Raw genomic sequence first — 257,196 nt, 5'->3', positions numbered from 1 at the left:
TTTATAAAACAAGTAAGAAAGTATAGTCGGGCGTGGCCGACCATATGATACCCTACACTAGTTATGAATATTAAATGTGATTTATTTTTCATAAAAGCATTTATCTTCAATATTCCCTTGTTCCGATACATTTAAGCAATTTATGGATGAAAAACTAATTTTCTGAAAGAGGCTTTATATGGGGGCTAGGGGCAAATATGGACCAAGCCCGATAAAATTTTGTGAATATATTTATATTTACATAATATTTTATTGTGCCGAATTTCATCGCGATATTTGTGTTTATAAGTTAATTTGGGACATTCAAGTAATTTTCTGATGGGGACTTTGTATTGTGCCGTATTTTATCGATATATCTGTATATTTAACATAATTATGAGCTCAGATGCCCTTTTCGGGGGGTTCTGTTCTATGGCGGCTAGGTGAAATAATGGACCGATTTTAACCATTTTCAATAGGCTTGGGTCAAATAAAACGTGCGTGCCAAATTTCATGCAATTATCTTGAAAATTGCGACCTGTACCTTGCGCACAAGGTTTACATGGACAGCCAGCCAGCCAGACGGACGGACATAGCTTAATCGACTCAGAAAACGATTCTAACATATTTTTGTATGTTACAAACATCAGCACAAATCCAATATACCCTCCCCACTAAAGTGGTGTAGGGTATAAATATATAGCAAATCAAACTTTTACAGGGAACGATAAATAAACAATAAAAACAAAATTTAAGAGAAACTTACATTAATGTATGTTATTGTAGCTCCCACGACGAAAGATCTTTCGTAACCCCCGTGTCTATATTAGACAAATATTTATTATACTAAACGTCAAATTGTTATCATGATACAAAATTATCAGGTATAGACAGCATGTTTTAGCGTTATAGCGTCGTTATGACAGTGTTGTCTTGATAACAAACGTCATTGTATTGTAAAATTTGTATAGAATTTTGTTTTCGTGCAATTAAAATTGATTTTTAACATAAGTTTTAGTGAAATTAGTATTTATTTACTAAATTTGCCTTTAATTTCAATTGTTTTCTATAAAATACAGCATTATTTCAGTAAAATTATCTGTGAGTTGTCGTGATAAAATCAGCATTTTGTTAATCCTATGCATTAACATAAACAAACAAGTAAGAGTGTTATATTCGGTTATGCCGAATCTTATATACCCACCATCAAATCACTGCCATATAATACACTTTGATATTTTGAATATTTTATTATTATGTATCGATATTAATGAGAACATCATTGTATTATTTAAAAGAGGTCCATTAATGGGGTTTAACTATTGACAGTGGTCTTTCGAATTAAATATGTTAATTTATTAATTTCTCATAAAAGTCGGTAGGAAGATTTCAGTTCCTTATTTATTTCAAATTTCATAGATCTATGTATTTATATTTTTAAGCAAGTAATGAGCATTAAAGTAATTTTCTTAAAGGAACCTTATACGGGGTTAAGGTTAATTATGGGCCGATCCTCATAAAATATGGTAGAAAGATTTTAGCTTAAAATTAGTTTATGTCGAATTTCATTGCGGAATTCGTATTTTTCTCGTTGTAGTAATTTTCTGAGGGGAAATTTATATGGCGTGGGGTTATAATGGACTGATCCGCATACAAATTGGTAGAGAGATTTCGGTTCCTATAGAACTTATCAGTGTCGAATTTCATTTACGCCAGTAATGAGCGTTTAAGTGATTTTCTGATGGGGACCTTAAATGAAGGGTAGGGTCAATTATGGACCGATCCCCACAAAATTTTGTAGAGAGATGTTAGCTCATACAAAACTATATCGAATTTCATCGCTTTACTCGTTTTTTAGGCCAGTAATGAGCGTTAACGTAATTTTCTGTTAGGTACCTTATATGCGGGACAGGGTCATTTAAGACCCGATCCACATAAAATTAGCTAGAAAGGTTTTGGCTCCTAAGATACTTATTTATGTCAAATTTCTTCGCTATACTCGTATTTTTACGCCAATAATAAGCGATAAAGTCATTTTCTGAAGGGGGACCTTATATGGGCGGGTAGGGGCAATTATGGACTGATCCACATAAAATTTGGAGATTTTGGCTCGTATAAAACTTACTTTGTGAAATTTCATCGCTATACTCGTATTTTTAAGCAAGTAATGAGCGTTAAAGTAATTTTATGGAGGGGACCTTATATGGGGGTAGAATCAATTACGGGCCGATCCACAAATAGTTTGGTGGAGAGATATTGGCTTGCATGAAACTTATGTGTGTCAAATTTCATCGCTATATTCGTATGTTTAAGCCAGTAATCAGCATTATAGTCATTTTCCAAAGGGGACCTTATATGGGGGGTAGGGCCAATTATGGACCGATCCACATAAAATTTGGTAGGGAGATTTTGGCTCATATAAAACTTACATCTGTGAAATTTCATCGCTATATTCGATTTTTTAAGCCAGTAATGAGCATTAAAGTAATTTTATGGAGGGGACCTTATATGGGGGGTAGGGTCAATTATGCACCGATCCACATCAAAATTGGTGGAGAGATTTTCACTCGTATGAAACTTACTTATGTCAAATTTCATCGCTATATTCGTATGTTTAAGCCAGTAATAAGAATTATAGTAATTTTTAAAAGGGGACCTTATATGGGGGTAGGGCCAATTGTGGTCCTATGTCCGACATAATTCAGAATTTTATTTCGGAGGTCAAAAAACTGACCTATGCGAAATTTTGTGCCATTTACTTTATAAACAACGAATTTGTGAATGTTTGAAGCTTTTTACACAATATTCTGGGGGGTACATTTGTATGGGGGCTATGTGAAATCGTTGACCGATTTTGCCCATTTTCAATACCAAACATTTCTGATCAATAAAAAATATTTTGGGAAAATTTCATCTCAATATCTCTTTTTTTGTGGACGCTATCATGCCAACAACAGACAGACGGACGGACACAGCTAGATCGTCTTGGAATCTTTCGAAGTCCCAGAATATATATACTTATGGGGTTTATGGGGTTATACTTCCCATCTTTTTTTATGGTGGGTATAAAAACTGACAATTTTTTTGCCGACGTTTTGTCAAGTGCTGTGATAAATATTTGTCTAATATAGACAGAGTTAAAGTCTCATGTAAACATTCAAGATTTTACGAAGGGCATTTGAAAGAAAATTGAGAAAAGCCCAGGGGGAAAAGTCTCTATGTAAAAGAGGACTAACAAGTTACACATTTCTGTTTGTATCGCATCCGCCGCGAAAAGTTCAGCAACTTTCAACTTTTGATGCATCGGTAGCTGATCAGGATTGTATTTAGTTTTGTGTAGAATAAGAATAAACGAAAAATTTCTCCAACAATAGAAGCAAAATATTAATAAATATAGAAAAGCTTAAAATTTTGATTTTTAAAACAGTAAGAGTCTTAAAATGCATTAAAGATCAAAATGACGCGTGCTGTGTAACTAATAAGCTGTAAGCTTTATAAGCTGTAAAGGTGAAAGTACACAACACGCTTTGAGGCGGCAACGCGTTTTACGTTTTTCAAACTTTTCGCGCTTTACAAACTGCAAGTTGTACACCACGCGTTATTTTGATCTTTCTTTTAATGTTTTTTTAAAACTATTACTGTTTTAAAAATTAAAATTTTAAGTTTTTGTTTATTATTTACTATTTTCCTTTCATTCTTATTCTACACAAAACAAATACAACCCTGATCAGCTGCCGACGCGTCAAAAGTTGAAAGTTGCTGAACTTTACGCGCCAGACGCATTACAAACTACAGTGTGTAACTTGTTAAATGAAAACACACTATTTCAATTTTCTCAAAGCGTGTTGTGCACATACAGCTTAATTTGTCACACAACTTTTGTGCTTGCTCTGTTTGTTAAGCCGGAGGTGCACACTACGCGTCTTCGCGTCAAAGCATTACGCGCTTTTCAAGTTCAAGTTACATGCGACGCTTTTTAAGCGTAAATTTTTTGTTTATTTTTAAAAAACTTCGCGTTTTCTACAGCTTTAATTTAGTTTTTCATCATTAAACTCATTTTATATTATTAAAATTTATAAATACGCATTAAATAAACAATATAAAATGTCAAAATCAACTGACTTGTTCGTGAGCCGCTTGTGACGCTTATAAAAGTAGAAAGTAGATCTACTTTAAGCATTCTACGCGTCAAGGCATTCGACGCTTTTGTGTTTGTAACTTTCAGCATACAAATACATTGATTCTATTTTGTTTGACAGACGCATAGAATGCGAGAAAGCGTAGAACACATGGTGTGGACCTCCAGCTTTATTATAAACAATATACTTGCTTCCAAAATCCCACTTTTTTATCTCTCGGATTGCGTTTTTATTTAAAATTGTTGAAAATTTAAAAATTAAACGTATTTGAGAACTTAGACGGCTTGCAGGGTTGTCAGATTATTTTATAATTTCATCGCTAAATTATATATCAGAAATAGTCAAAAATCGACAATTTTAAATTTGTTCAGATTTTTATAAGAAAAAATTCACCAAATATTGCCAAAACCTGTTTCAATAGATGAAAAACTAACTTAAATAATTTGTGGACTTTTAAACTAAATTTCCGATTGAATATTTTAAAATATAAACATATTCTATTGTATTTTTTATGAATGGAATAAAGTATATAACTATACCCTACACCACTTTAGTGGGGAGGGTATATTGGGTTTGTGCTGATGTTTGTAACGCACAATAATATTGGTCCTATATCCACCTTAAAGTATACCAATCGGCTCAGAATCATTTTCTGAGTCGATTTAGCTATGTCCGTCCGTCTGTCCGTCCGTCCATGTAAACCTTGTAATCAAACTACAGGTCGCAATTTTGAAGATAATTCAATGAAATTTGGTACATGATCTTCTATTATCCCAGGGACGAAGCCTATTGAAAATGGTTAAGATCGGTCCATTATTTCACCTAGCCCCCATACAACTGAACCCCCCAATAGGGCTTGAAATCCTTGTAATCAAACTACAGGTCGCAATTTTGGAGATAATTCAATGAAATTTGTCACATGATCTTTTATGGTATCGTAGACGAAGCATATTGAAAATGGTTAACATCGGTCCATTATTTCACCTAGCCCCCATACAACTGAACCCCCGAATAGGGCTTTTAAAAATTCTAATCAAACTACAGGTCGCAATTTTGGAGATAATTCAATGAAATTTGGCACATGATCTTTTATGGTACCGTAGATGAAGCCTGTTGAAAATGGTTTACATCGGTCCATTATTTCACCTAGCCCCCATACAACTGAACCCGCCGAATAGGGCTTTTAAGTTCATAATTATGTTTAATATACTCATATCTCTACAAAAAGCTGCAATAACCAAGTTGTATACAAGACTTGATGACCCCCACGAATTCCATAATAATAGGTTCTCATATGACCCTAGCCCCTATGAAAAGCCCCCATCAAAATTTCACTTAAATGTACACAATTTTATTCAACAATAAAGGGCTTAAGTATGTATATCTAAGGCAAGGTACAATTCAACTTAAATGCTTTATTATGGCAACTAAATCACATTATATTTTTGTCAAAGGTGTTGGGTATTATATGGTCGGCCTGCCCGACTATAATTTCTTACTTGTTTTTTTTTTTGGTATTAAAAGTGGGTAATATTGGACTAATATTAAGTCTCGTTCAAGGCGAATTCAGATAAGGTGGTGGCAGTTCTGCAACAACAACAATATTTTGCATGTATTTTGTTTCTGCATTTGGACTACGTAGATATCACGTATATTTTTATATTTTATTAAAAAAACAAAAATAAGATACATATTAAAATTTGTGAAGAAAATATTGTTTGAATTGAATAATGTTTTTTACAAACTAAAATTCTATTCCGGTAGATTAATTTGAAAAATTTAAGTGAATGTTTGAAATTAAGTAAACTTAATTTTTTGTGAAAAATAAACATAAAAAAGTACATATTCATGTAAAAATTAAATTACGAATGAATGAATCTTTGTTGCGAATGGATAATTCCACTCCGGGGGAATAATTTTCAATATTTGGCCATAATGTAGCAGCCGCCGGCCGGGCAAATACCTCATATGGGTTTTGTTATATAAAGCGTTCCGGAACAGACTATTTTTAGTTAATCTCTTTATTTACATAGTGTATATCGTCACCTGAAACGCAAACGGCCCTAACTAATCAAAAATTCAAAATCGATTTTATTATTGATTATAATGTATTGCATCAAAACAAATTATCGAAACAAAAGGCCCTACAAAAACATTTAAATTTTAAGGGTAAAAAGTTAAATTTATCCATCTATATTTAGGCCATTGTCAACCATCACAACAAATGATTAAACAATTCGTTTATTTACTGCAAATAAATCGCGTTGATAGAAACAAACTTTTCAATATAATAGTTTTTTGCTTCTCCTGTGAAATTTTAAAAATGTTAGATAGGGCCGTTTGCGTTTTAAGTAATGATATATAAAACAATATTGTTTAATTTGTTAACATTTAATAGATTTCAAAATTAAGTCATACGCAGAAGTGTCTTTATATAAGTGTTCCGGAAGAGATTTTTTTAATTAATCACATTATCTACACAATGTTAATACCAAATATAAAACAATATTGTTTAATATGTTAATATTTAATAGAAAAAATACATATTTCTCTTAAATAACATTTTTGTATACATAACAATTATGCCATTATTTAAATAAAATGATATTTGTTTACGAGATGCTTGGTATTTTTAGATTTTTTACATAAATAATACAAAAACTAACGAAGTTTTTCTCCGTTTAACGAATTGTAAAAATGTAAACAATAACAAACTTTGACAGCTACGTAAACCAGGCGAATTATGAAAAAATTATCAGCTGATTGAATAACACCACCTTATCTGAATTCACCTTGACCTCGCTTCTACAGTAGAGTCTAAAGCAGTGTTGCCCATACACATACTGTTACACATTAATTGTATTGGTAAAGAGAACAAAATGCAACCCAAAATAAAACTGTACTAATAAAATGACTGCAAACAAAAAAGTATATTCTAACTGTCAAATTGTTATTATGGATTTTGACCGACAGCGTACATTAAAGTTCATAGATTTTAAAGAAGTTGAGTTGATTTTGTTTTGCAAGTTGAAAGATAATCAACTAACACATGTTCAAATAAGAAAATACATAAGTAAGCTTAAAGTGTAGGTGAGTCAACGCAACGTCTGCAGAAATTTTTTGCCCTATCTCCCGTGATAGGGAATCGCGATTTTAGGCAACAACGCTCTGCCGATGTGTGCTTTAGACCATTAATGGTCTAAAGCATACAAGCGCAGCGACCCAGCGGTAAAAATATACATTATGTACTCGCTTATCTAAGTGATATTTCGTGGCAGTCAGTGGTGATGCTTTCACTTATTCTTCCACTTAGATTTAACATAAAAGTGTCCTAGGCTGCCACATCGATGTGCTCTCGCTTAGAATGTAAGCCACAATATCATTAGGACAAATTAAAATTTCACTTACATAATGTGTGGAGTTCTAAGCGAAGTTAATGAGACGCCTATAGACGCTTGCAAATAGTAATGTAATGTATGTAGATTGCCATCCTATTTGTTATAGAAAAAATATATATTTTTTTATATTTATTTTAAAATTATGTAAGTTTATTTAAAAATTATTATCAAATAATAAACATGTATTATAGTTAATTCAATAAAAATATAATTAAACAATTTTAACGAAGATAAATGAAATTAATCTTAATTTTCTTTTGAAACTTCGGCCATCTTCCTTTACAGATCCTGTAAACAATCAGGAGGAAATTATCAGTATTAAAACTAGAATGTATGAAATAAATTTACACCAATTTTTAAATCCATTTTCTGCCGTTTAGATCACCACAATTATTTTAAATTTTTACAATAAAATAACTTTTTTAACAAAACACAACTTCACTTACAAAAGATCAACTTTAAACTGATACAAAAAGATTCTTCTTTTCATGTAGTATTCAAAAGAAAAATAAAACGGTACTTTAGGTTTTTTTTTAAGAAATAAAAACAAAAAACAAAATGAAAAAGGCAGCTAACTCTTTGCTTAAATCGTAATCTATGTTATAATTAAGTGCATGATATGTTGGATTACGCATACATTGCACTCTAAGTACTTAGATTGCTCGCTTAGAACGTCATACTGATGTCATCGAATATTATCTAAGTACTTTGTTTCATTTACCGCTGGGGAGCTCTCAATTGAGCTCTCTGGTTTATTTTCCAACACACGTACGTAACTTCCAAACTAAGAGAATGATAGCATGGAAGTTTTTTGATGGAGTTACACACAGAGAAATCTGTGTTGTTAAACATAAAGATAAGTTCTTGTTTGCCGAAAGTTATTTTTGCATATTAGAATGTTTGATATTTAATATTTATTTTAATTTTAAAATATCTCAAGAAAAATTTTCATTAAATACATAAAAAAATATATTTGAGGAATTTTTTTCTGAGTAATTGTAAAAAATAATGAGAATTTTAATAAAGGTGAATCAACGACATAAACTCCTAAACAAATGAAATATCCACTACTATGTTAATTCTTGATATACAAGCCTATTTACAACATTATCCTGTAAATATTTTCAATTAATTGACATTTATAGCACTGTATATGAGCGCAAAAGTTCTTGGAGGATAATTTTACGCCTAACGATCCAATATTTGTCTCATTTTTAAAGTCTAAACTGCTTTAGACTCTAAAGCAGTGCTGCCCATACACATTAATTTGTATTGGTAAAGCAGCAGAAAACAAAATGTAACCCAAAATAAAAATGTACTAATAAAATGACTGCAAACAAAAGTATATTCTAACTGTCAAATTGATATTATGGATTTTGACAGACAGCGTACATTAAAGTTCATATATAAAAAACTATCAGCTGTGCTCTCTCATTCATCTACATAAATTCGGCTTTCTCAAAATTTTGTTGTTGTATTTCTGTGTGGATTTTAAAAAAGTTGCTTACAGATCTTACTTCGACAAATGCTGATCAGCAACCACAGGGTATACAGAGGCGTCACGAGCAAAAAACTATTTCAGCTGTTCAAGTGATGCTAATTTATTAATTTACTTTGGTAGAGTCCAAGCCGAAGTCACCACGGACATGGTAGCAAAAAACAATCAGCTGTTCTGATAACACTACCTTAAAATTAATATATCTTGGTAGTGTCCAAGGCAAATATATTATAAGGTGATATTATTTCCATTTGCGGTGAATTCCTGAAATTGTTTATATATTGAGTTTTTACAGCGTCGGTTTTGAGAGAGAATTTTTTATATGGAGTTTGACAGCTTCAGGCTAAATTTCAATTGACAAAAAAACAATCAGCTGTTGAAATTTTTTTTTATTAAAAAGAGAAGTAACACTCAGGCATTAGTGCCTATAAATACATAGACCATGTTACTTTCTTTGGAAAGGGATAGAGTAGAGGAGAAAGGTGGTGAAAGTGAAGGATAGAAGCAAGCTTTGTTTATTTACAATTCTGTAATTGCACGTTATGTTTACTTTTAGAACAGTGTTGCAGCGCCTCTGATATTGAGTAGGCGCATTAATTTAAGCTTTTTATAGCCAATTTATATTACTTCGGCGACTATTTAATTCTATAGAGTATACTGCCGAAGGAGGGCGCTGTGATAAATATTAATTTGATAGATGCTAATAATTTATCATAAACTAAAGTTTCCAAATTCCCGACGTTTTTTGATTCCCGGGAATCGGGAAAAAAATATTCACATTCCCGGGAACCCGGGAATTCCCGATAAAATAAAAAAATTAATTAAAAAGCGTTTACGCGATGTTTTATTGAATTTTTTAACATATCATGTAACTTTGAAATATGTATATATAAAATCAGGGTTGGCAATAGTTTTGAAGCAGTGAAAAGATAAGGGTAACGGTATTTGGATTATTTCGGTAACGTTGTTTTAGTGGTAATGGTAGTGAGATAAGAGGGTATTTTAAAGGTGTAATATAGAAAAAATTATTCAAAAATAATATAAAATAACGGTAATTCGGTAACGGTATTTTAGAGATAACGGTAGTAGAGCTGAGGAGACGATAGCCAATCTTTATTTAAATAAAGTAAATAAAATACTTTAATATTTTCTTTATAAATACATAAATATGAGTATGTATTGAAGTGTCCCGCGGGCAATTTTTTGAAGGAATACCTGTCCATTTTTGTTGTATAAAATGTGTTACAATAAGCATGGTTGCATTTTTACTAGTTTTTAATTCCCGGGATCCCCGAATAAATTCCCGGGATCGGGAAGCTAAAAATCACTACATTTCCCCGGAATTTTTTCCCGACGCTTGATTGGCAGCGGCTGGGATAGAATCAAGGCCTCGCTAACCAAATCATGAATAGACCTGGTCCACACTAGGAAACTTTTGTTGAGAAACTTTTTCTTAATTCTCTTTTGAAGTTTCCTTAATGTCCACACATAGAAACTTTTGTTTCAGAAACTACGTATTAATTGCATTGATTTGTTGTTGTACGAATGAGAAGAATAACAAAACAGAACAAGTTTCCGAGTACGAGAAACTCCGTACCGCGAAAGAGATGAATGATATTCTTTCTCTTCACGCAAAATCAAAAGTTTCCCAAAAAAAGTTTCCTAGTATGGACCGGCAGTTAGGGATCAACGTGCTAACAATTTAAGCTACAGCACCCTCAATGACTTCACCAATGAAATGACTTCACCTTATTAGTTTCGCCATGGTAGTGTCCTTTTGAGATAATGTATGTTTATTACTCCGTAAATTTGGATTGTTGTCATAATTTTAAAGAAAGATTGAAACAGTGCCTCGTTTCTGTAACTCTCGTATCGAGAAGTTTCTCGCATGAAACAGTTAAATTGAAGAAAAAACAATGTGAATTGAAATAAAATATAATTTCTCACATGCAAGTGTGTCTGTAAGAAAATTTTGTGAGAACTATCTGTCATTTATGTTTTTTGACGTAACCCAGCGGTAAAAATACACATTATGTACTCGCATATCTAAATGATATTTCGTGGCAATCAGTGGTGATGCTTTCACTTATTCTTCCACTTAGATTTAACATAAATGTGTCCCAGGCTGTCTCATCGATGTGCTCTCGCTTAGAATGTAAGCCACAATATCATTAATACCCCATTTACACATACACGAAATCTAGTAGATTTCAATTAAAATCTATTTGCAAATCTAGACCGTTTACACTTACTCTTCTTGACATTTAGGAAGATTTAATTTTTTCTAATATTTCTCGAAAAAGTGTGTGATATGAAAAATAAGAAGGAAAAACGGGATATTTATTAAAATTTTATTATAATAAAAAAATAAATATTTAAATATAACATTACCTTTAATATTAGATGAACTTTTCATTAAAGTTTTTCAATTTAAAAAAATTTTGTCGACATTTTAATTTTTTTTGTTTGTTTTGTTTTTCTCTTTTTTCTTGTGTAGCGTCGAATTTTTTAGTATTATTTAGGAGAAAACAGAGTTGCATCACTAAAAACTATTCGATTTTGAGTAGATTTTAACGAAATCTAGTTACGAAGTAGATTTTGTTTTGTATGGGAAATCTAGTTGAAATCAACTAGATTTGGCTCGAAATCTCATAAGTACTAGATTTCGTGTATGTGTAAATGGGGTATAAGACAAATTAAAATATCACTTACATAATGTGTGGAGTTCTAAGCGCATTTAATGTACAGTGAATCAACTAAGTTTTTTGCCTACCTTTTTTTAAGAGTATTTTGGTTTTTGTTCATAAATAAAAATCGATTAAACAGGAAACAAGTAAATTTACGTTTTTTAATTAAAAATAGAGATTGTGTAAAATGGGAAACCAAGAAAAAATATTAAAATACAAATTTTGGTGCATTTGTTGTTGCATTATATTATTTTTCATCAGAATTTGCACGTCAATAAAGTATTTTGCATTTTAAAAATCAAGGCAATTTCGTTGGGTTTTTCAAATTATTTTTTAATTACTTTTTGGAATTTATTGTTTTATTGATTAAAGGACACATGTTAAGTATTTTTCAATTGCAATTTGCAAAAATAATATCCCATTGTGCGAAACTCTAAGTTATTTGCTTTGAAAATGTTTAAAGGAGAATAATGAGGCAATTCCAATATAAAAAATTTGTTTAGATTTTTAGAACAAGTGTAAATTTATTATGAGATGTTTAATCAATATCATAAAAAAGTATAAAATAGATTAATTGATGAAATGGCCCAAAGAATTATTAGAAAAAACGCCCTGAGTGGTCTTTCAAAATCTTTAACTGCCAAAGGGGAGTGACTTGAATGCAAGGAAAACCATTGAACTCCTTATTTATCTTCTCCAAAGTCCATATACGAACTAGGAAGAACACTATGTTTAAATTTAGACCTCCAGACAGACCTTAAAGGCCCAAATAGACTACACAAGCGGCTTGACAAACATACCAATATTTTACGTTTGTGCAAGCCTGTTGTTATTCTGGATAGTTATTCTTGATTTGGGTTATAAATTTATATAAGTGAATGTATTAGTTGAAAAATGTTGCTTTTGTTGACCTTAGGTGATGATAACTACCTATATCTGTAAATATCTAAATTTGGTATTTTTCCTGTACCACACGACAGTTCACTTTATATTGGTTCCAAGTAACTTAAGGCCCAAATAGACTACACAAGCGGCTTGACAAACATACCAATATTTTACGTTTGTGCAAGCCTGTTGTGTAGTGTATGAGGGTGTTTTGTGTTTGTACAAATGCTGGCTGTTTGTTTGTACAAAAATTTAAAAGATTAGATTTTTACACAAACATATTGAATTTTTTTCAAACCGTTTGTATTGTTTATATTTATTAACAACAAAATTTTCACAAAATGTCCATTTATAAGAAAAATTGTCATCTGTATCTTTTCAAATCCACAAAAACGTGAAAAAATCGGTGTTTGTACGAGCAATGTTTGTGTAGTGTGTGTGCAAATGAAAAAAGTATGTTTGATAAGCCGCTTGTGTAGTCTATTTGGGCCTTAAGTTACTTGGAACCAATATAAAGTGAACTGTCGTGTGGTACAGGAAAAATACCAAATTTAGATATTTACAGATATAGGTAGTTATCATCACCTAAGGTCAACAAAAGCAACATTTTTCAACTAATACATTCACTTATATAAATTTATAACCCAAATCAAGAATAACTATCCAGATCCAAATACGCTTACTGTATTTGATTCATAAAATAAAGCATTCAAAATATGAGGCAGAAAATCAAGATTTTATCATGTAATAGTTCTATAGTGGTATACGGTGACGTCCCCATACTTAGAGTGGCTACGATGGTACTTAGTGTTAGATTTATTGAATAAGAATCAATATTATACAATTCTAAATAAAATACACACAGTACTCCCCAAATAGATGAGGTTTCCGTAATGTAGTTTTTTTTTATCAATGCAAAATGACCAAAACCCTAGATTATTTTGTTATCATATATAGTTTTATACCCCACCAAACATTTTTTCTAGGTCCAAATCAATTGATTTTCTAGTATATCATGTATCCAATTCAAAATTACTTATTATTTTTGAAATAAAACCAAAGAAACGATAGATTTCATGTTAAGTCAAATACTGATAAATTCTTATAGGTATATAGGATAATATCGGTTAAGAACTGTTCAAATTTAATCGTACCACTACAAAAATATCTAAAAATTGTTATTTTAATATATAGGAGTAATAAAAATATTAAATTTTATAAAATAATACAGAAATATTAAAAAAATTAACAAAAACCTAAAAAGCAACATATTTTATTGACCTAAAAAATTTACAATACGTTCATGTTTTATGAAAAATCTCGTTAATTTATATCACGATTTTACTTTTTTTGGTAGAAAATTAAAATATAAGATATTCTTTAAAAATACAACAAACAAATTGCTTAAATTTTCTAAAAATAATTGTTCAGACAAAGTTTTTTCTTAAAATTTATAAAATTTTACATAGGCAAATTCACTGTATGTAGATTACAATCCTATTTGAATTTGTAAGTTAAAGTACCATGTCTTCCGATTTTGTTATGGAAAAAAATATATATTTTTTATATTTAACGGAAAAAATCAAATTTTAACTACAACATAAACAATAATTTTGATTTCCCCAAAATAACGCAAAAACAAACCACCTCTACTATAAATAAACAACAATGTCCAAAATATATCGTTATTAGAAGTAAAATACCTGATAAACCACTACAAAATTTTAACATCTTTTTATTGTCTAAAGCAATAGAAAATATATCAAGTGAACCTATGCAAAAAATTGTTTTTACTAGAGATGGTAACATTTTAATTTTGTCAAAAAATGAAATGCAAGCAAATAAATTTCTGAAAACAAATACACTAATTGGAATTGGACCAGTTGAGATTTTTCTGCATCCAACACTAAACATAATTAAGGGTGTGGTATTTGCACCATCGCTAAAAGAACTTTCTGAACAAGAAATAACTGATGGACTCAAAAATCAAGGAGTAGTCGATTGTTTAAATTGGGCCACACCAAAAAATATTGTAATGGTAATGAAACATGTGAAATTTGTTCGTCAACAATCCATGACCCTACACCATGTACTAAATTTAGAATGTGTAAACTGCAAACACCCCCACAGAGCAAACAATAAAAAATGTCCCGTTATACAATATCGACAAGAAATATTAAAACAAAAAACGATTAACAATTGTACATATAAAGAAGCAACAACAAAAGCATTACCAGTAGAATCTTTTGAAATTCCCTCTGAAGACTTGCAAACTGCAATTGAAGAGAGAAAGAAAAAATTGAACATCCAAAAAAACAACAATCAACAACAACAAATTACCACAATACTACCTACCTCCACAACTAATGAAACATCATCAAATCCTACAACAACAAAATCAGACTTAAGAACAACAGCAATAAAATCTCTTGAAGAAATAATAAGTAAAAATAAAGCTTTAAAAAATAAAACTCTAGATGAATGCAAAACAAGCAGCTGTCATCAAACTCAAATATCACACACAACTAACAAAAAATCTGCAAACAACTCTAAAACAATCTCAAGAGAATCATCTCGTGAGAAAACAGAAAAACTCAAGGTAAATACTGAAACTCCCCCAATTTATTTCATTGCAGGAAACACACTGTCCTTATAATTTTATTCCTACTCCCCCAAAAACATTAAAACTTTGAAAATGACATCGCAAACACCTCAGCCAAAGGTGGAATAGGCTTATTCATTAAAGAATATATCCCTCATAAACGTATTTATAATTCATCAAAACTGCTCAATATTACAATCGAAATCACACTGAATATAACATTTACGACAATATCTTTATATATTCCACCCACAGAACCATTTTCGTTACACGATTTTAACGAACTTTTTAAAAATATTCAAACTCCCATTATTCTGGTTGGGGGCGTCAACAGCTGGAATGTGCTATGGGGATCCCAAACTAATAATACGCGAGGATTAACTATTGAACACTCCTTAAATACAAACAACATATGTATTATTAACGATGGCAATCCCACTCACCTTTCAACACATAACACCTTAACGCACATCGACATAGCTCGCTGCTCACCCTCGTTACTAGCTTCCGTATGCTGTCAAACTTTAGATGATTTACATCACAGCGACCATTTCCCGATAAAAACAACATTTACTACCGGTACTAATAACTTTATAAATACGCCAATAAGAAAATTCAATTTAAAAAAGGCGAACTGGGATCTTTATGGCCAAAAAGTTGAAAATAACATAAACTTTTCACATGAGGTTAACAAGGACAATGATTTATTTACTAAAGCGATTAGAACTGCTGCCAACTTCCATATACCACAAACAACACCAACACAAAAAAGAATCGTTCCCTGGTGGAATGAAACTCTCACAAAACTTCGGAACGACAAAATGAAGAAATGGCAAACTTTCAAAAAGCATCCTCTCTGTAATAATTTAGTTTTATATAAAAAAGCCAATGAAAAATTTAGATTTGAATGTAAAAAATCAAAAGCCGAAAGTTTTAAAAAATTTACCGAGACCATATCAAGAGATTCCTCCATATCTCTTCTTTGGAAAAAAGTTAACATGTTTTCAAGTCGTAATAAAGCAAAACCAATAACTGCAATAGAATCTAACAATGGAATTATTACGGAACCAATTTCAATTGCAAACTACTTTGCTGACAGGTGGTCAACAAACTCTCTTGACAGCAACTTTTCAACAAATTTCTCTGCAGCTAAAAGGTCTTCGTTATCAATTACAAATATTCATGCCGTCAACACCAAAGCCAAATAAATTGAAAGTCAGTTGAAGAAATGTGAATTATTATTGGCTTTAAAAAAAGTAAAAGGTACATCACCAGGTCAAGATCGGATATGTTATGACATGCTAAAACACCTTACTTGCCAAGGGAAAGAAACAGTACTCCAACTATATAATGATGTTTTTAATACTGGAATCATACCACAATCGTGGAAAACAGCAATAGTTATAGCCATTCCCAGACCAAACAAAAACCCATTACACTTTAGCGGATATAGGCCAATTTCATTATTATCATGTTTGTCCATAATTTTGGAAAGAATGATTGCAAACCGTATAGCATGGTATATGGAAACTAGAAAATTAATCGCCGTCAATCAAGTAGCATTTAAACATAATCGTAGTTGTACAGACGCATTACTCCACATTGACTATTACGTTACAAAATCACTTTCATCCAAAAACCACACATCCATCTTGGGAATGACTTTGAAAAAGCGTTCTATCGCATATGAATACACGTCATATTGAAAACTATGAATGACTGGGGCATCGGTCCTAAAATCGTTCTTAACCCACCGAAAAATTAAGGTCAGAATAAACAATACTCTCTCCATAAACTACCCTCTTAGCAACGGGATTCCACAGGGTTCACCGCTTTCGGTTGTCCTCTTCCAAATAGCTTTTAATGAAATAAGCAAAATTATTAAAAAATATAAATATGTTGATCATTCCCTATACGCAGATGACCTTTACATACTTTCCAAAAATAACGACACTTCTAAAATAAATAATACATTTGAAAAAGTAATTCTAGATATTGAGAACTGGTCCAAAGTGTCTGGGGCAAAAATATCCTTGGAAAAATCATCTATTTTACATGTATGCAGAAAACACAATTGTACTCCAATAAATCTTAATATCAATAACAGTATAATACCCAACGTGACTGAACAAAAAATACTAGGAGTAATATTTGAGAAAAACTGTAGCTGGAAAAAACACATCTTAGCACTCAAAAAATCTCTCGTCACTAGAGCAAACTTCATTAGATATTTATCTACTAGATGCTATGTATACATAGATACTATTAAATACCTAGTCACTACTCTTATTTTGAGTAAAATCGAATATGGCCTGTTTTTGTACGGCAGTGCAGAAAAAACTAATATAAATCAAATTAAAACTCTTTATCACCAAACACTGAGAGCCAGTACGTATGCATATAGAACGGCACCAATAAAAATACTAATAATGGAGTCAGGTCTTCCCTCACTTGAACAAAAGATCTCTGAGTGTATGAACCGACTTTTACCCAAACTCATTTCATTTCACAATTCAATTATAGATTCTGACGTTGCAAAAGTTTTGTCTTCTAATAAAAACCAAAGAATACAATCTGCTATATACAAATGTGTTAACCACAATATTATTAACTTTAAACATACAATTTTTAATTACAACAACAGGAACCGCACATGGTCTTTCGACCCTATCACCTGTGACATCAGCCTCTCAACCCATAGGAAAGATACTACCTCTAGTGATATGTACAAACAATTATTCTACCAAACCATTTATAAAAATCCAGAATGGCAACAACTCTACACCGATGCATCAAAGAACAACAGCAATGTAGCATATGCAGTGGTGAATCAAAATGGTAACATCATAACATCAAAAATATTAGCCGAATTCTCTTCAATTTTTACAGCAGAAGCAGCAGGAATTTTACAAGCTATAATAATTGCGACTAAAACCAATAAAAACACTGTTATTTACACCGACAGCTTATCCGTTATATCAGCAATAATAAACCTAACAAATAACAGTTGGGCATCGGTTAACAAAATTCGTGACATATTAATAAAACACAGAGGTAAAATTAAATTAGTTTGGATACCTGGTCATTCCGGGATACAAGGAAACACTTATGCAGATGCAGCAGCAAAAATAGCATGTTTAGCTCCCTTATTAAAAGATCCATTAACCGAAAGACTTGATATATGTAATTCTATTATTACCAAGTTGAAACATCAAAGAATTACAGAATTGAAAAGTTATTACCACCCACACTATTCTCAAATTAATCCCGATATAAAAACACCTAAATATCCAACGAACATTAACAAAAATAAAATTAAAGTTTTTTCACGCTTACGTATGGGACACACGATCACTACACATCAACATCTACTGAATACCAACATTAATAATCAATGTCCATACTGTGGCTCCACAATATCAGTCAAACACCTTCTCTCTACTTGTCCCTATCTAAGTAATCTTCAATCCAAATATCTATCAAACAATGGTCTCAATCTTCTTAAGGAAACATCAAACGATAACATCAACGCCATCTTTAACTACATTTTAAAAATAAATAAAAAAATCTAATTTTTACTTAATATAATAGCTGATAGCCTTCGTAGCTCCTGCTAATCTCCTTTTTTTTAGTAATATTAGTCTTATATTAATACAAGTTTAATATAATGTAAAATAAAAAAAAATAAATAAATAATTAAACAATTTTAACGAAGATAAATGAAATGAATTTAATTTTCTTTTGAAACTTCCTTTACAGATCCTGTTAACAGCCAAGAGGAAATTGTCAGTATTAAAACTAGAATATATGAAGTAAATTTACCCCAATTTTTAAATCCGTTTCTGCCATTTAGATCAGCACCATTATTTAAAATTTGTACAATAAAATAACTTTTTTAACAACACACAACTTCACTTACAAAAGATCAACTTTAAACTGAAACAAAAAGATTCTTCTTTTCATGTAGTATACAAAAGAAAAATAAAACGGTACTTTATTTCTGTTTTTTTTAAGAAATAAAAACAAAAAACAACATGAAAAAGGCAGCTAACTCTCTGCTTAAATCGTAAGCTATGTTATAATTAAAGTGCATGATATGTTGGATTACGCATACACTGCACTCTAAGTACTTAAATTGCTCGCTTAGAACGTCATACTGTGCCTCGTTTCTGTAACTCTCGTATCGAGAAGTTTCTCGCATGAAACAGTGAAATTGAAGAAAAAACTATGTGAATCGAAACAAAATATCATTTCTCACATGCAAGTGTTTCTGTAAGAAAATTTTGTGAGAACTATCTGTCATTTATGTTATTTGACTTAAGTTATTGGAAATTTGTGAGTAAAAGTGTTTCTGTAAGAAAATTTTGTGAGAAGTTTCTCACATGAACTGTCAAAAAAACTCACATTTTAAAACGGTGCGGAAAGGAAATTTTTAAGTAAATAAAATTTAATTTAAACATGAATTATATGAAACAATGAAAAAGTAATGTTATATTTATAATTATTTAAGATTAAAATAAATATTGTTTACTAATTTTTAGAAAATAGGAGGAATTTCGGATATACAGAAGCAAATGCTAAAAAAGTACGTGGACATAAACTTAGAATTTGCCAAGGGCAAATTTAGTGGGATAATTTTTCGAACAATTTTCATTTAATTTCTATATTTTTGTTTATTTATTCTTCGTTTATAAATTTGTTCGGCAATTTTTGTTTTCTTCTTTTAATTTTTATGTTTTTGACAGCTGTTTTATTGGAAATTTCCAATAAAAACGTAATTCGTGCAGCCTCTTCTCACTTTAAGTTACAGAAACACTTTTTACTCACAAATCGAGAAACGATGGAATTTTTTGTTTCACACTTCTCGATGTGAGAACTTCTAACTCAAAGTTACAGAAACGGGGTACTGATGTCATCGAATATTATCTAAGTACTTTGTTTCATTTACCACTGGGAGTTATTGGAAATTCGTGAGTAAAAGTGTTTCTGTGAGAAAATTTTGTGAGAAGTTTCTCACATTTAAACATGAATTCTATGAAATAATGAAAAAGTAATGTTATATTTATAATTAATTAAGATTAAAATAAATATTGTTAACTAATTTTTAGAAAATAGCAGGAATTTCGGATATACAGAAGCAAATGTTAAAAAAGTACGTGGGCGTAAACTTAGAATTTGCGAAAGATGAATTTAGTGGGATAATTTTTCGAACAATTTTCATATAATTTCTATATTTTTTGTTTATTTATTCTTCGTTTATAAATTTGTTCGGCAATTTTTGTTTTCTTCTTTTAATTTTTATATTTTTGACAGCTGTTTTATTGGAAATTTCCAATAAAAACGTAATTCGTGTAGCCTGTTCTCACATTAAGTTACAGAAACACTTTTTATTCACAAATCGAGAAACGATGGAATTTTTTGTTTCACACTTCTCAATGTGAGAACTTCTCACTAAAAGTTACAGAAACGGGGTACAGAATCTGAGTTATGATAGAACCTAATCAATGTCGGGAGTGATTTTAAAAACAACAAAATACATTGGTCTTATATTCGAAATAAAATTAAAATTTTTATCGACTAAAAAAATGATGACATTGGATTTCATGAGAACCATAAATTAGTTTATTGTTTTCCAAACCAATTGCGATAACACAATTTGATAAAAATAAATACCTGGGAAGTGATACTATTTTTCTGAAAGATGGATCCTCCAAAATCGTGATATACGGGTAAAAACCGGTTTGCTCCGTTTTTTAAATTTTGGAGATTTTTTCAAAGTGTTTTATATAGGAACCGTACTATTTATTTACTTATGAGTAAAACGCAACTTTGTTTTTAAAAATCCATTACCAATTGACGACGTTATTGATATTTTTCTTAATACAAAATTGTTCATAAACTGATTTTCTGAAAGATGCTTTATATGGGGGATAAAGTTAAATAGAGTCCGATCCTCATTAAATTTGGTGGAACTATTTATATTTATTTAAAACGTATTTATGCTGAATTACATCGTGATATTAATATAATAAGATAATTATGGAATTAAAGTAATTTTTGAAGGAGGATTTGTATGGGGGAAATTCAGCATAAATAACTTCTATATAAACACAAATCCTTCCACCAAATTTTTCGAGGATCGGCCCATATTTAACCCTGTCCCGATATAAAGCATCCTTTAGAAAATCAGTTTTTTAACAATTTTGTGTTAAGAAAAAGATCAATAACGTCGTCAATTGCTAACGGAATTTTAAAACCAAAGTAGATTTTTTCTCATAAATAGACATGATTTTCTAATCAATTAATTAATAATACGGGTCCTATATAAAATACTTTCAAAAAGCATCTCCAAACTTGGACAACGGTGCAAAACTAAAATAATGTTAACTGATTTTAAAAACCAGAGTTACGTTTTTCTCATGAACAGACATAGTTTTCTAATACATTAATAAATAGTACGGTTCCTATATAAAATACTTTAAAAAAACATCTCCCTACTTTAAAAACGGTGCAAAACTAAATTAAAAAACATGTTTTCCAATGAAATGCACACATATTTTTCTAGGTTACTTAAACATCATTTATGTCATTATAAAGGACTCAGCTTTTGCATTCTAAATCCATTGAGAAACTTGAAATCGTTTGAGATTCAACTAAGTTACTGACTTCTAAGTGCTAAAGATATGATAAACCGGGTTTTTAGCCATATCTCAAGATTTTTGAAGTGTTTGGGAAATTTCAAAAACAGATTCTTGTTCTACTCGGATCCACCTTTCAGAAAAATAGTATCACTTCACAGGTATTTCGATTTTCGTTTATTTTGTCTCACTAAAATACATAGGCACCTTCTCTCAACCTCCGGTTATCGCTTAACCAGTAGACATTCTGCCAGTTTAAATAATTTTTGTATAAAGGTCCAAACACATACAATACTTTGCGTCGAACTGCGACTGACAGCTCGTGTTTATTGTATGTATTTAAATGAGAGCGGTCTCAATCAATGCGCCAAACTTGTGCACGAAGTAGAAAAAGTTGAGAAAAATTCAACTTTGGAGTACGAAAATGAAGAGAAAGAGAAAATGAAAACAAAAACAAACTGTCAAAATAATTGTTTTTCATTTTGTTTAATTGTGATTTTTAGTGGGAAATACATCATTTTAAAATTGTTGCTTAAATATTTTTTATATTAAGTCATTTTATATTTTTGTACTATTTGAATAAATAAATTATTATAAATAAAATGGAATTCAAATTAATTGAAGCTATTCAAATGTTTCCTTGCCTGTTCGACAAAAGTGCCCAAATTTTTAGAAACAAATTAGCCAAAGAAAAGGCTTGGAGTTCTGTAGCAACATCAGTTGGATGGTCCGGTAAACATAGCAGTATGTTTTTGGTTTAGTGTTTGCAATCTAAAAACTCCTTTTTTAGTTGACCACTGTCAGCAAAGTTGGCGGTCACTTCGCGATCGCTACGTAAGGGAAGTGAATTCAGAAAAGAGCAAATCTGGTGCAGCGGCAGGAGAGGGAAGTAGCTGGTCCTATTTATGAAATAAGAAATGATCTCATTGTATTGTTAATTATTTAAAAATTTGTATTTATTTTAAAACTTGTAAAACAAATAAAACTTACATTACTTTCAAATAAAATGATTTTGTAATTTACTTTAACAAAAATAATTTTTAAGTATTTTTAAAATAAAAAAATACTTTTTTAATTTGTATTATTAAACTAAAAACTAATACCCCATTTACACATACACGAAATCTAGTAGATTTCATTTAAAATCTTTTTAAAAATCTAGACCGTTTACACTTACCATTTTTGGCATTTATGAAGATTTAATTTTTTCTAGTATTTCTTGAGATTATGTGTGATATGAAAAATAAGAAGGAAAAATGGAATATTTATTAACAATTCATTTATAATAAAAAATTAGATATTTAAATATAACATTACCTTCTATTTTGAATAAACTTTTCATTCATGTTTTTCAATTTATTAAAATTTTGTTGACATTTTAATTTTTTTGTTTGTTTTGTTTTTCTCGTTTTTCTTATGTAGCGTTTAGTATTATTTAGGAAAAAAACAGAGTTGCATCACTAAAAATTATTAGATTTTGAGTAGATTTTATCGAAATCTAGTTACGAAGTAGATTTTGTTTTGTATGGGAAATCTAGTTAAAATCAACTAGATTTGGCTCGAAATCTCATAAGTACTAGATTTCGTGTATGTGTAAATGGGATATAAGCTTATTTTAAATTGGATGGGAATTTACATAACGCATTAAGTAATCCCTTAAATGAAACGCATCTCTAGATGCATTATTAGAGGACATTCGACGATGACTTTGTAGTGGATTTGGAACCTCCTGATGCCATAGTCCATTTACGATATTGTCTCCTTCATATTGATCAGCAAAAGCTGGAGGGCAATAGCTACAATCATGCATTTTTAAAAAGTTATGGAGTAAAACTGTGGCTTTGACCATTTTTTCTGCATTATTAGGACTCCTTTATTGGAGAAAGCAATATTCTCCAACGAGCACATAAAATACCAAAAGCATTTTCAATAACACGTCGTGCTCTAGATAAGCGCTTATTAAATATTTCTCGCTCCCTTGGTAGATGACTTCCTAAAAAATATGTTTGGTATATTTATAACAAAAATAATGTTTAACAAACCTGGATATGGACGCATTAGACATTTCTTCAGGGGAAATGCTGCGTCACCAATAATGTAATATGGGAAGTTCAAATCAGTTCCAGGTAGCGGAAAATCTTCTGGGATATCCAATTGTCCATTATACAAACGGGTCCCTAGTTCCGAATTCAACAAAACACCACCATCGCTTTGGGAACCATATGCACCAATATCAATATGTGTAAACGTATAGTTATTAGGACAAGTTATGGTGATATATTTGCCGTCTATAGCACCAACGCAATTGGGAAAGTTCCACATACTATAAAAATCCTTTGAAATTCGTACCCATTCATATCGATTGGGAGGTGAAATATAAACAAAACCCAAATCGTTCCAAAGTACATCGCAAGTCTCTCTTACAATTTTAGTTATTGTTGTTATTCCCATTTTAAAAGCTGATGAAAAAATTTGTCTGCTGCCTCCGTGAGCTTGTATATTATAGATTCTAATTGTCTTTTTTAACTGTTCCGGATCATTATTAAACATTTCCTCAAAATTTACAACAAAATATCCATTTGTGTTGCGATTTTGGTACAATGGTCTTACCCAAAATCTTCGACATCCACTTGATATTGTATCCACATAATACCAAGCTTCGTTAAGCATTAAAATTAACAAAATTATATCTAGCAAATCCGTAAGTTCCATTTAAAAAAAACCGTTTTTATTATATACATATGTCTGTAAAAAAACTAGTAAACTGACTTTATATTCGCGCTCAAGAACAATAAACAAAACAAAAAAAACAATCATATGTTTCTCATACTTCGGCAACGCATCGATTGGGTATCACCTTTTTTTTTGTTGCGTAGCTGTCAGTCCCAGTTCGGCGCAAAGTATTGTATGTGTTTGGATCTTAAAAACTGTCGACAATGAGAAAATGGGGGATACACTTTTAAATCTCCACGTTTGGCGAGAAATCGTTACATCTGACAGCCCTGCATTACAGCCGATTTTAAGCCGCTGCCGATATTTTTAGTGTCAGCCGCCGCCGACGTTAATATTTGTCGGCGCAGGGCTCTGTAACTAGTTTCTTCAAGTCAATTTTTTAGATGTTGAAGTACTAACAAGTTTCTTAAAGCATTGTGTTTAATTTTGTGCGATATAAAAAATATGGGTAAAAGGAGAAAGAACGCGTTAATGGAGTTGGATTCTAGTGACAGTGAATCTACATCTAATATTGAATCTGTATGAATACATTTTATATATTGTATATAATTTTGTTGAATTTTTGTTTAATGTACATTTCGATACCCTATATTCAAAAAGTGTTAAATCAATAAAGTCTAGTTTTCAAGAGAGCAAAAATACTATTTAGTGCACAAAAGTCAAAGTTTTGTTCCATAATACCTTTTTAACAAACTCAATAATTCCTACTTATGAAAATTTTTTAATATTTTGTACATTTCAGCACTTTCTTTAAGATATCCTTTGGTCGACAAAAAAAATATATATTTGTTCTAAGTTAGCATGTTTTCTTCAAAGAATAGAATAAAAATTAGTATCCTACAAAGTCTGTTATTGTTTAAACTATTGCTCCAAACAATTGACTGAAGTTGTAGCAGTAGTATTTGTCTTGCTTTGTAGCGATACGTTTTCAAAACTATAGCTACTTTAAAACAAGTTAGAATGCATTCTCCTCATAGCATATCCTCCATAGCATATTCTCCTCATAGCATATCCTCCACCTGCAAGCTTCTTTTTATTAAACCCAATATACATATTTTCTAAATTGTTAAAGTTTTAGGGCCTGATTTATAGTGTATACATACTAAGGAAAGAAATTTTACTTAAGTATGTACTTTAGCACTAAAGTACTTTATTTTACTTATGGAGACTGTAAACCCGGCATATGTCTTGTTTCCTTAATTAAGATACTATTTATCACTTATTTATTTATTTTATTTATTTATTTCCTTCTACGTATTACAAAGTATCAAATATTCTGAGTGAATACAAATAAACAGTATAAGAATATTTAAAATTACTAATAATATCATAATCATTTAAGGGCTCCCCAGCCATTTATTACCGAATTTTATAAAATCTAATTGCAATTAAATAGAGACAATCGTCCGGATATGATAAGACTTAATTTCAATTGCAAAATAATGGAAATCAATGAAAAGATCTCAGAAGCTTGAGGCGAAATACATTATTGCTATGGCAAAATATACGTAACTCATGCGGAATATAGTTCCAAGACCTGGCAACTCTTACAACGAAAGACTATTAGTATTTGTTTCTTTCTAGTAGATCGAGAAAAAATAAACTTTATGCACAGATGATTTGGTATACCACTTTTAACAATACGATAGAAGAAAACTAAGTTACGAAAACTTACAAACTGGTTAAAGTAGCAACCCAAAAAACTCTTAACAAATTCACGACTTTGCACATTGAAGACAAATCTGACAGTAACATTTACAGTCCGCTCTAATATTTTCAAATTACTAGCAGCAGCACCAGAAAAAGCTTCCAAGCCATACAAAATATGAGGCATCTTTAATGAGTGCGCTAACCTCCTCTTGATTTCAACGGGCAGAAAGATTCTCATCGAATAAATTCTACGTAGAATGCAATGCAACTTATTTATGCATGTATGTAACTAATTTTGATTAGGTCCAGAAATATTTGTATTAAGTGATTTTCAGATACCGAGCGATTATTCTATGACATATTAAACTCATTTACTCTATTCTGAAAGATCGTAGTCAGTTTGTCCAAGTTGGACAAGAATTCTTGTAGAATTCCTATTTCCCATGGTGTGCCCCAAGGGTCAAATGATATTTTTAATGGATTATCTTATTTAATAGCATTCTCCAGTGAAAAGGAAACTTGAATTCAATTCGAACATTATAATGTTATTACAGTTTAATTCAAGGCTTGAATTACATTACAACTCGAATAGAAAAAATGTTTAAATACAGTTGGCAGTTTACTCGTTGAATTAATAATAGTTTTCCATCAAAGATGTAAACTAAAGTAGTAAATCATTAGGATTTACACTTAGATGAAAAATACCGCAAATAATCGATTTGTACTTAAACATTGCCGGCCCCCTTGCAACACTTAGAGCGGGTTTTTAAGATGGTAATCAAATGCCAATTAATAATCAGATTAGTTAATCTAAAAATCTTATGTTAATCCCCTTTGATGTTTTTGAGTACAAGATTAAACTTCATAGTGTTGCCATACAAAACAACAGAAAACTTCACTGTTTGTTATCAAAACAATGCATATTTTATAAAAAAGAAGAAGACAATTGTAAATTTAATATGAAAATTAATGAAAACTTAAATTAAAAACAAAAAAATGTATTTTGAAGTGTCCATAATTTATACTAACCAATAAATAGAACATTTTAGAGCGGGTTTTTGAGATGGTAATCAAATGCCAATTAATAATCAGATTAGTTAATCTAAAAATAAATTTAACCTTATGTTAATCCCCTTTGATGTTTTTGAGTACAAGATTAAACTTCGCAGTGTTGCCATACAAAACAACAGAAAACTTCACTGTTTGTTATCAAAACAATGCATATTTTATAAAAAAGAAGAAGGCAATTGTAAATTTAATATGAAAATTTATGAAAACTTAAATTAAAACCAAAAAAAATGTATTTTGAAGTGTCCATAATTTATACTAATCAATAAATAGAACATTTTAATGTTTATATTTATAAAAATTTTATTAATTTTTTTGCATCCGCTGTTTACACTTTTGCATTTCGTGGTTAAGATTAAACCACCTCCATTGGGCGCTTAAACTTGAAAACAAAATTAACTAATTGAGTACTCAAAAACATATTTCGAGGATTAATTATAATTTAATCGCTAATCTTTCACCTAAAGATTGGCCCTTAATGTTTATATTTATAAAAATTTTGTTAATTTTTTTTGCATCAGCTGTTTACACTTTTGCATTTTGTGCTTAAGATTAAACCACCTCCATTGGGCGCTTAAACTTGCAAACAAAATTAACTAATTGAGTACTCAAAAACATCTTTCGAGGACTAATTTTAATTTAATCGCTAATCTTTCACCTAAAGATTGGCCCTTAAGATGTTGTAACTAAATAAATGATGAGTCTTAAGGTCTGTTTTTCCAAATTAAAATGAGCCATGATAAGACTCCAGTTTTTTATTCTTGGGTCATTATGGACCCGTTTGAGCCATGATGAGACTCTGGCTGAGCCATTAAGAGACTGGTTGAGCCATTAAGACACTCTTGTTGAGCCATGATGAGACTCTGGTTGAATCACTAAGGACGCTTGCTGAATTAAAAGAATTTAGGGAAAGGTTAGTAAAGTAAATTGATATAATATATAAATTTACTTTTTTAATATATAAATTTACTTTTCAAAACAAAAAGTCTGTCTATTGACCGATACACAATACATGTTTAAAAGATACGAACATGAGGCATACAAAGCGATCATTAGCGAAAATTACCTAAATATTCTTCTTTCCATCTTTTACGATTCCATTAATACAGCGTTAGGGATAGACCTAAATCTCGAATTATCTATATTTGAATTTTACCTCGTAAAAGGTTACAGTACGTGTTTGCACGTAGTGCCTTGTCGTAGACGAAAAGAAAATTAATGCTTTTCTACTACAGATTGATAAACTAACTAGTTCCTACATCATTTGGGTTCATTACGATTCCATGTTGGAATGTAGCTATTTTTAGTTGGCCTATATCTTTCCTTCGTAGGAGATGAATTAATACTATTTACAGGACCGGTTAATATCCAGCCAAATACGGTTTTTTGAGCCAATAATGATCCGAGTACTTTTATCCTAATTCCGGGTAAAATAAGCTGGGGTTATACATCAGCTCCTAATAATAATTAAACGGATTTGCTCCCGAAGGGATTCGAATCTGCCAAATAAAAATTTGGCAATTTGTCGGCATTAACCGAAACCCAAGGCAGATTTCCCGAAATGCTTGGCAAAACAGATGCCGAATTTATCAAATTACAAGTCTTCGTCGAAATGGCCGAAAATTCCTCATTTACGCCTGAAAACTTCGCTGTTTCGGAAATGGTTGCAAGCTTTAATCTTTACATCAACTTTTCAGAAAAAATAGTATATATATATATATATATATCGCACACCCAGTACAAAAGTGACACAACTCAAAAAAATTTTTTTAAAGAAAAGGAAACAAATTTTTTACAAATTCTGAAAGATAAAGAAAGACATAACGTTTTTTCTTAAACAGTTAACAACAACAAAATACACTAATATTTTTGTAGAGTTAAACAAGTATCTTGTGTATAGTTTAAGGCTTAAACTTAAGGCTTAAAGAATATAAAAACGCAAAAATAAAATTTTGAGTTGTGTCACTTTTGTACTAGGTGTGCGATATATATATATATAGAGGAAAAATTTATTGTACAAGCCCGTGTATTGTCAAAAATGAAATATCAACAAATAATAATAATAATAATAATCCTATAACCAAAGGTTGATGTAGATTAAAAACAATATCTAATCATGTTACTGATTTTCATTACATAAAATCTAAGAGTTTCTTCTTATAAGTATGAGAAGAATAAGAAAATTGTTTGAGATGGTTAGGTAGTAAGCTCCAAGTATGATGGATTCTTTTTACAAAAGATCGATCAAACACAGAAAGATGTCCCAGAGGAATAAAAATTTGAATATTTCGTGTTGAGTTTATGAATGAAAATTGATTTACAAGTGATATTGGTTTACCGGAATTTATAACCTTGTAGAAATAAAGTAAAATACGTAGATTAATATAATTATTGAAACTACATTTCAAGAATACTGGAGTGAGCATCGAAGTACGATCATGCTCTAGAGCTCTTAAATTAAATAAATAACGAATTACCTTTCGAACAGTTGCTTCAATAATATTAAGATTATAAGACCACGTTGCTGAAAAAACTTCGAGACAATAGTTTATTCGGGACATGATAAGTGAAAAGGCAAGTCGGCTCCTTACATGTTTGGGAGTAAACGCTCTTAACGAGTAAAGTCTTCTTAAAATAAGACAAGTTTTATTAGCAATTAAATTGATATGTTCGTTAAAATTTAACTTAGAATCTATAATTACACCGAGGCATCTGAGAGATTATACAAATAAAATTGCCTGTCCGTTAATAGATATTCTTGGAAATGTTGTTGTTGTAACAGCTTAAACTATACAATTTTAATCCGGGGGTTCAAGCCAAGAAATTGGGCTACTTCAACAGGGTTAGTCCATAAATCCATTGGGCTAAGTGAAGTAGGGTGGGCTGGACAGTTGAATATGTGGTGGGTATCATGGGCACCCTGTCCACAAGATGGGCATATATTGGGGACGGCGCGGTCTATGCGGGACCAGTAGGCGTTGAGCCTGTTGCTCCATCCCGATCTCAGTTGTGCCAGAGCAACTCTTGTTTTCCGCGGCAGGTTCTTCTCTATTTCTGCTATGGGCGGTGGGCGACCTCCAAGAACGACATTCATGCGGTAACCTGAAACCGCGGTATTGATGGCGTCTCTATGAATGTCGTTCAAAGCTGCTGTATACGAAGTCCGATCTAAGGGATCCTGAACATAACTTCGTATGCTCTCTTCGTATACACGAAGGTCCTTCCTGACATGCCTCGGGGGAGCATCCAACTGTGTGATGTTAAAGTTGGGATGACTCCTCCGGTGACATCCCAGGAGGAACTGTTTGGTCAGCATGACATTATGTTCCTTGACTGGGAGGACCTTCGTTTCCTCATGTAGATGGTGTTCTGAGGTTATTTGCATGCAGCCCGTTACAGTCCTTAGGGCAGCATTTTGGCAGCTTTGAATATTTCTCCACTGGGTATCACTCAGCGATGGAGACCACACTGGAGCAGCATAATTGACCACTGACCGGCCAATTGTTTTATAGGTAGCCAACAAGGTTTCTTTGTCCATTCCCCAAGTGCTGCCTGCTAGCGCTTTGAGGACCTTGTTTCTACTTCGCAATTTGTGCGTAATTGCAGTGGCATGAGCTGAGGAAGTAAACAGGCTGTCAAAAGTGACCCCCAAAATCTTTGGGTGGTTCACAGTCGGAATTTGGTTTCCATCGACTACGACGCCTAGGTTCAAGTTTACCTCCTTCGTCCAGGTAGTGAAAAGTGTAGCTGAAGATTTCGCTGGTGACAGTTTCAGGTTACGTCCAGTGAAGAAGTTGTGTATTTCTCCGAGATAACCATTCACTCGATCGCATAGCTCATCAACGTTTTGGCCCTTCGCCATAATGCTACAGTCGTCCGCATAAGATATCACTTCCACACCTTGTGGAGGTGTGGGGAGTTTAGAGAGGTAGAAGTTAAACAATAGGGGGGATAAGACACCGCCCTGTAGTACTCCCTGTTTAACTCTACGGGTTTTGGAACATTTGTCTCTAAACTCAACGAACGATTGACGGCCACTCAGATAATTTACAATCCATCTCTTCAAGTTGTTGGGCATGGTGGACTGCAGGATGTCCTGGAAGAGTGTGGCATGGCTGACTGTATCGAAGGCTTTCGATAAATCTAGCGCCACAAGGAGTGTCCTTTCACAAGGCCTCTGCTGGTTTAAGCCTTGTGAGATCTGAGTGGTTATGGCGGTAAATGCTGAGGTGGTGCTGTGCATCTTACGGAATCCATGCTGGTGGCGAGCTGCTGTAAGATGGCAGGACAGCTGGGGGAGGAGGAGCGCCTCAAGAGTCTTCGCGACTGGTGACAGGAGGGAAATCGGCCTGTAGGATTGACCCTCTGTCGCGTTCTTCCCTGGTTTCAGTATCGGCATGACTCTACCCTTTTTCCAGGCATTGGGTATTATCAGGCTGCTCATTGACAGGTTAAAGACCATTGTCAAGTACTCGACTCCCCGTTCGCCAAGGTGTTTCAGCATCAGCATGGATATGCCGTCGGGGCCAATCGCCTTAGATGGTTTGGCTGCGTTGATGGCCTCTGCAACTTCAGAAGGGGTGAAAGGTTGTGGAATGTCCGAGACTGGAAGGTTGTGAAGTTTGCGAACAACACTTCGTTTCGCCTTATCTCTCTCTGGGTGCTCAATAAAAAGTCGGCAAAATGCACGCGAGCACCGTTCAGGGTCGGAAATAGTGGTATCTGCAAACTTAATCGCGACCCTGTCATCCTTCTTCGTCGGGTTGGAGAGAGCCCGAACCGTAGACCACAACTTACTAACACCTGAGCTCAAGTTGCACTTCTTCAAATGATCTAACCATTTGTTCCGCTTGTCCTTATTTACCAACCTGCTGATATCATAATTCAGCTGGACAATACGTGGGTCGTCGGGGTTGATACTTCGGAGGTCATCGCGCTCGTCTGCTAGTCTCGCTGCCTCTGCTGGGAAGTGCGGCCGCACTAAGGATAGTCGACCAGCAGGAATAAAGCGGGCTGCTGCTGCGATGACAGTTTCGCGGAACTTGCTCTCTGCTTGGTGTACGTTGCTAGGAGCTGGAAGATCATTGAAGATGCGATCAGTGAATTCTCTAAAGCCGGGCCAGTCTGCTTTCTTTTGGTTTATGTAGAGACGGCGTTCAGAGACGATGAAGTCATTGGGTCGATCCAGACAAACGATTATGGGTAAGTGGTCTGAGGCTAGAGAAACTACTGCTCTCCAAGTTGCGTAGTTTATCAGACCAGGGCTCGCTATTGTGATGTCTAGAGAGCTGGCGCAGTTACCCATAATCCGTGTGGGGGTATCATCATTTATTGTGCAGAAGGTGGATTCGTCAATTTGTTCCAGAGTGCCAGAGCTGATGATGCGCGTTAAAGTCCCCAAGGACTAGACGCATATCGCCGTCTAATAATGTCCTAATGTCGGGACGGTAGCCTGATGGGCAACTGGCTACTGGCGGAATGTAGACATTATAGGTCGGTTTCCCCCGATCTGACTGCAATACCTTGGACTTCAAGGTATTGGTCCCTAGCGTTGAGATCAAGGGAAAGAGCTCTATACTGCACTGTGTTATGAATTATAAATGCAATGCCCCCACCGTTGCTTCTGGTGCGGTCTTTTCGGAGAACGTTGTAACCGTTACAACTGTGCAGACTGGAATTACTCGTCAGTTTTGTCTCCTGGACCGCTGCGACCACGATGTTGTTTTGCTGCATAAATCTGGTTATCTCGGGTAATTTACTCTGGAGGCCATTGCAGTTAAACAGCAATATGGATATCACCCCAGGTCTCTGGACCGCAATCGATGGAGTCAGCGGCGAGGGTTGTTGTTGCTGCTGAAGATGTTGTGTTTGCTGCGGTTGTTGTGATTGCGGTGGGGAGGGTGGAGGTGTGGCGTATGATGACGACGATGACGATGTCGATGATGCCAATGAATTCCGTCGCTGTTGTTGGCAGCATGGGGCGACAAAAGTCTCCGACCACTCCCGATGATGATTTAGTCCAGAGCAGTTTCTGAGGTGACACCAGCCCAAACAAGCGTTGCACCGTAATTGGGTGGACATATGACATACAGAACCATGGTCCGGGATTTAGTTCGATTCCGGCACGGACCAAAAGGATACGGAGCAGCAATGCCGGAAGATGTTGCTCCGTTGGTAAAAATGTGCAGTTGTTGCTGAGGTTGACAGCCCTTGGCCGATAAATTTCGGGTCATTCCGGTACGTAGACCGGCTGTCGGGGAATGGATATTCTTGGAAATGAAAAAGTTCGGTTAGTTAAATTAAAACTTAAGGCCATTGTCTCAAGACTATTTGTATACATCCAATTAGATATTGAGTTAAGGTGAACATTCAAATTTATCTCAAAATTATCCATATTGTCGTAATTATCTGAAAACAATAAAAATATATCATAAGCAAATATAAAGGATTGGCAAAAGCTGTTATTAAAAAGCTAGATACAGTCATTTAAATATATGAGAAAAAATATGGGACCCAGTACGGTCCCTTGAGCTACCCCAAAAGTTACATTACTATTACTAGAGTTATAACCATTGAAAGAAACGTTCTGCGACCGTCCTGAAAGGTAGGAGTATACTAATTTACATGTCGGTTTTGAAAAATTAAAGTATCTTCTGAGCTTATCTACAAAAGTGGCATGATTTATGCGATCAAAAGCTTTACTGAGATCTAGTGAAATTAACGTACAATTTCTTTGGCTATCTAATTTGGTTCTAATAATTTCGGTGAGAGATAATAGTAAAGCCGTAGAGTTGAGATTACGTTGGAATGCAAATTGACTAGGGTGGATTAAAGAATATTGTGCACAATATTCAAATATTTGCTTATTCATTATATTTTCTATTATTTTGGACAGAGCAGGTAAAATGCTTATGGGTCGTAAGTTATCTTTATTAACTAGCATTCGCGGATTTTCGTATGTATATTTTAAACTTTTCCACGCTATATCAAACCCAGCATTAGTCAACGGACATTTAGACACAATTGTTCTCGCTTCGTTATCTGTTCATCTGGCCATGAGAGATAATCGCCGAAGTGGTAGATTATGACTTACATTATTAAATTTTGAATCATTGTTTGGATGAGGGGAATTTTTAGGCTTAGTCTTTGCTTCCAATTCATCAATCTTAATTTTAAGATCCCATAAACATTAAGGGTACTCTGGAATTAACTTTCAGCCACTTGAATATCTTCTGGCTCAGCGTCTTCAAAAGATTCAAGATCGTCTAAACACTTATCGAAAGTAATTTTCACTTTTTCCCAACACATCTTCAATTCACTTTCTAAAACTTCGAAATAGTACACGTGATGTTCTTCCTCGCGTATATTATTAAAGTTTGTCACAAATTTTATAACGACGTCTGAAGCACGAGTGAAACGTTCGAGGGCTGTCAAAGGCATTTTTCACAATTTTAAGATTGGATTAATTTAGGTAATAATACTATAAAAATAGAAAGCAGCGTTCAAAATTCACAAAAAAGCTAATTTGTATTATTACTTTCCAAACAAACTATTTGAAGTCAAATCGACCAACCGTAGGTTAACTGATAATAAATTAGTAAAGAAGGAAGAAGAAGAATTTTATCTTTCGCAACACAATTACTAATATTAAATTAGGTATACAAACACTTGCATTAAATGCATTCACTAATTATTTTGATTACTATTTATTTCACTCAAAAATTAACACCATAATAATTTTCTTTAAATAGTAAAAACTTATTTTTTATTCATTTGCCGAAAAACAAATGCAATTTCTAATTATTAATTATGGCTGTCCGTCCAAAGTAAACAAACACAGCCTTGATTATAAATGTACCGATATCTGTCAAAAGGTACTGTATAAAATATAATCGCGCGCAAGGATGTATTTAATAGGAATAACTTAATTCACAATAAATTATTTACAGTAAAATTAAATTCCCTTTTTTTGACAATAGACACTTGTTGTTTTTTTTTTTATAAAACACACACACGTACATATATATGTATTTATATATGTTTATGTACTTTTTCCTATTGACACAATCACTTTAATATCAATTTACTAATCTTAATTAAATTAAGGCTTAAACAAATCTCCAACAAAAGAGCGCTTATTAATTCCTTGGCAAGGAGTCTTCCTTTCATACGTTGGAGTATGTCCTTCTTCGTGTTTTATGCTCGGTACGAAAAGAGCATGTAATTATCCGGTTCGAAGGACCAATGTTTCGGCGTCAATCCGATATGGGTCAGTGCAAATACACAAAAAGAATAAAACACAAAGGATTAGTTTAATAAAAAGGAGAAGATTTGTCTTCCTTTGTTAGATAATTTACCTTAAGCTGATATGCATAAAAAGAAGTGCTCTTGTAACGATTCTTCTGTCGAGGTTTAACTCTCTGGCTCATGGCGACCTATTAATTTCGGGCCGTGCTCTGTGTTGGGGTGTGTTCTTGCCCAATCAGAGTTACAATCGAATCGAAAACAGAAAAAATTTACTTTAGGTAGCAAGAACAGACTATCATAAATTCTACGAAAAGTAATTCTCCATATTAATATAAACAAAAAAAAAAAAATATAAATAAACATAAATATTAATGAGGACATTTTCTTAATAGAGAGATGGTAACCTCTATTTTATCACTAACCCTCCCACCATGCTGATTTCATATTAAAGTCAGCCCAAAATACTATATCACCTTTCGTAATTAGTACGCAAAATTATTTAAAATTTCATAATTAATCAACAACAAATTTATTAAACATAAATATGAAAACAAAATTAAAACAAGATTATGTTCGAAATTGGATAATATAATGAAATTTTACAAAATATGGTCACCTTATCAAAATGTGACATATGTATGTTATATTAAAGAAAATGTTTTGTAAATATAATTTCACATTAAAATTACTTTAATATGTGTAATATATGTTTAATTAAGTTTGTTAGTTTTCTTGTTACTTACAGTTACACTTGCTACTTGTTATCCACAGGCGCCGGAAGATATAAAGCTTGAGTTTTAGCAATTTCAAAATTAAAAGTTTTACGTTATCTGTTTTAACTAGGGATGCCAATCCCGAAATCCCTATCCCGAAAATCCCGGGATTTTTCGGGATTAGAAAATCCCGAATCCCGGGATTTGCAAAATAAATCCCGGGATTTTTTCGGGATTAGAATATCCCGAATCCCGGGATTTTTCAAAATGAATCCCGGGATTTATTACTAAAATTTCTTTTAAATTCTTTTCTGAGCCATAATTTCATTCAATTCGCTTGAAAATGACGATCTTAGTTTATTTTTGACTTATGCAGAACAAAATCCAGCACAGCTAATCTTGTACATTTTGAACCTTTTATTTTTTTAAAGTGGTATGATACCATTTATAGTATACACAAATTGATTTTTTCATTTCGTCGTAGACCCAAAAAGTATACACATTCTTTGTCTATAGCAGACACAAATTTGGACCAAAATGAACACAAGAAATACTAAAAGCACCTGCACTGAAAATCAATTTGATACAAATATTAGTATCAATACATTACAATCAGCTATTTGATAAAATTCATCTTTAAAATAGAATCGATGTGAATCTACAAAAATGATACAAAAATTGTGTAATATTCAATTTCTGTGGCTTTTCATACAAATTATCATGTTTTTTTAAATTGATTCTCTTAAATGGAAAGTATTTTATTGTCTGCGTAGTATTTTGCAAGAAAATAATAAACCATTCCTCGATTGAAATTCATCATATCTTTTCAAATCTATTGATTTCAAATCGTTCGAATTCCATCACATAAAAAAATAAAATTTATTTTTTAAATAATATCTAGAAAGTTTTGCATTACAAGCTTTCTACAAATCTGAGTGATAACGGTAAAGGTAAATTAAATTTTTCTGAATGTAGATAACATGTTCCAAAGAAAAGGTTCATTTATGATCTAAATTGATATTCGAAGGATTGAACGTTATATTTATTATAACCTACACCACTACAGTGCGGAGGGTATTATACGTTTGTGCTGATGTTTGTAACGCATAAAAATATTGGTCCTACACCCACCTTAAAGTATACTGATCGAATCAGAATCAAATTAAACGTCAAAAAATTTTCTTATAACTATTAGTATCGCGCTGACATTCAGCATAACTAACCTTTATATAAAATTTCATCCCTCTAACCTTTATATAAAATTACATCCCCTAGCTCCCATATAAAGCCTCTTTTAGAAATGTAGTTTTTCATCAATAAATTGCTTAAATACATCGAAATTAAACAAATTTTTTATGAAAAATAAATAATTTATCTTCTGTCGATTAATTTCCATAAGATTAAACAATTTTCTTCACAAACATGAAGATTTAAGATTTTCATGTATAAAATAATTAAATTTATGTAATCCCGAAATCCCGAAATATCCCGGGATTGAAATTTTCAAAATCCCGAATCCCGGGATTTGTAAAAGCCAGTCCCGTTTGGCATCCCTAGTTTTAACTAATTTCTTATATTCATATGTGCGTTGTTTGTGTTATTTGCTACTTTACAAAAATAAAAAAAAAAAACAAAAAATGTTTTCTTATTCTTTTGCATTCAATAGGTATGTATGTAGTAGAAAAATATTTTGTTTTTTTAGTTGTTAGGCACAAATTGTGCCTGTGTTTTGTCATAACGGTTTACTTTAATGATGTTTTATTTTACGTTGTCTTTCTTTTTTTGTTATCTTTAAGTTAATTGGGCATAAATCTAGCGATCTAATCCAGCTGATTTTAAAAATTTGTACCACATGATAGTACTTTTCCCTGTAACTTCAACAAAGGACAAAAAATTATGAAATTCAAAAAATATTAATTTTTAAACTTACATAACTCTTGCAATTTATGGGTTACAAACAAATATCATCGGAAAGCCCCAAATGTTTTCTACAAAATTTTATGTGAGATGATGTACCCTTATATCGATATATTTATGAGATAACGGTACTTTAGTAAAAAAAAGTCGAAGTAAAAAAACATAAAATTTGACCCTGGCTCTTAATGGGTTAATGGTATATGTCATTTTATACATCAATAGAAAGCTGTATCATAGACCTTTCCAATGATACCCACATCGACCATATCGGTTAATCAGAATCGAGATATATTCAAATATATATCAAAACTTTGGAGGATCATAACTCCCAGACCCTAATAGAACAGATAATTTTTTGTCCTTTGTTGAAGTCATAAGGAAAAGTACTATCATGTGGTACAAAAAAATTTTTAAAATCAGCTGGATTAGAACGCTAAATTTATGCCCATCCCTATTTCGGTGCGGATCAAAATTTTTTTGTTTGAACAACAACAAAACATTCTTGTTTACCCTACTCTAATTTATTTGGAAGTATCCTTCTGTGTATGCTTTTCACATAAAATTAAGTAAACAAACATATTTTTTGCAAGAAAAAGGAAAAATAAGCACGACTTACATTGAAAAAAAAAAACAAAGCAACAAGTAGGACCGAGCAAAAAAACAGAAATAAACGCATCAAAAAAAAAAAACACAGAATTGTTGTTTTACCAGTCTTTGCACATATTCTTATTTCATTCTTACATGCAAAAACACGAACACTCTCAATCTCGACATTTTACATTTATTTATCGACAGAACTATAAACAAATTTTACATTTCATTTTAGAATGCTAGTGCAAAATAAAACTTTATGCTCTTTCAGTTGTGAGATTTTTACAAACAGTTTATTTCTCAAAAATGTCCATGTGCATGAAAAAAAGATTTTCTTGTTATCTCAATATTGTACGAAAATAAAAAACATTACTAATAGTATCATGCAAGAATGAATAAAGCAAAGTTTTATTTTTGTTTGTTTTTGTACACGAATGGAAGATAACAAAACAAAATTTATTTGTTTTTTTCATGAGCGTGAGTGATAAGTGAATGAATATTTGGAACCCTGATTAAGAACTTCACTTATAATTAAAATTTTCAAAATTTATTATAAAAACGGCTTTTATGATATCTTAGCTTATGTCCCTTTGCAATACTATGAATCGGTTCTTTTTTTTGTTTCCAATGCCAATTTTTTTGTATGCAAATAAAATACGAATAATCTATAAAATAGATATATCATATGAAAGAAGAGTCAAATACCTTTTATTTAAGATACTAATCATCAAATTCTAACGGGTAGTTTTTGAGAAAATTTTATTTTCACTCCAAAATAAAGTCGTTTCTATTATTTTTATATATATACTTACATATATATGTATATGTAATTATGACAGTGTTATATGGCAAAAAATTCAGACTACAAATGTGTGAAATGCGATCAAAATCATCTGCCCGCTGAATGCAACCGTTAAATCAAACCCAAAATGTGTTAACTGCGGAGAAGGTCACATATCGAGGAAAAAACAAGAACGTCGGCAAATATATTTCACCAAAAGAACTGACTCTAGAACAACAACTTAATATCTTCATTAAATAACACAAAAAGATGCCAAAGGAAGAATCCAAGGGGGAGTTCCTACGTCTTCTAAAAAAAAATTAACGAGTTCATGGGCCATAGATTGATAAATTTATTAACCTTTAACGTCAGTTCGCTTTTAGATAGAAGTCGGCAAATAGATGTCACAAAAACCCTAAATAGCTACAAAATAGAAATCTGTCTCTTACAAGAATGCCACCGTAGATATAATTTTTTTTAACTACACCTTTCTTTCGGATAATTCTCCCATAGAAGTTGCCATTGAACTGAAAATAGTATATCATATAAAAAATTGTTATTGACGACCTTAGTACGTTTGTCGAAATCCAAATGAAGAAACATAACACAAACAAAAGAGTTCTGGTTATATCCCTATACATATATATTACGTAATAGCTTGGACAAAATGCTTTTAGTGGCAAACGACTTTCATCTATATCTCCTCTGTGGTGACCTAAATTCTAGAAATCAGACATTGGGCGACAGCTTTGGAAATCAAAATGGGAATATTTTATACCAAGTTCACACGAGCAGTTGGATTACTTAATACGGCCTCTGAATTACAATAGCCAATTAATCCCGTTTCTACGACACATTCGTAATTCGCTTTGACAGTTCATCGCCATGTTCCTTTTCATTCATTATTTTGTTATTTTTTGGAATATATGTGTGTGATACAAAAATACGTGTGCGACACAAAAATACGTTTGTTACATTATTTAAACAAATTAAGTAATATATTTTCTATTAATTTGTATTTTTTTTTTAATTTTATTTTTTATTTGTCTCCAACCAATGAAAACAAACAGCTGATTATGATAAATACCCGATAAAAAGTAGAGATGACACTCATTCATTCGTAATTCGTAGGTAATTCAAACTGAATTACGTACAGATTGTGTAATTCGCAACAGAAGCACATGGTATACAGAGGCGACACGGGCAAAAAACTATTTCAATCTCTTTCCACACCATTTTAACCATTTTTTAGCTGTATTTTATATAACAAATGTTTACAAGTGCCACAGGAAAGCCACTCTTTGAATACAATAATTTGTCATAACACCCTATCATTTCTAAGCGCAAACTCATTTCTTGATCACTACCTCATAAACAATATAATATAATAATGACACACCTAACTAAACGATTTCATCGCTCCCACCGTTCTCAGATCATTTTCCATTATAGTTGGAAATAGACAAGAATGCTACAGATATATTACTTAACAATCCTACCCCTTTTATCATCTTAAAAATACCGACTGGAAACTTTTTTAGCAGGACTTATCAATCAATTCCAATATTATAATGCAGAAAAAGTACAGAAATTTGGAAAATTCAGAAATTCCACGATGGCGTGACTGTGAACCACAGAAATTTTGTGTTCAAATAAGAGACACTGTTTCCTCATGGAGCTAGTATACTTGCTCCATACTTTTTTAATATACATATGTATGTACATTAGACCGACTCACAAAAAATGATGTTTGCCAAAATATTTTGGGTTCAGTGTTCTCCGTTCGTGAGCTGGACAGTTTTTTTAATTTTATTTAATCTATTTCCTAAATAAACCTAGCCTATTGGCCATAATCGGTTTCAAATTTCTACTTAAAAATCAAGAAAATTTCCAGTGTTAGAAAAACTACGTTGCTACCAAGTATTATATTATTGCTTTAACTACTGCTCCAAACAATTGTCTGAAGTTGTAGCAGTAGCATTTGTTTTGTTTTATAATCATACGTTTTTAAAACTTTTGCTACTTATAAAAAAGTAAATCTCAAAATATAGCAGTAGTAATAAAACAGTAGCAGTAGAAATAGTTCTAAATAAAACATAAACTACAAATGGAGTAGTAGCTTAAAAATATAAATAATTCTATTGCTACTTTTGATAAGTAGCAATAGAAATATTTGCTACTAGTTGATCGTTCTATTGCTACCAAATTATTGATGTAGCAATAGAATAAAACAAAAAACTTCGACAAAAAAAAATAAACTAACAAATACACATATCTCAACGGGAAAAAGATTCAGTATAGGGGCCTTACTAAGGGCATTTTTCTATAGACACAAGTACATACAGCCGCATTGCAAAATCGTTTCAATTTTACATGCTTACTTAAAAAGGTCTTCCGTTAAAGGCTTTTTAGAAGATTTTCAGTCGAAGGATTTGTAAAATAGCCTTATAGGAAATTGCATTAATAATTATACATTAGAACTTATAAGAATTATATAAAGCAAATTTTCATACAAAATTTGATTCATAATTCTTTGATAAATGTGCAAGAATCCTTTTAGTAGAGGAAACAAAATCCTCCATGAATATCTTTTGCGAAAAGGCAATGAGAAACTTTCATAATATATAAATATGTCTTCAGAAGGCCCACGAATCGAAGTCCTAGCATTTTTCCCCGCTACTTGTGCCTTTTTCTGAATGTCATAATTTTTTTTCGTATTTTAATAAAATTTTTATTTTTTTATGCTACCAAAATTTATGTAGCATTGCTACCAAAATTTTTATTGTTGAAAAATATAATATCGTTTATTGCTACTTCAGGAAAATATTGCTACCAAATTTTTTATTGTTGAAAAATATAATATCGTTTATTGCTACTTCAGGAAAATATTTACTGCTACTATTTGAAGTGTTCAACTGCTACATTGAAACATTTAAATACTAATGACTGTACTACTGCTATCAAACTTTTTATTTTTTTGCTACATCTATAAATACTGCTACCAAAATCTAAAGGTATCAGTAGTAATAGTAAATGATTTGCTGCTAGTTTTTGAACATTTTCTAACTACAAAAGTAGTTATTTTTCGTTACTACAGCTACTTGTAGTCTAGTTTTTTAAACACTGAAAATTTCAAGAAAATATCCTATGTGGGACACGATTTTTCATGATCAATTCAATATTTTACCCATCTTCAAATAATCTTTGTTTTGTTTTATGATGGTTCCCAAAATATTTCTAGTCTATCGGTGGCCGTTCGTGAGCTGGACCAGTTACAAAAAAGTCCCTTTTTAGTTATTTTTTTATATTATACAGTTTTTTCTTAAACAAAATATACAATACGTGGTATCATTTGAAAGATTTTGAGAAGCCATATCTAATAGCGTGCAAAATCTTCAAAATTGTGCATTCATTTTATTTATATTAATGAAAAACCTAAAAATTTTAAATTTTTTGAAATATGACAATTATGAGCAGACAGTTATTTATACACAGAAAAAATTAATTTTAAAAAATTTTCAATTAAACGATTAATCAAAAATTTTAAAAGGGTTCAATTCATTTTGTATTTGATTCATAAAAATGTATAATCAAATATGTATTTAACAACAACAAAAATAGAAAAAAATAAAAATTTTGTGTACGAAATCAATTATAAGTAGTAATTGAATATAAAATTTTTGTTAAAGGTTGAACTTCAAAAAATAAAATAATTGAAAACGAGGTTTTGGTAATTGAAATCGTTTTTCAGTTTTTTCTGTGTACATCATTAAACGCAGCTTTAAAAGCCCTTTCAAACGATACCCCATATTGGATATATTATTTCAAAACAAAACTAAAATTAAAAAAAAATAATTCAAAACAAGTAAGAAATTATAGTCGGGCGAGGCCGACCATATAATACCCTGCACCTTTGACAAAAATATAATGTGATTTAGTTGCCATAATAAAGCATTTAAGTTGAATTGTACCTTGTGGACATTTAAATGAAATTTTGATGGGGGCTTTTCATAGGGGCTAGGGTCATATGAGAACCTATTATTATGGAATTCGTGAGGGTCATCAAGTCTTGTATACAACTTGGTTTTTGCAGCTTTTTGTTGAGATATGAGTATATTAAACATAATTATGAACTTAAAAGCCCTATTCGGGGGTTCAGTTGTATGGGGGCTAGGTGAAATAATGGACCGATGTAAACCATTTTCAACAGGCTTCGTCCCTGGAACAATAGAAGATCATGTACCAAATTTCATTGAATTATCTTCAAAATTGCGACCTGTAGTTTGATTACAAGGTTTACATGGACAGACGGACGGACATAGCTAAATCGACTCAAAAAATGATTCTGAGCCGATTGGTATACTTTAAGGTGGGTATAGGACCAATATTATTGTGCGTTACAAACATCAGCACAAACCCAATATACGCTCCCCACTAAAGTGGTGTAGGGTATAAATACCTTTTTTAAATTTGGTCCAGCTCACGAACGGTCATCGCTAGATTTAAAATATTTTGGGAATCATCATAAAACAAATCAAGTTAAATTTTGAGAGGGGTAACAAAATCACTCTTTTACTTTCCATACAGAGTGAGTCGGTCTAATGTACATACATACATATTTGTATATGATTTCCACCACGCACGATGGGGCAGCCATATGGAGACTTGTGGCGATAAATCAAAAATGAAAACTGATTTTTATAAAACAAATGATATATCATTTGAAAGAGGACACTTTTTTGCATAACATTTGTTCGCAACATTTTTCATAGTAGCTTTGATCTGAGCTTAAGCTGAGCTCAAAGTTGATGAAAAAAACAATTATTTGAAATGTAGTAATAATTCCTGTTTAAAGACCTATACTTCATGTTAATAATATGACCTTCCATTGTAAAAAGCCTACTTTTTCTTTACGAGGTTTAATATTACGTATTGTTGAGAATTGATCTACGAATTTTTAAGACATAGTAATGGTTACAGGTGTCAAAATGCACAACTTACTTGAAAGGAAAATTATAATTATTTTTTTTAAATTTTCAAAAGTTTGAAGGTAAAAAAGTAACACAAACGTCCAAAAATGCCCATAACCATTATATATCCTTTAAAGTAGGGGATGTCTAGAGTTATAATCTTTTTTAACATTTTGCGGATTTTTGCGGTTTTTTATTTTTTTCGAGTTTGAAGATATTCATGTACACATCGATTATTATGGGAATATATTATGGGAACAATACTTGTTAAGAAATTTTGTGACGTATATGGACCTGTCGTTGTTATTTGACAATTGAATAATAAATTGGCGAGAAGGGTGGCGCTTATCGGCCAGGATCTTGTTGATCGTGCCACCAGCTTGGCTTGCCAGACGTACTGTTTTCAGCAATACGTGTAGTTTTATTTCATGTTTGTTCTTTTAACTGCATAACCTCTAAAGAAGTACGCAAATGTATCTCTTTTGGTACTTTTTTATTTTAACTTTATTTTCTATAGAATCTCTATTTAAGCACTTAATAGATAATACTCATCCATTTGAAAGTGTATTTAAAATGACAAATTCCACTATAAGAGGTTTGGATGCCATGTCATGTATAAAATAATGCGTTTATTAAAAATGATTTATAGTTATTGAAATTTGATTTAGAAATCACTGTACTGAAAGTTTTTAGTGAATTTTCGACATAAAAAAACTGCAAATCTTAAGGACAATTTGAATGCTAAAATGGTTTCCAATGATGCGTCATGTAAAATTTCGATGGCATCATTCAGCCCCGCTGTGGAAAAATTTGTAAAAAAATAAATTTGTAACGAAAGAGCAATAAAAAGACAAAGATAGGTAGGTAGGTAGATAGATAGATATATAGATAGATAGATAGATAGATAGATAGATAGATAGATAGATAGATAGATAGATAGATAGATAGATAGATATATAGATAGATATATAGATAGATAGATGGATAGATATATAGATAGATAGATAGATAGATAGATAGATAGATAGATAGATAGATAGATAGATAGATAATAATTCTATCAGACATGCTTTCGAGAAGTTTCCTATTTAAAATCAGCAAAATCCGACCATAAACAACGGATATATAATCATCAGCTGTTACAATATTATCTGTCAAAATTCCAGTTTGTTTACATTGAAAACAAATCTTAAAAGTTGTAAAAAAATTATGGTTTTAAAACTGTTTTCTAGGTCAATCGCGATAAAATATCTTTGTTGTCCCTCTCTCCTCATAAAATAAGAACATCTTTTATTCCGGCATACGTTCCAAATCAGATTTAACAGCCTGTTTTTCTAAAACAATTTAGTTTTCACATGAACATTTCATTTTATTACGATCAAGTTTAAAATTAGGTTTTTACAAAACATTTCACAGTGGGGCAGAATGGAAATTCTTTGGAAATAAATCTGGCATTTCTAAACCGCTGATCCGATCGGGATAAAATTTGGCGTGAGTATAGCCAAGGAGTATTCGAGTTTAAGTTTTGAAGATGAACCCTGCAGATGCCCCAGGGACGGCGCTGTGGCGGCTCAAAGTAGGGTACCTACGACATGTAAAATTTTTAAACTCGTGCCATTTTTTGTTTTTCACCCAAATACAAAGATTTTAATATTTTGTGAAAGCGCTCGACGAGATCTTGAAAAAACATGTTTGGACATACTACTTATCTCTTATAATATCCGAGTTATAGGCATTTAAAAATTTAGTGATACAAAATTTACCATACCTTGGTCCGCCTTTTTTTGAATACCGGGCGTAATTTTGGACCAAATGGACTCAATTTTTCCAATAATATACAAAAAATTTCAGATCAATATCATTTACAGATCCAAAAATATACGTTTTTTAATTTAAAATTTCAAAAAATTTTAGATTTTTGCCGTTTCTTTGCCAAAAATGTGTCTTAACTCTATATTATATTTAAAAGATGAAATAAATGCACTGGAGCCCATTTGCATAAAAATAAAGGAATTCTCTATTAACGTATCATATCAGCTAAGCTTAACAATGATTAATGGGAAGGTCAGTAATGCCATAACAGAAACTTCTTCCTTCTGGAGATGCTCAATATGTAATGAGAAAAAGTCGCAATTCTCAAATATAAACAAAAGCAGAAGTATTAATAAAGAATACGATTTTTGGATTACTTTTTACACATAGCATACGACCCACAGTGGTATAGGAAAAAAAAAGAGGGAAATAATTCGGTAACTTCTAAACGGTTAATCCGATTTTAATGAAATTTGGTATGCACAAAGAGGAGGTGTTGTCGAAAAAAAACATCTTTTAGAAAATTTTCCTAGCACTATTATTTTCATCCATATATGTAACAAATTTAAGAGTTAACCTTATGGATGAAAATAATAGTGCTATGTAAATTTTCTAAAAGATGTTGAGTTTTCCCTAGGGGCAGGGTTATCGAAACCCGTTACAAAATGATTAAGAACATATTGGGTCATATAAAACAGGTCACTATAATTTGATATCGACTATGCGATTTGAGAATTTTTGCTCAAAATTGAATTTTTCATAAAAAATAGGGTTTTTTTGGATGGACCTGGTCCCCTCGGTATCAAAAATTTTTAGGTTTTGTTTCATTTATCGTACTTTATATAAAGTCAGCTTTCCAAAAAGTATAAATTCTATAAAACTTTAAACTTTTTAGATAACTTAAAAAGAAAAAGATACTTTTTTCCCAAAAAAAATCACAAAAATCGCCTTTTTTTTTAAATTAAAATGCCTATAACTTTGGACTCAGTCATGATTTTTACATAATTCTTTCACTGCTTGATATATAAACTTGTTGTTAAGCGAATAAAAAAAAATCGGGAATATTTGGACCCGCTATTATCAAAAAAACTAAAGTAAGGACGGTAAAAATTTTAAAATTTTAATTTTCAAATGCGAATATCTCCTAAACTATAAGAGATAATTTACTGCTACGACATTTTTTATAGTGCTCGATGAGGAGATTCTATATACGATTTTTTTTTAAATCGGAACTCAAATGAAGAAATAGGATCGTTTTAAAAATTTAACATAGCCGAGGTGTCCTAATTTGAGGACCCCCCGCCGGGCCCCTGGTTGGCCTATAAGGTCCAAATTCAAACCCTAAACTCGACAACACCTCCTCTTTGTGCATACCAAATTTCATTAAAATCGGATTAACCGTTTAGAAGTTACCGAATTATTTCCCTCTTTTTTTTTCCTATACCACTGTGCGTTCTCAATTTTACATGCCTTGAATTGTCACAAAAGAGAAAATTAAAAAATATAAAACAAAACATCAAATGAAAATTATCGAAAAATTTTTGTAAAAAAAATAAAATTTAATAATTTGAATAAAAAAGAACGCAAAACCATTGGAAATCAAAATACGAACATAAAAGTGTGGAATACTGCTTGCGTGTGCGGTTCAAGAAATATTTCATGGTATTTTTCGTGTTTTTTTCATTTGAATATTTTGAAGTTTTTCTCTTTTTAGTTCTTCTATATTTGACATAACAAGGCAGAAATTTGATAACTCTCCCTACTGATTCTACCTTTTACTGGTTGTATCATGGATTTTTATTATATTTTATTCATATAAGTTATGAATGAAATTTTTTTATTCAACAAAATTTTTTGGAATTTTTAATATTTAAATCAACTTTCCTGAAATATTTTTATTTCTTCAAGAAAAATACAAATATTTTAAAATATTTAATTTGATATTGTACTAGTTCCTAATAGAATTTAATATAAAAAAGTGATCGTATGATGAAGATTTAGCATCCGTTGATTATATAAAAGGTACATTTGCTGTACTAAAATAAGAACGAAGCCAAAAAACCCGAAGCAAAAAGATAATTTTAACAGTTTTTACATTTTTTCAAAGTTGGAAAATGTAAGAAATTGGCATCGTTTTAACGGCGTTAAAATTTTTTGCACTTAAGTTGGAATTGTCAAAAATTACATATTTAGTTTTTTGATCCAGGGTTTGTTTTAGGAATATAAGATTTTTTTGAAAGTAATTTTTCGATTTAAATTTCAAACTTTCCAAATCATTTTCTAAAGAAGTCGCAATAAATATAACAAGTAAAAAAGTATCGTCGGGCGTGGCCGACCATATGATACCCTACACCAGTTATGAGTATATCTAAAATGTGCATTATTTTTAAGAATAAAGCATTTATGTTGAATTTTGCCTTAATTTCGATATATTTTTTATGAAAAAAATGATTATCTGATGGATAATCATTTTTTATATGGGAGCTAGGGTCAATTATGAAACGATCCTAACAAAATAACGGTGTAGCGATTTTTGTTGACATTAAAGTTAATTATATCGAAATATAGGTGCTTATAAGGGAATTAACGACGTTCAAGCATTTTCAGAGGGGGACTTTGCAAGGGGGCTAGGGTTAAATAAGGGCATAAAATTGGTATAAAACGTAGTTGTGCCCATTTTTGTAGATATATTAGTATCTCTACAAAAATAATTATAATCATTAGCTCAAATCTCAATTGAGGAGGTCCGGTTATATGGGGACTAGGTGAAATAATGAACCAAAATCAATAAGGTTCGTCCTTGGGCCAAAAGCAATGTGTGTACCAAATTTCACCCAATTATGTTCAAAATTGCTACTTAAAGGTGGGTATTGGACCATTAATTCTATGCATTACAATCAGCACCAATCCAATACACCCTCCCCACTAAAGTGGTGTAGGTATAATAAATTCAACATTTGAATATCTTACCTGTTTTTTTAAGGATTAGTTGGATTATATAGGAAAAATGTATTACACTATCTTTAATTTATACATTTGTTGTATAAATAAAAGTATTTCTTTACAACTTCTTGTAACAAAAATTGTTAAGAGTTGATTTGAATTTTTTGTATTTAAATGTATTTTGTTTGAATAATTCTAATCGTTGAAAAATTTTATAAATAAAATTATTCAAACTTTAAAATTTTTTTGTATTCAAATAAAATAAGTTAGACTTTTATTTCAATTTATGATATTCAAATATAAAATATTTTGCTATCATTGTACCAGATATACAATATTTTATTTTTAATATTATAAAATGATTTTACTTATGTATTAATTTGTTTTTAAATGCATAAAATTTGTTCAATATAAATTTAATTTGTATGAATCAAATGTAAAAAATTTGTATTATGCAAAAGAAAATTTATATTAGAAATTATTTATAATTATAAATAAAAATTATAATAATATTAAAAGTATTTTTATTTTCTATTCTATTCACATTTTACAGCTATGGTATATATATATATATTTATGTATGTATTACCTGTAGATATAACATTACCATGTAATATTACCACATATCTTAAAATTTAAATGAAATACGGTCACTCTAAACCAATTTATTCGTCGCTCGTCTCCGTATGAAATGGAATTAAACATATCGCACAGTTCGTTACGTACGACGAATTTCGTCATACGCACTGATTGTGCGTATTTTCATATACTTTAGTGTGTTCTATATTTGATGACGAAAATTCGTTCCGAAAATTTCGTCGTTCGTCACAATATGGACATTATGTCACTTTTTGAAAATGTCATAATGTCCATGGACATTGTGACAATTCTTTCGTTGACTTTTTGACACTTATAAACGTGTCATAATGTCCATTCCATAAATAATTAAATTTGAAGAAGAATCGCTTTATTTCATTTATTGATATGTGTTTGTATATTTAATTATTTTACTCAAACAAATTTGTAATAATATTTTGTATAATTAAATTTGTATAATTGCATTTATTAAATAAAATACATTTTTCACATATACTTGTACTCTAGTTTTTAATCAAATAATTTCATAATTCTTTTTAAACAATCTTTTAACATTAATAAAGATAATAATAAAAATTAAGTACTTATCCATCAAGAAATAATGTTTTTGTGTTACAAGATTTATGTAAAAAAAAATTTTTTTCAAGTTGAAAATCGTTTTGAACTTTTCCATTTTATTAAAAAATAATTATTTATAAAAAAATGTAAAATTATGGAAAGGTTTTTAAATTCTGTATTAAATTTTCTTGCCAGCAAGTTTTTATTTCGAGCCAGAGTTCAAAACTTATACTAATTTATGAATTTAATTATTGAAATATTTTTAAATTATTTTGCACAATTTGCCTGCAATAGGGACACAATAAAGGCGAATAATTTTTTTTTTAAATTTCATGTCTAAATATTCGAAACAACTTGAACAAATTTTAAAATGCTTACATGGCATTATTCATTTTTATTAGAAATGTATCTTTTTTTAATTTTACAGAATATTATTACAAATTTGTTTGAGTAAAATAATTAAATATACAAACACATATCAATAAATGAAATAAAGCGATTCTTCTTCAAATTTAATTATTTATGGAATGGACATTATGACACACTTGTAAGTGTCAAAAAGTCAACGAAAGAATTGTCACAATGTCCATGGACATTATGACATTTTTAAAAAGTGACATAATGTCCATGGACATTATGTCGCTTTATAGTGTGTCATAAGGTTTATGGACATTATGTCACTGGACATTATGACACGCCACCTTTAATTAGCGTCCATTCGCTGTTACTTATCTTTTTATTAAGAATTTATGTTCACAATGTTATTTTCTCGTGAGAGCGATTTAAAACACGTCTATCCATTATGAGATCAAACGTTCCGTAACGTTTCCGTTCTGTGACGTTCCGTTCGCTGTTTATGTGTATTTAGTTTCTACGTAAGAACGTAGCCGCTGTTTTTATGAATAAGCAAAAAAAGCAACTCTGATTTGTTGTGTCAAAAATCAATTCTTTTTTTGTGTTTAAAGCTAGATTAAGTAATATAAATTAATGTTGTTATATAATTTATCTATATATATATAAAAATTAATGTGTGTTTGTATGTATGTTTGTTTGGACTTTATAGACGGCTAAACGGCTGACCCGATTTTCTTGAAATTTTCACAGTGTCTTACTGTATGACTGGAAGGAACTATACAGGCTCATCCGCAACGTAACTTCAACGTTACGGCAAAACTAACGACTTACACAGGTTTTCGTAAGCCAAAAACGAATCAGCTGATTCATCACGGAACGGAACGTAGAGACTAACTGAGACTTAAAACGTATGTGACAAACTATAATGTACTTAAAGGCTCAGTTAGTATCTACGTTCCGTTCCGTGATGAATCAGCTGATTCGTTTTTGACTTACGAAAACCTGTGTAAGTCGTTAGTTTTGCCGTATCGTTGAAGTTACGTTGCGGATGAGCCTGTAGAAAAGAATTCAATCCGCAACGTTAAGTGACTGCTATAAACAACTGATATAAAATACAAAAAAATTTAACATGAAAAAACAGTGATGTTAAAATATTAAAAATTATGTACATCAGAAAATTTTAATTATTACGATTAACTGAAATACTTTAAAATTAAACATATAAATTAATGTACTTTTTAAATTAGTAAATATTAATTAAAAAATTATCATACTAAATGTGATGAAGTTTAAAAATAAAAAAAAATCGAAAATGAAAAAGTAAGAAAAAGCTCTGAAATATGTCAAAGAAAATATAAATGTTGACATTACTTTCAACATAACCGCCATAAGAAAAAAAGAAAATACCAAGAAAGAAAATAAAAATTTTTGCTTTTTATAATTATGCTAGCTATACGCAGTGTGCTTTGCTACACTTAAAGCAATGTAAATAAAAAACACTTTACGATTTTGAAAATTCTACTATAATAGTTTTCAGATATATTTTTTTTACATATTGGAGATGCCACTCAAATTATTGCAAGTTCGCCAATTTATCCAAATGTTAATTTAGATTTTAATGTAACCTATGAAAAATTTGAATATTATAATAATTTCCCAGATATACGAAATTTTGTATTTAATTCATATGGGAGATGCCAAGGACCCATTGACAGTCCGCCCATTTTTCCCTAAATGTTCGCATGTCACAGTTTTTCAAGTAAAATTTGAATTTTCTAGCTCTAATAGTTTCTCAGTACCGCAATTCAGTAACATTTTAACTACAATATTTTGTCGTTAAATAGTAAAATTTCGTAAGTTAACAATAATTGTCGTTATGTGGTATTCTGAATTTTATTTCACTGATTTTTTTCGTTAAACATAATCATTAGTTAACGAAAAGTATCGGCAATGTAACGACAAATAAAAAGTTCACGTTATTAATTTTATATTTTTTTCAATTTCAATTTCTTTATTCCAATAACCTAGCCTATATAAGCCATAATCGGTCATAAATTTCTACTTATAAAAAGTTTACATAAAAAATTAATTCTTAATATTAATAATTATGATCTAAATAATAGTATAGTAATAAATTAAAATAAAAAAACATAATTTTTTTTGTTATACTACAATATAAAATACATAGCCAGAACTCAAATTCTTTCAATTCCACTTTTAATTTAAAGTTATAAGTTTTAAAGTTAGTCAGAGAAAAACAAACTCAACCAGTTACAGAAATATTTAGAGGTCTATGTGTGTACAGAAATAACTAACCAAGTTTAAAAAAAAAGTAACATACTCCTTACAACCCAAAAAATACGATAAAGAAATACCTTTGTACACTGAAAAAAATCCATGCTCAACTTTACGAAAAAAAAAATTCGTAACTTCTATTTTCGTAATATTTACAAAAATTTCGTGTATAATACGAAATATTCTTTAATAAACCCTTTTCTATTTTTACGAAAGTACGAAAACCTTTCGTAATATTTTTTTCTTAAATTTTAGCGAAATTAAACATAATGATATTAATTATATTATCATTAAATAAAACTACAACATTTTTATAAAATTTAAGAAAAAGTATATTATAATTCACAAATTATTTTCATAAAAAAATTTAAAAATTCGTGTGGAGAATAATTTTTAACTAAAATTAGAAAAAATATTTTAAAATGAACAAAAAAGTTTGCATAAATTAATATTTCGTAAATTTTACCATATTTATTCAAAATTCACTTTTTCAATTTATGTAAATTAATTTTTTCAAGATTATTTTGCGTTATACTAAAATATTTCGTACAATTTCGTATATATTACGAAAGAATTTCGTGGTGCGAAACAACGAATGATTCGTACAATGTACCACATTTTTCGTATATATTAGGCATGGATTATTTTCAGTGTATGAATTAGTTCAAAAATATTTCAATACAAAACTTTTAACATTCTCATATTTTTCCGATCTTTGTCGTTAAAATATTCTAAGGTCGTTAAAAAGTTACAGAATTGGAAATTCGTTAATGCAACCGATATTTGTCGTTACTTAACGATATCGGTAGTTAAAATTAAAAAATTACAGAATTGCGGTACAGATATACGAATTTTTATATTTAATTCATATGGGAGGTTCCAATTTGCTAGTCCGTTAATTTATTACCCAGCAGGCAGGACCCTTTCAGGGATCCTTGTAAGACAGACTGGGCAAGTTTCTTCAGCAGGGTTCAGTCAGGTTTGTCGCAGTCTGATTTCTTGGTCCAGCGACCTAAGGACTTGGACAACGCTGTGGATAAACTTACGTGCTAAAAGAGAGCTATGAGCTATCTTGTCCGTTAAAATATCCGGGCAAACAAAAACAACCTAAAAGGTGGACCGGAGAACTTCGTAATCAAAGGTCGACGGTTAGGAAATTGTTTAATAGGGCCAAGCTCACAGGGCGAACAGCAGATTGGAACAACTATAAAGTGTGCTTTAATAAGTACAAGGGAGATCTCAAGAGAGCAAAACGGAATTCGAGGGTGACATACTGTGAATCTGTTGAAAACGTCAATGAGATTTCTAGGTTTAGGCGAATATTATCCAAAGAATCAAAGGTCTTAGGTTATATTCAACGGGAAGACAACTCATGGACGGAGTCTAGCTCCGAGACACTCTCTCTGCTTATGGAAACACACTTCCCTGGTTGAGAGGACATTGATGCTAGGGACGTAGAGCAGGGGGTTTTTAGACCTATAGATTCTAGTCATGCATCTGGTCACATTGAGGAAATAGTCACCATGGATAAACTTAGCTGGGCGGTAAACACTTTTGACCCTTACAAATCGCCGGGTCCGGATAGTGTTTTTCCAGCCATGCTCTGTAATATCCCTGATGACGCATTGGTGCTTTTAGCCGATATTTTCAAGAGATGTCTTATAATGAGATATATACCTAGAGGGTGGAGAGAGGTTAGGGTAATTTTTATTCCCAAGTCTGGCAAAGCATGCCACTCTAAACCGAAGGATTTTAGACCTATCAGCCTATCGTCTTTTCTATTGAAGACTCTTGAGCGACTGATAGATCTTCATCTTAGGAGCAATATTGATACCCATCTCATTAGCAATGCTCAACATGCTTATCTTAAGGGTAAGTCGGTTGAGAGTGCGCTTCATGAGGTGGTGGGTTGTATTGAGCTCGGTCTAGATCACAAAGAGTATACCTTGGCCGCGTTTTTGGATATAGAAGGAGCCTTTAATAATATTGAAATAGAGGCCATCAAGGAGTCGCTGGTTACACTCGGTGTTCAGGATTTCCTGGTGAGTTGGATAGTTTCTATGCTGGGTAGCAGAGTTATCAACTCAACCTTAGGGGAGGACAGGATTAGGAAAAGAGTTACCAGGGGTACACCACAAGGAGGAGTGCTTTCACCTCTGCTTTGGTTACTAGCGGTTAACTCTATTCTCAAAATCTTCGAATCCAAAGGTAGGAAAATAGTTGCGTACGCAGATGACGTCGTGATTCTGATTAAGGGAAAATTTCTCCCTACGATCAGTGAGGTCATGGAAGCGGCGCTTAGCGACTTATCGAACTGGGCCGGTACAAATGGGTTGGGTGTCAATCCATTAAAAACGGAATTTCTTTACCAGGAGATATAGGATAGAGAGTTTCAATTTGCCGAAATTGAACGGCGTCGAGTTGAATTTGTCAGACGGAGCCAAGTATCTAGGTACCTTCCTTGACAGCAAACTGTCATGGAAAAACAATTTACAGGAAAGGTTGAAAAAGGGGCTCAATGCCTATTACACATGTAGAAACTCCATCGGTAAGAACTGGGGCTTAGACCGAACATGGTAAACTGGATTTACACGTCGGTAGTAAGGCCTATCATTACCTATGGATGCACGGTGTGGTGGGCTATGAGGAAGAGTAGCTACAGAATGATAATCAATAAAGCTCAAATGTGTGCTTCATTAGGCATCACAGGCGCCATGGGAAGCACGCCACAAGCAGCATTGCACATGATTCTGAACCTACTTCCCATTGACAAATATGTTGAGAGTGTGGCGGCTAGAAACTTACTGAGACTCTATGAGTCATCTTTAGTAATACCTCAGAGGGTGGGTCACACTAAGATCTTGTACGAGGTTTGTCTAACAGGTAATGAAAGGACTACGGATTGTATCTCTGATCATTTAGTTACGACACTAGACTTCGGTGTAACACCCCAAATAGAGTTTCCAAGTAGGGACACATGGATCTGAAGTTTTGTTTGAAGGGTGTGCAATCTTCACTGATGGTTCCAAAATGGAATCCGGCACAGGTGCAGGAGTTTATTTAGGAGACTACAACATAAAGGTGTCATATAGACTTCCGGATGAATGTAGTGTTTTCCAAGCAGAAATCTTAGCGATCTGGAAAGCTATGGAACTGATAAAAACACACATTAGAAGGGGGTCGGAGGTGACAGTTTATGTTGATAGTCAGGCAGCACTTAAGGCCCTGAAATGTCATGTAGTTCATTCCAGATTAGTAAGCAGCTGCAGGGATGCTATCCGCGAGCTATCTGAGTTGTATACAATCAGGTTGTGTTGGGTTCCAGGGCACTGTAATATACAGGGTAATGAGATCGCAGATGAACTGGCCAGACAAGGGTAAGATCTGGACAATAATAGTGGAGTTAGGTCGGTGAAACCTCCTATCTGCTACTACTATAGGTTAATTTCCGACAAATTCAGGAACTCCTCCAACCAATCCTGGCATAGTAGGATGGATTGCAGGGTATCCAAAGCCTTATGGCCGAGGTTGAATGCCAAGGCAACCAGAACACTATTAGGATTGGACAGGAGGAGTATTAGAATTCTAGTAGGGGTGATAACCGGTCACTGCGCAATGGGAGCCTTTTTGGGCAATTGGGTCTTTAACACACAGGAGTTTTGTAGGTTGTGTGAGGACGAAGAGGAGCTAGAGACAGTAGAACATATTTTGTGTGACTGTCCTGGTGCACAGAGTGTGAGGCGGAAATGGCTATGAAAAACATTCCATGATGATTTAGGAGATGTATCTAGGTGTAGTATAGGCGACATTCTAGGTTTTGTCAGGGGAGTGGATTGGCTATTTAGGCGCCGGACCTCGTAGAATTCCCTTCCAATACTATCAACATTCTTTCTCTATTAGGATAGGAATTCAGTAATTTCAAACTTATCTCTCCGGCTTTTCTATCTTCTTTCTATTCACTTTTCTTGTTTCTACTTAAAGGGAATCACAATGGACCCTCCTGGGTCTCCGAGTTGATGTATACCTTTTTGGTATACAACCCTTTTAAACTAAACTAATTTATTACCCAAATGTTGACATTAAAGTCAAAGGATTTTTGCTCTAATAGTTTCCCAGACATACGATTTTTTCTATTTAATTCATATGGGAGGTTCCAACCACCCATAATGAAAGTCCGCCCATTTTCCCCAAAATATTGAAATAAATGTTAAATTTCTTCGTACAAAATTTGAAGATTCTAGGTCTATTACTTTCTCAGACAAACGGCAAATCCAATTTATTACCCAAATGTTCACATGGATGTCAAAATTTGAGGATTTTAGCTAATAGTTTCTCAGATATACGAAATTTTCTATTTAATTTATATGGGGAGGGGGGAGTCGGGTTGGATGTTTCAAGCCCCCCTAATGAAAGTCCAAAATGTTCAGATAAATATTAAAGTTCTTCGTGCAAAATTTTAAGAAGCTAGCTCTATTAACCTCCCTGATATACGAATTTTTGTATATTTTATTTATATGGGAGGAGCATCGCCCCCATTGGTAGTCCGCCAATTTATTACCCAAAATATTTACATGGATGTTAAAGTTCTTCGTGTAAAATTTTAAGATTTTAACTCTAATAGTTTCCCAGATAGGCGAGTTTTTGTATTTAATTCATATGGGAGGTGCCACGCCCCTAACTCCTAGTCCGCACCCTTTTTCCTTAAATAATCATATTGACACTAAAGTATTCCGACAAAAGTTGAAGACTCTATCTGTTATATTTTCTCAGATATACTTATTTAATATTTTCTTCATATGGACGGTGCCACGCCCACTATAGCCATTCCGCCCATTTTGTCCGAAAATAATCTTATGAATGTCAAAGATGTCCATACAAAATTTGAAGACTTTAACTGTTGTACTTTCTGAGATATGCGACTTTTAATACTAAGTTTGTATGTGGGCGTGGCACCCCTCTCTCTTGAAATTTCGAAATAGTTCCTCCCAGTCATACAGTAAGACACTGTGAAAATTTCAAGAAAATCGGGTCAGCCAAAAACGAATCAGCTGATTCATCACGGAACGGAACGTAGATACTAACTGAGCCTTTAAGTACATTATAGTTTGTCACATACGTTTTAAGTCTCAGTTAGTCTCTACGTTCCGTTCCGTGATGAATCAGCTGATTCGTTTTTGGCTTACGAAAACCTGTGTAAGTCGTTAGTTTTGCCGTAACGTTGAAGTTACGTTGCGGATGAACCTATAGAATTTAATCCGCAACGATAAGTGACAGCTATAAACAGCTGACATAAAATACAAAAAAAAAAAAATTAACAGGAAAAAACAGTGATGTTAAAGTTTTAAAAATTATGTACATCAGAAAATTTTAATTATTACGATTAATTGAAATACTTTAAAATTAAACATATAAATTAATGTACTTCTTAAATTAGTGAATATTTCTTAAAAAAATTATCATACTAAATGTTATGTTTAAAATTAAAAAAAAATCGAAAATGAAAAAGTACGAGAGAAAAAGCTCTGAAATATATCAAAGAATATAAAAGTTTACATTACTTTCAACAGAAACGAAAAAGACCAAGAAAAAAGAAAAGACCAAGAAGAAAATAAAAATGTATACTTTTTATAATTATACTAGCTATACGCAGTGTGCTTTAAAGCAATGTAAATAAAAAACACTTTACGATTTTGAAAATTCTAACTATAATAGTTTTCAGATATAAATTTTTTACATATTGGAGATGCCACTCAAATTATTGCAAGTTCGCCAATTTATCCAAATGTTAATTTAGATTTTAATGTAACCTATGAAAAATTTGAATATTATCATAATTTCCCAGATATATACATATATAAATTATATAATAATTATGTATATAACAATATTAATTTATATTACTTAATATAGCTTTGAACATAAAGAAAGAAAATCAACACTGATTTTTGACACAACAAGTCAGATTTGCTTTTTTTGTTTATTCTTAAGAAAGCTGGTACGTTCTTACGTAGAATTTAACTACACATAAACAGCCAACGGAACGTCACAGAACGGAAACGTTACGGAACTTTCAAACAAACTGAGACTTTATATGTGTTCGCACAAATGCTTAAGCTGACTTCCGTTAGTGTAAGCATATTATAGTAAGGCCTTAACTTTTGTCAATGAAAGCAGTTAATAATATTTATGCTGAAACTTTTTTCTGTGTAGTTAAATTTATAAAAGGTCTGTTCAATAATTAAAAGTTGTTACTAATTGTTATAAATTTTCACAAAAATATTTGGAATTTGTATTGAAATACATAAACAATGTGTGATAATTTGTAAAAATTTTTTGTTATTGAACAGATGGAAAATTAGTTTCGATCATGATACAACCCATGATGTAATATATATATATATATATATATATATATATATATATATATATATTTTGGTTTGACCCAGAAGTGTTTGGCGTCACTTCTTATTGAGAAAAACGAATAAGAAGGTTTAGATAAACTTTTCTCAAAATTTACGTGATAGATTTTTTTTAATTTTTCACACTAGATATTGACATATGTTTTCAACAAAATTATAGATTTACACACCGTTATGTAAAATTGAAAAAAAGTTAAGATATTAATGAAAATAAAAATTCGTGTTTTATGGTCTATATAAAATTTTTATTTTTGTTTTCCCTTTTTAGGGTCTATATCCATACAAAATGAGTATTTTTTATGCCCACCATCGAAAAAGATCCAAACGAAAACAGCTAGAAGGCTGAAATTTTTCACAAATATCACTATGCGACAAAAATAAATACCTGGGAAGTGATACTATTTTTCTGAAAGGTGGATCCGAGTAGAATATGTTTTTGAAATTTGCCAAACACCTTCAAAATCTTGAGTTACGGACAAAAAACCAGTTTTTCGTACTTTTAGGGCCAATATTTAGGTGAAAGATTAGCGATTAAATTAATCCTCGAAAAATGTTTTTGAGTACTCAATTAGTTAATTTTGTTTGCAAGTTTAAGCGCCCAATGGAGGTGGTTTAATCTTAAGCACGAAATGTAAAAGTGTAAACAGCTGATGCAAAAAAAATAATACAATTTTTATAAATATAAACATTAAAATGTTTTATTTTTTGATTAGTATAAATTATAGACACTTCAAAATACATTTTTTTGTTTTTAATTTAAGTTTTCATTAATTTTCATATTAAATTTACAATTGTCTTCTTCTTTTTTATAAAATATGCGTTGTTTTGATAACAAACAGTGACATTTTCTGTTGTTTTGTATGCAACACTGCGAAGTTTAATCTTGTTCTCAAAAACATCAAAGGGGATTAACATAAGATTTAATTTATTTTTAGATTAACTAATCTGATTATTAATTGGCATTTGATTATCATTTCAAAAACCCGCTCTTAAGCACTTATGAGTCAGTAATTTAGTTGAATCTGTACCGATTTTAAGTTTCTCCACGGATTTAGAAAGCAGAAGCTGAAGCTTTATAATGACATATATAATATTCAAGGAACCTGGAGAGATATGTTTGAGTTTAACCAGCAAACATATTTTTTATTTTAATTTTGCACCTTTGTCCAAGTTTGGAGATGTTTTATGAAAGTATTTTATATAGGAACCGTACCATTTATTAACTGATTAGAAACCCATGTTTATTCATGAGTGAAACGCAACTTTGTTACATAAATCGGTATAAATCAGTTTGCTGTAATCTTTAGTGTCCCCATACAAACCCTCCTTCAGAAGATGACTTCAATTCCATAATTCTTCTCTAAATATTAATATCACGATGAAATTCAGCATAAATAACTTTTATATAAACAATCCTTCCACCACATTTTTCGAGGATCGGTCCATATTTAACCCTATCCCCCATATAAAGTATCCTTCAGAAAATCAATTTATGAACAATTTTTTATTAAGAAAAAGATTTTGTATATATAAAAAACTTTCATAAAACATCTCCAAACTTGGACAACGGTGGAAAATTAAAATAAAAAATATGTTTGCTGGTTAAACTCAAACATATCTCTCCAGGTTCCTTAAATGTTATATATGTCATTATAAAGGCCTCAGCTTCTGCTTTCTAAATCCGTGGAGAAACTTAAAATCGGTTCAGATTCAACTAAGTTACTGACTTATAAGTGCTTAAAAGTAGGAAAAACCGGGTTTTTACCCGTAACTCAAGATTTTGGAGGTGTTTGGCTAATTTCAAAAACATATTCTTGTTCTACTCGGATCCACCTTTCAGAAAAATGGTATCACTTCCCAGGTATTGAAAATGGGCAGTATCTAAAAATATTAGTTACCTATTTCTATATCCCATAATACATTCGCAATCTGCTATGTTGGATGAACATTCTGATGGTGTTTTTATAGGTAGTAAATCTTCATCAAACATCCTAATGGCATGGAACTATAACAAAATGTCAGACAAACAATTAAATACCACTTAATTAATAATTTCTTCGGAAAAAAACTAAGCTGGTGATGAAAATTGAATTTTTTACTTCGGCACTCAAATTATTTATGAATTGTTGTTGTTTTATGTGCAAAATTTGCACTAAATTTGTAAGATGGTGTTATCAGACCAGCACATATTTTATATGTATACAAAAACTGTCAAATTATGTATGCTGAAAAATAACAATCAGTGTAATAGATCTGTCAAAATCCATATACAAATAATGTAAACAAGAGTTTTAAAAACACTTTGTTATGTGTGCTTTGATCTACGTTTTTGTTATGGCAGTGAAACAAAACAATAGTGATTAATTTGTTTTCAATTTTTGTATGAAAATTGTGGTCAAAACAATATTTATTTAGTCTTAAAATTGTGGATATAGACCAAAGTTAACACCCGATATCTCGGAAATCGTATCAAATACTGAAAAATGGGTTTCGGAATCGGAAAGAGTATGTCCAAATTATATACAATCCTCTCCTAACTCAATTTTTTATAACCACGAAAAATACCATGAAATTCAACGTCACACGCAAACAGCATTCCAAACTTTTGCATCCTGTTTTTGATTTTTATTGGCTTTGCAATCTTTTTTAATCAAATTATTCAATTTAAATTTTTCAGTAATATATATCTTTTAATTTTCTTTTTTGTGACAATTCAAGACATTTAAAATTGCGAACGTACTTTTCTACAGATATGGTTATATTATGGTTTCGATGAAGTTGTTCGTTAGAATTTTCTTTTTTTTTAAATTTTATATTAAATATTTCTTTATACTTTTGAATAAAAATTTTATTCAATTGCAGGAACTTCTGACAATGGTAAAAAAACGAAAAAGGAAAGTAAGTAACACTCAAATCTTATCGGGATTGTCAGGATCAGATACCAAATCCGATACAGATTATGAAAAAATGGAAGATAGCGTGGAAAAATATAAACACAAGAATATTGAGAATAAAATAGAAAATGTACAATTGCGTAAAAACGAACAGGAAGATGGGGAAGTTTCTGACTCTGAAGATGATTATACAAAAAAGGACAATTCAGAGATATCTGATATCAATTCTAATGAAATAGAGTCATGCTCATCCTCTGAGAGTAGTTCTGATTCCGAATTTGACGATGGTTACGACGAAAATTTAATGGGCGATGAAGCAGATCGCAAGAGACTATCATGTCTATCAGAAAAAGAACGTGAAACCGAAATATTTAAAAGAATTGAACAAAGAGATATTATGCGAACTCGTTGGGAAATAGAAAAAAAACTAAAGTTAGCAAGGAAAAGTGAAAAGGCAAAAATAAAGCCAAAAGATGGAAAAAAGAAGAAACTAAAATCCAAGAAAAAAGAAGAAAAAAAATATATTCATCAAGACAAAGAAAACTCATCAGAAAAGGAAAAAGAGGCTCCTAAACCTCAACATTCATTAGAAGCCCTAGAAAATATCCCAGAGAATGTTACATCATTATCTAGTGAACCGCTAATAAGATCTGTCTCAAGTGATGATCAAATTAGTGCATCTGCTGAATATTTTGATCACAAAGAAAGATCAAAGGAAAGAAAAAAAAATGTAGAAATGAATAGAACTGATGATAAACGTAGCAATGCAATGGCACTTTTAAAAGCCAAGCGTGAAGGAAAAGCAAAAAGAGGTATTTATATTTTATGTTATTCTACCTACATATTTATATAATTCGTTATATTATCTCATGATTCATTTTTGTGGAGAAATATTTTATTAACAAAAATCCATAATAAAATAAAATATTAATTTTTGTGGAGAAATATTTTGTTAACAAAAATCCATAATAAAATATTTTGTTTTTGAAAAGTCTGTTGCTGAGATATTGATATAAGACTACGTCTCTTTGTGTTTATTTATGTTTTACATACCTAAGCACGTAAGGCTTAGGCTGGTAAAATTATGGTTCCCATAGAACAGGGTCTATATGATGTAGTTTTCCGCAGATTACACACTGCTCTTATTGAGCTGTGTACACTAGAGGTTTCCAAAATATATCGAATTGGGTAAATAATAAGAATTTTTGATTACTTCAAAAATTGAAATTAAAATGATATTTTCTTAACTTTTTTATCAAATTTTATCTTCTATTATCTTCCAGTTATTTTTAGACACTAATAAACAAAATGAGACCCATCCAAGCAAAATATATATTTTTTGGACACCTCTACTATGCACTCAAGAGGTGTAAAAAAAACGATTTTGCTACGATGGCTCTTATTTTGTTCATATGTGTCTAGAACTAACTTGGGTAAAATTTTAGCAAAATCGGAACACGAGAACCCGTTCCGGAAATCGATTGAAAAGCGTAAAGTTGGGTAAATAATAAGACTTATTTTAAGTTCTTCAAAAGTGTGCCATTATAGTTTCTTAAAATTTCGATCAAATCTAATCTTCTAAAGACAATTATCTTTTCAACAAGGTATAAACATTTTTTTTGTGTATATATTTTTGTTTACATTACTTCTGCGTGCAAAACGAAGACCAAACAATGCAAAAAATTCATGATTTTTTGAATAAATGGCTTGGGGACATTGTCAATAACATTATTGTTTGTATAATATAAATGTTTTATACCTCGTTGGATAGATAATTTTCTTTAGATGATAAAGTCCTATTATTTGCCCAATTTTACAAGTTTCAATCTATTTCCGGCACGGGTTATCGTTATCCGATTTGACTAAAATTTAACACCAGTAATAAACAAAATAAGACCCATCTGAGAAAAATCATAAGGTGAAGTCAATTCTATAAAAACAACAAAAATATATACTTATGTCAAAAAATTCACATGTTGTTGATGTCCCTTGCATCCCACTAACTATCTACAAAGCTCCTAAAGGAAATGGTCTAAGCTTTCATTTGAGCAAAAAAAAAAAAAAAACAACAACAATTGAAAAAATAGTAATCTTGAGTCCTTAAAGGAAATTGTCAAAGCTTTGTTTTGACTGAACTCCTTTGGACAAATTTTTGAAAAGTTACACGCACTTGAATAAAACTCTGTATGGCCAAAATGTCCAACTTTGACCCCCTCTAAGTTCGGCAGTTCTGGACCATCCAATAGTACTAAAATTCTGTAATATTCCCGATGTTGCGAGGATTGGCCGTCTCTGCATCTAGACTTATACTTTGAGTTATAGAAACCTAACCTAACTGGTGGCACCACTGCTCTGAAGGGGAAACGACTTTTACACAAATTTTTTTACAAAAGTTTAGGCACTAAATTTATATTTTTAAATGCTAACAGCAAATAATTGGAATATGTAAGCAATTATTGTTCCAATAAAATATAAGACAAAAAAAATCGGTTAAAAATTGTAAAACTTATTACAAATTCCTCCGATCATTTAGGGCGGGTTTTTCTGATAAAGATAATCTACATTCTTTGTTTAAACCAAGTTTAATCTATATTTTGTGTTTTCAGTAATCAGTTACGTTACTTATTATCATAGCTTAACTCAGGGCGGGTTTCTTACTATTCATTTAAACTTGGCTTAACTTGCTGTTAGATTAAACTCGGAACAAATTTAGACGGACTTTAACCTATGATTGTGTTTTTCATTTATGGATTTAAGAGCAGTTAACTTTGTTAGTATTGCCAACTTTTCAGTCAAAAACATAAACAATGAATAGCTGTTTTTTTTTGCACATATCACTTTTGTAAAATTAAAAAATTTAGTGAAAATTAAAATTAACATTTAAAACAATATAATATTGATAAACAAATAAAAATTAAAAATTACTTTAAAAATTTTCTTCTTCCGAATTGATTATTTTATTGTTTTTGTTGAATCTGTTCTCTCACTTAGGTTTAATTGGCCAATAGCACTTAGATAAACTAAGATACTAAGTAACGTAACTGATTACTGAAAAACACAAAATATAGATTAAACTAGTTTAAACAAAGAATGAAGATTATCTTTATCAGAAAAACACGCCCTCAGTGTTATTGGCCAATAAAAGTTATAAATGAGAAAACACAATCAACAAAAGCAATAAAATAATTAATTCAGCAGAAGAAAAACTTAATTTTTTATGTAAAAGGTAATTTTTTGATTTGTTTTATCAATATTATTATTGTATTAAATGTTTATTTTAATTTTATCTAAAATTTTTCATTTTACAAAAGTAATATTTTCAAAAAACAACTGTTAATTGTTTATGTTTTTGACTGAAAAGTTGGCAGTACTGACAAAGTTAACTGCTCTTAAATCCATAACTGAAAAACACAATCATCTGTTACGGTAACAGTGTTACCCGTGTCTATATTATACAAATATTTATCACAGCACTTAACAAAACGTCGACAGAAAAATTGTAAATTTTTGTTTATGTTAATGCATAAGGGTAACAAAATGGTAATGATATTATCACGACTACCTACAGATAATTTTACTATAATAATGCTATATTTTATAGAAACAATTAAAATTAAATGAAAATTTTGTAAATAAAAATCGCTAAAAATCAATTTTAATTGCACAAAAACAAAATTCTATACAAATTTTACAATACAATGACGTTTGTTATCAAGACAACGTTTGTTTAGACAACACTGTCATAACGACGCTATAACGCTACTTAATGCAGTCTGTACCTGCTAATTTTTTATCATGATAACAATTTGACTTTTGGCATAATAAATATTTGTCTAATATAGGCATGGGGGTTAAACTAGGCTTAACTTGCTGTTAGATTAAACTCGGAACAAATTTAGGCGGACTTTAACCGATGATTGTGTTATCAGTTATAGATTTAAGTTCAGTTAACTTTGTTAGTATTGCCAACTTTTCACTCAAAAACTTAAACAATGAACAGCTGTTTTTTGCAAATAATACTTTTGTAAAATTAAAAATTTTGGAAAAATGTTAAATAAACATTTAAAACAATAATAAATAAAACAAAACAAATCAGAGTTCAAGAGAAGAGAATAAGAATAAGAAGCAAGAAACAAAAGCTCTGATTAAAATAACGAAAAATAAATATTAAACTGTTTAAAAAATAGAAAAAAGACTATTAAAACGTTTAATAAACCTAAACCAAATTGTGTATAAAATAATATTTATAAAATAAATAAGTTATTGGACAATAATTAAACAATAAAAAAATAACCAAAAATGACTGATTGCAGTTCATGCAAGTCAGTGATTAGAGGAGAAACGGGCATCAGATGTAATGGAGTTTGTGGAAAAATATACCACTGTACAAAAAAGTGTTCAGGAATCGATCAATATTCACTCGGGGTTCTAGAAGCAAACAACTTTATAAGATTTATGTGTGAGGACTGTATGCAGTATATTAGAAATGTTGATCTTGTCTTAGGAGAAATTCAAGATGGTGTAAGAATAAACAAACAAAACCTAAAGGAATACAAAAGGGAGTTCGAAACATCATTAAGACAAAATGAAATTAAACAACTTTTGCAAGCAATCGAGAAAAGGTACGAAGAAAGGCTTAAAATAATTGATAATACACAAAAAAACTGTGAAAAAAACGTTCAAGAAATTAAAAAACTTTACGGCACTATTAAAGACAACGAAAACAAAAACCAAGAACTGTGTAACAATATTGAACAAACAAATGTAAAAATGTGCAACGAAATAAAAAAAGTGATAAAAGAAACAAACGTCAAACAAAATAAGCTATCATTTTCTGATGCATTGAAGAAGAATATGGTGTTGCCAGAAGTAAAAAATCAGGTTCCGTTAATAATTAAACCAAAAGAAAAACAAAAAGTTGAAAAAACGAAAGATGATCTAAATAAAAAGGTAGATCCTGTTGATTTTAAAATTATAAATATTGAAAATAGAAAAAATGGTACACTAGTAATACAAAGTGAAAATATTAATGAACGCGAAAAAATAAAAACGGCGATTGAAACAAAAATGAGTGAAAATTATGAAATAAAAGTACCGAATGATGCTGAATTGTCAATTGTTATAACAGACATGAGTTTTAAGTATGAAAATAAGGAGTTAGTTGAAAAATTAAGAAAACAGAATATAATCCTAGAAAACAGTAAAATGGATGTAATAAAAATATACGAAACCAAAAGAAATAATAGAAATATATTTAATGCAAAAATAAAAATTGATAAGGAAACATATCCGAAAATATTATCAGCCCAAAAACTTAATGTAGGATGGGAAAAATGTAGAATATTTGATGGAACTAATATAATCCAATGTTTTAAATGTAAAGGCTTCAATCATAAATCCATAAATTGTACAAATGAGGAAGTTTGTTTTAGATGCAATGGAAACCATAAAACAAAAGATTGTAACGAGGAATATATTAACAAATGTATAAACTGTATTAGAAGTAATAAACGGCTAAATCTGGGACTTGATGAGAACCATGCAACAATAAGTAGAGAATGTCCAGTATATCAAAATAAACTAAACTTAAAAAAGAGAAGATTGGGACTAATAGATTAACAACCAAAGATAATAAAAGGAATGTATACAAATATTCAAGGCCTAACCAATAATTTCGACCAGCTGGAGGTAATAGCAAATACGGAGAACTTTGATTTTATAATACTAACGGAAACGCATCTAACGGACAAAATACATGAAAGTGAAATACAAATAGAAGGATATCAACAATATGCTACACTATCAAACTCTACGAGAACAGGAGGATTAATCATATATTTTAATAAAGATTGGCAAGTTAAACTACTACAAGAAAAGGTTCGCGATTCAAAATACTGGATAAGTGCGTATAATATTAAATATCAAAATAGATCAATTATAATAGCCGCTATATATAGATCACCGAGTAGTCAAGAAGTAGAATTCTACGAAGCATTTGAAGAAACAATAGAAGAACTAAACGAAAAAAATACAGATATAATTGTCGCTGGAGATTTTAATATTGATTGGACTAAAGAAAGTACATATAAGAACACATTGGAACATATAATCAACGATAATGGCCTAAAACAAATAGTAACGGAATACACAAGAATTACAAATAGATCAAAAACATTAATTGATTATATCATAACAAATATAATAAATATAGAAACAAATAATAGTCAAATAAACAAAATATCTGATCACGAAATAATTGAAATTAAAATTAAAGAGGAGAAAACTGAACACATAACCGGTAGAGAATTGGAAATTTTTAAATATAACAAACGCAGATTTCGAAATGAAATAGCTGGAAAAATAATATTTGATAAAAGACATGAACTTAATGTAAATGTGAATCATTTTGATGAAACTGTAGAAAAGGCAATTAAAAAGCTATCAATAAATAAGAAAGTGAATGAGCAAAAAATAAATAATAAATGGTTTGGTAAACAATTAGAACGTTTAAAAAAAGAAAAAATAATAAAATATAACATAGCTAAAGCAGAAAATTCTATAACAGCATGGAAAAACTATAAAAATTCAAGAAATATATATAAAATAAAACTTGAAAATGAGAAAAATAGGTATATTAACAATCAAATTAATAAAGCTAGAGACCAGAAACAAATGTGGAAAAACATTAAAAACTTAGTTCTAAAGAAAAACCAATCTGTGATAAAAACTGTGATATTTAATAATATAGAATATAAGAATAACTGTGATATAGCTTACCAATTTAATAATTATTTTGTAAACAGTATAAATGAAATAAGAGATAATATAGAATATGTGCAATATGAAAATCAAATAGATGTAATAAATGCAAGATTTAAATTCCGTGCAATATCTATTACAGAACTTAAAAACATATGTAAAACCTTAAAAAATAAACCTGATTATAATAAAGTAAATAGTCGTATGATACTGGACAATTGGAATATAATCGGAAACATCATGCTAAATATAGTAAATACATCAATGGCAACTGGAGTTTTCCCTGAAAATTGGAAAACCTCAATGGTAACACCAATAGAAAAGATAGCAAAAACTAATAAATGTGAAGAATTTCGTCCCGTTAATACTTTAAAATTATGTGAAAAAGTTCTTGAGAAAATTGTTAAAATGCAACTTGAAGAATATTTAGAATCAAATGACATATTATCAAAATATCAGTCTGGATTTCGAAAAAAATATTCATGTGAAACATCAGTAAACTATGTTATAAATAGATGGAAAAACATTAACAAAAATAAAAAAATTATGGCAATTTTTCTTGATTTTAAAAGGGCTTTTGAAACCATAGATAGAGACATCCTACTACAAAAACTGCACATATATGGTATACAAAATGAAGAATTAAGTTGGTTTAAGTCATATCTAACGAATAGAAAACAAATAACGAAAGTGAATAATAGTATATCGAAAGAAATTAACAATGAATATGGAGTACCACAAGGATCGATTTTAGGAGCTCTCTTATTTATTATATACATAAATGATATGCCTAAGATACTTCGTAAATGTGAAATAGTGCTATACGCGGATGATACATTAATTTTTAGTGAGGCTGAATCAGATGAACAGTGTCAAAATGATTTAATGTATGATATGATAAATATTAATAAATGGTTGAAAATGAATAAACTTAAACTCAATGAATGTAAAACAAAAATAATGGAAATAAACATGAATACTAACTCAACCATTACAATAAATGATAAAATAATTGAAAAAGTGGATAAAATAAAATATTTAGGTTTTATAATAGATAAAAACATGAACTTAAAAGAACATTTAGAATATATATGCCACAAAATTGGAAAAAAGATTGGTTTCTTTAGAAGAATACGCAACAAAATATCTACAATAACAGCGATAAATATATATAATACAATGATAAAACCACATTTCGAATTTGGTTCAACTATCATATATACATGCTGCACAAATACACAATTGGAAAGGCTGCAAAAACTTCAAAATAAAGCAATGAGATCGATAATTAAATGCAATAGATTCACATCAACACAATTAATGCTTGATACACTGAAATGGTTAAATATAAGACACAGACTTCAACTAAATACATTAACGTTTATACACAAGATGAAAACAGGAAACGCCCCAGAATATTTGACAGAGCAACTTAAGTACGTCAATGAAATACAACCTTACAGTCTACGTAATGCAATGGACTTCCGAATAAACAAAGCAACAAACAATGCCATGAAGAGATGCCTATTCTACAAAGGACTACAATTGTTTAATATGTTACCAATTAATGTAAAAAATGAAAGAAATCTTAATGTTTTTAAAAGAAATATTGTATCCTTTGTAAAAAATAATGTATATCAGAGTATTTAATACTAATTGTAACATCATTATTATAGATATAAGATAAAGTATTTAAAATACTACTAAATAAACGAATAATAATAATAATAAAAAAAAAGAAAATTGCAATTTACTTAAAATATTAAGTTTTTGTTCTTCCGAAATCATTTTTTATGGTTTTTGTTAATTGTGTCTTCTCACTTATAACTTAAGTTTAATTGTTATAATACTATCAGCAATCTCTCTATTAGGATAAGAATTTATTAATTTCTGTATTGACTTTGCTTTCGTATTATACGGTTGCCTTTACTACTGTGACGAACAATATAACAATCCCCCAAATTATTTAAAACATAAAAAACAACAAAAAGTGCATTCTTCCTAGTAATAACAAAATAAAAAACAATAATAAATAAAACAAAACAAATCAGAAAATTGCAATTTACTTAAAATATTAAGTTTTTGTTCTTCCGAAATCATTTTTTATGGTTTTTGTTAATTGTGTCTTCTCACTTATAACTTAAGTTTAATTGTTATAATACTATCAGCAATCTCTCTATTAAGATAAGAATTTATTAATTTCTGAATTGACTTTGCCTTTACAACTGTGACGAACAATATAACAATCCCCCAAATTATTTAAAACATAAAAAACAACAAAAAGTGCAAGTGCATTCTTCCTAGTAATAACAAAATATGTACTAATAATAAAAATGGCATTCTTTTGTACAATAACAAAACACCTAAGTAAAAATAAACAATACTCAAACGCAACAACAAACACAATAACATAAATAATATTATTATTTATTAATCGTTTACCAATTACATTAAAAACAAATAAGCAAAAAAAAATAAGTAACTACTTTTTATATTAAATAAAATTAAGAACAATGAATAAACCGCCTAATATAACAAACCAAACAATGTTTGATCTCGACAATAATAAACATATGAATGACTTATCCCTCGGTCCAAAATATCTAGCGATGACACCAATGTGAATTCAGATAAGGTGGTGGCAGTTCTGCAACAACAACATTTTACATGTATTTTGTTTTGCATTTGGTTTACGTAGATGTCAAAAACCATAAGTACGACGAATTCATTTGATGAAAAATTTTTGTAAAAAGTTTATATTTTATTAAATTGAATTGAATTAAACTGAATTGAATAATGTTTGTTTCAAACGAAAAATTCTATTCCGACGGATTAATTTGCAAAATTTAAGTGAGTGCCTGAAGTTAAGTAAAACTTAATTTTTTGTGAAAAATAAAGATAAAAAAGTACATATTCATGAAAATATTATATTACGAATGAATGAATATTTGTTGCGAATGGATAATTCTACTCCGGCGGAGTAATTTTCAATATTTGGCCATAATGTAGCAGCCGCCGGACGGGTAAATACTTCATATGGGTTTTGTTATATAAAGCGTTCCGAAACTGACTTTTTTTAGTTAATCTCTTTATCTACATAGTGTATATATAAAACAATATTGTTTAATTTGTTAACATTTAATAGATTTCAAAATTAAGCCATATGTAAAAGTAAGCTGCCGCTGTTCGGCTAAATTCTTCATATGTGTTTCTTTATATAAAGTGTTCCGGAAGAGATTTTTTTTAGTTAATTACGTTATCTACACAATGTTAATATAAAATATAAAACAATATTGTTTAATATGTTAACATTTAATAGAAAAAAATATTTTTCCTAAATGACATATTTGTATACATACCAATTATGCCATTATTTAAATAAAATGATATTTGTTTACGAGATGCTTGGTTTTTTTAGATTTTTTACATAAATAACTCAAAATATTAATGAAGTTTTTCTCCGTTTAACGGATAAACCAGGCGAATTAAGAAAAAAATTATCAGCTGATTGAATAATACCACCTTATCGCCTTGCGATAAACTATGTATCAACTGTGGAAACATCGATCACAAAATGAAGTTTGTGAAAATCCAAAATTGTGTAGAAAATAAACTCACCGACACTAAACATTCTGTAGTAAGCAAGACATGTCCAATTTTTTTAAAATATAAAGAAATTCATGCCATTAAAACTTTAGAAAAAGTCGATAACAAAACTGCAATGCAAAAATACAACGAGAGACATATTACCAAATCGACTTTTGCTACATTTACTAGACAACATGTTGACTACTTAAATATTATTACTCCATCTACCTCTAATGCCATTAAAACTTAGCCAACACCTATCCAAAACATACAACTGAAAACTTTTACTACCAACGCACTATGGTTCAGACGACCACTTTCTTTGGCCAAAACTATTTATTTTTTTGATGTTACATACGTCGGAGCTACAGAAAATGTATTTTGTTTCCATCAACATTAAATTACTCTTTAATAAAAAGCCACTAAAGTTACTTTTTTCATTAAAAAAAATTAAAATGTAATTCCAAATACATATTTTCTCAAATTGTTTTTTCATCTTAAAAGAAAAAAAGTTAAAAAATTTGTCTTGGAAATGAAAGATAAAAAAGTACTTTAATAATTATCGTAAAAAGATGGCCCAAAACAATGTGGGGATACGTAGTACATGAATGATTGGTATAACATCTTAAATCTTTACGATCATCAACTTCATATAAGCTTTTTTTAGTTTTGACCGAAAAAAAGTGGTCGTCTGAACCATAGTGCAAGGTAAAGCAAACCACAAGTTCAATCCAAAACTATGCCACCACCCAAAAACAACATCCCGACGTACTAGAAGTCAACTTAAGACCAGGTCAAACGGATAAAAACATCACAAGGAAGTCAGGATAGTGATGGAACGGATCAAAACAATGCGGAAGAATAATTAAAAATGTATCTATACCTTCTGATGACTGGGCTTACTTCCGGTTATGTCTAGAAGCCGGTGTTTGGCTTTGTCCTTGGACTACCGCATTGTAATCAACTAATTTTTAACAAAAATTATACTATCTATAAATCGTAGTTCTATTATACTAACACTATTAAACAAATTATACCTGTAATCCTTTTTTCCTTTTTTTAAGCAATATAATGTCTCTTACAATATTACAATGCACGATGGGGCAGCCACTTGCGACCTGTGGCGTTAAGTCAAAAATGAAAACTAATCTTTATAAAACAAATGATACATCATTTGAAAGTAGACACTTTTCTGCATAAGATTTGTTCACAACAATTTTCCTAAAAGCTTTAATCTGAGCTTGAGCTGAGTTGAAAGTTGATGAAACAAAAAAATATTTGAAATGGAGTAATAATTCCTGTTGAAAGACCTATACTCGATGTTAATAATATGACGTTCTAATGTAAAAATTCTACTTTTTCTTTACGAATTATAATATTATATTTCGTTGAGAATTAATTTACGAATTTTTAAGACATAGTAATGGTAACAAGTGTCAAAATGAACAGTTAACTTGAAAGGAAAATTATAATTAATATTATTTTAATTTTCAATACTTTAAAGGTAAAAAAGTAACACAAATGCCCAAAAATGCGCATAACTATTATATATCCGTTAAAATAGGGGATGTCTAGAATTATAATCTTTTTTAACATTTTGAGGCTTTTTACTCTTTTTGATTTTTTTCGAGATTGAAAAAATATACACATGGATTTTTTCATCCTGATTTATTTAATAACTGATTTCAATAACGTTTATTGCAAAAAGTCAATATTTTTTCTAAAATTGCTAAAATTATTAATTATTTAATACTGATTTTTTTATTAGTATTAATTAACTTCTTTAAGTAAAATTTCGGTTACAATCATTGTTTTATATGGTTTTTGAAATATATTATGATGTCTAAGCTCTAAAATAGATACAAAATTTAAATATATGTATACAAGCATTACCCAGCAAACATTCGATTAAAGTTTCAATCACAACAGTTAGGTATCGGAAGACTACTAAATTTGTTTATATATCCAATTGGTATACATTCATAACATATGTATATAGTGTAAAAATGTAATAGAATATGTCCACAGTTTGTATGATCATTGCTGGAAACTAATAAAAAATAAATAAATAATAAAATATTTAAAATTCTTAGATAGGATGTGTGATCTAGAGAATTGTACGGTTTGTCTATTGTATTAAATACTATGAACACATATCTAATGCTATTAATAACTTTCTATCCTGTTCTTTCAACAGTACATAAAACCATTATATCTTCATAAAAGATTTATTTTTTCTAGATCCACCAGAAATCCACAAATTATCTTACCGCTTATAACGTGTTCTGTCTATGAACGATCGTTCATTGTAAGAACTGCAAGATACTGGAATATCTTACCTAGTGATCTTAGAAAGTTTTCTTTTTCTTGCAGGTTATTTCGTAAATGCCTTCTCGATCATTTTAATGATCAATAAACTTATAATGTCTACCCTAATAGTAAGTGTTATAGAATGATCGTAAGCACTGATAGGGAGTCTTAAACAAATTGTATACATCATATCGAGAAATTAGGAGTGTACATTTCAATTTTCTATTATAATAAATTTTAACCTCAGCTAACTTTATTATTTTTTATACATTTCATTGTACTAATTTTGAATTATATAATAATATGTTAAATAACAGAAACATGTAAAAAAAAAAAAATACTTTAAGATACATATGTAATACGTTGTTGGCCGCAAAGGCTTTTAGTATTACCGATAAATAAATAAATAAAATAAAAATAATAAATGCTTAAAAGTAGCTAACTTAAGTTAATAACACAGTGAGACAAAATAAATTGAAATAACTGGGAAGTGACACTATTTTTCTGAAAGGATCCGAGTAGAACAAGAATATATTTTTGAAATTTGCCAAACACCTCCAAAATCTTGAGTTACGGGTAAAAACCGGTTTTTCCTACCTTTAAGCACTTATAAGTCAGTAACTTAGTGGAATCTGAACCGATTTTAAGTTTCTTCACGGAAGCAGAAGCTAAGGCCTATATAATGACATGTATAACGTTTAAGTAACCTGGAGAGATATGTGTGCATTTCATCAGCAAACACATTTTTTTGTTAGTTTTTCACCGTTGTTCAAGTTTGGAGATGTTTTTTGAAAGTATTTTATTTAGGAACCATACTATTTATTAATTGATTAGAATGATGTCTATTCATGAGAAAAACGAAACTTTGTTTTTAAAAATCCGTCAGCAATTGACGACTGATTTTCCGAAAGATGCTTTATATGGGAGATAGGGCTAAATATTGGCCGATCCTCATACAATTTGGTGGAAGGGTTCAAATTTATATAAAAGTTGTTTATGCTGAATTTCATCGTGAAATTGATGTTATTAAGGGAATTATGGAATTAAAGGCGTTGGCTTAAGGAGGATTTGCGTGGGGACTAGGATCAGATAAGGTCCGATCAATATAAAAATCGGTATAATTGAGTTTGCTGTAATCTTTAGTGATACTGCTGATTCTTTAGACAATACGGTCTTATTTGATTCTAGTCTCCATACAAACGCACCTTCAGAAAATGACTTGAATTCCATAATTCTCCTCTTAATATTAATATCACGATGATATTCCGAATAAATAGCTTTTATATAAACATAAATCATTCCACCAAATTTTTCGAAGATCGGCCCAAATTTAACCCTATCTCCCATATAAAGCATCCTTCAGAAAATCAGTTTTTGAACAATTTTGTATTAAGAAAAAGGTCAATAACGTCGTCAATTGCTAACGGATTTTTAAAAACAAACATGCGTTTTTCTCACGAATAGACATGGATTTCTAATCGATTAATAAATAGTACGGTTCCTATATAAAATACTTTAAAAAAATATCTCCAAACTTGGACAACGGTGAAAAACTAAAATAAAAAATATGTTTGCTGATGAAATGCACACATATCTCTCCAGGTTACTTAAACGTTATATTCTAAACAAGATTCTAACTAATTATCGCTGTTATAGTTCATCTTTAGATTAACGATCTGTACAATAATAGATCGATACATTTAAATTTCGAATTACAATATTAATGAATGCATTATAGTTACTTAGTTACTAAAATTTTCCTTTAACTTTGAGGTAATGAATAGAAACGACTTAATTATAAAATTAAGGTTGCAGTTGTTACTTCATACATATATTGAGAAAAATTTTGATTAGTAGATGTCTAAGTACTTATGATCATCAAATATTCAAAGAATTCTGTACCCTTTTAACTTGTTTTAAAATTTACCATCATACAACATTATCTAATATGTAGTAACTTTCATAATTCTAATATTTAGGAAAACTTAAAAAAAAATATTTTTGGTATTTTTTATATTTTATACATTTTTTGCATAATTTTGTTCGGGTTATAATATCTTTACGTATTCAAAAACTAGAGAAAATTATCTTTTCAGTGATACCAATCACTTGTACCAAAGGTCAGTGGTTAATTTATCGCCCTTTTTAATATGTCTGTGCCACTATGTGCAATGGAAAATTTGAGGTTACAGTAATGACTATAACGAACTACTTACTCTTATAAAAAAATACAAACCTAAAATAATTTCCATACAGGAAACTCACATTAACAGTCTTGCCAATATTCCTATTGCAATATCTCATAAGTTATATCATTCCCCATTCAGACATAACATACCTCACAACTATGGCGGTTCTGCCATTCTGATACACGCTTCCATCCACCATGAAGAACTAAATTCTCAAAGTAATTTTGATTCAATAGGCCTACTAATACATTCTTAAAATCGTTTGTCGTTTTTTCTACTTATATATCTCCATCTAGAACTTTTAATTTAAATGACCTTACCTTACTAGATACAAACAATCACCCTGTCATCCTAACCGGCGACTTTAATAGTTGGTACAGTAGTTGGGGATCCAATCCAGACTAAGCATTTTAAACAACGGGTCGCCTACTCATATTTAACCCATAAATCATTTACACATATTGACCTTACAATTAATGAAAAATAAGCATTACTTGTCAAAATGCAAAAAAAATTTGAGTTTATTTATCGTTTTAGGTTTTTTGCTTCTCCTGAAAAATTTGTTCATTGTAATTTCGGAATTTTTGTATTTTATATGACGATATCTAATGTCCGTAATTTCAACAAATAGATATCAACGAGTATAATTACCTATTAAATATCTTTATCCAATAGAATTGAAAATTGATTTGGTAATCTCAACATTAATTTTACCTACGTGTTTCTACCTATCAGATTTTTGTACAAATATGGCAATATTCATGTCATATTGTTCATTATTTACAAATTAATTAAGAAATAAAAACATTTTAATTATTTTACAAAAATTCTTTAATGTAAATACATATAAACACATTTTCTTCTGATATATTAGGAAAGGGAAACAATTAAAGTGGCTTTCATTTTCCTGCACGGTGAAATCTCTATTTCTGTATAAGTTTGGTGCTTTTGCTGAAAAAAAAAAACTACAGATACCCATCAGAAGAGTGACTGTGGCGCTAAGCATTGGGAATGGGTTGGTGTCAAATGGATAAGAAACATAATAAATTAAGGGCTAAACGGACCTAGTCCAACAGTATACCTAGAATGAATGCGTTAAATGTTTTCTCAATGAATGTGTCGGATAAGTGTGAAGTGTACTGGGTTGAATGGTGATGGATGTACAGTATCTTATACAAGTGATACCATTGAATTTCCCCTCATTGTCAGGGTATTTTCATGGTTGAGTCTGTTCATACCAGACTTATCACAGCGTGTTCTCTGTGATTAAGGACTTCTCTTTAGTTTATTTGATATATTCGTATTTCGGTCTACCGATTACGTCTCTAGGTGCTGTTGCCGAATCAACAAAGACTATTTTTTGGTCCCGATATGAAAATTTTTAGAAATAAAACATTTAAATTAATTTACCTAATGAACTAATCTATCACAAGAGCTTATCTACTAGGTAAGCATACCTACCAGTGTTCGAAAAGAACATTTGTTGCCTCTTTAACAATATCGAAAGAAAGTCTGAGCGAACGAAAGGTAGTCACTAGAATTCGACCAGATTTGGGTTTCTCTATAATCAAATCGTTCATTCGCCTTACATTACGTGTGTCAATTATAGTTTCTTACGTACTTACTAGAGCCCTGCATGAGTAACTCTATTTGCTACACACAATGAGTGGCTCATTGTCTTGCACTCAACTCATTGTTTGTTTAGAATAGTATTTATAAACAGTGTTACCGTTGGAAAATTTCGAAAAGTCGCACAAAAAAGGGATTTTTCTGAAAAAAGTCGCACTGAAAGGGGATTTTTAACGCAAAGTGTCAACGTAGGTAAAATCATTTCATTTGTATTTAAATGTGCATAAATAAATCAAAATAATTAACCATATTTTAATTAGCAATAAAATTATAATAATAATGCTCAGATGTAAAATAACAATTCAGTCGATGCACTCACTATCAAATAATTTACCACATCTTCTGCATTTATCGTCATAATATCTTTCCGAAATATAATAAACGGAGGCTGAGATATACATACATTTGTATTAAATCAACGTTTTTTATATTTTCTAAATCATTCACTAACTGTCAGCTTTTTCAGCATATTAAGGACATTCATAAAATATTTTTCCAGTCAGACGATTCACCAATTTTGAATATAATACTGGGGGTTTACTCTGTAACTCGATTCGAATGAACAAATTTTCGAATTTGTATGTTAAATACATTGTGTTGCGAAAGATCTTTCGAATCGAAATACAGAGTAAACTCCCTGATCAGCTCAGAATATGTTTGAAAAATTCCACTTCCCATGCTCACTATTTGTGTGCCCATTCATGCCTAGAACAGTATAAAAGCCTAAATAAAATCGTTGAGCGTCTTTTCCTTGTAAAAACATATTTTATTTATGAAATTTATGGGCTCATGGCTTAAACGCAAATTACAAGATAATTTTATAAAATTCGGCACATCTTGGACCAAATTTTTGCGATTTTCGGAATAAAATCCTTCCTTCCTTCCTAATATTTTCGGAATAGTGCATTCAATGGGGGTAAGAACATTTATAGACCGATCCACATAAACATTGGCAAGAATATTTTGGTTTCTTTATAATGTATTTATGCCGAATTTCATAGGTATAACAACATTTTTAAATCTGTAATGAGTGTTAAAGTTATTTTCTGTAGGAGATGAAGGTCCTATGGGTTTAGTGTCAACTACTGTTTATATGTTTGATAAAAAGATTTTGGTTCCTACATAATTTGTTTATTTTTTATGGGTTGATTATATCTCGATCCTCATAAAATTTAGTATGCAGTTTTCGGATTCTATAGAAGTTAAAGACGATTATGAGCGTTAAACTTTCATTTTGAAGGTGACCGTCTACAGGGAAAAAGGTCAATTATGGACCGATTCTTATTAAAACTTAACAAAAATATTTCGGTTAATATAAAATGAGTTTTTGTCGAATTTCATTACTCTACTTGTTTTTCTGGGGAAAAAAAGAAAAAGATGTAGAATTTACTCAATGGAAGTACTGAAAAAGACCTGAAGAAGTGATGATTTTAACACAGGCTTGTCATAGGAGGGAGACATCCCTTTTTTTTTGATTCCAAATTCACTACTTCTGAAGTCATTCTCAAGATGTTATTTTAATGCTCTTTTTTGGAAGCTATTCGGAAGTGAAATTGTAGTATTATAGAATACAACTAATTTGACTTAAATAATATTAACATTAAAATGTAAGTACTAAAAATATATCTTCAACATTGAAAAAATCACTATCTCAGAATGTAAAAAAATTCAATTAGTGCTAGTTTTGAAGTGGTGACAAATGTTATTCTTTTTGAAGTACTTCGTTTTATTTTTGATGGGTAACCAGACATTGAGCAAATGGGGTATGTCTGTTAAAGTTGTTTATCGGAGGGCACTTGTGTGGGGGCTATGCGAAAAATTTGGGTAATATTGCCCATTTTCAATATTAAACAATCCTTACCTTAGGAAATATTTGTGTAAAATTGCTGTAGCTCTCTCCGTTCAGTCTCTATTATGCTTCCAACAGACATACGGGCAGACATGGCAAGATAGTCTTAGAATTCAATAAGGCCCAGGAATATATATGTATGTATACTTTTGTGGATATAATTCGATGTGTTACAAACGGAATGGCAAAAACAATCCCCATCTTTTTTTATGTTGGGTATAAACATACAAAAATGTGTTTTATTGAAAAGGGGGCAAAAAGTGGCAAGAAACTAAAAAAGTCGCAAATTTAGTTCATTTTGACAAGGGGTCACAAAAGTGGCAAAGCACTTGAAAAAGTGTCAAATTGAGACTTTAGTCTCACAACGGTAACGCTGTTTACAAAGTTTTGTTATACTCAAACGTTATGAGTACTATTAAGTGAATGTGCAACTACATTCAAATCGAGTGTGTAAACAATTTGTTTATGTTAAAATAATACAAAATAGATTGTTTGAATCGAATGAATCGATTCAAATTTTTTTTGAATAAATAGTGACAATTTTGAATGCTGTTAAAACTAGTTCCCGTGGCCCGAATTAGCTGAAATTTGGTAGTCTTCAGTACAATTGATGACAACATAATATTATGTTTGAATATTCGTAATTAAGTTCGAAAATTCGAAGTTATGTTCGAAAAATTTTTTATTTAAAAATTTTATTTAAATTTAAAAAAAAAATCGAAACTAATGTTCGAAACAATTTAAAGCTGATAAAACCAGTTTCCGTGGACCAAATTGGCCGAAATATGGCAGTGTTAAGTACAGATGATGACGCTACTATATTATCTTCGACTATTCGAAATTAAGTTCGATTCACTGACTGTATAGTACTTGACTTGAATTACACAAACACTCTCATTACTTGTATCGTTTGAACTGAGTGTTAAGGCCCAAATAGACTACACAAGCGGCTTGACAAACATACCAATATTTTACGGTTGTGCAAGCCTGTTGTGTAGTGTATGAGAGTGTTTCGTGTTTGTACAAATGCTTGCTGTTTGTTTGTACAAAAATTCAAAAATTTTGATTTTTACACAAACATATTGAATTTTTGCCAAACCATATGTATGGTTTATATTCATTAATAACAAATTTTTCAAAAAATTTACATTTCTAAGAAAAATTGAGATCTGTATCTTTGAAAGTCCACAAAAACGTGAAAAAATCGGTGATTGTACGAGCAATGTTTGTGTAGTGTGTGTGCGAATGAAAAAAATATGTTTGATAAGCCGCTTGTGTAGTCTATTTAGGCCTTTAGACAATACTCGTTATTTTCAAATATACTATTCATTTCATTCATAAAACAATGAGTGAGTCAAACACAGTGTTTGAAAAAAAATCAAGTTTTAATTTATTATTTAAGTCACTCATGCAGGGCTCTAGTACTTACAAAAAATAGTAGTGCCAGATTTCATAGTTTACATTTTTATTATAATTATACTCAAAAGTACCAAAAATACTACTAAATTGCTTTATAAAAAATACAATTCTACTTCAAAGCAAATGAAAAATAAAAAAAAAAAAAAACAAAGAATAATAAGAAGTTGGACTATGACATTGTTTTACAACAATAACATATCCCTCTCCACACAGACGAATTCAACACACTGGTGAAAATCCGACTCTCTCACAATACTTCAAAACTTTTTCGCGAAAATATGATGATAATTTCACTTCTTGCACATTTTCTTACACACACAACACATTTTTTATTTTTTTGCGCATTTTTACACCGTTTAATAGCCCGAAATAGTTTTATTTTTTGTAAACGAAAAATATATATTTTTTAATTTTTTGACAATTTTTGAGGAATTTAAATAAAACTAAAAAAAACGAAGTTGTACATTTGAGCATTGAAAATGGGAAATAAATTTCAAATATACAGTGTCTCTCATAAGTATTCGAATTTAGGTAAACTATGAAAAAAACCAAATTTAATAATATATTTTGTGTGGAAAATAAATAAATTAATTTGTTATATTGTCTAGATAGTCCTTAGATTTGATATCACGCCCCTTAAAACTTGAAAACTTTACATTTACTTAAATTAGTTGTGCTTTTTTTAAAAAAAGTCCATGAAACTACTTCACAAAAGTATACGAATTTTTCCTGTATTTCATATTTGATCATATTATACGATACACAAATTCTAGAATCGCATGGTTTTATGCTTAATATTGTTTTAAGGGGTAACTATCAACCGCATGGATATATTTTTGACCCATTTGGTCCACAATTTTGGGGGATTTGTACCCTCTTTTCATGTAATATCATTAAAATGGCGATTTTTTGGCTATATTTGTAATGTTTTCACCCTTTTTTCAGAAATAAAACCAAAATTTAATATTGGAATTTAATAGAACCCATAGGGTATCTAAAAATAATATTTTTTGTTATAAGGATCTGTACTTAAACGTTCCAAGATGTATTTTTGGTATCGTTTTTCAGTTTCTAATTGAATTATCTGGATCATAAGTCCCTTTTCGTACCTCTAGGGACGATATTTTTCGACAAAGTTGTCTAGTGTATATTCATGTACATATTGGCACTAATGTATTTTAAATTTTCAATATATTATAGCGGTATACAACCCCAAAACATGCCTTAACAAAACGTCATCCTATATAGTAGATTTCAGTTTTTACTACTCGTAACTTTCACGCTTATGTTGCCCGTTACAATAACACTGTAAGTCCTAAATTTTGGTTTTAATTTGATCATAGTAAATAATATTTAAACACATATCAACATTTTTGATGTGATCATAATGATATCGTGCCATGCAGCATGGAGGCCATTGGTATATAAAAATAATGATTTTACTATTTTGAATGGTGTTTCTTCGAGGCATGTTTTGGAGTTGTACACTTCCACAACACATTGAAAACTTAAAATGTATAAAAGCTGATATCTAAAAGAATATATACCAGAAAACTTTCCCCGAAAATAGTTGATCCTAGTATTATAAAAATGGACTTAAGTTCCAATATATTGAATTAGCGAAAGAAGAATGATCCGAATAATTTATCTTGGAACGTTTAAATACAGATTCTTGTAACAAAAGATATTATTTTTAGATACCCCAAAGGGTCTTTTAAGTCCCAATATCAAATTTTTGTTTTATCTCTGGAAAAAAGGAGAAAAATTTACAATTATGGCCAAAAATCGCCATTTTAATGATATTACATGAAAAGAGGGTACAAATTCCGCAAAATTGTGGACCAAATGGGCCAAAAATATATCCTTTCCGTGGATAGTAACCCCTTAAAACAATATTACGCATAAAAACCATTCGATTCTAAAATTTGTGTTGCGTATAATATGATCAAATATGAAATACAGGAAAAATTCGTATACTTTTGTGAGGCAATTTCATGGACTTTTTTTAAAAAAGCACAATTAATTTAAATCAATGCAAATTTTTCAAGTTTTAAAAAGCGTGATATCAAACATAAGGACTATCTAGACAATATAACAAATTAATTTATTTATTTTGCACACAAAATATATTATTAAATTTGGTTTCTTTTTATAGTTTACCCAAATTCGAATAATTATGAGAGACACTGTACATATTTTGCAAATATGGCAATAAACAAATTGAAAAATGTATTTATTAAATGTTTACAGGTTAAATGTGCAATAAAAAGATTAAAAAATCTGTGAAAGTATAAATATAAATGTTTAATATTTTTCCTAAAAAAATTATTATTATTAAAATTTATAAGAAAAAAATTTTATAAATTTTAAGAAAAAACTTTATCTGAACAATTATTTTTAGCAAAATAAATTTGTTTGTTGTATTTTTTAAAGAATATCTTATATTTTAATTTTCTATCATAAAAAGTAAAATCGTGATATTAATTAACGAGATTTTTGATAAAATGTGAACGTATTGTTAATTTTTTAGGTCAATAAAGTATTTTGCTTTTTAGGTTTTTTGTTAATTTTTTAATATTGCTGCATTATTTTATAAAATTTAGTATTTTTATTACTCTATATATTAGAATAACATTTTTTAGATATTTTAGTAGTGGAACGACTAAATTTGGACATTTCTTAACCGATTTATTATCCTATATACCTATAAGAATTTATCAATATTTGACTTAACATACCACTATAGAACTATTACATGCTAAAATCTTGATTTTCAACCTCATATTTTAAATGCTTTATTTTATGAATAAGATACAGTAGGCGTAGTTGTATCTGGATAGTTATTCTTGATTTGGGTTCTAAATATATATGAGTGTATGTATTAGCTGAAAAATATTGCTTTTATTGACCTTAGGTGATGATAACGACCTCTATTTAAAAATATCTAAATTAAGTATTTTTCCTGTACTACACGACAGTTCACTTTACATTGGTTCCAAGCAACCTAAGGTCTGTTTAGAGGTCTGAATTTAAACATAGTGTTCCTCCTAGTTCGTATATGGATTTTGGAGAAGATAAATCAGGAATCCAATTGTTTTCCTTGGATACAAGTCGCCTCCCTTTGGCAGTTAAAGAATTTGAAAGAGCACTCAGTGCGTTTTTTCTAATAATTCTTTGGATCATTTCCTCAATCACTCTATTTTATATTTTTTTAATGATATTGATTAAACATCTCATAATTATATTTCATTGATTTAGAAATCTAAACTAATTTTTAATATTGAAATTGGCTCATTATTTTCCTTTTAACATTTTTAAGGCAAATAACTTCACAGTTTCCTTTTAACAATAAAATAATAAATTCCAAAAAGTAATTAAAAAATAATTTGAAAAACCCAACGAAATTAACTCGAATTCTAAAAATGCAAAATACTTTATTGAAATGCAAATTCTGATGAAAAATAATAAAATGCAACAACAAATGCACTAAGATTTGTATTTTAATATTTTTTTCTTGGTTTTCCCATTTTACACAATCTTTATTTTTAATGTGAAAATATAAATTTACTCTTTACCTGTTTTTTCGAATTTTATTTATGAACAAAAAACAAAATTCTCTTAAAAAAAAGGTAGGCAAAAAACTTAGTTGATTCACTGTATGTAGGTTTGGAATCAGTAGTGAAAGTGGTTGGAGCTACAATACTTATACAAAAATTCTACCAATACATTCTTAAAGTTAAGTACCGAATGACAACTCCTTTATGTACCAACTGACAAGCCTCAATTTCTTCATATTCTTTGTGAAAAAATCAAGGACCCGAAAACTTTTTATTTTAAATATTTTTATTATATAAATATCTTTTTTGTTGAAAATAAATTTTCATTTGTTGAAAAAAATATCAAAATAATTTTTATTTTCAAATATAAATATCCCTCATGATGAAAAACGAAAAATTTCTATTAAAATAAATATCAAAAACAATTTTTATTTTCAATCATTTTCTTTTTCAATCATTTGTTTTAAATGAAAAATTTTCAACAATTTTTTTTTTTTTTTTTTTTTTTTTTGAACATGAATATGTATTTGTTTTCACTTAGAAAATTTTCACAGATTTTATATGTTGTGTATGTAATTTGAATAAAAATTTTTGAAAAATTGAGATTACTCCTCAAAAGACAAGGACTGTCCCAAAACTAATACAAATATATGGAAAAAACATACCCGACTTAATATTATGATGTCCTATGTGAGGACCACGTAATCCATCTACATATACATTACATCTGAATAATCCCAAACTACTCCCTATAAGAATACATGATTCACAACATGTTCCTATGTACTGTAAGCAACGGACCCTGTTGTTTTCAAAAAAAAATAAGCATGATCCATTCCCGCATTACATTAAACTACTTAACGGATCTACATGATCCATTAATTTTTGCAAGAAAATTCAAATATTTGTTGTTTAATATTTTTTCATCTGATGAAAAAAGTTGAAAATAATTTCAAACTTTACTGATAAATATCATAAACGATGAATTTGTTTTTTGTTTTTGATTTAAATGTAAAATAAAAAATTTATTTTCAATACAAAAATATCGTGATGGATAAATATATTTTTTCAAACAGAAATGTTTGTTTTTTAATAACAAAAAATACGAAAAGATTGTTTTAAAAGTATTAAAATACGGTCCTTGGAAAAAATATTAAAACAAAATAAATATTCATATGTGTAAACATATCTAATTTGATTTTTTTGTGGAATTTGTATTTGTGGACTAATTAATTGCACAACATTGTCCTGGATGATGCCTATAAACAACTAGCCATCTTATAGTGGCAATTGGAAATCGGTACAATGAAATGTGGTACAACAAAAATCATACAAGATCCCGGAATTTCGCTTAGTTCTAATTCGGTACAGCATTGATTTCAAAACTTTTATGCAGATCTCTAAAACCAATACTGAACAATTACCTACATTATTAAGAAAGAAATCCAATAAAAAATAGTGGTATATAATAAAATTATTAAAGAATATCAATACATATGTATAATATTAAAAGTTATTTTCTTTCCGTATATGAATGTAAAAACATGTTTCTGGGAGAAGAAGTACAGTAAACAGAATATTATAAAAATATCGCTTTATTTAAAAAGTTTATTAGTCCATAGATAGACTTAATTAGAATACAAACATATATATAAAACTAGTGGTGCCCGCTTTATTTATATAGATAACTTAAATCTAAAATACAACTGAAAGTGTAATCTTTAAGATTTAGAAGTTCTTTTTCTAATACATTCTCAATTCTCTTCGAATTTATAAAAACCAATTATACACTCCTCGCCACTTGAATAGCACATATATAATTTTTTTCAAAGCTTATATTTTTGGGATCAGGAATTTCTGGAAACTTGTTTTATGCCCTCATTGTAATATTTTTTGTTCTAAATAAAATATGATACGAATGGATGTCATATCTGTAATATTAGATTTTATATAATTTTTTTTATAAATTAACCGAAAAAAGCTACTGTTAAAAATTTGCCACTTGAATAGAATATCCCCATGAAAAAGTGATTTTATAGCAACTTTTGTAATTAATTTATTGATTTAGATTATTTGCAACGATATAAATTAAACTAAGCTATTTTTGTAATGTGTTGAACCTCCTTGGTTGACTAACACTTCACAAATCCTGTTTGGAAGTGATTCATATAGCTTGACCATGTAATTCAGTTGCACTGAGCTCCAGACTTCTTTAATTGCATAGATTAGTTCAGGAATTATTGAATACTGTTTTCCAGACTTATAAACTTTTCGGACAACCCATTTTCACAAGTTTTCTATAATGTTTAAGTCTGGTGAATATGGAGGCCAGCTCAACAATTCAACATTTTGGAACTCTATATAAGATTTTACGGTCCAGGCAGTGTGGATCGGGGCGTTATCTTGTTGTAGGATCCAAGGGCTAGGTCCATATAGGTCATTGAAACTCGAAAAAAGCCTTTTTTATTAACCCAATTTTCCTTTCCAGGACTATAAAGAGAACTTCTACCTTCTAAGGTTATATTTTAAGTTGTTTATACGCCTTTGTTACTCGTTTATAACATGCACTATAAAATGGGAAAATATGCACCAAAAAAATATTTCCTTGTGAAATTTATTTATTAAACTAATTTTTCTTTTATCGTATTTAGGTAAATTTTAATAGATATTTAGAACTTAAGTTTTTGACAACAAATACATATACAGGTTCTTGATGACTGAGGTACCGCTTAATGTACTCTAATACAAATTTCGTGACAAGTGACCCAACTCAAAAATGGATTTGGATGAAATTTACACCAGTACTATGGATAGTAGGCCAGACACATAGGTCAAGAACTTTACGGTCAAGTACTGCCGTAGTTAGAGGGGATCAAAGTTGGACATTTTAGTCATACAGTTTTTTTTTCAAATGAGTGTAACTTTTCACCTTTTGGTCCAGGAAAAATTGTCCAAAGGAGTTTAGATATTTTTTTTACTGTTTAAATTTTTTTTAAATTTAATTAATTTTTTTTTTTTTGAATTTTAAAAATATGTAATACAAAAAACACAATTTGTGTTCGAAAAATAAAAAATTGTGCTATAAAAATTTTAAAAATATGCAAAATATATGCATTTTAAAGCAAAATATGCAATTTATGCATTTATAACAAAATATCCAAAAATATGCGACAATAAATCGATGCCGTTTTGTTGCAAATTCTTTGATTCGAAAAGAAATTTTCAAAAATTATTTTAATAAATTTCATATTTAAGTATACTATTTTCTATAACATGCAATATTATCGCGATTTATTAAAATTTCCACACCAAGGACTTAAGGAATAATGTTCTCTTTAAGATAATGTAATACAAATGTAAAAATGTTGCCAAAAATATTTATTTTTCTCATATAGAAAAAGAAAAATTTATACAAAACTTCATCGTCTTTGGTGCGGGAACTTTTTTTCACGATCGCGAAAAAATTATATCATATTTCTTAACATTTGTTCATGCCCTACATGGTATTTTTAATATTTGCAAAAATTGCAAAAAGTCATAACCCTGTACATGTACATGTTCCTTTTTTTGTTTTGATTAATATTTATCCATATATTTATTTTTATAATATTTGGTTTTATTAAAAAAGTTGTATATTAACATTTTACTCAATATAAGTTATGAAATATTATATTTTCATTTATTTAAAAAAATTTATAAATATTTATTTTTCTGAAATATGCCGTTTCTTGAATTTGTTTATTGATATTAATTGTATTACGGAAACATCTTCCTTATGGGAAGGAAATAAAGCTGAAGTAAATACACTATGCGACAAAAATAAATACCTGGGAAGTGATACTAATTTTCTGAAAGGTGGATCCGAGTAGAACAAGAATATGTTTTTCAAATTTGCCAAACACCTTGAGTTACGAGTAAAAAACGTACCTTTAAGCCGTTTTAAGTCAGTAACTCAGTTGAATCTCAGCCGATTTTAAGTCCACGGATTTAGAAAGCAGAAGCTAAGGCCTTTATAATGACATATGTGTGAATTTCATCAGCAAACATATTTTTGATTTTAGTTTTGCACCGTTGCACTGTGGGAGAAATATACAAATTGTGGCGCGAAATTTAAAAATAAACTTTCAGATTTTTAGAAAATTATAATGCAGTTTAAGTCTCAGGTTATCAATGATTCCAAATATACATAGCATAATTAAATAGCATCTCCCATAACGTTTTAACACTAAGTTGAATGTGAACATTTTTGTATATTTAAAATTTCAGTATTTCGGAGTAGTTTTGATATCATTGAAAATAAATATCCACTGTTAGTATATAGTGGATAGTTTATTGACTTCATATAACTCGGGAACTGCTCGAGGCAAATTAATTAATTTTTGTTGTATTTGCTATTCTTAGCAATACAATCGTGCAAAATATTTGGTAATTATTTTTTTTTCATATAGTTCAACTTTAAAAAGCTATTAGTTATCGGTGCAGTGAAATGCAGTTTAAATATTTATTTGTGGTGAAAAATTTAGCTGCGAAAAAGTGCGAACTGATTTCCTATTATTTTTTTAGAAAATATGTCGATTATGGAATATGAATAATTTCTGTTTCAGTCAAATAAATTAAGGTTTTGAAAAACATTGGATCCTTTAGATATATGTAATACTTCACCGTGAAGCGTTATTTAGTTATGAAGTAGAATAAATTCAAAAAAATTGGACAATGCATCACAGTGGGACCAAAAATGTAAATTTGTCGGAAGTAAATTAAATAAATATAGTGTTGTCTTTTTCAAAAAATTATATATTAATACACCAAATCTGAAGAAATCTTCCTGTACTTGGAATATGTATTTTATTTAATTGAAACTGTCTGAAATTATATGTAGTAATTTTTAATTTTATAGGAATATGGAGTATATATTTCATATTATACCCAGGATTATAACAGCTTTTGGACTTTTACACTACTGTAAAGACAGTATTATGTCATTTAATATCTTCCCATTTTTATTCTATTAAAGAAATATTTTATGAAGAAAATGTTAACAAAATATTACTTAAAAAGCTAACGAAAAGAATTATTAGTTTTATATGTAAAATGTATGCAGCTTTTTTAATAACAGATACTCCAGCAATTATTTATATTACTAAATTGGTATAAATCATAACCATAATTGTTTAATGAAAAATATCTATTCTAATGATCGAATATGAAATATTTGATTATGATTATAATATTTATTTTAATCTTATTTTACTGCTCATTACAAAAAAATATACAAAGAAAAAATGCCAAACGGCAGCAAAGTTCTATGGTAAAATTAAATTTTCTTATGGTGGAAAATATTATCACTTTTGCTGTGCCAAATTAAATTTTGACAATTGTCACTAATTTCACAAGAAAATCTGCATTTATTTTAATAAAAGAAACACTTTTATTGATTTTTTTATTTTTAAAATAAATTTCTACAATCAAAAATGTATTACAAACTAAAATTATAAAATATTTTATTTTTTGTATTTTCAAATTTTTCTTTTCAATTGTCAAAAATTTTTGTAGCCCGATGAGCTAGTAAAATTTTATTCACCTCTATCTATCAAAAGTTTACATTTTCAAGTAAATTGTTACCGATTGGCACACACTCAAATATTTAAAAATATTTTCGGTCTATACTGACTGTAGGGTGCATGTCCAAAATGTCATTAATATATCTCACATATTTCGAATTATACTCTAGTTTTCAAAAAAGTTATCAATACTAAAGGAATACATAATTATAAACATGTTACACTATTTATAATATATTTACAAATGAGGTTGCCTAATACAACACTTTATAGCACACCCTGTTTGAAAACAGGATATCCCAAAGTACACTAATTCGATAGCACACATCTTTGTCTAAAATATCACTATACATCTCTAATGGATCAGGCCATAAATAAAGAAGAAATGAATTAAATTCCAATAAATTGGGGTTTTCTCCCACTGTGCGTTGTCCAAGTTTGGAGATGTTTTTTTGAAAGTATTTTATATAGGAATCGTACTATTTGTTAATTGATTAGAAAACCATGTCTATTCACAAGTAAAACGCAACACTGTTTTTTAAAATCATTATTAATCTTTTTCTTAATACACAATTGTTCAAAAACTGATTTTCCGACGGATGCTTTATATGGGGGATAGGGCTAAATGCGGGCCGAGCTTCATAAAATTTGCTGGAAGGATTTGTGTTTATATAAAAGTTATTTATGCTGAATTCCATCTTGATATTGATAAGTCCGTATTATTTAAAGAATCAGCAGTATCACTAAGGATTATAGCAAACTCATTTATGTCGATTTTTGTATTGATCGGACCTTATTTGATCGGACCTTAATATCACGATGAAATTCAGCATAAATAACATTTATATATATCTAAATCCTTCTACCAAATTGTATGAGGATCTGCCCATATTTAACCCTATTCCCAATATAAAGCATCCTTTAGAAAATCTGTTTTTGAACAATTTTATATTAAGAAAAAGATCAATAACATTGTCAATTGCTAACGGATTTTTAAAAACAAAGTTGCGTTTTACTCATGAATAAAAATGGGCTTCTAATCAGTTAATAAATAGTACGGTTCCTACATAACATACCTTCAAAAAACACAAAAATGTTCGTCCTAGACCCACCTTAAAGTATACCAATCGGCTTAGAATCGTTTTCTGAGTCGATTAAGCTATGTCCGTCCGTCTGACTGGCTGGTTGGTTGGCCCAAATTTCTAAATTTCGGATCTAAAAGTGGATTTTTTCCAAGTAATTGTGTACAAAATATTTTATTACAAAGTAATTTTATTCAAACAGTTAAAATTTTCATAAATTTTGTCAATATCATTAAACCAAATATATATTGAAATGATCTGTATACTTTTGTGACGTAAATTTTGCACCTACAGTTAATCTCAAAAATAAGTATACAGAAATACAGACAATTGGTTTTATTTAAAAAAGGATATTATTTTTTCAAAAATCAAAAAAGTAACACATTTATTTATTAAAAACAATTATGATAATTATTATTCACTACTTCTTTCCGGGTTATTTTGGTTACTAGAGTTCTCATTTAAGGTGTAGTTAAATAGGTGCAAAATTTACGTCACAAAAGTAAGTATACAGATAATTTCAATTTGTATTTGGCTTAATGATATTAACAAAATTAATGAAAATCAGCGTTTAAATATGTAGCACTAGCACCACCTCTCTTGTATATGACTATAAAATAAATATGAAACTTTATCATTTTTGTATCACTTTGCTACTAAAAATTGCAGTCATATATATTCGTATTATTATAAAAATTGCAACTCGTGTTTGCAATTTCTAGTAGCAGGCAGACATAATTGCAGGCCAACACAAATATATTTTTGTGCTTTAGCAGCGCACACTCAAATTTGTTAAACTAATATGGCGAGTATTGATGTTATTTTTGTTTGCGTTTAGTTTTTCCTAGCAGCAATGTAACTTTATTTTGGTTTTGCTACTGCCAGTTGTAGTTTTATTTATTATTTTTTGGCAATATTGATGCTGCAATTTGTAAATAAACATATGTTGGTATGTATGTAAGTACACTGACAGTTTTATGACATTTCATGAGCTTAAATTCAATATTACACTTCACATTTGTACGCATGTATGTATGTATGTATGTATGTATGTATGTATGTATGTATGTATGTATGTATGTATGTATGTATGTATGTATGTATGTATGTATGTATGTATGTATGTATGTATGTATGTATGTATGTATGTATGTATGTATGTATGTATGTATGTATGTATGTATGTATGTATGTATGTATGTATGTATGTATGTATGTATGTATGTATGTATGTATGTATGTATGTATGTATGTATGTATGTATGTATGTATGTATGTATGTATGTATTTATGTATGTATGTATGTATGTATGTATGTATGTATGTATGTATGTATGTATGTATGTATGTATATATGTATATTTATTATCATCCATATATCGATGATATTCGACCTATAATATCCTGTACTGATTGACATATTAATTATTAAAATATAGTTTAAATATTCTCATAGTTTCTGTATGATATAATACAGAAAATACTACCTTGATATTTGTTTGTTTTTTTCCTTAATGTTTTACAAAATAATATTTCTTAAAAAAAATTATATAATAATCTTCCACATTTTAGCAGTGTGATTTGAATAATTTGTAAAGTAAGCTCATTAGAATTCAACAAAAAATATTTTAGCTATATGTGTTCACCCTGTTTTATACAAGGTGATTATACATTTATTAATTTCTACAACAAAAAATATTTAAAACTATCATTTGGTTATAAAATTGTTATAAGTATAAGAACTAGAGTTCGCCCCGCGGCCGAAATTCGACCGGAACCATTGAAGTAATGATTGCATACTTATACTGCAAAATGAAACCCTACCTTTATAGTCCAAATGTCTGAAAAAAATTTATTTCAATTGCTATTATCAAAGCGTATAACTTGCTTTGATCAACGTATTCTTTTCGAAAATGTGATAAAAGTTGGTAAAAATTCTGAAGGAAGTTTAAAATCTAAGTTCTAAAATTATTTATGTAACATATTTTTCAAAAATATTTGCACTTTTTTAAAAGCAAAAACAACGAACATTTCTCCTTTCGATTTATTATCCCCTACATAAATGTTCATAAAATCTATGCAAAACTTACAATAAGATATTTCCCTATGTTTAACAATCTGCCAATTCCTCCAGCAATCATCCATGCCCCTTGTCGTAAACAATGTCGAACCTGCCCAGCACTATTCCTTTGTAACCTGTAATAATATTCAACCTATATCTCTATATCCCAGCAAAAAAAAGAAAAGACCTACAGTGATGATTTTAACACATATTATTTATAGGCGGAATGTGTCTTTTATTTGATTCCAAATTCATTACTCCTGAAGTCATTCTCCAGAATTAATTTTTATAATATATTTTTTATAGTTATTTGGAAGTGAAATTGTAATTCTTTACTTTACTCTTGTTAAGAGGAATCAGAAAAGTAGAAACCCGAAATGAATTCGAAAAATTATGGAACTATCCAAATTTGTTTTTAGTTTTCTTTAGCTGATAGATAACAAAAACAAAAATAGATTAAAATTCTCAAGAGCGCACAGAATCCAAACCTATTACCTATTTTCCAAAACTGGAAAATAGGTAGCAATCAATTATTGCTATCAGGACTGTAAAATGATTTCATTCCGATCAAAAGTGGAATTATTTCCGTTTTTTTGTTTTTTGAATAAAGTAAAAAGACCATTTTTTGGAATGAAACCACTTTCAATTTTTAAAGTGGGATGTTTAAAATTATTGTTTTTTTAAGTTTTAATAAATATCTTTACTAAAATAACTCCATTTTAGATCGGAATGTGATTTTGGAATAAAAAATAAATAAATTTTGCTGTCTTTAGTATAAAAAGTCCATCCTTCAGGTTTATGTTGTATAAATTTTCCCTTATAACACTCGATAAAGACTTCTTTCAGCTGACTTACTACTCATTTGGCTTAAATGTATTTTAATCGAATTTAATAGAAGTTATTCTATGAAGCTGTACTACTCATAGGCCTTTAAGCGAAGTCCTTTTAATAGGCATTCTATTAGCTTTCGCATAGAAGTGCATAGGCAAGAGAGATTTTGCAACAGGGATAGATTCTTGTATCTGGAGAATAAGACTTTAATGTCTCTTTACTTCAAGAGTTTGTCCATGATTTAGTTATTATTTAATTTTTCATAATTATTTAAGTACTTCATAAGAAATGTGTGAAAGAAAACGTTAATAAACTATAAATTCCAGCCTTATATTGTAAGTTTAATAGAAAGTAAATGAATAATAAACGATAAATTGGTAGAGATGGTATTAGATGACATTTTACTCCAATACCACCTTAAGTAAGGGCAACCATCAATCATGATTTGTATTTGACCCGTTTCAACATTTTTCTATTTATATAAAACATATAAGTAACCATCGCCTACACAAACTACAGTTTTCACTTTACACTACTATTTCAATAACCGCCTTTTTCCTAATTGGTTAGAATAACCCGAAAAAGAAGAATATCATCAAATCCTCACTGTGCTAAACCTATTAGCGATATACTGATTCATTTATTACGGTGTATCATGTACCGACATGACAAACTAAACTATCCTACTTATATTTTAACAGGCTTTGTTTTTGTCCATCACTAAAATCTTTAAAATCAATAAAAACTAACATTTATGTTGAATTGTTGTCCCACCAATGTTTTCCAGGTCAAACATGATCATCCTCTTGTATCTTACATCAGTAATATAATAATATATCAATATTACATTCAAAATTTATGACTTTACACTTTTAAAAAATAAAAAACAATAAAATCATATTTTGGCTTTGTCTAAGTCTGTCTGTATAGTTATTAGTTTACAAAAATCTTATTAAAAACAACAACAAAAATATCATTGCAATTTGCAAAATACAAAAATAAACCATCAACAGAGAAATAACATGTTTTTACACTCTCCTCTCTTTATTTAAAAAAAAAACAGTGTTGTTTTGCTTTCTTATTTTGTTTTCTATTTTTTAATTCAAGCACATGTTTGTGTGATTGTGTATTGGTAGAAACTTTAAACGCTTATATTTCCGAAAATACTGAACCGATTTTGATCATATATAGATTCTGCAGTGATGCTCGCGAATCTACATTCATCAAAAAAAGAATCAGGAAAATCGGTCAAGTAATAGAGCCGGAAAATGTTCCCAATCGTTTTGGCTTTGCGTATTTATATATATGATGATATTATCTTACAACTACATTGCTGAAAAATGTTTATTCATTAGAACAAAATAATAAAAACATCTAAAGAACGCTTTTAATTTGAGTTGTGTTTTATGGGGTAGCCATATTTTCAATAACATATACATACATATTTATTTAATTCATATGGAGGTTCCAAGCCCCCTAATAAAAGTCTGCCCATTTTTTCCCAATGTTCATAATGAAGTTAAAGTTTTTCGTCAAAATTAGAAGATTCTGACTCTAATAGTTTCCGAGAAAAACGATTTCTTTATTTAATTCATATGGGAGGTGCCACTATGTATATTTTACAAACTATTTTTTATGTTGCGAAAAATAATTATCCTTAATTAGAGATTGTGGTAACACTGGTATAACTGTTTATTCATAAAATAAAATATAAGAAAACAATAAATAAATTTGCAGCTAGCAGTTGCAAAACAAAATTTAATTGCTGCTAGGAAAAACTCAGCGCAAATAAAAATATCATCAATACTAGCCATATTAGTTTAACAGATTTGAGTGTGCGCTGCTATAGCACAAAAATATATTTTTTTTCTTGTACAACAAACAAGAGATTAATACTGTTCATTCGTGCTGCTAGAGATTGCAGTGTAACGTCGCAATTTTTCTAGTTAAACATAAAAACAGAACGGCAATATTTAGTAGCAATGTTATTTAAATCTGAAAAAGTTTAAATATTTTTAGCATGGCGAGTGATAAAAATGTGTATTTTGCGGCAAATGCTGACTAATATATTAGTAAAAGTAAACATTGATGAAAATTTTACCTGTTTGAATGTAATTATTTTATAATAAAATATTCTGTACACTATAACATGGAAAAAATTCACTTTTTGTTCCGAAAAATTGAAATTTTTTTTAATTGATCTGAATATTATTTATAGGAGCATTTTTTCCTATTTAAGAACATCTGACTATTTAAACCCCCGGAGTTTTCGATCAGGTATTCAATAATATCCCTCGTTTGTTCAATATGATGCATTGGAAGACGATATTTTAACTTTTAAATTAATTGTTTCTTTACAATAATTGCAATCCATTGCGGAACATTGCCGTTTTTAACATAGTATAGCATTCATTTTCGATATTTAACGGTGATTTCCTAAAATTTATATCTTAAAATGCGATATTAATAATATTTGTACTAGTATCCATTAATTAAAACAAGTTTTTTGGTTCCAATCATCCATTACACACTCCTAAATACTACCAATAATCGTCAAATGGTGACCATGTCAATAACTTACACTACATATCGGTTCTGAAATTGATTATTGTCCAAAATAGTAAGATTTTTATATTAAATCAGGCTCAATTGGTGGTATGAATACGAACTGAACAATTTTGAACACGGATACATCTTAATTTCTTGCTAGAACAATAAAATGTCCGATCCATAAAACATGGTTATTGTATCGAGTATATCAAGATATGATTGGTAGCATTATTGTATGCTTTGGAAATCGGAGTATTTGGAAAACCTGTTTAAATTAAAGGAAATATATAGAATTATATAAATTTTAATGTTTATGTTGTAAGTCTTAAGAAATCGGAGTTAAATTTCGGTTTTTTAAGAACGTACTGTGTTCAAAATGGCCAAATCCATGCATATAACATTAATTTCGAAATAACAACTCTTTTCAAAAGATAAAAATTCTATTTCCAATGCATCATTTGGAGGGTTCAATGACCACCAGATCTAAAATCCGGGGTCTTAAGTGGAAAAAAATCGTAGAAATGAGAACCAATCGGCCCAAATTTCAACATTTCGGAACTAAAAGTAGATTTTTTCCAAATTATTGTGTAAAAAATATTTTATTAAAAAGTAATTATATTAATACAAGTAAAATTTTCATAAATTTTGTTAATATCATTAAACCAAATATATACTGAAATGATCTGTATACTTACTTTTGTGACGTAAATTTTGCACCTTTTTAACTTCAGCTTAAATGAGAACTCAAAGAACCAAAATATGAAGAAAAAAAGTAGTGAATAATAATTATCATAATTGTTTTTAATAAATAAATGTGTTACTTTTTTGTTTTTTTTTTTGAAAAAATAATATCTTTTTTTAAATAAAACCAATCGTCAGTATTTCTGTATACTTATTTTTGTGATTAACTGTATTTAACTTCACCTTAAATGAGAACTCAAATAACAAAAATATCCAGAAAAAAGTAGTGAATAATAATTATTATAATTGTTTTTAATTATACTGACCAATTGTCAGTATTTCTGTATACTTATTTTTGTGATTAACTGTATCTCTCCAGGTTACTTATATACATTATATACAGTGTCTCTCATAAGTATTCGAATTTAGGTGAACTATGAAAAGAAACCAAATTTAATAATATATTTTGTGTGCAAAAAAAAAAATAAATTAATTTGTTATATTGTCAAGACATTCCTTAGGTTTGATATCACGCTTTTTAAAACTTGAAAAATTTACATTTTCATAAATTAAATTAGCTTTTTTTTTTTAAAAAAGTCCATAAAATTGCCTCACAAAAGTATACGAATTTTTCCTGTATTTCATATTTGATCATATTATACGAAACACAAATTTTAGAATCGAATGGTTTTTATGCTTTAAATTGTTTTAAAGGGTTACTATCAACCGAAAATTTGTACCCTCTTTTTATGTAATATCATTAAAATGGCGATTTTTTTGCAATATTTGTAGTATTTTCTCTTTTTTCCAGAGATAAAAGCAAAATTTGATATTGGGATTTAATAGAACCCTTGGAGTATCTAAAAATAGTATTTTTTGTTACAATAATCTGTATTTGAACGATCCAAGATATATTATTGATATCATTATTCTGTCGCTAATTCAATATATTGGAACTTAAGTCCATTTTCATAATACTAGGGTCAAAAATTTTCGGGAAAGTTTTCTTGTATATATTCTTTTAGATATCAGCTTTTATATATTTTAAGTTTTCAATGTATTGTGGAAGTGTACAACTCCAAAACATGCCTCGAAGAAACACCATATCATATGGTAGTATCATTATTTTTATGCACCAATGACCTCCAGGCTGCATGCCACTATATAATTATGGTCTAACTCAAAAATATCGATACCTGTTTAAATATTGATTACTATGATTAAAACAAACCCAAAATTTTGGACTTACAGTGTTATTGTAATGGGCAACATAAGCGTGAAAGTTACGAATAGTAAAAACTGAAATCTACTGTATAGGATGACGTTTTGTAAAGGCATGTTTTGGGATTGTATACCGATATAATGTATTGAAAATTTTAAATATATTAGTGCTAATATGTACATGAATGTATACTAGCCAACTTTGTCGGAAAATATCGACCCTAGTGGTACGAAAAGGGACTTAAGGTCCATACAATTCAATTAGAAACAGAAGAACGATACCAAAAATACATCTTGGAACTTTTAAGTACAGATCCTTATAACAAAAATTATTATTTTTAGATACCTCAAGGGGTCTATTAAATTCCAATATTAAAGTTTGGTTTTATTTCTGCAAAAAAAGAAAAAAAAAATTGCAAATATGGTCAAAAATAGCCATTTTAATGATATTACATGGAAAGATGGTACAAATGCTCCAAAATTGTGGAACAAATGGACCCAAAATATATAATTTCCGTTGATAGTAACCCCTTAATACAATTTTAAGCAAGAAACCACTCGATTATAATTTTTGTGTTTCGTATAATATGGTCATATATGAAATACAGGAAAAATTCGAATACTTTTGTGAGGCAATTTTATGGACTTTTTTTAAAAAAAGTTAAATCAATTGAGGTAAATGTTATTTTTCCAAATTTTAAAGAGTGTGATATTATACCTTAGGACTCTCTAGACAATATAACAAATTTAATTATTCATTTCACACACAAAAAATATTATTAAATTATGTTTCTTTTCAAAGTACAACCAAATTCGAATACTTATGTGAGACACTGTATGTCATTATAAAGGCTTCAGCTTCTGCTTTCTAAATCCGTGGAGAAACTTAAAATGGGCTGAGATTCAACTAAGTTACTGACTTATAACTGCTTAAAGGTTTTTTACCCGTAACTCAAGGTTTTGGAGGTGTTTGGCAAATTTCAAAAATATATTCTTGTTTTACTCGGATCCACCTTTCAGAAAAATACTATCACTCCCCAGGTATTTCAATTTTCGTTTATTTGTCTCAATGTGATATCATAGGATTATCTACTTCATATTTAGAACAAAAGAACGTCTCAGAACAGTAACTTAAATATTACATTCAAAAAAAGTATAACACGTGTCCTTTTATAAAAATAATAAATTCATGGAAATAATTAATATTTTTATTATTTCTTAAAAAAACTTTTTACACATTGTAAGTTTTCAATTGGAATATTTTAATTAAACTTCTACCTGTTTTTTTAATTTTTTAAGAAAACTAATTCATAAAGAATACTTGAATTGAAATAATGATGTTTACATTCATATTAAAAATATTTTTATCTTCCGAGAAAAATATGTGTAAATGTTAAATAACTTTCGCGTATTTTTTGATTTTCTTGGAAATTGTGCAATATTTAGTTATAGAAGCTTCAGAGTACCTTATGCCACTGATAAAGGTACTTTACATATTTATGTAAAATATGAGCAATTATTATTATACCCTTCACCTTCGTGAGAAGGGTATATATAAGTTTGTCATTCCGTTTGTAATTTCTATAATATAATTTTCCGACCCTATAAAGTATATATATTCTGGATCCTTATAGATAGCGGAGTCGATTAAGCCATGTCCGTCTGCCTGTCTGTCTGTATGTTTGTTGAAATCAGTTTTTAGAGAACCCCAGATATCGGCGAGATCCGAATCTTCAATAATTCTGTTAGTCATGCTTTCGGGAAGATCGCTATTTAAAATCAACAACAACAACTTTGCTTATTCATTGAGTATTTCGTTTCATATGTTTGGATGACTGTGTGTTTCATTGCCTTGTGTATATTGTTTTTGTTTTTTGTGTATTTCGTTTCGTATGTTTGGATGTCTGTTGGTTTAATCTTAAGCACGAAATGCAAAAATGTAAACAGCTGATGCAAAAAAATTAATAAAATTTTTATAAATATAAACATTAAAATGTTCTATTTATTGATTAGTATAAATTATGGACACTTCAAAATACATTTTTAATTTAAGTTTTCATTAATTTTCATATTAAATTTACAATTGTCTTCTTCTTTTTTATAAAATATGCATTGTTTTGATAACAGTGACATTTTCTGTTGTTTTGTATGGCAACACTGCGAAGTTTAACCTTGTACTCAAAAACATCAAATGGTATTAACATTGGATTAAATTTATTTTTAGATTAACTAATCTAATTATTAATTGCCATTTGATTGCCAACTCAAAAACCCGGTCTTACTTGTTTTTATTATTATTTTGTATATAAAATGATCCCATCCTCGACAATTTTTTAGAAATAGGATTTATTTAGAATAATTATAAAGTTCTTTGCCTGTAATGCAACCTTATATTATATAGAATATTTCTTTCTACAATAGTTTTAAAATAACAGTAATATTTTTTATTTAAAATTATTTAAATACTTTATTAAGATACAATATAAATAAATTCATTTCACATTATCAAAATGTTATAAATCATGTATGACGGTAAATTAATTTATTTTTCATAATTTTATACACCATTTACTTTTACCATCAAATTAAATGATGTCAATCGATTACGCTGATCTAATAATATGAAAAAAGTCGTTCTACACTAACTTGCGTACATGGAACTCCCAATATTATTTCAGCTAAAGTTGTTAATGGGCTTTTTTTGTTCTCGTTCATATGCCATAAAACTGACTTCTAATTCCGTTAACAAAGGCAAGTTGGCCTCAAAACAAAAAATGCAATTGATTTGAAAATTTTCAAAAAATTTAAAAAAATCTTACGATTTTCCATTTTCCATCCGTATTTTCAGTTAGTTTTATTACATTTTGTATCTACACTTTAATATTTTTAATTTTATTTGAAAATTTTGACATGTCGTTTTACTGAATATTATGGTGTGTAGCCAGCTTTAGTGGATCTATAAAATCTTTTATTTCCAACAGCCTTTTAATCATACCAAATGTTGAATTCCATCTCGTTATGACCTGGTTCACACTGGGAAACTTTTGTTGAGAAACTTTTGATTTTGTGTGTGAGAGAAAGAGATGGTTGATATTTATTTCTCTCACACACAAAAATCAAATGTTTCTCAAAAAAGTATTCCAGTGTGAACCAGGTCTATGCCGTCTATTATTTGTTTTTTGCTGTTCCTCCTGGGAATATTGTAGTTCTGCATTTAAATCTTTCACCGTTTTAATCATATTCGCTCCATTATCGGTTGTTATTGTTAAAATCTGATTTATATCAGTTAAAATCTGATTTATATCATCGAGTATCACACATTTTAAATATTCACTAGTGTGACTTGCCTTCAGTTCTTTTACATCCAAGGTTTTTATTTGAATGGCTTTATTATTAATTTTATAATTATAATTATTAATGTGCAATACCATTAATACCAAGAACACTTAAATCCTTTCTGGTTGCTGCATCGATTTTTAGATAACAATTTTCCTTTTAAATCCTGTATAATTTCAGTTTTTAGCTTTTGTGAGAAAATGTAGTGTATCACTACATACTTCTATTTCTTTTAAAAACTTGTATTATTTACTTTATGTTATTATGTTTTTAAATCAAGTTTTATATTTTTTTATTTTCAAACTTGTCTTTATAATTTTTCATTCAACAAATAAATTTTGTACAAAGAAGTTATTATAATAAATAAACCTTTTTATAAAATAAAATAACTTCATTGGCGATCCTGCAAATAATTATATGAAATATAAATAGCGAACCAATATTAAAAACAAAATAAATTAACGCAAAAATTAAATAGATGCAAAAATATATAAATTAAATAACAATATTCTCAAGCAATCATTACAAATTCAGCATTCAATTGTGAATAACCCAGCTTTATAATTATATATGTATGTGGTACTTGGATCAATAAATAAAAAAAAAAAAAACGAAATATATCAAATCTTTGCCACTTGAATCTAATAACTCAACAAACATTAAACTTCAAAATACTTCATCAAGAGAAATTGTTCAATTCAAGAAAACTTCAAGATCTCAAACTATTCAAGATTGTTTATCAAGAGAAATTATTCAATTTAAGAAGATATCACTAAATCAGTCTACAAAATAAAGAATAAATATTAGGTATATATTAATAAATAAGTACGTTTGTTTATATACATATTTAATTGTTGTTATAAATAGTAATTTTATCACAATTATAGTGAACATTATATAGAACAAGTTCTTGTTTGTAAACCCTTCACCAGTAATTCATTACATATTTCCAAAATGGTGATTACACGATCAATGAGAGAACAAGATACAACACAAAACAACAATACAAATAATACAGAATTTCAGGATGCTCAATCAACTCCATTTTCTAATAGCACTTCAAGTACAAACACTCAAACCCATAACCCAACACAAGTTTCTATAAAATTACCACAATTTTGGAGTTCTTGTCCTGAAACATGGTTCATACAAACAGAATTAACATTTAATTTTAAAGGCATTATAGACGACATAACTAAATATCAACTTGTTGTTATTTCATTATCTGAAGAAGTTCTAAGTAAATTGATAGATGTTATTCACAATCCACCTTTAGAAAATAAATATGAATATATTAAAACAATTATACTTCAACGTTTTTCTATGAGTGAAGATCTTCGTTTTGAAAAACTTCTCAACGAATCTGATATTGGAGATAGGAAACCATCTGAGTTTTTCCACGATTTAAAGAAACTTGCTATAAATAATTCGATGGTAAATAATGATCTCTTAACAAAATTGTGGATGCGAAAGCTTCCATCTGCTATTCAAATGCATCTTACAGCATCGACTTTAACATGTTTAACTGATAAATTAGCCTTAGCTGATAAAATGTATGAATTGTCAAATAAAACTCAAATATCTTCTGTTAGTCCATCTACTTCCACATTATCTTCAGATCTCTTCAATAATTTGATTAAAATTACCTCAAGTTTAGCAGAAAATATAGATAAATTATCTCTTGAAGTATCGGAAATAAGGAATCATAGAAATAGCAAAAATAGAAATCAAAGAAATTATAAAAATCTTAACTTTTGTTGGTACCATAAGAAATTTGGCAACAAAGCTTCAAAATGCATTTCTCCTTGCAATTTCGTTGAGAATAACACCAAAAATTTAAACTAAATTATCCCAATATTGCAGCGACGAATAAAGGGACCCAAAATGAACAATCACGTCGCCTCTTTATTTTTGATAAACATAATAATTTAAGATTTTTAATTGATACCGGTGCAGCAGTCTCGGTAATTCCTGCATTTAAATATAGTAAATTCAAAAACAATTCAGATATAGTACTATCTGCAGCTAACGGTTCTATTATTAATACATATGGAACAAAATCATTGATACTTGATTTAGGTCTTCATCGAACTTTCGAATTCATTTTCATTTTAGCTGATATTTCTCATCCTATATTAGGAGCCGATTTTTTTTGAAAAATTCGGTATTATTATAGATATAAAAAATAAACTAATTAAAGATTCAAATACAAATATTTCTACTATTGCTTCATTAGGAATTTCAGAAATACATTCACTTAAAATCTTACCAATTAAGGACATTTACTTGAAACTTTTAACAGAATTTCCTTCAATTACTGCTGAACCAGATTATTCGAAACCAATTAAACATAATACAGTTCACAGAATTGAAATTAAAGGAAATCCTCCTTTTTCAAAACCTCGCAGATTAGATCCTTTAAAATTTAAAATCGCAAAATCCGAATTCAAATTTTTGGTAGAATCTGGTATTTGTAGAACATCACATTCATATATATCTTCCCCCCTACATCTCGTTCCAAAAAAGGAACCTAACGATTGGAGACCTTGTGGTGATTATCGTAGATTAAACTGCATTACAATACCAGATAGATATCCTTTACCTCATATTCAAGATCTTACAACAGATTTTAGAGGTAAGAGAATCTTCTCAGAAATTGATTTAGTAAAAGCATATCACCAAATTCCCATGGCTGCAGATGATATTCATAAAACAGCCATTACTACACCTTTTGGGATGTTTGAATTTACCAGAATGCCTTTCGGTCTTAGAAACAGTGCACAAACATTCCAAAGATTTATCGATGAAGTTTTCTTTGATATAGATTTTGTATTCACTTTTATAGACGATGTGTTAATTGCTAGCGAAAATGAAGAACAACACTTGAAACATCTTAAACTAGTTTTCCAACGACTTGACGAATATGGTCTCAATATCAAATCATCAAAGTGCATTTTTGGAGTATCAAGTCTCGAATTTTTAGGTTATCAGATTTCGGCTGAGGGTATAAAACCATCCAATGCAAGAATTAATGCAATCCTTTCATATCAGAAACCAAATTCGATAACAAAACTACAAAAATTTATTGGAATGATAAACTATTATCATCGATATGTACCAATGGTTGCCAAGTTTCTTTCGCCTCTTCATGAAATAATAACCAAAGCTTCTAAAACGAAAAGCAAAGAACTAGTATGGAATGTTGATGCTGGAAAAGCTTTTGATTTACTGAAAGTTAAATTTTCCGAGAAAACTTTACTTACTCATTTTGATAAAAACGCTTACCTAACTTTAGCTGTAGATGCTTCTAATTTAGCCATTGGAGCTGTTTTACAACAACGTAAAAACAATAAAGTTGAACCACTTGCATATCTTTCTAGAAAATTAACTCCAACTGAGTGCAAATATTCTACATTTGACAGAGAACTTTTAGCGATTTATTCATCCGTAAAACACTTTAGACACTTCTTAGAGGGAAGAGAATTTTCAATTCTAACAGATCACAAACCCCTTACATATGTGTTGGATTCTAAAGTTGAAAGATCACCACGACAAACACGTCATTTAGAATACATAGCCCAATTTACTTCAAATATATGTTTTATAAATGGAAAGGATAATATTGTAGCCGATACACTTTCTAGACCGCCTGAAATCTTTGCTTTTTCTAACCAAAATATTAACCTTGAAATACTTTATAAAGAACAACAAGGAGATGAGGAATTAAAAAATCTTATAAGTGATAAGAAAACCAAAAATAATTTGAAAGAAGTTGATATTCCATCACATAATTTTAAAATATGGTGTGATATTTTAGATAAAACTAATCGTCCCTTTGTTCCACTCTCTTTAAGAAAAACAGTTTTTCATAATTTACATTCTATATCACACCCAGGAATTCGTGCAACACGAAAACTGATACAAAGTAAATATTTTTGGCCATCAATGCGAAAAGATATAAATTTTATGGCTTCTAATTGCATTGATTGTCAAAAATCAAAGATCCAAAGATATACCAAATCTGACATTGAGAAAATAAATATTCCCCAAGCAAGGTTCGAACACATACACATGGACATCGTCGGACCTTTTCCAGTTTCAAATGGAAATAAATATATTTTGACAATAATTGACAGATTCACTAGATGGCCGGAAGCATACCCAATTAAAGACATTACAGCCCAAACAATAGTAAACACTTTCGCATACAATTATATCCCTAGATTTGGCGTTCCACTTAAAATTACGGTTGACCAAGGAACACAATTTACATCTAAATTATTTAACGATTTAACGAAGCTTTTAGGAACACATAAAATCCATACATCCAGTTATCACCCGCAAGCGAATGGAATGATTGAACGCTTTCATCGACAATTAAAAACTGCTTTTAAATCTAGTAACAATGTGAAAAATTGGTCTGAGCAATTACCCATTATTTTGATGGGAATTCGATCAACCATAAAGGAAGAACTCAAATGTTGTCCTTCTGAATTAGTTTATGGTCAAACATTGAGACTACCTGGTGATATGGTAGTTAAAAATAATAATATTCCAAATTTTGATGAACTACTCGAAAGATTAAGATCACATTTTAATACAGTTCAAAGCAAAGTTATTCATCATAGTAATAGTAATAATGTTTTATACCTAAAGATCTTTGGAATTGTGAATATGTTTTTGTTAAAATACTTAGACCGAACAGTTTAGAATGCCCTTATGAAGGACCCTTTAAAGTTATTCAAAAGAATAAAAACACTTTTAATATCCAATGTGGTAATGTTATTAAAACTCACTCAATTGATCTACTAAAACCAGCACATATTGACAAATCAACACAACTATCAAATAATAAACCTAACACAACCTTCCACATTCAATAATAAGTTATTTTTCTTTTAATTCTATTACTGGTGGGGGAGTAATGTAGTGTATCACTACATACTTCTATTTCTTTTAAAAACTTGTATTATTTACTTTATGTTATTATGTTTTTAAATCAAGTTATATATTTTTTTATTTTCAAACTTGTCTTTATAATTTTTCATTCAACAAATAAATTTTGTACAAAGAAGTTATTATAATAAATAAACCTTTTTATAAAATAAAATAACTTCAATGCTCATTGAGGGTATTTTAAAAGCTCGATCCTCTACTATATGCAGTGGACGTCCATTTTTTGTAAACAGTCCGACAATTGCTAACTCAACGTTTGCTCGATTTTAATCATACAAAAAATTTTTGTTTTTAAATTTGATGGTTTAGTTTTGTTATCACACTTTTTTTCACATAATCTGAATACAAATCGGGATGTACTAGTTTCAAATGTTTTTCTAGATTTATTGAATGTTCACGTAGAATTTTGTTATCACAACTCCCATTATTACATACAATTTTACCAGCACTATTTGTTTCAAACAATTTCTGCAAAAAATATTTTTTGATCGCGGCATTTTATTTCTTATTCGATCGGATGTCAATTAAGTACAATTTGCTTTTTTCTAACATTCAAGACATTGTTTAAAATTTGGACGTATAAACATATATTTTACCTACCTGTTTTCCCGTTGAACATAACTGCAATGAATTTTTATGGTCCTAATAAAAACTTCGCCCACGATTCAATGGCATGTACATTTTTTAAAAATAGTTTTTGATACCTGTGACTTTGTAATCCTAATATATATTATAAATCTCTTTGTAAGTCTGTTCGTTTGTTTGTTTGTTCGTCAATCACACCTAAACGGCTGGACCGAATACTTTTGATAGTAAATACTGATTTTGTCTATGGTTAAGCAAAAGCATTTTCGATTAAACTACTTAATTTGTTAGAAATATATATTAGCAAAGTGCCGTTGCGAAAAATGGACCGGAAGGGGACAAAAAAATAGGTCAAAATGAGTACATCTATGCTTTAAGAACGATTTTTTCTATTATAAAGCCAAAATATTATAAACAATGATTTTAATAGTCTCTGACATATGTACATATCGAGGGACTATATTCAATAGTCTCTATCTAAAATAACACAAGTTTTCAGGAGAGCAAATTTATGAAGTAATATAAACCAAATTGTTGAAAAAACTACATATTATAAGGTTTTGGTCCAAAATCAATGTCATATGGTTAAACACGGCGATAAAATTAATCAAATTAGTGTAATAATGAGCGATATCTCGAAAACTATTAAACCGATTTCAAATATTTTTGCGGATTTGTGTTCAGCATGCCCAATTAGTAAAAACACTTGTCTTGCAACAGAAAATTATTCAAAATAATAGCGTTTGAAGCAATTTTTGGATAAGATAGAGAGTTTTGCATTCAGAATTTTTCTTTTTATAAGATTTAAAAATTGCTATAAAATTGCCAAAAAATATTTTTTCTTTTGAACTTTATGTCACTGATGCGGGATAGTTTGCTGGATATTTTGCCATCAAAATCTTATTTTCATGAAAATGACAGATAGGGAATATTGAATATAGTCCCTCGATATATTTAGAAATCCCACCCTTAGGGGAAAAACAGGTATAAAAGGGAAATCTGTATTTGTTGCGTAAAGGGACTCAATAAGTGCATATTTTCAGATAATTCAAACTACTTCAATGAATAAATAAAACAAATAAATAAACAAGTAAAAATGTATAGTTGCGCATGGCCGACCATATGATGCCCTACACCAGTGATTATGTTACAAATGTTGATTATTTTATTGAATAATAAAGCATTTAAATTAATTTTTATCTTAATTCAGAAATATTTTAACAATTTATTGACAAAAAAGGGATTTTCTAAAAGATGGTTATATGGGAGTAGGTGGTTAATATGGGTCTATCCTTATAAATGTTGGTAAAGGGATTTACGTCGACATTAAAGTTATTTATGTAGAATATCGCCGGAATATTAGTGTTTATAAGTGAATTTGAATCATCAAGTCCTTTTATGAAGGGAACTTTATATGGGGGATGTGATCAAATGAGAACCGATCATTACGAAAATCTGCAGTGTTATTAAAACTTATATAAAACTAAGTTTTGCCGATTTTTGTGTGATACAACAACATTTAACATATTTATGAACTCAAAAGCCATATTCAGTTGTGCGATTGTCTGATTTTCAATAGGATACAGAACAGGAGAAAATAAAATACACTAACCACCATTTTATAAATCAGGTTATTTTTAACCGTCAAAATTTAAATTGTCAATAAAGTTTTAAACTTTATTATATTGATTGTTTACAGAAAAAAGTTTCAGCATAAATATTATGAACTGCTTTCATTGACAAAATTTATTAATATTTAAGAATAAGTTCCTAAATGGTATGAATTTTTTAATTTTTATTTTTTTTAACATAATCTAGAAGCCATATAGTAGTATACATATAGGTGAAACTGATGGAGTTGCCAAACAAAATTTATTATTCTCTTCACACAGGCGAGTTCTGAGAGAATTAAACACACTTGAGAGAACTAAACGCACTCACAAAACTTCAAATTTTCTTCGCGAAATTCCGAGGATATTAGCACTTAATAGTTTTTCTTATCACTAAACTTAATATTTATTATTTTTTGCGACACTTTTAATGTATTTAATACCCCGAAAATAATTTATATTTTACAAACGAAAAAAAATATTTTTTTATTATTTGACATTTCATTTTAATTAAAACTGAAAAAAGAAAAGTTGTAAATTTTCGTATTAAAAATGAAAAAAGTATTTCACATACTTTTTTCTTTTTCCATTAGTGCAGAAAAAAGTAACAAAAAGACGTGTTTATAATATGTTTTAAGATAAAATATCTTTTGAAAACAATTTATTAACTAATATTATCATTCACTAGTATATGAAATCCCATTAATAACACAAAAAATAACGTACCAAAAATACATTTATTATTTAGTACCTTTTGAACAACTGTGTGTTCGCCTATATGCTACTATATGATAGAAGCCTTGACTTAAAATATTTCAAATTTATTTTTCTATTTGTTAAAAAATGTTTAAAATTTTCATTGGAAAATTTTTTATTTCTTTATGATTTTTAGATTAAAATCGATGAAATTTGCGGGCCTTTTTGAAGAATGGATGTTAACTATGTTTGCTGATGATTTCCTGTTTTAGATTTTGTTTTTCAACATTTAAATTTCTATTTTTTATTATACAAAATTCGCTAATATAGGATTTCTATGCTTTTTTATGTAAAACTGAAAAAATAACGAAATACTGAACAAATGCAGAACACTAAATAAAATACAGAAAATTTTCACTTTTTTAGCAAAGAATAATTTATACAGAACAGGGCTCTAAAATACAGTACTGTTCTGTATAATACAGAAAGTCTGGTCACCGTATCTATAGGTGTATGGTATAATAGGCTATATTGTTTTCCAAAACTTGGTTAAGAAGGGGTATGAAAAAAGGGACAAAATTCGTACTTTTGGGAGTAAATACTAATTATTGTCTATACTCAAGCAAACACATTTCTGATTAAGCTTTTAAAGCGTTATTATGTAGCAAAGTTCCGTTTCGAAATAGGAGAAAAGGCGAAAAAATCAAAAATTTGCAAAACGGCTTATGTGTTCCTTTGCTGCATTTTTAGTACTTTTATAAAATTTGAGAAATATATTTTTTTATTAATATTTTTCCGTAATCGGTCAAAAAATGTGTTTTTCAAGAATGTTTTTACAAAACATCATTAAGGAGGGAAAGGTGATTTTCTTAATAAACTCTGACGTGATTTTCTTAATTAACATCGATTTCTGAAATGATACAAAATACAGTGGTGGAAAAAATAATAGAAACGACTTTATTTCGTGGTGAAAACTAAATTTTCTCAACAACTACCCGTTAGTTTTTTTGCTCCATCGTATTTTATTGCTATTTAAAAAATTTGGCATTGGAAAAAATAATAGAAACGATTCACAGTATTACACTGGGGACACAAGCTGAGATTTATTAAACTGCGTTTTGTATTTGTTTATGCCAAAAGTCGTTACATCGACTTTTTCATAAACAACAGTGATGTTCAACATTTACCCCTTTTGAGTAGCTTACATATTCAAGCATAAGCTCGAACAAAATGTCAAAACTATAATAATAAATGAACATTTATTTTGTTTAATCTTTCGGCTCAGAGGCTTATTAAATTTCACAAATTTCCACCAGGTTTAAAGCTCTTATTTCAACTTAACATTTGGTCCAATCGAACCGGATCGGAGATTGCAAGAAGCTCTCTGGGAATTCAAATTGGAGTGCGTGTGGTTGCTGTTATATACATACTTATCATTGTCATATGCTGTCTAGGTATTTTAGTAGTGAAAGTGCATTCAAACCAGTTCACAAGAACTGTTCTTTTTGTTTTTAAATTGTTTTATTCTATGCTAAAATAATTGAAATTATTAAAATAAAGACATATTACAAGTGAGATAAACATGTACATCGAATTAAGGAGATAAAAAATTGAAGGAGATCTAATAAAATTAAAGCGAAATATTACCAAGAAAAAAATGGAGAAATTTAAGACACAAGTACAAAAAAGTGGAGATTTTCATCCATCATTATCAGGAGACATTTAAGTGAGTCAAAATTGCAATTTTTTGATAAACATAATTTTGTTTCGCATTCGAAAGCATTGTATTCGCCGTATAGAATATTTATCCATTTTGCCCTTACCTTCCTCCCGTCTGACTTTTTTCGTATTTTTTCAGCAAACGAATATGTATATGCATGTACATATGTTCGATTATAAATTCTTTTTCAGCTTATTTTTCTCCTTCGTAAACATATTAATTTATGACACTCTTATACTTATTTTATATCATCGTATTTGAGCACAACTTTGAATTTCCCCTGTTTACTTTTATTCATCTCTTATCATCCACATAGATATGTATATCTCATTTAAGTAATTGCAATGTAATGATTACATTAACATTATCAACATCTGTTACTCTTGAAAGCCTCTCTTCCATATACTTTTTGGGAAACTTTCGTACTCTTCCACTTTATACAGTCATTCATTTAAAATCTCTTGCACTTGTCAATAAAGTCTGTCACTAAAGTTTATTTTATAACTGACAAATAATATTGTCACTACATACAAATAAAATCATTCCATCATATTTGTAGAAAAATAATTAAAAGAAGAGAGATTTAAAACTCGATACTGTTCGTTTTACAAGACAATAATCCATAGTGAAGAAGATAATATCTCTTCCTAAATAGAAACGCAATATAAGTAAAATTGTAAGAGTTGGGGCTCAATTAAATACTTTCCTATTTCCCATAAGATCTGCTGCAGTTATCAATGTATGTCTACTCATTGGAAATTTTAGTTCTCTCCAGATATTTTCAATCAAGAGTTGCCGCAGTGTCGTAATAATCTAAAAGACCGGGAACATTAAAATTCATATTTAAAATATTATGGGAAACTTACATCAAGTAATAGAACAATATTGTTACATTGTATTAATTTATAACAAATCAAACACTTTACATTAGGATATTAAAGGCACATTATTTCTTAAATTTACGTTCAATTTCCTATATGAGTTTTGTTTTAGTGCGTTTATTTAAGTTCCTATATCAATAATTGTATATTCAATTACGATTTATTCTTCATTTTCAACACTGTTGGTGTTGTTGTTTAAAACATTTAATTTCTTGATTCAAATAGAAATTTAGTTTAATCCAATTAAATTTTGAACTTAATTTTCTTTATTATATAAATAATCGGGCAGTGAAATATTGTTGTTCGGTAACCCTGTTGTTTTGGTATTCTCTTTCTAATAATATTTATGAAATCACTGATATATATTGGAAGTATTGAGTAAACAGACTAATTTGTTGGTTGTAAACAATAGATTTATTCACACACTTTTTTTATTTCTTTGCATTATTATTATTTTTGGTTGATATTAATTCAATATTATTATTTAAAAGTAGTAGTCACCATTTACATTTATTTCAAAATTTGGATTGTTCTTATTTTATGAATATTAAGGGATTTGTTTATATTCTTAGTATTCTTAATTGAATTTGGTTCTCACATCTATACGTATTTATTTTTTTTTTCATATACAAAATAAGTGAACGAACCTAATATTCTGGAAGTCGTCTGGTATATTGTTTCTTTTTCCAGTAGTGTAAATGGTGAACGACCTTTAAAGAATTTACTTTGTTTCACAGCTGATTTACGTTCCAGTTCCTTAAACCTATGTGGTCTTCTTTTTTTTCTCAGTAATTTAAAGATACATATATGTTCGTTTTTTTTTTTTAACTTGTATACTTTTGCATGAATAGTACGATTAAACTTTGTGGTACTTTGGTTCTTAAATAAAATTTCATTATTTTTTTAATATTTTAACTCATAATTACACCCCTTTTTGATAATTTATTTTTTGCGTGGGAAAAAGTTATCTTTTTTCTAACTAGTTAAAAAATTATTATAGATTTCTACACAAAGTATTTTGAACAGTTTGTAGAAATTTTGTTTTATTTCCATTTTGAAAAAAAGTTCGTTACCCAATTGTTTCTGGCCTTTAACCGATTTCACTGGTCTGAACTGAAGACTCCAATAACTTTCCCATGTCTTTAGATCAGTTTATAAGAATTGCCGATAGTATAATAGAGTTTGAAGCGGACCTTAAGGATAATCGATATCCATTATCGTCTGTTCATACACTTGAGGTCCATCGTGAAGAATTAAAGACTAGCTGGGCACGTCTCAAGGAAGCATATGAAAACTTTTTGTTGGACGCTGAAAAAGAGGTTACGGAAGAAGACGATCTCTTACTTCGTTCTGTTGAATCATTCAAAGCGAAGTACAAAAGTACATACACCACATACTGCAATTGTTTAACGAAATTGTCTGAAATTTCAGACACACTTCGATTCGCATCGTCATCCAATCCTGAAGTTGTGGATTCAGCATTTCCCAGTACATCCCGTGATCACGTGTCCCAAAATTCCCATCGTTCCGAGTTACATGGCCTGCATTTGCCTCCAGTCGAAATCGAAGCTTTCGGTGGTGACTATGCTTCATGGCCAACATTCCGGGACATGTTTACAGCAGTCATTTCCGACTCAAAAGCCAGCAATGTCGAAAAGCTCGTTTTCCTTACGCAAAAAACAAAAGGCGAAGCCAAAGAAATCGTACGAAAAAGTCCTCTAACTAATCAAGGTTTTGACCTAGCGTGGAAAAACCTCTGTTCGCGTTATGAGAATCGTAGAGTTTTGATAAATGGTCAGTTAAAAACACTTTTTAACCTTCAAACAATCAGTTCAGAATCAGGTAGATCATTAAAACAGTTACAGAGAGATATGAACTCATGTATCTCCATACTGACTCTTTATAATATTGACGTGACTAGCTGGGATCCGATTTTTGTGTTTATATGTACGAATAGGCTTCCAGAACATACCTTAACATTATGGGAACAGGGATTAAAAGACAAAACTGCTCTTCCCAAATGGTACGAACTGGACGAATTCCTTACCAACCGTCATAGAAGTTTAGAGTCAGTATCCGAAATTCGAAGTTCTTCTAATTCAAAAGGCAATGATTCGAAATCTAAATGCAACACCAACTCGAATTCCAAACAAAAGGTTCATAGCTTTCAGACAAATGTAACTGGGTTTAAATGTCAGTTATGTCCTAAAGAAACTCATACCATTCGAAGATGTCCTAAATTTCTGAAAATGGACCATCAACGAAGACTAGATGAGATTAAACGAGAAGGTTTGTGTTTGAATTGCTTTTCAAAAACACATAGTGTGCGGAATTGCATTAGTAAACATAACTGTTTCAAGTGCAGGAAGAGACACAACACTCTTCTTCATAAGGAAGCCGATGCTCCTCAGTCATCTCATCCAGTCCAGAGTCCAAGTCCAAATTCTACCATTAAACCTAGCTTAGCTCCAGATACTAATCCAAATCAAAATAATATTCCGTCCACTCATAGTTCTGGTTCAGTTAGCGTTCAAACTTGCTTTGCTTCAAATTCTAAAGGAGTATTATTGGGAACAGCTTGGGCAAATATCTGTCATATGGGTATAACATACCAAGTTCGCGCCTTAATAGATTCGGGATCAGAGGGAACTTTCATATCTGAACGGGTTTTCCATCGTCTTAAACTTCCCTCTCAGTCTATTGATGTCCAAATTTCTGGCTTGAACGAAACTGTTTCTGCTAAAGTCCAATATCAATGTTCCTTTGTATTGGGTTCTCAAATTAATAATGATATTGCGATTCCGGTAACGGCTCTTCCTCAAATCCAGCTGGCTGATCCTAAATTCTATTCCAGTTCGAAGATTGACTTATTGATTGGTGGTGACATTTTTCCATCTACTGTTTGTTCGGGAATCAAGCATAATGTATGCGATTCTCTTCTGGCCCAAGAAACCATATTCGGTTGGATTCTTACAGGTCTTGTCAACCATCCAACCAATCCAAGTCCCACTACTATAGTCTCAAACTTCTGTGAAATTTCCTTAGATAAGCAAATTTCACGCTTTTGGGAGGTGGAAAATCTTCCATGGAAGAACTATGAGTCCCATTCCGATAAAGCTTGTGAAGAACTCTATATACGTACCACGCGAAGAAACGCTGACGAAAGATACGTTGTATCTCTTCCATTCAAAGAGCAATTTCCAAATTCATTGAAATTAGGCCATTCTAGGTCCTGTACTATGGCACAGTTCTTTCGTAGTGAGGCAAGGCAGATCCGAACACCAAATTTCAAAGTTGATTATGATAACGTGATCCGTGAATACGAAGATCTTGGTCACATGGTCAAAGTTAATTCAGACAACCTATCGAACAGTCCACATGCATATTATCTTCCCCACCATGCCGTTATCAAACCAGATAGTATTACTACCAAAGTTCGCGTGGTGTTCAATGCCTCTGCTCCATCATCCAACGGCCAAAGTTTAAACTCTTTGCTCCATATAGGACCGGTTTTCAAAATGACTTAACTGCTCTTATTCTAAAATGGCGTTTTTTCAAATACGTTTTCAATGCCGACATTCAGAATATGTACAGGCAGATTTGGGTAAATCCTGAACATACGCCATATCAAAGAATATTATTCCGTAGCAATCCAAACAGTCCGATCTGTGATTATGAATTGAAAACAGTCACTTTCGGTGTTAATTGTGCGCCATACCTTGCCATTCGAACATTACTTCAATTAGCAGATGATGTTCAATCCACTTATCGAATCGCTAGTTCTATATTACGGAATAAGATGTACGTTGATGATGTGCTTGCAGGATCTCATACAAAGGCCGATTCCGTGAAAGCAAGAAATGAGCTAATTCAAGCTCTGCAATCCGCTGGATTCTCTCTAAGAAAGTGGACATCTAACTCCAAGGATATTTTAGCAAATATTCCTATGGATCACTTACTTCATCAAGATTTCTTGAAATTCGAAGATAGTAGTTCCACAAAGACTTTAGGTATCCGATGGAATGCGTGTTCGGATGATTTCTACTTTGTTGCAAAAACTTTTCCGGAATCCGTAGACTTCACGAAAAGGGAAATTCTGTCCCAAATCGCAAAGCTATTTGATCCCGCAGGGTGGCTAGCACCTTGCATTGTCCTGGCAAAAATACTAATGCAAAAGATATGGATAGACGGAACTGGTTGGGATGATGTTATTACTGTTATCAATGGAAAGTCTTCCAATCTAGCTAGTATCAAAAATTACGCAAATAGTCGATTACCCAAAATGGTACCACGTAAATTCTGAATCGAATCCAGCAGATTTGGCTAGCCAAGGCGTTTATCCAGAGGACCTAGTAGGAAATGATTTATGGTGGTTCGGTCCACACTGGCTAAGGCTGTCAAGAGTCAATGGCCTCGTTCTGACTTATCCGGAATTCTGGAAACAGATCAAGAAGTCAAGCCTCTGAAAGTCCATTTTTCATATTTTTTTAACTTTGAGAATCTGTTAGAACGGGTTTCTTCCTTTCATAGAGCGTTACGTGTATTGTCCTATGTTTACAGATTTTTCTACAGAACTCATCCTCGTTACCGGTCAAATTTCGTTAAAGAGTCTACAACACTTTCAAGCTAGGAAATTAATTTCATACGAGATAAACTTATCTCAATTTGTCAAAAGGCGTGGTTTCCTAATGAGTACAAAGCTCTAGTTGCTAGACAAGCCATTTCAAAATCCAGTAGTATTCTAAATCTAAATCCCTTGTTGGATGCAGAAGGAATAATTCGTTCCTGTGGCCGATTAGAGTCCTCTTCTGGACTCACCTATAATGAAAAGCATCCAATTATCTTCCCCTACAACTGCCAGTTTTCAAGGCTTCTTGTCAAATTTGTCCACGGTGTAAGTTTGCACGGAGGCAATCAACTCGTAAATATTTGTTTTGACCATATGGATCCTGACAGCTGAATCAGAAGCCCGACTTTTAAGTTTTCTTAAATAAAAACTTCAGATAGTGAAAGATATGACTTCTAATGGTTAAATTATCTAAAAACTTTGTTTTTGAGAAGAAAAATGTTTGAATCCACTTATAGATAACGACAATCCACCGTTTTTTGGGTCAAATTTCGAGCAATATTTCGCTATTTTGCAATTCGACCCTTACTTGGTGGTTAAAAAGTGGCTGAAATATCAAAGTTAATTGATGGACTTCTGAAATAATGCTAAAATAAGTTAAATTTCACAAAATCTAAAAAATTTTAAAATTCAGTTTGAATTTTAATTAGTTTACTGTGACGTAAGTTTAGATAAAATGCACCATATCATATTAAAACATCAGAATGAATATTCTTTGTAATTTTTTTCATGAAATAAACGTATTAGGTTTTAGAAAATGTAATGAAATAAAAAACATATTTTATTTTCCTCATATAAAAACATTCTGTTTTATTTTTTCCAATAGATCGTATTGGGTCTATATACTAGTATTAATTCCCAAACAGTACTACAACGTATTTTACCTGTCCATCAAGATACTTTGATATTTAAGGCCCTTTTTAACCACCAAGAACGGAGTGAGTTGCCAAAATGTGAAATATTGCGCAAAATCGGGGCCAAAAATCGGTGGATTATCCTTATCTGTAAGCGGATTCAAAACTTCTTTGGCTCGAAATCTTTTCAAGAACTAATTTTTTAAGTAATTTAACAATGTTAAGCAATTTCTTTCACTGTTTTAGCTTTTTATTTAAGAAAATTTGAAAGTCGTGGCTCCAATTCAGCCGTCATTGGAAAAAACACACGTTAACATAAAGAACGGAGGAAACAGTATATTTTGATATTGGGAGTATCATTTACAATTAAAATTTGTAAAATAACTATAAAAACGCCGTTAAGGAAATCTTAGCATATGTCTCCAGTGTAATACTATGAATCGTTTCTATTATTTTTTCCAATGCTAAATATTTCATATACCAATAAAATACGACGGAGCAAAAAAAACTTGTGAACTCTATATATCATAAGAAAGTAGTGTTAATACTTTTATTTAAGATACAAAACATAAAATTATAACGGATATTTTATTAGAAAAATTATTTTTTACCGCAAAATAAGGTCGTTTCTATTATTTTTTCCACCACTGTATATTAAACAAAGTACATAAATTTGAATAATTCAATGGAGAAAGAGGGTATGGGCAGTATTTTTGGAAATCTTTAAATGCTTATAACTCCTTAACCAATTAAAAGAGAGACAAAATTTAATATAAAAACATTTTTAATTAAATATACTAGACTTTGTTTAAAAATTATGGAAATGGAAGTTTCGGATTGTTAACTTATTCCTAAAATAATATTTTAATGTAAAATATGACAACTTACTTTTTTATTTTATTTATATAATCCTTGAAGATAATTACTTTTTGGTATTTATTTAATAAATTTCACCAATTAACAAAACCTTCTTAAATGTTTATTAACAGTTGATTTTTAACACAACACTGTCATATTGTTTTTTACTACTTAAGATTCAGAATATATTAATTACACTATTTTTCTATGAATATTAAATTCAATAACTAATTTAAATTTTACAATGAATAATTAAAACTGAACATGACAGGACAAAACACAAAACATCACTGAACTTAGCAAAATTTCTGCATTATTTTTTCGCGTTTACGCTGAAAATATGGAGTATTTATATTTTTTTGTTTTTGTACTCTTCTAACTATCATCCGGAAGTAACCTAAAAGTATACTTCCAGACGGCGAAAACTCGAAATCAATGTATGTATTTTGTTTTTGTAAAATGTGTGCTCTCGTCTGACAATCGTCCAGAAGTGATTGCAATGTACACTTCCAGATGATTAAAATGCAACATTAATGTGTACACTCTTCAAACTATCTTCCAGAAGTGATATAAACATACAAACCAAGAGATACAAATTCGGAAACAATGTATTTTGTTATTGTAAAATGTGTGTTCTCACCTAACTATCATTCAGAAGTCACTAAAACGTATACTTCCAGATGAAAAAAATTCAACAGTCATGTTTTTTTGTTTAAGCAAAATGGATGCACTCTTCTAACTATCAACCGGGAGTAACACAAAAGTATATTTCTAGATGACGAAAATTCGAAATCAATGTATTTTGTTTTTGTAAAATGTGCGTTCTCGTCTGACAATCGTCCAGTAGTGTTACTGATGTGGCGTCTGGGGTGATGCGCAACAGTTTTGTCTTCTAAATGTTTGAAGGGTTTAAAGATGTACCGTACACTAAGATACCATACATTAATGTTGATATCTACTAATAGAAATTACCAAATTTTATTTACACCGTAGATATCTACACACTGTTGGATATCTATTTGTTGAAATTGCGGACATTAATAGAAATTTTTAATGAATTGATTGATTGATAAATCATTATGCTATTTTTTAAAAGCCCTATTTAACTTGCATTGTTCGTTTGCTAGTTTGCAATGGTACCAAATTTTTAACTAAATTTTCTACCAGTTCCTGTAGAACGTTAGTTGGAAAAAAATTAAATTTGTTTGAATTATAGTACAATTATTTGTTGTATTTGTTGTATTTGTTGTACAACAAATACAACAATACAAAAACAACAGGCGATTTGTTATTGTGAAATAATTCCGTATGTTAAAACAGCTAATAAACGCAAATATTTTATTTTTTAACTATACATTTTTTTATTTTTTAACTATACATTTATATATTAATACCAAGTTCACACGAGCAGTTGAATTAATTAATTCGACCTCTGAATAACAATAGCCAATTAACCCGTTTCAACGACACATTCGTAATTCGTTTTGACAGTTCATCGTCATGTTTTTTTTTTAATTCAAATTGAATTGTGTAATTCGCAGCTAAAATTTTGTATGGCCAATCATGTCATTCATTATGTAATTGGGGGTTGAATGATGAATGAGAGCGTGTACTACGAATAATTGCATCATGTGAACGGGGTATAATATGTATATTAAATTAATTAAACGTGTATGTCTGAAAATCATAACTATATCTATTAGGAATACACATTTTACGAATAAAACGTGCTTTTTGTGAAAACTAATTGGTCGTGCTCAAAAACTTACAGCCTGTTTTTCTAAAATGAAAATTTGTCTTCGTTCTTAAAAATAACGAACAAAATAGGCTTTACGTTTTTGTAACCAAAAAATTAATTTTCATGTGAGTGGCAACGAAAGAGCTTTATTTTTCAATATATTTTTCGTTTTTAGAAAATGAATTCGTTCGTAATAAACGAAAGAAATGTCAGAAATAGACGATAGGCAAAGACATTTCGTTTGCCCAAAAAACAACGAAAATTATACCAAAATACGAAATAATATGTGGCCACTTGAACCTGAATGCAATTCGCATTTTTTTCATAATTTAAATTTTTTTTTTTTTGTAAAATAATTTTTTTTTTGTTTATTTTTCAAGGTTAACACCAAACACCTTATTACTTCATGAAAAAATATTTAAAATTTTAGAAATAAAATAAAAGGGAATAACCCAGTAAAATATTTTCAAAATTTGGTAATGAGAGATTTTTTAAGAAATATTGATTTGTACCTTTGTGTAATAACTATTCCAAATAGCACGATAAAACAACTTGTTAATGGTAATAGAATAGAATAATAAACACTGAAAATAGACTAATAAACACGGAAAAGTCGGGTAAGCACATTTGTAACCAGTTATTTTTTGGTCATCGTCAAACAAAAATAAGTAGTTATTCACCCAAAAAGAAAGTACTTACACTTAGCTCCAATAATACTTGCCTACTTACCGGGTAAGTAAAGATTTTGCTGGGAATGTTCTGTTACGATAGAAAAAGCTCATTTCATTTTAGACATTTTTAAACGAAAACTTTCAAATGCACAGTGGGGCAGAATGGAAATTTTTTGGAAATAAATCTGGCATTTCTAAACGGCTGATCCGATCGGGATAAAATTTGGCGTGAGTATAGCCAAGGAGCATTCGAGTTTAAGTTTTGAAGATGAACCCTGCAGATGCCCCAGGGACGGCGCTGTGGCGGCTCAAAGTAGGGTACCTACGACATTTCATTTTAGACATTTTTAAACGAAAACTTTCAAATGCACAGTGGGGCAGAATGGAAATTTTTTGGAAATAAATCTGGCATTTCTAAACGGCTGATCCGATCGGGATAAAATTTGGCGTGAGTATAGCCAAGGAGTATTCGAGTTTAAGTTTTGAAGATAAACCCTGCAGATGCCTCAGGGACGGCGCTGTGGCGGCTCAAAGTAGGGTACCTACGACATGTAAAATTTTTAAACTCGTGCCATTTTTTTGTTTTTCACCCAAATACAAAGATTTTTATATATGAAAGCGCTCGACGAGATCTTGAAAAAACATGCTTGGACATACTACTTATCTCTTATAATATCCGAGTTATAGGCATTTAAAAATTTAGTGATACAAAATTTACCATACCTTGGTCCGCCTTTTTTTGAATATCGGGCGTAATTTTGGACCAAATGGACTCAATTTTTTCTTGTTAGTTAGGCAACAAAATTTCCAATAATATACAATATCAGATCAATATCATTTACAGATCCAAAAATATACGTTTTTTAATTAAAAAATTCAAAAAATTTTAGATTTTTGCCGTTTTTTGCCAAAAATGTGTCTTAACTCTTTTATTAATAAAATAAAATTTTCTTTAAGAACATAACAATTTTATAGTTTTCTAAAAGGTATCTTTACGCAGAACGCTTTGGCGTAAAAAACTTGTCCTATTTTTTGAAAATGTTGCCACTGCGTCCTTCCGAATATGACCTATTTTTTATCAAAACTTCAACTTTGGGCGACATGTTCTAAAATCCCAAAGCTGGGATCAGAAAACTGAAAGCAGTTTTAGAAACCTCAATATGTTTTATATTTACTCCAAAAGTATTTTCCCAGCCCTGAAAGAAATGTGGACCCTATGGGCAAAAAAGTAAAAAATCCCATTTTTGGGATTTTCATTCCTATTTTTGGGAATTGCGGGATGCCCTTTGACCTTTTTAATTTTTTTTTTGCATTTTCTTATTTGAAATGACAAATTTAACAAGCGTTGAAAATTTCATTGAGTTTTGTTCATAAATAAAGATTTTGTCATATACATATTACATATTTGTTTAATTTCTAAAACTATGATTTATATCAAAATTTTAATAGGGTCGCAGATAGCTACAACAAGTTAGTCCATATTTATCCCTTAATGTCATTTTTTAGTTAGATATGGAAATTCTCGACCCTTTACAAAAAATTTCAAGCCAATATCTCAATTACATTCAAAAATATGTTCATTTAAACCTGTGTCCTTTAATTTCATCTTTTTGATATTTTAGTCTTAAGTATGACAGAACATACATTTGGTGTTAAATAAAATATTTGGACAATTTTTAAAAATTATTTAGTTAATTTTTTTATTAAAGACTATAAAATTGTATATACAATAAAAAAAAATATAATTTTATTATGAGCCTCGCACAACAACACCTAAATCACCCCACACAAACCACCTTTAACGCCCACCGAAACATAAAACACAATTTAATACAATATCATCACTTAGTATAATAGCTATTTTTATTTGAACTGTTTATCTTAAACATAATACAATTAATTCATACAACCTACTTATATAGTTAATTCCTAACACTACTTATTTTCTATAAAATAATCTGTAATATCGGTATACATATCCAGAAGGTAATATAAGTCCTTTAAATCTTCCTTGTTTTGAGATGATAGAGTTTCATAACAAATCCATCTTTTTCGCATAGTTGAAAGAACAGGATCAGAAGATAGAAGTAAACTATTAAAAATATCTTCATTCTGTGATTGCCTGGAGCATTTTCTTGAGCTGAATAGATGAACATGCTTAAAATCTCGATTCCTCGCTTCTTGGGCTTTTTCTGTTAACTCTCCAAGTGGAAGAATATTCGATTCAATTATTATTTGACCATGACACAATACTTTGTGTACTGTTGGTGTTAGTTCCCTCCATGGATACAGAGATACAAGTAATTTAGAAATTTCAGATGTATATTCCCCAAATCGATTTCCATTAATTTTATGTTTACTATTCAGTGCCATTAAAATAGTGTTAACTCTTCGAAGCAACTCCTTGTCGATTCCAGTTATTTTTGAAGTGATTTCAAAATCACGAAAAAACCTTCTCGCCGTATTACCGTCATTTTGTACTAGCGCAACTTGGAAGTGGTTTGTCGATGTTTAATCCCATCTGAACTTTAAATTCTTCTTGGATTCTGCTTTTTTCCGCAGCTCTCAGTTCTTTCAATTCTTCATTATTTTTTGTTGATTTAGTAAGATTCTCTGGCACACTTCTATATTTGAGGTCGCACAGTGGTATAGGAAAAAAAAAAAAGAGGGAAATAATTCGGTAACTTCTAAACGGTTAATCCGATTTTAATGAAATTTGGTATGCACAAAGAGGAGGTGTTGTCGAGTTTAGGTTTTGAATTTGGACCTTATAGGCCAACCAGGGGCCCGGCGGGGGGTCCTCAAATTAGGACACCTCGGCTATGTTAAATTTTTAAAACGATCCTATTTCTTCATTTGAGTTCCGATTTAAAAAAAATTTCGTATATAGAATCTCCTCATCGAGCACTATAAAAAATGTCGTAGGAGTAAATTATCTCTTATAGTTTAGGAGATATTCGCATTTGAAAATTAAAATTTTAAAATTTTTACCGTCCTTACTTTAGTTTTTTTGATAATATTCGCTTAACAACAAGTTTATATATCAAGCAGTGAAAGAATTATGTAAAAATCATGACTGAGTCCAAAGTTATAGGCATTTTAATTTAAAAAATAAAAAAAGGCGATTTTTTGTCATTTTTTTGGGAAAAAAGTATCTTTTTCTTTTTAAGTTATCTAAAAAGTTTCTAAGAAGATGTATATAGAATTTATACTTTTTGGAAAGCTGACTTTACATAAAGTACGATAAATGAAACAAAACCTAAAAATTTTTGATACCGAGGGGACCAGGTCCATCCAAAAAAACCCTATTTTTTATGGAAAATTCAATTTTGAGCAAAAATTCTCAAATCGCATAGTCGATATCAAATTATAGTGGCCTGTTTTATATGACCCAATATGTTCTTAATCATTTTGTAACGGGTTTCGATAACCCTGCCCCTGGTATGGATATAATAGGCAAAAAACCAAAAAATCCCATTTTTGGGATTTTTTAAAACTTTTTTGAGAATTCCGGGATTTCTAATAAGAAAATTCGAAATTTTTATTTAATTTTGGATTTTGAGTAAAAAAATCTACCTAACTGTAAAATTTCATCAAAAAATATTCATAAATAAAATTTTTATTGCAATTTGAAAAAATTGTATCTTCGCAAAAACTGAATAAAAAACATTTTTTAATTTTTTTAAAAAAAAAGTATTCCGCGAATTTTTTAATTTTCAAAAATTATATACAGTTTTGAAAAATAGACAAAATTACCTTTCCATTGATATATAACATGCCTACCTAATGTTTTTTAAGTGACAAATTAATTAGGGAAAACTCAACATCTTTTAGAAAATTTACATAGCACTATTATTTTCATCCATAAGGTTAACTCTTAAATTTGTTACATATATGGATGAAAATAATAGTGCTAGGAAAATTTTCTAAAAGATGTTTTTTTTTTTCGACAACACCTCCTCTTTGTGCATACCAAATTTCATTAAAATCGGATTAACCGTTTAGAAGTTACCGAATTATTTCCCTCTTTTTTTTTCCTATACCACTGTGGGTCGTATGTTATGTGTAAAAAGTAATCCAAAAATCGTATTCTTCATTAATACTTCTGCTTTTGTTTATATTTGAGAATTGCGACTTTTTCTCATTACATATTGACCATCTCCAGAAGGAAGAAGTTTCTGTTATGGCATTACTGACCTTCCCATTAATCATTGTTAAGCTTAGCTGATATGATACGTTAATAGAGAATTCCTTTATTTTTATGCAAATGGGCTCCAGTGCATTTATTTCATCTTTTAAATATAATATAGAGTTAAGACACATTTTTGGCAAAAAAAACGGCAAAAATCTAAAATTTTTTGAAATTTTAAATTAAAAAACGTATATTTTTGGATCTGTAAATGATATTGATCTGAAATTTTTTGTATATTATTGGAAAAAAAAAATATCTTCATTCTGTGATTGCCTGGAGCATTTTCTTGAGCTGAATAGATGAACATGCTTAAAATCTCGATTCCTCGCTTCCTGAGCTTTTTCTGTTAACTCTCCAAGTGGAAGAATATTCGATTCAATTATTATTTGACCATGACACAATACTTTGTGTACTGTTGGTGTTAGTTCCCTCCATGGATACAGAGATACAAGTAATTTAGAAATTTCAGATGTATATTCCCCAAATCGATTTCCATTAATTTTATGTTTACTATTCAGTGCCATTAAAATAGTGTTAACTCTTCGAAGCAACTCCTTGTCGATTCCAGTTATTTTTGAAGTGATTTCAAAATCACGAAAAAACCTTCTCGCCGTATTACCGTCATTTTGTACTAGCGCAACTTGGAAGTGGTTTGTCGATGTTTAATCCCATCTGAACTTTAAATTCTTCTTGGATTCTGCTTTTTTCCGCAGCTCTCAGTTCTTTCAATTCTTCATTATTTTTTGTTGATTTAGTAAGATTCTCTGGCACACTTCTATATTTGAGGTCGCACAGTGGTATAGGAAAAAAAAAAAGAGGGAAATAATTCGGTAACTTCTAAACGGTTAATCCGATTTTAATGAAATTTGGTATGCACAAAGAGGAGGTGTTGTCGAGTTTAGGTTTTGAATTTGGACCTTATAGGCCAACCAGGGGCCCGGCGGGGGGTCCTCAAATTAGGACACCTCGGCTATGTTAAATTTTTAAAACGATCCTATTTCTTCATTTGAGTTCCGATTTAAAAAAAATTTCGTATATAGAATCTCCTCATCGAGCACTATAAAAAATGTCGTAGGAGTAAATTATCTCTTATAGTTTAGGAGATATTCGCATTTGAAAATTAAAATTTTAAAATTTTTACCGTCCTTACTTTAGTTTTTTTGATAATATTCGCTTAACAACAAGTTTATATATCAAGCAGTGAAAGAATTATGTAAAAATCATGACTGAGTCCAAAGTTATAGGCATTTTAATTTAAAAAATAAAAAAAGGCGATTTTTTGTAATTTTTTTGGGAAAAAAGTATCTTTTTCTTTTTAAGTTATCTAAAAAGTTTCTAAGAAGATGTATATAGAATTTATACTTTTTGGAAAGCTGACTTTACATAAAGTACGATAAATGAAACAAAACCTAAAAATTTTTGATACCGAGGGGACCAGGTCCATCCAAAAAAACCCTATTTTTTATGGAAAATTCAATTTTGAGCAAAAATTCTCAAATCGCATAGTCGATATCAAATTATAGTGACCTGTTTTATATGACCCAATATGTTCTTAATCATTTTGTAACGGGTTTCGATAACCCTGCCCCTGGTATGGATATAATAGGCAAAAAACCAAAAAATCCCATTTTTGGGATTTTTTAAAACTTTTTTGAGAATTCCGGGATTTCTAATAAGAAAATTCGAAATTTTTATTTAATTTTGGATTTTGAGTAAAAAAATCTACCTAACTGTAAAATTTCATCAAAAAATATTCATAAATAAAATTTTTATTGCAATTTGAAAAAATTGTATCTTCGCAAAAACTGAATAAAAAACATTTTTTATTTTTTTTTTTAAAAAAAGTATTCCGCGAATTTTTTAATTTTCAAAAATTATATACAGTTTTGAAAAATAGACAAAATTACCTTTCCATTGATATATAACATGCCTACCTAATGTTTTTTAAGTGACAAATTAATTAGGGAAAACTCAACATCTTTTAGAAAATTTACATAGCACTATTATTTTCATCCATAAGGTTAACTCTTAAATTTGTTACATATATGGATGAAAATAATAGTGCTAGGAAAATTTTCTAAAAGATGTTTTTTTTTTCGACAACACCTCCTCTTTGTGCATACCAAATTTCATTAAAATCGGATTAACCGTTTAGAAGTTACCGAATTATTTCCCTCTTTTTTTTTCCTATACCACTGTGGGTCGTATGCTATGTGTAAAAAGTAATCCAAAAATCGTATTCTTCATTAATACTTCTGCTTTTGTTTATATTTGAGAATTGCGACTTTTTCTCATTACATATTGAGCATCTCCAGAAGGAAGAAGTTTCTGTTATGGCATTACTGACCTTCCCATTAATCATTGTTAAGCTTAGCTGATATGATACGTTAATAGAGAATTCCTTTATTTTTATGCAAATGGGCTCCAGTGCATTTATTTCATCTTTTAAATATAATATAGAGTTAAGACACATTTTTGGCAAAAAAAAACGGCAAAAATCTAAAATTTTTTGAAATTTTAAATTAAAAAACGTATATTTTTGGATCTGTAAATGATATTGATCTGAAATTTTTTGTATATTATTGGAAAAATTGAGTCCATTTGGTCCAAAATTACGCCCGGTATTCAAAAAAAGGCGGACCAAGGTATGGTAAATTTTGTATCACTAAATTTTTAAATGCCTATAACTCGGATATTATAAGAGATAAGTAGTATGTCCAAACATGTTTTTTCAAGATCTCGTCGAGCGCTTTCACAAAATATTAAAATCTTTGTATTTGGGTGAAAAACAAAAAATGGCACGAGTTTAAAAATTTTACATGTCGTAGGTACCCTACTTTGAGCCGCCACAGCGCCGTCCCTGGGGCATCTGCAGGGTTCATCTTCAAAACTTAAACTCGAATACTCCTTGGCTATACTCACGCCAAATTTTATCCCGATCGGATCAGCGGTTTAGAAATGCCAGATTTATTTCCAAAGAATTTCCATTCTGCCCCACTGTGAAATGTTTTGTAAAAACCTAATTTTAAACTTGATCGTAATAAAATGAAATGTTCATGTGAAAACTAAATTGTTTTAGAAAAACAGGCTGTTAAATCTGATTTGGAACGTATGCCGGAATAAAAGATGTTCTTATTTTATGAGGAGAGAGGGACAACAAAGATATTTTATCGCGATTGACTTAGAAAACAGTTTTAAAACCATAATTTTTTACAACTTTTAAGATTTGTTTTCAATGTAAACAAACTGGAATTTTGACAGATAATATTGTAACAGCTGATGATTATATCTCCGTTGTTTATGGTCGGATTTTGCTGATTTTAAATAGGAAACTTCTCGAAAGCATGTCTGATAGAATTATTATCTATCTATCTATCTATCTATCTATCTATCTATCTATCTATCTATCTATCTATCTATCTATCTATCTATCTATCTATCTATCTATCTATCTATCTATCTATCTATCTATCTATCTATCTATCTATCTATCTATCTATCTACCTACCTACCTATCTTTGTCTTTTTATTGCTCTTTCGTTACAAATTTATTTTTTTACAAATTTTTCCACAGCGGGGCTGAATGATGCCATCGAAATTTTACATGACGCATCATTAGAAACCATTTTAGCATTCAAAATGTTCTTAAGTTTTGCAGTTTTTTTATGTCGAAAATTCACTAAAAACTTTCAGTACAGTGATTTCTAAATCAAATTTCAATAACTATAAATCATTTTTAATAAACGCATTATTTTATACATGACATGGCATCCAAACCTCTTATAGTGGAATTTGTCATTTTAAATACACTTTCAAATGGATGAGTATTATCTATTAAGTGCTTAAATAGAGATTCTATAGAAAATAAAGTTAAAATAAAAAAGTACCAAAAGAGATACATTTGCGTACTTCTTTAGAGGTTATGCAGTTAAAAGAACAAACATGAAATAAAACTACACGTATTGCTGAAAACAGTACGTCTGGCAAGCCAAGCTGGTGGCACGATCAACAAGATCCTGGCCGATAAGCGCCACCCTGCTCGCCAATTTATTATTCAATTGTCAAATAACAACGACAGGTCCATATACGTCACAAAATTTCTTAACAAGTATTGTTCCCATAATATATTTGTTCATCCAATGTATTCTATACCTCTCAAATCACTTTTTCTAAAAACCATTGTGAAATATCTCCCAAATGTTAAAGACATGCCAACACCTATGCTTTTGATAGACTTGCTTCAATCGTAGGTGCACTTCCAATTGTAAATACGCCTTTGAAAGGTAAATTTTGAAAAATTCTGGTAGTGGTAAATTTTCCAATTTTTCAATTGTTGGCAAGGGATGTTCATCAATCAGCAGCACGGGGTTAAGAGTTATCTCAAAATCGCCTCATATACGGACATCGCCATTCTTTTTGGGTACGACCATCTTTACCAACAATCCCTCAGGCACCTGTTTTTCTAGCTGCTTCCCTACGGCTTCCATCAATGGAAACGATACACGTCTGACTATTATAAACTTGTTTGACATATATACGCGATTGCAAACCTTGGATCTTTCCAATTGATGACGAAAAAACTTTGTGGTACTTATTCTTCAAAGTATCAATACTCAACGAGTCAATCTTGTTCACTGAAGCTATTTGTTTATCTACATTCAAATCGAACACCAATCAATATTAATTTGATGCAGCCACTCTCTGCCACAGAGTGGTCTACGCTTAGATTTCACTATATATAGTTTTAAGTTTTTTCTTCATTTTTAACTTTTACATTTGCATTGACGTACCCGACGCATTGTATAGGCGTTCCACAATAACTTATTAATTCCATTTCTGGTTCATAATGTTTTGATTTAGGCACTAACTTTTTTGCGTCCGCAACATTCATTATTGACATTGGCGACAATGTGTCAATTTCAAAGAGCATATTTTTGCCAATTAAAAAACCGTATAAAAGTTTAGAACGACTTTTATCCACAGCACATTCTTCTATTTTTAAGAGATCTTCCACTGTTTCCATGCTTATCGCCTCCACTTTTAATGATTTTCTTTCTAACAATCGGTGTTGTATTTTTTGTCCAGAAGCCCAAAAACAAATTGGTTGCTCAATGCCACATCCAAATGGGCACCAAAATTACAGCCAACTGCAAGCGCAACCGCAAATTCAGCGCAAGTTTCTTCCGACTTTTGTTTCCGAAAGTTGAAACGAAAATTTTCTAACAACTCGTTAAGTTTCTTCCAATATTGAGTAAATTTTTTTTCCAATTTTCAATTGTTTATGCACATTTCGTTCTTATTTTTAATGTATTTTAAAATTTTTGTGTGTTATTTATTGAATACATACCGAATATATTTGAAAATAAAATGTTTTTGAATTGTTTTAAAAAATTCATGAATACCGTATGCCAAAAAAATCAGTAATATTTTTGAAAATCAAATTACAAAAGTTTAGACTAGAAAATTGTATTATGATGCAAACATTTTTGAGAAATATTAATACTCAGTATTGTAGTCTGAAAATACCTTTACTAGGATTTTTTAAATTTTTGAATTCAAAAAACTAAATTGTGTTTTTTAATACTAATATATTTTAGAAGAAGAAGAAGCTAAACGACAAGCACAAAAAGAACGAGATGATGAAAAGGATGAGTTAGAAAGTGTTACAGGTGGAAAATCATCAGTAAAACTCAAAGCTTCAGAAATTTATTCGGATGATTCGGGAAGTAGTGACTGGGAAGATGATGAAAAGCCGTCTACAAAACGAACCCCATCAAATAGCAGTAAATATTCTAGTGAATCAGAGGATGAAGAATCAGAGGAGCATCAAACTAGATTTATTAACACTAGAGATGAATTAAACAAGATACGTTTATCGCGATTTAAAATGGAGAGGTTTATAAATTTGCCAATTTTTGAACGAACTGTACTCAATTGCTTTGTTCGTATTAGTATTGGAAACAATGGACAAAAACCTGTATATCGTGTTGCAGAAATTGTAGGTGTGGTTGAAACTGCTAAAATATATAACTTGGGTAAAACCCGTACCAATAAGGGTTTACGTTTGAAACATGGGAACCAGGAGCGTGTATTTCGACTTGAATTCATTTCAAATCAAGAATTTACGGAGAGCGAGTTTTCCAAATGGCGTGAAATTTGCGTACAACAAAATGTTCAAATGCCTTCATCAAGTCTTATTGAGAAAAAATTAGCTGATATTAAAGAAGCTTTGAATTATGAATTTAAAGATGAAGATGTGGATAAGATAATAGAGGAAAAAAATAGATTTCGGAACAGACCAACAAACTATGCAATGAAAAAAACTTGTTTAATGAAAGAAAGAGATGCTGCGATGTTACGTGGTGACTATGAAGTTTCACAAGATTTAAGTCAGCAAATAGAAGAACTTGAGAGTCGAGCATCAGAATTAGATAAACGAAGATCGAGCAGTATAAGTTTAATTTCTTATATAAATGATCGCAACAGAAAACGTAATGTAGAGGATGCCGAAAAAGCTATTTTAGAGGAAGCACGAGCTAATAAAGGATTACGGATATCAGATCCCTTTACGAGACGAATCACACAACCACGTATGGGTTTTAAACAACCAAATGATAAAAAGGACATTGAAGAAGTAAATGAAAAGACATCATCTGAATCATTAGATATTCATAAGTTTGAACAAATGGAGAAAATAAATAAAAATGGTGACAACAAAAATTATAATCTATACTCACTGCATGACTTCGATATAGATTTAGACGTAACAGTTCCAGGTATGTTGTGTTGTTATTAAAATATAATGTTTTACTCAAAAAATGTAATTAATTATGTCGACTAATTAATTGATTTCATTAACATTTATAATAAACGTATTCACGTCACAATTTTTCTTATGCAAAATTGCGAAAATGCAAAATTTTAATCTAGTTGACGTGAGCATCCTTTTTTGCAACAATATTCACATTTGAATAACAATTACCAAAAACACTACCCATTTTGAGTTGAAAAAATAAAAAAAATATTTTAGACAATTATTATGAATTTCGTAATAAATATGCATCCAAACAATTTAGTGTACACCATAAATTAGGATGTGTCAATCCTCCTCCGAATTTAGATAATGATATTGGCGACACACAGTGTTCGATTTTCTAATTTAGCTGGCCAAAACCCCAGAAATGAACTTAAAACATGTAAGAGTGCTATATTCGGCTGTGCTGAATCTTATATATCCTTCACCCTTCATAGTGTATTTAAAATATATTTATTTTATAAAATTTATATTTATTTTAATTTTCCGACTATATCATTATTATATCAATAGCAAAACAAAAGAAACAACAACGAATAACGAAATAAAACACACAAAAAAAGGTTTCCTTAGACCTGGTTCACACTGGGAAACTTTTGTTCAGAAACATTTGATTTTGTGTGTGAGAGAAAGAGATGGTTGATATTTCTAGACTAAATATAAAAAAAAACATGAACCAATTTTCAAGAAATTTGGCAACAGACAGTATATTTTTAGAATCAACTTTTTGATCTGGATTTTATGCTTTTTTATGCTCTTGTGATTTTAATAAAATGCAATGACCTTTTTCCGTCCATTTTTTGTTACATTTATAATGCTCATGATATATACTTCTTAGGGCCAATCTTTAGGTGAAAGATTAGCGATTAAATTAAAATTAATCCTCGAAAGATGTTTTTGAGTACTCAATTAGTTAATTTTGTTTGCAAAAGTGTAAACAGCTGATGCAAAAAAATTAATAAAATTTTTATAAATATAAACATTAAATTGTTCTATTTATTGATTAGTATAAATTATGGAGACTTCAAAATACATTTCTTTGTTTTTAATTTAAGTTTTCATTAATTTTCATATTAAATTTACAATTGTCTTCTTCTTTTTATAAAATATGCATTGTTTTGATAACAAACAGTGAAGTTTTCTGTTGTTTTGTATGGCAACACTGCGAAGTTTAATCTTGTACTCAAAAACATCAAAGGGGATTAACATAAGATTAAATTTATTTTTAGATTAACTAATCTGATTATTAATTGGCATTTGATTACCATCTCAAAAACCCGCTCTTATATTATATGAGAATTATTATTTAGGTAGTTAAAATTTTAATCAAAAATTTATTTTTATTTGAAAACTCTAAAATGTTTGTAGGTCCTTAACTTACTTTACGATTAGGTAAAATAAAAATTTGTAATCAATTTAATTTATTATCAAAAATCAATTTTCATCTAAAGCGTAAAATCAGTTGTAGATTCGTATATCCCATCACCTATATTTTCCACCGGAAAACTATTCTTATTTCAAAACCTGTAATCCGCTGTATATTCTTAAAAACTATTTTAAAACAGAATCGGATGTAGTTTACTACGGTCGAGAAATAGCATATGAAAATTTTTTATCAAAGTTATATTGTTGTTGATCCGTATATATTACTCCCATCACTTATATTTTTCACCGGAAAACTATTTTTATTTCAAAACCTGTAATCTGCTGTATATCCTCTGAAAATAACAATTTTAAAAGAGAATCGGATGTAGTTTCCTACGATCGAGAAAACTATAAACTATATTAGATCTTGAATGAATGTCTACGATGCCACTTTTGTATGCAGAATAAAAACTACTGAACAAAAACCGCTCCTAATATAGGGTTAATAATATATTCATATTAAATTTTTCACAAAAATTCGAATTTTAAACTTAAATCTACAAATCCATCTAGAAAATCATTCATATCTCCCCTTAAAATTTCTAGTTATATAACTCTTTAAAAATTTATTTTAAATAACTCTCAATTCGAGAAAACAATAAAGATCCGTTAGGTTAGGTTGATAGGAGGATGTATACTACATCAAATCCTAAAAAATACACCTACATCGGGCCTGTGTTTGCTCCTTAAAGATCCGTAATCATTCATATTTTCCATACAAATTGAGTTTTATATGAAAAATATAAAATTTTAATTTATTATTAAATCGATATAACAATAAAAATCTGCAATAAGTTAAATAAACCATCAAAAAAATATCTTGATATAAATTCGGTTGCCATTTTTTAAATGCAGCTCAAATCTAAAAAACCATGATATGTATTTGACTACTCATTAGAGTGTCTTGAAAGACAGCACTTTTGCTAATCTCAAACGATGCATATAAAGCATTTTTCATATAAAAAATGGATGAATTAATCTTTCAATATCTTTTTATACCTTTAGAAAATTATCCGCCAAAAATTCTGCACGTGCTTTTCAAATTAAATAATGATTTTGAATAATTCCAGCACACATTTTCCGAATTCCGAAATTTTTTAATTAAAGGATGATGCCTAACAAACAAACTCTTTCGTTTAAAAAGTTTTATATTTTTGTTTGATATTATATTTCTATATTTTATGAAATAATGTTTTGAATTAGCCATTTTTATTCAATATCAGTTGACCAATGTAAGAAAGATCTTCATTAAAAATTATTCTTAATTTTAAATAAACTCTTTGTGTTTGCTGGGTTGAGTCAATATTGACACTTGAAAGTTATATTAAAAAAATAAAAACGATTAAAAATTTTTTTTCTGAAAATGTTTTCAATCATTTTATAGGAAAAACATAACTTTTAGCATTGTTTATTGCAGCAGCAGGGGCAATTTTGCCAAAGGAATTGTGCTAATGCTAAAATTAACGCTTGATATGAACGATTATTGTTAATTTCAAAGCAGCCCAAATGCAGTCAAAATACACCCTACACCACACTAATGGGAACGGCATTTTGTTTATGTTTTAATGTTTGTAACACCTGCGTCGATGTAATGATGTAATCCGTCCATAAATTAGCCTATTGAACTTTTTTGTAAGCGGTACATGCTATACAAGAATAGGGTATTTATAAAATTCGACTCAACAAATTTTATATATACGAAATTTTGACTATATATTGTTATAATGAGTAGTACATTCATTAATTAAGCAAACATCAATCTCTTAAATATAACTTCTACATTAAAAAATACTAAGTAACTTATTGCTACTTACTCGCAATGTGGTAGGGTATGATGTATTCGGATACATTTTGTACTTTCATATTTATGTTATTTTATGTAAATAAAAATAAAAGTACTCATACAATTGTACTAAATTCACACAGAACCTGTACACGGATTTAATAAGTGATGTCTAAATCCATCCAAAACTTTAGTCTGGATGCATAAGCTAATAAAAAAAATAATATTTGTAAACATACTTTTTTATAAATGGATGTATTTTTGAGAAACAATGACGACGTGTTTTGTTTTCTCTGTCAAGATCAAGGATTCTTCATATATTCCTAGGACGTAATTTTTTTCTTTTTAAAGGAATCTTTTGTAAAACTATTATTCCACCAATTTTGCAATCATAATATACTAACCCCCTTATTCACAAACAAAATTTTTATTTTATAAACAGTTTATAAAGTAGATTTTGTATGGAAAATTTGTTTTATAAACCTTTTATAAAATAAAAATGTTGTTTGTGAATAAGGGGAAAAAACTACACCATAGTTATTAAATAAAAGAAAAACATTATAAAACAAGTTAGAAAGTATAGTCGGGCGTGACCGACCATATGATACCCACCACCAGTTATGAATATTAAATGTGATTTATTCCGATACATTTAAGCAATTTATGGATGAAAAACTAATTTTCTGAAACAGGCTTTATATGGGGCCTACGGGCAATTATGGACCAAGCCCGATAAAGTTTTGTGAATATATTTATATAATATTTATTTGTGCTGAATTTCATCGCGATATTTGTGTTTAAAAGTTAATTTTGGACATTCAAGTAATTTTGGGAAGGGGACTTTGTATGGGAGCTAGGGTCAAATGAGGCCCGATCTTTATGAAATTTGGCAAGTTCATCAAGGCTTGTATAAAACTTAGTTGTGCCGCTTTTTATCAATATACAGGTATATTTAACATAATTATGAGCTCAGAAGCCCTTTTCGGGGGGTTCTGTTCTATGGGGACTAGGTAAAATAATGGACCGATTTTAACCATTTTCAATAGGCTTCGTCCTTGGCTCAAAAATTTCATCCAATTATCTTATCGACTCAGAAAACGATTCTAAGACGATTGGTGGTGTAGGGTATACAAAACATAATAAATCATAAAAAATCATACGAATCATAAAAATCTTTAAAAAGGTATGGGGAATTTGTGTCAATTGACCCAACTTTAAAAATCGATGTGCTCCGATTTGGATGACACAAATTTTCAGCTCTATCTAAGTAATAACAAAGCTCCTTAAGGCAATGGTCGAAGCTTTCTTTTGAGAAAAAAAATTACAATAAAAGCATCCATTTAAAAAAAAATAGGGGAAAATTAAGTTCCATATATTGAAAAAAATATTATTCTTGAGTTAAAACTCGCATCCCATTATAAGACTATAAAGCTCTTCAAGGAAATTGTATAAGTTTTCTTTTAAGCAAAAAAGGTCCCATTTTGAAAAAAAAGCAATTTAAAAAAATTATTATTGAAATGTTTTTTTCAAAAATTAAAAAAAAAACTAGAAGGAGTCCTATATTCGGCTATGCCGAATCTTATATACCCTTCACCATGATGTGTTAAATAGAATAGCCAGTACAAAAAATTATTACAAAAAATACCAGTTGTAGAACGATAGGTTTTTTTATAGGTTTTCACCTAATCAAGGGCTCTACATGCTTAATTTCATGTTTCTATGTTCAATCTAAATATATATATATTAGTTTTGATATGCTTAATACATCCTCCAAATTTCGTTCAATTCAGACTTCAAAAATGTCCTTTTTCAAATAATCTAAAAAAAGCAAAAAAAAAAAAAAACACTAAAATGTTCTTATCAAATCACTTATAAAGAGATAGATTTGGTCAATAAATCTTCAAGGATTCGTGTCCTTCCCATATATCCTGAAATTAGATATTGCCATAACTGGGAGAAAAAAACTCATATCCTAATGAAATTTTGTACAGACTTTAGTTTTGATATGCTTAATACAACCTCCAAAGCAAAAAAAACTAAAATTTTTTATCGAATCACTTATAAAGAGATAGATGAGTAATTAAACACATTAAATTTTTTGTTCCCCACCTAATATGTATATATCCTTAGTGAGGATTCCTTTTCAACCTTCAAGGATATCCTTTTCGTTTGATCTGATCTGATGCTCATAACAAATAAAAAGTATTTATTTGTACTTGTAATGGCTTCCTAATAGAACTTTTTATATTTTGTTTAAAAAATTATCATCTAAAAAAATTTCAACATAATTGTCAACTATTACAAAGTTCCATGTATCCACTAGGGTGATCGACTCGATTTTTCAACCGGTTTTTTCTGCTTTACCAGTGTCGGTTTTTTCTTAATGTTGATTTTTCGAATATCGAACAACCCGGTTTTTTCACTTTTTAAAAACCGGTTTCGAATACTTTTATTTGCTTTGTATTCAAAGATTATTTAAATGAACATTTTAAGGAAATAATAATACAGCCCGTCTAAATTTTAAAAATATTCGAGTCGAGGAACTAGCGCATATTTTTCTACAGCTCCTTTGGTTAAAACTTTTTGATTTTCCTAACTAATTAAAAAAATTATTTGTAAAATTGATAACTGTTTGATAAAATTTTATCAATCTTAAGATTATATTCCAATTACAATAATTAATTTATTGAAATTTTATGGAAGTGTTGGAATGCCTATGCAAATTTCCTAAACCGGGCTTTTAAAATAAGCTAGGATTACATAGTACCTTATGTTTAACAGAAGTGTCCCACTTTTTTCCTAATTTTTTTATATTAAAGAAATAATGTAAATCAGACGACAAGATCTAAAGTTATAATCTTTTAAACTGTTAAAAATCATTTCGGGCCATGTTTTATTAATCAAATTTAAACATAAACATTAAGTTTTTCAAATTAAAATATTTTTTTTATTTATAATGAAAAACCGGTTAACCGGTTTTTTCTGAATTTGAAAAATATCAACCGTTTTTTTTTTAATGTCAACTATTCGAACTATTCGAAAACCGGTTTTTGGAAAATGTCGAATAATCGATCACCCTAGTATCCACCCAGTATCTCTATTAAGTTTTAAACCTACTTTTTCCTGTATATTGCTCAATTGTTGTTCATTTCTAAAAGTGTAAATTTTAGTTTTTCCTACTATGTATCCACTAGTATTATTCATATCAAATTTCCTACAAATTGATCAATATTATGTAAGACATTATATGTATTACTTTTCTTAAACTGCAGCCGCTTACGAAAAATATCCCAAAAATATAATGATGTCGACAGAAAAAATTGTATATAAAACCCGTAAAAGCACTCAGAAGCAGTTGAAGTTTATATATGTTAAAATACATACTTATAGCAATAAAATATCAAAAAATTTCGAAAGTGATATCGGGTGAATTTTTTTAATTCACTACAGAAGTTGACATTTGCATCGAAATCGTCGTTATACTTAGGAGGTATCCTTTATCTAACGGTATTTCGAGAAAGATCAGTATTTTTAATCCAAAACAGTGTTACAATTATCGTTATATATATACCTTTCAATTGTATTACAAATATATCAGCCATTACTAAAACAGATTTTAATTTAAATAACGACAAGCAAATGTCAAATTTTGGGTTTTTCTCTTAAATATATTATCTTGCATGCAAACCTTAACTTTGAGCTACAATAACTAAAAAACAACACAAAATTTTTAAATAATATTTTGCATTTGAACTAATAAGAATGTTTTCTATACAAAAAGTAAAAAAAATAATAAAATTTCCTACATCGACTTTAACCATATTTGGCCACACTCGTGACAGTGTGTGCCATGCCCACTTCTTCAAAAGTCGAATATCTCGGAACATGGTACAACTAGAGTCCTCAAATTTTTTATGGACAATTTTGACATCCATATCATTATTTGATTATTTTATAGACAGCTAAACGGCTGGACCGATTTTTCTGAAATTTTCATAGTGTCTTCCTGCATGTCTGGAAGGAACTATAGGCTACATTTTACTTCAAAATTTCAAGTGGGCGACTTGCCACGCCCACATTCAAAATAAGTATTAAAAGTCGCATATCTCAGAAACTGCAAGAGATGGAGTCCTCAAATTTTGTATGGACAACTTTGACATCCATAAGAATATTTTTGGATAAAATGGGCGGAATGACTGTAGTTGGCTTGGCACCTTCCATATGAAGAAAATCTTAAATTAGTATATTTGAGAAAATGTAACAGATAGAGTCCTCATATTTTGTCGGAACCACTTTAGTGTCAATATGATTATTTAAGGAAATGTTGCAAGAACAACATTAACATCCATGTGAACATTTCAGTAATAAGTTGGTGTTGTCGTTTGTCTGGGAAACTAATCGACCTAATTTCTTAAAATTTTGCCCGAAGAAATTTAACATTTATTTGGACATTTTGGGGAAAATGGACGGACTTTCATTAGGGGGGGTTTGGAACCTCACATATGCATTTAATAGAAAAAACCTATGTCTGGGAAACTATTAGAGTAAAAATCCTTTGACATCAATGTAAAAATTTGGGTAAAATTGGCGGACTAGAAAATTAGAAATGTTTTTTTATATACATTGATGTTAGTGTAACAAAGCACACTGGGTATAGCTAGTCTATATATATAAAAATGAATGTGTGTTTGTTTGGACGTTATAGGCAGCTAAACGGCTCGACCGATGAAATTTCTGAAATTTTCACAGTGTCTTCCTGTATCTCTGGAAGGAACTAAAGGCTACTTTTTACTTCAAAATTTCAAGTGGGCGACGACACGGCCACATTCAAAATAAGTATTAAAAGTCGCATATCTCATAAACTGCAGGAGTTGGAGTCCTCAAATTTTGTATGGACAACTTTGAAATCCATAAGAATATTTTTTGATAAAATAGGCGGAATTGCTATAGTGGGCGTGACACCTTTCATATGAAGAAAACCTTAAATCAGTATATCTGAGAAAATATAACAGGTAGAGTCAAAACTGTTTATCTGGGAAACTAATAGAGCTAGCTTCTTAAAATTTTGCACGAAGAACTTTAATATTCATCTGAACATTTTGGGGAAAATAGGCGGACTTTTATCAGTGGGGCTTGGAACCCCCCCATATGAAATAGAAAAATTCGTGTATTTGAAAAACTATTAGAGCTAAAATCCTAAAATTTTGCAAGAACAACTTGTAACATTCATGTAAATAAATTGGCGTTGTCGTTTGTCTGGGAAACTAATAGACCTAAAATCTTCATATTTTGCACGAAGAAATTTAACATTTATTTGAACACTTTGGGGAAAATGGGCGGACTTCATTAGTCCGCAATAATTTGCGTGGCATCCCCAAAATGTAAAAAATGTATATCTGAAAAACTATTATAGTTAGAATCTTCAAAATCGTGTTTTTATATACATTGATTTTAGGGTAGCTAAGCACACTGGGTATAGCTAGTATTATAAAAAATTCAAAAAGTAACTTTTGAAGAACGCAAAAGTACCTAAAAATTCCCTTTTATAGGCTATCACTTACTCCGGACTCTACATACTTAATTTTATGTTTCTAGGTTCAATATTATAGAAAATTCAAAAAGTTCATTTTGGAGAACGAGAAAGTAGCAAAATATCCCTTTTTATAGGTTCTCACCTAATCCATACCCTACATAATTAATTTCATGTTTCTAGGTTCAATATTATTGAAAAGTCAAAAAGTACCTTCTGAAGAACGCAAAAGTACCAAAAAATCCCCTTTTATAGGTTTTCATTTATTCCGGTCCTACATATTTAATTTTATGTCTATAGGATCAATATTATAGAAAATTCAAAAGTACCTTTTGAAGAACGAAAAAGTACAAAAAATCACCTTTTATAGGTTCTCACCTAATCCAGGCCCTACCCACTTAATTTCATGTTTCTAGGTTCAATATTATAGAAAATTCAAAAAGTTTTTTTTGAGGAACGTAAAAGTACCAAAAAGTCCCCTTTTATAGATTCTCAACTAATCCACGCCCTATATACCTAATTTTATGTCTCTTGGTTTAATATTATAGAAAATTCAAGAACGAACAAGTAAGAGTGTTATATTCGGCTATGCCGAATCTTATATACCCACCATCAAACCTCGTTTGACTCGAATGAAACTTACTTATGTCGAATTTCATCGCGACACTCGTATTTTTAAACCATTAATGAGCGTTGCAGTAATTTTCTGAAGGGGACCTTATATGGGGGGTAGGGTCAATCATGGACCGATCCTCATAAAATTTTTTAGATAGTTTTTTACTAGTATGAAACTTACTTATGTCGAATTTCATCTATATACTAGTATTTTTAAGGCAGTAATGAGTGTTAAAGTCATTTTCTGAAGGGGACCTTATATGGGGGGTAGGGTCAATTATGGACCGATCCTCATAAAATTTTGCATAGTAATTTTGGATCATAAGAAACTTACTTATGTCGAATTTCATAGCTATATTCGTATTTTTAAACAAGTTATGGCTATTAATGCAACTTTTGGAGGGGCCACTTGTATGGAGGCTATCCGAAAACGTGGACCGATATTGCCCATTTTCAATACCAAACAAACCTTACCTATATGAAATATTTATGTGAAATTTCTACCCTCTAGCTCTTTCCATTCGGACTCTATCGTGCTTTCAACAGACGGACAGACATGGCTAGATCGTCTTAGAATTTAATGAGGACCCAGAATATATATACTTTTGTGGGTTTATGACCAATATTTCGATGTGTTACAAACGGAATGACAAAATCAATATACCCCCCCATCTTTTTTGATGGTGGGTATAAAAAGTACCAAAAAATCACCTTTTATGGGTTTTCACTAATCTCGGGCCCTTAATGCTTAATTTCATATTATTAGCTTCAATATTTTAGAAAATTCAAAAAGTACCTTTTAAAGAACGAAAAAGTACCAAAATATACCCTTTTATAGGTTCTCACCTAATCCAGGGTCAATATTATAGGAAGTTCAAAAAGTACCTTTTGTAGAACGAAAAAGTACCAAAAAAATCGAACCTAATCCGGGCTCCACATACTAAATTTCATGTTTATAGACAATAACATCATACTGCTTCGTTCGTAACGTGATGTCATGCTAAGCTTTGTTTTTATAAACAATAAAAAATTTACCGTATGATTATGTGTTTGTTGTTGTAGTTTACAGTTTCTGTCTGAGCATGAATAAAAAATCTAAATTTTTTATGAAATTTTCAGAGGTTGTCTTGGATTTTTGCTATATCTCCGGTATTTATGGACCGATTTTGCTGATTTTAAATAGTGATCTCCTCGAAAGCATGTCTAACAGAATTGTTGAAGATTCGGATCTCGCCGATATCTGGGGTCCTCTAAAAATTGATTTCAACAAACACACAGACGGACAGACGGATATAGCTTAATCAACTCCGCTACCTATAAGGATCCAGAATATATATACTTTATGCGGCCGGAAAATTATATTATAGAAATTATAAACGGAATGACAAACTTATATATACCCTTCTCACGAAGGTGAAGGGTATAAAACTGGAAAGAATAAAGAAATAGCTATCTGAACTCCTTTCGACAATTTTTGCTATGACCAATAGATTAAAAGTTACACTCGATTTTTTGAGTTGGGCCACATGAAATTCCTCATATATTATTTGTAGAAATTGCGATTTGATCGCTGTCAAAACTAAATTAGGAAATATTTTATCAAAACGTCAAAATTAAGGATTAATTTTAAGCAAGATTTTTTATTGTTTCCTAATAGATACTCATGCTGTATTAAAAATATGAAACTAAGAAAAAAATGTTGAAAAATGGCTTCCTTAATCGATTTCGATTAATCGTGTAGTCTAACAAAAAAACTAAAAATTATGACACAAAATCCCTATTTTCTTAATAAAATTAGACTTCTTACAGTAAAAAGATCTATCATCATTCCTTTATCTTTGATTTAGTAATTACTGTGTCAAGATTTGCTTGTAAACCAAGATTTATTAAGAATTATAAGAAAAAAATGCACCATAAGGCCCGATGTCGGATATGAATAACTTCTAAAAGTTAATATTTTCAAGTGAAAATAAGTTAAACTTGTATTGTCTAGGGCGTATTGTGCGAATTGAACCAAAACGCCGCTAAAAATACAAATTACATTTCGGTTGGGAAATTGTGGTAAACATGTTTTTTATACAAATTACAGATTTCAATCGGATTTTTTTCACCCAAAATTAGATTTGGAACATTCTTTGATTTATTAGAAGATTGTTAAAATTTATTAGAAGATTGTTTAGCGACTCGAGATATAATTTCTGTCCAAAAATGGGTATTTGATTAGGGTTTGGCTTGATTTTTCATATTGATTTTACAGAGATTTTAATTTTCTTGCTTAACCAGGCGGAATTTTCAGACACATCCAATCAAAATCATTCTTACAATCTTCGCTGAAAAGATCTATAAACAAAAAAATATACTTTTTTTAGAAAATGGCGTTTATAATATTGTAAAAGATTTAAGCTGTTTAAATCTTGGGGTTTTTCTATTTAAGACATGAGAAAACTTACATATTTCTTCAAATGTTTGATCAATTAAAAAAATATTAATATAAAAGTAGCTGGAGGGGGGTATTTAAGATTCGGCTCAGCCGAATATTGCACTCTTACTTGTTTTTCTCTAGAATTGCTAATAGTGCTAAAAATACTACACATTTATATTATTATTTTATTTAAGATAGTATCAAACTATTGCGCTAACTTTTTCCTTAAAACACTGCTTACTTTTAAAAGTTAAAAAAACATTGTCTATCACTGTATAATAATAAATATATATGATACTCCTTTTTTGCTCTTTCACCACAAGACCACTATACCGATTTACATAAGGATCGGCATGTCCGGTAGGTTAGTGTTCTAGTCTGGTAGACTGGAGGTGGTTTCCACCTGAGGCACTGGTTAAGGAGCGCACAACAGGTCCGATAGAGGCCTAGGTGTATTTCTTCGGATTTGATGTAGGATTTTTTTGATCACTTTTAGAATAACAGCTATAACACCAAATTTCTAGGCTAAATATAAAAAACACGAACAGATTTTCAAGAAATTTGGCAAGTGTATTTTTGAAATCAACTTTTTGATCTGGATTTTGATCTGGATTTTATGCTTCATGAAATTTTGCATGGCAATAGTTCTATTAGGTTAGTTTGAGGAAGAGATTGTTTAATAATCAAATCCGAATAAATAAACCTATACCACTAATTTCGTGTGATCTTAATAAAATGCAATGACTTTTTTTCCGCCCACTTTTTGTTACATTTATAATGCTCATCATGAGCATACTTCTTATAGTATATGAGAATTATTATTTAGTTAAATTTATAATCAAAATTTTATTTTTATTTGTAAATGTTTGTAGATCCTTAACTAACTTTACGATTAGGTAAAACCTGTAATCTGCTGTATATCCTCAGAAAATAACTATTTTAAAAGAGAATCGGATGTAGTTTCCTACGATCGAGAAAACTATAAACTATATTCGATCTTGAATGAATGTCTACGATGCCACATTTGTATGAGGAATAAAAACTACTGAACAGAAACCGCTTCTAAAATACATTTACATTTTTCACAAAATTACATTTTTCGGCTACGGTTCCTTATATAACTCTTAAATCTACAAATATATCTAGAAAATCATTCATATCTTCCCTTAAAATTTCTATATATAACTCTTTAAAAATGTACTTTAAATAACTCTCAATTCCAGAAAACAATAAACTCATATTTTCCATACAAATCTAGTTTTATATCAAAGTATTTAACTACTTATTAGGGCGCCCCGAAAGACAACACTTTCGCAAATCTTATATAGGCAGATCACTCAAACGATGCATAAAAAGCATTATTCATATAAAATTTGGATGAATTTCGATCTTATCATGCTTTTAGAAAATTATCCGCCAAAAATGCTGCAAAACTTTTTCTGCAGTGCATGATAAAGGCCTGTGGCGATAAGTCAAAAATGAAAACTGATCTTTATAAAACAAATGATATATCATTTGAAAGTAGACACTTTTCTGCATAAGATTTGTTCACAACAATTTTCCTAGAAGCTTTAATATGAGCTTGAGCTGAGTTAAAAGTTGATGAAAAAAAATATTTGAAATGGAGTAATAATTCCTGTTGAAGGACCTATACTTGATGGTAATAATAGGACGTTCCATTGTAAAAAATCTACTTTTTCTTTGCGAATTATAATATTATATTTCGTTGAGAATTAATTTAAGACATAGTAATGGTAACAAGTGTCAAAATGCACAGTTAATTTTTAAAACTTTAAAGGTAAAAAAGAAACACAAATGCCCATAACTATATATCCATTAAAATAGGGGATGTCTAGAATTATAATCATTTTTTAACATTTTGCGGCTTTTTACGCTTTGATTTTTTTCGAGATTGAAAATGTTTATATACACTTAGATTTTTTCAACCTGATTTATTTAATAACAGATTTAAATAAGGTTTATATGCAAAAAGTCAATATTTTTTCATTCAATTCATTTTCATCATTGTTTTATTTGGTTTTTTAAATATATTATGAGGTCTAAGCTGTAAAATAGATACAAAATTTAAATTTATGTACATAAGCATTACCCAGCAAACATTCGATTAAAGTTTCAATCAGAATAGTTAGGTATCGGAAAACTATTAAATTTGTTTATATATCCAATTGGTATACATTCATAACATATGTATATACATAGTATAAAAATGTAAGAGAATATGCCCACAGTTTGTATGTTCATTACTGGGAACTAATAAATGCTTAAAAGTACCAAACTTCAGTTAAAAATATTTCCAATATATTACTTATTTAACTTCTTATCTCAATATTCCTCAGAAAATATTCTAAACAAGATTCTAAGTAATTACCGCTATTATAGTTCATCTTTAGATTAACGATCTGTACAATATTAGATCGGTACATTTAAGGATGATAATTTCGAATTACAATATCAATGAATGCATTGTAGTACTTAGTTAAAATTTTCCTTTAATTTTGAGGTAATTTTGAGGTAATTGTTACTACATACATACATACATATATTGAGAATTTCAATTAGTAGATGTCTAAGTACTTATGATCATCAAATATTCAAAGAATTCTGTACCCTGTTAACTTGTTTTAAAATTGACCAAAAAAATTCTTTAAGTGTATTTTAATTTATTTAAACATATAACTTCTAATATTTACTATCTTTTATAATTTCAATATTTACGAAAATTTTTAAAAAATATTTTTGGTATTTTTATATTTTATATTTTTTTTTGCATAATTTTGTTCGGTGGGTTATAATAGTTTTAGTGAATAGAATAGGGCAATAGATGATACCCTCAAGGTATTCAATAACTTTCACAGACAAATTCAATTTACAATAGAGGAGGAAAACAATAGATTGCCATATTTGGACACAGTGATAATGAGAGATGGTGAAGATATGAGAATGGATTGGTATCAAAAACCGACAGCATCAGGACGCATTATCAATTTCTACTCCTGCCAGCCTAAACATGTGATATTGAATACGGCCGGTAACTTTATTAAAAGAGTCTTGACAATAAGCGACGAAAAGTTCCATAAAAACAACAAAGATAGGATAATTAGAATACTGAGAATGAACGCATTCCCAATGGACATCATTAAAAATCTACTTAAGGACAATAAAAGGAAATGCAGGAAAGATGAAGCGGAACCTGTGAGATATAAATCGATGACATATGTACCTGGAATATCGGAGAGATTGGAAAACTCAGGAATATACAATAGGGAAAGATATAGGATAGCTTCAGCGACAAACAATACACTAAGACAATTATTTTCTAATACTAAGAGTAAGATCGATAAAATGGATAATGCGAACCTTATATATAAAATAAAATGCAGAGGTGACGGTTCAGAACCATGTGAACACGTATATATAGGAACAACCAAGAATAAATTAAGGACAAGAATAGCTGGACACAGATCTGATCTAAGAGACAAGGATAAATTAAGTACACGAAAAAATGCACTCATGTCCCACTGTGCAGAGAGAGGCCACATTCCCAACTTGGACAACATTGAAATCTTACAGAGGGAAAATAGAAACAACAAACGATATATGTTGGAGATGCTTCATATTATCAATGTGAAAAGAGAAAAAAGTTCATTCTTACAAAACAGACACAGAAAACTGCGCGCAGAGTTACAGACATATAATAAATAAAATAAGATTATAATAATTAGTGCAATATTAAATGTAAAAGCATTGTGACGTGTTTTTATTTTTTGTTTATTGTTAATCATTTTGTAAGTGAAAATGTTTTGTTTGTTATTGTTCTTGAAACTGTGGTTTAATAAATGTTTTTTGTTAATAAAATAATTGTAGATTCTTGAAGATGGATGACGAAATATTGAAGAAAATAAATAAATAAATTGAAGAATTTAATAAAACTTTGACCACGAGCTCGTTTAATAATTTGATTTGGAGAAATTGAAAGGTCGAATAAAATATTAATATTTATTTTTACGTATTCAAAAACTAGAGAATACTATTTTTTCAATGGTACCAATCACTTGTACCAAAAGCCAGTGGGTGATTTATCGCCCTTTTTAATATGTCTGTGCCCCTATGTGCAAAGTACTTAAAATTTATTGCACATGGAAAAAATAAAACAAATAATTTGAAATTACCCTTAATTCCCAACCAGTGATTGATAATGCTAATTTAAGTATAATTTCTCAAAAACAAGTTTCTTAAATTTTTCTACAAACTAGTCAAAATTTCCTAATTTAAGCTCATTTTCAACTAGTAAATTTTTAAGGGACTTTTTGGGCCAGAAACTGACTTTAAGGATTAAACAAAATGCTGAAAAATATAACAATATTTTGTCGTTATAAACTTGACATCTATTTAAAAAAAGGAAAGTCATTATATGACTTGACTTAAATTAAGCATGTAGATCCCGGATTAAGGATCCATAAAAAGGGACATTTTGGTACTTTTTCGTTCTTTAAAAAGTACTTTTTGAGTTTTCTATAATATTGAATTTAGATAGACGAAATTAATCATGTATAGCCCAGAGTAGGGATATAACACATTTTGCAACATTTTTGGCATGTATATGTAATGAATATAATTTTTTTTACCTTTGGAATCAAAAACATCACACATCAACAATGCATATGTATGTGTGTGAAAAAATGTAAAAAAAACATTATTGACTATTTTCATTTTTGTCGATTAAAAGTGTAAACTCTTAATTGTACTTTATTATTGTAACAATGCGTTTTTGTTTAAATAAACACAAATTCGATAAAATCACTTATAAGTTGTCTCAAAACATTTCGAAACAGATCATACATTATTCCGATTTGTTTTTCACTCTTAACTCTATGTCTATGTTTCTATTGTATTTGTTTGCTTTTGCACTTGTATTGTCGTGTGTAGTTGATCAACTGTTTTTTAACTTCGGCCGCACCACAAACAATATTCATGAAATAAACGAGAGCCAGCAAAAAATAATTGATGTGATACTTAACAAACGACATCTTAATCACATCTAAAAATGCGATTGCATACTTTTCGCTTTTATAAACCAAACATATCCTTACAAATGAAAACGCAGTTAAAAATGAGGAAAGAGATGTAGAAAAGTCACTACAAACAACATATTCAAAGTACTTCAAATTTTGATAAAAAACCAATGAAATTTACATACGCGTTTCATTGAAAGAATGTGGTTTATTTTTGACATACAAATATCGGATTTTTACAGCTTCTAAAGATAAGATTAGATGTAGTTCAAAGTTGTCAAAAATTAACAACATCCCTACAATGACACGCTAATGTAAAATTCATAGGTTTTTCACCTGAATTTGAAGCACTTCGGGTTACTAGTTGTGATGAAAATTCTACATCTTTTTCCACACTTTTTTGCTGGGGAGACTTGTAAGTAATTTTTTAGGTATTCGTTCAGATGTCTAGTACTAACCTTGGTGCAAATTTCATCAAAATCGGACGACATCGATTTTAAAAGTTGTGTCACTTGACACGAAATTGTCCATATTTATACCCTACACCACTTTAGTGGGGAGGGTATATTGGATTTGTGCTGATGTTTGTAACATACAAAAATATTCGTCCTAGACCCACCTTAAAGTATACCAATCGGCTTAGAATCGTTTTCTGAGTCTCATAATTATATATAAATAAATATACAGATATATCGATAAAATACGGCACAACTAAGTTTTATAGAAGTCTTGATGACCCTGCCAAATTTCATAAAGATCGGGCCCCATTTCACCCTAGCTCCCATACAAAGTCCCCTTCAGAAAATTACTTGAATGTCCAAAATTAACTTATAAACACAAATATCGCGATGAAATTCAGCACAATAAAATATTATGTAAATATAAATATATTCACAAAATGTTATCGGGCTTGGTCCATATTTGCCCATAGCCCCCATATAAAACCTCTTTCAGAAAATTAGTTTTTCATCCATAAATTGCTTAAATGTATCGGAACAAGGGAATATTGAAGATAAATGCTTTATTATGAAAAATAAATCACATTTAATATTCATAACTGGTGTAGGGTATCATATGGTCGGCCACGCCCGACTATACATTTTTACTTGTTTAAAACTTGTTATTTGGCCTTAGTTGTCAAAATTGTTTATGATACCATTTTTGTTTTCATTTTACCGCGTGCTTTTGTAAAAATTAATTGTTCTTGATGCGAAAAAGTGTATTCTAGTGTTTAATACTTTTAAAAATGTTAAAATTTTAATACTATGAAATCCAAAAAGCCCTAAGATACAAAAAAATCAAAATCGACTTTTTGATTGATTATGATGAACCGTATCAAAATACATGTTTGTGATTGTGGTGTATATCCGTTAAATTTTTGGTTTTCTCTGCTATGGTAGTAAAGCTTACAATGAATGCAAATATCAGCTGCAAAGAGAAAACGGATGTTATCTTTGTGCATTATTTTGTCATCAATCCATCCAGATGTTCCTAGATCCTGTTGGACTACTTATTATTTTCTCCAGTTTTAACGACGGTTTTCTTATTGTGATACCTCAGATCGGAATTTTCTTTCGACAGATTTTTTTGCTGAATTTTCTCTTAATTATCAGCGGATATAGATTAATAAGGTAAATAGTAATCCTAAAGAATTTGTTTTGTATTTTCCAAATCCGGTTGTTAATATTTCAATTTGATCGTTGGGGTTAAAAATATCCGTTACAAATTTATTCGTGAGTCGGAACTTCACAGATGGGTAGTTCGAAATTGGAATATGTTGAATCTGAGCTATCGTATGTAAGTCACAATGAATTGCGTTAACTACCTGCGCGTTTATACAGTCCATTACTATAGTTAAAATATCCTCAATTTAGTTGTATGTAACATGGTGTTGAATACGATTCCTGAAAATAATTTTGGTCTCCTTTTTATATTCAGCACCTTGAGTAAGAATAATTTGGTTTCTGAAACAACTGACAGGGTTTTCAACAGTAGTAATAACTTCAGTAAGCGAAATTTCAGTTCCACTGGCTTTAAGTGAGGTTGTGGATACAGAATCCAAAATATTGCCTGGAAAGAGCATCGGCGACTACTTTGCCGCGTTTATAGAAAAAGGTTGGAGATTACTTTTCAATTAAAGCCCTTCAAATTAAATTATTTAATTCTGATACATTTTTGATGGTAGATTACAGCTAACACTTCAAATCATACAATTTATATCATATTTTGATTATAGCTTAACTTTATGACTGCTTATTAGAGTGCTCCAAAAAAATGAAGTTGCGAATTTTACCCGTCCCCCCTCTAGAATTGTTCTTTGCGTTGTAAAACTATAAATTTTTTCAGTTTTTGCTTAAATTTGGCCATTTAGTAATAAATTTTGAACAGAGTAAGTATTTGGGAAATTGCTTGAAAACTTTTAAAGTTATTGCAAATTCCCCAGGCCATTAACGTGTCCCACAGCACATGAATTCGAAATGTGACAAAAAAAAATAGATCTCATGTGGATTTATGGTCAATAGATAAGGCTATTAAACGGTAAAAAAATAGATCAATATTTCTTACAGTTTAGCAGTACCTGCGATTTGAACTCGGCAGATTTTCGGAAAATCGCATTTTTTTGTAATATTTTAGATAATACGTATTAATTCCTTACTGTTGCACATTTTAAATAAAGTATTATCAGAGTATTATAGTCTAGATAATACAAAATATATATCCGAAGTTTTATTAAAATCGGACATTCTTAACCCATGTGGAGTTCAAAAGTCAAATTTTGCAATATTTGGGAATTTTCCGGCCATCTATACCAAAAATGACTGGAATTTATCGTATATAGTCCGATATTTAAAATAGAGAGCAAATACTAAAAAATTGTTATATACATAACTGTAAGTATTAGTTTTCTCAATTATTTTTATTGAAATGTCTTAAATATAAAGTTAAAAATATCATTCAAATGTACAAAAAAATTACAATAATAGTATAAAAAAAAACATCCTTATTTCTTAAAAATATTCCATTGTACAGAAAAAAATTTACTTTGGAATAATTTCTTAAAAAATTAATTTTAAAATTTTTTTCATACAAGCTTGAAATGCATTATTCTTTCAAATATATTTGGCTAAAATTTCGTTGACTTTATTTGCTCTTTTTTACATATTTAGTTTATTTTACATATTTAGTTAGGATATTTTATAAGCTTTACAAAATTATAACATTCATCAATATCCACGATAAAAAAAAAAATTAATTTTGCCTATGGAACAAAGCACTGTGCATCGCCGCCTAAGTTTGTAAATGCGTTTATATGGGATACAATTGCACTTTTTGGAGTTTAAAAAAATGCATCTACAAAACCTCATTTTCAAACTTTACAAAATATTGTTAAATGGATTTAAAAAAATTAAAATATTCTATACTGGATTTTATAAGAATTAAACATAAATATAATGAGATCAGTATCTCTCATAGTTTTGCCGTACCTGCGATGTGAATTTGATGGATTTCGGGAAAAAGGAAATTTTTGCCAATAATAAAGAAAAATGATATTATTAAAAAATGTTTGCTTAATTTTGATCAAGTAAATTGAGTTTATTCTTTTCGAGTCCATAGAAAGTTATATTCAAAATAAAAATTTTAAATATTTTATGTTCTTGAAGAAATAAGAGCATGAAGTTGTTAATTTGTTGATGGATTTTGATGAAACTTCTTAGAATTTATTTGTAATATATATTAATCATACTTTATGCCAAAAAGTCGATATATATACTCATTAATCCTTTAAGAAAATTAATTTGAAAAATTTATATTTAAAAGTGTTTTTTTTAGTGTTTAAAAAATTGCTCTCTCATTGACCCCAATGAAGTTTTATTCCTAGATTTCGAGATATATTTTCGTGTAGTTTGTCAAAATGTATTCATACACTCAAAATATTATGTAGGTAAATTCAACTGAAAAACAAGTAAGAAATTATAGTCGGGCGAGGCCGACCATATAATACCCTTCACCTGTTACAAAAATAAAATGTGATTTAGTTTTCATAATATAGCATTTAAGTTGAATTGTTGAATAAAATTGTGGACATTTAAGTCAAATTTTGTAGGGGGCTTTGTATAGGGGCTATGGTCAAATGAGACCCTATAATTATAAAATTCATGAGAGTCATAATGGCTAGAACTTGGTTTTGCAGCTTTTTGTCGAGATACGATTATATTAAAGATAATTATGAACTTGAAAGACCTATTCGTCGGGTTCAGTTGTATGGGGGCTAGGTGAAATCATGGACCGATGTTAACCATTTTCAATAGGCTTAGTCTCCGGTACCATAGAAGATCATGTGCCAAATTTCATTGAATTATCATCAAAATTGCGACCTGTAGTATGATTACAAGGTTTACAAGCCCTATTCAGGGGTTCAGTTGTATGGGGCTAGGTGAAATAATGGACTGATCTTAACCATTTTCAATAGGCTTCGTCTCTTGGACAAAAGAAGATCATTTACCAAATTTTATTGAATTATCTTCAAAATTGCGACCTGTAGTTTGATTACAAAGTTTACATGGACGGACGGACAGAGAAAATGATTCTAAGCCGATTGGTATACTTTAAGGTGGGTATAGGACCAACATTATTGTGAGTTACAAACATCAGCACAAACCCAATATACCCTCCCCATTAAAGTGGTGTAGGTATAATTATTTAAAACAAATTAAATTTCATTTAAAAAACGGACTACAAACATTTCACTTAAATCTAAGGAGTTTTTCAATCATTTTTGACTGTTGTTTTATAACTAACAAATTATGTAGAAAAAAATGTTTTTTCATTTATTTTAACTAACAAAAACAAACTACAAAATGTGTAAAATAAATTTTTTTCAGTTATTTTTACTAACCACTTTTTACCTTAGAAACTACTGCTTTTTTCAGTTATTTTTACTGACAAAATTTTACCTACCAAATCATTAAAAACTACTGTTTTATCATTCAATTTAAAGTAAAATATATATTTTATATTTTGAATTTATTTTTAGTTTTTTTTTTTATTACAATTTTTTTGGGAAATATTATATTGTTATATACTTAAAGGTTTGCACGACGGAATCTTGCGGATACATATAAAAATGGAGGTCTTCTTCATTACGCTTTACGGTATTGCTGGACTTCCATCGCCTGTATGGGGTATATTTGACCTCAAAGCTCTATGTTGCATATGCATTTTTAATAAGTCCATTTATATAAAGACTGGTCCAAAACTACTCCCTTGCTAATATGAGTACATGATTCGCAACAAGGTCCTACGTAATGTAGACTATGGGCCATGTTGTTTTCAAAAAATAAACATGTCTTATTACATAGGATGCCCTGTAAACATTATTGGAGTACGAATTATGTTTACAGGGCAGTAGTTTTGGGATTACCTAAATGGATCATGTTCTTCAATAATACATTCATACATAGATATACTAATTGTGAAATTAATATTAAAAGAATTAAAAACGCTAACCTTTAATTTCAAAGTTAAATCCTGAATCTTGATTCAGAAACATGATGCTCAGAAAACCATATAAGTAAAGAGAAATACAATTTTTGTAACTAAATTATTTATGGTCATTTGCAAAACAAAGCTTACGGTTCCATCCAAAGCAGAACATGCTAATGTATGACGTATTTGCAAGATTTCTTCTAAAAGTTCAATTGTTCAAATAAAATAATTTTTTTAAGAAAATATATTTTATTTTGGCAATTGAAACATTTCATTTTTCAAAACAGAAAAATATTCAAATACAATACAATAACCCGTAACTTTTAACTGTACTGAAAAAAACAATTTTTTTAACAAAAAAATGTTAAAAAAATTATTCACATAACTACTAACTTTTCATTAATTTTTAACTTAAAGGAAAACTTTTCCAACAAACTACAATCAGTAAATGTAACAATTTTTTGAGTTTATTTAAATACACAATATTTTGCTATTTTTAATGAAGAATTAGAAAAAACTTGACCCCGGTTTTATTATCAGCAATAACTTTCTATGGACTCAGTAATAATAAATTCAATTTACTCAATCAAAACTAAGCAACAATTTGTAATAATATAATTTTTACTTAATTGTTGGCCACAATTGCTCTTTTCCCGAAATCCTTCAAATTCACATCGCAGGTCCGGCAAAACTATAGGTCTGTTCAGTAACAAAAAGTTGTTACTAATTTTCATAAAAATATTTGAAATTTGTATTGAAATACAAAAACAATTTGTTATAATTTGTAACAATTTTTTGTTATTGAACAGATATTATAAGAGGTATTGAGCTCAATCATTTTATGTTTACTTCTTATATCCCTTATAAAATCCAGTATAGAAAATTTTATTTTTTACAAATTTAACAAAATGTTTTAAAAAATTTTAACAAAAATTCATATGAACCACATTTATGAACCTTGTAAAGGTAAACATTGTAACATTTTATGCTATTTTTCAAAACTTTAAAAAATTTCATATATTTATTTTTATGGGTCTCCAGAACTACAAAATTCTTGGGGAAAGTTTTAATAACTCAAAACTTTTTCAACCAATTTAGAGTTTTTCTGTGATTTTGGAAAGACAATTTTGTAGATATTACGATTTTGCCATAATATGGGGCAAAAATTAATACTTAATGACTCATTTAAAAAAACTCCAAAAATTACCATTTTCTCCCATATAAAAAAAGCATTTACAAACTTTGGAGGCGATGCGCGGGCTCTTACCCTCAAAATATTTGAATAATATTTTACAGACTTCCATTTGACGTTAAAATACAACATAATTTCACTATTAGAAGTTGATACGAGAGAAAAGCTTATTTTCACCCTAACACATATATGTATCATTTGGCCTCAGTTTCTATCAGTTAAATCCGTTCAGAAATTTTTAAATATTTTAATTTCACCTATTGGTCCTAGCAAAAATTGTCCAAAGGAGTTCAGATATCTAAATATATTTTTTGAATTTCTTGTTAATTATTTTATTTATTCTTATACAATTTCCTTTAAGAGCTTTATAGTCCCATAATTGGATGCGAGTGTACATTTTTATACCCTTCACCTTCGTAAGAATGGTATATATAAGTTTGTCATCCCGTTTGTAATTTCCGAAATAGAATTTTCCGACCCTATAAAGTATATATATTCTGAATCCTTATATATAGTGAAGTCGATTAAGCCATGTCCGTCTGTCTGTCTGTTGAAATCAGTTTTCTGAAGATCCCAGATATCTTCGGGATCCAAATAAATAAGCAACAACAACACTGCTTTTTCATTGCGTTGTGTATTTTGTTTTTGTGAGTAAGTATTTCGTTTTGTATGTTTAGATGGCTGTGTGTTTCATTGCCTTGTGCATATTGTTTTTGTTTCTTGGTGTAGAGAAGGTGGTGAAAGTGAAGGATAGAAGAAAGCTTTTATTTACAACTCTGTAATTGCACGTTATGTTTATTTTTAGAACAGTGTTGCAGCGCCCCTGGTGTTGAGTAGGCGCATTAGTTTTAAGCTTTTTATAGCCAATTTGTATTTATTTTACTTCGGCGACGATTTTAATGCTATAGAGTATACCGCCGAAGGAGGGCGCCTTTTTTTGAATACCGGGCGTAATTTTGGACCAAATGGACTCAATTTTTTCTTGTTAGTTAGACAACAAAATTTTTTTTAGTTTTCTAAAAGGTATCTTTACGCAGAACGCTTTAGCGTAAAAAACTTTTCCTATTTTTTGAAAATGTTGCCACTGCGTCCTTCCGAATATGACCTATTTTTTATCAAAACTTCAACTTTGGGCGACATGTTCTAAAATCCCAAAGCTGGGATCAGAAAACTGAAAGCAGTTTTGGAAACCTCAATATGTTTTCTATTTACTCCAAAAGTATTTTCCCAGCCCTAAAAGAAATGTGGACCCTATGGGCAAAAAAGTAAAAAATCCCATTTTTGGAATTTTCATTCCTATTTTTGGGAATTGCGGGATGCCCTTTGACCTTTTCAATTTTTTTTTACATTTTCTTATTTGAAATGACAAATTTAACAAGCGTTGAAAATTTCATTGAGTTTTGTTCATAAATAAAGATTTTGTCATATATTACATATTTGTTTAATTTCTAAAACTATGATTTATATCAAAATTTTAATAAGGTCGCAGATAGCTACAACAATTTAGTCCATATTTATCCCTTAATATCATTTTTTAGTTAGATATGGAAATTCTCGACCCTTTACAAAAAATTTCAAGCCAATATCTCAATTACATTCAAAAATATGTTCATTTAAACCTGTGTCCTTTAATTTCATCTTTTTCATATTTTAGTATTAAGTATGACAGAACATATTTAAATCTTATATTTACCTATTTTCTATTTGTTTGCTTATCCTTATAATTGAAAGGTCCTATTATGCTTAAATTTTCAGAAATGTATAACTATTTTTTACCTAAATTTTTTCGACAGATCATTTCGTTCTGTTTCGTTTATGATCATGTAGGTAAAAATATACAGGTAACGATAATTTCGATTCATTCACTAATAAGAAATATCAATGACTGAATTACAGGTTATAGTAATATAGTCCTAAATGTTAATAGGTAGACAATTCGTAATTTTTTACTTTGGAATACCTGTATCGGAAATGACAAGAATTGGTATATAAGTAAACTTCTCAGATTTTAAGTACCATATTTAATAAATCTACAATGAAGATTACATTAAAGTACGAAGAGTTGTGTTCCGTTTTATAGAGTGTATCTTCAAAAGGGCCAGAAAGAATTGAAGACATTTCAAATTATATAAAAACTACATATAGTAGAAAAGTAGACAAAAAAGGCATATCAAAAATTGAACACTTTTTAAAAATTTTGGAAGTAAAAAGCTCGAAAACACAGCATCAAGAATTGTGTCAGACTTTTCAGAAGACCAACTAAGGAAAATTCATAACTGTGATGTTGTCTTAATGTGTAAGTGGGGATTTGACGGTTTATCAGCACTTCCAGAATACAAACAAACTTGTGGAAGTCGGACATTAGCAGACTACAAAAGTGTATTTATGTCATCATTAGTGCCATTACGAATTCGTTCATATTCCCTTAATCCATCATCGTCAAGCATCAGAAATTCATTTGAAGATATATGGATCAATACAACTCTGGGTTCAAAAAATTTTTGTAGACCCAAGGATTTGAATATATAAAGGAGTCAAAGAAAACAACAAAAGATTTAGTGGAATATTTAAAAGATGAAATAAATGCACTGGAGCCCATTTGCATAAAAATAATGGAATTCTCTATTAACGTATCATATCAGCTAAGCTTAACAATGATTGATGGAAAGGTCAGCAATGCCATAACAGAAACTTCTTCCTTCTGGAGATGCTCCATATGTAATGAGAAAAAGTCGCAATTCTCAAATATAAACAAAAGCAGAAGTATTAATGAAGAAGTCCTGTCTTTCGGAATTTCACCACTTCATGCCAGAATACGATTTTTGGATTACTTTTTACACATAGCATACGACCTCAAATATAGAAGTGTGCCAGAGAATCTTACTAAATCAACAAAAAATAATGAAGAATTGAAAGAACTGAGAGTTGCGGAAAAAAGCAGAATACAAGAAGAATTTAAAGTTCAGATGGGATTAAACATCGACAAACCACTTCCAAGTTGCGGTAGTACAAATGACGGTAATACGGCGAGAAGGTTTTTTCGTGATTTTGAAATTACTTCAAAAATAACTGGAATCGACAAGGAGTTGCTTCGAAGAGTTAACATTATTTTAATGGCACTGAATAGTAAACATAAAATTAATGGAAATCGATTTGGGGAATATACATCTGAAATTTCTAAATAACTTGTGTTACACAATGTATTTTGTCATGGTCAAATAATAATTGAATCGAATATTCTTCCACTTGGAGAGTTAACAGAAGAAGCCCAGGAAGCGAGGAATCGAGATTTTAAGCATGTTCAACTATTCAGCTCAAGGCAATCACAGAATGAAGATATTTTTAATAGTTTACTTCTATCTTCTGATCCTGTTCTTTCAACTATGCGAAAAAGATGGATTGTCCAAATATTTTATTCAACACCAAATGTATGTTCTGTCATACTTAATACTAAAATATGAAAAAGATGAAATTAAAGGACACAGGTTTAAATGAACATATTTTTGAATGTAATTGAGATATTGGCTTGAAATTTTTTGGAAAGGGTCGAGAATTTCCATATCTAACTAAAAAATGATATTAAGAGATAAATATGGACTAAATTGTTGTAGCTATCTGCAATCCTATTAAAATTTTGATATAAATCATAGTTTTAGAAATTAAACAAATATGTAATATAAGACAAAATCTTTATTTATGAACAAAACTCAATGAAAATTTCAACGCTTGTTAAATTTGTCATTTCAAATAAGAAAATGCAAAAAAAAAATTGAAGAGGTCAAAGGGCATCCCGCAATTCCCAAAAATAGGAATGAAAATACCAAAAATGGGATTTTTACTTTTTTGCCCATAGGGTCCACATTTCTTTCAGGGCTGGGAAAATACTTTTGGAGTAAATAGAAAACATATTGAGGTTTCCAAAACTGCTTTCAGTTTTCTGATCCCAGCTTTGGGATTTTAGAACATGTCGCCCAAAGTTGAAGTTTTGATAAAAAATAGGTCATATTCGGAAGGACGCAGTGGCAACATTTTCAAAAAATAGGAAAAGTTTTTTACGCTAAAGCGTTCTGCGTAAAGATACCTTTTAGAAAACTATAAAATTGTTATATGTTCTTAAAGAAAATTTTATTTTATTAATAAAAGAGTTAAGACACATTTTTGGTAAAAAAACGGCAAAAATCTAAAATTTTTTGAATTTTTAAATTAAAAAACGTATAGTTTTGGATCTGTAAATGATATTGATTTGAAATTTTTTGTATATTATTGGATTTTGTTGTCTAACTAACAAGAAAAAATTGAGTCCATTTGGTCCAAAATTACGCCCGGTATTCAAAAAAAGGCGGACCAAGGTATGGTAAATTTTGTATCACTAAATTTTTAAATGCCTATAACTCTGATATTATAAGAGATAAGTAGTATGTCCAAGCATGTTTTTTCAAGATCTCGTCGAGCGCTTTCAGAAAATATAAAAATCTATTTGGGTGAAAAACAAAAAAATGGCACGAGTTTAAACATTTTACATGTCGTAGGTACCCTACTTTGAGCCGCCACCGTCCCTGGGGCATCTGCAGGGTTCATCTTCAAAACTTAAACTCGAATATTCCTTGGCTACGCTCACGCCAAATTTTATCCCGATCGGATCAGCCGTTTAGAAATGCCAGATTTATTTCCAAAAAATTTCCATTCTGCCCCACTGTGCAACGTGCTAACCACTTAAGCTACAGCATCCTCATTGTTGTTGTTCACAGCGTTGTTGTTCATTTTATTTTGCTATTGCTATAATAATGATATAGTTGGTAAAATAAAATAAATTTAAATTTTATAAAATTGATATTTTTCAAATACACTATGGTGAAGGGTATATAAGATTCGGCACAGCCGAATATATAGCCTACACATATATACAAGTTGCTCCCACAAATGTGCTTTGCTATTATAAAAAATTTATTGTGACTAAAAACATTTTTTGACAACAAACAAAAAAAAAATATTTTTTTCATTAAATATTAAAACGCATTCTGCTTTGTATTGTGCTTCGATCGCCAATATCATAAAGTTAAATTATTAGAATGCATGCTATTTTGGAAAAGGATTCCAGTCTTATTGATACTATGCCTAACTGATGATGTTCACTGAATTGTTATATGCAGTTTTATTAAGAAATTCACTGCAGGGACATTTTGAGATTGGGAATAAAACATTTCCCAATTCCAAATTTTATTAAAACAACAAAACTAATTTAAAATAACTTCACCGAGTAAAAAAGGATTCTACATAAATGCAACAGAAACTCTACTTTATATTAGACAAACTCAAATACTTATACCTTTTATATAAGGGGAATTTCATGTCAAGTGAGCCAACTCAAAAAGTCGATTTCGACAAAATTTGTCAAAATTTGGTTAGTCAGTCATAAATTTTTAGCTCTATCGGTCAAGAACTTCCGTACTTAGAGAGGGTCAAAGTTGGACACATATATTAGTCCTAGCAAAAATTGTCCAAAGGAATTCAGATAGCTATTTCTACATTCTTTTGAAATTTTTTTTTTAATTTTTTCGATAGAGCTGAAAATTTGTGTCCGTCCTATTATCCCATAGTACTAATCCTGGTGCAAATTTCATCCAAATCGGAAGACATCGATTTTTATACTTGGGTCACTTGACACGAAATTCTCCATAAACGAAATGACAATTATATTAACTTATTTTAGACCACACTAAATTTTTTAGCAACTCTTCTAAAAGAGTATTTTATTAGCCCCTTTTCTAATTAGTTTTGACCAGTGTTTGGCTTTTAAGAAGTTCATCAAAATCCATTAATAACAACATAATGCTATTATTATTAAGCTCATTCTTTTTCTACTTTATTGTAAAGTGGTGGAAAAAATTATAAAAACGACCTTATTTTGTCGTAAGAAATAAATTTTCTCAAAAACTATCCGCTAGAATTCAATGATTAGTATATAGTGAAATAAAAGGTATTTTACTCTTCTTTTATATGATAAATATGATATAAATAATAGAAACGATTCATAGTATTGCATATGTGGTACGATTTCTTAAACGGAGTTTTTGTATTTAATTTTAAATATAAATGAAGTGAAATATTGTTCGAAATTTTGCCCAAAAATCGGTGGATTGCCACTTTTTCGGCTGGAAATCTTCTCAAAAACTAATTTTATATAAATTTTAACAATGTAAAGTAATTCCTTTCACTATCTGTTCATTTTATTTAAGAAATTTTGAATGTGAGAACCCTGAATTAGCTGTCACCGAAACTGTGAAAAAACGATCGTTATCATAAAAAAAAAACTAAGTAAAAAGTATATTTTTATATTAAAAACTTAAAAAAACCCTTTGCAATGCCATGAATCGTTTCTATTATTTTTTCCAATGTCAAATTTTTTGAATACCAATAAAATACGATGTAGCAAACAAATCTATGAAATAGATATATCATATGAAAGAAGAGTTAAATACCATTTATTTGAATCCGGTACATAAAATTTGAATTTTTTATAATCCATTGAACAAAATTTTTTAAACTTTGAAAATTGAGATTTGAATATGCCGTTAAATAATTTTAAAAATATATCCGCGAATTAAATCCAATTTTGTATTATTTTTAAGTTATTTATAGTTAGTTTTATGCTTGTAACGCATACAGAAATTTACTCTATATATACCCTAAGCTGTATATTGTCACCTGAAATACAGAAGGGCGTAACGCCTTTTATAGATCTTAGAGGAAAGACGAGAAACTAAGTAAAATTCGTTTGAATTGATTTTGAATTCATTCAAACGAATTAGAACAATGAATTGAAATCAAAAATGAGTTGCAATCAAATCAAATTCAAGAGCAGATCTAGGGAGAATGAAAAATTGAAATTTCTCCTACCTCTCCTCTTTGACCAACGCCTGGTCAAAGAAAACATAGTCCCTGTTTTGAATATTAGTACTATGTGGGTTTTAACAAAGCTTTCAGAAAAGCAAAAAAACAGGTTAATTTAGCTGTATTTTTGCTATATAGGGTTGCTTTAGAAAATTATTTATCTTTTCGAATTCGTTAACTAATGTAATTAATATGTACATATTTTGAACAATAACCGAATTTCTACACGTTAAAAAAAACTCCACATAGGACTTTTTAAAAAACAGTTTTTATATTGAAATATTCTTCCGATTTTATGTACAGATTTTAAGATTTCGTTCGAAATTTCTGTTTAAGGACTTTAAGGGGAATATTTGACCAATTATACCATGCAGCGGATGTTAGCATTACTAACATCAGCGATATTTACCTTTGCAAACGTAATCTATCTAAATTAGAGGTCAATTTACCAATGTTGAATGACAACACATTTCCAAAGAAAATTAATTTGGTAACTCTATGTCTGTCAACTTCTCTTTTGATCTCTTTTATGTAAAGTTATCATTATTTTTTATATCTTTATTATTGTATTATTTTCACTTCTTATAAGTTCTCTATTAATAAAGTACACATGTTATATTAAATCCGAAGTCTTGCCAAAATAATTTTTGTAACAGGTTATGGGCCCAGACCCGCAAAAATTAATTAAATGAAATTAAAAGCGTGTGTCGCAGAACCGTTCGTCTGAGATTTTTTGCTGTACGATTTCAGAGGCAGTTTTACTGAAATGTCTTCGTTGTTTCAAATTGACAAACTTGACTGTTGACTAATTACTCGACATGGAGTATACAAATGAAAAGCATTTTGATACACAGTGAGATGTGGAGTGTTGTTTGCCCGAAGATCCAACGTCACCGGCTTCTTTAGTGTACGATTCCAAAAATGAAAAAGCACTTGCTTCAATATTGTTATGTATTAAACCCAGTCAGATAAATGTAATTAAAAGTTGTGTATCGCTGCTGAAGCTTGGAGAAAACTTCGTGAGGTTCATCAACCTAAGGGTCCTGCAAGGAAATTTATGTTATTTAAGAAACTGTTGCATATGTCGATGCAGGAATGCAGTAGTATGAGTAGCCACATAAACGAATTTTCCTTCTTAATTGATCAGTTATCTGAAATAGACGTTTTAATACCCGAAGAAATGCTGGTAATTTTATTATTATCAAGTTTGCCAAAAAGTTTTGAAGGGTTTGTAGTTGCAGTGGAATCTAGAGATTCTTTACCTAATTTGTCATCGTTAAAAGTAAAGCTGTTGGAAGAAGGCGCGAGGCAACAAGAAGTTGGCGCCAATAATTATAATGCAGAAGTGTTAAACATTGCACGCAATTATGGAAACTTAAATAAGCCTAAAAATGAAAAGAGACAACAATATGATCGTCATAAAAACAACAATAACAATTATGCGCATGACAAAAAATGTTACAAATGCGGGCGTAGGGGTCATTTCACCGCGGATTGCTGGCAAAAAGAAATGAAAGATAATCGAGAAAGAAAGCGAGAATTTATTTGTTTTTTATCATTGGCATCTCTACGAACAGAAAGCAACAACAACAAAATACAATGGTGTGTTGTTAGTGGAGCTTCGTCTCATTTTTGCAGGGAGTATCAATTGTACAATGAGTACCAAATAACAACAGTTTACCAAATAACAACAGTATTATAAAAACAATAAAATTACATTCAACAACGTTTTATATGTTCCAAACTGCAAACTGGATTTAAAATAAAGTGTTTAAGAGCAGATAATGGACGCGAATATGTCAATAATGACTTCAGCAAATTTTTACAAGAAAACGGCATAAAAAGGCAGCTTACTGCACCGTATACCCCTCAACAAAACGGAGTGGCAGAGAGGACCAACAGGACATTACTGGAGATGTCACGCAGTATGCTATTGGAAGCCAATCTTGATTAGAAATTTTGGGCAGAGTCTGTTTTAACATCTGCCTACTTACGAAACAGAACTGTAATCAAAGTTTTAGTTGATAAAACGCCATTCGAAATTTGGCATGGCTATAAGCCTTCTGTTGGTCATTTAAAAGTGTTTGGAACAAAAGCCATGGTTCTAAATAAAACACATCACAAGAAATTTACACCAAAGGGCATTGAAGTGTTGATGATAGGATACAGTGAACAGTCCAAGGCTTATAGGCTTTACGATCCTATTTCAAGAAAAGTTCACGTAAGTCGTGATGTAATTTTCATAGAAGGCAAGTATTGCAATATAGAAGATGGTGTAGATTCGTGTTCTGTTAATGTTAATGATTTCTCATATTTATGCAGTGACAACCTAATTAAACAAAATATTGACTCATCTCAAGAGCAACGTATTGAAACGTGAAAGTATTGTTTTAGAGTCCCAAGACTCACACCAATCTGACCAATCCCCAAAAATTGGTCCTGGTCGTCCTAAATTAGTTAAAACTGGACTTGCTGGTCGTCCAAGAAAAGTTTATAATACCCTAAACTCTATAAGAGTGCCAGAAAGTTTTGAAGAAGCTCTTAATGGTAATAATTCAAAGGCCTGGGAAGCTGCTATGAAAAGTGAGTATGCTTCTTTAGTAAAAAACGAAACATGGTCGTTAACTGCACTGCCAAAAGGTCAGAAACCTGTTGGGTGTAAGTGGGTTTTCTCGATAAAACAAGACAAAAATGGAGATGTAAAATCTATTAAGGCTAGATTAGTCGCTAAAGGGTGTAGCCAAAAATATGGCATAAATTATAAGGAAACATTTTCCTCAGTAGTAAGATATGACAACATTCCTCTACTAGTAGCATTAGCGGTAGAACATCAGCTGTATATGCACCAAATGGATGTATCATCTGCATATTTGAATGGAGTTTATATGCTACAACCCGAAGGCTTCGTTGACGAGAAATATCCAGATCGAGTTCTTAAATTAAACAATAAATTAAACAATGGAATACAAAGCTAGATACCGTTTTAAAACACATTGGTTTTAAACAATGTATTGGTGAACAATGCATGTCTACCAAAAACATGAATGGTAAGATGAATATAATTGAACTCCGTTAGAGGCAAGTTTCTACCTCTTGTGTAACTCAAATAGTTATAAAAAGGTTGAACCTGTAGAATATCAGTCCATAATAGGTGCTTTGATGTACCTCGCAATTTCTACACGCCCCGATATTTTACATTCTGTGTGCAAACTAGCTCAATATAATACCGATCCACATGCAGAACATCTTGTTGCGGTAAAACATGTTCTTCGATATTTGAAGAAGAAAACTGATTTTAAGCTTCATTTCTGTAAAACTGGTAAACCAACAATCGGTTATGCAGACGCAGATTTGGGTAGTGACGTGTTGAATAGAAAATCGTATTCCGGTTTTGCATTTGTCAAAGCAAATTGCGTTTTTGCTTGGGAAAAACAAGAAACAAAATGTCGTTTGCTCTAAGTAGCACCGAATCAGAGTATATTGCTTTATCTACAGCTGCAAAGGAGGCCATATATATTAAGAATCTGCTTAGTGAATTAGGTTTCGATGAAGGTTAACCTTTATTATTGTATGGTGATATCCTAAGTGTCCAATGTTTGGTTAAAAATGCAACGTATCAGAAGATGGTGTAGATTCGTGTTCTGTTAATGTTAATGATTTCTCATATTTATGCAGTGACAACCTAATTAAACAAAATATTGACTCATCTCAAGAGCAACGTATTGAAACGTGAAAGTATTGTTTTAGAGTCCCAAGACTCACACCAATCTGACCAATCCCCAAAAATTGGTCCTGGTCGTCCTAAATTAGTTAAAACTGGACTTGCTGGTCGTCCAAGAAAAGTTTATAATACCCTAAACTCTATAAGAGTGCCAGAAAGTTTTGAAGAAGCTCTTAATGGTAATAATTCAAAGGCCTGGGAAGCTGCTATGAAAAGTGAGTATGCTTCTTTAGTAAAAAACGAAACATGGTCGTTAACTGCACTGCCAAAAGGTCAGAAACCTGTTGGGTGTAAGTGGGTTTTCTCGATAAAACAAGACAAAAATGGAGATGTAAAATCTATTAAGGCTAGATTAGTCGCTAAAGGGTGTAGCCAAAAATATGGCATAAATTATAAGGAAACATTTTCCTCAGTAGTAAGATATGACAACATTCCTCTACTAGTAGCATTAGCGGTAGAACATCAGCTGTATATGCACCAAATGGATGTATCATCTGCATATTTGAATGGAGTTTATATGCTACAACCCGAAGGCTTCGTTGACGAGAAATATCCAGATCGAGTTCTTAAATTAAACAATAAATTAAACAATGGAATACAAAGCTAGATACCGTTTTAAAACACATTGGTTTTAAACAATGTATTGGTGAACAATGCATGTCTACCAAAAACATGAATGGTAAGATGAATATAATTGAACTCCGTTAGAGGCAAGTTTCTACCTCTTGTGTAACTCAAATAGTTATAAAAAGGTTGAACCTGTAGAATATCAGTCCATAATAGGTGCTTTGATGTACCTCGCAATTTCTACACGCCCCGATATTTTACATTCTGTGTGCAAACTAGCTCAATATAATACCGATCCACATGCAGAACATCTTGTTGCGGTAAAACATGTTCTTCGATATTTGAAGAAGAAAACTGATTTTAAGCTTCATTTCTGTAAAACTGGTAAACCAACAATCGGTTATGCAGACGCAGATTTGGGTAGTGACGTGTTGAATAGAAAATCGTATTCCGGTTTTGCATTTGTCAAAGCAAATTGCGTTTTTGCTTGGGAAAAACAAGAAACAAAATGTCGTTTGCTCTAAGTAGCACCGAATCAGAGTATATTGCTTTATCTACAGCTGCAAAGGAGGCCATATATATTAAGAATCTGCTTAGTGAATTAGGTTTCGATGAAGGTTAACCTTTATTATTGTATGGTGATATCCTAAGTGTCCAATGTTTGGTTAAAAATGCAACGTATCACGCAAGAAGCAAACACATCGAGATGTTTACTCTAAAGGATTGATCAACATCGATTTCGTTCCCACTGAAGAAATGTTATCCGATATATTTACTAAAAACTTATCTTAGATTAAACATTTAAAATTTTGTACAGATATGTGATTATATTAAAATATTTTATATGATAAATGTGTTGAGAGGAAGTGTTGAATGGCAACACATTTCCATAGATAATTAATTTGGTAACTCTACGTCTGTCAAGTTCTCTTTTGATCTCTTTTATGAAAGGTTATCATTATTCGTTATATCTTTATTATTGTATTATTTTCACTTCTTATATGTTCTCTATTAATAAAGTACACATGTTATATTAAATCTGAAGTCTTGCCAAAATCATTTTTCTAACAACCAACATGAAGAGTTTAAGACGATATTATAAAAAAAGGTATACAGCATAATCTAAACAATCTAAATAAAGAACTAAAAGTCGCGGTCCTAATGAGATAGTGGAAGTCATAGGTCATATGTATCAAATCTTTGCATATATATCTATTATTGTTCGTCGTACGACTTTTGATGTTATTACAACTTTTGTAGAGAATACAATATCCAATATTTTGGTAAAGATTATTTTCGCGGATCATCAGTTGTTTTCGAATTATTTTTTTTTAATTTTTCTTAGCAGTGCTACATAAAAATATCAATTAGATTAACACTAATAAAGACATTGTGATTACGATTCTTGCATAAATTAGTGAAAAATACTAATTTAATTCCTATTAAATCATTTATCTTAGAATTTCGACTTATTAGCACAGCATCTGTCTATGCAAAATTTCAAATAGGTTTAGAAGTTGCAATTAAACTTTTAATTTAAAATTTTATTTGGTGGACTTAATCTACCAAATACGTAGACTAGTCTTACAAAATTTCATAAAAATCGGTATGCGAAATACAGCCAACTTCGTTTTTTCATATAAGTACCGCAAGTACTTTAAATTAAAAGTTCCATAGAAATATTAACGGAAGGACGGACGAGATTGAATCGACCCATTGTTGTTGTTGTTTAGAAAAATACTGGACATAACTTATTGGACTTGAACAGAAATAAATACGACTGAAAGCTGTGATCCCATACAGAAAAACTGTTTACTCAGTTTTAAACTTTCTGATTATTTAATTTGTAAAGGACATCATAGCGTTAAGGGTATAAAAATTTAATAAAAGTTTCTATCCATATATCAATATATGCATCAAATTCGTGAGTATAATAAAGAAATATATTGTTTTAATTTCCAAGTTGAAAAATGGTAAATAATGACCTTTATTCCTTTAAATTATATTTCCAATATACATAGGGGCAATTTCGTGTCAAGTGATCCAACTCAAAAATCGATTCGGATGAAATTTACCAAGGTTAGCACTATACGGTAGTAGGCCAGGCACAAATTTTCAGCTCTATCGGTCAAGAACTGACGGAGATTTTGGTTATACAAACGACTGTAACTTTTCACCTAATCGTCTTATCTAAAATTGTCCAAAGAAGTTTAGATAACTATTTCTTCACTGTTATCAAAAAAAATTTAATTTTTGTTTAAATAATTTTTTTTTAATTGTTTTTTCAAAATGGGTCCCTTTTTACTCAAAAAAGCTTATACACTGAAAATAATTCATGCTTAACGAAAAAAAATTTCATAACTATTTTGTTCATAATATATACGAAAATTTGGTGTATACGTAATACGCGATTTTGGAAAGTTTGTCGCTTGAAAGTATGCATCATTGCTTTAAATACGTAAATAAAAACTATATGTTTTTTGAAAGCTGAAAATAAAATAAAACTTAATAATATAAATTATTCATTTTTTTTTATTTAAAATTAATGAAAATATATTACAAATTACAAATAAAATGTGATCAGCTGTTAATTTTAATTTCATACGAAAGAAGAAGCCTATTTATAAAACAAGGTTGCCAGATAAATTTCACAATGTTTTTCACAACAAGAACAGAGCACTGCTTTTGCGAAATTATGTCGCAAATATTTAATACGAAATATTTTATATGCAGTTTGACAGCATTTCGCACGAAATTTTGAACAGAGTACCTAACTTTTGTCAAGAAATTAATTTTTCATGTTAGAGTAATAATATAATTTTTTTATTGGCTTAACTAATTAAGATATAAAAACAAATTTTAAGTATGTGGTAAATAATACACAGAGATGGGGGTGGTGTACTAAATTTTTAGTTAAATCAATATTTCACTAACACTTATTATTTTAAAAATATATTTTTAACTAATTTTCAGCAGTTTAGTAATAGTGAACTTATAATTTTAGCACTAATATTTTTTAGTTATAATGTTATTTTTTAACTATAACTCAATTGAGTGGTAGTGTAGAAAAAACACTAGACTCTAATAGTTAAAAATTTGAACAGTCATTAACAAAAGGCTGCAATAATTTTCTTTGCACTATTCTTTTAAAAATGAAAATTAAAGAATTTGTAAGACAATAAATTATTTAATTTTTTAAAAGATACATCTTTTGAAATGGAAAATAGGATTTCCCGTAAAAACTTGTTCAAAATATTTCCCATATTTTTAGCCTCAACAAATTTTTACAAATAAGTCTAATGTTTTTAAAATTTAACACGCCTTTGCCTTATTCTGCTCCAGTAGAACGATTGTTTTCTTTTCGATAATTTGTAACTAATCGATAATTTGTAACTATTATTACTGGATTCCGTTCGCGTACTTGTGAAAACTTGCAACGAGAGAGTAAGAGAGCGATGAAAATGACAGTTCGTTGATAGAGAATTTTTTAATTTTACTGGATATTTTTTCCACAGTACAAAATATTGAACATATGTTCACAACATATGGCTGATTAATAAATATGTAAACAAACCAAAGAAACCAAAAATTTTACATTTTTTGAAAGAAATATAAAAATTAATAACACACGAATATTAACAAATGATTTGTAATTAGATTTATTCTAATGTTATTTATCATAAATTAGTTTTTAAAAGAGTTTGTTTGTTGTGAAAAATCATAACAACTATTGTCAATCTAGCGTTTTTAAAAAAATTTAGTGTGTCTTCCTTTTAGCGATTTTCTGCAAATTTTTATTTTAATAATATGTTTGTGACATGAAGTTTTAAAAGAGTAATATTTTTTTTTAATGATATTACATGTTTTGTTAACTTTAAATATCGTTTTATTTATAAGAAAAATCATATTTTCAATTGTTTGTTTTGTGGTGTTTTGTTAGCGATTGAGATTTTAGAAAAGGGCATTACCAATCTTTGTTTATAAACAAAAACTTAGGAGTTTTGGAATTTTGAAAAAATTATTACAGCATAGTAATCACTGATACAAAAACCTTCTAAAAAGTTGTGATATCACAAAAACGGAAAACATTTTATTTTTTGAAACGAAGCCTAATATATATATATATAATAAATATGATTTTTCTTATAAATAAAACAATATTACTCTTTTAAAACTTCATGTTACAAACATATTATTTAAATAAAAATTTGCAGAAAATCGCTAAAAGGAAGACACACTAAATGTTTTTAAAAACGCTAGATTGACAATAGTTTTTATGATTTTTCACAACAAACAAACTCTTTTAAAAACTAATTTATGATAAATAACATTAGAATAAATCTAATTACAAATCATTTTTTAATATTCGTGTGTTATAAATTTTTATATTTCTTTAAAAAAATGTAAAATTTTTGGTTTCTTTGGTTTGTTTACATATTCATTAGGTTAGGTTAGGTTGATAGGAGGATGTATACTACATCAAATCCGAAGAAATACACCTAGGCCACTATCGGGCCTGTTGTGCGCTCCAATTCAAGAAAAAAAAATTGTTCACTGAATGTATTATTTTTCCATGTTCCTGGACGTAATTCCTAAGAATCTTCCAATCGGTGTTGGTTAAGAATGTTATTTCCGGAATAACATCACTTCCAAGATACTTGGATCTAACCTCGACGAATGCCTGACAATCGCAAAGAAAGTGCTCCAGAGTTTCACTGTCTTCTCCACATGCTCTACATTCGTCTGAATCCGCACGTCCAATTTTGTATTCCTGACAATCGCAAAGAAAGTGCTCCAGAGTTTCACTGTCTTCTCCACATGCTCTACATTCGTCTGAATCCGCACGTCCAATTTTGTATTCCTGACAATCGCAAAGAAAGTGCTCCAGAGTTTCACTGTCCTCTCCACATGCTCTACATTCGTCTGAATCCGCACGTCCAATTTTGTATAGATGTGCTCGTAATCCTGTGTGTCCACTCAGAATACGTACCATCATACTAACCTCAGACTTGCTCATTTTGAGAAGATTTCTCGTCTGGCTCTCATCAGGGTCACCCCATAGAATCTTTGTGGTTCTACCCACCGTTTCATTATTCCAAGAGGCCTTATGGGATTCTCTCATCCATATTTTTAATTCAGCTTTTGTTGCGTCGAATGGTTTTGCGTTTGTCAGGTTAACTACATCGAGCTCCCTTCCCTTTAAAGCTATTACATTCGCCCTTTCGTTGCCGACTACTCCCGAGTGGCCTGGTACCCATATGATGTGAACCTTACCTCTGGGAGAGTATTCAGTTAAAGCTTTCTTACAATCCAATACGGTCTTAGATTTAACTCGTATCACCTGATATCGCACAAATTGCCTTCTGGCTGTCGGTAAATATATTAAGCCCTGTGGGCGCCATATTTATTCTAATCCAATTTACACATTCCGTTATTGCTCGTACTTCTGCCTGGAAGCTTGTGTTATGATTAGGTAAACGGTGGTATATTTCTGTTTCTGGGTCTTCAATATAGAACCCCAGGCCCACTTTGTCCCCTAATTTAGAGCCATCCGTGTAGCAACGGATTCCTACTGGTATTTGCTCTAATGTTCCGCTTGACCAAGACATTCTATCTTGGATTAGCGTTTCAAAGTTTCCGACATATTCAGTGTCTGGTATGCGATCAGGCACGTCCGATGAATGTGTATAACCTTCCAATGTGTCCAGTATACATTGATGACGTGTACCATAACGTAGTATACGTAGAAATTTTTGTCTTTCTTGTGAAAAGACAGATTTCCGTCTTCGCCGGGTTAACATTGAGGCCTCTCGGTTGAGCCCAGCTCAAGGCCGTATTCAGAGCCTCCTCAGCTCTTCTACACAAGTAATTTGGATCCTTTCCCTTTAAAAGTATTACGACATCGTCTGCATAGCAGACAGGTCTAAGTCTTTTCTCGGTTAGGGTCCTTAGGAGGCTATTAATCGTGGTAACCCAGAGTAAAGGTGACAAAATGCCACCCTGTGGTATACCGCGTAATACCTTTTTCCTGATAGTTATATCGTACATCTCGCAGCTTATCCATCTGTTCCTTAGCATGTAGTTGATCCAGTTACGGAGCACCCGGTCAACATAAAACTGGTCTAGGGATTGGATAAGGGTATCAGTGTGCACGTTATTGAAAGCGCCTTCGATGTCAATGCATACCGCCAGTGTATACAGTTTGCTATCGAAAGATTCACCTATGTAGTAGACAACTTCATTTATAGCGGTTTCCACCGATCGTCCCTTTACATAAGCATGCTGCTTATATTTAAGGTCTTTGTATGGTATGCTGCTTTTAACCATGCTATCGACTATCCGTTCCAAGGTTTTAAGTAGGAAGGACGTAAGACTTATCGGTCGATAGGACTTAGGTGTCGCATAGCTAGGTTTCCCTGGTTTGGGTATAAATATTACCCTTGCATCCTGCCATTTAATATGCCAATTTTAAGCATGCAGTGAATATCTGTGACAGATGTACGGAAACCAGTCCCGCCTCCATCTGCAAAAGTGCCGGGAAAATTCCATCCGGCCCTGCAGCTTTATAGGGAGCGAAGCTCTTGATTGCCCCTTTAACCATGTCAGTTGTAATAACTATTTCCGTGTTACCCTCCCCTTCCTCCAATATCGGTTCATCTATGTTATTCGATATACCGGGTGGGAAATGAGAATCCATTAGGAGTTTCATTGTCTCCTCCATATCCTCAAGCCTCCTGCCCGTGTCATCGATCATAGATTCCGGTTGGATATGAGTTTTGGATAGGAATTTTTTTATCTTCAATACGTCATTTACGCTATCTACCTGTTCACAGAAAAGTTTCCAGGAGTCTCGTTTGGCTTTTCGAACGATTTTCTTATATTCACCAAGTTTATTACGATACTCATCCCAGTATACTGCGGTCTTTTTACGCCGTGCCCGGTTAAATAGTTTGCGAAGAGTCTTCCCAAGGTTCCGGATCTCCCCAGTTACCCAGGGTTTTTCCTGGGCAGATCTCCGCTCTCGCAGAGGGCAGCTGTCCTCGAACGATTCAACCAGGGCACTTGTGAACGTTTCCACTTTGGCATCTATATCCTATTAATTGCGACATTGAAAAGTGTCCTGACCTAAACGGTTCTTTAGTAAGGTCCCGAACATTGTCCAATTAGTTTTAGATTTATTCCGAAACTTTATCGGCTTTGGTGGTGGCCTTAGTATTTTGAATCTTATGTACCGATGATCAGAAAAGGAGTGCTCGTCCGAAACTCTCCAATCCTGAATTTCGTTTATAAGCTCTTCTGAACATATAGTTATATCTAATACTTCTTCTCTGATTCTATTGACGAAGGTAGCATTATTACCTAAGTTCAATGTTATCAAGTCTTTAGTATTAAGGAAATCCGTGAGGGCTTGTCCCCTGCGATTGGTGTTTGTACTACCCCAAGCTACATGGTGCGAGTTGGCATCACAACCTATTACAATTTTCTTATTTTTTCTTTGTGCCTCTTCAACCAGTTTCATCAGATCCGACGTTGGTGGTAGTGTCGGAGAATCGAAAGGCAGGTAAATAGATGCAAGGAATATGTTGCCACGACCTTGCTTCAGCACCGTTGCAGCCGATGTTGATCATCCTGTTGAGAGGAGAAAACATAAGTTCTTGTGACATAAGATACATGTTCTCGGGCGAGATCCTGTATCAGCGTAGAAAAGTTGGTAATTTACGTGATTTAATCCAGAAACCTTGTTGCGAATCGTCCAAGGTTCCTGGATTAGAGCTATATGTATTTTACCTGTGTTGATTTTAGCCATCAGAGCGTTGGTAGCTGTCTCGCTCCGATGGAGGTTTATTTGGATAACCTCAATCATGGTCATCCATTAAACTGTCTTCCAGCGAGTTGGTGGTCACCTCCTCGCTCTTTGGATTTGACTCCTCCGGATAGCCTGAAGTGGCTATTAATGCAGTGGGTACTGTTGATGGCACTGCGGTGTCAGCAGCAGTGCTCTCCAATTCTGGAGAGCACTGCTGTTCTGTCTTCTGGCGGGTGAGTGATTTCCTCCTCGCTTTTAGGATTTGACTCCTCAACATTGCTAGTACTTGCTAATGATGCTTTGGGTACTGTCTTAGGTGTTTTAGTGTCCTTGTCGGGGCCGGTTTTGACAGCCCTTTCAATCGGCGCCTTCCCAATTTTGGAAAGGGCAACTACACTTTCTTCTGGCGAGTTAATGGTAAATTCCTCGATTTTAGGATTTGACTCCTCAACGTTATCAGTAGTGGATACTGATGCTGTGGTCTTAGGTTTTTTAGTGTCCTTTTCGAGGCTTGTTGCAACAGCTCTTCCAATCGGCACCTTCCCATTTTTGAATATGACAGATTTAGAGGCGAAGTAAGCCCTTCCTTTATTCTTGGCAAGACTAGCCATGGATTTCTGGTCGATACCTATTACAAATAAAGTTCCCTCAGGTTCTTCTTTCCTGTAAAAGACATCCCATTTTTCCACGGCCAGCTCAGCATTTTGACCTCCAAGAATTTCCAGTATACGTTCATTAGCCAGTTTACTGCCCCATCCTTTTATGTAGACAGTGGACTTTAGAAGCACCGGAAGCTCGCTCTTCTTTGCCAGTCCCAGCCTAGCGCCGTCCCAGGGAGGAGGGATACTTTCCACCAAGTTCTTTAGGGTGCTAACACATTGGTGAGATGCCAACCTCATCAACATCACGCCCATGCTGAACTCTCTATTGGTTGTTTGCCTTTGAAGCGATTGCATGGTCCACTATCTTATTGTTGACCAGGTCTTCTATTTTACTCTGTTGGTCTTTTGGAATTTTGCCTGTCGGATTACCGGCATCTTTTCCTTTTCCTCCGTCTAGCTTCTCCTTCCTCGTTTTTCGGGGTTTCTTTTGAAATTCCCTTACCTTCGAGGTTGATTTCGCCGACGTGTTCGTCTTCGGAATATCTGGCTTGGCGTTGTCACCCTTACTCGCAGGATTCTCACTTGAGATTCCTTTGAGTGAAGTATGGCTTGGCTTCGACTGTGTATTAGAAGACGGGGAGCTCTTTTTCTTCTTAGGTTTATTCTCAGTTGTCAACTCCTCGGGAGACCTGATCCTTTTTGCCTCAGATCTTGTGAGAGAGTCCGATTTTTCCTTTGGAGTGTCGTGGGATTGACTAACTATGATTTCCTGAAGAATTTTTTCAACTTCCTCCTCTGTGCTCCAGAAAGTCTTTTCTTAGTAATAGGTAGTTTAGCTATGCTATCACTCACCTCTTTCACCATTTGCTCTACTTCATCCTTTTTGGGATTTGCTATAATGGTATTATTATTATCATCTGAGGATTCAGAGTCGGAACCCTCACCTATATTTAAATGCTGAGGTAGCTTAGAGCTCTCTCCGAGTACATCCTTCTCTTTCACCCCTATATTTTTGCCAGCGGCATGCTGTACACATATTCATTAATCAGCCATATGTTGTGAACATATGTTCAATATTTTGTACTGTGGAAAAAATATCCAGTAAAATTAAAAAATTCTCTATCAACGAACTGTCATTTTCATCGCTCTCTTACTCTCTCGTTGCAAGTTTTCACAAGTACGCGAACGGAATCCAGTAATAATAGTTACAAATTATCGATTACGCGAACAGACCTAATATAGGACAAATTTGCCATTATTGACTTTAAGTAACACAAGTTTTTCGAAATTGGAATCCCACAATTGATTTCTCCGAGGAGAGCCCACCATTCCGCTAAAAGAAAACAATCGTTCTACTGGAGCAGAATAAGGCAAAGGCGTGTTAAATTTTAAAAACATTAGACTTATTTGTAAAAATTTGTTGAGGCTAAAAATATGGGAAATATTTTGAACAAGTTTTTACGGGAAATCCTTTGAACAAGTTTTGGAATGCAGGTGTTTCAACCATTTTTTTTTAATCATGAGATGTTGTTGGAGTAACTGCATTTGTAGGGTCCATCATACTATCAAAATGTCTACTTTCCATTTCAAAAGATGTATCTTTTAAAAAATTAAATCATTTATTTATATAATTCTTTAATTATTTATTGCAGCCTTTTGTTAATGACTGTTCAAATTTTTAACTATTTGAGTGTATTGTTTTTTCTACACTACCACTCAATTGAGTTATAGTTTAAAAAATAACATTATAACTAAAAAATATTAGTGCTAAAATTATAAGCTTCACTACCACTAAACTGCTGAAAATTAGTTAAAAATATTATATATATATATATATATATATATATATATATATATATATATATATATATATATATATATATATATATATATATATATATATATATATATATATATATATATATATATATATATATATAAAAGTTTTTGCAAATTCCCCACGGCAGATTTCGAAATGTGACAAAGAAATTTACTTTATTTGGGATATATTCTAAAAAACCATTTTGTTACTTAAAATATATCTATAATTACTCGAATATTAGTTTTTGCCCTTATAAGATAACGCTAACTGGTTCTCAGTTGCGGTCAAAAAAGTTTAATTTTTTCAACGGCCGTTTCAAATCTCCAATTTCAGTTTTTTGATACTTTGTTAAACAAATTTCAACATTTTTGGGAGATCTCATGGGGATTTATGGTCAATAGATAAGGCTATTGAACGGATCAATAATTTTTACAGTTTAGCTGTAGCTGCGACTTGAACTAGGCGGATTTCGGGTAAATCGCATTTTTTTTGTAATATTTTAGAGAATACGTATTAATTCTTTACTGTTGCACATTTTGCATAAAGTATTATCAGAGTATTATAGTTTAGATAATACAAAATATATATCCGAAATTTTATTAAAATCGGACATTTTTAAGCTATAAACTGTGGAGTTCAAAGGTCAAATTTTGCAATATTTAGGAATTTTTAGTGTACCATATCGAAATATTATTTATTTGTCGGCCATATTTACCAAAAGTGACTGAAATTTATCGTATATAGTCCGATATTTAAAATAGAGTGAAAAAAAATTAGATTAACCCTTTAAGGCACTTGGGAATAATTCAACACCAAAGTTCAAAAATTCGAAAAACCGTATTTGAATAATGCTCTATATAATTAGAGGATTAACAGAAATAAAACAAAAGATTCTATATTAAGTATAAAAAATTATACTTAACCCTTTTGTTTAATTTGTTTAACAAATATTCCGAAAAACTGAAATGGGAGATTTAAAACGGACGTTGAAAAAATCAAACTTTTTTGACCATAACTGAGAACTAGTTAGCGTTATCTTATAAGGGCAAAAACTAATATTCGAGTAATTATAGATATATTTTAAGTAAAAAATTGATCTTTTTAGAATATACCCAAAAAAAAGTATATTTTTTTGTCACATTTCGAATGCATGTGCTGTGGGACACGTTAATGGCCTGGGGAATTTGCAATAACTTTAAAAGTTTTCAATAAATTTTTAACAATAAAGTTCAAAATTTATAACTAAATGGCCAAATTGGAGCAAAAACTGGAAAATCGATATTTTCCCCTTGTAATAAATGCACTTGAAAACTTCAGAGCCGTTGCGGCACCTGTTAACGTTATCCTATCAGATTAATTTTTTGTATGACACAGTTTTACAACCCAAAGAACAATTCTAGAGGGGGGACGTGCAAAATTAACCCTTTATATATATAGAATAATAGAAAACTAAATTTTCTCAAAAGGTACCCGTTAGAATTTGATGCTTTGTGATAGGGAGTTTTTTAGTTTTTTTCCATTCGTATTTTATTGATTTTTTGCATTCGTATTTTATTGGTATTTAAAAAATTTGGCATTGGAAAAAATAATATTAACGATTCTCAGTATTACACTGGGGACACAAGCTATGATTTCTTAAACTGCGTTTTGTATTTATTTTTAAAAATTTTACTTATAAATGAAATTCTTAATATAAAAGTATACTTTTTACTTTAATTTTTATGTAAAAATTTGATTGACCATATGGATTCTAAAATATCAGAAAGAATATTCTTTAAAATTTTTTTCATAAAATTATTAGATTTTAGAAAAGGTAATGAAATAAAAAACATATTTTATTTTCCTAATTTAAAAAGATTCTGTTTTATTTTTTGCAATAGATCGTATTGAGTCTATATACTAGTATTAATTCCCAAACAGTACTATACCTAAATTTAAAATTAATATTCGAAATTTTTACATTTCTTGTCCATCAAGACACTTTGACATTTAAGTCCCTTTTTAACAACCAAGAACGGGTTGTGAAATATTGCTCAAAATCTGGGCCAAAAACCGGTTTATTATCGTTATCTGTAAGCGGATTCAAAACTTCTTGGGCTCAAAATCTTTTCAAGAACTAATTTTTTAAGTAATTTAACAATGTTTAGCAATTTCTTTCATCGTTTTAACTTTTTATTTAAGAAAATTTTAAAGTCGTGGCTCCAATTCAGCCGTCAGAGCCCATATGGTCAACCAGGCATTGAAAAAAAAACACACGTTAACATAAAGAACCGAGGAAACAGTATATTTTGATATTGGGAAAATCATTTACAATTAAAATTTTTAAAATAAGCACAAAAACGCCGTTTAAGAAATGTTAGCTTATGTCTCCAGTGTAATACTATTATTTTTTCCAATGCTAAATATTTCAAATACCAATAAAATACGACGGAGCAAAAAAACTTGTAAACTCTATATATCATAAGAAAGTAGTGTTAAATACCTTTTATTTATGATACAAAACATGAAATTCTAACGGATAATTTTTTTGAAAAATTATTTTTATATATTAGAGTGCTTCAAGCTTGTATGAAGGAAAAAAATATTGTCCGACAGCCCGTCCCCCCTCCAGAATTGTTCTTTGGATTGTAAAAGTATGTCATACAAAAAGTTAGGCTGATAGGATATCGTTAACTGATGCCGCAACGGCTCTGAAGTTTCCAAGTGCACTTACAAGGGGAAAATATCGATTTTTTTCAGTTTTTGCTCAAATTTTGCCATTTAGTATTAAACTTTGCACTTTATTGAGAAGGAATCGTAATGTACACATAATAAGCATTTCGGAAAGATATAAAAGACAATTTTTTGAAAAATTTAAATGCTATTGCAAATTCCCCAGACCATTAACGTGTCTCACAGCACATGAATTCGAAATCTGACAAAAACAATTTAATTTTTTTAGGATATATTGTAAAAAAACATTTTGTTACTTAAAATATAACTAAAATTATATATATATATATATATATATATATATATATATATATATATATATATATATATATATATATATATATATACTTTTTGCTTAATTTTTATGACAAACTTAATTTTAACCGTTTATGGTTTCTGAAAGCTGATTTTGGGGATCCACATTCAAAATTTCTTAAATAAAATAAACAGATAATGAAAGAAATTATTTTGCACTGCTGAATTTTATATACAAAAAGTTTTAGAACCACTTATAGATAATGGTAATACACCGATTTTTGGCCCAAATTTCGAGCAATATTTCAATTTTTTGCAATTTAACCCGCTCCAGGAGGTTTAAAAGTGACTTAATTATCAAAGAAATTTGACAAAACGTTAAAAAAAATTTAATTTTTAAATTTCTCTTGGAAATTTTGAATGTGGGACCCCTGAAACAGCTGTCAGGAACCTTGTGGTAAATTAAACTGTGAAAAAATTATCGTCACCATAAAAAAACAAAGTAAAAAGTACATTTTTATATTAAAAGCTCCATTTATTATAAAAATTTTCAAAAATAAATACATAAACGTCTTTTATGATATCTTATCTTATGTCCCTTTTTCAATAGTATGAATCGTTTCTATTATTTTTTCCAATGCCAAATAAGATGAAGCAGGCAAATCTATAAAATAAATATATCATATGAAAAAAAGAGTTAAATATCTCTTATTTGAGATACCAATTATCAAATTCTAACGGGTAGTTTTTCAAAGTATATTGATGGACTACCTGTCCAATAAGTTGAATTTAAAACTTAAATTATAGACAATTCAAAAAATATAATTTGATGCTTTCAGTAGATTCTCATTCACTAAGGTCCCTACATTTTAAATTCACTTAAAGAATATTATTCAGTCAAGACCATGTATGATAAAATTTATGTTTCTAGGTTGAATATTTTAGAAAATTCAAAAAGTAGCATTTATGAGATAAAAAGTACTAAAAAGTTCTTTCTTAAATAATCTTATTCAATGAGGACCGTGTATGTTTAATAATCATGTGTTTTGAATTCATATTATAAAACATACAGAGTATCATTTAAAGAAAGAAAAAGTACCAAAGTGGAGTAAATTCTACCTTAGTGGAAAGTACTAATAAAATAGTACAATTTTTCGCCTTTTCGCTTAGAAATATACTTTTTTGAGAATTATGTTTACAAAATGTTCCGTATTTAACGGCTGTATTTATAAAAACTTACTTTAGGTTTATTAAACAATTTTAGGCAAAATTCAGGAAAATCGTATTTATAAACGTGAAATAGCTTAAAACACCTTCAATAAACCATTGACAATTAGAAGAATTTTATTGTAAGCTCGACCCTTCTTTAAGCCAACAATAACTTGATTTTTAACAATTTTTTTCTCAGATAAAGATTTTTCCGGTAATTTTAGGTTGATTGCGAAAACTAATTATGGTTTCCTTTAAAATAAAATCTAAAAATTCTAATTTTAACGTTTACAAATTTGTAAATAAAATCCCAGAAAATTTTTAAACGATTATATTTTGAGGAAAAAACTCAAATCTAGGCATTATTGGATTAATGCATGAATATTTGACAATATTCCAATTGTCCAGCACTATTTTTAGGCAATTTGGAAATGCCCGTCTGTCAACCAAATGATGGACAAAATCATTTGATTTGGCTTTTTCAAAGTTTGTTGGTTAAATATAATGCCATAAAGTAATTAACCAAGTAAATTATATTGATTAGTGTTATACTAATGCAAAATATATTCGCCGGCATTAAAATTAGTCAAATATCAAAGAAATTTATCAATATTTGCAAAAATTTATCAAAAATTACAAGGAAAATAAGTAAAAATAAGAAAATGTGTCATAGTGATGTATATTTTGTCGCAAAATATCCGTTATTCGGATACTTTTAATAATAATTAGAAATCATATGTTATATTTATACATCTGAACTAAATAGACATTTATTAAAGCCATATATATATTTATTTTTCTTAAAAGTTTGTTTTTATTGTCAAAAATCTATTATAAACAAAAATATGAAATTAAGAAAACCGAATCAACGAATATTTTATCCTAATTGTACGCAACACTAACACATAAAATGACAGCCATATTGTACAGTGCTGCCAACTTAAACATAAATCAGCACAATAGTTAATATACGTTTATTATTTGTTTATGAATAACATAATTTTATTAATGGTTTTTAAGGCTAAAGTGTGCTTTAACTATTGAGTGCATTAAAAGCAAAATAAGATTTTTTTATAAATACAAGCGTAAATCTTTTTATCACAGATAAAACTCAAACGATTCAAATCGGCATTCATTTGTTCCAGAAAAATTGTACTTTCAAAAAGGTGCCAAACAATTTACTCAAAATTGATACTATATAGGCCTTAGTACTCGAATTCCAAAATAATATACAAATAGCTTATTTTGTGTGAGTAAATAAACTACTTTTTGAAATTTTATAAAAATTGGCTCAATGATTTGAATAAAATTAAATTTCCCGTTTTTTTCCTTTTTGGTACTTTTTCCCCAGTGAAATAGTAAAGCTTTTGTTTCAATAAATATTACAGAGTTAGTCCGTAATTAAATAGGAATACTTCAATAAATCGAAAAAGTTTTCTTAATGTGCTAAAAAAAAACTACCAAAAATACAGTTTTCTCCCTTTTACACCCAAAAAGGGCTGCATTTTAAAAAAAGTACGAAACAGATGTCTCCTAATTTTGGAAGATATATCGAGGGACTATATTCAATAGTCTCTATCTAAAATAATACAAGTTTTCAGGAGAGCAAAAAAACTGTTTATTTCGCTAGTTCGTGAAGATTTTTTAATTTTTTCTTTTACAATATATTTCTAAACCATTATATAAAAAGAATTTTAATTTTTTGCATTATTTACAAAATTATTCACAAATTTATATTAGATGGAGCTTATTTTTCTACGAATATGTTCATTCAACCAACAGATAGAGAGTTTTTCATGGAAACATAAAATTTTTTATACAATTTAATGGAGGAAAAGAAACCAAATTGTTGAAAAAGCAACAGATTATAATGTTTTGGTCCAAAATCAATGTTATATGGTTAAACACGACAATAAAATTGATTTAATTAGTATCATAATGAGCGATATCTCAAAAACTATTAGACCGATTTTAAATATTTTGACGGATTTGTGTTCAGCATGTCCAAATTATTAAGAAGACTTGTTTTGCAACAGAAAATTATCCAAAGGGATCGAGTTTGAAGCAATTTTTGGATAAGATAGAGAGTTTTGCATTCAGAATTTTTCTTTTTTTAAGATAGAGAAATTTAAAAAATGCTATAAAATTGCCAAAAAATATTTTTTTTTTCTTTGAAATTTATATCACTGATGCGCGATAGTTTGCTGAATATTTTGCCATCAAAATCTCATTTTCATAAAAATGACAGATAGCGACTATTGAATATAGTCCCTCGATATTCAAAATATTTACAAAAATGTTATTTTGTTTATTAGTTAAAAAGTTATAAAGGGCCTAAAAAGGTACCAAAATCACCTTTGTTACACATTTTCACCCCTTAAAAGTACGAATTTCAAAAAAGTATCACACATCCATCTGCTTATTTTAGGAGTAGATACATGTGCATTTAAAATTTTTCTTGTATCACAAATATTAGGTATAGTGTTTATAAAAAACCGGTTTTTCGGTTAACCTAAAATTGACCATTTCTAAAAAACCGGTTCGTCAAAAAACCGGTTAACCAAAATGTTTGGAAATCTATAAAATATTTAATATTTAGTTGAAAAATTTCATTTTGCCAAATATTATGAATTACTTAATAAGATATTTGCACTTTTTAGTATAGATATGTACATTAATATATCATAAGAAAGCGAACTTATACAGATCTGAAGTTATTATTGATTCGTCGATTCATCGGGAACGGAATTAGACGACGACTGTCTCGATAGACATTGAGCCCCTGCTTTAATTGTGACCTACCTCCGCTCGCTACGCCTGTGGTTGTTCAAATTACTGTGAATGACACTTAGGAATATTGACACTTAGGACATTCTTACTTCCTGTTAATCAACCTAAGCGCCATTACAGTTTGTGAAAAACTCCAGCAGCATAAATTCTCGGACAGCGACAATAACCCTTATGTTTCGATAAATAAAATCCGTTTTGAGAACGTTTGAGAAACTTCTCGATTTTTATTATACTTACGCAGTAAATAAGGAAGTGCATTTCATAATCAAAGTTATTTATTCGTCTTAATAAATAACAAATTTCTTCATATAATGGTTGGAATTTGTTTAAATAGTTAATTTTTTATTGGTTTAAATGCCAACTTTTTACTAATTTCCTGATTGTCTGAAATTGTAAATCTCCATTTTATATGCATAGTACCTATATGTTTAACATTTCCTAACATTTGTTTAACAATCTTATCTATCCAAAATTTTTAAAAATCACAATGAAAAATCAAAGAAAACATACAATTTTGTACTAAAAATTAGATTTTTTTGAAACCGGTTAACCGAGACTTAAAAACCGGATAACCCGGTTAACCGAAAACCAATGTTTAAAAAAAACGGTTTGCAAAAAACCGAAATATGCAATAAAAACCGGTTCTTCGGTTAACCGGTTTATAAACACTAATTAGGTAAGATAATTAAGAAAACCTGTTTTACCCGATGTTTACCCTTTTTACCCCTAAATGTACAAATTTCCAAAAATCCCTCCTTAGTGGATCTATATAACCTAAAACACATCTAGTGTCAAAATTTCATGATTCTAGGTTCAGCCGTTTGGGCTGTGCGATGATGAATCAGTCAGTCAGTAACGCTACTCTTTATATATATAGATTCCATTTACAATATTTTAATAATTTGTTTATATATTTTATATTTTTTAGTGAACACCGTCAACAACCTTCCAAAGCCAGTGCCAAAAATAACGGAAGCAGCAACTAAGAGGTCATTAAACTTGGAGGACTACAAAAAAAAAAGGGGTCTTATTTAAGAAATGCTGTTAATAAATATGTATTATCTTACATAGTTTAATAAAATAAAAATTGAGTATCATATTATAAAACAAAAATTCGTTAAAGTATTATTAAAAGAAATGTATTTATGTATGTACATGTATTGGACTATAGCTATTGTTTGACTTCGTAGTTGATTTTAACATATTCTTTTAGTTTAGCAGAGAAAATATGAATATTTTATTGAAAATTTTCTGATTGTTGGAGCGATTTTTTTTAATTTAATTTTTGTTGTATATATTGAACTATTATTTTCTTGGGTGTAAAGAGAGAACACTCCACTTTTCTTATATTTATGAATAACTAGCTATACCCAGTGTGCTTTGCTACCCTAAAAGCAAAAAAATGTTCACATTAATGTCAAAGTTTCTTCATGTAAAATTTGAAGATTTTAGCTTCTTCAGTATCTCAGATATGCAAATTTTTCTATATAATTCATATGGGGGTTCCAAGCCACTCCCTGATGAATGTCCGCTTTTTTTCCAAAATGTTCAAATGAATATGAAAGTCCTTTGTGTAAAATTTTAGGCATCTAGTTCTGTTAGTTTCTTAGATAAATTTTTTTTGTATTTAATATGGGAGGTGCCTCTCCCCCATTGGTAGTCCGCCAATTTATTACCCAAAATATTTACGTGGATGCTATAGTTCTTCGAGCAAAATTTGAAGCTTTTGACTCTAATAGTTTCCAAGATAAACGAATTTTTGTATTTTATCAATATGGGAGATGCCACGTGGCTCTACTATGTGGCTCCGACAAAATTTGAGGACTCTAACTGTTATATTTTCTGAGATATACTGATTTAATATTTTCTTAATATGGAAGGTGTCGCGCCCATTTTGTCCAAAAATAATCTTATGGATGTCAAAGTTGTCCGTGCAAAATTTGAGGACTTTAATTGTACCAGTTTCCAAGATATACCACTTTTAATAGTTATTTAATAACTCAAAATAAAAAGTAACCTATTTTTCCTTGCAGGCCACAGTGGGGCAGAATGGAAATTTTTTGGAAATAAATCTGGCATTTCTAAACGGGATAAAATTTGGCGTGAGCGTAGCCAAGGAGTATTCGAGTATAAGTTTTGAAGATGAACCCTGCAGATGCCCTAGGGACGGCGCTGTGGCGGCTCAAAGTAGGGTACCTACGACATGTAAAATTTTTAAACTCGTGCCATTTTTTTGTTTTTCACCCAAAACAAAAAAATCGACGAGATCTTGAAAAAACATGCTTGGACATACTACTTATCTCTTATAATATCCGAGTTATAGGCATTTAAAAATTTAGTGATACAAAATTTACCATACCTTGGTCCGCCTTTTTTTGAATACCGGGCGTAATTTTGGACCAAATGGACTCAATTTTTTTTTGTTAGTTAGACAACAAAATTTCCAATAATATACAAAAAATTTCAGATCAATATCATTTACAGATCCAAAAATATACGTTTTTTAATTTAAAAATTCAAAAAATTTTAGATTTTTGCCGTTTTTTGCCAAAAATGTGTCTTAACTCTTTTATTAATAAAATAAAATTTTCTTTAAGAACATATAACAATTTTATAGTTTTCTAAAAGGTATCTTTACGCAGAACGCTTTTGCGTAAAAAACTTGTCCTATTTTTTGAAAATGTTGCCACTGCGTCCTTCCGAATATGACCTATTTTTTATCAAAACTTCAACTTTGGGCGACATGTTCTAAAATCCCAAAGCTGGGATTAGAAAACTGAAAGCAGTTTTGGAAACCTCCTAAAACCCCCTAAAAAATCCCATTTTTGGGATTTTCATTCCTAATTTTGGGAATTGCGGGATGCCCTTTGACCTTTTCAATTTTTTTTTGCATTTTCTTATTTGAAATGACAAATTTAACAAGCGTTGAAAATTTCATTGAGTTTTGTTCATAAATAAAGATTTTGTCATATATTACATATTTGTTTAATTTCTAAAACTATGATTTATATCAAAATTTTAATAAGGTCGCAGATAGCTACAACAATTTAGTCCATATTTATCCCTTAATATCATTTTTAGTTAGATATGGAAATTCTCGACCCTTTACAAAAAATTTTTTTTTTTTTCATATTTTAGTATTAAGTATGACAGAACATATTTAAATCTTATATTTACCTATTTTCTATTTGTTTGCTTATCCTTATAATTGAAAGGTCCTATTATGCTTAAATTTTCAGAAATGTATAACTATTTTTTACCTAAATTTTTTCGACAGATCATATCGTTCTGTTTCGTTTATGATCATGTAGGTAAAAATATACAGGTAATGATAATTTCGATTCATTCACTAATAAGAAATATCAATGACTGAATTACAGGTTATAGTAATATAGTCCTAAATGTTAATAGGTAGACAATTTGTAATTTTTTACTTTGAAATACCTGTATCGGAAATGACAAGAATTGGTATATAAGTAAACTTCTCAGATTTTAAGTACCATATTTAATAAATCTACAATGAAGATTACATTAAAGTACGAAGAGTTGTGTTCCGTTTTATGGAGTGTATCTTCAAAAGGGCCAGAAAGAATTGAAGACATTTCAAATTATATAAAAACTACATATAGTAGAAAAGTAGACAAAACAGGCATATCAAAAATTGAAAACTTTTTGATGTAAAAAGTAAGTTTGTGGATGGAAATTATAAGAAATTTCGATTAAAATTTTGTAGTTGGATGGAAACTACTACGGAAATCTCAACTTACAACACATCAACAGGAGCGCCTTGCAAGTCATACGAAGACTTATGTTCAAGGTAAAAAAAAGAGGGTCACACAAAAACTTTTTTCAATCTCAAATGAGGAAATTGCTGATACATTTAACGAAATGCTGAAAAAGGAAAACCAACCTATGGATGTCGTACATATTGCAACTATTCTTCCTAATGCATCACCAAAACTACTTAAGCGAATTGTGGAAAGTATACCAACTGCAACATCACAATCAAATTTTACTGAAGAGGAAGCAATAGCGCTTATGTTGGAACTAGGTCTCAGTCGAAATAAGTACCAAATATTAAGGAAAGCTCTGCATGAAAAAGGACACAATATATTACCATCATACAAGGCGATCCAGGAAAAAAAAAACAAACTATCCTACCATCACCTATTGCTGTTAATGATGTGGAACCTTGTATTGATATATCATCTTTGCTCGAAAACACAGCAACAATATTTTAATAATTTGTTTATATATTTTATATTTTTTAGTGAACACCGTCAACAACCTTCCAAAGCCAGTGCCAAAAATAACGGAAGCAGCAACTAAGAGGTCATTAAACTTGGAGGACTACAAAAAAAAAGGGGTCTTATTTAAGAAATGCTGTTAATAAATATGTATTATCTTACATAGTTTAATAAAATAAAAATTGAGTATCATATTATAAAACAAAAATTCGTTAAAGTATTATTAAAAGAAATGTATTTATGTATGTACATGTATTGGACTATAGCTATTGTTTGACTTCGTAGTTGATTTTAACATATTCTTTTAGTTTAGCAGAGAAAATATGAATATTTTATTGAAAATTTTCTGATTGTTGGAGCGATTTTTTTTAATTTAATTTTTGTTGTATATATTGAACTATTATTTTCTTGGGTGTAAAGAGAGAACACTCCACTTTTCTTATATTTATGAATAACTAGCTATACCCAGTGTGCTTTGCTACCCTAAAAGCAAAAAAATGTTCACATTAATGTCAAAGTTTCTTCATGTAAAATTTGAAGATTTTAGCTTCTTCAGTATCTCAGATATGCAAATTTTTCTATATAATTCATATGGGGGTTCCAAGCCACTCCCTGATGAATGTCCGCTTTTTTTCCAAAATGTTCAAATGAATATGAAAGTCCTTTGTGTAAAATTTTAGGCATCTAGTTCTGTTAGTTTCTTAGATAAATTTTTTTTGTATTTAATATGGGAGGTGCCTCTCCCCCATTGGTAGTCCGCCAATTTATTACCCAAAATATTTACGTGGATGCTATAGTTCTTCGAGCAAAATTTGAAGCTTTTGACTCTAATAGTTTCCAAGATAAACGAATTTTTGTATTTTATCAATATGGGAGATGCCACGTGGCTCTACTATGTGGCTCCGACAAAATTTGAGGACTCTAACTGTTATATTTTCTGAGATATACTGATTTAATATTTTCTTAATATGGAAGGTGTCGCGCCCATTTTGTCCAAAAATAATCTTATGGATGTCAAAGTTGTCCGTGCAAAATTTGAGGACTTTAATTGTACCAGTTTCCAAGATATACCACTTTTAATAGTTATTTAATAACTCAAAATAAAAAGTAACCTATTTTTCCTTGCAGGCCACAGTGGGGCAGAATGGAAATTTTTTGGAAATAAATCTGGCATTTCTAAACGGGATAAAATTTGGCGTGAGCGTAGCCAAGGAGTATTCGAGTATAAGTTTTGAAGATGAACCCTGCAGATGCCCTAGGGACGGCGCTGTGGCGGCTCAAAGTAGGGTACCTACGACATGTAAAATTTTTAAACTCGTGCCATTTTTTTGTTTTTCACCCAAAACAAAAAAATCGACGAGATCTTGAAAAAACATGCTTGGACATACTACTTATCTCTTATAATATCCGAGTTATAGGCATTTAAAAATTTAGTGATACAAAATTTACCATACCTTGGTCCGCCTTTTTTTGAATACCGGGCGTAATTTTGGACCAAATGGACTCAATTTTTTCTTGTTAGTTAGACAACAAAATTTCCAATAATATACAAAAAATTTCAGATCAATATCATTTACAGATCCAAAAATATACGTTTTTTAATTTAAAAATTCAAAAAATTTTAGATTTTTGCCGTTTTTTTGCCAAAAATGTGTCTTAACTCTTTTATTAATAAAATAAAATTTTCTTTAAGAACATATAACAATTTTATAGTTTTCTAAAAGGTATCTTTACGCAGAACGCTTTTGCGTAAAAAACTTGTCCTATTTTTTGAAAATGTTGCCACTGCGTCCTTCCGAATATGACCTATTTTTTATCAAAACTTCAACTTTGGGCGACATGTTCTAAAATCCCAAAGCTGGGATTAGAAAACTGAAAGCAGTTTTGGAAACCTCCTAAAACCCCCTAAAAAATCCCATTTTTGGGATTTTCATTCCTAATTTTGGGAATTGCGGGATGCCCTTTGACCTTTTCAATTTTTTTTTTTGCATTTTCTTATTTGAAATGACAAATTTAACAAGCGTTGAAAATTTCATTGAGTTTTGTTCATAAATAAAGATTTTGTCATATATTACATATTTGTTTAATTTCTAAAACTATGATTTATATCAAAATTTTAATAAGGTCGCAGATAGCTACAACAATTTAGTCCATATTTATCCCTTAATATCATTTTTAGTTAGATATGGAAATTCTCGACCCTTTACAAAAAATTTCAAGCCAATATCTCAATTACATTCAAAAATATGTTCATATGTCCTTTAATTTCATCTTTTTCATATTTTAGTATTAAGTATGACAGAACATATTTAAATCTTATATTTACCTATTTTCTATTTGTTTGCTTATCCTTATAATTGAAAGGTCCTATTATGCTTAAATTTTCAGAAATGTATAACTATTTTTTACCTAAATTTTTTCGACAGATCATTTCGTTCTGTTTCGTTTATGATCATGTAGGTAAAAATGTACAGGTAATGATAATTTCGATTCATTCACTAATAAGAAATATCAATGACTGAATTACAGGTTATAGTAATATAGTCCTAAATGTTAATAGGTAGACAATTTGTAATTTTTTACTTTGAAATACCTGTATCGGAAATGACAAGAATTGGTATATAAGTAAACTTCTCAGATTTTAAGTACCATATTTAATAAATCTACAATGAAGATTACATTAAAGTACGAAGAGTTGTGTTCCGTTTTATGGAGTGTATCTTCAAAAGGGCCAGAAAGAATTGAAGACATTTCAAATTATATAAAAACTACATATAGTAGAAAAGTAGACAAAACAGGCATATCAAAAATTGAAAACTTTTTGATGTAAAAAGTAAGTTTGTGGATGGAAATCATAAGAAATTTCGATTAAAATTTTGTAGTTGGATGGAAACTACTACGGAAATCTCAACTTACAACACATCAACAGGAGCGCAAGTCATACGAAGACTTATGTTCAAGGTAAAAAAAAGAGGGTCACACAAAAACTTTTTTCAATCTCAAATGAGGAAATTGCTGATACATTTAACGAAATGCTGAAAAAGGAAAACCAACCTATGGATGTCGTACATATTGCAACTATTCTTCCTAATGCATCACCAAAACTACTTAAGCGAATTGTGGAAAGTATACCAACTGCAACATCACAATCAAATTTTACTGAAGAGGAAGCAATAGCGCTTATGTTGGAACTGGGTCTCAGTCGAAATAAGTACCAAATATTAAGGAAAGCTCTGCATGAAAAAGGACACAATATATTACCATCATACAAGGCGATCCAGGAAAAAAAAACATACTATCCTACCATCACCTATTGCTGTTAATGATGTGGAACCTTGTATTGATATATCATCTTTGCTCGAAAACACAGCATCAAGAATTGTGTCAGACATTTCAGAAGACCAACTAAGGAAAATTCATAACTGTGATGTTGTCTTAATGTGTAAGTGGGGATGTGACGGTTTATCAGCACTTACAGAATACAAACAAGCTTGTGGAAGTCGGACATTAGCAGACTACAAAAGTGTATTTATGTCATCATTAGTGCCATTACGAATTCGTTCATATTCCCTTAATCCATCATCGTCAAGCATCGGAAATTCATTTGAAGATATATGGATCAATACAACTCCGGGTTCAAAAAATTTTTGTAGACCCATTGGATTTGAATATATAAAGGAGTCAAAGAAAACAACAAAAGATTTAGTGGAATATTTAAAAGATGAAATAAATGCACTGGAGCCCATTTGCATAAAAATAAAGGAATTCTCTATTAACGTATCATATCAGCTAAGCTTAACAATGATTGATGGAAAGGTCAGCAATGCCATAACAGAAACTTCTTCCTTCTGGAGATGCTCAATATGTAATGAGAAAAAGTCGCAATTCTCAAATATAATCAAAAGCAGAAGTATTAATGAAGAAGTCCTGTCTTTCGGAATTTCACCACTTCATGCCAGAATACGATTTTTGGATTACTTTTTACACATAGCATACGACCTCAAATATAGAAGTGTGCCAGAGAATCTTACTAAATCAACAAAAAATAATGAAGAATTGAAAGAACTGAGAGCTGCGGAAAAAAGCAGAATCCAAGAAGAATTTAAAGTTCAGATGGGACTAAACATCGACAAACCACTTCCAAGTTGCGGTAGTACAAATGACGGTAATACGGCGAGAAGGTTTTTTCGTGATTTTGAAATTACTTCAAAAATAACTGGAATCGACAAGGAGTTGCTTCGAAGAGTTAACACTATTTTAATGGCACTGAATAGTAAACATAAAATTAATGGAAATCGATTTGGGGAATATACATCTGAAATTTCTAAATTACTTGTATCTCTGTATCCATGGAGGGAACTAACACCAACAGTACACAAAGTATTGTGTCATGGTCAAATAATAATTTAATCGAATATTCTTCCACTTGGAGAGTTAACAGAAGAAGCCCAGGAAGCGAGGAATCGAGATTTTAAGCATGTTCAACTATTCAGCTCAAGAAAATGCTCCAGGCAATCACAGAATGAAGATATTTTTAATAGTTTACTTCTATCTTCTGATCCTGTTCTTTCAACTATGCGAAAAAGATGGATTTGTTATGAAACTCTATCATCTCAAAACAAGGAAGATTTAAAGGACTTATATTACCTTCTGGATATGTATACCGATATGACAGATTATTTTATAGAAAATAAGTAGTGTTAGGAATTAACTATATAAGTAGGTTGTAAGAATTAATTGTATTATGTTTAAGATAAACAGTTCAAATAAAAATAGCTATTATGCTAACTGATAATATTGTATTAAATTGTGTTTTATGTTTCGGTGGGCGGGAAAGGTGGTTTGTGTGGGGTGATTTAGGTGTTGTTGTGCGTGGCTCATAATAAAATTATAATTTTTTTATTGTATATACAATGTTATAGTCTTTAATAAAATAATTAACTAAATAATTTTTAAAAATTGTCCAAATATTTTATTCAACACCAAATGTATGTTCTGTCATACTTAATACTAAAATATGAAAAAGATGAAATTAAAGGACACAGGTTAAATGAACATATTTTTGAATGTAATTGAGATATTGGCTTGAAATTTTTTGTAAAGGGTCGAGAATTTCCATATCTAACTAAAAAATGATATTAAGGGATAAATATGGACTAAATTGTTGTAGCTATCTGCGACCCTATTAAAATTTTGATATAAATCATAGTTTTAGAAATTAAACAAATATGTAATATATGACAAAATCTTTATTTATGAACAAAACTCAATGAAATTTTCAACGCTTGTTAAATTTGTCATTTCAAATAAGAAAATGCAAAAATTTAAAAGGTCAAAGAGCATCCCGCAATTCCCAAAAATAGGAATGAAAATCCCAAAAATGGGATTTTTTACTTTTTTGCCCATAGGGTCCACATTTCTTTCAGGGCTGGGAAAATACTTTTGGAGTAAATAGAAAACATATTGAGGTTTCCAAAACTGCTTTCAGTTTTCTGATCCCAGCTTTGGGATTTTAGAACATGTCGCCCAAAGTTGAAGTTTTGATAAAAAATAGGTCATATTCGGAAGGACGCAGTGACAACATTTTCAAAAAATAGGACAAGTTTTTTATGCCAAAGCGTTCTGCGTAAAGATACCTTTTAGAAAACTATAAAATTGTTATATGTTCTTAAAGAAAATTTTATTTTATTAATAAAAGAGTTAAGACACATTTTTGGCAAAAAAACGGCAAAAATCTAAAATTTTTTGAATTTTTAAATTAAAAAACGTATATTTTTGGATCTGTAAATGATATTGATCTGAAATTTTTTGTATATAAATTTTGTTGTCTAACTAACAAGAAAAAATTGAGTCCATTTGGTCCAAAATTACGCCCGGTATTCAAAAAAAGGCGGACCAAGGTATGGTAAATTTTGTATCACTAAATTTTTAAATGCCTATAACTCGGATATTATAAGAGATAAGTAGTATGTCCAAGCATGTTTTTTCAAGATCTCGTCAAGATTTGGGTGAAAAACAAAATAGCACGAGTTTAGAAATTTTACATGTCGTAGGTACCCTACTTTGAGCCGCCACAGCGTCCCTGGGGCATCTGCAGGGTTCATCTTCAAAACTTAAACTCGAATACTCCTTGGCTACGCTCACGCCAAATTTTATCCCGATCGGATCAGCCGTTTAGAAATGCCAGATTTATTTCCAAAAAATTTCCATTCTGCCCCACTGTGCAGGCATACATGAACACACGGTGAAAATTTCCAGAAAATCGGTTTAGCCGTTTACGCAGTTGTTGACTTCAAACAAACATATATATATATATATATACATACAAACAAACACACATTAATTTATATCGTGACCTAAAACGCAAACGGCCCTATCTAACATTTTAAAAATTTTACAGGAGAAGCAAAAAAACTATTTAAATTCAAAAATTTGTTTCTATCAATGCGATTTATTAGTAGTAAATAAACAAATTGTTTAATAGTGGAACGTATCATTAGTTATGATAGTTGACAGTGACGTATATAAAAATGGATAAATTGGAATTTGACCTTTAATATTTAAACATTTTTGTAGATAGGGCCTTTGGTTTTTGTCAATAATATAATGCAATACATTATAATCAACAATGAAATCGATTTTGAATTCGTCACTTAACTGTCCCCAAGTAAACGAGAGAGGGGACACTTGAAAAACACTTAAGAATTGAATGCGAAGAGAAAAAGAAAAATCATGATCAGTTTTGTCTGAGTGTAACGACAATGAATAGTTATACTATTTCATTACATTTTAAGTTATTTGATTTTTATGTTGGTTGACTTTAAGAAATTTGTTTAAGGCAGTTCTCGCGAAAAATTTTGAATTTTAAAATAAGGAAATGTTTTTAAGTAAATTAAAAAATAGTAAAAGTAATGAAATGATTTAAATAAGAAATATTTACAATTTGGAAAAGCAAATTTATTTAAGGTGAATTAAAACAAACATTTTTAGCAGAGATTACGGAAAAAATTAATCTTTCCTTGATATAAAAAATTTTATTCTTTCAGAATCATTTAGGGCCAATCTTTAGGTGAAAGATTAGCGATTAAATTAAAATTAATCCTCGAAAGATGTTTTTGAGTACTCAATTAGTTAATTTTGTTTGCAAGTTTAAACGCCCAATGGAGGTGGTTTAAACTTAAGCACGAAATGCAAAAGTGTAAACAGCTGATGCAAAAAAATTAATACAATTTTTATAAATATAAACATTAAAATGATCTATTTATTGATTACTATAAATTATGACACTTCAAAATACATTTTTTCGTTTTTAATTTGAGTTTTCAGTAATTTTCATATTAAAATTACAATTGTCTTCTTCTTTTTTATAAAATATGCATTGTTTTGATAACAAACAGTGACGTTTTCTGTTGTTTTGTATGGCAACACTGCGAAGTTTAATCTTGTACTCAAAAACATCAAAGGGGATAAACATAAGATTATATTTATTTTTAGATTAACTAATCTGATTATTAATTGGCATTTGATTACCATCTCAAAACCCCGCTCTTATATGTATTAATGAATTCCAAAGTTTAAAAATCCGATTTTACTGAAGATACAAATGAGGAGCAATGTTTATAATATTTATTTCAATATCTATTTAATCTAGAAATAAACGTATTTTTTTAAGTGTTTTTTTATTTGTCATAAGTTTTTAGAGTTGTACTTCGACGGACCGGTTATTTAACCCTACCGCAATTCCTGTCCATTGGACAAGACTTGGGGATACTTGACTTTCCCCTAGGACACGTCAATAGCTAGTAAAGTAAAAAGTAAAAGAGCTAGTAATGTGACAGACCCCAAGAACCCATTTGGAGATTACCATCCATTGACTACTTTTGACTACTCTTGACAGTCTCATTGTGGACTGTAGAGTGACGATTGACTTCCTCGTAGGACAAGCCCATGTTAAAATGGTTGGTCACCTGGGTAGTCGGGTGGCTAGGGGCCACCATAAGTGGTATTTCAAGTGGTTAGTTCGAACTAGGGATGCCAATCGGGACTGGTTTTTAGAAATCCCGGGATTCGGGATTTTTAAATAAATCCCGGAATCCCGATATCGGGATCCCGGGATTTTCGGGATTTCTAAATCCCCAAAAATATAAAAAAAATTCAAAAAATCTTAATAATTTACCGACAAAAATAAAATGTTTTATTTCAAATTGCAATATGAATATCTTAGTAGGTGTTTACTTTCCAATAAGCATTTTGTGAAAAGAAAAACAAATTAATTCAAAGTACATACTTAGAATAAAAATCTTTCCATCCCAGGCACTGAATAGTAGAATAAAAACCTAAAATAATACCCATGATATCCAAATTTACAATGGTTTCCAAATAATATTTATATTCCGTGTTCACTAAAATTGATGGGTGAAACGTTTTTTTTTTTTCATATTCGGAATCAGCACACTAAATAACACTGGGATTAGTGAAAATTATTTAAAAAGTGTAATCCATACCTAATAAGCAGTGGGCTCGAAAAAATTGGTGCGTGTGTTTATTGTAATAAAATTAAAACTAAGAAGTGAATCATTTTAAATTTATTATCGACAAATATCTTACAATTTTTGTTTTGTTTCATGCGAGTCAAAATCTCTCTACCAAGTTTTATGTGTTTCGGTCCATAATTGACCCTACCCCTACATAAGGTCCCATCCAGATAAATACTTTAACGCTCATTACTGGCTTACAAGTACGAGTGTGGAGATGAAGTACAAGTACGAGTGTGGAGATGAAATTTGAGATAAGTAAATTTCTTACTCCCCAAAAGCTAAGAAACTTTTATAGGAACGTAAATCTTCCTACCGGAAAGTGTATGAACGAAAATTGGTCTAAAAAAATTATGAAAAATTTTATAAAAACGGTAAATGATTCACCCTACCTCTCATATAAGATCATATCAGTACATTTGATGAGTAATATCACCCTGATGTTTATAGAAAAGCATATTCGGCATAGCCGAATATAGCACTCTTACTTTTTTTTTTTTTTTGATATTTCAGCTTGTAAGTTAGTAGAGTCATCTTAAGTCCAAAAACTTTTAAAATTCTCTTATTTAGTACTTTATAATGTATAAAATAGCGGAAAAATACTTAAAAATTCGGGATTTTAAAATCCCGAAATTTCCCGGGATTTCATTTTTTAAAATCCCGGTTTTCGGTACTTTCAAATCCCGAAAATCCCGGGATTTTCGGGAATCGGGAATTCCCGTTTGGCATCCCTAGTTCGAACTGCTGGTTATATATAGAGCTATTAGAGCTCTAATTCGGTCCATAATTGATCCTACCCCCCATATAAGGTCCCCTTCAGAAAATGTCTTTAACGCTCATTACTGGCTTAAAAATACGAGTATAGTGATAAAATTCGACACACATAAGTTTCAATGAAGCCAAAATCTCTCTATCAAACTTTATGTGGATCTTACATTATCAAAATTTGGTTTATGTCTGTTTTCAATACAATGTTGTGCAAGTGCAGTTGATTGTTTAACTTTCTTTATGTCAGCTATATGTTTATCTATTCTCACGCCTAAATTTCTCTTTGTTGTGCCAATATAAACTACCACACTCTTCGTTGTCCCCACCATCACATCTTATTTGGTATACAACATTGTTTTGTTCTCTATTTTCGATTTTTGTTTGTGTGAATAGTTGTTGCATTGTCTTATTCGATTTGTATGCAATAATTATTTGTTCATCGTTCATTATGTCTCTCATTTGTTTGTTCTCTGTTAATTTTGGTATAAAAGGTATGCTGTAATATTTAGTGTTATTACTTGGGGAATTAATTTTGTTCTCAACTTTCTTTATTAATGTGGTGATCAACCCATGTGGGAAGTTATTTTTGTGTAGGATATCCCTTATCATACTATTATCTCTAAACTGTCTGTCACTAGCCTTTATGACTTTATCAATCAAGTTCATTGCCGTATTCATCTTCTGTTTCATAGGTTGTGTTGAAAGTGAAAGTTTATCAGTCGTCCAGAAGCAATTGCTTTCATGTACCAATCTGTTATTATCCTGCAATTTTTCCGGTATAATTTCATATCCAGGTATGGTAATGAGTTCTCATGTTCCCTTTCCATTGTAAATTTCAATCTGTTATGGTAGGAGTTAAAAGTTTTCAATATGTTATCCTCCTCATTGTATTTTATAATAGCAAATAAATCGTCAACATATTTTGTGATGAGTCGTGTGTGTATATTTTTGGCTTGTAATTCTTCTATACATTGTTCTAGTAGACAGTCCAGTATAATGTCATTTATCGTCGGAGGTAATGGGTTGCCCATTGGCATGCCAATGTTTGGTAGTAAAATGTTTCACCATGCATAAAATAGTTGTTGTCATTCAAGCAAAATTGTAATATTTTCAAAAATTGCGACCTAGGTATTTTCGTGTGGTTCTGTAATTTATCCCATTTCGACATAATGTTATTTATCGCTAGGTGTATGGGTATGTTCGTGAGAAGTGACACCACATCTAATGATATTAAGATCTCATCTTCGTCCAATGTTAGCGTGTCCAATTTACTTTTCAATTCCATGGCGTTTTTTATGTTATATTTTTCCAATATAATGTTCTTCAGTATGCTCCCAATATATTTCGATAATTCAAAACATGGTAATCCTATTGATGAAGATATCGGTCTCAGTGGACTGTTTGGTTTATGAATTTTTGGGAGTCCATATAATCTTGGAGCTGTTGCCGCATTGGATGACAATTTTATCTTATCATATCCATTAATATATTCCATTTTGTATGGATTCGCTATCAGAGCTTTGTTAGCTCGTTGTAATTTTTGTGCCGGATCTGTCGGTATACGTTTATATGTGATCTTGTCCTCAAGTAACTTATCCATTCCATTGTTATAATCTTCTCTGTACATTAAAACTGTTTTATTCCCCTTGTCCGCTTTCGTTATAACAACTTTATTCTTATATCTTCTCATGACTTTTCTCGTATCCTCATAAATGTTCAATATACAGTTAATCACAAAAATAAGTATACAGAAACACTGATAATTGGTTTTATTTAAAAAAGGATATTATTTTTTCAAAAAACAAAAAAGTAACACATTTATTTATTAAAAACAGTTATGATAATTGTTATTCACTACTTTTGCTGGATATTTTTGTTATTTGAGTTCTCATTTAAGGTGAAGCTAAATAGGTGCAAAATTTACGTCACAAAAGTAAGTATACAGATTATTTCAATATATATTTGTTTCATGGTATTAACAAAATTTATGAAAATTTTACCTGTTTGAATATAATTACTTTATAATAAAATATTTTTACACAATAACTTGGAAAAAAATCCACTTTTAGTTCCAAAAAAATTGGAATTTTTGGTAATTGACCTGAATATTACTTATAGGAGCATTTTTTCATATTTAAGGCCACCTTGCTATTTAAACCCCCGGAGTTTTGGATCGGTTATTCAATAACATCTCTTGTTTGTTCATTGTGATGCATAGAAGACGATATTTTAACTTTTAAAGTAATTATTTCTTTACAATATAGTAATTGCAATCCATTTCGGTCCATTGTCGTTTTTAACAAGATATAGCGTTCATATTCGATATTTAATGGGAAGTTCCTAAAATTTATTTCTTAAAATGCGAAATTATTAATACTTGCACTAGTTTCCATTAATTAAAACAAGGTTTTTGATTCCAATCATCCATTACACACTTCTAAATACTACCAATAATCGTCAAATGGTGACCATGTCAATAACTTACTCTACATATCGGTTCCAAAATTGGTCCAAAATAATAAGATTTTTATATTAAATCAGACTCAATTAGTGGTATGAATACGAATTGAACAATTTTGAACAAGGATACGTCTTAATTTGTTGCTAGAACAAATAAAATGCCCGATCAAGGTATGGTTAGTAGCATTTTTGTATACTTTGGAAATCGGAGGATTTGAAAAATCTGTTTAAATTAAAGGAAATATATGGAATTATCAAACTTTTCAAGTATATGTTGTAAGTATTAAGAAATCTGAGTTAAATTTCGGATTATAAGAACGTACAGTGTTCAAAATGGTCAAATCCAAGCATATCGCATTATTTTAAAAATAACAACTCTTTTTCAAAAGTTAAAAATTCAACTTCTAATGCATCATTTGGAAGGTTCAATGATCACCAGATCCAAAATCCGGGTCTAAAGTGGGAAAATATTTCCTAGAAATGAGAAAAGCTGTTCTACTAATCATTTCCGGAGCCAATCGGCCCAAATTTCAAAATTTCGGATCTAAAAGTGGATTTTTTCCAAGTTATTGTGTACAAAATATTTTATTATAAAGTAATTTTATTCAAACAGGTAAAATTTTCATAAATTTTGTCAATATCATTAAACCAAATATACAGTTAATCACAAAAATAAGTATACAGAAATACTGATAATTGGTTTTATTTAAAAAAGGATATTATTTTTTCAAAAAAAAGTAACACATTTATTTATTAAAAACAGTTATGATAATTATTATTCACTACTTGTTTTCTCGATATTTTTGTTATTTGAGTTCTCATTTAAGGTGAAGCTAAATAGGTGCAAAATTTACGTCACAAAGTATACAGATTATTTCAATATATATTTGGTTTCATGATATTAACAAAATTTATGAAAATTTTACCTGTTTAAATATAATTACTTTATAATAAAATATTTTTACATAATAACTAAATAAATTTTTGGTAATTGACCTGAATATTACTTATATGAGCATTTTTTACATATTTAAGACCATCTTGCTATTTAAACCCCCGGAGTTTTGGATCGGGTATACAATAACATCCCTTGTTTGTTCATTATGAACATGATGCATAAGAAGACGATATTTTAACTTTTAAAGTAATTATTTCTTTACAATAATTGCAATCCATTTCGGTCCACTGTCGTTTTCAACAAGATATTGCGCTCATATTCGATATTTAATGGGGATTTCCTAAAATTTATTTCTTAAAATGTGAAATTATTAATACTTGTACTAGTTTCCATTAATTAAAACAAGTTTTTTGATTCCAATCATCCATTACACACTTCAATAACTTACACTACATATCGGTTCCGAAATTGGTCCTTGTCCAAAATAATAAGATTTTTATATTAAATCAGGCTCAATTAGTGGTATGAATACGAATTGAACAATTTTGATCAAGGATACGTCTTAATTTGTTGCTAGAACAAATAAAATGCCCCATCCATAAAACATGGTTATTGTCTCGTGTATATCAAGGTATGGTTAGTAGCATTTTTGTATACTTTGGAAATCGGAGGATTTGAAAAATCTGTTTAAATTAAAGGAAATATATGGTATTATCATAATTTCAAGAATATGTTGTAAGTATTAAGAAATCTGAGTTAAATTTTGGATTATAAGAACGTACTGTGTTCAAAATGGTCAAATCCAAGCATATCGCATTATTTTAAAAATAACTCTTTTTCAAAAGTTAAAAATTCAACATCTAATGCATCATTTGAAAGGTTCAATGATCACCAGATCCAAAATCCGGGTCTAAAGTGGAAAAATATTTCCTAGAAATGAGAAAAGCTGTTCTACTAATTATTTCCGGAGCCAATCGGCCCAAATTTCAAAATTTCGGATCTAAAAGTGGATTTTTTCCAAGTTATTGTGTACAAAATATTTTATTATAAAGTAATTTTATTCAAACAGGTAAAATTTTCATAAATTTTGTCAATATCATTAAACCAAATATACAGTTAATCACAAAAATAAGTATACAGAAATACTGATAATTGGTTTTATTTAAAAAAGGATATTATTTTTTAAAAAAAAAAGTAACACATTTATTTATTAAAAACAGTTATGATAATTATTATTCACTACTTGTTTTCTCGATATTTTTGTTATTTGAGTTCTCATTTAAGGTGAAGCTAAATAGGTGCAAAATTTACGTCACAAAGTATACAGATTATTTCAATATATATTTGGTTTCATGATATTAACAAAATTTATGAAAATTTTACCTGTTTGAATATAATTACTTTATAATAAAATATTTTTACATAATAACTAAATAAATTTTTGGCAATTGACCTGAATATTACTTATAGGAGCATTTTTTACATATTTAAGACCATCTTGCTATTTAAACCCCCGGAGTTTTGGATCGGGTATACAATAACATCCCTTGTTTGTTCATTATGAACATGATGCATAAGAAGACGATATTTTAACTTTTAAAGTAATTATTTCTTTACAATAATTGCAATCCATTTCGGTCCACTGTCGTTTTTAACAAGATATTGCGCTCATATTCGATATTTAATGGGGATTTCCTAAAATTTATTTCTTAAAATGTGAAATTATTAATACTTGTACTAGTTTCCATTAATTAAAACAAGTTTTTTGATTCCAATCATCCATTACACACTTCAATAACTTACACTACATATCGGTTCCGAAATTGGTCATTGTCCAAAATAATAAGATTTTTATATTAAATCAGGCTCAATTAGTGGTATGAATACGAATTGAACAATTTTGATCAAGGATACGTCTTAATTTGTTGCTAGAACAAATAAAATGCCCCATCCATAAAACATGGTTATTGTCTCGTGTATATCAAGGTATGGTTAGTAGCATTTTTGTATACTTTGGAAATCGGAGGATTTGAAAAATCTGTTTAAATTAAAGGAAATATATGGTATTATCATAATTTCAAGAATATGTTGTAAGTATTAAGAAATCTGAGTTAAATTTTGGATTATAAGAACGTACTGTGTTCAAAATGGTCAAATCCAAGCATATCGCATTATTTTAAAAATAACTCTTTTTCAAAAGTTAAAAATTCAACATCTAATGCATCATTTGGAAGGTTCAATGATCACCAGATCGGGTCTAAAGTGGGAAAATATTTCCTAGAAATGAGAAAAGCTGTTCTACTAATTATTTCCGGAGCCAATCGGCCCAAATTTCAAAATTTCGGATCTAAAAGTGGATTTTTTCCAAGTTATTGTGTACAAAATATTTTATTATAAAGTAATTTTATTCAAACAGGTAAAATTTTCATAAATTTTGTCAATATCATTAAACCAAATATATATTGAAATGATCTGTATACTTACTTTTGTGACGTAAATTTTGCACCTATTTAACTTCACCTTAAATGAGAACTCAAATAACAAAAATATCAAGAAAAAAATAATTGAATAATAATTATTATAATTGTTTTAATAATTATTATAATTAAAATCTTAGCCTAAATTATAACTAACGTTATTATTTCCGATGCAATTTCAACCAAAGTTCTCGATAATTTGATTATCTGACAAAATCCAATGTTTCCGTTCTTCTCAGTCGTCTATGACCCTCAAATGACAGCAACTCCCTGGCAAGGGGATTTGGGTCATCCATTAGTTTCTACAAGTAGGTTAAACATGAGAATTTGATCTCCTCGCGTATTATGGGGACATTGAGATCCCTATGAATATTACTATTACGAATGTACCACGGGGCACCTGTTATTGACCTTAACAGTGCTGACTGCTTTCTTTGTAATTTTTCAACATTAGATGAGGAGGCTGTTCCCCACAGTTGAATACTGTATAGCCATATCGGTTTTATAACTGTTTTGTACAAAAGCACCTTGTATTCCAAGTCTAGAGCTGACCGTGGTCCACTTAGCCAGTACATTTGAGCTGACTTTAATTTTATTTGTGTAACCTTGGCTTCAATGTGGTGAGTTCGTGTTAAGTGGCGATCAAGTTGGTTACCAAGATATCTTTTTTATATTGTTTATCTGTACGGGAGGACAATTTTCTCGTATTAAAGTAAATGTAACGTGAGTACATTTTGTTGCATTGACCTTTATTTTCCATTTGTCCAGCCACTTTTCCAATTCGCCGATGTGAAGCTAGAGTTGTTCAGTAGCTATTGAAGGGTTATCATGTATGCTTACAAAAGCGGTATCATCCGCAAATCTGAAATCTGATTTAGATCTGATTTGAAAAGATCTTTCATATATGTAGTTTTTAAGCAGTTTGTGTACATTCGCAGGTAGTAATGTGATAATTTTGTGTATTTGTCCATCGTGCCAGACTTTATCGAAAGCTTGAGAAATATCTATGAATAATGCTGAGCAATATTGCTTGCTCTCGAAGGCCTTCCGAATAAGAGTAGTTATTCGATGTACCTGTTCGATAGTGCTGTGCTTTCTTCTGAAACCAAACTGATGGTCAGGAATAATGCAGTTATCGTTAAGGTGTACTATAAGGCTTTCAAGCAATAACTTTTCAAAAAGTTTTGAGAATATAGACAACAGGCTAATGGGACGGTATGATGTCACTTGAGTGACATCTTTTCCTGGTTTTGGTATCATAACAATTTCGGATACTTTCCATGAGGTAGGGAAATATCCAATACGTAGCATCGAGTTAAAGATGAACAAAATAATTCTCAGTGCTGAATTGAGCAGGTTACTTATCATCGTGGTAGTAATTTTATCTATACCAGGTGATTTTCCTGCCTTTAGACCTTTGATTGTCGTCTTCACGGTAGAGAACCAGAATTTCATTGGGCGTGGAACCACATTATTTATAATGTTAGCACTAGTATCATTTTCAGTAAACACATTCTCCAAGTGATTGGCGAATGCTTCAAGTTTTTCTGACGTATTTTTTGCCCATTGACCATTCTGGAGGCGTATGGGTGACTCATATGCAATAGGGCATTGCATATGTTTAACAGCTTTCCAGAGAATATATTCTGTTTTATTAGTAGGGTCAAAGTTCTTGAGATAATTTCTCAGATTAGATTCCTTATTATTTTTTAAGGCGATGTGAAGTCTTCTTTGGCACTGATTAAGTTTAACCTTTATGTTTGGAGATCGCGATTGTTGCCATTGACGTCTGAGTGTTCTCTTTTCTTTAATTAGAGACTCATTTCGAATTTTTGTAGTATCCCAATGTGACTGGGGGTGTAGAAGCTTTGACAGCATCTTGTAAGATATCCGTAAATATATCGACAGCGGATTGTATTTCATGGTAATTTTTCAATGAAATGTTTTGTGGCAAGTGTGAGCTGACATACATTTTATACTTTAACCAGTTCGTCTTCTTGTTAGGGAAACAAGAACAATAGTTTTCCAATTTATTTGGGGTTTCTAATAACGTTAAAACTGTAGGCGAGTGGTCTGATGAGAGGTCTAGTGAAGGGATCACTGAAATAAATTCTCGTTTTATGTTTTTGATTACAGCAAAGTCAATTAGATCGGGAATCTTATTGAGGTCTGTAGGCCAAAAGGTAGGTTGGCCACTAGATATGACATAAGTTATAAATCTATTGGCTTACTTCGTTCTGGTAATATCCTTTTCCCTATCATCCGTAATTGTCTGAACCCATTGCTCAACATCTGCTATTAATCTAATCGTCTGGATTAAACTTTATGTTAAATTCCGAAAATTTATCTCTCTTCGAATGTTCGATTTTAGACGAAAGTGTCCTTTTATTCATAATTGTGTTCTTTTTATATCTCGCTTTTTGTTTCGTCATGAATTCTCCATATTCCCTTTTTTTCTCTCATCTCTAAGTTCGGATTAAACTCTAATCGTCTGGATTAAACTTTATGTTAAATTCCGTAAATTTATCTCTCTTCGAATGTTCGATTTTAGACGAAAGTGTCCTTTTATTCATAATTGTGTTCTTTTTATATCTCGCTTTTTGTTTCGTCATGAATTCTCCATATTCCCTTTTTTTCTCTCATCTCATCTCTAAGTTCGGGGGAGTTTTCCCGTTTTTCATACCGAGCGCGTCCCCGGGTGGCGGATAGGGGGTGGTGATGGACCATCTGTCCTCCCTCAGTTTTAGTTTGACTCAAGCTGGGGGATGGCAGATTGTCCACCACCTGAGAATATTATATTCCCCGCGGTCCAAAAAGCTGGAAAAAACCAACATGGAAAATAAAAAGATGAAAGTTACGGTGCAGGGCCTAAATAACCCAGTACCGGCGGCAAGTGTTGATCCACTCGCGAGTCACGTGTCGTCGTCATCCTGCAATCGTGAGCAAAATACTACTACGGAGGTGGGTACCTTGGCCTCCGTAGCGGACAATGCGTCAAGTGTACAGCATGCCATTGGCAAAAACATGGGGGTGAAAGAGAAGGATGTACTCGGAGAGAGCTCTAAGCTACCTCAGCCTTTGAATATAGGTGAGGGTTCCGACTCTGAATCCTCAGATGATAATAACAACACCATTATAGCAAATCCCAAAAAGGATGAAGTAGAGCAAATGGTGAAACAGGTAAGTGATAGCATAGCTAAACTAGCTATTACTAAGAAAAGACTATCTGGAGTACAGAGGAGGAAATTGAAAAATATGCTTGAGGAAATCATAGTCAATCCAACGACACTCCAAAGGAAAAATCGGACTCTCTCACAAGATCTGAGGCAAAGAGAATCAGGTCTCCTGAAGAGTTGACAACTGAGAATAAACCTAAGAAGAAAAAAAGCTCCCCGCCTTCTAATACACAGTCGAAGCCAAGCCATACTTCACTCAAAAGAACCTCAAGTCAGAATCCTGAGAGTAAGGGTGAAAACGCCAAGATAGATATTCCGAAGACGATCACGTCGGCGAAATCAACCTCGAAGGTACGGGTATCTCAAAAGAAGCCCCGAAAAGCTTTGTTTTCTCTTCTTTAAATGTTCATAAAATGTCGTTATGTGTATCTCATTATTTGCTGAAATGTTAATTTTATATATATATTTATATGCATGTATGCACAGTGGGGCAGAATCGAAATAAATCTGGCATTTCTAAACGGCTGATCCGATTGGGATAAAATTTGGCGTGAGCGTAGCCAAGGAGTATTCGAGTTTAAGTTTTGAAGATGAACCCTGCAGCTGCCGCTGTGGCGGCTCAAAGTAGGGTACCTACGACATGTAAAATTTTTAAACTCGTGCCATTTTTTTGTTTTTCACCCAAATACTCGCTCGATGAGATCTTGAAAAAACATGCTTGGACATACTACTTATCTCTTATAATATCCGAGTTATAGGCATTTAAAAATTTAGTGATACAAAATTTACCATACCTTGGTCCGTCTTTTTTTGAATACCGGGCGTAATTTTGGACCAAATGGACTCAATTTTTTCTTGTTAGTTAGACAACAAAATTTAATAATATACCAAAAATTTCAGATCAATATCATTTACAGATCCAAAAATATACGTTTTTTAATTTAAAAATTCAAAAAATTTTAGATTTTTGCCAAAAATGTGTCTTAACTCTTTTATTAATAAAATAAAATTTTCTTTAAGAACATATAACAAAAGAAACAGAACGAAATGATCTGTCGAAAAAATTTAGGTAAAAAATAGTTATAAATTTCTGAAAATTTAAGCATAATAGGACCTTTCAATTATAAGGATAAGCAAACAAATAGAAAATAGGTAAATATAAGATTAAATAGTTCTGTCATACTTAATACTAAAATATGAAAAAGATGAAATTAAAGGACACAGGTTTAAATGAACATATTTTTGAATGTAATTGTAAATGATAATTATTATTTTTTAGTTTTTCTAACTAAAAAATAATATTAAGGGATAAATATGGACTAAATTGTTGTAGCTATCTGCGACCCTATTAAAATTTTGATATAAATCATAGTTTTAGAAATTTAACAAATATGTAATATAAGACAAAATCTTTATTTATGAACAAAACTCAATGAAATTTTCAACGCTTGTTAAATTTGTTATTTCAAATAAGAAAATGCAAAAAAAAATTGAAAAGGTCAAAGGGCATCCCGCAATTCCCAAAAATAGGAATGAAAATCCCAAAAATGGGATTTTTTACATTTTTGCCCATAGGGTCCACATTTCTTTCAGGGCTGGGAAAATACTTTTGGAGTAAATAGAAAACATATTGAGGTTTCCAAAACTGCTTTCAGTTTTCTGATCCCAGCTTTGGGATTTTAGAACATGTCGCCCAAAGTTGAAGTTTCGATAAAAAATAGGTCATATTCGGAAGGACGCAGTGGCAACATTTTCAAAAAATAGGACAAGTTTTTTACGCCAAAGCATTCTACGTAAAGATACCTTTTAGAAAACTATAAAATTGTTATATGTTCTTAAAGAACATTTTATTTTATTAATAAAAGAGTTAAGACACATTTTTGGCAAAAAACGGCAAAAATCTAAAATTTTTTGAATTTTTAAATTAAAAAACGTATATTTTTGGATCTGTAAATGATATTGATCTGAAATTTTTTTTATATTATTGGAAATTTTGTTGTCTAACTAACAAGAAAAAATTGAGTCCATTTGGTCCAAAATTACGCCCGGTATTCAAAAAAAGGCGGACCAAGGTATAGTAATTTTTGTAACACTAAATTTTTAAATGCCTATAACTCGGATATTATAAAAGATAAGTAGTATGTCCAAGCATGTTTTTTCAAGATCTCGTCGAGCGCTTTCAGAAAATATAAAAATCTTTGTATTTGGATGAAAAAAAATGGCACGAGTTTAAAAATTTTATATGTCGTAGGTACCCTACTTTGAGCCGCCACAGCGCCGTCCCTGGGGCATCTGCGGGGTTCATCTTCAAATTTATACCGATCGGATCAGCTGTTTAGAAATGCCAGATTTATTTCCAAAAAATTTCGATTCTGCCCCACTGTGGTATGTTATAATTATTAGTATTATTAGTGTTATATTAATCCTAAATTAATTGTTTTTTATATTATATGTTTATAACTTTATGTAATCCCAGCTTTAAATTAGATATATATCTTGTAGTATGGGAAGAACAATAAATAAATGAAATGAAAGCGAGGAAAGAGAGGCTAGACAGTGGAAAAGGAAAAGAGGCGCCATCTTACGCCAAAATTGCCAGAAGAAGACACCGGGACGATCTCTGCTATGCAGTTTACGATGCCGGTAATCCGACAGCAAAATTCCAATAGAGCAACAGATTAAGGTAGAAGATCTGGTGAACAATAAGATAGTGGACCATGCAATCGCTTCAAAGGGCAAACAACCAATAGAGAGCGTGAGTTGCGAGTTCAGCATGGGCGTGATGTTGATGAGGTTGGCATCTCACCAATGTGCACCCTAAAGAACTTGGCGGAAAGTATCCCTCCTCCCTGGGACGGCGCTAAGCTGGGACTGACAAAGAAGAGCGAGCTTCCAGTGCTCTTAAAGTCCACTATCTACATAAAAGTATGGGGCAGTAAACTGGCTAATGAACGTATACTGGAAATTCTTGGTGGTCAAAATGCTGAGCTGGCCGTGGAAAAATGGGATGTCTTTTACAGGAAAGAAGAACCTGAGGGAACTTTATTTGTAATCGGTATCGACCAGAAATCTATGGCTAGTCTTGCCTAGAATAAGGTAGGGCTTACTTCGCCTCTAAAGCTGTCATATTCAAAATTGGGAAGGTGCCGATTGGAAGGGCTGTTACAACAAGCCTCGAAAAGGACACTAAAATACCTAAGATCACAGCATCAGTAGCAACTACTGATAACTTTAAGTCTCTAACTCGCCAAAAGAAGGTGCGGCTGCCCTTTCCAAAATTGGGGAGGCGCCGATTGAAAGGGAAGTTAAAACCGGCCCCGATTAAGACATTTAAACATCTAAGACGGTACCCAAAGCATCATTAGCAAGTAGTGGTAATTTTGAGGAGTCAAATCCTAAAAGCGAGGAGAAAATCACTCACTCGCCAGAAGACCGAACAGCAGTGCTGTCCAAAATTGGGTAAGTGTCGATTAAAAAGACTGCTTTTGCTATGCCTGATAAGGTCACCGCAGTGCCAGCAATGGTACCCACTGCATCAATAGCCACTTCAGGTTACCAAAACTCATGTCCAACCGGAATCTATTGTCGATGATACGGGCAGGAGGCTGGAGGATATGGAGAAGACAACGAAACTCCTAATGGACTCTCATTTCCCACCCGGTATATCGAATAACATAGATGAACCGATATTGGAGAAAGGGGAGGCTAACACGGAATTTGTAATTACATCTGATATGGTTAAAGGGGCAATCAAGAGCTTCGCTCCCTATAAAGCTGCAGGGCCGGATGGATTTTCCCGGCACTTTTACAGATGGAGGCGGGACTGGTGTCCGTACATCTGTCTCAGATATTCACTGCATGCTTGAAATTCACATATACCCGCATTAAATGGCAGGGTGCAAGAGTAATATTTATACCTAAACCAATGAAACCTAGCTATTCGACACCTAAGTCTTATTGACCGATAAGTCTTATATCCTTCCTACTTAAAACATTGGAACAGATAGTCGATAGTTTGGTTAAAAGCAGGATACCCGACAAAGACCTAAAATTTAAGCAGCATGCTTATGTAAAGGGACGATCGATGGAAACCGGTTTAAACGAAGTTGTCCACTACATAGGTGCATCCTTTGATAGCAAACTATATACATTGGCGGTATGCATTGACATCGAAGGTGCCTTCAATAACGTGCACATTGATACTATTATCCAATCCCTATACCAGTTTTATGTTGACCGGGTGCTCCGTAACTGGATCAACCACATGCTAAGGAACAGATGGATAAGCTGCGAGATGTACGATATAACTATCAGGGAAAAGGTATTTCGCGGTATACCACAGGTGGCATTTTCTCACCTTTACTCTGGGTTACCACGATTAATAGCCTCCTAAGGACCCTAACAGAGAAAGGACTTAGACCTGTCTGCTATGCAGACAATGTCGTAATATTTTTAAAGGGAAAGGATCCAAATTACTTGTGTAGAAGAGCTGAGGAGGCTCTGAATACGGCATTGAGCTGGGCTCAACTGAGAGGCCTCAATGTTAACCCGGCAAAAACGGAAATCTGTCTTTTCACATTACTTCCTGGGCAAGAAGATACCAGTGACAGACAAAGTTAAGTATTTAGGTGTAATCTTCGACCGGAAATTAAAATGGAGACACCACATAGAAGATAGGATCAACAAGGCACATCGGTGCTGGGCGATATGTAGGAGAACTATAGGCATGTAATGGGGTCTTAGTCCTACTATGACATATTGGCTTTATAAAAGTGTAATTAGACCAATTCTAGCTTATGCTTCAATAATCTGGTGGACTGCTTTAGACAAAAAATGCAATATCAAACTACTACAGGGAGTTCAGCGTACATGCTGCTTGGGTATAAGTGGTGCCATGTGTACTACTTCAACCAAGGCTCTGGAAACGTTGAAACATATTTAAGATATGAGGCGGCGCTTACAGCCGAACGGCTCTTTACTTTAGAGGAACTGGCCAAAAGCGGTTATAGGACACGTCATCAATGTATACTGGACACATTGGAAGGTTATACACAATCATCGGACGTGCCTGATCGTATACCCGACACAGAATATGACGGAAACTTTGAAACGCTGATCCCAGATAGAATGTCTTGGTCAAGCGGAACATTAGAGCAAATACCAGGAATCCGTTGCTACACCATATACCACCGTTTACCAAATCATAACACAAGCTTCCAGGTAGAAGTACGAGCAATAACGGAATGCGTAAATTGGATTAGAATAAATATGGCGCCCACAGCGCTTAATATATTTACCGATAGCCAGAAGGAAATTAGGGCGATATCAGGCGATAGAACTAAATCTAAGACCGTATTGGATTGTAAGAAAGCTTTAACTGAATACTCTCCCAGAGGTAAGGTTCACATCATATGGGTACCAGCCCACTCGGGAGTAGTCGGTAACGAAAGGGCGAATGTAATAGCTTTAAAGGGTAGGGAGCTCGAGACAGTTAACCTGACAAACGCTAAACCATTCGACGTAACAAAAGCTGAACTAAAAATATGGGTGAGAGAATCCCATAAGGCCTCTTGGAATAATGAAACAGTGGATAGAACCACGAAAATCTCCTCAAAATGAGCAAGTCTGAAGTTAGTATGATGGTACGTATTCTGAGTGGACACACAGGATTACGAGCACATCTATACAAAATTGGAGCGGATTCAAACGAATGTAGGGCATGTGGAGAGGACTGTGAAGCTCTGGAGCACTTTCTTTGCCACTGCCAGGCATTCGTCGAAGTTAGATCCAAATATCTTGGAAGTGATGTTATTCCGGAAATAACATTTCTGACTAACACTGAATGGAAGATTCGTAGGAATTACGTTCAGGAAACTGAGTTTATGAACACTGAAAAATAATTCATTCAGTTCCCTTTTTTTCATGATAAGGAGCGCACAACAGGCCCGATAGTGGCCTAGGTGTATTTTTTCGGATTTGATACAGTATACAGTAGTATACATCCTCCAATCAACCTACCTACCTACCATCTCTAAGTTCAGTTTGATTTAACGTATTATTTAAATTAACGTATAAGATAAGTTGCGCCACCCACTGGTTGATAGCTAATCAAGGATAAAAGATCATACTATAGAATACAACCCTAAAAATTAAGATGCTACAATTAGTTACAATTAAGATGATAATCTTAGACAACAACAGCTAATGTAGTAGAAATTGTATAAAAGGCAGCGTATTGTTCTAAGAAAAGGCAGTCTGCGCCCAGCTTTCGCTTAGGTAAGACTAATCGTTGTTTAGTGGTTAGACCGTCTGCATCTTATAGAGTGAAATATTGTGAAGCAGGAATATTTGGTGGTTAGATCGCTTCGTTGTTCCCGCCTAGCAAGATTCACTAGCCCTAAACATAGAGCCATTAAGAAGCAGGTACTTCTGGTGGTTAAATCGCTTCGTTGTACTTGCTTATTAAGGCACTGTCGGCAATAAGTCAAATCAACTGATTTGATTTAAGAGGAAGTAAGAACATCTGGTGGTTAGACCGCTTCGTTGTTCTTGCCTAATAATCTTTACTAGTCCAACACACGGAGTTATTGAGAAGCTAGATCGCATGGTGGTTATACCGCTTCATTGTTCTAGCTAATCAATACTCTGTAGGCACAGCAGAGAGATATTGTGAAGCAGGTACATCTGGTGGTTAAACCGTTTTGTTGTACTTGCCTAATAATATTTGTAGCCCTACACCCAGAGCTATCGAGAAGCAAGAGCGTCTTGTGGTTATACCGCTTCGGAGCCCTAGCCTATTGATGCACTGTCGACTAAGCATCCAAATTTTCTGTACGGTGATTAGACCGCTTACAAAACATTTGCGGTGGCGAAGAGCGATCTGCTAGAAAGAGAGTCGCTTAAGAGAAAATAATGTTTACAACGTGTTTTGAAATCGTTTGTGTACACTCTTTATTTTTCACAAACCCGCAGAAATAAATTTTGTACCCACCCCTGGCACCGGCGAGTATACCCCAGCCTAAAGCGGAAACGTGTCGTTACAATGGCGCCCGAGCAGGGACTGTTAAAAAGTAAAATAGAAAAAAGGAGCAATTGTGTCGCGTAACGGATAAAAAATATATAAAAAAATTTTGAAAACAAGTTGGGCATACGCGTTAAAATGCGGCGAATTGGTGTCGTTGCTAAGTGAATTTAAATTAGAAACCGTCGGTACGGTAGATGAAATGAGAAGACTCGCGAAATTTTTAGGCAGTGAACATGATGCTAATAGATTACAACGTTTATTAGAGATTCAAGAAAAATATGATGTGTCGAATACTCTAGCAATACCAACCACAAGAAACTTATCAACACCGTCACCAATTAAAATGGAAAATAAATCATTAAACATACATCAACCTGCTACAGTACCAGTTCCATCCCGTACATCAAACGAATTAAAGCCAAATTTAATTGAGCACGTCAGAAAATGGCGCCTTTCATACGATGGAGGTCGTGAGCCCATAACATGTGTCGAGCGTATAGAATAACTCGCTAAAATCTATGAAATACCATTAGACCAGTTACCAAGAATTATGCCCGAATTCTTACAAGAAAATGCCCTCATATGGTTCAGAAACAATAAAAACACTGGCAGGTATGGAATACTTTTAAAAGAGACCTCTTATAATTCTTATATTTTGAAAAGTTAGAGGACGAAAGAGAGTTCAACGAGGATCAAAAACTAGAAAGAATATTTCGTAATGCCCTTCCAGAATATCAACTTTACATTCGGAGAAAAGAGATTTTATCATTAGATTTTTTTTCGTTAGCGGAAGACCTAGAGAATTAAATCCACGAATTAAAAATCCACGAATAAAGTCTAACAACACACGCCATGGACAACAAAATATTTGTTATCGATGTAGAAATTGTGGTCATTTTGCATCAAGTTGTCCTAATGAAGAGGCCATCGGAATTGAGGGAGGTCGAGCCTCCAAGAAACAAGCCCTCAAAAAGTATAACTAGTATATCTAATGAAGAACAAAGAAAGAAGAAGATTATGTTAAAACTATATCAATTAAACCATTGTATATCAACGAAGAAATCGATGTTATATTAGCAGATGGTTCTTCCAAGACAATCTCAAAAGCCGTAGAGTTTGAAGTCACCTTAGGAATATTCACAAAAAAATGTTGTTTCCTGTAATGCCAGAAACTAGTGAAGACGTCATCGTAAGAATGGATTTCTTACGTCTTTTTGATACAAAAATTCAAATGGCCGGTTTAACCTTAGATTGTTCTAAAATAGATGCTAAACATAATACAGTAGATGAAGCAGCAGACCGAGTATCAAATGTAAATCCCGTAATAAATGAAGAAGACCAACGAATCATCAACACATTTTTAGAAACAGAGTTACCTAAGTTTCAAGAACTACATGGATTATCTACAATCACAACACACAAAATTATTATTACCGATCTTCGCCCAATAAAAATTAGTTACAGTCTCAGAAATCAAGCAATGCATAAAATAGTGGATGCAGAAATCAATCAGTTAATCGCACAAGGTTGTATAGAGTCATCCAAGAGCCCATACAGCTTTACAATTACCTTAGTTAAAAAGAAGTACGGTTCGTGGAGAACATGAATGAATTTCAGACAGTTAAACCTCAGGTCAGTACCAGATGCATATCCTTTACCCTGAATTGATAGTATTTTGAATAGATTACGTGATGCCAAGTATATTAGCAGTCTTGATCTTAAGAATGGATACTGGCAAATCCCGATGGATGATAATAGTAAAAAGTATACAGCTTTAGCAATCCTAGGTCGAGGATTATACCAATGGCGAGTGATGCCATTCTGATTGTATTCAGCACCTGCAACTTTTCAGCGAGCATTGGATACTGTAATAAGAGCTGATATGGAACCATATGCATTTGCATATCTAGACGATATTATTGTGATTGGTAAATCCCTTTCAGAGCATCTACAAAACTTAAGACAAGTTTTCCGTAGATTAAGGAAAGCAAACCTTAAAATAAATGTGGATAAATGCAAATTTTTTAGGACATGTTGTGAGCGTAGATGGAATAAAAACTGATCCTGATAAAGTAGATGCAATTGATCAAATACCAACACCAAAGAACATCCGAGATGTGAGATGATTTTTAGAAGTAGCTTCATAGTACAGAGATTTGTGCCAGATTTTTCAAAAATATCTCAACCCCTAACACAATAGCTTAAGAAAGGAAAACACTGGATGTAAAAAACTGAACAGCAACAGTCTTTTGAATTACTTAAAACCAAACTTACTGAAGCACCAGTTTTAGCATGTCCAGATTTTACAAAAACTTTTAGTTTACAAACCGATACGAGTGATTATGGGCTAGGTGCAGTGCTAACTCAAGAAGTCAACGGAAAAGAACGTGTAATAGCTTTTGCGAGTCGCTATCTAAATGCAGCAGAAAAAATTATTCAACAACAGAAAAATAATGTTTGGCATTAATTTGGGGCATAAGAAAAATGCGAGCTTACCTTGAAGGGTATAAATTTATTGTAATTACAGACCACCTGGCTTAATTCGATTGAAAGACCTACAGGAAGATTAGCACGATGGGCACTCGAGTTACAACAATTTAATTTTTCGGTACAATATCGTAAGGGAAAACATAACGTCGTCGCAGATGCGTTATCGCGTCACCCCATAGAAACTGCCAACATAGCAAACTGTACACAATAAAAAACCCCGGAAGGTAATTGGATCCAGAAACTTATCAACAAGATAAAACAAAACTCAGCAAAATATTCGGATTACACTATACTAGATATCATTATGCGACAAAAATAAATACCTGGGAAGTGATACTATTTTATATTAAGAAAAAGATCAATAACGTCGTCAATTGCTAACGGATATTTAAAAACAAAGTTGTGTTTTACTCATGAATTAACATGGTTTTCTAATTAGTTAATAAATGGTACGGTTCCTATATAAAATACTTTCAAAAAACATCTCCAAACTTGGACAACGGTGAAAGACTAAAATAAAAAATATGTTTGCTGGTGAAACTCACACATATCTGTCCAAGTTCCTTAAATGTTATATATGACATTATAAAGGCCTCAGCTTCTGCTTTCTAAATCCGTAGATTTATCGGTTCAGATTCAACTATGCTACTGACTTATAAGTGCTTAAAGGTACGAAAACCCGGTTTTTTACCCGTAACTCAAGATTTTAGAGGTGTTTGGCAAATTTCAACAACAAATTCTTGTTCTATTCGGATCCACCTTTCAGAAAAATAGTACCACTTCCCAGGTATTACAATTTTCGTTTATTTTGTCTCAATGTGTATTCAACTATATCGACGTTTTCAACGAAGTACAACATATGCCGAAGACAATCCATGGAAGTTATGTGTACTCACATCCTGCAGAACACGTGTATTAGAAGAAAATCATGATAGTGCTGCTGCTGGACATTTGGGGATAAGGAAAACTATTAATCGCATTGCCAGTCGTTATTATTGGCCTGACTTGAGCAGAGATGTCGTCCGTTAAGTTCGTCGTTGTCAGTCCTGCCAAAGGCATAAACTAAATCAACAGAAGCCGGCCGGAGAAATGTTAACCAAAATACCAGACGAGCCTTGGTCTGTCATTTGCGCGGATTTCGTAGGACCATTACCACGAACTAAACACGGCAATACAATGTTACAAGTATCCTTCGATAAATTCTCTAAGTGGACAGAATTAGTGCCAATGAGAAAGGCCACAGCGGAAGGAGTCACGAAAGCATTTCGTGAACGGATACTTGCAAGATAATGGCACCCAGTTTACCTCCAGAATTTTAAAATATTTATTAAATAAACTAGGAACTCAACAACAGTTTACAGCACCATATAGTCGTCAGGAGAACCCAACAGAACGAGCCAATAGTACTATAAAAACAATGATTGCTCAGTTCTCGAGTGAAAACAAAGTAGATGGGATGAACTTTTACCAGAAATAATGCTAGCCATGAACACAAGTGTATCAGACACCTCCGGTTATTCACCAGCATTTATCACCCAAGGAAGAGAGCCAAGGCTACCTAAAACATTATATGACGAAGTTACGATTGGCACAGGTACAACCAGATTGAGTCCAGAAGAGCGCCATGATGAATTGAAAGAAAGTTTTCGAAATTGTAAGAAGAAATATGGCCAGAGAATCCAAAGATCAAAAGCGTTATCACAATTTGAGAAGGCGTGTATGGGAACCAAAAATAGACAACCTTGTTTTAATTAGGCAACATCCTCTTTCCAAAGCGGTAGATAGCTTTGCTGCTATGTTAACTCCAAAGTTTAGGGCCCGTATATTTTGAAATCTTTTATATCACCAGTTATTCTGAAGACAGAAGAAATAAAAATTTAAGAAATGTTCACGTTAGTGAAATTAAACCTTTTACACACTAACAATTCATAATACTAATTACATTTTCTTTTCTGTTTAACCATTTTACAGAAACAAAACTAGAAATAATAAAGAAAAAAATGAATAGTGAAGAGAAAATGAAAAGAAGAAAAAAAGTTTCGCAAAAGAGTTGAATAAGAATACAATAATTGACGATAATGTTCCAACCAACAGCAAACAGTGTTGCCAAAATTGGTCAAGAAAAACGCGCGCAAAAAATTTAAAAAGGGGTAACGTAATTTTCTAACTGAAAATGGGTAAAAAAGCACTAACGCTCATTTCCTACAAGACTCCAAAATTCGTTTTTTAGAACAGTGGGCTACAAAACATGCGTCATACTAAAGCCTTTCATCTGTGTGAGTTAGCTTTTTAGTAACGTAAAAACTAAAACTAGTGTTTGACGAATATTAGATAAATAAGATGAGAAACATATTAACATCTACTATCTGAATATGGTTTAATTTTTCAAACTCCTTAATTTGTTTAAAAGTTATTTTAAAAATAGTACCAACTGGCCTACTGATGTACCCACATCCAAATTATAAAATTGTACAAAACTTATGAAAAATTTTTATACCCTCCACCACCATCAGTGGTGATTGAGGGTATAACTTTGTCATTCCGTGTGTAATACCAAGAAATATTCATCTGAGACCCAACAAAGTATATATATTCTTGATCCTTATGCAATTCTGAGTCGATTACCTATGTCCGTACATCTGTCTGTGTAAAACACACTCACGTTAAAACAAAGCAAAAGAAATTCACGAAATTCACCCAAAACATTCTTTATTATCCGGTACAGTTTGGTATTGAAAATCAGTAAAGTGTGGTAGATCCAGTTACGGAGCATCCGGTCAACATAAAACTGGTCTAGGGATTGGATAAGAGTATCAATGTGCACGTTATTGAAGGCGCCTTCGATGTCAATGCATACCGCCAATGTATATAGTTTGCTATCAAAGGATGCACCTATGTAGTGGACAACTTCGTTTAAAGCGGTTTCCACCGATCGTCCCTTTACATAAGCATGCTTCTTAAATTCTAGGTCTTTGTCGGGTATACTGCTTTTAACCATACTATCGACTATCCGTTCCAAGGTTTTAAGTAGGAAGGACGTAAGATTTATCGGTCGATAAGACTTAGGTGTCGAATAGCTAGGTTTCCCTGGTTTAGGTATAAATATTACCCTTGCATCCTGCCATTTTATGGGGGTATATGTGAATTTCAAGCATGCAGTGAATATCTGGGACAGATGTACGAAACCAGTCCCGCCTCCATCTGTAAGAGTGCCGGGAAATTGCGCTGCAGCTTTATAGAGAGCGAAGCTCTTAATTGCCACTTTAACCATATCCGATGTAATTACAATTTCCGTGTTAGCCTCCCCTTCGTCCAATATCGGTTCATCTATGTTATTCGATATACCGGGTGGAAAATGAGAGTCCATTAGGAGTTTCATTGTCTCCTCCATATCCTCCAGCCTCCTGCCCGTATCATCGACCATAGATTCCGGTTGGATATGAGTTTTGGATAGGAATTTCTTTATCTTCTATACGTCATTTACGCCGTCGACGGCGAAGAGTCTTACCAAGCTTCCGGATCTCCCCGGTTACCAAGGGTTTCTCCTGGGGAGATCTCCACTCTTGCAGAGGGCAGCTGTCCTCGAACGATTCAACCAAGGCACTTGTGAACATTTCTACCTTGGATTGTGAACAAATTCCAACCGTAAGTTGTATTTGTTGATTCTGTTTGATGGAACTAAAGCAGAATATTTAAAGGCTTGTTACATGAGATGTAACAATGTAGGGTACAATTGCAGTCGAGTATATCAGCGAGTATTGATCGATATGTAAATTCAAAGAGCTTGACTATACTTACTTGATTTGAACCTTTAGCGTTGCTGTTGTTAAATTAAATACAAGAACTTCTTTTGAATAAATGTTTATAGATTTTATTGTTGCAATTTTAAAGAAATTTAAAACTGCTTTATTTGTTACACTTTGTGTTCGTTTTGTTTGGTAAACGTTTTTAATGTATCAATATTAAAATTGATTTTAGTGTGGTGTATGTTGGTTGTTGTTGGTGCACTTCGTGTTGGTTTTGTTTGTAAGTTGCACTATTTGTTTTGTTTGTGTTTCTGCACTTTGTTTTTTGTAAACAATTGAAAATTGTTTCGTATTCGTTCACTGTTAGTGAGTTTTTTTAATGTTTTTATTTATATTTTATACAAAGTGAATTTTGTTTTATTTGTTTGTTTGTTTTTCTGATGTTATTCGTTCTCTGTGTCGATGACAAGTGACTTCTCTTGTTCTCCTTTATGTTGGCGCTTTGAACAGGGCGTTCTTACACGGAAGTGTCAATTTTAGTCGAAGTCGATCAAGCTGTTTACAATGCGGGCGATGGCGGCAGATCGATCTTCGACATGGCGGCCCCCTTGCACTAGTGCAATGCTGAAGACACCCAACTATTGGCAGACTGTCTGGAGTGTGGTAAACTTCGGAATGGACTTCCAGCTCTCGGCAGGCTATGCTATATTTGAATAATCCTGAAAGGCGTTCGTCTTTATCTGGAAAGAAATAAGAAAAGAAAATAGAACAGCAGAATCGTTTCGACAACAAATTGAACATTTGATAGGTATTATGCACTTGATCAGTATATTTTCGAAATATATGACCGATAAAATAACGCATTGTTATTTTTTTAAATCGTAGATTAGCTCTATATAACTCTAGTTGAAAACCTGAGTACTGTCTCTGGATCAGAGAAAGAAAAATATTTCCTAAATCGTATGTAGCTGCACAATACGATTTTTTATATGAATAAATGGTCGGACGCCATTTTGTGTATTCAAAGAATTTTTGAATTTTATTCAAAATTTTTGTGCAAATTCTAAAACAAATATCAGCTGCAAGGAATTGCTCTGATTTGCTTGAGTCTGGGCGATGTCGTAAGCTAATAGAATTTGACTTTAATGAAAGGTGCAATTGCGCATTGTTCTTGTATAAAATTCCTTGAAAAGGAATTTGCAATATTTTGACATGTTGCAACGGCGCAACATTAGCGATATGGATCGCGTTGTATAACATTCTTTGCAAAGGAATTTGCAGTGTTTTGGCATGTTGCAACAACGCAACTTTAGCGAGATGGATCGCATTGTGTACAATTTTTTGCAAAGGAATTTGCTGTGTTTTGAAATGTTGCAACGGCGCAACATTAGCGAGATGGATCGCATTTGGTATAATTCTGTATAATAGATTATATACTAAAGGTGTAATAATATTTCCAAGAAAATTGGGCGTAAGCCACCCTGCGGGGGGAAAACTATTGAAATATATTAACTCTGATTCTTGAGCCGAAAAAGAATTGTTAGTTTTACATGAATGTTTTTCTTGGAAAGAATATGTTTTAATTACCAAGGAATTGGCATGTGTAGTATCATTTCTTAATGAAATTAAGCTGTTGATATGATTAATTTCGCAAGAACTATCTAAAGACACTTGAGAAGTGCCTTGTGAATTTATTGAGCCAAATATATACCAACCGAATATTGAATTCTGAGCGATCAGACTTCCTGCTATATTGTTTTTCATCCCATCTAAGACTATATGGGGAATTATATCGCTTCCCAAGATCATCTCAATTTCAGAAGGAACTAAGAAATTTGGATCAGCTAAATCTATATCACTTATATCGGAAATAACAGAAATCTGCATTAAAGAATTTGGCATTAGACTAGTGATCTGCCGAACAATCACAACTTTAGAGCTAAGTTGTGTCTTATGTCTTTCAGAAAATAATGTGACGTTCGAAATTTTATTGCTATTCGCGACTAGCTTATCGCCCAATCCGCATATTTTTACATTTGAACATTCTGTGCCTAACCCAATTCTTCTAGCTGCATTTTCAGTTAAAAGGGATCTTTTAGAACCTGAATCGATTAACGCACGAACTGTGTGCATATTACCAGAATGCAGAATTTGGACAAGAGCAAGAGAGAGATGTCGGTGACGAAAATTGCTTACTTGTGTTTAGAAGAGTCTGAGAGTTATTTGCTCGAAGAGAAGTCTCTGGTGTTTCTATTTGATTGGAACGATTGAAACTTTGGTTATTAGTGATTTGGTTTGACTGTGTACGACAAGAACTCGTCGTAGAATCTATAGGTTCAATAGAATTCTGTGAGTTATAGTTTCTAGATATATGAAGCAAACTATGGTGCTTATTGCCACATTGATCGCATTGATCGCATCTATAACGGCTAATGCAATCAGTAACTCTATGTGATAGAGATAAACAATTTTTGCAAATCTCGTTTTGTGAAACAAAACTATTTCTTTGCTTTAGGGAAAAGCTTAAAAATTTGGAACAAAGTCGTAAATTATGATTCTTCCTACATAATATGCATTCAGAATTCTTTGAAAATACATTTTGATTATTTGTATAGTTATTTGAGTCAATAGAGCTTTGAGTGTCTTGAAATTTTTCTTTTGTCATTCCTACGATTCGTTCCACAACCCGATGTCGTTTTATAAGAGATTGTTCCATTTGTGACCAGGAAGGTAAAATCGAATTTGAAACAAGAGATTGTTCCCAGAGGGCTAATGTTTCTGTTGGAAGTTTTGTGCAGCACAAATAAATAAGGATGGGATCCCATTGTTCAACATTTATACCCTGAGACGATAGCAATGCAAGACAATCACTAATTGTTGTCTGAATGTTGTTTATTGCTTCTGGAGATTCTAAATCCGCGGGCGGGATGTTAAAAAGGGCTTTCAGCTGTAGATCTACCAGAATGCGTTTATTTTCATAACGTGCTCGTAGAGCTTTCCATGCTAAAGGAAAGCCGTCATTTGTTAAAGGGTATTTATTAACTATTGAACTTGCTTCTCCCTTGCATTTTTGTCGTAAATACAACAATTTTTGAACATCGGGCATTCTTACTTTGCTGATGTAAACAGCTGTAAACATATCCCGGAATGAGGGCCATTCTTCATAGGAACCATGAAAATCTTGAGCGTCACAGGGCGGAACATTTATTTCAAAATGTGGAGATTCGTAGGACGTATTAATGTAAGCTGATGGATCTTCTACGAAGGTAAGCGTTGGACCATTTCCTCTTTGAGCATTATCGGACGATGTCTTAGAAGCTTTTATGAAATCCATCATTTCAGCTTTTGTATATTGATAACTCTCTCTACAGTCTTCAAATTTGGATTTTGCTTCATTTTTAAAATCTACTTTAACTGTTTCAGCTAAATAAACGCTTTCGTAAGCATGGCGAAGTGATTGCCAATCTTCTTCAAGAGCTTAAAGTTTTGTTTCGACTAGAGACTCAGTCAAATCATCTATGGAAACATTTGAAAATTTCCTACATACATCAAATAAATTTTCATATTCATGAACGAATCTTAGGCAAATTGTCGAAGCCATTGTATCTTTTATATACTATATAGCAATGAAAATGCAAATGTACTTAATTACCGAAAGTAATTTATTAAAAGAAGTAATGTTACAAATCAAAATAAAAAATGTTAAGTGCCGAATTTCAATGAAGGGTGTATGGAAAGAAATACCACAATTTAATAAAATCTGATTTATATTTATTATATGTATGAAAATCTACTTTGGTACAAAGCGAAAGTTGAACTAATAATTTTTACTTCTTGAGTGTAGGGTACACACAAGTAATGTAAAAACAATTACACTTAAGAGATTTTTTTCAATTCTCTTTTGTGCTTTATTCCCGCTTTAGCTGTGTACAAGCCTGAGTATTTAAATAATTTTTTTTTTTTTTTTTTTTGAGAATTTTTTTGGAGAATAAAGAAAAGCAACAAAAATCTTCCACTAAATATTTTAAAAGTGTATAAAAACAACACAATATTTTTGAAGAAATAAAATATGTGTGATCAATACTAGCTGATATTTACAAGGTATATGTGAACAAACGTTTGCAAAATATTATACAAATGGAAACTTTGTATTTATTTTAATGAAATTAAAATAATTTAAATTACTGATTCTTTTTTGATTAACGAAGGACCATGAACAAATTCCAACCGAAAGTTGTATTTGTTGATTCTGTTTGATGGAACTAAAGCAGAATATTTGAAGGCTTGTTACATGAGATGTAACAATGTAGGGTACAATTGCAGTCGAGTATATCAGCGAGTATTGATCGATATGTAAATTCAAAGAGCTTGACTATACTTACTTGATTTGAACCTTTAGCGTTGCTGTTGTTAAATTAAATACAAGAACTTCTTTTGAATAAATGCTTATAGATTTTATTGTTGCAATTTTAAAGAATTTTAAAACTGCTTTATTTGTTACACTTTGTGTTCGTTTTGTTTGGTAAACGTTTTTAATGTATCAATATTAAAATTGATTTTAGTGTGGTGTATGTTGGTTGTTGTTGGTGCACTTCGTGTTGGTTTTGTTTGTAAGTTGCACTATTTGTTTTGTTTGTGTTTATGCACTTTGTTTTTTGTAAACAATTGAAAATTGTTTCGTATTCGTTCACTGTTAGTGAGTTTTTTTAATGTTTTTATTTATATTTTATACAATGTGAATTTTAATTTTGTTTTATTTGTTTGTTTGTTTTTCTGATGTTATTCGTTCTCTGTGTCGATGACAAGTGACTTCTCTTGTTCTCCTTTATGTTGGCGCTTTGAACAGGGCGTTCTTACACGGAAGTGTCAATTTTAGTCGAAGTCGATCAAGCTGTTTACAATGCGGGCGATGGCGGCAGATCGATCTTCGACATGGCGGCCCCCTTGCACTAGTGCAATGCTGAAGACACCCAACTATTGGAAGACTGTCTGGAGTGTGGTAAACTTCGGAATGGACTTCCAGCTCTCGGCAGGCTATGCTATATTTGAATAATCCTGAAAGGCGTTCGTCTTTATCTGGAAAGAAATAAGAAAAGAAAATAGAACAGCAGAATCGTTTCGACAACAAATTGAACATTTGATATATTATATTTTCGAAATATATGACCGATAAAATAACGCATTGTTATTTTTTTAAATCGTAGATTAGCTCTATATAACTCTAGTTGAAAACCTGAGTACTGTCTCTGGATCAGAGAAAGAAAAATATTTCCTAAATCGTATGTAGCTGCACAATACGATTTTTTATATGAATAAATGGTCGGACGCCATTTTGTGTATTCAAAGAATTTTTGAATTTTATTCAAAATTTTTGTGCAAATTCTAAAACAAATATCAGCTGCAAGGAATTGCTCTGATTTGCTTGAGTCTGGGCGATGTCGCAAGCTAATAGAATTTGACTTTAATGAAAGGTGCAATTGCGCATTGTTCTTGTATAAAATTCCTTGAAAAGGAATTTGCAATATTTTGACATGTTGCAACGGCGCAACATTAGCGATATGGATCGCGTTGTATAACAATCTTTGCAAAGGAATTTGCAGTGTTTTGGCATGTTGCAACAACGCAACTTTAGCGAGATGGATCGCATTGTGTACAATTTTTTGCAAAGGAATTTGCTGTGTTTTGAAATGTTGCAACGGCGCAACATTAGCGAGATGGATCGCATTTGGTATAATTCTGTATAATAGATTATATACTAAAGGTGTAATAATATTTCCAAGAAAATTGGGCGTAAGCCACCCTGCGGGGGGAAAACTATTGAAATATATTAACTCTGATTCTTGAGCCGAAAAAGAATTGTTAGTTTTACATGAATGTTTTTCTTGGAAAGAATATGTTTTAATTACCAAGGAATTGGCATGTGTAGTATCATTTCTTAATGAAATTAAGCTGTTGATATGATTCATTTCGCAAGAACTATCTAAAGACACTTGAGAAGTGCCTTGTGAATTTATTGAGCCAAATATATACCAACCGAATATTGAATTCTGAGCGATCAGACTTCCTGCTATATTGTTTTTCATCCCATCTAAGACTATATGGGGAATTATATCGCTTCCCAAGATCATCTCAATTTCAGAAGGAACTAAGAAATTTGGATCAGCTAAATCTATATCACTTATATCGGAAATATCAGAAATCTGCATTAAAGAATTTGGCATTAGACTAGTGATCTGCCGAACAATCACAACTTTAGAGCTAAGTTGTGTCTTATGTCTTTCAGAAAATAATGTGACGTTCGAAATTTTATTGCTATTCGCGACTAGCTTATCGCCCAATCCGCATATTTTTACATTTGAACATTCTGTGCCTAACCCAATTCTTCTAGCTGCATTTTCAGTTAAAAGGGATCTTTTAGAACCTGAATCGATTAACGCACGAACTGTGTGCATATTACCAGAATGCAGAATTTGGACAAGAGCAAGAGAGAGATGTCGGTGACGAAAATTGCTTACTTGTGTTTAGAAGAGTCTGAGAGTTATTTGCTCGAAGAGAAGTCTCTGGTGTTTCTATTTGATTGGAACGATTGAAACTTTGGTTATTAGTGATTTGGTTTGACTGTGTACGACAAGAACTCGTCGTAGAATCTATAGGTTCAATAGAATTCTGTGAGTTATAGTTTCTAGATATATGAAGCAAACTATGGTGCTTATTGCCACATTGATCGCATCTATAACGGCTAATGCAATCAGTAACTCTATGTGATAGAGATAAACAATTTTTGCAAATCTCGTTTTGTGAAACAAAACTATTTCTTTGCTTTAGGGAAAAGCTTAAAAATTTGGAACAAAGTCGTAAATTATGATTCTTCCTACATAATATGCATTCAGAATTCTTTGAAAATACATTTTGATTATTTGTATAGTTATTTGAGTCAATAGAGCTTTGAGTGTCTTGAAATTTTTCTTTTGTCATTCCTACGATTCGTTCCACAACCCGATGTCGTTTTATAAGAAATTGTTCCATTTGTGACCAGGAAGGTAAAATCGAATTTGAAACAAGAGATTGTTCCCAGAGGGCTAATGTTTCTGTTGGAAGTTTTGTGCAGCACAAATAAATAAGGATGGGATCCCATTGTTCAACATTTATACCCTGAGACGATAGCAATGCAAGACAATCACTAATTGTTGTCTGAATGTTGTTTATTGCTTCTGGAGATTCTAAATCCGCGGGCGGGATGTTAAAAAGGGCTTTCAGCTGTAGATCTACCAGAATGCGTTTATTTTCATAACGTGCTCGTAGAGCTTTCCATGCTAAAGGAAAGCCGTCATTTGTTAAAGGGTATTTATTAACTATTGAACTTGCTTCTCCCTTGCATTTTTGTCGTAAATACAACAATTTTTGAACATCGGGCATTCTTACTTTGCTGATGTAAACAGCTGTAAACATATCCCGGAATGAGGGCCATTCTTCATAGGAACCATGAAAATCTTGAGCGTCACAGGGCGGAACATTTATTTCAAAATGTGGAGATTCGTAGGACGTATTAATGTAAGCTGATGGATCTTCTACGAAGGTAAGCGTTGGACCATTTCCTCTTTGAGCATTATCGGACGATGTCTTAGAAGCTTTTATGAAATCCATCATTTCAGCTTTTGTATATTGATAACTCTCTCTACAGTCTTCAAATTTGGATTTTGCTTCATTTTTAAAATCTACTTTAACTGTTTCAGCTAAATAAACGCTTTCGTAAGCATGGCGAAGTGATTGCCAATCTTCTTCAAGAGCTTAAAGTTTTGTTTCGACTAGAGACTCAGTCAAATCATCTATGGAAACACTTGAAAATTTCCTACATACATCAAATAAATTTTCATATTCATGAACGAATCTTAGGCAAATTGTCGAAGCCATTGTATCTTTTATATACTATATAGCAATGAAAATGCAAATGTACTTAATTACCGAAAGTAATTTATTAAAAGAAGTAATGTTACAAATCAAAATAAAAAATGTTAAGTGCCGAATTTCAATGAAGGGTGTATGGAAAGAAATACCACAATTTAATAAAATCTGATTTATATTTATTATATGTATGAAAATCTACTTTGGTACAAAGCGAAAGTTGAACTAATAATTTTTACTTCTTGAGTGTAGGGTACACACAAGTAATGTAAAAACAATTACACTTAAGAGATTTTTTTCAATTCTCTTTTGTGCTTTATTCCCGCTTTAGCTGTGTACAAGCCTGAGTATTTAAATAATTTTTTTTTTTGAGAATTTTTTTGGAGAATAAAGAAAAGCAACAAAAATCTTCCACTAAATATTTAAAAGTGTATAAAAACAACACAATATTTTTGAAGAAATAAAATATGTGTGATCAATACTAGCTGATATTTACAAGGTATATGTGAACAAACGTTTGCAAAAGTCGTAATTATATTATACAAATGGAAACTTTGTATTTATTTTAATGAAATTAAAATAATTTAAATTACTGATTCTTTTTTGATTAACGAAGGACCATGAACAAATTCCAACCGAAAGTTGTATTTGTTGATTCTGTTTGATGGAACTAAAGCAGAATATTTAAAGGCTTGTTACATGAGATGTAACAATGTAGGGTACAATTGCAGTCGAGTATATCAGCGAGTATTGATCGATATGTAAATTCAAAGAGCTTGACTATACTTACTTGATTTGAACCTTTAGCGTTGCTGTTGTTAAATTAAATACAAGAACTTCTTTTGAATAAATGTTTATAGATTTTATTGTTGCAATTTTAAAGAAATTTAAAACTGCTTTATTTGTTACACTTTGTGTTCGTTTTGTTTGGTAAACGTTTTTAATGTATCAATATTAAAATTGATTTTAGTGTGGTGTATGTTGGTTGTTGTTGGTGCACTTCGTGTTGGTTTTGTTTGTAAGTTGCACTATTTGTTTTGTTTGTGTTTCTGCACTTTGTTTTTTGTAAACAATTGAAAATTGTTTCGTATTCGTTCACTGTTAGTGAGTTTTTTTAATGTTTTTATTTATATTTTATACAATGTGAATTTTAATTTTGTTTTATTTGTTTGTTTGTTTTTCTGATGTTATTCGTTCTCTGTGTCGATGACAAGTGACTTCTCTTGTTCTCCTTTATGTTGGCGCTTTGAACAGGGCGTTCTTATACGGAAGTGTCAATTTTAGTCGAAGTCGATCAAGCTGTTTACAATGCGGGCGATGGCGGCAGATCGATCTTCGACATGGCGGCCCCCTTGCACTAGTGCAATGCTGAAGACACCCAACTATTGGCAGACTGTCTGGAGTGTGGTAAACTTCGGAATGGACTTCCAGCTCTCGGCAGGCTATGCTATATTTGAATAATCCTGAAAGGCGTTCGTCTTTATCTGGAAAGAAATAAGAAAAGAATATGACCGATAAAATAACGCATTGTTATTTTTTAAATCGTAGATTAGCTCTATATAACTCTAGTTGAAACCTGAGTACTGTCTCTGGATCAGAGAAGAAAAATATTTCCTAAATCGTATGTAGCTGCACAATACGATTTTTTATATGAATAAATGGTCGGACGCCATTTTGTGTATTCAAAGAACTTTTGAATTTTATTCAAAATTTTTGTGCAAATTCTAAAACAAATATCAGCTGCAAGGAATTGCTCTGATTTGCTTGAGTCTGGGCGATGTCGTAAGCTAATAGAATTTGACTTTAATGAAAGGTGCAATTGCGCATTGTTCTTGTATAAAATTCCCTTGAAAAGGAATTTGCAATATTTTGACATGTTGCAACGGCGCAACATTAGCGATATGGATCGCGTTGTATAACATTCTTTGCAAAGGAATTTGCAAGTGTTTTGGCATGTTGCAACAACGCAACTTTAGCGAGATGGATCGCATTGTGTACAATTTTTTGCAAAGGAATTTGCTGTGTTTTGAAATGTTGCAACGGCGCAACATTAGCGAGATGGATCGCATTTGGTATAATTCTGTATAATAGATTATATACTAAAGGTGTAATAATATTTCCAAGAAAATTGGGCGTAAGCCACCCTGCGGGGGAAAACTATTGAAATATATTAACTCTGATTCTTGAGCCGAAAAAGAATTGTTAGTTTACATGAATGTTTTTCTTGGAAAGAATATGTTTTAATTACCAAGGAATTGGCATGTGTAGTATCATTTCTTAATGAAATTAAGCTGTTGATATGATTCATTTCGCAAGAACTATCTAAAGACACTTGAGAAGTGCCTTGTGAATTTATTGAGCCAAATATATACCAACCGAATATTGAATTCTGAGCGATCAGACTTCCTGCTATATTGTTTTTCATCCCATCTAAGACTATATGGGGAATTATATCGCTTCCCAAGATCATCTCAATTTCAGAAGGAACTAAGAAATTTGGATCAGCTAAATCTATATCACTTATATCGGAAATATCAGAAATCTGCATTAAAGAATTTGGCATTAGACTAGTGATCTGCCGAACAATCACAACTTTAGAGCTAAGTTGTGTCTTATGTCTTTCAGAAAATAATGTGACGTTCGAAATTTTATTGCTATTCGCGACTAGCTTATCGCCCAATCCGCATATTTTTACATTTGAACATTCTGTGCCTAACCCAATTCTTCTAGCTGCATTTTCAGTTAAAAGGGATCTTTTAGAACCTGAATCGATTAACGCACGAACTGTGTGCATATTACCAGAATGCAGAATTTGGACAAGAGCAAGAGAGAGATGTCGGTGACGAAAATTGCTTACTTGTGTTTAGAAGAGTCTGAGAGTTATTTGCTCGAAGAGAAGTCTCTGGTGTTTCTTAGTTATTAGTGATTTGGTTATTAGTGATTTGGTTTGACTGTGTACGACAAGAACTCGTCGTAGAATCTATAGGTTCAATAGAATTCTGTGAGTTATAGTTCCTACGATTCGTTCCACAACCCGATGTCGTTTTATAAGAAATTGTTCCATTTGTGACCATGAAGGTAAAATCGAATTTGAAACAAGAGATTGTTCCCAGAGGGCTAATGTTTCTGTTGGAAGTTTTGTGCAGCACAAATAAATAAGGATGGGATCCATTGTTCAACATTTATACCCTGAGACGATAGCAATGCAAGACAATCACTAATTGTTGTCTGAATGTTGTTTATTGCTTCTGGAGATTCTAAAGGGCTTTCAGCTGTAGATCTACCAGAATGCGTTTATTTTCATAACGTGCTCGTAGAGCTTTCCATGCTAAAGGAAAGCCGTCATTTGTTATAGGGTATTTATTAACTATTGAACTGCTTCTCCCTTGCATCTTTGTCGTAAATACAACAATTTTTGAACATCGGGCATTCTTACTTTGCTGATGTAAACCGCTGTAAACATATCCCGAATGAGGGCCATTCTTCATAGGAACCATGAAAATCTTGAGCGTCACAGGGCGGAACATTTATTTCAAAATGTGGAGATTCGTTAGGACGTATTAATGTAAGCTGATGGATCTTCTACGAAGGTAAGCGTTGGACCATTTCCTCTTTGAGCATTATCGGACGATGTCTTAGAAGCTTTTATGAAATCCATCATTTCAGCTTTTGTATATTGATAATTCTCTCTACAGTCTTCAAATTTGGATTTTGCTTCATTTTTAAAATCTACTTTAACTGTTTCAGCTAAATAAACGCTTTCGTAAGCATGGCGAAGTGATTGCCAATCTTCTTCAAGAGCTTAAAGTTTTGTTTCGACTAGAGACTCAGTCAAATCATCTATGGAAACATTGAAAATTTCCTACATACATCAAATAAATTTTCAATTCATGAACGAATCTTAGGCAAATTGTCGAAGCCATTGTATCTTTTATATACTAAATAGCAATGAAAAGCAAATGTACTTAATTACCGAAGTAATTTATTAAAAGAAGTAGTAATGTTACAAATCAAAATAAAAATGTTAAGTGCCGAATTTCAATGAAGGGTGTATGGAAAGAAATACCACAATTTAATAAAATCTGATTTTATTTATTATATGTATGAAAATCTACTTTGGTACAAAGCGAAAGTTGAACTAATAATTTTTTACTTCTTGAGTGTAGGGTACACACAAGTAATGTAAAAACAATTACACTTAAGAGATTTTTTTCAATTCTCTTTTGTGCTTTATTCCCGCTTTAGCTGTGTACAAGCCTGAGTATTTAAATAATTTTTTTTTTTTTTTTTTGAGAATTTTTTTGGAGAATAAAGAAAAGCAACAAAAATCTTCCACTAAATATTTTAAAAGTGTATAAAAACAAACACAATATTTTTGAAGAAATAAAATATGTGTGATCAATACTAGCTGATATTTACAAGGTATATGTGAGCAAACGTTTTGCAAAAGTCTGTAATTATATTATACAAATGGAACTTTGTATTTATTTTAATGGAAATTAAAATAATTTAAATTACTGATTCTTTTTTGATTAACGAAGGACCATGAACAAATTCCAACCGAAAGTTGTATTTGTTGATTCTGTTTGATGGAACTAAAGCAGAATATTTAAAGGCTTGTTACATGAGATGTAACAATGTAGGGTACAATTGCAGTCGAGTATATCAGCGAGTATTGATCGATATGTAAATTCAAAGAGCTGACTATACTTACTTGATTTGAACCTTTAGCGTTGCTGTTGTTAAATTAAATACAAGAACTTCTTTTGAATAAATGTTTATAGATTTTTAGTTGTTGCAATTTAAAGAAATTTAAAACTGCTTTATTTGTTACACTTGTGTTCGTTTTGTTTGGTAAACGTTTTTAATGTATCAATATTAAATTGATTTTTAGTGTGGTGTATGTTGGTTGTTGTTGGTGCACTTCGTGTTGGTTTTGTTTGTAAGTTGCACTATTTGTTTTGTTTGTGTTTCTGCACTTTGTTTTTTGTAAACAATTGAAAATTGTTTCGTATTCGTTCACTGTTAGTGAGTTTTTTTAATGTTTTTATTTATATTTTATACAATGTGAATTTTAATTTTGTTTTATTTGTTTGTTTGTTTTTCTGATGTTATTCGTTCTCTGTGTCGATGACAAGTGACTTCTGTTGTTCTCCTTTATGTTGGCGCTTTGAACAGGGCGTTCTTACACGGAAGTGTCAATTTTAGTCGAAGTCGATCAAGCTGTTTACAATGCGGGCGATGGCGGCAGATCGATCTTCGACATGGCGGCCCCCTTGCACTAGTGCAATGCTGAAGACACCCAACTATTGGCAGACTGTCTGGAGTGTGGTAAACTTCGGAATGGACTTCCAGCTCTCGGCAGGCTATGCTATATTTGAATAATCCTGAAAGGCGTTCGTCTTTATCTGGAAAGAAATAAGAAAAGAAAATAGAACAGCAGAATCGTTTCGACAACAAATTGAACATTTGATAGGTATTATGCACTTGATCAGTATATTTTCGAAATATATGACCGATAAAATAACGCATTGTTATTTTTTTAAATCGTAGATTAGCTCTATATAACTCTAGTTGAAAACCTGAGTACTGTCTCTGGATCAGAGAAAGAAAAATATTTCCTAAATCGTATGTAGCTGCACAATACGATTTTTTATATGAATAAATGGTCGGACGCCATTTTGTGTATTCAAAGAATTTTTGAATTTTATTCAAAATTTTGTGCAAATTCTAAAACAAATATCAGCTGCAAGGAATTGCTCTGATTTGCTTGAGTCTGGGCGATGTCGTAAGCTAATAGAATTTGACTTTAATGAAAGGTGCAATTGCGCATTGTTCTTGTATAAAATTCCTTGAAAAGGAATTTGCAATATTTTGACATGTTGCAACGGCGCAACATTAGCGATATGGATCGCGTTGTATAACATTCTTTGCAAAGGAATTTGCAGTGTTTTGGCATGTTGCAACAACGCAACTTTAGCGAGATGGATCGCATTGTGTACAATTTTTTGCAAAGGAATTTGCTGTGTTTTGAAATGTTGCAACGGCGCAACATTAGCGAGATGGATCGCATTTGGTATAATTCTGTATAATAGATTATATACTAAAGGTGTAATAATATTTCCAAGAAAATTGGGCGTAAGCCACCCTGCGGGGGGAAAACTATTGAAATATATTAACTCTGATTCTTGAGCCGAAAAAGAATTGTTAGTTTTACATGAATGTTTTTCTTGGAAAGAATATGTTTTAATTACCAAGGAATTGGCATGTGTAGTATCATTTCTTAATGAAATTAAGCTGTTGATATGATTAATTTCGCAAGAACTATCTAAAGACACTTGAGAAGTGCCTTGTGAATTTATTGAGCCAAATATATACCAACCGAATATTGAATTCTGAGCGATCAGACTTCCTGCTATATTGTTTTTCATCCCATCTAAGACTATATGGGGAATTATATCGCTTCCCAAGATCATCTCAATTTCAGAAGGAACTAAGAAATTTGGATCAGCTAAATCTATATCACTTATATCGGAAATAACAGAAATCTGCATTAAAGAATTGGCATTAGACTAGTGATCTGCCGAACAATCACAACTTTAGAGCTAAGTTGTGTCTTATGTCTTTCAGAAAATAATGTGACGTTCGAAATTTATTGCTATTCGCGACTAGCTTATCGCCCAATCCGCATATTTTTACATTTGAACATTCTGTGCCTAACCCAATTCTTCTAGCTGCATTTTCAGTTAAAAGGGATCTTTTAGAACCTGAATCGATTAACGCACGAACTGTGTGCATATTACCAGAATGCAGAATTTGGACAAGAGCAAGAGAGAGATGTCGGTGACGAAAATTGCTTACTTGTGTTTAGAAGAGTCTGAGAGTTATTTGCTCGAAGAGAAGTCTCTGGTGTTTCTATTTGATTGGAACGATTGAAACTTTGGTTATTAGTGATTTGGTTTGACTGTGTACGACAAGAACTCGTCGTAGAATCTATAGGTTCAATAGAATTCTGTGAGTTATAGTTTCTAGATATATGAAGCAAACTATGGTGCTTATTGCCACATTGATCGCATTGATCGCATCTATAACGGCTAATGCAATCAGTAACTCTATGTGATAGAGATAAACAATTTTTGCAAATCTCGTTTTGTGAAACAAAACTATTTCTTTGCTTTAGGGAAAAGCTTAAAAATTTGGAACAAAGTCGTAAATTATGATTCTTCCTACATAATATGCATTCAGAATTCTTTGAAAATACATTTTGATTATTTGTATAGTTATTTGAGTCAATAGAGCTTTGAGTGTCTTGAAATTTTTCTTTTGTCATTCCTACGATTCGTTCCACAACCCGATGTCGTTTTATAAGAGATTGTTCCATTTGTGACCAGGAAGGTAAAATCGAATTTGAAACAAGAGATTGTTCCCAGAGGGCTAATGTTTCTGTTGGAAGTTTTGTGCAGCACAAATAAATAAGGATGGGATCCCATTGTTCAACATTTATACCCTGAGACGATAGCAATGCAAGACAATCACTAATTGTTGTCTGAATGTTGTTTATTGCTTCTGGAGATTCTAAATCCGCGGGCGGGATGTTAAAAAGGGCTTTCAGCTGTAGATCTACCAGAATGCGTTTATTTTCATAACGTGCTCGTAGAGCTTTCCATGCTAAAGGAAAGCCGTCATTTGTTAAAGGGTATTTATTAACTATTGAACTTGCTTCTCCCTTGCATTTTTGTCGTAAATACAACAATTTTTGAACATCGGGCATTCTTACTTTGCTGATGTAAACAGCTGTAAACATATCCCGGAATGAGGGCCATTCTTCATAGGAACCATGAAAATCTTGAGCGTCACAGGGCGGAACATTTATTTCAAAATGTGGAGATTCGTAGGACGTATTAATGTAAGCTGATGGATCTTCTACGAAGGTAAGCGTTGGACCATTTCCTCTTTGAGCATTATCGGACGATGTCTTAGAAGCTTTTATGAAATCCATCATTTCAGCTTTTGTATATTGATAACTCTCTCTACAGTCTTCAAATTTGGATTTTGCTTCATTTTTAAAATCTACTTTAACTGTTTCAGCTAAATAAACGCTTTCGTAAGCATGGCGAAGTGATTGCCAATCTTCTTCAAGAGCTTAAAGTTTTGTTTCGACTAGAGACTCAGTCAAATCATCTATGGAAACATTTGAAAATTTCCTACATACATCAAATAAATTTTCATATTCATGAACGAATCTTAGGCAAATTGTCGAAGCCATTGTATCTTTTATATACTATATAGCAATGAAAATGCAAATGTACTTAATTACCGAAAGTAATTTATTAAAAGAAGTAATGTTACAAATCAAAATAAAAAATGTTAAGTGCCGAATTTCAATGAAGGGTGTATGGAAAGAAATACCACAATTTAATAAAATCTGATTTATATTTATTATATGTATGAAAATCTACTTTGGTACAAAGCGAAAGTTGAACTAATAATTTTTACTTCTTGAGTGTAGGGTACACACAAGTAATGTAAAAACAATTACACTTAAGAGATTTTTTTCAATTCTCTTTTGTGCTTTATTCCCGCTTTAGCTGTGTACAAGCCTGAGTATTTAAATAATTTTTTTTTTTTTTTTTTTTGAGAATTTTTTTGGAGAATAAAGAAAAGCAACAAAAATCTTCCACTAAATATTTTAAAAGTGTATAAAAACAACACAATATTTTTGAAGAAATAAAATATGTGTGATCAATACTAGCTGATATTTACAAGGTATATGTGAACAAACGTTTGCAAAATATTATACAAATGGAAACTTTGTATTTATTTTAATGAAATTAAAATAATTTAAATTACTGATTCTTTTTTGATTAACGAAGGACCATGAACAAATTCCAACCGAAAGTTGTATTTGTTGATTCTGTTTGATGGAACTAAAGCAGAATATTTGAAGGCTTGTTACATGAGATGTAACAATGTAGGGTACAATTGCAGTCGAGTATATCAGCGAGTATTGATCGATATGTAAATTCAAAGAGCTTGACTATACTTACTTGATTTGAACCTTTAGCGTTGCTGTTGTTAAATTAAATACAAGAACTTCTTTTGAATAAATGCTTATAGATTTTATTGTTGCAATTTTAAAGAATTTTAAAACTGCTTTATTTGTTACACTTTGTGTTCGTTTTGTTTGGTAAACGTTTTTAATGTATCAATATTAAAATTGATTTTAGTGTGGTGTATGTTGGTTGTTGTTGGTGCACTTCGTGTTGGTTTTGTTTGTAAGTTGCACTATTTGTTTTGTTTGTGTTTATGCACTTTGTTTTTTGTAAACAATTGAAAATTGTTTCGTATTCGTTCACTGTTAGTGAGTTTTTTTAATGTTTTTATTTATATTTTATACAATGTGAATTTTAATTTTGTTTTATTTGTTTGTTTGTTTTTCTGATGTTATTCGTTCTCTGTGTCGATGACAAGTGACTTCTCTTGTTCTCCTTTATGTTGGCGCTTTGAACAGGGCGTTCTTACACGGAAGTGTCAATTTTAGTCGAAGTCGATCAAGCTGTTTACAATGCGGGCGATGGCGGCAGATCGATCTTCGACATGGCGGCCCCCTTGCACTAGTGCAATGCTGAAGACACCCAACTATTGGAAGACTGTCTGGAGTGTGGTAAACTTCGGAATGGACTTCCAGCTCTCGGCAGGCTATGCTATATTTGAATAATCCTGAAAGGCGTTCGTCTTTATCTGGAAAGAAATAAGAAAAGAAAATAGAACAGCAGAATCGTTTCGACAACAAATTGAACATTTGATATATTATATTTTCGAAATATATGACCGATAAAATAACGCATTGTTATTTTTTTAAATCGTAGATTAGCTCTATATAACTCTAGTTGAAAACCTGAGTACTGTCTCTGGATCAGAGAAAGAAAAATATTTCCTAAATCGTATGTAGCTGCACAATACGATTTTTTATATGAATAAATGGTCGGACGCCATTTTGTGTATTCAAAGAATTTTTGAATTTTATTCAAAATTTTTGTGCAAATTCTAAAACAAATATCAGCTGCAAGGAATTGCTCTGATTTGCTTGAGTCTGGGCGATGTCGCAAGCTAATAGAATTTGACTTTAATGAAAGGTGCAATTGCGCATTGTTCTTGTATAAAATTCCTTGAAAAGGAATTTGCAATATTTTGACATGTTGCAACGGCGCAACATTAGCGATATGGATCGCGTTGTATAACAATCTTTGCAAAGGAATTTGCAGTGTTTTGGCATGTTGCAACAACGCAACTTTAGCGAGATGGATCGCATTGTGTACAATTTTTTGCAAAGGAATTTGCTGTGTTTTGAAATGTTGCAACGGCGCAACATTAGCGAGATGGATCGCATTTGGTATAATTCTGTATAATAGATTATATACTAAAGGTGTAATAATATTTCCAAGAAAATTGGGCGTAAGCCACCCTGCGGGGGGAAAACTATTGAAATATATTAACTCTGATTCTTGAGCCGAAAAAGAATTGTTAGTTTTACATGAATGTTTTTCTTGGAAAGAATATGTTTTAATTACCAAGGAATTGGCATGTGTAGTATCATTTCTTAATGAAATTAAGCTGTTGATATGATTCATTTCGCAAGAACTATCTAAAGACACTTGAGAAGTGCCTTGTGAATTTATTGAGCCAAATATATACCAACCGAATATTGAATTCTGAGCGATCAGACTTCCTGCTATATTGTTTTTCATCCCATCTAAGACTATATGGGGAATTATATCGCTTCCCAAGATCATCTCAATTTCAGAAGGAACTAAGAAATTTGGATCAGCTAAATCTATATCACTTATATCGGAAATATCAGAAATCTGCATTAAAGAATTTGGCATTAGACTAGTGATCTGCCGAACAATCACAACTTTAGAGCTAAGTTGTGTCTTATGTCTTTCAGAAAATAATGTGACGTTCGAAATTTTATTGCTATTCGCGACTAGCTTATCGCCCAATCCGCATATTTTTACATTTGAACATTCTGTGCCTAACCCAATTCTTCTAGCTGCATTTTCAGTTAAAAGGGATCTTTTAGAACCTGAATCGATTAACGCACGAACTGTGTGCATATTACCAGAATGCAGAATTTGGACAAGAGCAAGAGAGAGATGTCGGTGACGAAAATTGCTTACTTGTGTTTAGAAGAGTCTGAGAGTTATTTGCTCGAAGAGAAGTCTCTGGTGTTTCTATTTGATTGGAACGATTGAAACTTTGGTTATTAGTGATTTGGTTTGACTGTGTACGACAAGAACTCGTCGTAGAATCTATAGGTTCAATAGAATTCTGTGAGTTATAGTTTCTAGATATATGAAGCAAACTATGGTGCTTATTGCCACATTGATCGCATCTATAACGGCTAATGCAATCAGTAACTCTATGTGATAGAGATAAACAATTTTTGCAAATCTCGTTTTGTGAAACAAAACTATTTCTTTGCTTTAGGGAAAAGCTTAAAAATTTGGAACAAAGTCGTAAATTATGATTCTTCCTACATAATATGCATTCAGAATTCTTTGAAAATACATTTTGATTATTTGTATAGTTATTTGAGTCAATAGAGCTTTGAGTGTCTTGAAATTTTTCTTTTGTCATTCCTACGATTCGTTCCACAACCCGATGTCGTTTTATAAGAAATTGTTCCATTTGTGACCAGGAAGGTAAAATCGAATTTGAAACAAGAGATTGTTCCCAGAGGGCTAATGTTTCTGTTGGAAGTTTTGTGCAGCACAAATAAATAAGGATGGGATCCCATTGTTCAACATTTATACCCTGAGACGATAGCAATGCAAGACAATCACTAATTGTTGTCTGAATGTTGTTTATTGCTTCTGGAGATTCTAAATCCGCGGGCGGGATGTTAAAAAGGGCTTTCAGCTGTAGATCTACCAGAATGCGTTTATTTTCATAACGTGCTCGTAGAGCTTTCCATGCTAAAGGAAAGCCGTCATTTGTTAAAGGGTATTTATTAACTATTGAACTTGCTTCTCCCTTGCATTTTTGTCGTAAATACAACAATTTTTGAACATCGGGCATTCTTACTTTGCTGATGTAAACAGCTGTAAACATATCCCGGAATGAGGGCCATTCTTCATAGGAACCATGAAAATCTTGAGCGTCACAGGGCGGAACATTTATTTCAAAATGTGGAGATTCGTAGGACGTATTAATGTAAGCTGATGGATCTTCTACGAAGGTAAGCGTTGGACCATTTCCTCTTTGAGCATTATCGGACGATGTCTTAGAAGCTTTTATGAAATCCATCATTTCAGCTTTTGTATATTGATAACTCTCTCTACAGTCTTCAAATTTGGATTTTGCTTCATTTTTAAAATCTACTTTAACTGTTTCAGCTAAATAAACGCTTTCGTAAGCATGGCGAAGTGATTGCCAATCTTCTTCAAGAGCTTAAAGTTTTGTTTCGACTAGAGACTCAGTCAAATCATCTATGGAAACACTTGAAAATTTCCTACATACATCAAATAAATTTTCATATTCATGAACGAATCTTAGGCAAATTGTCGAAGCCATTGTATCTTTTATATACTATATAGCAATGAAAATGCAAATGTACTTAATTACCGAAAGTAATTTATTAAAAGAAGTAATGTTACAAATCAAAATAAAAAATGTTAAGTGCCGAATTTCAATGAAGGGTGTATGGAAAGAAATACCACAATTTAATAAAATCTGATTTATATTTATTATATGTATGAAAATCTACTTTGGTACAAAGCGAAAGTTGAACTAATAATTTTTACTTCTTGAGTGTAGGGTACACACAAGTAATGTAAAAACAATTACACTTAAGAGATTTTTTTCAATTCTCTTTTGTGCTTTATTCCCGCTTTAGCTGTGTACAAGCCTGAGTATTTAAATAATTTTTTTTTTGAGAATTTTTTTGGAGAATAAAGAAAAGCAACAAAAATCTTCCACTAAATATTTTAAAAGTGTATAAAAACAACACAATATTTTTGAAGAAATAAAATATGTGTGATCAATACTAGCTGATATTTACAAGGTATATGTGAACAAACGTTTGCAAAAGTCGTAATTATATTATACAAATGGAAACTTTGTATTTATTTTAATGAAATTAAAATAATTTAAATTACTGATTCTTTTTTGATTAACGAAGGACCATGAACAAATTCCAACCGAAAGTTGTATTTGTTGATTCTGTTTGATGGAACTAAAGCAGAATATTTAAAGGCTTGTTACATGAGATGTAACAATGTAGGGTACAATTGCAGTCGAGTATATCAGCGAGTATTGATCGATATGTAAATTCAAAGAGCTTGACTATACTTACTTGATTTGAACCTTTAGCGTTGCTGTTGTTAAATTAAATACAAGAACTTCTTTTGAATAAATGTTTATAGATTTTATTGTTGCAATTTTAAAGAAATTTAAAACTGCTTTATTTGTTACACTTTGTGTTCGTTTTGTTTGGTAAACGTTTTTAATGTATCAATATTAAAATTGATTTTAGTGTGGTGTATGTTGGTTGTTGTTGGTGCACTTCGTGTTGGTTTTGTTTGTAAGTTGCACTATTTGTTTTGTTTGTGTTTCTGCACTTTGTTTTTTGTAAACAATTGAAAATTGTTTCGTATTCGTTCACTGTTAGTGAGTTTTTTTAATGTTTTTATTTATATTTTATACAATGTGAATTTTAATTTTGTTTTATTTGTTTGTTTGTTTTTCTGATGTTATTCGTTCTCTGTGTCGATGACAAGTGACTTCTCTTGTTCTCCTTTATGTTGGCGCTTTGAACAGGGCGTTCTTATACGGAAGTGTCAATTTTAGTCGAAGTCGATCAAGCTGTTTACAATGCGGGCGATGGCGGCAGATCGATCTTCGACATGGCGGCCCCCTTGCACTAGTGCAATGCTGAAGACACCCAACTATTGGCAGACTGTCTGGAGTGTGGTAAACTTCGGAATGGACTTCCAGCTCTCGGCAGGCTATGCTATATTTGAATAATCCTGAAAGGCGTTCGTCTTTATCTGGAAAGAAATAAGAAAAGAATATGACCGATAAAATAACGCATTGTTATTTTTTTAAATCGTAGATTAGCTCTATATAACTCTAGTTGAAACCTGAGTACTGTCTCTGGATCAGAGAAAGAAAAATATTTCCTAAATCGTATGTAGCTGCACAATACGATTTTTTATATGAATAAATGGTCGGACGCCATTTTGTGTATTCAAAGAACTTTTGAATTTTATTCAAAATTTTTGTGCAAATTCTAAAACAAATATCAGCTGCAAGGAATTGCTCTGATTTGCTTGAGTCTGGGCGATGTCGTAAGCTAATAGAATTTGACTTTAATGAAAGGTGCAATTGCGCATTGTTCTTGTATAAAATTCCTTGAAAAGGAATTTGCAATATTTTGACATGTTGCAACGGCGCAACATTAGCGATATGGATCGCGTTGTATAACATTCTTTGCAAAGGAATTTGCAGTGTTTTGGCATGTTGCAACAACGCAACTTTAGCGAGATGGATCGCATTGTGTACAATTTTTTGCAAAGGAATTTGCTGTGTTTTGAAATGTTGCAACGGCGCAACATTAGCGAGATGGATCGCATTTGGTATAATTCTGTATAATAGATTATATACTAAAGGTGTAATAATATTTCCAAGAAAATTGGGCGTAAGCCACCCTGCGGGGGGAAAACTATTGAAATATATTAACTCTGATTCTTGAGCCGAAAAAGAATTGTTAGTTTTACATGAATGTTTTTCTTGGAAAGAATATGTTTTAATTACCAAGGAATTGGCATGTGTAGTATCATTTCTTAATGAAATTAAGCTGTTGATATGATTCATTTCGCAAGAACTATCTAAAGACACTTGAGAAGTGCCTTGTGAATTTATTGAGCCAAATATATACCAACCGAATATTGAATTCTGAGCGATCAGACTTCCTGCTATATTGTTTTTCATCCCATCTAAGACTATATGGGGAATTATATCGCTTCCCAAGATCATCTCAATTTCAGAAGGAACTAAGAAATTTGGATCAGCTAAATCTATATCACTTATATCGGAAATATCAGAAATCTGCATTAAAGAATTTGGCATTAGACTAGTGATCTGCCGAACAATCACAACTTTAGAGCTAAGTTGTGTCTTATGTCTTTCAGAAAATAATGTGACGTTCGAAATTTTATTGCTATTCGCGACTAGCTTATCGCCCAATCCGCATATTTTTACATTTGAACATTCTGTGCCTAACCCAATTCTTCTAGCTGCATTTTCAGTTAAAAGGGATCTTTTAGAACCTGAATCGATTAACGCACGAACTGTGTGCATATTACCAGAATGCAGAATTTGGACAAGAGCAAGAGAGAGATGTCGGTGACGAAAATTGCTTACTTGTGTTTAGAAGAGTCTGAGAGTTATTTGCTCGAAGAGAAGTCTCTGGTGTTTCTTAGTTATTAGTGATTTGGTTATTAGTGATTTGGTTTGACTGTGTACGACAAGAACTCGTCGTAGAATCTATAGGTTCAATAGAATTCTGTGAGTTATAGTTCCTACGATTCGTTCCACAACCCGATGTCGTTTTATAAGAAATTGTTCCATTTGTGACCATGAAGGTAAAATCGAATTTGAAACAAGAGATTGTTCCCAGAGGGCTAATGTTTCTGTTGGAAGTTTTGTGCAGCACAAATAAATAAGGATGGGATCCCATTGTTCAACATTTATACCCTGAGACGATAGCAATGCAAGACAATCACTAATTGTTGTCTGAATGTTGTTTATTGCTTCTGGAGATTCTAAAGGGCTTTCAGCTGTAGATCTACCAGAATGCGTTTATTTTCATAACGTGCTCGTAGAGCTTTCCATGCTAAAGGAAAGCCGTCATTTGTTATAGGGTATTTATTAACTATTGAACTTGCTTCTCCCTTGCATCTTTGTCGTAAATACAACAATTTTTGAACATCGGGCATTCTTACTTTGCTGATGTAAACAGCTGTAAACATATCCCGGAATGAGGGCCATTCTTCATAGGAACCATGAAAATCTTGAGCGTCACAGGGCGGAACATTTATTTCAAAATGTGGAGATTCGTAGGACGTATTAATGTAAGCTGATGGATCTTCTACGAAGGTAAGCGTTGGACCATTTCCTCTTTGAGCATTATCGGACGATGTCTTAGAAGCTTTTATGAAATCCATCATTTCAGCTTTTGTATATTGATAATTCTCTCTACAGTCTTCAAATTTGGATTTTGCTTCATTTTTAAAATCTACTTTAACTGTTTCAGCTAAATAAACGCTTTCGTAAGCATGGCGAAGTGATTGCCAATCTTCTTCAAGAGCTTAAAGTTTTGTTTCGACTAGAGACTCAGTCAAATCATCTATGGAAACACTTGAAAATTTCCTACATACATCAAATAAATTTTCATATTCATGAACGAATCTTAGGCAAATTGTCGAAGCCATTGTATCTTTTATATACTAAATAGCAATGAAAAAGCAAATGTACTTAATTACCGAAAGTAATTTATTAAAAGAAGTAATGTTACAAATCAAAATAAAAAATGTTAAGTGCCGAATTTCAATGAAGGGTGTATGGAAAGAAATACCACAATTTAATAAAATCTGATTTATATTTATTATATGTATGAAAATCTACTTTGGTACAAAGCGAAAGTTGAACTAATAATTTTTACTTCTTGAGTGTAGGGTACACACAAGTAATGTAAAAACAATTACACTTAAGAGATTTTTTTCAATTCTCTTTTGTGCTTTATTCCCGCTTTAGCTGTGTACAAGCCTGAGTATTTAAATAATTTTTTTTTTTTTTTTTTGAGAATTTTTTTGGAGAATAAAGAAAAGCAACAAAAATCTTCCACTAAATATTTTAAAAGTGTATAAAAACAACACAATATTTTTGAAGAAATAAAATATGTGTGATCAATACTAGCTGATATTTACAAGGTATATGTGAGCAAACGTTTGCAAAAGTCGTAATTATATTATACAAATGGAAACTTTGTATTTATTTTAATGAAATTAAAATAATTTAAATTACTGATTCTTTTTTGATTAACGAAGGACCATGAACAAATTCCAACCGAAAGTTGTATTTGTTGATTCTGTTTGATGGAACTAAAGCAGAATATTTAAAGGCTTGTTACATGAGATGTAACAATGTAGGGTACAATTGCAGTCGAGTATATCAGCGAGTATTGATCGATATGTAAATTCAAAGAGCTTGACTATACTTACTTGATTTGAACCTTTAGCGTTGCTGTTGTTAAATTAAATACAAGAACTTCTTTTGAATAAATGTTTATAGATTTTATTGTTGCAATTTTAAAGAAATTTAAAACTGCTTTATTTGTTACACTTTGTGTTCGTTTTGTTTGGTAAACGTTTTTAATGTATCAATATTAAAATTGATTTTAGTGTGGTGTATGTTGGTTGTTGTTGGTGCACTTCGTGTTGGTTTTGTTTGTAAGTTGCACTATTTGTTTTGTTTGTGTTTCTGCACTTTGTTTTTTGTAAACAATTGAAAATTGTTTCGTATTCGTTCACTGTTAGTGAGTTTTTTTAATGTTTTTATTTATATTTTATACAATGTGAATTTTAATTTTGTTTTATTTGTTTGTTTGTTTTTCTGATGTTATTCGTTCTCTGTGTCGATGACAAGTGACTTCTGTTGTTCTCCTTTATGTTGGCGCTTTGAACAGGGCGTTCTTACACGGAAGTGTCAATTTTAGTCGAAGTCGATCAAGCTGTTTACAATGCGGGCGATGGCGGCAGATCGATCTTCGACATGGCGGCCCCCTTGCACTAGTGCAATGCTGAAGACACCCAACTATTGGCAGACTGTCTGGAGTGTGGTAAACTTCGGAATGGACTTCCAGCTCTCGGCAGGCTATGCTATATTTGAATAATCCTGAAAGGCGTTCGTCTTTATCTGGAAAGAAATAAGAAAAGAAAATAGAACAGCAGAATCGTTTCGACAACAAATTGAACATTTGATAGGTATTATGCACTTGATCAGTATATTTTCGAAATATATGACCGATAAAATAACGCATTGTTATTTTTTTAAATCGTAGATTAGCTCTATATAACTCTAGTTGAAAACCTGAGTACTTTCTCTGGATCAGAGAAAGAAAAATATTTCCTAAATCGTATGTAGCTGCACAATACGATTTTTTATATGAATAAATGGTCGGACGCCATTTTGTGTATTCAAAGAATTTTTGAATTTTATTCAAAATTTTTGTGCAAATTCTAAAACAAATATTAGCTGCAAGGAATTGCTCTGATTTGCTTGAGTCTGGGCGATGTCGTAAGCTAATAGAATTTGACTTTAATGAAAGGTGCAATTGCGCATTGTTCTTGTATAAAATTCCTTGAAAAGGAATTTGCAATATTTTGACATGTTGCAACGGCGCAACATTAGCGATATGGATCGCGTTGTATAACATTCTTTGCAAAGGAATTTGCAGTGTTTTGGCATGTTGCAACAACGCAACTTTAGCGAGATGGATCGCATTGTGTACAATTTTTTGCAAATGAATTTGCTGTGTTTTGAAATGTTGCAACGGCGCAACATTAGCGAGATGGATCGCATTTGGTATAATTCTGTATAATAGATTATATACTAAAGGTGTAATAATATTTCCAAGAAAATTGGGCGTAAGCCACCCTGCGGGGGGAAAACTATTGAAATATATTAACTCTGATTCTTGAGCCGAAAAAGAATTGTTAGTTTTACATGAATGTTTTTCTTGGAAAGAATATGTTTTAATTACCAAGGAATTGGCATGTGTAGTATAATTTCTTAATGAAATTAAGCTGTTGATATGATTCATTTCGCAAGAACTATCTAAAGACACTTGAGAAGTGCCTTGTGAATTTATTGAGCCAAATATATACCAACCGAATATTGAATTCTGAGCGATCAGACTTCCTGCTATATTGTTTTTCATCCCATCTAAGACTATATGGGGAATTATATCGCTTCCCAAGATCATCTCAATTTCAGAAGGAACTAAGAAATTTGGATCAGCTAAATCTATATCACTTATATCGGAAATATCAGAAATCTGCATTAAAGAATTTGGCATTAGACTAGTGATCTGCCGAACAATCACAACTTTAGCGCTAAGTTGTGTCTTATGTCTTTCAGAAAATAATGTGACGTTCGAAATTTTATTGCTATTCGCGACTAGCTTATCGCCTAATCCGCATATTTTTACATTTGAACATTCTGTGCCTAACCCAATTCTTCTAGCTGCATTTTCAGTTAAAAGGGATCTTTTAGAACCTGAATCGATTAACGCACGAACTGTGTGCATATTACCAGAATGCAGAATTTGGACAAGAGCAAGAGAGAGATGTCGGTGACGAAAATTGCTTACTTGTGTTTAGAAGAGTCTGAGAGTTATTTGCTCGAAGAGAAGTCTCTGGTGTTTCTATTTGATTGGAACGATTGAAACTTTGGTTATTAGTGATTTGGTTTGACTGTGTACGACAAGAACTCGTCGTAGAATCTATAGGTTCAATAGAATTCTTTGAGTTATAGTTTCTAGATATATGAAGCAAACTATGGTGCTTATTGCCACATTGATCGCATTGATCGCATCTATAACGGCTAATGCAATCAGTAACTCTATGTGATAGAGATAAACAATTTTTGCAAATCTCGTTTTGTGAAACAAAACTATTTCTTTGCTTTAGGGAAAAGCTTAAAAATTTGGAACAAAGTCGTAAATTATGATTCTTCCTACATAATATGCATTCAGAATTTTTTGAAAATACATTTTGATTATTTGTATAGTTATTTGAGTCAATAGAGCTTTGAGTGTCTTGAAATTTTTCTTTTGTCATTCCTACGATTCGTTCCACAACCCGATGTCGTTTTATAAGAAATTGTTCCATTTGTGACCAGGAAGGCAAAATCGAATTTGAAACAAGAGATTGTTCCCAGAGGGCTAATGTTTCTGTTGGAAGTTTTGTGCAGCACAAATAAATAAGGATGGGATCCCATTGTTCAACATTTATACACTGAGACGATAGCAATGCAAGACAATCACTAATTGTTGTCTGAATGTTGTTTATTGCTTCTGGAGATTCTAAATCCGCGGGCGGGATGTTAAAAAGGGCTTTCAGCTGTAGATCTACCAGAATGCGTTTATTTTCATAACGTGCTCGTAGAGCTTTCCATGCTAAAGGAAAGCCGTCATTTGTTAAAGGGTATTTATTAACTATTGAACTTGCTTCTCCCTTGCATTTTTGTCGTAAATACAACAATTTTTGAACATCGGGCATTCTTACTTTGCTGATGTAAACAGCTGTAAATATATCCCGGAATGAGGGCCATTCTTCATAGGAACCATGAAAATCTTGAGCGTCACAGGGCGGAACATTTATTTCAAAATGTGGAGATTCGTAGGACGTATTAATGTAAGCTGATGGATCTTCTACGAAGGTAAGCGTTGGACCATTTCCTCTTTGAGCATTATCGGACGATGTCTTAGAAGCTTTTATGAAATCCATCATTTCAGCTTTTGTATATTGATAACTCTCTCTACAGTCTTCAAATTTGGATTTTGCTTCATTTTTAAAATCTACTTTAACTGTTTCAGCTAAATAAACGCTTTCGTAAGCATGGCGAAGTGATTGCCAATCTTCTTCAAGAGCTTAAAGTTTTGTTTCGACTAGAGACTCAGTCAAATCATCTATGGAAACACTTGAAAATTTCCTACATACATCAAATAAATTTTCATATTCATGAACGAATCTTAGGCAAATTGTCGAAGCCATTGTATCTTTTATATACTATATAGCAATGAAAATGCAAATGTACTTAATTACCGAAAGTAATTTATTAAAAGAAGTAATGTTACAAATCAAAATAAAAAATGTTAAGTGCCGAATTTCAATGAAGGGTGTATGGAAAGAAATACCACAATTTAATAAAATCTGATTTATATTTATTATATGTATGAAAATCTACTTTGGTACAAAGCGAAAGTTGAACTAATAATTTTTACTTCTTGAGTGTAGGGTACACACAAGTAATGTAAAAACAATTACACTTAAGAGATTTTTTTCAATTCTCTTTTGTGCTTTATTCCCGCTTTAGCTGTGTACAAGCCTGAGTATTTAAATAATTTTTTTTTTTTTTTTTTGAGAATTTTTTTGGAGAATAAAGAAAAGCAACAAAAATCTTCCACTAAATATTTTAAAAGTGTATAAAAACAACACAATATTTTTGAAGAAATAAAATATGTGTGATCAATACTAGCTGATATTTACAAGGTATATGTGAACAAACGTTTGCAAAAGTCGTAATTATATTATACAAATGGAAACTTTGTATTTATTTTAATGAAATTAAAATAATTTAAATTACTGATTCTTTTTTGATTAACGAAGGACCATGAACAAATTCCAACCGAAAGTTGTATTTGTTGATTCTGTTTGATGGAACTAAAGCAGAATATTTAAAGGCTTGTTACATGAGATGTAACAATGTAGGGTACAATTGCAGTCGAGTATATCAGCGAGTATTGATCGATATGTAAATTCAAAGAGCTTGACTATACTTACTTGATTTGAACCTTTAGCGTTGCTGTTGTTAAATTAAATACAAGAACTTCTTTTGAATAAATGTTTATAGATTTTATTGTTGCAATTTTAAAGAAATTTAAAACTGCTTTATTTGTTACACTTTGTGTTCGTTTTGTTTGGTAAACGTTTTTAATGTATCAATATTAAAATTGATTTTAGTGTGGTGTATGTTGGTTGTTGTTGGTGCACTTCGTGTTGGTTTTGTTTGTAAGTTGCACTATTTGTTTTGTTTGTGTTTCTGCACTTTGTTTTTTGTAAACAATTGAAAATTGTTTCGTATTCGTTCACTGTTAGTGAGTTTTTTTAATGTTTTTATTTATATTTTATACAATGTGAATTTTAATTTTGTTTTATTTGTTTGTTTGTTTTTCTGATGTTATTCGTTCTCTGTGTCGATGACAAGTGACTTCTGTTGTTCTCCTTTATGTTGGCGCTTTGAACAGGGCGTTCTTACACGGAAGTGTCAATTTTAGTCGAAGTCGATCAAGCTGTTTACAATGCGGGCGATGGCGGCAGATCGATCTTCGACATGGCGGCCCCCTTGCACTAGTGCAATGCTGAAGACACCCAATTATTGGCAGACTGTCTGGAGTGTGGTAAACTTCGGAATGGACTTCCAGCTCTCGGCATTCTATGCTATATTTGAATAATCCTGAAAGGCGTTCGTCTTTATCTGGAAAGAAATAAGAAAAGAAAATAGAACAGCAGAATCGTTTCGACAACAAATTGAACATTTGATAGGTATTATGCACTTGATCAGTATATTTTCGAAATATATGACCGATAAAATAACGCATTGTTATTTTTTTAAATCGTAGATTAGCTCTATATAACTCTAGTTGAAAACCTGAGTACTGTCTCTGGATCAGAGAAAGAAAAATATTTCCTAAATCGTATGTAGCTGCACAATACGATTTTTTATATGAATAAATGGTCGGACGCCATTTTGTGTATTCAAAGAATTTTTGAATTTTATTCAAAATTTTTGTGCAAATTCTAAAACAAATATCAGCTGCAAGGAATTGCTCTGATTTGCTTGAGTCTGGGCGATGTCGTAAGCTAATAGAATTTGACTTTAATGAAAGGTGTAATTGCGCATTGTTCTTGTATAAAATTCCTTGAAAAGGAATTTGCAATATTTTGACATGTTGCAACGGCGCAACATTAGCGATATGGATCGCGTTGTATAACATTCTTTGCAAAGGAATTTGCAGTGTTTTGGCATGTTGCAACAACGCAACTTTAGCGAGATGGATCGCATTGTGTACAATTTTTTGCAAAGGAATTTGCTGTGTTTTGAAATGTTGCAACGGCGCAACATTAGCGAGATGGATCGCATTTGGTATAATTCTGTATAATATATTATATACTAAAGGTGTAATAATATTTCCAAGAAAATTGGGCGTAAGCCACCCTGCGGGGGGAAAACTATTGAAATATATTAACTCTGATTCTTGAGCCGAAAAAGAATTGTTAGTTTTACATGAATGTTTTTCTTGGAAAGAATATGTTTTAATTACCAAGGAATTGGCATGTGTAGTATCATTTCTTAATGAAATTAAGCTGTTGATATGATTCATTTCGCAAGAACTATCTAAAGACACTTGAGAAGTGCCTTGTGAATTTATTGAGCCAAATATATACCAACCGAATATTGAATTCTGAGCGATCAGACTTCCTGCTATATTGTTTTTTATCCCATCTAAGACTATATGGGGAATTATATCGCTTCCCAAGATCATCTCAATTTCAGAAGGAACTAAGAAATTTGGATCAGCTAAATCTATATCACTTATATCGGAAATATCAGAAATCTGCATTAAAGAATTTGGCATTAGACTAGTAATCTGCCGAACAATCACAACTTTAGAGCTAAGTTGTGTCTTATGTCTTTCAGAAAATAATGTGACGTTCGAAATTTTATTGCTATTCGCGACTAGCTTATCGCCCAATCCGCATATTTTTACATTTGAACATTCTGTGCCTAACCCAATTCTTCTAGCTGCATTTTCAGTTAAAAGGGATCTTTTAGAACCTGAATCGATTAACGCACGAACTGTGTGCATATTACCAGAATGCAGAATTTGGACAAGAGCAAGAGAGAGATGTCGGTGACGAAAATTGCTTACTTGTGTTTAGAAGAGTCTGAGAGTTATTTGCTCGAAGAGAAGTCTCTGGTGTTTCTATTTGATTGGAACGATTGAAACTTTGGTTATTAGTGATTTGGTTTGACTGTGTACGACAAGAACTCGTCGTAGAATCTATAGGTTCAATAGAATTCTGTGAGTTATAGTTTCTAGACTCGGGGGAGTTTTCCAGATTTTTCCTACCGAGCGCGTCCCCGGGTGGCGGATAGGGGGTGGTGATGGACCATCTGTCCTCTCCCAGCTTTAATTTCACTTAAGCTGAGGGAGGGCAGATTGTCCACCACCTGGGAATATTATATTCCCCGCGGACCAAAAAACTGGAAAAAAAAAAAAAAAAAAAAAAAAAAAAAAACAAATATGGAAAATAAAAATAAAAAGATAAAAGTTACGGTGCAGGGCCTAAATAACCCAGTACCGGCGGCAAGTGTTGATCTACTCGCGAGTCACGTGTCGTCGTCATCCTGCAATCGTGAGCAGAATACTACTACGGAGGTGGGTACCTTGGCCTCCGTGGCGGACAATGCGTCAAGTGTACAGCATGCCGCTGGCAAAAATATAGGGGTGAAAGAGAAGGATGTACTCGGAGAGAGCTCTAAGCTACCTCAGCCTTTAAATATAGGTGAGGGTTCCGACTCTGAATCCTCAGATGATAATAAAAATAATACCATTATAGCAAATCCCAAAAAGGATGAAGTAGAGCAAATGGTGAAAGAGGTGAGTGATAGCATAGCTAAACTACCTATTACTAAGAAAAGACTTTCTGGAGCACAGAGGAGGAAGTTGAAAAAGATGCTTCAGGAAATCATAGTTAGTCAATCCCACGACACTCCAAAGGAAAAATCGGACTCTCTCACAAGATCTGAGGCAAAAAGGATCAGGTCTCCCGAGGAGTTGACAACTGAGAATAAACCTAAGAAGAAAAAGAGCTCCCCGTCTTCTAATACACAGTCGAAGCCAAGCCATACTTCACTCAAAGGAATCTCAAGTGAGAATCCTGCGAGTAAGGGTGACAACGCCAAGCCAGATATTCCGAAGACGAACACGTCGGCGAAATCAACCTCGAAGGTAAGGGAATCTCAAAAGAAACCCCGAAAAACGAGGAAGGAGAAGCTAGACGGAGGAAAAGGAAAAGAGCCGCCATCTTACGCCAAAGTTGCCAGAAGTAGGCACCGGGACGATCTCTGCTATGCAGTTTACGATGCCGGTAATCCGACAGGCAAAATCCCAATAGACCAACAGAGTAAAATAGAAGACCTGGTCAACAATAAGATAGTGGACCATGCAATCGCTTCAAAGGGCAAACAACCAATAGAGAGCGAGAGCTGCGAGTTCAGCATGGGCGTGATGTTGATGAGGTTGGCATCTCACCAATGTGTTAGCACCCTAAAGAACTTGGTGGAAAGTATCCCTCCTCCCTGGGACGGCGCTAGGCTGGGACTGGCAAAGAAGAGCGAGCTTCCGGTGCTCCTAAAGTCCACTGTCTACATAAAAGGATGGGGCAGTAAACTGGCTAATGAACGTATACTGGAAATTCTTGGAGGTCAAAATGCTGAGCTGGCCGTGGAAAAATGGGATGTCTTTTACAGGAAAGAAGAACCTGAGGGAACTTTATTTGTAATAGGTATCGACCAGAAATCCATGGCTAGTCTTGCCAAGAATAAAGGTAGGGCTTACTTCGCCTCTAAATCTGTCATATTCAAAATTGGGAAGGTGCCGATTGGAAGGGCTGTTACAACAAGCCTCGAAAAGGACACTAAAAAACCTAAGACCACAGCATCAGTATCCACTACTGATAACGTTGAGGAGTCAAATCCTATAATCGAGGAATTTACCATTAACTCGCCAGAAGAAAGTGTAGTTGCCCTTTCCAAAATTGGGAAGGCGCCGATTGAAAGGGCTGTCAAAACCGGCCCCGACAAGGACACTAAAACACCTAAGACAGTACCCAAAGCATCATTAGCAAGTACTAGCAACGTTGAGGAGTCAAATCCTAAAAGCGAGGAGGAAATCACTCACCCGCCAGAAGACAGAACAGCAATGCTCTCCAGAATTGGGAATGTGTCTATTAAAAATATTGCTATTCCTATGCCTGATAAGGACACCGCAGTGCCATCAACAGTACTCACTGCATTAATAGCCACTTCAGGCTATCCGGAGGAGTCAAATCCAAAAAGCGAGGAGGTGACCACCAACTCGCTGAAAGACAGTTTAATGGATGACCATGATTGAGGTTATCCAAATAAACCTCCATCGGAGCGAGACAGCTACCAACGCTCTGATGGCTAAAATCAACACAGGTAAAATACATATAGCTTTAATCCAGGAACCTTGGACGATTCGCAACAAGGTTTCTGGATTAAATCACGTAAATTTCCAACTTTTCTACGCTGATACAGGATCTCGCCCGAGAACATGTATCTTATGTCACAAGAACTTATGTTTTCTCCTCTCAACAGGATTATCAACATCGGATGCAACGGTGCTGAAGCAAGGTCGTGGCAACATATTCCTTGCATCTATTTACCTGCCTTTCGATTCTCCGACACTACCACCAACGTCGGATCTGATGAAACTGGTTGAAGAGGCACAAAGAAAAAATAAGAAAATTGTAATAGGTTGTGATGCCAACTCGCATCATGTAGCTTGGGGTAGTACAAACACCAATCGCAGGGGACAAGCCCTCATGGATTTCTTTAATACTAAAGACTTGATAACATTGAACTTAGGTAATAAAGCTACCTTCGTCAATAGAATCAGAGAAGAAGTATTAGATATAACTATATGTTCAGAAGAGCTTATAAACGAAATTCAGGATTGGAGAGTTTCGGACGAGCACTCCTTTTCTGATCATCGGTACATAAGATTCAAAATACTAAGGCCACCACCAAAGCAGATAAAGTTTCGGAATAAGTCTAAAACTAATTGGACAATGTTCGGGACCTTACTAAAGAACCGTTTAGGTCAGGACACTTTTCAATGTCGAAATAAAGAGGATATAGATGCCAAAGTGGAAACGTTCACAAGTGCCCTGGTTGAATCGTTCGAGGACAGCTGCCCTCTGCGAGAGCGGAGATCTGCCCAGGAAAAACCCTGGGTAACTGGGGAGATCCGGAACCTTGGGAAGACTCTTCGCAAACTATTTAACCGGGCACGGCGTAAAAAGACCGCAGTATACTGGGATGAGTATCGTAATAAACTTGGTGAATATAAGAAAATCGTTCGAAAAGCCAAACGAGACTCCTGGAAACTTTTCTGTGAACAGGTAGATAGCGTAAATGACGTATCGAAGATAAAAAAATTCCTATCCAAAACTCATGTCCAACCGGAATCTATGATCGATGACACGGGCAGGAGGCTTGAGGATATGGAGGAGACAATGAAACTCCTAATGGATTCTCATTTCCCACCCGGTATATCGAATAACATAGATGAACCGATATTGGAGGAAGGGGAGGGTAACACGGAAATAGTTATTACAACTGACATGGTGAAAGGGGCAATCAAGAGCTTTGCTCCCTATAAAGCTGCAGGGCCGGATGGAATTTTCCCGGCACTTTTGCAGATGGAGGCGGGACTGGTTTCCGTACATCTGTCACAGATATTCACTGCATGCTTAAAATTGGCATATACCCCAGTTAAATGGCAGGATGCAAGGGTAATATTTATACCCAAACCAGGGAAACCTAGCTATGCGACACCTAAGTCCTATCGACCGATAAGTCTTACGTCCTTCCTACTTAAAACCTTGGAACGGATAGTCGATAGCATGGTTAAAAGCAGCATACCATACAATGACCTTAAATATAAGCAGCATGCTTATGTAAAGGGACGATCGGTGGAAACCGCTTTAAATGAAGTTGTCCACTACATAGGTGAATCTTTCGATAGCAAACTGTATACACTGGCAGTATGCATTGACATCGAAGGCGCTTTCAATAACGTGCACACTGATACCCTTATCCAATCCCTAGACCAGTTTTATGTTGACCGGGTGCTCCGTAACTGGATCAACTACATGCTAAGGAACAGATGGATAAGCTGCGAGATGTACGATATAACTATCAGGAAAAAGGTATTTCGCGGTATACCACAGGGTGGCATTTTGTCACCTTTACTCTGGGTCACCACGATTAATAGCCTCCTAAGGACCCTAACCGAGAAAGGACTTAGACCTGTCTGCTATGCAGACGATGTCGTAATACTTTTAAAGGGAAAGGATCCAAATTACTTGTGTAGAAGAGCTGAGGAGGCTCTGAATACGGCCTTGAGCTGGGCTCAACCGAGAGGCCTCAATGTTAACCCGGCGAAGACGGAAATCTGTCTTTTCACAAGAAAGACAAAAATTTCTACATATACTGAACCTTGCTTCTTGGGCAAGAAGATACCGGTGACAGACAAAGTTAAGTACTTAGGTGTAATACTTGACCGGAAATTAAAATGGAGACACCACATAGAGGATAGGATCAACAAGGCACATCGGTGCTGGGCGATATGTAGGAGAACCATAGGCATGAAATGGGGTCTTAGTCCTACTATGACAAATTGGCTTTATAAAAGTGTAATTAGACCAATTCTAGCTTATGCTTCAATAATCTGGTGGACTGCTTTGGACAAAAAGTG

General features: G+C 31.2%; 1 protein-coding gene and 1 pseudogene across 1 annotated transcript; one reads left to right on the top strand and one right to left on the bottom strand.

Moving 5' to 3' along the window:
* Positions 1 to 23,462: 23,462 nt before the first annotated feature.
* LOC119616293 lies at positions 23,463 to 24,148 on the bottom strand (annotated as a pseudogene).
* A 739-nt stretch (positions 24,149 to 24,887) lies between these two features.
* LOC119616290 (RNA polymerase-associated protein Rtf1) lies at positions 24,888 to 186,170 on the top strand. The gene is made up of 4 exons (XM_037972636.1): positions 24,888 to 25,078; positions 62,337 to 63,180; positions 131,978 to 133,156; positions 185,986 to 186,170. Exons 1-4 carry the CDS (start codon positions 25,004 to 25,006, stop codon positions 186,090 to 186,092), a joined length of 2,205 nt encoding a protein of 734 aa, XP_037828564.1. The 5' UTR covers positions 24,888 to 25,003; the 3' UTR covers positions 186,093 to 186,170.
* Positions 186,171 to 257,196: the final 71,026 nt, after the last annotated feature.

This window comes from Lucilia sericata, unplaced genomic scaffold (assembly GCF_015586225.1).
Source record: "Lucilia sericata isolate MDLA Ls3-8-SP2 unplaced genomic scaffold, ASM1558622v1 Contig000066F_arrow, whole genome shotgun sequence".
NCBI lineage: Eukaryota > Metazoa > Arthropoda > Insecta > Diptera > Calliphoridae > Lucilia > Lucilia sericata.
Note: the sequence above shows the minus strand (reverse complement) of the source record. Positions and strands in the feature narration are given on the sequence as shown.

What these genes read in the sequence shown, in the direction of transcription:
- LOC119616290 (XM_037972636.1), top strand. Translation starts at nt 25,004, where the DNA reads ATGGGTAAAAGGAGAAAGAACGCGTTAATGGAGTTGGATTCTAGTGAC. An exon ending in CTACATCTAATATTGAATCT is followed by an intron (nt 25,079 to 62,336) that starts GTATGAATACAT and finishes ATTCAATTGCAG; the next exon opens with GAACTTCTGACAATGGTAAA. An exon ending in TGAAGGAAAAGCAAAAAGAG is followed by an intron (nt 63,181 to 131,977) that starts GTATTTATATTT and finishes AATATATTTTAG; the next exon opens with AAGAAGAAGAAGCTAAACGA.